The sequence below is a fragment of the Pinus tabuliformis genome, chromosome X (assembly GCF_031772625.1).
Source record: "Pinus tabuliformis cultivar Carrire ecotype Pingquan chromosome X, CPIR1, whole genome shotgun sequence".
NCBI lineage: Eukaryota > Viridiplantae > Streptophyta > Pinopsida > Pinales > Pinaceae > Pinus > Pinus tabuliformis.
In genome coordinates, this window is record NC_142308.1 from 513,816,999 (window position 1) to 514,083,032 (window position 266,034).

The following is a 266,034-nucleotide window of genomic DNA, read 5'->3' on the forward strand; positions in this document are numbered from 1 at the left end:
TATATATTTTTGTTGATTTAACCGAGCAGGATTTGAACTTTGAATCTAATGGTTTATATATTACTTCATAGCGATTGAACTACATCCAATGGTGTAAAAAATATATTAAAAAATAGAATATCTAAAAAAAAAAGGGTTTCTATTTGTCAAGTGTCATAATAATGATTGTTATTGCAGAGTTTGCACAACACACTACCATGTGGATAACTGCCCACCATAATTTAAGCAAGTAGTTGTGCCATGTGGATAGTTGGTCACCATAATTTAAGTAAGTAATTGCATAAAAAATAGAGAGGAACAAGATGTAAACAAGTGTAATATGAAGTTTATTAAGCAATTTTTTTATTTTTTTATTTTTTATATTATATTATTTTGAAATTATATTAAAATATGTTTAATTTAGATGTATATTTCATATATATATATAATAATTTGATATAAAATATAAAATTATCAATAAAGTTATTGTTATTATTTAAAATTATTAATAAATTTTGCATAAGATGCAAGTACTAAGTAGCAACACTGCATATTACACTTATTGTTACTACTTCAAGTGCATTCTCCCATTCACATTGCATATAAAAATAAGCAATGAACTTTTGATATCATCTAGACACATTGATTTATTCACACTGCGTTGAAAATTTAAGAAAGAAACAACCAACTTTGCAATGTGAACCAGAATTAACACTATGAATAACATACACCATAAATCGGGGCTGTGGTTTACCAAGGCATCGCTGGAGGACTAACTTCAATTGATATCTTAGTTACCTATTTTGGTGTGCGGAGGAAGCTTTCATTGCGTGGAGTGCAGATGAAGCTTTCATTTTGCTTCCTCCTCACTTTGCACAATGAAAACTTCCTCTCTACGCAGATCCCGCACAAAGAGGCAGGAACCATGCTCCTATACAACTATTAATCTTGTTGTATTTGAAACTTAAATTAACATCTTTTATTAATAATTTAACTTTTAAGACTATTGACTTGTCCATTACAACGTTGATGATTTTGATATTGATAGATACACGAGATTGTCCAAAATTAATGAGTGATTCATTAGGGTCTAGTCCATTTTTCCAAAATAGTGCAACACTTAAAAACAACACACATTTTCAAAAGCTTATTATGAAGGGATTGACCTTTCAGTACGAATCCCATGAGTTGAGGATGAAGGTTTCAAACCGACAACAAACTTTTCTTATATTCCTCCAAGGTATTCTCCATGGGGTAATCTATCTTATAGGTGAAATAGTCTTTTTCACCATAAGTTGGCAATACAATTTCAAGATTTTTTGTTGTTTAAAATACATTCAGCACATGGAAAACCTTTTAGACAATAAAATTATACAGATTAAACAATTTAAATTCAAATTTATAAAAATTTCTCTCCAATTTTAATTAAAATTAACCAAAAAAATATAATGAAAAAAACTATTTCATCTAGTCACTTCTCCATTCATCAATACCAATCCCATGAAGTCTTCAAAGTTCAATCGACATACAACGTTCCTTTGATTCTTTCAAAGTGACCTTTTCATCCGGACCAACTTTGAATAGCAAAGTCAAAAAAAAAAACCCACAATCATAGCAGAGTCAAAAGGCCCCAGGTCCACGAGAATCAAATGTTAACATCATCCACCCGCGCCTCCGATGTATGTCGGTATATACGAATTCTGTGTCCGTGCTTAGACAACAAAACCCTTAACTGTTTCACATAGATCTATATTTGGACTGGCATTTTCTGCGGCGTTCTCGTTCCTTAATTAGTGATCAGATCCATGGCCACTCGAGATGAGATCTGGATCGTATGTCTATTGGCAATTCTCGGAGTAAATGTTGCAGTTAATGCCACACGGCTTTTGGATGAAGTACCGAATAAATCTTCGAATTATTCCATCTTGCATCTCAACCAGCAGCATCAGTCTAACAACAATAATCCCATTGTGTATCCTACAAGAGTGGAGCAAATTTCATGGAAGCCCAGGTAAATATCTCCCTTAAATTATGTCTCTGTTTTTAAAGCCTTGTTTGTCAACGTGGCATTCCCTCCAAATTTGCATTAATTGCTGAAGATTACGGAGAACGAAGATTGTGGTTTGGATGTTTTTGAATTTGGATACACACAGACATCTACTTCTAGTACTGAGCAATGTTTTTTGAACGCATCGCAGAGCTTTTGTATACAGAGGGTTCCTTTCCGAGGAAGAGTGCGATCATTTGATTTCTATTGTGAGAATCTCAGACTCTTTCTCCTATTTTCAATTAGGAAATACATCATAACACACGGATATATAAATAAATAGATAGTTAGATAGATAAATATTTGAGCAAGAAACCCAGTCCGGTTCCTCTTCTCCTTTCTATACTCGTCTCCACATTTCTTTTGTACACTACCAATCTAATTTTATTGTACAAGAGTCTGAATTGGGGGAAGGGAGATCACGTTTCTTATCTCCAGAAATCCTTTAACCCCATTTCTCGGTCCGTTCCTGTTTCCTGTTTTCATTGCCATTGCCCGAATTCCCATTTTTGCTCATATATGTGTGTGTGTTAAAACTCTGTGTTAAACCAAGCTCATAACAAGGAAGAGGTTGGCCTCCAAGCATGTGGTACAAGTACTCTGGTATTTTTTGGGGTCGTTGTTGTCACTCCAAGAGAATTGAACCAGCGCTCTTGCGTGCACAATCTAGGTTTGTACTTGGCCATTAGGCCAAACTTACTTTGTTCGATGTTAAACATATCGTGCAGTAACCCCATCATAAATTCATAATAACCAGAAACAATGGCGGACATCGAATTTGAAGTTCAAAAAGTGGTTAGTTTTGAAAAAATACGTGGTCAGAAAGGCCAGAACTAGTGAAAAAGCTGAAGGACATCTCGCAACAGCATATAGGTTGTATCTTTTTTCAAACTTTGGTGATTTTTCATAGTTCGAAAGATTCAATTGAGTTTCTTCCTGCGCTCCATGTGGCGTATTAGAACCATGATCTTGTGTCGTGAAAGAATACAGATACCTTAACCGTTAATTATGCCAATTTCGTGGAGCCTCATCAGTGGAAGAACTATAATGAGGATTTCTGAATTTTATCAGCAAGTGCTACAGTGCTACTCATTTGGTACAGATTAGCCTTCAACTCCCAATATGGGTATATGAGAAGTTGAACATGAGGAACATGGGCTGGCATCATTAATGAAAGGATTAGAAATTTAAGAAATATAAAACTAAAGAGTATTTTAGTCCAGTTGCCCATTTTGAAAAGGTAGTTTGGGTGTTGACTTTAGTTGTTAAAATTCGCCTCATTGAGGACAGTTTTGCCCTTGTAGGAAGAGATGTTATATCCCAGATTTAAATGAAAAAGAAGAGATTAATTAAGCAATTTTACACTCAAGATTATACATATTGCACTATGGATAATAAATGAAGTGAGTTTCTCCACACCTGAAACACAAACGAAAAAAATGAAGAACTATGATGAGTGCAAGCCTACTGAAGCGACTGTGAGAACTATGATGATTAAGCCATTCATTGTTTACACTGTGGGTAAACCCTGAACTATTGGAGAAAGTTATACTGGTAGCTCGAACCACATGATCATATTCCATCCCACATACCATATTGCATGTAACTGAACCATTTCACCATATAGCTATAGGGATATTACGGCCATTTTTAGTTCCTTGTCGCTTCTTGTTACTCAAGGTTAAGAAAGTAAGGTTGGCACATAAGGTACACCCTTAGCTTAGCCGGAATTTCTCGTTACCACAACACATGGTAAACAGGTAATGCATTATCTATTATATGCAAAAGAAAAATACTAGTCAAAGTACTGGAAAATATATGCATGTAAGTAGGTAGCTACCAGTTTTTACCAATCAGATGTCTGAGCGGTTGGCATAGAATTGTGACCCTATCATGATCATCCATGTTTATGATGCTTTCCAATTCATTACATCACTTTAGGACATTACAAATAAGATTCTTGGTGATAAAAACATGTGCGCGATAATCAAAAGTTATTAAAAATCTAAATCTACATGTAAATGATGGATTCAATAAAAAAGCCACGTGTACTGTCATGATAAAAAGCTGTAAACAAGGCCATGGAAATTAACTAAAATATACCAAGCTATTCATGTAATAGGTCTTTGGGCAAAAATATATAGATTGGTCCAAAAATTTGGCAAAGACAATTTGGGAATACAATTGAACTTAAGAATGGTGCTTCTAGTCCATTCTTTGCCTCATTCCAGTGTTGCACGCTCAAACTTGTCTCAAATAACTATATCGTAGTCCAATCCTGGTAGATTCACAGGTTCCACTTCTAGTTTAAATAGGCTCTGCCAGCTTCGTGGAAGGTTGGTAGCTTGGTTATACAGTCTACAATCTAAGAACCTGAACAATAAATTCCAGTCCCATTCCTAATCTGCAATAAATATAGGCTGCTACCTTCTCATGCCATGCACTACTTAATAAATGTAAACCATTATCATAAATAGTTCAAAAAAAAATGATGGACGCAAGCTGTTTAAATATAGTCAGCATATTTGGACTCAGCTTTACTTGGCAAGGTAGGTGATTCAACATACTTGGTATATGCAGCATACTTGCATTTGACATACTTGGCAATATAGAAAAAGGCAAAATGGTTAATTTTTAATGAAAGAAAGCCTGAAAAATGCATAGATAGACATGTGTATCAGAAAGACAATTTTTTCACACATTTGGGACCACTAAAACACACATTCATTGATTTTCATAACCCACAACGCATGGATAGATGGACCATGAATAGTTCATAGGCATTATCATAGAAAGGCACCATAAATATTAAATATTAAAAATATGTATTTTCTAATTCTCATTAATACAAAACCTATGAGGCCCATATAGAATAGTACATACTAAAAAATTCTATTTGTTTCAAATAACAAGAATTAGAACTGCACTATACAAATGTCAGAGCTACAAAACTATGAACTACTACCCTATTGATGTTGCCGGTGTATTTCAAGGTTTAATGAGTGCTTGTAAATGCAACACTGGCCACTGAGTTTGTTAATTTTTGGCAACAATGGTATGTTCTATGCTTTAGAGCAATTTTACTTCAATTTCTTTATTAGCCCAATATCAATATCCAGTTTAGCAATCACATCAACATGATAGTAAAATGTAGATAGAACATAAACATAAACAGTGGAAGACAAGCCAAGACAAGAGAACACAAGATGTGGCACCAGCCAGGGACAAACCTCAATGTGGGGAAATCCTTGATCAATTCTTCTTATATTCTTCAATAGTTCAGCAGAGAGACAGATAGTACAATTTACAAATCTGATAATTTATGACAACATCAAAAGAGCCCTAACTAGAAAAGTCAACATTGGTCAACAGGGCAAAATTCTTTCTCAATTCAGCTTGGTCAAACCAAGTCAACTTTGGCCTCCAACAGCAAGTCTAATCAGCCCAAAACAGTCGAACAAGTCTAGTCAAAACTGGTCAACAAAAGTCAACCCTGTGGCTAACTCTAGTATAGTCAACGCTGGTCAAAATAGAGGTCAAATTACCTTGGTTTTTGTGCCAAGATCTGCGGCCTGCTAGGACAGAAATTCGTCACCCAAATCCATAGTCAAGGAAGGTCAACATAGCCCAAGAAAACAGCCTCTGAAATTCAGTCAAACTGGTCAACACCTAAAACAGAAAATCGTCCTCCTTTCCTTCGCATGTGTGATAGAGAAAGCTGGCCAGAAAATGCATATCCAATCAGATGAGGAGAGAGAGAGAGAGATGTGAGTGAATGAGTGATGTCCAAATGAGGCGCAGGCGTCATGAATTTATAGCAAACTTTGAGGATGAATAGATGTGACTGTTGGGCTTCTGAGCCTACATAAGTTTGCTAGCCGACCTTGACAATTTGTTCATAATCAAAATAAATTCATAACTTCATTTGTACATGTTGGAATCGGATGATCTTTAGATCAATCCTACACCTCTTGGAGAGAGGAATCCAAGAAAAATATCAGTTGTCATAAATAAGATGACCCATGTGGAGTTTCGCCCTAGTTGCCAATTTAACACTCTCTCTCAACTAGGGAGAACTTCATCTGCCAATCTGTACTATCTCTGCCATTAATGCATTGCTATGCTCTGCTGAACTATGAAGAAGAAGAAGTGATCGAGAATGTATCATACAGTTCTCTACTGATCTGAAGTCATTCCCAATCAAAGGAGAGTGTGTCATACCGCTCTTACTGACCTGAAGTCAATTCCAATCAAAAGAGAGTGTCTCGTACCATTCTTACTGACCCGAAGTCAGTTCCAATTGATCCAAGATCAATATCGGTCATCCTAGCATAGGGAGTACGGTAGTACACGATGCATCCATTAGTAGTACTATGGTTCCTATTCTCATTTTCCCTACTCATTGGCCAGATGAGAGGTACTTCCCATGCGTCCCATACTGCATGGGTAGGATGTCTCAGCAGGAGAAGGATGAACCACTCATCCTGCCTACATGTCGCCACAGGGTATCACAGGGGAACGCTGAACCACTCACCCTGTACACATCAATCACTAGGGGAAGGCTGAATCACTCACCCTGTGGTTGCTCATCGCTCCAAGAAGTACCCCAAGCCCCTTCAGAGCTCCTTGAGCTCAATGTCCATATCATACAAGACCCTCATAAGAGGGTCTCTCCACGACTCCAAGTCGTTTTCGGAAGGCCAAGAACTTGACCTTCCCCAGGGGCTTTGTTAGAATATCGGTGACTTGCTCATCAGTCCCAATGTGATGGAGCCTTATTGCTCCTCGTTGTACCATATCCTAGATAAAGTGGTACCTGATATCTATATGCTTGGAGCGATCATGAAACATGGGATTCTCTGATAATCGTATCTCACTTTGGTTGTCACAGAGGATCACGACGATATTTAGCACATGTCCAATCATCTCACTGAAGAGCTTCCTCAACCAGACAGCTTCACAGGAGGCCATACTAGCAACTATGTATTCGGCCTTAGCGGTGCTCAAGGCAACCGATTTCTGCTTCCTGCGCATCCAGGATATCGAAGCAGAACCCAAATAAAAACAACATTTAGAAGTGCTCTTGCGATTCACCACATTGCCCCCAATCACCATCAGAATAACCATGCAACCTCACATCTCCTATAGTATATCTTAGTCCATGAGTGATTGTTCCCCAAAGATATCTTAGAAGATTCTTGGCACCAATCCAATGTATATGATGAGGCTCAGCTGTATATTTGTTCAATGTGTTAATTGCAAAACATATGTCCGAACGGGAGTTCACCAAGAACATTAGTGCTCCTATGAGTTGGCAACACTACCACATAACTTCTTAAAGTTAAGTACCATCGGGGCAGTCACAGGCTTGCAGTCACCATCCCAAATCTTTCTAATATTTCCACAACATATTTTCTTTGAGATGGGAAAATTTCTCCTAGCTTTTGCCAGACTTCCAACCCTAGGAAGTAGTGCATCGGTCCTAGGTCCTTTATCTCAAATTCAGAGGCCAACTCCCTCTTACATTTGTGAATGAGAGGGTCTGCACCTGTCAGAAAGAGGTCATCCACATAAAGTACCAGAATGAGAGGTTCTGTCATTTTCAACCTTAAAGTAAAGGTTCGGATCGACTTCACTTCTAGTGAATCTCAACATCATCAGATAGCTATCAATTCTCTCATACCATGATCCGGATTTTGGGGGGAGGCCCCCAAGATCTAAAAAATTGAAATGGATCTTGGGGGGAGAGACCCTCAAGATCTGAAAGATTGAAATGGATCTTGGGGTAGAGACCCCCAAGATCTGAAAACTTGAATTGCCAGAAGAAAAAGAGGAGAATGCGCAAAAAACAACACCACAAAGAAACTTTTTATTAAAACCGATAATAACTATAAAGGCTACATTGTGGCAGACAATCTGTCCTTTTACAAAATGTGACTTGTTACTTATAGTATTTTTCAGTTACAATACCACGGGTCAATTCCATGGGTGAATGAATACCATGGGTAGATGTCACAATACCATGGGCAAATACCATGAGTGAATGAATACCATGGGTGGATGCCACTTACAATACCATGGGTAAATTCCATGGGTGGATGAATAATATGGGTGGATGAATACCATGAGTTGATGCCATTTTCCATTCAGATCATTCCTCCCTCCTTAAGAAGCAATGGTCCCCATTGCGTAAAGTTCCTTCCTGCAAAGCCTTTGTTGAATATGAAGAGCCACTGAAGGTAAGGGTTTTATGTGGTTAACCCATAACCATGATGAACGAAGATCCGAGGATAGAGATACCCTGTAATGCTTTTGACCAACTGTGGTTCTGACAGTGTGCGGCCTAGCAAATGGACTTCGATGAAGTGTGGGTTTGTGGATGACCCATAACCATGATGAATGAAGATCCGAGGATAGAGATACCCTGTAATGCTTGTGACCAACTGTGATACTGACAATGTGCGACCTAGCAAATGGACTTCGATGAAGTGTGGGTTTGTGGATGACCCATAACTATGACAAATGAAGATCCGAGGATAGAGATACCCTGTAATGCTTGTGACCAACTGTGATACTAACAGTGTGCGGCCTATCAAATGGACTTCGATGACAAGGATTTTGTGTGGTTGACCTATAACCGTGATGTTGGTTGTTGATGAAGTAGCAGGTGCCTACATAGCCTGGGTTGGGAGGGCACGTCTCCAAAGAAACCAAGTCGAATGCTGCTATGCTAAAACTCATGAATGTGAAGCAGGTGCCTACTAAAGTTGGGTGGGAGGGCACGTCTCCAACGAGAACCCGCTCCGAATGCTGCTACAGAATTAAAATGGACATAACTCAGTCAATATAACTCAGAATATTTATTATAACCTGATTTTGGAAGCAGAAGGACCATTTTGCATCTTCCTATGTGATGGAAATCCTTATCTGAACACTCCAGAATTTTAGATTCGCCCTGCAATTTTTCTGCCGTCACAAAAGTTATGAAAAAATAGTTGATTTTAAATCAACGATATCTCTCACATCTGAACCCTGATTCGACCCATTTTTTTTTTTGAAATTGGGTGATTTTTCAAGAGGATCTCAGAACTACAATCCTTCTTCTGAAATTATGCACAAAAACTTCAAAAAAATGATAGGAGAATCGCCATCCACCAGTTGTTGTCAGAAACAATTTCTAGAACATAGCTGATTTTAAATCAGCGATATCTCCCTCATCCAGACTTCGATTTGGCCGATTGTTTTTTTGAATTTTGGTATTTTTATCAAGGAATCCAGATTTGTTATTTGTTTTTGTAAATATTGTACCAAATGTTTCAGATCTGATCTTCAAACTCGCCGCCCAAAAAAACATTCCTGCATAAAATGAAAAAAAAAATATTCCTGCTTGGCCCAAGAAAGTGTTATGTGGAGGACGTAGCACATGCCTGAAGTTTGTTGAATATTGTTGCAAAATTTGAAACTGAAATATGCATCAAACCCTCATTCCCATGGAATCATAACCTGCTCTGATACCACTGATCCGGATCTTGGGGGGAGGCCCCCAAGATCTAAAAAAATGAAATGGATCTTGGGGGGAGAGACCCTCAAGATTTGAAAGATTGAAATGGATCTTGGGGTAGAGACCCCCAAGATCTGAAAACTTGAATTGCCAGAAGAAAAAGAGGAGAATGCCCAAAAAACAACACCACAAAGAAACTTTTTATTAAAATCGATAATAACTATAAAGGCTACATTGTGGTAGACAATCTGTCCTTTAATAAAATGTGACTTGTTACTTATAGTATTTTTCAGTTACAATACCACGGGTCAATTCCATGGGTGAATAAATACCATGGGTGGATGTCACAATACCATGGGCAAATACCATGAGTGAATGAATACCATGGGTGGATGCCACTTACAATACCATGGGTAAATTCCATGGGTGGATGAATACCATGAGTTGATGCCATTTTCCATTCGGATCATACCAAGCCTAGGGTGCTTGCTTCAAACCATAGAGAGCTTTCTTCAACCTGCATACATGAGATTCCCGGTCATCAACCTTAAACCCCTCGGGTTGTTCCACATAAACTTCCTCTTTGATCGAACCATGCAAGAAAACGGTCTTGGCATCCATCTAATGTAGGTTCCATCCTTGCGAGGCAACAAGGGCTATGATCGAGTGGATGGTGGTGTATCGGGCAATAGGTGCAAATATCTCATCATAATCTACTCCTTCCTTTTGAGAGAAACCTTGAGCAACAAAGCGAGCCTTGAACTTTTTTGCACTTCCATCAGCGCCATGCTTGATTTTGTAGAGCCACTTAGAGGTGAAAACTGATTTGTCCTAGGGTTTTTGGACCACATCCTAGACATCATTTTTCATAATTGACCCGTATTCTTCATTCATAGCATCCTTCCATATTTGTTGCTTCACGACTTCTTCAAATGATGAAGGCTCATTTTGAATGATAGTGCTCATGACAATCAAGTATCCTTGACACCTGTTCGGCTTCTTGCTTTCACGGAAAGTCCCCCTTGGTGCAATATGTCTCTCGACATCTTCGAGAGTCTCCCTAAGCCATGAGGGTCTCCTCTTGGAGGAGGAGGGCTCATGAGGAGGAGGATTAATAAGGTCCATATATTCATCAATATCCGACATCGTTTCATCTTCTTTTGTGACCTGTTTTCCGGTGTCAGCTTCTTTGTCCTTCCTTGGGATAGGAAGGTTGTTGATCTTGCTGAGGGCTATATCTTCGTCAAAGTAGAATTTTTACTGTAGCCCACAAAGACTCATTTCTTCCCAAATGCACCCAATTTGCTTCTTTTCTCTTTTGGTATATGAAAATATACAGGGCTTTCGAAAATTCTAAAATGAGAGACATGGGGTTTCTTACCAGTGAACATTTCTTCGGGAGTCTTGGAGTCCAATGCTTGATGAGGGCATCAGTTTTGAACATACATGGCGGTATTTGAAGCTTTAGCCCGTAGGAACTTTGGAAGCCCTTGATCATGAAGCATGGCACGAACAACTTCTACAATAGTGCAATTCTTCCTTTCAGCCACACCATTTTGCTCGGGAGTGTATGGCGTTGTAATCTCCCTCTTAATGCCAACTTCTTTTCAATAATCTTGGAATTCATTGGATTTGTACTCGGTCCCATTATCAATCCTAATATCTTGATTTTCTTCTCGGATTGGTTTTTGATCAAGGCTTTGAAGTATCGCAACCAGGTGAACACTTCATCCTTCTTTTTCAAGAAGTAGGTCCAGTTCTTGCGAGAATAATCATCCGTAAAGGTGAGATAATATAAGTATCCTCCCAAAAAGTTTACGGACATCATACCAGATATGTCGGAGTGGATCAATTGCAATATATCTATGGTCTTGCTATTACTTGAGGGGAATGGTCCCCTTGTAAGTTTTTCTTTGGCACATCCCAGACATACACCTTCATGCTCTACTTTGAACTCGGGCATACCTATCACCATTTGTCTCACATCGGGTAGTGCCTTATAATGAAGATGGGCAAACCTCCGGTGCCATAGTTCAGATTATAGAGATATGTCGCAAGACATGGCTCCCAATGGACTTCCTTCAACTTGATAGAAAGTGTCAACCCTGAACCCAAGAGTAAAAGCATCTTTAAAATTTCTTTTCCAAACACGTACCTTTCCATCAATGAATGACACCTTGAATCCTTTGTCTTCCATTGTCGAAATGGACACTAGGTTCTTCTTGAGATCAGGGACATATAGTACTTTTTGTAAATGAATAGTGTTACCTTGATTCAATTGAAGGGTAACATTCCCTACTCCCTTCACGGGATAGGTGGCAGCGTCTCCAAGGATGATCTCCAAGTTTGTCTCCTTTTCTATCAGATTAGAGAGAGCATCCTTGTATCCAGTGAAGTGCCTTGAGGCACCACTATCAATTAGCCAATTCCCCAAAGTGTCTGGTGGAGAGGTAGTGGAGAGGGCCGATATAAGAGAGTACTCCTTTTGCTTATTGTTAACAGCATTGTGATTCTTCATACCTGGAGTTCCTTGCTTTCTTGGAGGGTCGACCATTTCCTTGATGTCTTGCATTCCTTTTTTCCTTGCCATTCCTTTGATCGTTGTTGTTGAAGTTGCCCCTAGAATGATTGTGATCATCATCATGCGATGTGTCCCTTCTATTTGGACACTCCCTTGCATAGTGGCCAAACTTATTGCAAACAAAGCACCTGCCCTTCCTTCATCCCTTAGATCTAGGATTTCCTTTGAAATGACCTTTAGACCCTGCATTATTTCTCCTTTTGGCATGAGCGGAGAATGCAGTGGGGTTGCTTCTATTAGAAGGTATTTCTTGCTCTACCATTCTTGTTTCTTCTTGAATGCATCTCGACATCAATTCTTCAAACCCTGGAATTCGATCATTGTTGAGTATAGTGGTTCTAAATACATACCACTCAGGTGTGAGTCCTCCAAGGGTGGTGAGAGTAAGTTCCCTGTCAGGAATGACCTCTCCAATCGAAAGTAGATCATTCTTGATCTCAATAATCCTTCAAAATTAGGATTGAATATCCTCGTCCTTGTCCTTCTTTAATATCCTTCAACTTATTTTTGCGAAATAAAATTTGATTAGCATTACTAACCTTGAACATGCTGATCAACCTGTCATAGATCTCCTTGGAGGTCTTGAATTCGGAAATGTAGGCCACTAGACGCTTGTCAATGGAATCTCTGATAATCTTCTTTGCTTTGAATTGAGCTCTATTGTACTTGGTCTTCGCAGCAGCTGGTGCATTTGAAGGAGGCTTAGGGATTTTACTCTTCACATAATCCATCACTTCTTGTTCTTCCAAGGTCAAATCAAGAGACATCCTCCATCCATGATAATCAGATTTTTCACGGAGCTTGTCTTCAACCGGAAAGTGGGATGAGGAACCCATTGAGCCTTTTGTCCTTGTCCAACTGTCTTTGGTGATTGCTCTTTCACTCTTGCTTAGGCTTTGTCTTCACCTCAACTTCGATCCCATGTTAATTTTAGGCAACAATGGTGTGTTCTATGCTTTAGAGCAATTTTACTTCAATTTCTTTATTAGCCCAATATCAATATCCAATTTAGTAATCACATCAATATGATAGTAAAATGCAGATAGAACATAAACATAAATAGTAGAAGACAAGCCATTACAAGAGAACACAGGATGTGGCACCAGCGAGGGACAAACCCCAATGTGGGGAAACCCTTGATCAATTCTTCTTATATTCTTCAATAGTTCAGTAGAGAGAGAGAGATAGTACAATTTACAAATCTGATAATTTATGACAGCAGCAAAAGAGCCCTAACCAGAAAAGTCAACGCTAGTTAACAGGGCAGAATTCTTCCTCAATTCAACTTGGTCAAACCCAGTCAACTTCGGCCTCTAAAAGCAAGTCTAATCAGCCCAAAACAGTTTGAAAAAGTCTAGTCAAAACTGGTCAACGAAAGTCAACCCTATGTTCAACCCTAGTACAGTCAACGTTGTTCAAAACAGAGGTCAGATTGCCTCGGTTTTTGTGCCCAGATCTGGGGCCTGCTAGGATAGAAATTCCTCACCCAAATCCGTAGTCAAGGAAGGTCAACGCAGCCCAAGAAAACAATGTCTGAAATTCGGTCAAACTGGTCAACACCTAAAACAGAAAATTGTCCTCCTTTCCTTCGCACGTGTGAGAGAGAAAGCTGCCCAGAAAATGTGTACCCAATCAGATGAGGAGAGAGAGAGATGTGAGTGAATGAGTGATGTCCAAATGAGGCTCAGGCATCATGAATTTATAGCAAACGTTGAGGATGAATAGACGTGACTGTTGGGCTTCTGAGCCTACATGAGTTTGCTGGCCGACCTTGACAATTTGTCCATAATCAAAATAAATTCATAACTTCATTTGTACATGTCAGAATCGGATGATCTTTAGATCAATCCTACACCTCTCGGAGAGAGGAATCCAAAAAAAATATCAACTGTCATAAATAAGATGACCCATGTGGAGTTTGGCCCTAATTGCCAATTTTAACACTCCCTCTCAACTAGGGAGAACTCCATCTGCCAATCTGTACTATCTCTGCCATCAATGCACTGCTCTGCATTGATTTGCTTTGCTCTGCTCTGCTGAACTATGAAGAAGAAGAAGTGATCGAGAATGTATCATATCATTCTCTACTGACCCGAAGTCATTCCCAATCAAAGGAGAGTGTGTCATACCACTCTTACTGACCCGAAGTTAGTTCCAATCAAAAGAGAGTGTCTCATACCACTCTTACTGACCCAAAGCTAGTTCCAATCAAAAGAGAGTGTCTCATACCACATGAATGCCAATTGTACTTGTACTTAGAACTGTTGTGCTAGAAGCCCTGCATGCACTCATCTTGATATTATTCAAGAAATCAAAACATAACATTAAATCAAATCGTACCTTACTAGATGGCTCTTCATTATTACATCTTCTTGTAGGTATCAACATCCTGCATTCATGTTGACATATCTCCCAAAAATATCCATTGTCAAGGGTCTCCATCTTTTTCAGACTTTCATCAGAGTCTTCATATCTTTTCCAGGAGATTTCCTAGTCAAGTCTTCTTGGTCTTTTGGATGTTGATCGCCTTTATCAGGGTTGCATATCTCATGATCTCTTCCTTCCTCACACATTCCATTCCCAGGAGCTTTTAATCAAAGTTTCTTCATTGTAGTCAACCACCTCATACTTCATATGAGGACATATTATGTTGATTTCATCTAGTGTGACTTATGCCTTCCTGCATCCTTTCAGAGGAGGAGATCCTTTTTCTCTTGATCATGCTTCTCAAGATAGAAGTAATGATCCATGTTACCTGCAACCATATGACATGACATTATAATATTAAATACAAGCATACATACCTCATTTTACCTTTAGGTCATCTAGGCTTCTTCCAGCAGCTTCCTTGATTGAAAAGATCTTCAATCCCTTGATCTGCTTCATGTCATCACACCATCATCCCATGAATTCCATAAGTTGAAGTTCTTGATGAAACACTTGCTTCCTCTCTAGATTAGTGAACCCTTTGATGAGGATTCCATCAGAGAACCTTGAGGATCTTGCATATCCCCATCTGGCAAATGTTTCCTTTTTGACTTGTTGTATGATGAGCCTTGTCCTAGATGACTTCATCCTTTCCTTTAATGTCCAATGAGGTTCCCAAGAGCTATATCCTTCATGTTTGACTGCCATAGATTTTGTCCTCCATGATTCCCATGGTGATGTCACAAGCTCTTGTTTCTAATGCTTCCATGATGCCATGATGCATCTTATTATCATGGTCATATCTATAACAAAAGCTTATGATAGGACCGTTTTGTGAGGGATACCATCCCAATCATAATAGGGATCTGTTATTCCCTCTTTTTCTTGGCCCTTTTCAACTTCCTCCATCCTTCAGGTGATATGAGCTTTCTTTTCATAATCTTTCCATAGCACTGTTTTGTCTTTGTTTGAGGACCAAGCTTCCTTTTTCCTTTCAGCAAATGTTTGAGTTCTTTGACCTTCAACTTGTCTTTTCCTATCTAGCATAGAGACCACAAGTTGAATGAGGTAACTTCCTTGTCTATGGACATTTGTTACCTTGCTTATCAATTAGTATATCAATGATGATCATCTTCTTATCATCTTTCCTAGATCTCCCAATTGAGATCTCATGAAGATATTCCTTCATTCTTTGATACCTTCAATCAGGTTTAAGTGATATGACCTTCTTAACTTCATTTCAGAGAGTATATCTTCTAGCATTTCATATATCTCTTTTATGTCTCCTTTCTTGCTACATAGGGATGAGAGGACCTTAAGAGTTCCCTCTCATGAATTCAAAGGAGACCTTGATATGTTTACTGACTTCTCTTGTCTATGAGGATTATGATAATCACAATCCTCCTTATTCCATGCAAGGACCTTTGATGACCCATCCAACCTATAGATCTCCTTGCAATGAAGTCATTTTACCAAATTGATTAATGAAAATACTTACTTGACATGTGAAGATAGAATCTTCACCTTGATTATGTTGAAAGTGGTTGAAGCAGATGTATTGATGCTTCCTTCAGATGAGACTCTTGATGATAGGAAGCTTGCCTTCTTGCCTTCAAGTTACTTGACTTATACATCTGATCCTTATGATTTGAGATGACACTGAATTGCTTCAAACCTTGTAGTATGCAGCATTAATGATTTGAGATGACAAATCTTGTAGTATGTAGCTTTAATATGTCATTGACCGAAACTGTGGGAGGCACCAAAACTGTTGCCATGTACCAGAGTTCTGAATGCTTCATCTTTTGACTGTTGTTCTCCAAAACCCTTGCTGTTGTAGACTACTTCTTTGATCTAGGGTTTGATCAAGATGATTCTTCAATGTAGATCTTGATATCCTTCAACTTGCTTTGATGCCCTGCTTGAAACTTGATCCTTGAATGTCTCTTTTCTGCCCTTCCTTTGACTTCTGAACCTTAGCTCTGATACCATGTTGAAGAATCTAGGGCAATTAAGATTAATGGGATTCTTCTCGCCATGATAACTATTTGTGAGGTTCTTTTGACTTTTCTTATTAGTACAATCTTTCCTTATTATTAGAGTGTGTCTTTCTTAGTTCATCAAATAGCTATCAAAAACAAAAGAGACAAGAACACACAATGTTGGCTTTCTGCCAGGGCCAAAACCTCTCCCTCTTGGAGAGGAAAACCCGCTCAAAATTCTTCTTATAGAGATTCCAATTGATGAATACCAAGACCATGACCCTTGACCTAATTAAGCCACTCCAAGACCAAGACACCAATCCTCTTCTTTGTCATTGTTGAGTTTATCATCATCACTGCAGCTACACGAAGTTCATTACGAATGCACCATAGAGGTCATTCCAGCTTCATCATTGCTGCATCTTCACCGAGATTATTACTGCTTCTTTACTAAGATATTCGCTGCTCCTTCACTGAGATCTTCATCAAAACAGTGAGATCTTTATACTTAGATATGTCTATATATATATATGATAGCTGCACCGAGATCAAGATCAAGATCTTGAAACTACATCTTTATCACGATCATGATTGAGATCATGACTGCTGCTATTTTGAGATCATGACTGCATTCAAAATGCAAGCTGAGACAGATTATGTCACTGTTGGATCACCGAAATCCTTCCCATCATAACTATGCCGAGACTATTATAGAGATACCACCTAGATCTTCTTCATCATTAGTATGTCGAGACTGTAGCTGTGCTTAGAGAGTATGCCGAGACTGTAATTATGCCGAGACAGTGTTAGTGACTGCGTTTACACTGAGACTGTAACTGTGCCTACGAAGTTTCAGAGACCTCCGAAGTTCTGTCCTCCTGTAGTGCAGATTTTAGACCCCTGTACCCATCCAAAAATTATCCTGTGACAGATATTCGAAAATCGCAAACAAATCTGAGTTCTGTTCTGTCTATGGTAACCTTAGCCGCATATCTATAGTTGTCCGTCCTATATATAAGCCGACTTGAGTTTATGAAGAGATGTGTCACCTTATTTAAGCCAACATGTCTGTTCTTTAATTCATTTGTAGGTCGACATGAAGAGGATTGTGCTTGTCGTTTTGGAGGGCTGCTTTGACATTTCTATATACTCATACATATTTTTCTCATGCTCAAGAAGAGCTTCTTTTGGACATATTAATAAATCCTAAGGCTCTCAATGGGAGCTACTAATAAATAAACCTCTTGCTCATGAAACCCATGCAGCAAGGAATAATAAATTCATTTTCTTGTTTACAAAAATCATAATTACAATGTCATGAAGACCGAACCTAGTTACTCTTTTTTCAACATGGGGATCTATGGAGTACTGTCTACTGCTGTGGAGGTCCATGGCTCTCAACACACACCCTACATGTGTCAATGTAGCCCTCTGGAGGGTTAGGATCCCGTATAGGGAGATCAAACCCAAAATGGAGACCATCTGCAATCCTGCATAAGATCTAATGTGTCCCCTAGCCTTACAGTACAACAAGTCATCAAAGGAAATAAAGTTAAAGAGCTTACAAACCATGGACAATAGGTGGGCTCTTGATAATGGCATGCCCTTCCATAGTGGTCTTTGGCATGTGCTAATGTCCCCAAGCTCCAAATGGGGTTAACCAAGTATCCTATTAGGTGGTTTCTACCTTTAAAGGGGATAGTATGTCCAAGGTACATCCTTCAAAGGGTGGTGGCATGTGATAAAGAGATGAATGGAGTAGGGAATGAAAAGGGGCAGCCCTGGGCCACATGCTGGGGTACTAGGGTAGCTAGCAAAAGGGAAGCCCACACTTGGGTATATAATGTATAAGAGGGAGCAATCGTGGTACATGAGGTGCCCCGACCTTGATTTTTCCACCCTTCTTTATATGCCTTTTGCCTTTTATGATTTTTCTTTGATTAACTGCTCGGGGCTCAAGGGATAAGAGCATGATGTGTAAGGTATAGTAGTGGATACCCCCTTTAGGGTAGGGCAGTTCATTGCCCACTAGGGGTTGGGACAATCATGGGTTCCTGAATGATAAAGGAGGCTCATCTAGGGCCATAGGAATCAGGGTGATGGCCATGATAATAGGGTAGAGCTCATGTATTGGCTTTTGCCCACATGCTAAATGTGTTTGTTCCAACCATCTTTTGCATTTTGTGGTACATTTTCCTATTGAATGTGGCCAATTATTCTTTTACTTTTCTTTTCAGCTGCATCAAGCTCCAAGGCATCTGTCTAAGCCCGACCCAGGGTGTGGGCAATGGGAAGGGGAAGTCTAACCCTATGTGGACCCAGTGGAGGAATGTGGACCCAAGTGGGAGGAATGATGAATGGGGTTATAATGAGTGGAAGGGAGTGATGTATGTGGGTGAGAGAGTGGGACCATGTAATCAAAATTAGGGTTTCCCATGAAGTACCATCCCTAAAGCCCAAAGATTAGTAAAAGAGATCCCACGGGACTAGGGTCCAAGGTTAACATCCAAAAGAGGTCTAGGGGACAAGAGAATGGACCTAGCCCACTCTTCTTGCCTAACCCCCCCATTAATCCATGCCCAAAAGTTTCATGATAAGTAAATTGCAATACTCAATTACCCATTGACAAGGCATACCTTCAGGTTTGGGAGGCCCACCTTCAAACATACGACCATCACAGAAGGGTGAGGGACCACATCGCTGGATCAGGTGGCGGAGAAGTGGCACAACGAGCTAGTTGGTGGTTGCTGGCTGCCAGTTGAGGACCATCTACTGGAAAGAATAAAATTCTAGGGATATCACCCAAAATATGGTGGGTAACATCTGGCTCCATCTAGGATGCGATCTATCGAACTGTGGGCGAAGCTACACGAATGGGAGGTCACGGGAACACTAGCAATCTCTTGGTACACCGCAGACCTGTTACCTGCACACAGATGAAAAAAGGGCAGCATGCTTTTGCGGTGTCTCATGATTGCACATGCTTGGATTGGACCCATAAAATTGACTCATAAAAATAAACTTTAAAATGTAGTTTTTAATCTAAATGTGGCTAATCTATCATGAGAAATATCATATGACATTAGTTTTAATGCAAAAATTAGTATGCAATGCACCCTACCCTAACATGCATATGGTACAAAACTAATACTAAGTGTAATCATAAAGCCAGTGCAACCAACATATAATGCCCACACATGGATGATCATGTGAGAAGAGGTAAGAAAAGGATGTAATCTAGTCCATGAGGTCCTCTCTTCTAACCAAAATATAGAGAATTCAATGATTAGGCCCATAAACTTTTGATGGATGGCAACCTCAGGCATATGATAGTCCTTATCATTTATGTCATATTTTATGGTCTCTACAGGGTTATGATTAGTAGGAATGCGAGACTAATGAGATGGAGAAACATAAGTAGGTTGCCCATGATCCTAAGGAGGCGCCCAAGGAGATAAAGAATATTCTATGAGGGGTTCTTCCTTGACACTATACTCAGAAAGGGGAAAGGGGAGGTTATAGATTGATCATGATCCTAAGGGGGTGCCCAAGGAGATAAAGAATATTCAATGAGGGGTTCCTCCTTGACACTATACTCAAAAAGGGGAAAGGGATCAAGGTCACTTGAGATCATATGAGAACAAGCGCAGGAATCACTCTGAAAACAATGAACAAGAGAAGAAGGCAAAGGGGAGGGTGGAGTGTTATATTCAATAGGTTTCTCTTCCCCAAAATCATAATCTAAAGGCTCAGGTGATTGAACATAGAATCACAAGGAGGAGCCTTATCGATTTCCTTAGTATCATAGATTGAGCTTTTCCTAATAGGAAAATTGATCACTTCCAACTGCCCCTCATGCAAGGGAAAAGAAAATTTCTCCTTCTCACAGGCATCAATGGATATGTCATCATAAATAATACCCAAGAGAAAGGGAGGACCAATTTCAGCATCATCCTTCTTGTCGGTGTCGTAAATGGGAGCACTATCAAATTGAGGACCAATAATTTCCCATTTCTCGTTTTCAATATGGAAGTAATCTCCAATATCATCTTCTAAGTGGCAAATGGGATCACCTTCCTCAAGCTGAAATACATCAAGTATTCTGTTGACATGAAAATCTAACATGCAAAAATTGTACTTGGCAGAAATTGACCCTTAGCCCACACTGCAACAGGCAAACCAAACAACCCAGTAGCACTCTTATATTGTTCAATCTGGTATTATATCAAATCCAAATCTCTAATAGGCAACTATCCTACAAATACATTCTAAGAGCACCTTTTTCAGCTCATTCCTAATGAAATTTGGTTAAGTAAGCCCCAACAAGATATAATGGTTAATGGAGCACATCTATCCATTGCTTATCAATAATATCCCAAAAGCCCTGGAATTTATTCTCATCGCCATCATTGACATTTTGTTTTACCCCCTTTGCCAAGCCCATAGTCTCATATAAGTACCCCATGGGGTATTTTGTAAATTTGTCCAAAATGCATGACACAGTGTCTAGAGAATAAATAACTGAGACCAACTCCTCTACATTCCTACAAAATTCTTCATTATTCATCAATGCAGTGATAACAATCCCCTCAAGCGAGCATATTGTTCTTGAAGGAACAATATATCCACTCATTAGACATAAGCGTTCTTTTCGGAGGCATCTTATGCTGAGCCGTAGATAATGAAATGAAGTTAGCTGCAAATCTCGTGGCTTGAGGCTTGATCAACTCCTTGCCCTTAGTTATTTGCCCTAACAATTGAAGGACAAGAACAAGACTATATAAATTTTGTTATGTTTTTACCAAAGTTGTATGACCTGGAATCATATGCCACTTGGTAACCTGTAAGCCCCTCAATTCAAAATTGACCTAGATTTGGTCATGAAACTTGGAGTTGATTCAGAATAATAAAAAGATACACAAGATATTTAAATTTAACTTAGAAGTGTAAATCCATGTGGAACAATGGAAAGATGAACAATTAGATGCCAAGTATGTAAGTTTGTTCATTTATATTGGATGAAGGGTGCAAATAGGCAAAATCATGTTCAGAGAGCGAAGTTTGATGAAGATGTAACAATTTGCTAATTAATCTGGCTTATTCCCTGCTTATCTGCCTCGTTGCGTAGTTTACATCTTACCCAGTTACTATCCAATTTTACCCCAAATTGCGAACAGTTGTCTAAGGTTTAATTTTTTTGGTTATTTAAAGGTTTTAGAACCATTTTCAAGCCTTGACCCAACCAACCTTGAAAGCAAGAAATTGGAAATTAGAAAAAAAAATGTGAAAAATTCAATTATTTATTTATATATTTATTTATGTGCTTTGTAAGAGCCTACATGTTTATCCCATTACCTCATTTCCCCCTCATCCTTCGTTTCTTGCCCTCCTGATTCTCATTTATTTGTTGCTGTAGGGGCATTGATCGCATTTAGAGTAGCGAGGTGGATCTACAGTATAGGTAGATGTGTCATGTCTGCGACATTGATAAATTAAATTGACAGAAACTTGAAGCCCTTAAATATAAAACTTAAAACAATAACCAACCATAACAATTAAAAACTTAAAAGAGAGACCACAATAATTATAAAACTCCATTAAAATAAACCAGCATAAATCCATCTTAGCCCCAACTTTTTTATGAACCGAGAGAATTATGAATGTGTTTGTATTCTTCTTAATGCTTATTAGATCTGGTGTTAACATGGATCTATACTGGTATTATCTATAATTATAAAGTTCTAACTGTCACCCCCTTTCCTTTATCCCTATCTCATTGTTCCTCAACCCCCTCTCATGTTACCTCTCTTCAACTTGATTTATTTGTCTTCAGCTCTACCCTAACTGCTTATTTTCTCCCGAGACTCTTCATTCATTAACTATGATTTTCTCCTCACCACTTCTTGTTTTAATAATTTGCCCTTTGTTTCTATTATTTATTTCTTATTTTAATTGTCTCACCTCGGTGGTTTCTTTATTAGTTTATTTTCTTTGGTGGTTTGATTTCATACATCTCCATTCCTTTTACTTGTAATTTTCTCAAATGAGATGGGTACTTTTTAAAAAATAAATATTTATATCTATTTATAAAATTTGTTTTGATTTTATGAGGTTAGCACTCTATGCAAGGCATTATAACTTGCCTGTTACTCTGCCATTGTATATATTAGTGCTTCTTCATTCACTTGTGAGACTGGCCTCATTTTTCTGCATTGGGTCCCTATTGATGCGTGAAGCATTCTCCCAAAAGTTAAAGCACAGTTGGATTAAATTCTTCATACACTGGAAACCCAGAATCACTTGCACAATATAGTCTGAAATATAATATGTATGGAAATGCAGCCTCAAAGTTTGACCGTTAAACCCATAAAAACCTGCTCTAAATGCCTGCAAATGCTCTGTTGTTGGCCGTAGATGGACTCCCTAGATGCCGAAGAAACAACCCCTAGATGAAGAACTTTGATAAAATAACAACTAGTAGATGACTGAATTTTTTCCCCTTTTGAAATCACCCAAAATGTTACAACTCTTTAGAGTCTTTAAATCTGCTTATAAGTGGCCTTAACACATTTCTCATTAAATGATATCAAAATGTTCAATTTTGAGAGGCTTATAAGAGAAAAAAATCATGACAATTGCCAAATACTTTTCAAAATAGCCTGCGGAATAAGAAAATGACTGTCTTTGTTTGGGCTTAACATACTTGGCCATATGTGGGAATGCTTTGATATTCTAAGTGTGGTGAGTAGTGACTAACAAATACTTAGTTAATGTTGGTTGAGTGTTGGCCCGATTACTTGTTGAGCAGGAAAACTCATCATACTTGCGAGTACTCCTGAGTCTTACTTACGCTTATTGTAACAATCAGGGGCACACTATCAATTCAAGTCACAATTTCATCATATATGCATAATAATAACAAAAAAACATATAATAATATATGTAACATAATCATAAGCAAGCACGTTTCTCCCTTTAGGAAGTTTGAAGACCAAGTTATAATATTCTAAGGAATGGATAAAGTGATATGGAAATGATAAAATGAAACACGATATATAGTAGTCCATTATGTACAAACTACAACCATACAAGTAGATTTCTGTTGTAGGCTGCTATCAACGTGGAACCATGTTAACCTTGCTATTGTTGAGCCCAGTGCCTATGACAGAGCTGCCTTGTAGACATGTGATGTAAGGAGCGAACTTGGGGTGCCATTGGCAATGGTATGATGGGTGTGGTAGGCAAACATGACTAAGGGTGAACGATGCTTCTATTTGATTTGGTTTCCTTAGGTGACTAACTTGCAGGTGACAGCTGTGAGGCAGTTAGGATAGTGTAATGGTACGCAGGCTAGGAGGACTTAGGATGTCTTGTTAAGTAGGGTAGATGATTGATGAGGTGTTGTGTAGCAGGGCTTGGTGGGACTTGTCAGTGTGTTAGATTGTGTGTTTTGCTTGTGGGAGGGCAACATTGTTCATAAGTGTGTTGAAGGTATGTGAATGCTTGATGAAGTAGAGACATGGTCTTCATGGACCATCATGTGTTGTCTTAGATGGATGACAACATGGTCTCATGTTGGGAAAGTGGTTGTCCAAGTATGCTTGGCTTGGGGGTGGCAACAATAGATTCCTTGTGGTTGGATGACAATGAAGCAATGTCTTTTATGGTGAAATGAACACTTTAACATTCCTCAAGTATGAGGTGCCTGGCTTGGGTTTGGTTAGGACATATCGGTTAGGGATAGTTGATGGTCATGCCCAACCAGCAAGGTCACACTAATGCTATGTAGCAACTAGGTGTCTTGAGTTGTATGGGGCTCTCATGTGCAATGAATAATCTAGCCCTGTGACAAATGATATTAGAGCTACATCAAATGTGGAAATTATGGAAATGTCTCTTCACCACCAACATTCCTTTGATCAGAGGAGTTGATGTGGTAGTGTTGATGATGCCAACAATTCAAGTGGGAGAGAATGTAAGGACCCGACTTGAGATGCCATTAGTGTTGAATTTTTCTACAAGATGTACAATAGAATACAATTTTTGCTAGATAATTACTGAGAGACTTTTTTTTGGATGAAACTATGTGGAGGTTGTTTAATCCTGTCCAACGTTTTGAGTGGACACTCCATCCATCGTCATTGACTTTGAGAATAGAATGATTACAAATGAGAGTTGTGAATCCTTTAATAGAAGGAGGCATCCATAATTAGCCGTTAAAAATAATATTAAAATAATGAAAGTAGCCATTAAAGAATAATATATAATTAGCTTTTGAGAGAAAGGGTCAAGTCAATAGGTTATATAAATAACCGTTAAGAGGAAGGGTCATGACCAGATATTTTTTTCCGAAGAAAAGGAATCCGTACTTTAATTCATAATTAGGAGAAAATACATTTTGCATATGCACAGATGATGTGTGCATTCCTCAAGGATCTGCCTAGATCCTTGTGTGGCAAAAATTAGTCTAGATAAGTACTATCGAAAGATATGTTTATAACTTTATATACTCCAAACAAGAAGAGAAAAATAAAAAGATAATTATAGTACAGTTAGGAAGTACCAGTGATGTGGAAATCACTAGACTTTCCCTTCTTCTGAAACCCTGGGCTTGGGAGCCATTGGAACTAGGGGCAAAACACCCATCGATGACCCATTTGGGTCATCTTTGTCTGATTCTGAACTTTCTGGTATGTGGGCCCTCTTTATACCCCCTGAATCTTCCTCTATATGTATCTTTTCTGACTGTAATTCTGTATCTAGATTGGGACAAAAAGTGTCCCATCCTGTTTGTGAAAAGATGCATTAGGCTCTTGAAAACCCCCTACCTCTTTGTCTGAACCCTCCATGACTTTTTCTTCTTCCACCATGGCTGTATGAGAAAATTCCCCCGACACATGGCTTTTGAGTCACTTTCTTGTCTGTGTGATTTTTTTTTTGAGGGCAAGTGTTCTTCAAATGTCCTATTTGGAAACAATTCCTACACCTGAATGTTGTGTTCTCATAGTCTAGTGGTTGAGACCACTGAAACTCTTTGTGTTTAAGGCTTTAAGCGTAATGTGATTTGGAAGTCCTTTGCTTAGATTAATCTCCACACATATCCTAGCAAAGGTGAAGATGCCTTTTTCAGTTCTGTCACAATCCATTTTCTTGAATTTTCCTAGAGTGTTGCTGATATCCTCAAGAACCTTATGGTGCCAAAAGCCTCACCCAAATCGACAATTTTGATACTGCCATATTTGTAGCATCAAAATCTAGGAACCATGGGGTTATAAAAAGCCCAACATTTCCCCAAAGCCATGGATGTTCGTTTAAAACAAAATCATAGTCTTTCTGTGCATCAAAATGGACAATAAAAAAATCCTTTGGAGCATAAATTTAAATCACAAATCACAATTGTCAGTCCTAGAGTATAATATCCATTGATGCAAAGCTTCTAGTTTTGGCCAAAAACCATTCAATCGACAAATGATTGCCTTAGATTGCATTGTGGACAAGAGGGATTCTACCTCTGAAGAATCTAGTTCCACTAAAGGAGACAGCTCTATTTGATCAACAATGTATGGGCCCGGTGTGGTTTGAATTTGTTCAACAAAAGATGAGGTTTTATTTTTTAAAACATCTTTAAATGAGGACGCAGTTCTTGTTTGAGATCTATATCTGGGAGCTCCACCCCTCAACCCCACAGATATAATAATAACGGAGGCTCGTTGAATATGATAGTCCTTTATTTGGCCAAAATTTTCCATAATTCCTCCCCTCAAATTGTAGACACTGTAAGTGGGTTGGAAGGCCCCATTTTTTCAATATACTCTATTTCAGTTTATTAATTTTGTTAGTTCTTCTCACCCATAAAGGTGTGGTCTTCCCTGATAAACTTTTAATAAAAATTTGAAAAGCACCTAGAACCTGGGCGCTTTTTCTATTACTCAGAGTGTGTCCATGGAAAGCGCTGAACGTAGGATTAGTGCCAAGTCAGGACAATAACGGAGGAATCCAGCCAGACATATCCATAACCACTGTGACAGAGTATATGCAATAAGACACAAAATAGTTTTGAAGGTACTTATGCATAACATCCAGAAAACTTGGGTTATGTCGACCATTCACACCAAAACCTCCTCCACATTGGCAACCATAGTGAAACACCAACTCCAGTTTGTGAAATTGTCCTCGTAAGGAGAGAGGACTATACTCTGATGCATCTAGACCTACGACAGGGAGCGTCGCCTTCACCATGCATCCCAACTCCAACACTTTTCTCAAATCCTGACCACTGAATAATGCAGACCCATAATGGGTATCTGTCCCCCAAGTCCAAATCTCCCTCTCCATTCTGGTTCCAAAGCCCCAATCAATGAGATACTGACCCAAACACCTTGGCACCGCCATGTCTGGCCTTTCCTGTGAACACAACCCTAGGTTTTCCGCTCTCCATTCTCCCTCCCTTAATGCAACTTCTAAATTTTGCTATATTAAATGACCGTCAAGACCAACTATTTAAATGAATAAAGATTAATTAAATTAGATTAAAAGAGAATAAAATAGATAAATGGAATGGGGGCTTTGATGAACGAGAAAAAATCTATTAAAAAAGAAGGAAAATGAGAGTAAATGATATTAATATTATAATATTAAATTATATAATTAGTTGTTAACAGAAAGGTTCAAACCAACAAATTGAATAAATAACTGTTAAGATGAAGGGTCAAGTCAAAGGATTTAAATAAATAAAGTTTAATTAAATTAAATTAAAAGAGAATTAAAATAGATAAATGGGAGGGGAGCTTTAAAATCTAAGGAGGATAGAGGTACAAGATTAATCAATTTATTAAAAAGAAGGAAAATAAGAGAAAATTTGGAAAATATCAATAAACTTGAAAGGATAAAAATATGAAAAATACAAGGATTAGTAAACAAGATGGTTTTTTTTAATCATTAAATTAAAAGAAAATATTATAGCATAAGATAAAAGGAATTTTAATGAGTCAGATGGTGGATAACCGATTGCCAGGAATGGCTTAAATTATAGCCATCCTCCCGATTAAAGTTACTCGGGTGTTTCTCTATTTCAAGGGCTTCTCTTATGATTCTGGAATTGTAAAATGGAATAGAGGCAAGGATTTCCAACAATATTTCTATGCCACTGTTATCATTGAATAATTACACTTTAGAAATTGTAATTATCATAGAAAAATAGCGGAAATTGTAATGATCATAGAAAAATAGGCATGCACAATAGAGACAAAATTTTTTACCCTGGGAAACCCAACCTTGGGAGAAAATCCAACAAATTTTCTTTAGGAGAAATTATTCTTCATCAATGTTTACAAATCAACAATTTTTCTAGAAATCTGTGCCAAAATTCAAGTCAAAATACTAGTCAAACGATGGTCACCTTTAGCATTCAACAAAAAATTGTTTAGGGCTATCCACAACCCTCTTTCCCTGTTTTGAGGAGTGGTCAACATCCAACAGGCCTTAGCCAGTCCTCTCCAAAGTCTACGACAGCCCTTGCGGCTTGCGGTCCGCCCTCTCTCTTGCTGCGCTCTAACTCGGCCTCCTTCATGCTTGGTTGCAGCTCCTTGCTGCCCTCTTTCACACGAGAATAGTCCTTCTTGGTCTTTGTTTTGGTGTAAAAAATGAATTGCCACATCATTTGTATATACTAGTCGAATGGGGGTAAATTAACCCAAGGTACACACCTTTCATGACCTAGGCCGACTTGGTGCTCCAAAAATCAAATTTTAATTTTAATTTTCTTAGGTCGACTTGGAGACCTCTTTGGCATGCTAGAATACATCGTGATGCTACACAAATATCAACAATTAACAATGACATGATGAATGGTATGTTGGGAAAACATGACTAAGGGTGCACAATGGTTCTATACAATTTGGTAGCCTTGGTGATCAACTCATGGGTTGTAGTTGCTAGAAGGTTGGAATGGTGTATTAGTGCGTAGGTTAGGAGGGATCAAGGATGTCTTGTTGAGTAGGGCAGATGATCGACGAGGTGTTTCATAGCAAGCGAAGGCGAAGGTGAAGGTGTTACATGGGTACCGCTCCTAGGGATTGGAGAGCACGTACCCCATGCGCCTGTGCTCCTGGGAGCTTGGGAGCTGGTAGGAAATGCTCCAAAACCGCCGGGATCTTCAAAAAGTACTTTGGAGTTTTTCGGGAGTTTCAATGCAACAGATTTTGATGTTTCAGGTACCTATTTTGAGCATATTTTCACGATTCCGATACCTATTTTGAGCAGGGAAGGTACCATTTGTTTATATTCTAAGTCATACATGCCAGGTCAGGGGGTTGGACTGCATGAACTCAGTAAAACGACAGAGATGTGAAGATGTAGCAAAGGTTTCAACAAAATATAGACAATTGCCAATTGAAATCTTGATGTTCAACAATTGCAAATGAAATAAGTCTACTCTCTTGAAGCCTATCTTGAAGCTTTAATGATAAGATTCAATGAATTACAGTGATGGTTAGAAAGAGAAAGAGTAGCGTGTTAGTCAGTTTCATTTTATAAATTTCCAAACTTGAATTTCGAAGTTGAATATAATATAGCGTTACATGAAATCACATAATAATCAAGTAATAACCTTTTTCCCGGTTTGGGAGTTCTGCATGTTTCTTCGTTGGGAAGGAATTTGATTGGCGAATTGTTGGATTAATATTTTGATTTTTTTTGGCAGTGTTTCAAAGTTCAATATTTTACATATTTCTTTGCAAGATGAAATCTGCAAGATGGAATTTGATTGGCAAGTTTTGGATGGAAATAAATTAACTATTTTCTTTTTATTTTTATTTTTAATATGTATTAAATTTTTAATATATTATATTATTGTCACTCCCAACTTGACATTTCTTGTAAATTTGGGCAAAGCTTCTAGCCGTGTCTGATACTTGTTCCCCCGTACCCAAAGTACCAGCACACCGGAAACTCGTGCAACATAGTATATATGGCTTGTGGCAAGGCAACATTGTTATGTGCATTGAAGGTATGTGAATGCCTAACAAAGTAGGGACATGATCTTCGTGGAGTATCATGTATTGGCCTATATGGATGACAACATGGTCTCACATTGGGCAGTTGGGTGTTCAAGTATGCTTCGTTTGGGGAGGCAACAATAGGTTGTCTATGGTTGGGTGGCAATGACTTACCATCACTTATGGTGAAACAAGCAGTTTTACATTTTGCAAGTATAAGGTGCCTAGCTTGGGTTTGGTTAGGACTCGGGACATGTTGGTTGGGCATAGTCTGGGTGATAAAAGCAGTTGATGCTCTTGCCTAGCTAGCAAGGTCATTCTAGTCTTTTGCAGTGACTAGGTTTCTTGAGTGGTATGTGATGCTCAAGCAGAATGAAAGTCCAGCTTTGTGACATGTGGCCTCTTTTAAGTCATCATTCACTATGGTTCTTTTGTGCTCTATTATTCTCAAGTATAATTTAGAGTTGGTACTTGCTTATGGACTACTATCTTCAATCCTAAGAAAATAGTTCTGAATGTAGTTTTCTACTGCATCTAAGAATGAGGTGAATGATGGAAATTCCAAGGCTTCTTATTATGACTCTGCCTTGAATTTATATCATATTGTTGATTACCATGCTACCTCAAGATGCTGACGAGCCTTTGAATACACTATTTGACGTGCATAGCACATTCTTACAACTTGGGAAACATACTAATGAAAAGAGATTGTGTTTTGTTTAACTATTATATAGTATATGATACCTTTTTTTATATAAAGAAGTTCTATTGATCCCCATGCAAACTTGTGACCAAGCTGGAAAGACTGTGTTAACACCTGTATATTCCCATGTCGCAATCTGGATAACACTAGGAATTAGGCCATTGCCACCTTGTTGACTTTTCTCACTTTGGAAGTTTGTGCTTGCTAACTTCAGGGGGGTGCCCCGAAGTGATCTAAGCAGTCAACTGTAGGTCAAAGAATGATTAATAACACCTTAAATCAAAATAAGGATTGGTATTCTAAACTAAATCTGTAAGTAAATTTGAAAAACAGAAGCTAGAAATGACCTAAAATGCTGAAATTATGCATGGAAAATGATGCAGAAATTTAACACAGTGTGGGCATGAAAGTCAGTACAAACATGTCCTGGAAATACATTATCAGTACAAGACAGAAATTACAGCTGGCTGTAATAGTTGTTTTTAATACTGTAAATGCTAATTTAAATGCCGTGTTTTGTATTTTTAATGTTCCTAAGGCTTCCTAATGCATACAAATCAATCTTACATTTATCTTTATCAGCGATTTATCTTTGGGGGTTCAAAATTTAAATTATCAGCATATCGGGAAAATATTGGAAACTATCCAAAACTTAAAAAATTACAAAAATAATTATTTTTTCTTTTTTCAAAGTTTTAACTTCTGAAGCTATATTAACATCAAACAAACACATTGCTACATAAATATGAAAATAAAATTGATTATAAGATGTCAAGTGGTTCATCAGATATCGATACTGAAATATGATATTTGTCCTGATTTATAACATCTGACAGAATGATACAAAATCTTAAAAAACAAATAAATGTATCTCATGAGATGAATAATGGCAATGAAAACAACGGAATTCCCCTTGTTTGCTTGAAAGTTGATGGAAAACTGTTAAAATGTGCAACTATGGCCAAATTCCACTTTGGGCAGCTCATTTGAAGAAGATGATTATTGGATTGACTTTCACTTTTCGAGAGGACCAAAATCGATCTAAGGATCACTGAATTTGGACAAGGAGAAATATGTTTTTGAAGTGAAGCCCACACATGTGCATTTGGTCAAGGTCAACTTGGGGTCAAGTTGGGCAAATTGAAACCCTCTCCATCACATATAAATAGAAGAGACCTCAAAGCTCATTTGACACATTCAACACACACATTCCTTCTCTCTCCTACATTGATTGGTTTGTACAGATTGCAGGGAAGCCTATTTACTCCACACATGTGAAGGTTTGCCTGAGTATTTCTGTTCTCTGCGTTGACCAAGTTGCAGCCAGCTTTGACCAGCGTTGAGAGGGCCTTGTTTGACCTTATTTGACTGCGGTTTTGGTGGGCTTCTCTCTGTTTCAGCAGGCCGCATTTATTGGCACAGGTTTCAAGGATTTCTGGGCAGGTTGACCTGCGTTGTTCTCAGGCCAGTTTAACCTCAGGGCTGACTTTCAGTTTGACAAGGAAATATATGAAAAGTTGATTGGGATGTTCAAAGTGAACAATGCAAGTCAAATTCTCTTTCTTAAGAACAAGTTGAAGGATATCAAAATGGACAAAGGGGAGTTTATCCAATCCTACTTCATGAGAATAACTCAAATCAAGAATGATCTGCTATCTCTTGGAGAAGTTATTGCTGATAGAGTGCTCATTTCCCTTGCTCTTGAAGATCTTTTAAGACCATGGGATATATTTACCACCACAATTCTCAACAATGACAGGATACCTGGTTTTGATGAGTTATCGGCTAGATGCACTCAAGAGGAAACAAGGATGATGGAGAGAGACAAATCCAACAATGGAAATGAACCTACTGCCTTCTTTGCACATGCTAAGAGGAAGAATGATGCTGGTCCAAGGAGATAGGGTCAAGGATCTAAGAAGGGATTCAAAGGAAGATGCTACAATTGCAACAAGTTCGGCCACTATTCTAGAGAGTGTCCTCTCAAGAAAAATCCTCCAAGGGATGACAATAACAACAACAACAATTTCAAAAGCAATGGCAATATCAAAAGAACAACAAGTATAACAACAAAGGAAAGAGGAATTGTTAAGTTTAGGTATGTTCTATGCTTAGAGCAATTTATTTCAATTTTCACAATTAGCTCAATATCTTTTCCAGATTAGCAATCACATCAGCATTAAAGTAAATTGCAGATAGAACATAAACATAAATCCCAAAAGACAAGTCGAGACAAGAGGACACAAGATGTGGTGCCAGCTAGGGACAAACTCCAATGTGGGGAAACCCTTGATCAATTCTTCTTATATTCTTCAATAGTTCAGCAGAGAGAGATAGTACATTTACAACAGAAGTCAACACTTCGACTTTCTAGATAAGAGAATCGATCATCTCTACATGAGATCAGTTGAAGACATGCTGCTTCAACTGATTCTCCAAGGTGACTCCTTCACCTATCATTGTGCTGCATCTCGTCCATGTGAGGTGCAGCACCATGCTACAACATCATACCATGTTCCAGAGCTGCACCATGCCGCTCCACTGCTCAGTTGTACCTCATCACATTGTACATAACTTGCTGCTCTTAATCATCATGTTGCTGCACTAGCTGTCATTGCATTATGAGATAGGTCATCAACATTCAGTGCTCTTCCTTCATACAGTCAACAATGCAGGTCTTCAAGGTGAGGTTCTACCACTTGAGCGATCCTTAGATCAAACTGTGCTGCTAGCTATGGCCCCAGCAACAAGTTAAGCCTATGATTATTGAGTCCAACAAGATTGACTCAATTTGAATATACACAAGGATAATTTTCTTCATTGTAATGACAACCTTATAAATTGTAATCATGAACAACCTCATCACTGCATTGTCACCACACTTCTATGACACAGTCTTTGATGCTGTCATGATGACTGGTTAGGGCACTTCTTGGTTGTAGCTTAGGGATCCAAACAACCCTAAAACAACAACCTCTAGTTCCTCCTTGTTGCGGATTCTACTGCCCCTCAAGAATAACATTAACTTGCCCAAACAATCCTTAAATAGGCCACGTTGTCACCTACAACAATGTGGCATTATGACAGCTGCTTAGATGACTATAACAGGTCTCTTATAGCTGCGTATAAGGTCTTTTTGCAGCGGAATAAGGGCTGCACATAATAGTGGCTAGGGCATCATCCTAAATTGTGTCTAAGATCTTTCCTTGACAGCATTTAGTCCTCCTTTGTCAAGCATAGAGAAGCCTCCTTCAACTGCGGATATAGGGCTGTATTTAGACCTTCTTTTGCTGCGTAATAGGACCTGCGGTAGGGCTCCTTCAAACTGTGGCTATGCCTCTTTTGTGATTGCGGCTAGGGCTTATTAAGGCCTCCTTTATACAACGTATAAGGATCCTCCTTGATTATGTCTATAGGGCCTGCGTCTATTTGTCCAGCATATAGATCTCTCCATGGCTGAAGCTTGATCTTCATTAGGGCAGCGTAGAGGCCTCCTTCATGACAACGTATAGGATAGGGCATCCTCTAGGGCAACGTATCCTCTTTAGGTCTCTCCTCCCACCAAAACCCGAAGACAAGTGTAGGGGAAGAGATCACCAAGAGGATAAGTGTCTAAATGACTTGAAGTCCTCCTTTATTTATACTAAAATGTTGAGCACAAGTGGGGTTTATTTGGTTGTTGGCCGACCTTGACGAATTGTCCCATAACACAAATAAATTCATATCTCCATGAATACTTGTTGGAATCAGAAGTTCTTTAGATAAATCCTACACCTCTCGATGAGAGGGATCCAAGAAAAATATTAGCTACCATTAATAAGATGACCCACATGGAGCTTGGCCCTAGTTGCCAAATTTAACACTCCCTCTCAACTAGGGAGAACTCCATCCGTTGATCCATATGTCCAATTGTACTATCTCTGCCATTAGTGCTTTGCACTGCTTTGCTTTGCTCAATTCTGCTCTGCTCTGTTGAACCATGAAGAAGAAGAATTGATCGAGAATGTCTTGTACCATTCTCTACTGACCCGAAGTCAGTTTTATTGATCCCAGATCAATATCACAAGAGAGTGTCTCAAATCACTCACACTAATCCCGGATCAGTTACATCGATCCCAGATCAATGGAGGACATCCTAGCATAGGGAGTACGGTGGATACAACGATGCATCCATTGATAGTACTACTATGGTCCCTAACCTCATTTCCTTGCTCATTGATTAGATGAGAGGTACTTCCCATGACTCCCAAATTGTATGGGTAGGATGCCTCGATAGGAGAACTAATCATCCTGTCCCACAGTCGCCATGGCAGAACTAATCATCTTGGCCCACAAGAGAACTAATCATCCTGTTCCACACTGGCTGTGGGAGAACTAATCATCCTGGCCCATAGGAGAACTAATCATCTTGTTCCATAGTCGCCACGAGGTATCACAGGGAAAGGTTGAACCTGTCACTCTATACAAAGCACACCACCAGGGGAGGGTGAGTTGCCCTGTGGTCGTATTTCGCTCCAGTAAGTACCCCAAGGCCCCCAGAGCTCAATGCATGCAACATGCAGGACCCTTATACGAAGGTCTCTCAACGAATTCAAGTCGTTCCGGAAAATCACATATTTGACCTTTCCCTGGGGCTTTGACAAAGTGTCTGTGACCTGTACATCAGTGTCAATGCGATGGAGCCGCCTCGCTCATCAACTTATCATATCCCAGATAAGGTAGTATCTGATGTCTATCTGTTGGAGCAATCATCGAATACGGGATTCCTCAATAATCGAATCCCCCCTGGTTGTCACAGAGGATCACGGTGGTTTTCATCACGTGTACAAACAGTTCACTGAAGAGCTTCCACAACTAGGCAACTTCATACGAGATCATACTTGTAGCTATGTATTCAGTCTCGGTGGTGCTTATAGCAATCAACTTCTGCTTTCTGCTCAACCATGATATCGAAGCAGAACCCAAAGAGAATCAGCACTCAGAAGTGCTCTTGAGATCCTCCACACTGCTTGCCTAGTCAACATTCAAACAATCATGTAGCTTCATATTTCCGACAGTGTATCTCAATCCATGAGAGATTGTGCCTCGAAGACATCTCAGAAGATTCTTGGCACCAATCCAGTGAGGCTCAATCAAATATGAGCTCACCATGCTAACTGCAAAACATATATCCGGACGGAAGTTCACCAAGAACATCAATGCAAATGAGTTTATGAAACTCAGAGGCATTTCCCAAATCTGGTTCGGCATCACTACCATATAACTTCTGAAAGTTAAGATCCACGAGGTAGTCGCGGGCTTGCAGTTTTACCTTTCCACATCCGGAATCCAACTCCCTCTTACTTTTGCAAATGAGAGGGTTTGCACCTGTTAGAAATAGGTCGTCCTTAGAAGGTGCTGGTATGAGAGGTCTATCATCCACAACCTTCAAACAATGGTTTGGATCGGCTTCACTTTTAGTGAATCTCAGCTTCATTAGACAACTTATCAATCATCTTATATTAGGTCCAGGTGTTTTACTTCAAGCCATAGAGGGCTTTCTTCCACTTGCATACATGAGATTCCCGATCATGAATCTCAAACCCCTCAGGTTGTTCCAAACCTGTGGACCTGCTACATGAGGGGAATGGTCCCTTGTAAGATTTTCCTTTGATACAGCTCAGACATGTACCTTCATGCTCTTCTTGAATTCAGACATCCCAATCACCATTTGACTCACATCGGGTAGGGCCCCATAATAAGCAGACCTCCGGTGCTACAGATGAGATGTGTTAACTGACATGGTCCCCAATGGACCATCCTGCAACTTGATACAAATTGCCAACCCTAAACCCATGAGTAAAAGCATCTTTGAAAATTTCATTTTCAAACATGTACCTTTTCATCGATGAATGCCACCCTGTAACCTTTGACTTCCATTGTCGAAATGGACACCGGGTTCTTCTTGCGATCAAGTAAACCAAAGAGATTCTGTAAATGAATCGAGTTACCCTCATTCAATTGAGGGGTAACATTTCCTACACCCTTTCTATGATAGGTGGCATCGACTCCAAGTATAATCCCATGATTGTTTCCATCTCTAACAAATTGGTGAGAGTACCCTTCTATCCGTTGAAGTGCTTTTGGGGCACTACAATTAATAAGCCAGATTCCCAAAGAATCTGAAGGAGAGGGCCAATACAAGATAACGCTTCTTTATCTTATCAGAAACAACATTTGATTCTTCATACTTGGGGTTCCTTGCTTTCTCTGAAGAGTCGGTCGTTTCCTTGATGACCTGCATTACCTGTCATTCCTCTGGCCATTGAAGATGTCCCTAGAATGATTGTTATCATCATCAAGTGACGCGTCTCTGCCATTCGGACACTCTTTCGCATAATGGTCGAACTAGTTATCTGCCTTTCCTTCCACCTTGAGATTCGATCTTCTCAATGAAGTGATCTTTAAGTAGGCCATCAGAAACTTCCACTGCGTTATTTTGATAATACTCTCTGCGTTCACTTCACCTTTGGTGAATTTGAAGAGGGATGAAGAATCCATTGATCCTTTTGTCCTTTCCCAACTGTCTTCTGTGATTGCTCTTTCACTCTTGCTTGGGCTTTGTCTTCACCTCACCTCTGATACCATGTTAAGTTTAGGTATGTTCTATGCTTAGAGCAATTTATTTCAATTTTCATAGTTAGCTCAATATCTTTTCCAGATTAGCAATCACATCAACTTTAAAGTAAACTGTAGATAGAACATAAACATAAATCGCAGAAGACAAGCCAAGACAAGAGGACACAAGATGTGGCGCCAGCTAGGGACAAACCCCAATGTGGGGAAACCCTTGATCAATTCTTCTTATATTCTTCGATAGTTCAACAGAGAGAGATTGTACATTTACAATAGAAGTCAACACTTCGACTTTCTAGATAAGAGAATCGATCATCTCTACATGAGATCAGTTGAAGACATGCTGCTTCAACTGATTCTCCAAGGTGACTCCTTCACCTATCATTGTGTTGCATCTCGTCCATGTGCTGCACCCCACCGTGCTTGCAGCATGCTACAACATCATACCATGTTCCAGAGCTGCATCATGCTGCTCCACTGCTGAGCTGTACCACATCACATTGTACACAGCTTGCTGCTCTTAATCATCATCTCTTGCATTGCTGTCACTGCCTTATGAGATAGGTCATCAACATTCAGTGCTCTTTCTTCATACAGTCAACAATGCAGGTCTTCAAGGTGAGGTTCTACCACTTGAGCGATCCTTAGATCAAATTATGCTGCTGGCTATGGCCTACGGCCTAGCCTAGCAGCAAGTTAAGCCTATGATTATTGAGTCCAACAAGATTGACTCAATCTGAATATACACAAGGACAATTTTCTTCATTGTAATGACAACCTTATAAATTGTCCTCATGAACAACCTCATCACTGCATTGTCACCACACTTCTATGACACAGTCTTTGATGCTGTCATGATGACTGGTCAGGGAACTTCTTGGTTGTAGCTTAGGGTTCCAAATAGCCCTAAAGCAACAACCTCTAGTTCCTCCTTATTGCGGATTCTACTGCCCCTCAAGAATAACATTAACTTGCCCAAACAGTCCTTAAATAGGCCACACTATTACCTACAACAATGTAGCATTATGATAGCTGCTTAGATGACTGTAATAGGTCTCTTAGAGCTGCGTATAAGGTCTTCTTACTACAGAATAAGGGCTGCACATAATAGTGGCTAGGGCATCATCCTAAATTGTGTCTAAGACCTTTATTTGACAATGTTTAGTCCTTTGTGCAACGTATCGAAGCCACCTTCAACTGTGGATATAGGGCTGTGTTTAGACCTTCTTTTGGTGCGTAATAGGACCTGCGGTAGGGCTCCTTCCAACTGTGGCTATCCCTCTTTTGTGACTGCGACTAGGGCTTATTAAGGCCTCCTTTATACATCGTATTAGGATCCTACTTGACTGCGTCTATTGGGCCTATGTCTAGATATCCAACGTATAAATCTCTCCATGGCTGAAGCTTGATCTTCATTAGGGCAGTGTAGAGGTCTCCTTAATGACACCGTATAGGATAGGGCATCCTCTAGGGCAGTGTATCTTCTTTAGGTCTCTCCTCCCACCAAAACCCAAAGACAAGTGGAGAGGAAGAGATCACCAAGAGGATGAGTGTCTAAATGACTTGAAGTACTCCTTTATTTATACTAAAACGTTGAGCACAAGTGGGGTTTATTTGGTTGTTGGCCGACCTTGACGAATTGGCTCATAACACAAATAAATTCATATCTCTATGAATACTTGTTGGAATCGGATGTTCTTTAGATCAATCCTAAACCTCTCGATGAGAGGGATCCAAGAAAAATATCAGCTACCATTAAAAAGATGACCCACATGGAGTTTGGCCCTAGTTGCCAAATTTAACAGGAATGCTCTCACTGCTCGAGAAGGAAATAATCAACCTCCCAAGAGGACAAGAAATCCCATATATGATGAAAGTAATGTTGTAGAAGAACAAGATGAATTCTATCTTATTTCTCCTCTATATATTGCCTCCCCTCCGGATACTTTGGATCATTGGTTAATTGATAATGGAGCCTCAAGGCATTTCACTGGATACAAGGAGGCCCTCTCAAATTTAGTTTAGAAGAAAACTAATCTAAAAATCATACTTGGAGATAATGCCACCTATCCCGTAAAAGGGATAGGCACTGTCACTCTTCACTTGAAATTTGGTCAGATCATACATCGACATGAAGTGTTGTATGACAAAGGCTTCAAGGTAGCTTTCATTGATGGAAAGGTATGCATATGGCATAGAAACCCTAAATATGATTTTACTCTTGGATTTAGGGTTGATGGCCTCTATCAAGTTGGTGGAAGTCCTTTGGGAGCTTCGGCCAGTGATACTTCTCTTCAATGTGAGCTATGGCACTAAAGATTTGCCCACTTACATTAAAGCCTTACCTGGGGTAAGGACGATGGTCACAAGGATGCCCGAGTTTAACATGAACCATGAAGGACTTTGTCAGGAATGTGTAGCTGGGAAACATACAAAGGGACCATTCCCTACTAGTGAAAGCAAGACAACTAATATTCTTCAATTGGTCCATTCTAACGTGTTTGGTGCCTTGCTTGTAATTTCATTAGGAGGATACACATACTATGCAATCTTTGTGGATGGCTTCTCATGCAAAACATGGATTTATTTCTTGAAGAAGAAGGATGAAGTCTTCAAATGGTTCTGTTCTTTCAAAGCATTGGTAGAGAATCAAACAGGGAAGAATATTAAGGCGTTGAGGACTGACAATGGAACCGAATATGAATCTAATGAATTCAATGAATTTTGCAGAGAGGTTGGCATTAAGAGAGAGACAATTGTTTCATACACTCTAGAGCAGAATGGTGATGTTGAAAGAAAAAATTGAATGATTATGGAAGCCACCCATGCCATGATTTATGATCAAGGTCCAGCGAAATTCTTATGGGGAGAAGCTGCCAACATTGCCGCATATGTTCAAAATAGGAGCTCTCATCAAGGCTTGGATTTCAAGACATCGAGGAAGTCTTCACTTGTAAGAAACCTGATGTTTCTTATTTTAGAATCATTGGTTTCCCTGTGTATTTTCACGTGCCTAGAGAGAAAAGGAATAAGTTGGAAGCTTCTGAGAAGAAAGGTATATTCATTGGATATAGTGAAAACTCAAAGGCATATAGAATTTATGTACCTGGTCAAAGAGATGTGGAAGTAAGCAGAGACGTTGCCTTTGATGAAGACACTGCCCTCGGGAAAGCCAAAGATATCCCCATCTCAAGGAAGGACAATGATGATGTTGCTGAAAATCATGAAGAACCTTCGATGGATGAGCCTATGCCTGATGTTGATGGCCCAATGGATCCCCTTGATCCACCTCCTCGGAATCCCTCTACCTCAAGGAAAAGACCACTATGGCTCAAGGATACACATCATGATGCTGAAAAACATACCGTTCTAAGAGTACTTGGCTGCCATTACTATTATTCAAGCTAAACCTTTTGCATGTTCGACGAAGTTGTAAAACACCAGGTATGGAAAGATGTGATGAATGAGGAATATGAATTAATCATGAAAAGCGATGTCTGGGAAGTGGTGCCTAGACCCAAGGACAAGTCTGGGATCACTTCTAAATGGATTTACAAGCTTAAACACGGAGCTGATGGAAGTGCTGAAAAGTATAAAGCAAGGTTCGTGGCTCGTGGTTTCTCTCAAAAGGAAGGAGTGGACTATGATGAAATATTTGCACTAGTGGCTCGACAAACCACTATCCGATTCATAATTGCTCGTGCTGCCAATCAAGGATGAAGCCTACATCAAATGGACATCAAGACTGCCTTCTTGCATGGCTCACTTAAGGAGCAAGTCTACTTGGAACAACCACAGGGTTTTGAAGTACAAGATCGAAGGTCTCATGTATGCAGGTTGAAGAAAGCCTTCTATGGGTTAAAGTAAGCCCCTAGGGCTTGGTATGAGAGGATTGATAGCTATCTTATGAAGTTGGGATTTACAAGGAGCTATGCTGATCCAAGCCTATACTTCAAGGTTGAAAAGGACATGCCACCTATTTTGGTCCTTTATGTTGATGATCTCTTTCTGATTGGTACGAATTCTCTCATTTATCAATGCAAGAGGGAGTTGACTTCCGAATTTGAGATGAAGGACTTAGGACTGATGCATTACTTCCTAGGCTTGGAGGTCTAGAAAAAGCCAAGTGAAATTTTCCTTTCTCAAGGAAAATACATTGTGAAGTCGTTAGAAAGATGTGGGATTGTGGAATGCAAGGCTGTGTCTACTTCGATGGAAGTAAACTTCAAGAAGCTATGTGGAAGTGCTGCTAGTCTCGAATTGGCAAATCCTTCTGAATATAAACAACTTGTGGGGCCCTTGATGTTCTTGGTAAACTCTCAACCGGACATATGCTTTGCCATAAATACTTTGAGTTTATTTATGGTTGAGCCTCATCACATACATTGGGTTGCTGCAAAGAATCTCTTAAGATATCTTCGTTGCCCTATCAACTATGAACTAAGATACATTGTTGAAAATTTGAGGCTACGTGGATATTCTGATGCTGACTGGGCTAGCAGTGTGGTGGATAGAAAAAGCACGTTAGGATGTTGCTTATCTTTGGGATTTGCTTCAATTTCTTGGATGAGTAAGAAGCATAAATTGGTTGCTCTAAGCACTGCTAAGGTTGAATATATTGCAGCTAGTGTGGGTTGTTGTGAAGCTATTTGGTTGAGGAAGTTCTTCAATGAGCTATTTGATCATGTGCTAGATACCACCGTTATTTATTGCGACCCGTGTTCCACGACCGATCCAAGCATATTGATATCAGGTACCACTTTATCCAGGATATGGTATAATGGGGAGCAATAAGGCTCCAACACATTAGGACATATGAACATGTTGTGGACATCCTCGCGAAGCCCTTGGGGAAGGTCAAGTTTGTAACCTTTCGAGAAAGACTTGGAGTCGTGGAGGGACCCTCCCATGAGGGTCCTGCTTGAATTGGACATTGAGCTCTGGGAGCTCCTGGGTGCTTGGGGTACTTCTTGGAGCTATGTGCGACCATAGGGTGAGTGGTTCACCTTCCCTTGTGATACCCCATGATGATATATGTGAGCATAGGGTGAGTGGTTCATCTTCCCCTATGATACCCCATGATGATATATGTGAGCATACGGTGAGTGGTTCACCTTCCCTTATGGCTGATGATATATGCATAGGATGAGTGGTTCACCTTCTCTATAGCATATTAGCAGGATGAGTGGTTCACCTTCTCTTGCGAATGCCCCAACATACATCCTACCCTTGTAGTCTGAGACTCTTGGGAAGTACCTCTCATTTGGCCAATGAGTTGGGAAAAGTGGTTAGGGACCATAATACTACAGATGGACACATTGTGTATTGGCGTACTCCCTATGTCTAGGATTCATGGTGTTTAACAACTTGATCTCTTAGGATCAAGTCTAATTGGGGTTCTACCCTTGGTTATGTCGACTGAATTTTGTTAGTGGAGAGTGGTAAGGTCTTGTGACTCACTCTCAATCGATCATTTTTATTATCTATATCAATCTTCAACAGAGATTAGGCGAGATGCAAAGATAGTACATGGTGATCAAGATGGCATGATGATGGATGGATATTGGCAGGTGTAATTCTCTTTAGTTGAGAGGCACTGCTAAAATGTACAATAGAGCCAAATTTCACTTTGGGCAACTTATTTAAAGAAGATCATTATTGGATTAAATTCCTCTTTTCGAGAGGACCAAAATCGATCTAAGGATCACTGAATTTGGACAAGGAGAAATATGTTTTTGAAGTGAAGCCCACACATGCATTTGGTCAAGGTCAGCTTGGGGTCAAGTTGGGAAAATTGAAACCCTCTCCATCACATATAAATAGAAGAGACCTCAAACCTCATTTGGCACATTCAACACACACATTCCTTCTCTCTCCTACATTGATTGGTTGATACAGATTGTAGGGCAGTCTATTTACTTCACACATGCGAAGGTTTGACTGAGTATTTCTATTCTCTACTTTGACCAAGTTGTAGCCAGCTTTGACCGACCCTTGTTTGACCTCATTTGACTGTGGTTTTGGTGGTCTATCTCTCTGTGTCAATAGGCTGCATTTATTGGCACAAATTTCAGGGATTTCTGGGCAAGTTGACTTGCATTATGGTAGCGCTGTTTGACCTCAGGGTTGACTTCCAGTTTGACTGAGTTTGATTGTCTCTTTGTTGACTGTTTTGGATGCTGGTTAATCTTAAAGGGAGGCCGAGTTAGTTTGACCTTGACCGAGCTCAAGGAGGACATGTTTATCGCTGCGTTCGCCGTTGACCACTGTTGACTTTCTGGTTAGGGCTGTTTGACTGTTGTTGACTGAGAGAAGGATTGCAGATTTTGATTGGGCCATCTATTTGACTAAGGGAAATGGTATTGGATCATCTAATTGGAAAGTTAATTCACATTGAATTTGACTTCATCATCATTGTGCATTATTGGACTCTCTCTCTTTGTGTTGAACATTTGATATTTGATAATAAGAAGGATTGATTAAGGGTTTTCCTCATCTTGGGGTTTTTCCCTGGCTTGAACCAATTCTTGTGTTCTCTTGTCTTGCCTTGTTTTTCGTTGTTTATTGTTTATGTTCTATCTACAGTTACTGTCAATGTGAATTATAGTTTATGTGATCGCTATTGTAAATTAAAGTGAAATTGATACTGGCTAATAAAAGGACATTGAAGTAATTGTTGTAAGCATAGAATATATCATTGTTATTTCAAATTAACAAAAATAGTCACATCATCCTCAACAATGTTATAAGATCTAGACCAAAAGATTGGTTGACCAAAAAATACATAAAATATTCAAATTATAAAAATAATATATAATTCACGTGCATCTAGATGAATCCAAATTATCATACACAAATATGAAAAATTTCTAATGTATATAGCAAGGGTGAATATAACCAAAGTAATAGCGAGTGCAATTCATGTTTTGAAGAAATCATATCTTTCAGCGTTGTTTGAACCACCTATAATAAAATTTGATTTTTGACAATTCTAATATGACTTTCCAAAAATAGTAAGCCACATCTCAATTTGGAAGTGACTTTCCAAAAATAGAAAGTCATGTCTAAATGATCAAGGATGATCTCTACATATGGAATCTACGTTAAAATCAAATCAATCATGATTATACAAGTCAAGAATTAATATTTAATCCTTATTAGTATTATTATTATTATGATACTATTATTTATGAAATAGTCTAAAGTCATTCACCTTTAATGGATTCAATGAGGTTGGAACTGCTCTCAAATATTTTGAAACAATTAATGGTAATGTTAAAAAATTGCTTTAAGAATTTAATATCACCATTAACTACTAGGGTATGTATCTAATGAGATAAATCATGAAAAATGAAAACAATAGATTTTGCCTTGTTTTCTTGATGGAAAAATAGTCCCAATATCCTCACAATTCAATCCCTTATCTCACTTTAAAAAAATGAGAATTAAAAGAATAAAAAAATTGGTTATAAGTTGAAATTCATAGAGACGAGGCAATAATTTTGAAATTATCGCGATAATTACCGAAATTTCTGTATTCAAGCTTTTGTGATCCATAATGAATTAAACAAAGTCTTTTGGTAGAAATTTTTAGGCCGTTACTTAATAATATTTGTTTTTAATATATTAATAAATTAATATTATAATTTAAACATTATTGTTCAAATGTAGCCATTACTTGAAATTATGTCTCTACATTGCTCTCTATTTAAGCCTTTGCCATGGTCTGCCTCTTCATCTGGTCCTGATGATGAACCACACTTGTTGGTTCGAAACGCATCGGCGAAAAAATTCTCTCATGTGATTTCTACTGAAAGATTTTGTTTATTTACCTAAATTATCGAGATAATTTTAAAAAGGCAAATTATTTGCAATAATTGTTGCCAATGTTAACATGGAGGTTGGTTTTGGTGATATTATAACAATAAGTGCAACGATGATACAAATCGAGAAGAAAACTTAGTGTTTTTTCTTTTTATGCAAAAAAATTGAAATAACAACAAGCTAATATTGTTTTTTTTTATGACAGAAAATTCTTTGACAACAAACTAAAATTTCCTAATCCCATATGCCTCGTATGCTTAACAACCTAAGTCAATTAACTAATGCCTTATGGAGTCAAAATATGAATGAATTGAAAGCACATGAGGTGAATGGAAATATTGAAGTCCTATAGTTTAAATTCTATGAAAAAACATAATTAAAAGCAAGAACAATCTAAAGAAGATAGAAATTTAGACACAACACAAAAGCAATGGATAGTTGCCAAGAAAATGCTTGAATGTCTTTATATCAAGTGTTGTAAGATGAACGAAGTCCTTGACGTTTCAGAGTTCATGACTAACCCTCCAAGGTCTTGGGGAAGCTAAGATGTACAATTTGTCCTCCATAGATGGAATAGACACGATCACGATGTTGCAATGAAGGAATCAACTATCACAAGCACTTTGCTATCTCTCTCAACTATTGTCTCTCAAGAAAAGAACGATGGAAGCAAATGGAAGGTACAAGGCACTAATCAATCACACTAGTAGCTTTCAACCAGTCAATGATTGTTTTCTCTTCCATGGCTTGTACAATGTTATATAGAAGAAGAGATTGTAAGATATAGGATAGATAAAAGATAGAAGGAATGTTGTGCAAGAATAATAGAAGTGCTTCTAATGTAGCACTTCACCTATATGAGAAAATAGTAAATGCATGTGCTAACTACTCCTAAAATTCGCCCTCCATCAAGTATAGCCACTTGCAAGAGAAAATACATTAGTCTACCAAGAATATCATTTTTTGAGACCCTGCCATCTTCTGATGGCTGCTTTCTTCTTTTAATTCATTACGTGTATGCTAAAATAGGCCCCAATAAATTCACCGTAAAAGGTAAGTTGCATGGATGGCTAATAATAGGACTAGGGCACATATCCTTACGACGAGAATGTGAAAATTTCACTACTGAAATTCTATTGCAAAAAATGGATATAATTCTTCTAAATGTTAAATAATTTAGCAGTTTATTGCTATGACAACATCAAATTAATCACACTACAACCTTCACAAATAAAAACACTGCGGAAGATAAACTGGAAACTGAGAAAACACTGGTGCACACATACAAAAATATATCACCGTTATTTTTGGACAAAAGTCCCTGGAAAAACCCAATGTGGGAAAACTGGTGCAGCAGTTAAGGGTTTTTATTATTAAGCAACAGTGAGAAATTCTGAGTACAATCTATGGATGCCCAACTGGCAAAAATAATCTGGCCAAAATATCTGTGAGGCAAATACCTCAACACCACGTCTAATCCAACTCCGTCAACTGGCAAACCTATCTATTCGTACAACCTCTGCGTGAGCCTCTGCGCAGTGCTTGCGCAAGCCCAACTCGCTAAGCCCAAAACTACTGGGAAAATGATGTCCTGGCTAACTATGCCTCTAAGGAATTCGCTTGGCTTCCTGGAGAATTTATGGACCAATTGCAACTTAATTACCCTTCCCTTCAGTAAAATCGATCTCCCTCTGAAGTTATCTGTGCTGGCTTTGCGCAACTTCCCCAGGAAATTATGGCCCTTCTGCTGCTGACTCTTCAGAATTGGAAGACTTCCTCCAGACTCAATGTATCTGCCCCTCTCTATCTCTGCGTCCCCTCTTAGGCTTGAACTTTTCCAACAAACTGTTGTGGCTATTTGGAAAATCGAACTGCCCAAGGAAATTGATCTCAAGTGTGTTTCGCCATCTACCCATTGACGACTTCTTTTAATGTCACTGTGGGACTCCAATGACCAAGATTTAAACTTATTCAATGATTGAGATTATTTCCTAGTCAGTCCATGTGAGTTTCTATAGAAATCTCACCTTCCTCAATTAATTGCTATTAATTAATCATTTCCCTAAGTTAGACTTGGGAAAAATTTAATTACTAATTAATTAACTTAAGGCATTTCTAGATGGATTTTCCTGAGATCTTTTCTGGGTTATGGAGTCCTAGATTTTCTTAGCCTCTCTGACAACTATCGAGACTAGGACACCATTCGATGCTACAAAAATTAACACTCACTCTTAACGAGGAAGGTGTTTTAGTGCTGAACTGCTTCAACACCCTATCTTTGCATCATCCTCTAACCACGCTACTAATGTTTGGCCATTGAATACCTGCCACTGCCCACCAACCACTGCGCAACTTTGACTCTGCATTTGTGTTGCTCTTAACACTACTATACTACTGCTGACACTGCTATATTGCTGCCAAATCTGCATCTGCACTGCAACTCCCTCTCAAATGTTGTTGCTGCTACTGTAATTGCTGCAACTGAGAAGCATCCAAAATACTGAATCGATTGTCTCTGTGCTGCATCTGTCTCCTGAACATTTGGCTGCTACTAACCTTTGCACTGTCTCTTGGGGAATTGGCGCTGCTGCATAACCTTTTGCTCTGCTGTCAATATTGCCTTGCGCTCCTCAATACCTGACTATAACTAGTCTGCAACTGTCACTCTGGAATCTGACTGCATCAACTGACAGATCCATCTTGTTACTGAATACTGTGGGCCCTTGTAGCAAGGTAATGATCCATGAGGAAGACACCTCAATGGACCTTGCCCAAACGTCTGCGCAACTCTGGGACTATAGCTCCATATCGCCCCAACTTACTCCTGGAGGTATAGCTGCAAACATAGGGAAGTCTTCTTCCAATTTGGAGGACAATTTGTCTATCCTTGCGGATGCTACCATCTGGTCTTGCTTCCCTTGCTTGTCCTTTTTCCTTTCAAGACACTAAGTATTGTAGTGGCTAAACTCGCCACACCTGAAGCACTTGACGTTAGATAGGTCCTTTTTTTTCTTCTTCTCCCCTTGTCCCTGACTTGGACTCTTTGATCATTGATGGAAAGGCCACATTTTATTCCTCCTCCTCACCTTTCGAACCCTTACTATTTCTTTCGCTGATGGAGGTCTTCACAAGTGCTTGCCTCATCTCCTCCTGCTGTAGGTTTGACCACATCCCGTCCCACCCGGGTAATGTATCTCATCCCAAAATGACTTGGACGAAGATTTCCCATTTTATGAAGGCACCATTCAGGGCCAAATGCACAAGCTCTGTGGTTTGAGGCGCCTCCCCAACTGCTACAAGTTGATCCCAAATTTTCTGAATTCTGGTGAGAAAAGGATCAATGCCTTCACACTTATGCATCTCGAGGTTTCTTAGCTTCTCCTTCCAGAACATCTTCCGATGTTCAGAAGGATATTGACATAGTTGAGTGAGAGCATCGCACATCTCCTTGACAGTGTTCTTGCCAGATATATTGAGACTATATGGTCTGAGACTCCATCTAGGATCATCTGCTTCGCCTTGGCCATCTCTTTCCTGAATTCCTTCAACTGATCTGCATCAGTAGGTTCTACCACAACGTTTTCTGCATAGGTCTTTAGGTCAAATTCATCTAGCAGGAAGGACATATTGGCCTTCCATATGACATAGTTGGAGGCTCCCTCCAACCTATCCTGATCTCTAAGCCTAGTTGTGGCCATCTCTGAAATTGGAACAAAAATTTCTCTTTCACCTGCTCTGTTGCTGAATCTGGTATTCACACTCCCTTCCAGAGTGGGAAAATCTACTTGCAGCTACTGTTGGCTGCAACTGGAAATGTGGATTTCTAAATGAGAAACCCTCTGAGAGAAATTCCCTTTGTGTGCGCTTCCTCTTCCACCCCGACGCTGATTTTGCTCTAACAACTGCTGCAAAATCCCTTCTGCGCCCAAACAAGGAATTTGCTCAGCGAAAATTTAAGCTATTGCTGCTCCCTTTGCTTGCTGGAATTACTCAAACTGGAATTCCTTTTGCTAACCTTTACTAAAAAATTGAACTACCTAGTAATTTGCACTGCCTGGCAAGGCACTGCGCAGCCCCAAAAAATTCATCTTGCTTCTCCCTCTGAACAATACATTTTCTTCTTCCGCTTCTAAGCTTCGCGTGTGATCAAATTTCCTCTGATACCATGTGAAAATTTCACTACTGAAATCCTATTCCAACATCTGGAATTAATTCTTCTAACTGTTAAATAAGTTAGCAGTTTATTTCTACGACAACAACGAATTAATGATATCACAATCTTCACAAATAAAAATACTGTGCAAGATAAATTGGAAACTGAGGAAATACTGGAACAAATACAAAAATATAACACCGTTATTTTTGGACAAAAGTCCTCGGAAAAACCCAATGTGGGAAAACCGGTGCAACTACTGAGGGTTTGTTATTATTAAGCAGCAGTGAGAAATTTTGAGTACAATCTATGGATGCCCAACTGGCAATCAAATCAGCAAAATAATTTGGCCAAAATATCTGTGAGGCAAATAGCTCAATACCACGCCTGATCCAACTCTAATAACTGGAAAAACTAGCTAGTTGTACAACCTCTGCGTGAGCCTTTGTGTAGTGCTTGTGCGGGCCCCAACTTGCTAAGCCCCAGAACTATTGGAAAAATGAGGTCTTGGCTAACTTTGCCTTTGGAAGAAATCCGCTTGGCCTCATGGAGAATTTCTGGACCAACTGCAACTGAATTACCTTTCCCTTCAGCAAAATCGATCTCCCTTTGAAGCTATCTATGCTGGCTCTGTGCAGCTTCTCTGGGAAATATGACCCTTCTGCTGCTGACTCTCTGGAATTGGAAGACTTGCTCCAGATTCACTGTCTGTGCCCTTCTTTGTCTCTGCGTCCCCTCTCTGGCTCGAACTCTTTCGGTAAACTGTTGTTGCTCTCTGGAAAATCAAACTGCCCAAGGAAATTGATCTCAAGTGTGTTCCTCCATCTACCCATCGACTTCTTCTTTTTATCTCACTGTGGGACTCCAATGGCCAATATCAAAACTTAATCAATGGTTGAGGTTATTCCCTAGTCGATTCATGTGAGTTTCTAGAGAAATCTCACCTTCCTCACTTAATTGCTGTTAATTAATTATTTTGACATTTCTAGGTGGATTTTCCTGAGACCTTTCCTGGGTTATGGAGTCCTAGTGTTTCTTAGCCTCTTTGACAATTGTCGAGACTAGAACACTGTCCGATGCTACAAACGCTAACATAGAATCTTTCTAAAAATAAGTTCATCCATGGAATAGGTGTAAAGGTATTAATAGCACAAGGATGTGCATAATTAGAAGGTGTCTATGGTATATAAATATGGGGAAGAATATTAAAAATTGCATCGTATTCTCTTCAAGTGGAACACTTCCTCTCTAGGTCAAGAATAGTAAAACTTCCTAACTCACAAGCATGGTAAAGGAGGTTGTATAGGCTCTAGGAACAAAGATAGCAGTGGAAATTGTTTAGAGAACAATCGAGAAAGATTCATGAAGAGGACAAACTAGGTGAAATGGATAAGGAGGCCTCAAGGCCAATGCATCTCTAGAAATATTATGTCAACTCATATGGGCCCACAAAGCACCCTTTTGCAGCTGCCAAAATGCATTTGGTCCTTGAAATTTTGAAGTCCTCATGATGGCTTGAAATCAGACATGGACACGTTATACCATAAAAGATATCCAAAAATCCAATCTCTTTAACAAAAAAAGCACTGCTAAAACCAAAATTCCATGGTCTCAATGTCATTTGAAACTTGAATCATGACGAAATGGTCTAGTTGGGTGCTTAAATATGTAATCATCTTGTCAATTCGACCACTTTAGGAAAAAAATATTTTTCTAAACATCAAAATTAACCAATATAGTAGGTTGTTTGATTAGCCTCAAATTTGGACTAGATTAACATCTCCCTAAAGGGTGCATCCAAAAAGATAATCGAATTTGGAAACAACATGAAGCACTTGTTATTGAAAACATACCCTTTGTACTTGTGGTATATCCTCCACACATACTTGTATAGGTCAAATTCATCTAGTAGGAAGGACATCTTGGCCTTCCATATGAAATAGTTGGAGGCTCCCTCCAACCTATCCTGATCTCTAAGCCTAGTTATGGCCATGTCTGAAACTTGAACAAAAATTTCTCTTTCACCTGTTTGGTTGCTGAATCTGGTATTCACACTCCCTTCTAGAGTGAGAAAATCTACTTCTAGCTACTGCTGGCTGCAACTGGAAATATGGATTTCTAAACTAGAAACCCTTTGAGAGAAATTCCCTTTGTGTGTGCGCATCCTCTTCCACCCCGACGCTGATTTTGCTCTAACAACTGCTACAAAATCCCTTTTGTGCCCAAACAAGGAATTTGCTTAGATAAAATCTAAGCTATTGCTGCTCGCTCTGCCTGCTGGAATTACTCAAACTGGGCAGTCGATTTTTTTTGCTAACCTGTACTGAAAAATCGAACTACCTAGTAATTTGCACTGCTTGGCAAGGCACTGTGCAGCCCCAGAAATTCGTCTTGCTTCTCCCTCTAAACAACAAATTTTCTTCTTCCGCTTCCAAGCTTCCCGTGTGATCAAATTTGCTTTGATACCATGTGAAAATTTCACTACTGAAATTCTATTGCAACAACTGGAATTAATTCTTCTAACTGTTAAATAATTTAGTAGTTTATTGCTATGACAACAATGAATTAATGACATCGCAATCTTCACAAATAAAAATACTGCGAAAGATAAATTGGAAACTGAGAAAATAATGGAACACGTACAAAAATATAACACTGTTATTTTTGGACAAAAGTCCTCAGAAAAACCCAATGTGGGAAAACTGGTGCAACTACTGAGGGTTTGTTATTATTAAGCAGTAGTGAGAAATTTTGAGTGCAATCTATGGATGCCCAATTGGCAATAAAATTAGCAAAATAATCTGGCCAAAATATCTGTGAGGCAAATAGCTCAATACCACGCCTGATCCAACTCTGACAACTGGAAAAACTAGCTAGTCGTACAACCTCTGCGTGAGCCTTTACGTAGTGCTTGTGCGGGCCCCAACTTGCTAAGCCCCAGAAGTGTTGGAAAAATGAGGTCTTGGGTAACTCTATCTTTGGAAGAAATTCGCTTGGCCTCATGGAGAATTTCTGGACCAACTGCAACTGAATTACCTTTTCCTTAAGCAAAATCGATCTCCCTTTGAAGCTATCTGCGCTGGCTCTGTGCAATTTCTTTGGGAAATATGACCCTTCTGCTGCTGACTCTCTGGAACTGGAAGACTTCCTCCAGATTCACTGTCTCTGCCCCTCTCTGTCTCTGCGTCCCCTCTCTGGCTCGAACTCTTCCGGTAAACTGTTGCTGCTCCTTGGAAAATCGAACTGCCCAAGGAAATTGATCTCAAGTGTGTTCCTCCATCTACGCATCAACTTCTTCTTTTAATCTCACCGTGGGACTCCAATGACCAAGATTAATACTTAATCAATGGCTGAGGTTATTTCCTAGTCGATCCATGTGAGTTTCTAGAGAAATCTCACCTTCCTCGCTTAATTGCTATTAATTAATCATTTTCCCTAAGTTAGACTTAGGAAAAATTTAGCTACTAATTAATTAACTTAATTAAGACATTTCTAGGTGGATTTTCCTAAGACATTTTCTGGGTTATGGAGTCCTAGTGTTTCTTAGCCTCGTTGAGAACTGTCGAGACTAGAACACTGTCCGATGCTACAAACACTAAAAAAGAATCTTTCTAAAAACAAGTTCATCCATGGAATAGGTGTAAAGGTATTAATAGCACAAGGATGTGCATAGTTAGAAGGTGTCTATGGTATATAAATATGGGGAAGAATATTAAAAATTGCATCGTATTCTCTTCAAGTGGAACACTTCCTCTCTAGGTCAAGAGTAGTAAAACTTCCCAACTCAAAAGCATGGTAAAGGAGGTTGTATAGGCTCTAGGAAGAAAGATAGCAGTGGAAATTGTTTAAAGAACAATCGAGAAAGCTTCATGAAGAGGACACACTAGGTGAAGTGGATAAGGAGGCCTCAAGGCCAATGCATCTCTAGAAATATTATGTCAACTCATATGGGCCCACAAAGAACCATTTTGGAGCTGCCAAAATGCATCTGGTCCCTGAAATTTTGAAGTCCTCATGATGGCTTGAAATCAGACATGGACACGTTATACCATATTGGATATCCAAAAATCCAATCTCTTTAACAAGAAAAGCACTGCTAAAACCAAAATTCCATGGTCTCAGTGCCATTTGAAACTTGAATCATAACGAAATGGCCTAGTTGGGTGCTTAAATATGTAATCATCTTGTCAATTCGACCACTTTAAGAAAAAAATAGTTTTCTAAACATCAAAATTAACCAATATAGTAGGTTGTCTGATTAGCCTCAAATTTGGACTAGATTAACATCTCCCTAAAGGGTGTATCCAAAAAGATAATCAAATTTGGAAACAACATGAAGCACTTGTTATTGAAAACATACCTTTTGTACCTATGGTATATCCTCCACACATACTTGTATAGGTCAAATTCATCTAGCAGGAAGGACATCCTGGCCTTCCATATGACATAGTTGGAGGCTCCCTCCAACCTATTCTGATCTCTAAGCCTAGTTGTGGCCATCTTTGAAACTGGAACAAAAATTTCTCTTTCACTTGCTCGGTTGCTGAATCTGGATTTCACACCCTTTCAAAGTGGGAAAATTTACTTGCAGCTACTTTCGGCTGCAACTGGAAATATGGATTTCTAAACTAGAAACCCTCTGAGAGAAATTCCCTCTGTGTGTGCTTCCTCTTCCACCCCGACGCTGATTTTGCTTTAACAACTACTAAAAAATCCCTTCTGCACCCAAACAAGGAATTTTCTCAGCGAAAATCTAAGCTATTGTTGCTCCCTCTGCCTGCTGGAATTACTCAAATTGGCAAGCTGAATTTTTTTGCTAACCTGCACTAAAAAATTGAACTACCCAATAATTTTCACTATCTGACAAGGCACTGTGCAGCCCCAAAAAATTCATCTTGCTTCTCCCTCTGAACAACAAATTTTCTTTTTCCGCTTGTAAGCTTCCCGTGTGATCAAATTTGCTCTGATACCATGTGAAAATTTCACTACTGAAATTCTATTGCAACAACTGGAATTAATTCTTCTAACTGTTAAATAATTTAGTAGTTTATTGCTATGACAACAATGAATTAATGACATCACAATCTTCACAAATAAAAATACTGCGAAAGATAAATTGGAAACTGAGAAAATAGTGGAACACGTACAAAAATATAACATTGTTATTTTTGGACAAAAGTCCTCGGAAAAACCCAATGTGGGAAAACCGGTGCAACTACTGAGGGTTTGTTATTATTAAGCAGTAGTGAGAAATTCTGAGTACAATCTATGGATGCCCAACTGGCAATCAAATCAGCAAAATAATTTGGCCAAATATATGTGAGGCAAAAAGCTCAATACCACGCCTGATCCAACTCCGACAATTGGAAAAACTAGCTAGTCGTACAACCTCTGCGTGAGCCTTTGCGTAGTGCTTGTGCGGGCCCCAACTCGTTAAGCCCCAGAACAGGATGATTAGTTCCTCTGTGGGCCGGGATGATTAATTCTCCCGTGGCAACTATGGAACATGATGATTAGTTCTCCTGTGGGTCAGGATGGTTAGTTCTCCCGTGGCAACTGTGGAACAGGATGATTAGTTCTCCTGTGGGCCAGGATGATTTGTTCTCTGTGGCGACTATGGAACAGGATGATTAGTTCTCCTGTGGGCCAAGATGATTTGTTCTCCATGGCGACTGTGGAACAGGATGATTAGTTCTCCTATGGGCAAGGATGATTAGTTCTCGTGGCATCCACTGACAGGATGATTCGTTCTCCTGTGGACAGGATGATTAGTTCTCTTGTCGAGGCATCCTACCCATGCCGTCTGGGACTCATGGGAAGTACCTCTCATCTGATCAATGAGTAGGGAAATGAGGATAGGGACCATAGTAGTACTATCGATGGATGCATCGCTATATCTACTGTACTCCCTATGCTAGGATGACCTCCATTGATCTGGGATCAGTATGAGTGGTTTGAGACAGTCTCTTGTGATATTGATCTGGGATCAATAAAACTGACTTCGGGTCAATAAGAGTGATGTGACACAGTCTCTTCAGATGAAACTGACTTCGGTTCAGTAGAGAATGGTATGAGACATTCTCGATCAATTCTTCTTCTTCATGGTTCAGCGGAGCAGAGCAAAGCATAGTAGAGCAGAGCTCAACAAATCAAAGCAGAGCAGAGCTCAGCAGATCAGAGTAGAGCTCAGCGGATCAGAGCAGAGCTCAGCAGTGCAGGGCATTGATGGTAGAGATAATACAATCGAACATATGGATCAACGGATGGAGTTCTCCCTAGTTGAGAGGGAGTGTTAAAATTGGCAACTAGCGCAAAACTCCATGTGGGTCATCTTATTTATGGCAGCTGATATTTTTCTTAGACCCCTCTCATCAAGAGGTGTAGGATTGATCTAAAGATCATCTGATTCCGATAAGTATTCATGGAGTTATGAATTTATTTGCGTTATAAGACAATTCATCAAGGTCGGCTAGCAACCAAATAAACCCCACATGTGCTCAACGTTTTACTATAAATAGAGGTGGCCTTCAAGTCATTTCAACACACTTGGGATCTCTTCCTCTCTCTACTTGTCTTTGGGTTTTAGTAGGAGGAGAGATCCTAAAGAATAACGTTGCCCTGATCTAGAGGGCAAAAAGTCGGAATTGTCGAAAAAGTCGGAACTGTCGAAAAAGCCAGAAAAGCTGGAACTGCTAGAAAAGCCGGAACTGCTGGAAAAGCCGCAACTGCTGGAAAAGCTGCAACTGCTAGAAAAACCGAAAAAGCCGGAATTGTCGGAACTGCTGGAAAAGACGGAACTGCCAGAAAAGCCAGTACCGCCGGAAAAGCCGGAACTGCCGGAAAATCTGGAAAAGTTGGAACTGCTGGAAATGCTGAAACTGTTGGAAAAGTCAGAACTGCCGGAAAAGCCAGAACTACCGGAAAAGTCAAAACTGCTGGGACTGCCGGAACTGCCGGGAACAACCGGAACTACCGGGAATAGCCAGAACTGCCGAAACATCTGTCTCCGAAGGAGAGCAGCATGCAAGGGACAACTAACTAACATTGGGACAGCGGTATGGTACTTAGCAACAAATACACCAAGCATGCAATGTTACAACTAGCATGCAAGGGACAACAAGCATGCAACAACAAGCATGCTAAGGACAACAAACATGCTAGGGATAACAAGCAAGCAAGGGACAACAAGCAAGCAAGGTGCAACCAACATGTAGGTCAGGATGGCAACATGGTGCAACAATGGCACATAATGCAGTACAATGATGGGTGCAGTCATGATTAATGAAACGTGATGAGATGCAGCATAGTGATGATGGGTGGAGCATGGTGCAGCGTGTGAGGTGCATCATGATGACGAAATACAACACAACAATAGGTGAAGGAGTCACCTTGGAGGATTAGTTGAAGCAACATGTCTTCAACTGATCTCATGTATCATCTTCTTAGAGATGATCTATGCTCATATCTAGATAAGTCAAAGTGTTGACTTCTGTTGTAAACGTACTATCTCTCTCTCTCTTTGCTAAACTATTGAAGAACATATAAGAGGAATTGATCAAGGGTTTCCCCACATTGGGGTTTGTCCCTGGCTAGCGCCACATCTTGCGTCCTCTTGTCTTGGCTTGTCTTCTGCGATTTATGTTTATGTTCTATCTGCAGTTTATTTTTATGCTTAATGCTGATGTGATTGCTAATCTGGAAAAGATATGGAGCTAACTGTGAAAATTGAAATAAATTGCTCGAAGCATAGAACATACCTAAAATTAACAATTTAGCTAATAACTCAAACTTATAAAAGAAAGGCTAGGCTAAGAGAGAACACACATCTTGAGCACAAGATACAATGAGATAGTGAGATATCAATGTTTGGGTTGAGAAGGACTTCCATTTAATTGTGTAGGGTTCAAGGAAGAGTGCAAGGTGCAACAAAGGAGACAGACCTAGATCAACCAACAAGATCGAAGGATAGATCTGCAGAGGGGTTTGATCAGCTGGGATAACTCCATGGTTTTTTATTTTTATTTGTATTTTCCCATTATCCCAGGAAGGGAGCCCTTGTAAGTTCTAGAGTTATTTTAATGAAGAATTGATTTGAAGGGCATAAATCTTGTGTGCATGCGATTGAGATTGGCGTGTGATTTAATTTGCTTTCACAGTGTATGTTAAAATCCTAGTTGTGCCTTTTTTGGTAGATTTGCATAATAATTAAATATTATTGCAAGGAATTTGCTAGGTAGTAATTGGCCAGATTGTTGGGATTAAGAAAATTAACATGGTCTGTAATATTCCTACTAGGAAATAACAATGATAACAGGAAAAACTACAACATGCAACACAAAATTCAGTCCATGCATTAACAACAACAATTTACTCCAAAAATTGCGCCAAGCTGAGCCATTTTATTAACTGAACCAAGAGGAGTACAAATATATATGGAATAGGTGCACCTGGGCTTGCTACAACAAGCAAGACAAGATCCCAGGTGAGAAATGGAGGTGCCCCAAGTGTCGGAAATGGCTCTGCTACTAGATCTGCATCCACCTAGAAAATCTGCTAATGTTGCTAGGAAAGATATGCTGATTCAACCCTCTAGACTTCTTCAAAAATTCCAAGAAATTATCCACAACCTCTACTCCACTAGCTCAGCAAAACCCAACAAGGAATTAGGCTAATTCTGGTAGATCCAGAAGCCCTAAAAAATGTGCACTCCCTTTTTTAGTTAGAAATGCACACTACAGGAGTGAACACCCTCAAACCACCTCCCCAAAACTCCAGAAAACTCCACAACAATCCCACTACAAAATCTCCTCAACCAAGCCCCCAATTTCCGACAATCCTTCTCCACAAATCTCTTAGTCTCTCACCCCTTGTGCAGGCCAAGCCAAAGACCCTCTGCGCATTGCCAAAAAGCTAGATAAATGCTACTCCAAGCTCCCTCAACTCCAGCCTTGCAAAACACTCCAAACCTTTGACAACTACCAAGACAATAGCTCCCTGGAAGGCCCAAAAGCTGATATGGTCAGGAGCAATTTCTCCCACAAGTGCGTGCTCCTCTAACTGCGCCTAGTCTGCTCCAAAGGAAGTTCAAATCTCCCAGCAATACCTCCTTGACCAACTTTGAAATGTAGCAAGTGACCCCCCTAGGGGGGCACGCAAAGTCCACCGAAGATGGAGGTGAGATCTGCCCTCAGAAACCTCTTACCAGTTGGAGGCTCTAAGTCGGAAAAAATGAATGTGACTAAAGTCCATGATTTACCAGTTAGAGGTTCTAAGTTAGAAGAAATGAATGTGACTAAAGTGGATGTAAGATGAATGAGTGCAATGCAGAGGTTCAACTCAACCTGACAAATATAAGATTCAGAATGGGCAAAGTAAAATCATGGACAAGAGTATTTGTTGCAAGATTTTGCGATTTCCCTTTGCTTGTAGTCTCTCTGATTAATTATTTGAAATGTAGACAAATCTAAGAAAGAAGAGCCCAAACATTCAATTTTAGGTGCATCAACGCAAAGCAAAATATGATTCTTGACTAATCTCGAAAATTTGCAAAAGCAAAGAAATATCAACATAAGCATTAATACAGAGCTAAAATCAGAAATATTTTTGATGAGAAAGAAAAATACTTCCTTGAACATGTTAATGGTCTGGAAAGGGTTGATTGCTCACTTATTTCTAAAGCTAATTAAATTTGCTAATAAAAATCAAGTCTCCAAATCAAGCTAATGAAGACCTACAAAAGAAGCAAAACAAAAATAAGAAGTAAACTATGAAAAAGAGAAATTAACAACAGATGAAGATGAACATGTTTATGCATACCTAGAAGAGTCTAATTGTAAGAGTACCTTATAGATCTCGACATTCTCCCGTGTATTATCTTCGATTTTGCATATGTTCAAAAATCATCTCCTTATTTAATCTAAATTAAATACTAAGTAATGAGCTATTAATTTATATCCACTTCATAATAACCTTGAGGGCCGAGTGGGAAAAGTGATCATATAAAAATGCTTGTGAATTGAAAATTGAATTTCTCAAGAGCACTTGATTGTAAAGATTATTTAGAACTTCACCATTCCTAATTTTCTTTGCAAATTTCAACAATGTGATGAAGCTTCACCAAGAAGAATAAGTAAGCACAACGTAAGTGTAATTTAAAAAATCATACTTTTCGAACACTCTTTGTTAGAGAATGGAGTAAATAACAAGGAAGCATCATAGGCTCATTATATGTTTATTAAAAATATGTAATAATGAAATAAATACAAACAAGAAATGAATCTAAATCTAAATTAATCTATCCCTAATCCTAATCTAAAGAGCAAACCGAAATTAGGTGAAATCATACTTCCAATGTAACCATTCTCTTATTTTATTTCATGCATGTATGTTCAGGTCAAACATCAATAACAAAAATACAATTATAATAAGACCAAAAAAAATAAATCTGAATGTAGTATGTACACTTATTGCTAACATATTTACAAAAAAAACTTATTCACAATTAGCTTCTCTTGAAGATTTTCCTCCAATCAAATCTCTATGGGATCATAAAAATATGGATGAGTAGTTGATAAAGAATGGAAGGGGCTAACTGAAAAAGAAGTTGAACAACTATTAGTGTTATGTACATAAGACAAACTATTAGCAGTGTTCTGTGAAAATGAAGCTTCCAAACAACATTGCAATGGATCAGTGAAGTGTGGATGGAGGCCTAATGCATATGTTAGAAGATCTTCAATTGGGTTAGGTTGTTGGTCATATTGGACCAGTGCACTCACAAGTGTTAATTTATGTTGAAGATGCACTCTAGAAGGAAAACTAAGCTAATAAGAAATGACCATCAAATGGAATTGGAAGATCAACAACTCTTGTGGTCATGATCTAAATCTTGAGATTATTTTCACTTTCAATTAAGACACATTGCAAATTTTCAACATTTAATTGTTCCATCTGCCAACTAATGACATCTAAAAATTGAAAAATGCAAACAGAAAATAAATTTGAAATCAAACAAAATAGATGAAGGAAAAATAATGAAATTAACCCATAATTTACACTATTGTTACAATTAATATTACAACACAATTGGCACTGATTTAAAACAATTTCCTTCTCACAAGAACTAGCCAAAATAATACAATTACAATAGTTATCGGCATCAACTTGTGAAAGAGGGAAAAGGTCAAAACTATGAATAAGAGTGAGAACTTGATCATCGTAGGAACAAAAAATTGGGATAGATTCTTGAACGCTGAAATCACGAAAATGATTAGTTGTTTGAAAATGAGAATTTATTGGAACAATTTCTGAATTAGAGTTTTCTTCATTTTCAAATTTCATTTCACTTTGATCATGAGGATTTGATGGGTTGAAAGATAAATGAACATCCTTAATGTCAAAGTAATCATCATAAATGATTTCACGACATTCACTAGAATTTTCTTCATTCCCATACAATGGATCAAAACAAGGAGTATTGAGCACATGTTCATCAATCTAGGAATAATGATCAATAATTGTCCTCTACCTTGTTAATTTTAGGTATGTTCTATGCTTAGAGCAATTTATTTCAATTTTCATAGTTAGCTCAATATCTTTTCCTGATTATCATTCACATCAACATTTAAAGTAAATTGCAGATAGAACATAAACATAGACCATAGAAGACAAGCCAAGACAAGAGGACACAAGATGTGGCTGTTAAATTTTAGGTATGTTCTATGCTTAGAGCAATTTATTTCAATTTTCTCAGTTAGCTCAATATCTTTTCTAGATTAGCAATCACATCAACATTAAAGTAAACTGCATATAGAACATAAACATAAATCGCAGAAGACAAGAGGACACAAGATGTGGCGCCAGCCAGGGACAATCCCCAATTTGGGGAAACCCTTGATCAATTCTTCTTATATTCTTCAATAGTTCAGTAGAGAGAGATAGTACATGTACATTAGAAGTCAACACTTTGACTTGACAAAATAAGAGCAGAGATCTTCACCATGAAGATGAGGTTGCAGATCTGAGGACATGGACTACAGTTCTGAATTCGGATGAAGGCAAACATTCTTCCAAGGTGATTCCATCACCTTGCTGCATCCATCACCAAGCTGCATCTCATCATGCTGCATCCTACATCATGCTGCATCTTATCATGCTGCATCTCATCATGTTGTATCTCATCATGTTGTATCTCATCATCGCTATGCAACACTTCATTACTATGTTGCACCCAACATGCTGTCATCTACATGCTGCATACTGCAACACAGTCATGGAACAACCTTAGTTGTTTGCTATGGCTTGCAACCTAGCAAAGCAGCTAGCTGTAACTTGTAGATATGATTTAGCAGAGGTACCTAACTGTACCTCATCCGAGACATCAAACCTCTGAGAAGGACATCCTAAACTGTCCTCTATAATGCGGATCTATGCTCCATCCATGACTGCATTAGTCACCTAGATCCTACACCCAAGACTATAGCTTGTTTTCACTTGCTCCCACAATCTTCCACCTAGCACAAACTCAACGTAGATGCAACATGCATCTTCCCCTTGATTGATATATCTCTACTGCAATTTAAGGGCTGTTTAGGGCAAGCTGACAATCATCTTCAACCCACTCAAACATGCCCAATTTTCCTTGAAATTGCTGCAGCCTTCCTTTTATTCTTGCCGAGCAGAACAACTCCCTAAAATAGAGTCTCGGCCTCCTTTTACAGCTGCCCAAAACTGTGGCTATGTTAAGACTTTAGTACTTTGCGGCTCCTTAAGTCAGCGCTTAAGTGACCCTAGAATCTTTCTATGAGCTACGACTTCCTTTCCCCTCAACTCGGACCTGTGTAGAGGAAAAAACTAACCCAAAACAGTCCTATCATTCCTCACGTCTTGTCCTCTTCTTAACTGCGGATTAGGGCCTCCTCTAGTTGCGGATTAGGGCCTTCCTTCTGTTGCAGATTAGGGCTCTTCTAGTTGCGGATAATGGCCTCTTCTAACTGTGTATTAGAACTGACTGCGGCTAGGGATTCTTGGATCTGCGGCCAGATCTTCTTCAAGACTGCGGCTAGATGGTCTTCTTGCATGACTGTGATTAGGGCTGCGTATAAGACTCTTCCATGATCCTCCATGACTACGTCTAGATCTCATTAGGGCAGCGAATTAGTCTCCTCTATGGCAGCGTATAGATCTCCTCTTACCTGCAAGATGATCTCCTCATAAGACTGCGACTAGGGCATCTTAGGTTCAACGTCTAAGGCTTCTCCCTCTAGATCTGTCAAGCCACCGAACCTAAAACAAGTGGAGAGAGATCATGAGTGAAGTGAGTGTAAGAAATGACTCTCAAGTCATCTCCTTTTATACTAAAAAGTTGAGCAGTTGTGGGGTTTATTTGGTTGCTGGCCGACCTTGACGATTTGTCCAATAACACAAATAAATTCATATCTCCATGAATACTTATCGGAATTGGATGATCTTTAGATCAATCCTACGCCTCTCGATGAGAGGGATCCACAAAAAATACCAGCTGCCATAAATAAGGTGACCCACATGGAGTTTGGCCCTAGTTGCCAAATTTAACACTCCCTCTCAACTAGGGAGAACTCCATCCACTGATCTATATGTCTGATTGTACTATCTCTGCCATCAGTGCCTTGCACTGCTCTGCTGAACCATGAAGAAGAAGAATTGATTGAGAATGTATCATACCATTCTCTACTAACCCGAAGCCAATTTCATCTGAAGAGAGTGTGTCATATCACTCTTACTGACCCGAAGTCAGTTTTATTGATCCCAGATCAATATCGCAAGAGAGTGTTTCAAACCACTCATACTGATCCCAGATCAGTTTCATTGATCCCAAATCAATGGAGGTCATCCTAGCATAGGGAGTACAGTAGATACAACGATGCATCCATCGATAGTATTACTATGGTCCCTAACCCCATTTCCCTGCTCATTGATCAGATGAGAGGTACTTCCCATGAGTCCCAGACTACATGGGTAGGATGCCTCGACAGGAGAACTAATCATCCTGTCCACAAGAGAATGAATCATCCTGTATCACAGTTGCCACGGGAGAACTAATCATCCTGACTGACAGGAGAACTAATCATCCCGGCCCACAAGAGAACTAATCATCCTGTTCCATAGTTGCCACGGGGTATCACAAGGGAAGGTTGAACCTGTCACCCTGTACATAGTGCACCACCAGGGGAGGGTGAGTTGCCCTGTGGTCGTATGTCGTTCCAGTAAGTACCCCAAGCCCCCCATAGCTCCCAGAGCTCAATGCATGCAACATGCAAGACCCTTATAAGAAGGTCTCTCAATGACTCCAAGTTGTGTGGGAAAGTCACAGATTTGACCTTTCCTCGGGGCTTTGACAAAATGTCTGCGACTTGTACATCAGTCTCAATGCGATGGAGCCTCCTCGCTCATCGACTTAGCATATCACATATAAGGCAGTATCTGATGTCTATCTGCTGGAGTAATCATCGAATACGAGATTCCTCAACAATCGAATCCCCCCTTGGTTGTCACAAAGAATCACAGTGGTATTCATCATGTGTACAAACAGTTCACTGAAGAGCTTCCACAACCATGCAGCTTCACACGAGATCATACTCATAGCTATGTATTCGGTCTCGGCGGTGACTATACCAACCGACTTGTGCTTCCTGCTCATCCATGATATCAAAGTAGAATCCAAAGAGAACTAGCACTGAGAAGTGATCTAGTGATCCTCCACACTCCCTGCCCAGTGAGCATTCGAATAATCATGCAGCTTCATATTTACGGCAGTGTATCTCAATCCATGAGAGATTGTTCCACGAAGATATCTAAGAAGATTCTTGGCACCAATCTAGTGAGGCTCAACCAAATGAGCTCACCATGCTAACTGCAAAACATATATACGGACGGACGTTGACCAAGAACATTAATGCAAATGAGTTTATGAAACTTAGAGGCATTTCCCAAATCTGGTTCGACATCATCACCATATAACTTATGAATGTTAAGATCCTCGAGGTAGTCACGGGTTTGCAGTTTACCATTCTACATCCAGAATCCAACTCCCTCTTACTTCTGCAAGTGAGAGGGCCTGCACCTATTTGAAATAAATCGTCCTCAGAAAGTGCCAGTATGAGAGGTCTATCATCCACAACCTTCAAACAATGGTTTGGATCGACTTCACTCTTAGTGAATCTCAGCTTCATCTGACAGCTATCAATCCTCTCATATCAAACTCGGGGTGATTTGCTTCAAGCCATAGAGGGCTTTCTTCCACCGGCACACATGAGATTCCTGATCATGAATCTCAAGCCCCTTGGGTTGTTCCAAACCTGTGGACCTGCTACATGAGGTACATCTCGGTCATGTACCTTCATGCTCTTCTTGAATTCAGGCATCCCTGTCACCATCTGACTTACATTGGGTAGGGCCCCATAATAGACCTCCGGTGCTATAGATGAGATGTGTCAATTGACATGGTCCCCAATGGACCATCCTGCAACTTGATACAAATTGCCAACCCTAAACTCATGAGTAAAAGCATCTTTGAAAATTCTATTTTCAAACACGTACCTTTTCATCGATGAATGCCACCCTGAAACCTTTGACTTCGATTGCTGAAATGGACACCAGGTTCTTCTTGCGATCAGGTACATAAAAGAGATTCTTGTAAATGAATCGAGATACCCTTATTCAATTGAGGGGAAACATTCCCTATACCCTTTCCGGGATAGGTGGCATTGACTCCAAGTATAATCCCACAATTGTTTCCATCTCTACCAAATTCGAGAGAGCACCCTTCCATCTAATGAGGTGACTTGAAGCACTACGATCAATAAGCTAGATTCCCAAAGAATCTGAAGGAGAGGGCCAATACAAGATAGCGCTTCTTTATCTTTTCAGAAACAACATTTGATTCTTCATACCTAGGGTTCCTTGCTTTCTCTGAAGAGTTGGTCGTTTCCTTGATAACCTGCATTACCTGTCATTCCTCTGGTCATTGAAGATGTCCCTGGAATGATTGCTATCATCATCAAGTGATGTGTCCCTACCTCGGATACTCCTTCGCATAATGGCCGAACTTATTACAACCAAGGCATCTGCCTTTCCTTCCACCCTTAGATCCGGACTTCCCATAGAAGTGATCTTTAGGTAGGCCATTAAAAACTACTGTTGCGCCATCCTGATAAATTTTTTTGCTTCGACTTCACCCTTGGTGAATTTGAAGAGGGATGAGGAATCCATTGATCCTTTTGTCCTTTCCCAACTGTCTTCGGTGATTGCTCTTTCACTCTTGCTTGGGCATTGTCTTCACCTCAACTCTGATACCATGCTAAATTTTAGGTATGTTCTATGCTTAGAGCAATTTATTTCAATTTTCTCAGTTAGCTCATGCGTATGACCATTGTATTAATTTTTGGATAGTTATTTATGTGAGGCAAACATATCCTGTATTCGAACTCTATATAACACAGTGTCAGAATCACCAAGTAGATGCTACTGGGATTGGGGAAGATGGTCTTGATAGCTTTGGAGGTCATTCCTAGTGTTGGTTCTAAAGCCATTCCAGTCTATACTGCTCTAATATACTGTCAGTTCTGTGTATATGCTTATACACTGTATCTTAATCTTCTTTCTCAAAAGGTATTCAAAAGAGTATGATTGTTTTAATGTTTAAAAAAAGGTAAAAGCTAGAGCTTTTCATGTTATACGTCTAATGTGTGTGTGTATTATAATTCTAATATCTATGCAACTGCCATATGTTACCTTGATTTGTATATCAATTTGATCTAGCAACTATATTTTATGATTTGATGTACAGTTTGAGTAACATTTGCAGTAATTTGTATACTGTAATGGCAGGAAAAGTAATGTGCTTGTTTCATGTTCTCATTAACTTATAGGTCTTTGGGCGAACTGTAGAACTGATGTTCCATTGTTAAAGTTGAGTTGATATTGCAATTGTTGTTATTGTTCACATGTGGTTTGGGTGTTGTACAGGCCAAAAAAGAACTTAAGAGATCTGCTGTGGCAGATAGTGGTTCTGGTGAGAGTTTAGTGAGTGAAGTTCGTACGAGCTCTGGTATGTTTATACCTAAAGGAAAGGTCAGTTTCTCCTATCTGTCTTCCTTTAAGGAAAAACAATGCAAATGTATGCAACAGGTTTTATACATTCTTTAATGAATTTCTTATCAAAACATCACTTTTTTGCCAAGATGATTGTGTCAAATCAATCATATTTTATGCTTTTATGTTATTTTTCATGGGATAATGTTTCTCTTTCTTGATTAGAAGTGGGTGTGCTGATTATAATATAATTCTTTATAGCATTTACTAATGTCTACATTCTGTTTTCTGTGGCATCGACTATTATGCATTTTTGTAAGTTCATTTGGATGGGATATTCAATTTGGTTTCTATGATTTGTCAAATTACTACTTATCTTTCATATGACCATAATGGTGACTCAATAAAATTACTTCCGTATTTCTTTTGGAGAAAATATGATTTATTTTATATAGAAATTCATACATTTACTTAAAGATCATATATTTACAAGATAGAGAAACAACTACCTTGATGCAAACAAATGATGCAATAAGGTCTTGAGTATATGCAGTGAAAGATACATTATTGTCATCTTGTATCAGTGAAAGACGCTTGTCTTTGACTGGTTTGATTTCTATATTTCCTTTTTGAGAAAATATGACTTATACCGTAACTCACAGGTTTACATAAGATCATATATGTAAAAGAGAAATAGTTACCTTAATGCAAAGTGTTGCAGTAGGATATTAGTATAAGCACTGACATATTTTTGGCATCTTGTATCACCAAAAAACCCTTGGCTTTTACTTCGGCGTTTACCTATTCTAATGCGAACCATTAAAAGTTGACATCACTTACAACTGCTTGGAATGCATACTTATAACATGATTTTTAAAGAGAATAGAGAACCAAAGTTTGTATGCATTGCCATTGGCTGACATAACAGTTTCTGTTATATACCTGGGGGGATAATATGGGGTACAAAGGGAGGTACCCAAGGTAATAATGTAATAATGGGATGGGCCATAGTAATAAATAAGGTGCATATCATGTAAGGGACCACAAGTAGTTAATAATAATGTAATGGGCCCATGGTATTAGTTCGATGGTATGAGGGAACCATGGTAATGACCCATGGTATTGTATGTATGAGGCCTATATAGAGACTAGAGACTCCACATGGAGGGGTGTCAAGGAATATTGTATGAACAAACATATGGCTTGTGGAGTGTTCTCCTTCCTAAAGGAGTGAATGTATGGTGTTGCCCTACCTTAAGAGTTTGATCAATAAAGTGAATAATTCTATCTATTTCTATCTCGTATTTCTGGGTTTATTTCTTTTATCATATATTTCTAGGTTAGATCTATAACAAGTGGTATCAGAGCTATATTTTAATATCAGATCTATAACAAGTGGCATCAGAGCACTTTCTTGGGCAAAAGTGAGAAATTTATTTATTTATTTTTTTTTGCAGGAACTTTTTGGAGTGGCGAGTTTGCAAATCAGATCTGTCCGTTTTGGGGCAAAATATGCAAAATCTAATTGCAGATCTGAATTCTTTGTGAAAAAATACCCGATTTCAAAAAAAAAATCAGCTGAATCGGAGTCCAGATGAAAGAGATATCACTGATCTAAAAATAAGTGGTGTTGCAGACAATTTTTCGAGGCAGCGAGTTTGCGGCGCAGATTTGGACGTCCTGGTGCAAGATCTGCAAAATCTAATTGCAGATCTGGATTCTTTGTGAAAAAATACCCAATTTCAAAAAAAAATCAGTCGAATCGGAGTCCGGATGAGGGAGATATCGCTGATTTAAAATCAACGTTTTTTTTCAGAATTTTTGGTGACGACGGGAGAGTTCTAGCGCAGATCTGAACTTCCAAGTGCCTGGATCAGGATTTCTATCACACGAGCAAATGTAGAATGGTTGTTCTATTTCCAAAAACAGGTCATAATAGGGATTCTGAGCAATATTGACAGAATTGTGGCCATTTCAAATTTTCGCCAAGTAAGTGAATTTTTCTCAAACCCTCTTCATGGAAAATTTTACAGGAAAATATGATAGCCCTACTATTGAAAAATACATACAAAAACTAAAGAGCATTTTTGGACATCATTGGAAGTCTATAGTACCAATTGGTTTGAAAGAAGAGGCCACCATATGGTGGAACTCACTTGGCATCAAAGACTTGTCCAAATTTTCGAATGAAGAATTGGAAAAACTCCTTATGGACAAATGGTCTCAGGCTAGAGAACAATATAAGGGGAAACATGTGGGGTTGTTTCTCACTGGTATATCTTTATTACAGGTTCATGGATTGATTCAAAAGGAGAAGATCATTGTTTCTATAAATCCTAGTTGCAAGCATAATTTTATCAATATTAATCTGGCAAAAAGATTACAAGTTCCAACAAAACACATTGAACACACACAGGTGGACGATGAGGATGTTCAAGTGTATAAGGATTTGAAGATTTCTATGGATAAGTATGTGTTGCATGGTGATTTTTATACTTCAGAGATGGATAATATAGATGTTGTTTTGGGATATCTTTGGATGGAATCCGTGGGTACTATCAATATTAATGCAGAAGAAATTCCTAAAGCTCTGGTATAAAAAGAGAAAAATTACATTACAGGATATTTCCATCAATAAACAGGTAGAGTCCACGGCGGCTGAAGCAGAAGATGTTCCAGGGACTGACATATTAGATGATGAGCCATTGATGATCGACAATCAAACACAAACAGAGGCTGAAGCAGAAAATGATACATCAGATGAGGGCTCAGTGGTTGAAGTAATATTGGAAGATAAGACACCACAGCAGGCACCTGATAACAGTCAGGCTCCAGTAAGGGGTGAATTAAAGAAAAAGACACAGTGGGTTAAAACTTCAACATATCATCACCCACATCACCCCGCAAGACAACAACCAACAAGGTGGCAACCAATTAGCCACAAGGACAACAATCCCCGCAGGACAGATAGAGAGGAGCGAAGATCCACCTACTACACATCAACACAGAAGAGCTGCCACGGTCAACTTCCATCTTAAGCGAGCAAGGCACCAGCGAGATCGAGGGTTCACATTTCTCTTGGATGGCTAGATGCACGTGCATAGTACCAGTGGACTACTCTTTTGAGTAGATCTTATTATTTGTGTTCTTCCCATGTTTCGGGGACGAAACATGCTAAGGGGGGTGGAATGTTATATACCTAGGGGGGGATAATATGGGGTACAAAGGGAGGTACCCAAGGTAATAATGTAATAATGGGATGGGCCATAGTAATAAATAAGGTGGTTAACCGATATCATGTAAGGGACCACAAGTAGTTAGTAATAATGTAATGGGCTCATGGTATTAGTTCGATGGTATGAGGGAACCATGGTAATGACCCATGGTATTGTATGTATGAGGCCTATATAGAGGCTAGAGACTCCACATGGAGGGGTGTCAAGGAATATTGTATGAACAGGCATATGGCTTGTGGAGTGTTCTCCTTCCTAAAGGAGTGAATGTATGGTGTTGCCCTACCTTAAGGGTTTGATCAATAAAGTGAATAATTCTATCTATTTCTATCTTGTATTTTTGGGTTTATCTCTATTTTCTTATATTTTCAGATCAGATCTATAACAGTTTCAAATGAGTCAGTTACAATCTCCAAGCATTGCTTCCTGCCGATGAATGTTTCCTTAAAGCAAGGAAGAGAATTTCTGTTGCACTGTTTTCCAACAATGATGTGAGAAGGAACATTCCTAGAAGTGGTGCTTGAGGGTTTCAGGTTTGCACCACAGAGTTTTAAAAACCGTCCGATCTGAACTGGAAACTGGTTAAACCGACCGGTTAGATAGGGCCAGGTAACGAACTGGTAGAATAACCCAGTTGGAGGGATGGTTTGTACTAGTTAGGTACCAATGTAGAAACTGATCAAACTGGCTGGTCAGATAGGACTAGATAATGAAGGTAGAAAACCTGGTTGGGGGCCGGTTTGTACTGGTTGGGTACCAAACCGGCCACTTGGAGGGCCGATTTGTATTGATTAGGTACTAGACCAAAAACTAGTCAAACCGGCTGGTTAGATAGGGCCAAGTAATGAATTGGTAGAAAAAACTGGTTGGAGGGCTGGTTTGGTACCTAAATTGTACAAATCGACCCGATTAGACCTCACATGCGTGGGGGAGATCAGGACACCTAGTGGCAGTTTTTTAGGTTGTTTTGGTGGAAAACAGTGGTTGTTTTCCTCCCAAAACAACCCCACTTGCCATCAAAGCAACCCTCACCCTCCTAAACCCTAAACCTAAACAAAAGACCTAAATTAAACCTAGCAATGATGCAATCAATGGTAATGTTAAATTCTTAAAGTAAAAGAGATACTTTTACTTAAATTTTTAACATTACCATTAATTCTTTTAGGATGTTTGAGAGATGTTCCAACTTGATTGGATTTCATATGGAGAAAGTAGAATTTTATATCTCACTCAAAATCTAATAGACTTTAGAGTTTTTGGGATTTCAAGGTTGGAGGATTTGCGATGTTTCCATTGGTTCTGTCATGTGTGAGGGTATGTAATTGGCATTTGATTAAGAGCATGAATCCCTTTATGTACCTTGATGTTGGTGCTATTGATTTTTGAACTCCACTAGTGTTGGTGGTATTAATTGTTGAACTCCTCTACCATGGCCTTAAGAAAAATGTACCCTTCACTCAAAGCAATATCATTGATTAGGCATGTTAAGCTTTTTCATTTTCTACCATATTATAAGATTGAGGAATCCGAGTCTGAATACATTGAGCTAGATGATGTTTATGTAGCTCTTGTTGATGATCCTATTTCTGGTAGTGAATCAATGATGAGTTTGGTTAGTGATCATGTTGATCAAACATTTGTAGTTTGCCAGTGGCCTAATAACTTGTACCATTGTTTTTGAAGGCTACTTAGAGCCTCATTGAATATGTATTTTGTTGTTGATATGTATTGCACTTTGTGCCATTGTGATATATTCACCTTTTAATGGTATATGAATGAGCAAACTTTGCATATTTTGTTTTTAATTGTTTGGAATCATGGTTTGAAACCTTGAAAATATTTTTTTTTCATTAATAAACAATTATTTTATGTATTTTTTTCAAATCTGGTTCATTTGAATCCAGTTTGATCCGGTTCCGATTTGAACTTCGTTAGATAGGTCATTGGTTCAAAACCTGGTTCTTTTTTTAAGGCACTTGCCATTTGCTAGTCCACTTTTGGCAAGTTTGGATTTTTTAGGTAACCTTTCATACAATGCTAATGATGAGAACACTAGTTTGTAGGAGAGGCCTTGTAGGACCAAGCATTGCTCATTCGGGCAATCCATCAAAAGTCACTATATAAAAAGACCATCCGACGTCTTGTATTCATAATTGAGGCTAGTGGAGTCTTTTCTTGCATGAGAAGGTTCAAACCTTTGTTGTTATGCTTATTATAAGCTTATTGCCTCTCCAAATAGGTCTCTTTATGACATTATTCATTTGTTGGCAGATCTTCATATTTAATGAGCCCTTGGAGCTCCTAGATTGTCACTTCGTGAGATGACAAGAAGCCCTTATACCAGGTATGGGTCATGCATTCTATTGAAGACCTGCAATTTCCCATTGATCTTGTTGTAGAAAGATACCCTTTTTGTTGAATTGTCATGACTGAGATCTTGTGAGCTTTGCAATGCATTTGTCCTGCATTTTCCTATTCCAAATGGTGTGGAAAGGGATGTCCCATTGTTTTCTACTACCTGAATAATCCTAGGAAAGCCACTTAGCTACAATCTTCTAGGCTTCCCAAATACTCTTGAGGATAACAAATTCTCATATTTTAAAAATATGTGGGGTAGTAGGTACTAATGATATCACATAACGTAAAATTGCCTTGAACTTTTCCAATATGGCCGTGTGTGATCCTGAAGATAATTCTTCCATGGTGCCTCTCCAATAAAACTTGTTACCACCCACTTTGCTACCAAAATCTGTGCTCATTTATAAGTATCAACAAGTTCTAGTTTACCCTCCAGTTTTGGCATCACACAGAGATGCTAAGTGTCCATAGGAAGCTCTTGTTCTTCTCCATTCTTAGCCCAAAGGAATGTTCTTATAGTTTTCTCTAATTAGGAATTTGACATTGAGCTAGAAAGCAACAAGAAACATGGTACACATTGCTATTTTGCAAGATCTTGGAGATAAGATAGGATAATTTTATTAATGTCCAACAAATGACCAAAAGAAAGGTCAATGGGACTAGAAAGTACAATCACCAACAACAATTTGTAGAGGTGCATTAAACTTCCCCAAAAAGCATAAAGCTAGAAATTCCTTACACTACTGCCATTGAAGTTTAAATTGAACTTTTCTAGGCACCATTCTCACATGGCAAAGGAAGATAATCCAATTCCAAAGGCAATATACAAATATCCTACAATATCACTTGCACCAACATGTTTCCATGATTGAGGGATCCAATCCATGCAATCTTTAGTATGAACAAGCCAAAATTAAAATTTTTGATCTCTTATGATCACTTTGGAAGTTGCACTAGAGGTATCAAGGTAGGTAAGAATACCATCTACCAAGCTAGGGTAAAGGAAAAGAGTCATTTGTAAAGTGATCATTGTCACCAATTTCTAGATACCCCGAATCCAACCTTGCATATAGATGCTTCCATCAAGTATCCAAGTGCATCAACTACTAATACATAACAAATAAGCAACCAAAGGACCACTATGGTTAATGGATCGATTAAGAGTGATGCCATCAAATAAGGTACCATTTATTGTAACAAGTATGATAGCTTCCAAGAAAAGGGTATACCAAAACTTCCAAGAAAAGGGTATGTACCATTCCTATAAATGGGAATCAAACTCCAACAAGTGCAACATATCCAAAACAAAAGTCTATTCGACTCTTTCGTAAGCTCTATAAAAGTTGGTTTCGTTTCCCCATCAATAGATTTCACGAATTGGCAGTTTGATGAATGAGGCTTGAGAAATTGTGATCTTTGGGATTGGAATGGTTTTATTGCTTGTCTAGTCATTGTAAGGAAAGGCTTGCTTGACATCTCATGCTAGCACTGTAGCGTCATAAGGATGTGATTTGACCATAGGGTCATAAGGATGTGATGTGACCACAAGGTCACAAGGATGTGGAGGGCCTCATGGGGGCTTCTAAATGTGAAAAAACTATCATTTTGATTATAGTCACTGGTTTGGAGAATGGGTATGGTGCCAAAGATTGTTTGGAGGTTTGTTCTGAAGGTGTATCATGACATAATGATCCCCATCTTGATGTAGATTTCTCTTAATATGATTTGTTTTTTTATGTAATCAATTTTAGGAGGGCTCCATTCTCCATTTTGGCCCCTAGATTACTTGTTTCAAGAGGGTGCCTCTCGAGATGATCATCTGGGGATGGATTAGGGAGCTGTAGGAGCCATATGGATGGCACTGCACCCACATCCATAACTCGACAACATATTTTTTTTTTGTTTTAGTTCAATGAATCAACTTGTGTGATAGAAATATTGCATTGAGGCCCTTGGGTTTGTTGCAATACCTTGGTTGTTTTCTATGAATGACCATGACCTTTTGGTTGATGCCCTTGTGAAGTTTATGTTGTTCTCAATGCAAATAGAGGTGTGAATAGAGGTGCGGTCAATGCAAAATAGACAAGATTTTCAAGGGCTCTTTTGACAAGGTGTTGAGATTTGTAAACATACATTTGACCTAGTGGTGGATGCTAAAAATAAGATAAGTAAAAGGCTAATGATGCTCAAAAGTTGATAAGGAAAGAATCTTTCTAGTGTTAGCAATGCTTGCTTGGCTATTGGCAAGGAGCCAAGGATTGTCCATGAAGCAAGGAAGCGGACAACAACACAATTTCAAGAAGAGTCATCAACAGGTCCATTCAGAGCTTAAGAAAGTAGATTGGTGAAAATGCTTGATGTCCATGGGAGAGTTTAAGTTGAGGCAAGAGTGGCAAGGGCCATCTATGCTTGAAGGATGGATTTTGATGTGGTTGGGCTCTCTATTGGCATGATTTGGTGAGGTAAATTAACAAATCCCGTCAAGGTTTCAAGGGGCCCAACTATGATAAGGTTTGAATAATTTTGATAAAGAAAGATGGGCAATTTCTCAAATATGTATTAAGGCCAATTTATAATTCATGGACTAGTGTGGGGTTTTCCATTAACTTAGATGGATGCACAAATATAGTTGTAGGCCATTGTTCAATGTCATTGTTTAATCACAAAAAGGAGCAATGTATTTGAAGATGATAGATTGTTCAAACAAGATAAAAGATAGTAATTTCATTGTTGCTATTGATCAATTAGGCCCAAACATTATGGTGCAAGTTGTAAAAAATAATGCACTTGTTTGCAAAACCATGAACTTGAATGTTGAGGGTAAATATAATCACATTTTTTGGAATCTTTTCATTTTCTATAATTTAAATATGATTTTAGAATTGTTTGAGGCTAAAAATCCATGGATTAAGGAGATCAGATGCAAGGTTAGGGATACATTCATCACCAACCATCTCCAGTGCCAAGCAATGTTTCAAGAATACTCCAAGTTACAATCGCTGAAAGTCGTTGAAATAGGATATGCCTCAAAATTCATGATCTTGTGCCACCTTGTTGAGGTTAAATCTTCATTAGTGGCTATGGTGGTTAGTGATCTTTATGCTTAGTGAAGATAATCAAGTTTCATAATTTCTTAATAATTATGAAATGGGTATTAGACTATTACGAATCAAAATTATCATTTCTACAATCATCAATTAAAATTGTAAATCTAAAAGTAAATTACTAAATTGAATCCATCATTTGACATTATCCAATGTTCCATATAAATTCATCATTTGGCAATGGGCATTAATATTATGCAAAGTACATCTAAAATAAATTAATCATTTGACAATTGAAATTACACAATACACATTGAAAAGTAAATTCATCATATGGCAATGACATTACGCTGATGTCTAAAATAGGCATAGAATACTAAACTAAAAGTAAACATAGAAAGCAATGAAATACTAGTAAATTTCTCAAAAAGTACTAAATAATAAATCAGAGCTCCAATCCGGCAGCTCCAAGTCACAAAATGAAAATCGCAACTACAAATGTCTCAGGCCCCCCATCGATAGAAAATGTTGAGCGGCGAGTGCGGCCGACAAAGTAAATTGTTGAGCGGCAACAAAAGGAAAATGTCAAGCGACAAGGTAAAATCGTAGGGTTAATGAGAAATGAATGAGAGATGTGAATGATTATGTTTTAAAGTTTTAATTTATCCTTTAGTATTTTGTTTTTTTAGTTATGTTAAAATTTGTATTTGTATTTTTATGTTTTAACTGTTATTAGCAAAAAAAATTTGGGGGGACGTAGGGGGATGCTTTTCATAGCTAGAAAAAGGCCCCCCCAAAGTTTCCACGAGTTTTCCCAAAAAAGGGGGTGTGGGGAAAAGTTTCCCCAGGAGTTTCCTCGTCCCAAGAATGTGGGGGAGCGAGGAAGCGCATCCCCACCTTGGGGGGCGCTTCCACGTGGAACACTGGTTATTTAAAAATAATATCTACTATATGGATGTATTATATTATTTCCAAGGAAAACCTTGAGGGCTGACTATTAGGTAGTTCCCCACATTCGATGGATGGTATCCGATGTAAACTAGTCAACACTTGACTAGGTAGGGATATTGTGCAAGGCACATGGGAGGTAGCAAGCATGGAAGATTAACCACGAGACCTATTGCATGAAGATCTAAGAACTCAACCACTCAAACTAGCCCACCGTGTTGTGTATGTGTATTGTTTTTCTTTCCATGGAAAAACTTCCTTGCCAAAACCCTTTGGGTGATTCCTCGCATTTTGTAATGTCACTTAGGGTAAATACCCCCGATGTACAACACGTACTCCAAACATAGGACTCAACTAGATTGGAGCCTATGACCTCTCAGTGATCTCCTGACACTGGTCAATATTGATGTCTTTGTTTAAAGGGGACACATTTCCATGGTGTTCCTACTTTTGAAACCTGTCGAAGTTTCCAAGTTTCATGCAACATAGCATGCATGATATGTCCTCCCTTCTTCGAGCTTAGCGTGCTTTAGTCATTTTCTTTTGAGTCATATACAACAATGCTTTGGTGTGTTAGTGGGTTGCAAACTAGAATAATTATTGAGACAAAATGCATCCTCAACTCTATTACAAATATGATATTATTTTTCTTGGTGGTTTTTTATGGGTCAGGGATGGCACATTTACGTTTCAATAAGCTCAATCAGTGCCTCAATTGAGCAAAGTAGATTAGATTGTTTCATTTGTATTTCTGGTTGTTTTAAATCTTTGTACACCGTGTTTTATTTTCCAATTCAGGCCTGAGTAGATTGCCCTGGGATGTACAAAGTTAGCCTTGGTGTCAATTTTTGTGTCTAGATTGGTTGCGAGCCATCTCTCTTCAATTTATATGTTTATTTGAACTATCTTATGTCATGAGGCTGCTTGCACGATTATATGATCACTTTCATGACTGTAGGTACAATTTGTGAGGTTGTTTGCGCCATACTTGTGGGTATTGTCCTAAGAAGGAGCAAACTGTTTCCACCTTATGCATTTGGTCTCCAACTAGGAGGAATGTAGAATTGGCATTGGGATTTTCTTTAATGAGCAAGAGCATGAAGAAGCCTAATGAATTCGAGAGGAGATATTTTGAGCTTGGGTCATCAACATAATTTGTCCTCCATTGGGCCAAATGGGAAATATTGGTAGTATTGGCATCTGTGCCAATGGTTTTTAAAGCTTAATGGAATTCATGTTTCCACCCTTTTTTAAATTGTCTCTTGAAGTTAAAATTGGGTAGTGTTGCAGTTATGTAGGCCATCGTCCTCTCTTATTCCCTAAACATATTTTTCTTAAGCATTGTCTGTTCCTCTCTTTCTTTTGTGTACACATGCTTGTACTAGTTTTCCGCTTTTTCCATTTTTGTTTTCCTCGTCTTTTCTCCTCTTTTTAAGTCATCAATAAAAGTTTGGGGGTGGGGAAATGTTATGAGGTAGTGGAGAGTCCATCCTCTGTGCTCTTTATGACTTAAGAGTATTTTTTGTGGTAACAAGTTAGGGTCACGAAGATCCCATCCTCTACTACAAGTCTTTTGTCTGGGTTTATGTCAAGGTAGCAGATAGCATATTGTCAACCTATTGTCCAAATGCTTGACAACCCAACTTTAGCGGATAACTGGCTATTGATGGTTAAGTGATAGTTAGCAACGAGATGATGATGTGGTGGGACATATGGTGATTGATGATAGGGTTCACTGATAGGGGAAATAAGTGGGTAGATTGACACTTGGCTTTAGGTGATGAGGTGGCACATTGTCATTGCCATTTCGACCTAAAATTAATTTGTGGGAGGTATGAGGGGTGAGGCCTATGGACATCCTACTCTATCACACAATATAAAGGAAAACTGTTCATATATGTAAACTTTGTTCACTTAATGCATGTGAGATTAACACTTATGTGCCAAATTCGATGGCTAGGGTTAAATAGTAGAAGATTTGATGGTGGTGGTAGCTTAATCTTTTAATTGCTAGAGCTTGGGCTACAATTTATAAAATTAAGCAAATGAGAGTTTGCTGGAAAGGTCTTGGTGTGTAGAATTTGATGACATGGCCTTATTAAGAGGTGCCATGTGGCATGTAGATCCCACCAATCATTCAAATGCACTAGTGCCTCCTTTACACCTAAAGATTCTAAACTATTGTTCTATCAAAGGTTGATACATTCTTTAATTTGTGAAATCTTAATTTCTTATATGAGTGGGCCCATTTGAGGTGGAGAAGAGCCCACCATACACCATCTAACTTATAAAGTGGCCAAATCACTAGGTATCGAAGAGCCCATCATTCACCCTACATAATATTAAGTCATTGGGGTAAGTCTTTTGAGGGGGAGGTGTTACCTTTTTGCTCGACATTAACAAAAGCATATGGGGTAGGCCCAATGTGGGGGTAGAGCAAGGGGCAAGCAAGTGATAAGGAACATAGACTCTGCCCTCCATCCGCTGCATCAATATGAAAGAAAGAAAGATGAGAAGGACATGGGTCTAATGTGAGGAGTGGATCCCATCTGGACCATGACAAATAAGACAAGGAAGAAGGTGATAAAGGGTCCATAAGAGGACTTGGATGAGGACTGATCCGGATTTAAATTGGAACGCAACAAATTACATAGATAACCATAAATATAGAGATACAACAGTAATTATACTTCATTTCATTAATGTAAAATACTGAAATATGCTTACAAACAGAAAATGGAAATAAACTAGCTCGGGTGATGGTAGCTTATCTTTGAGGAGAGATGTGGCAGCTACATGCCTCTGAACTGTCCTACAATGAGGCTCGAAGCATAGTTTTAAAACTCCGACTCCGACTCCGACTCGGCCGAGGATCGACTCTGACTCGGCCGAGTATCGACTCCGACTCCGACTCTGAAACGGTAATGACTCGGCCGGCTCGATTTCAGTGACTCGGTCGTTGTAAAAAATACATTAAATATTTATTTTTTTATAAAAAAACATAATTTTAAAGATTTTAAACATAATTTTAGAGATTTTCATTAATGTTTCCAAACACACAGCATTATAATATAGATGGAAGACAACATATGATCAAAGTAGGCTCATGAACCAATCCATTATATCAAAATGGTACCCAATGACAATACATAGTCAACTGTCATACATGATCAAAGACTCAAAACAAAAAACACATAACCAAGGAGGCTAGAAATGGCCTCTACAACAAAAGTAAACTGTGACCAGACTCCAGTACTAGTACTACAGCTACTGGCTAGTAGCTACTGCCAGAGGAGCCAAGATCATGTCGATCAATCTCTGGATCATCATCAGAGTCAGACAGGGGGGTCCATGGCTCCTCATCATCATCATCTCCAACTGCAGCTGTAGAAGTGGTACCACTAGCACGCTGTGCAATTGCAGCAGATGCAAGCTGAGATAGAGTAGATATGCGGCTGTGCTTCTGTCGTGGCTGAGCATAGGAAGCACCTACAACTGGAGTCCTTGTTGGATGTGAGACTGAGGCTGGTGGATTGGGATCTACATTCAACTGAACATCATGTTCAAGTTCAATTGATGTCTCGATATATAAATCTAAATCAAGATCCTCATCAAGATCAAACTTTGCTGGACGACTCTCCACTACCCAATCTGATGTTGGATCAATGTCTTCCAACACATTGGGATCTGAATCAGGTCTTTTGTTCAGCAAATGGTTTCATCTGAGCCGGAGGTTGTATTGGACATAAACTAGATCATTTAACTGTTTTTGATCCAAACGGTTTTTCTTCTTTGTGTTACTTGGGAGCAGGAGCGAAAATGGGAGCAGGAGCGACATTTTCAGAAGCTCCTGGTTTGGGAGCGAATCCCAGAGGAGTTCGACAACCAATGTCACTAACATCAAGGTACATAGAGGGATTGGTGCTCTTGATTAAATACGAGTTCCATACCCTAATACATGACAAAATTCAATGGAAACATTGCAATCCTCCAATCTTGAAATCCTAAAAAACTGGTAAGTCTGCTGGATTTTGAATGAAATCTAAAATTCTACTTTCTCCATATGAAATCCAATGAGGCCGAAACCAATCTCAAACATCCTGAGTCATTTCATGGTAATGTTAAAAATTTAAGTAAAAGGATGAAAATGAAGATTAAGGAGAATGTCACTTTTACTTTAAGAATTTAACATTACCATGAAATTTGAATAGCATATCAATAGTAGAGAGCATTTGAGTGTGTTAAATAGGGTTTGGGAGGGGGAATGGACCCCAAATGACATTTAGCAAATTCATATAACACCTTGGAGTCCAAACCAATCAGAAATCACTTTAAAAATCCATTAAAAAAATATTAAATCGCTGTTTACCGTGTTCTGGGCCGGCTTTTTGTGACTCGGCCGAGTCATAACGGAAACGGCCGAGTTGGCCGAGTCAGCCATGACTCGGCCAAACGTACCGTTTCTAAGGCCGAGTCATGGCTGAGGGTATCGGCTCGGATCAACTCGACTGTTTCGGTATCGAAACAACCATTTTTTAAAACAATGGCTCGAAGGCCTATTTATTGTTGAGAAACAATAGAAAACCCTAAACATCCAAAACCCTAACCATAGGAGATGAAGCGCCAAACTATGGGCCCCGTTTTGGGTAAATTGGTACATCAACTTCCCGGGGTCGTAACTTTGGCATACGATCTCCATTTGACGTGCACAATACCGTACTAGAAAGATCTATCCGAGTACTACAACTTTGGGATGAGCAACATCGGTCCATGGACCCATGTTTCTCCCAGTTTTCTTAAAAAACATTGTTTAGGGCCTCAAAATGGCTCTGGAAGTTCAGGACACGAAAAAATTCCAAAAATATTAAATTGTGCTACAAATAAGGAAACTGAAAAACTGAAAGAAACAATGGTGGGGGTCTAGGTGGAATTGGCGGGTGGCCACCAATATCCCCCTGGATCATTCCTCCCCCCAGGAAGCAATTGTCCCCATTTCGTTGAGTTCCTCCATGAGATGAGGAAACTTCTGCTAAACTTGGTCCCTCGTGAGCCACTTGCCCTGGTGAAGGAGTTGGCCTGCTTTGATGACTCGATACAGTTGGATCTTCTGCTGGCGAGTGTGCTTGATCTGCGTGTCCATGATCCGATCAATTGCAACTTGTTCCATGCAATCTGGATATAACTCTGTTGGTGTGAGCTATTCTGCAATGTCGAATGTGTTTAGTAATGGTGGGAAGTATGGCCGAAGGCAGTCCACATTGAAGAATGGGTGCAGGCCAAGGAATGGGGGAATGCTGAGCTCAAATGCATTGTCTCCCACAGCCTTGGTAATGGTTTAAGGACCATATCGGAGTGGTCTGAGTTTCTGATAGGCTTCGATAAGGCGTTCCTTTTGCAAATGCAATCAGACTTTGTCGCCCATCTGAAACTTGTGTGGCCGATGTTGATCATGTCGCTGCTTGTACTTGGCATTTGATTTCTCCAGAATGTCGTGGACCTGCTGGCAGATATGTTGGATGTGCTCAATGAAGCTATTTGCTTTATCTGTTTCGGACTGGACATGAGTTGAATCTGCCTAAGTAGCTGCAAATGGTATGGCCAAATCAATGGGATATATTGGATGGAATCCCAAGCCCACCTGAAAAGGGTTGTGGCCAGTTGAGCTGTGGAGAGCCCGGTTATACCTGTGCTGAACATAGGGGAGGCTCTCATCCCATGTGCGTGGATGCTTTGAGTTGTACATGCACAAAATGTGTACGATCATCCTATTGACAACCTCTATCCGAACATCAGTTTGGGGATGGAAGGTTGTGGACTTAGTGAGTTTGGTGTCCAGCATCGACCAGAGACTGGAACAAAATGTACTGAGGAACCTGTTGTCCCGATCTGAGATGATAGACTGTGGGATCCCAAAGTGTACCTAGACTTGTTCAAAGAAGAGTTTAGCAGTGGCTTTTGCTGTGATATTCTTCTTGCAGGCCGCTATAATGGCCATCTTTGAGAACTTGTCGACGACCACAAAAACACAATCGTTTCCATGCTTAGTAGAAGGAAGGCTCGACATGTAATCCATGGAGATGGATTCCCAAGGTCAACTAGGGGTAGGCAGTAGAGTATAGAGGCCTTGCTTCTTGATGGTCGGTTTGGCAATGACGCAGGCAGTTCATGATCTGATGTACTTCTCGACATCCTGTCGAAGATTCGGCTAATAGAAGTACTTCTGCAGTATTGCCACCGTTTTCTTGACCCCGAAATGCCCAGCAGCCTGACTTTAGTGTGCTTCCCAAATCCTCTTGGCATGCTCGCTTGAAGGAACACAAAGGTGACCCGGTGGCATAACAGGGCATCCTGGAGGTGGAGGTGAAAATATGAAACATGCTGACCCTCCAAGAGTGTATGGTATGTGTGGTCGAATTCTGGGTCGCTTTTGTAGAGAAGTGGCCAATCAGAAGTCTCGTGCCCACAAGAGTTGAGCACGGTGATTAACACCATGATCAGTGGTCGATTGAGGCAATCTGCAACATTATTGGTGCTGCCCTTCTTATACTTGATAATCAAATGGAACTGTTGTAGGTATGTGGACCACTTCTGATGGCGATCATTCTGCAACTTCCCTTGTGACTATATGAACTATAGGGGCCGGTAGTCTGTGTGGATGACTGTTTCCTCCCCCAAAATGTAATGCTTCCATTGTCAGCAGGCCCGCGCAATGGAATACATCTCTTTGTCATAAGTGGGATACTTTCGGATTGTGTCTAAAAGTGCCTCATTGTGATATGCCACTGGATGTCTGTGTTGAGTAAGGACTGCCCTAATAGCATAGTCAGAGGCATTTGTCTCGATCTCAAATGGTTGTTGCAAGTCTAGTAATGCGAGCGCTGGTGTCGAGTAGAGGTGATATTTCAACTCTGTGAATGCCTTCTGTTGAGATTCAGACCAAAAGAATTTTGCTTTCGTTCCTCCCATGGTGACTTGACTCAAGGGCCAAGTGATATGAGAAAATCCCAACACGAACCTGCGGTAGAAGTTGGCAAGACCTAGAAAGCTGCGGAGCTTTGTCATAGTGGTTGGAGATGGCCAATCCCGAATGACTTGGATCTTGGCTGGATCCACATGCACCCCTTGTTCATCAATAATGTATCCGAGATACTGAACTTGGGTCATGCCAAAAGTGCATTTCTCCAAATTGGCACATAACTTGTGTTGTCGTAGTGTTTGGAGAACTTGTCGGATGTGGTGGAGGTGCTCTTCCCAACTTTGGCTGAAGATCAGGATGTCATCCAAGTATACCACTACAAATGATTTGGTGAATGACTGCAAGATGTCATCCAATAGCCTCATGAAGGTTGCAGGAGCATTCGTAAACCTGAAAAGCATAATCAACCATTTGAAAAGGCCCTCCTTGGCTTTGAAGGCAGTCTTCCAAACATCGAACGGTTTGATTGGTACCTGGTAATATCTTGACTTCAAATAGATCTTGCTGGACTATTTTGCCCCCTTCAGTTGGTCCAGAAGGTCATCAATCTGTGGGATAGGATACCTATTCTGGGCAGTGATCTTGTTCAATGCCCGATAGTCAATACAGAGTCTCCAAGTCCCATCCTTCTTCTGTACCAACACGATTGGGCTTCCACAGGGCAATGAACTCGGTCGGATGTGACCTTTCTGCAACATTTCTTGAATCTGCTTCTTGATTTCATCGTTCTTCAGAATGGAGCGCCGATAGATTGGTCCATTGAGCAGCGACGCACTTGGGGTCAGATTGATGGAGTGCTTGACCTGACAGTGCAGAGGAACCCCTGTGGGGGAGGTGAATATGTCCTCGTACTCCACGACTTTGTCCATCTGTAGTTGTCGTGCGGAGGGGCCCTGTCTGGAGGTCGTGGCCACTGTCTTCTTCTTTCCTTGAGGGCGTATCATCAGGAAAACAAATTTCCCGGTTTTGGAAATGAGCTTATTGCATTGTTTTGCAGTAACCAAAGAGATGGCGGTAGGCGGTGCTACCTCCGGTATCCTGTACAACTTATTTCCCAAAGTAACGATAACAACACGAGGCCTTGACTCATATACAGCATGTCACTTCCACAAGTATGGTTGTCCTAATTATACATCACAAACATCAAGGGGAGTAACGTCACACAATACCTCATCCGTGAAGGGCTTGATATTGTATGGAAGGCGACGCAGCTGGCTCACGCGAAGATCCCGTCGTTGGTGAAGCAACCCGATGGTGTACGGTTTTGGATGTGTTGTGGTCGATAAGCCCAACCGCTTCACGACCTTTGCCGAAATGAGGTTCTTTTGGCTCTCGTTGTCGACAATAAAATGTAGCGGGGAGCCCTTTACCCACATCTGGGAGTGGAAGAGGCTCTCCTCCTCCGGATCTTTGGGTTCCTCCTTCTGGATCTTCGTGGTGGCAACGATGTCGTTGGGCTCCGCATCGATAATCTGCTTCCCTTTGTCATTCCCCTTATCGGGTTTTGATTCAGAGTCTGAACATGCATCTGATTCTGAAGACTTTAGCTCGACCACCATTGACTGCTTGGCCCGACATTCACTTGTGTTGTGAGTGGAGCTCTTATGGAACTCACACCACTTTCCCATGTCCTTATTCGACTTTGCGGTGTTGTTCTTTGCTTACAGCTTTGGTGGGTTGTCCTGGGCCACCCCGTCTTGGCTTTGTCCTTTATTTAGCAGTTGGGGGCGCCTTTCCCTTGCTTCGGATTTGCAAATCCAAAGGCTCGCCTCTTTTGTTTAAACTTTTGCTCAATCTTGATAGCGTATTGGTATGCCGTGCCAAGCGAGGAGATGTCCAAGAACTCCATCTCGTCCTAGATGTACCTGTGTAGGCAGCCGTGGTATTTGAGTGCCAAATGTAGCTCAGAATCCTTGATACCAACTTTGTGCGAAGGGTATGAAAAATATTGGTAAACTCTGGCACGTCTTGGTCCCTTCCCTGTCGCAGCGTGGTCCACTTTATGTATTTATCCTCATAGCTTCTGACAGGGTAGCACTGCTCCTTGATGGCATTTTGGAATGAATTCCAAGTGGGTGCGACTGAAAACAGTGAGGCCATACTTTCATCCTTCTGCTCGCAGTAGGTTTCCCACTAGTCCTTGACGTGGGGGGCTGCTTTGAGAAGAGCGAAATTAATTTTTTCCCGGCCGGAAAAGTCATGAATAGAAAAATACCCTTCTAGCAGATTTAACCATTTATCTACAACATCTGCATCTATCTGACCCTCAAATATGGGAATGTCAAAGTTAACTTGTACCTTAAAGGGGGTGGCGCTTTCAGAGTAGCTACTGGAAGTAGATGTGTCGCCCCTGGGTAGCCGCTGAAGGATTTGGGCAAAGTTGTCCATTATCGCATTCCTTTGTTGCTTGAGGGCCTCTTCGAGCAAGATTTTGACAGGATCTCCTGCCCCCTCGTCTTTCTTTTCATCTGCCATGGGAGTCCGTTAGGATTTGCGATGCTGGTCTTGCAAAGGTTCGACCAGTTCAAGCCCTAACTCCTTATATCCCGACCTCGTTGGGGACATGCAAAGAAAAACAGAGAAAGAGCAGACCGCTTTGATACCACTGATCCGAATTTAAACAAGAACACAACAAATTACATAGATAACCATAAATACAGAGATACAACAAGAATAATACTTCATTTCATTAATGTAAAATACTAAAATATGCTTACAAACAGAAAATGGAAATAAACTAGCTCGAGCGATGGCAGCTTATCTCTAAGGAGAGATGTGGCGGCTACATGCCTCTGAACTGTCTTACAATGAGACTCGAAGGCCTATTTATTATTGAGAAACAATGGAAAACCCTAAACATCCGAAAGCCTAACTCTAGGAGATGAAGCACCAAACTATGGGCCTCGTTTTGGGTAAATTGGTACATCAACTTCCTGGGGTCGTAACTTTGGCATACGTTCTCTATTTGACATGCACAATACCTCGTTAGAAAGATCTATTCGAGGACTACAACTTTGGGATGAGCAACATCGGTCCATGGACCCATGTTGCTCCCAGTTTTCCCAAAAACGTCGTTTAGGGCCTCAAAACGGCTCCAGAAGTTCAAGACCCAAAAAACTGCCAAAAATAGTAAACTGTGCTACAAATAAGAAAACTGAAAAACTGAAAAAAAACAATGGTGGGGGTCCAAGTGGAATTGACGGTGGCCACCAATATCCACCCGGATCAAGGACATGGACTGATAATGCATGCCCATAGCATTGGAAACCAAAGTTGGTGACTAGATCGATCCACCTATCAAACCGGAACTGGTCAAACCGAGACTGGTCAAATCCCAATGAACCTGTCTTTAAAAAAATACATGAAATAAGTAATTTTAATGAAAAAAACTATTTTTAAGATTTAAAAACCATGATTCCAAACCAATAGTAACAAAATATGTAAAGTTTGTGTAGAGCCTCATGAATGCTTCATTTTGACACTCTCCCTTACCAATTTTTCCTCTCTTTGACCGTCATCGTCAACTCAAAAGGCATCAAACTACAAGGTTTTTGGCATGGTAAGGTTTTAATTGTCTTATCTTTCATTTTTAATAATGTTCATTATTATTGAATTAATGTTTGTATTAGCTACCGAATTCATGCAATTCTGCAGCTAATCTATGTTTCTATAGCCAACTCCAAGGTTTACCAGGATCCGAGGTGCCAACTAAGAAGAAAAAGATATGGACAGGTGGAGATTGATCCCTTCAATGATTCCCTCCTATCCATCCGAACTAGATTATCAAGGGATTGTTCGATTGCATGGTCAAAGGGTAAAAGTTGACATGTTGCTGAACAGGGGAGCGAGAGTCTGAAAATCCTTGCGCTTCATGATTTTATTTGCCAAATAGAAAATCGTGAGCAAACAATATTTTGATACCTGTTAGAAGCTAAGTTTAGAAGTTTGTTACCTAATGGAAGGCGTAAAAGCTTCGAACAATTATTTGACGGGGGCTTTTATAAATACCGTGCAACAAAACATGAATAGAGGTTAGTTTTTATATGCGACAATATTGTTTTAAACTTTGTTTTTGCCTGTTAATGAAGAATGAAGTTTTGATGCATCGCTGATTGTTCGATTAAAGTTCTGTGACCACCTGTTTATGGAGGGCCCCTGCAAAAGTGAAGGTTTTGCGTTTTCATATATTTTCTTTATTATTTGTTGCAATTACTTACATGTTTTAGAATCGTATGTTGATTTCAGTTAGATAGCGATAGCAATATTTCACTAATCATTCTTTTCAAGTTGATTTATAATGATGCTAATTGTAGTGTAATCGCTTTTCATAGATTTCGTTATAGTTTCATTTTAGAGTATTTCATTTCAGAGCATGAGTGATTTCTTTACAGTTTTCATTTCAAAGCATGAGTGGTTGATAATGAGAAAATGTGTAGTTTTCATTTTAACTAGAAGTCAAATTCATATTGGTTTTTATGCAAAGGGTTGCTAGAACATTAGATGAATAATTCTGGTTTTAGAGATTAAATTTGTGTTGCAATAGATTGGTTAAGTTCTCTTAATTTAATGAGATAGTATGAGTTTGATTTAGTTTCATTTTGCAAGTGTGAAGAGCATTTTTGATTTCATTAGAAAGGAGTGAAGAAATTTTAGGAATTTTTGAATGTGTTAAATACATTTTCTTTAAAAAGTAAGATAGGAATGCAAAACATCCTTAGAAGTAATTTTCAGTGACCCAATCATGCACATTAATAATCTGATTTAATAGAAATGACTTCTAGCACATATAGTGCACTTGCACTTCACAAGTTTACCAACTTCGGTCGATAATTTATGTAACAATTTAAGACAATTAAATTGACAAACATTTTGGCGCCATTGCCAGGGAAGTGTAAATAGAAGTCTTTGTCTTTTTCATTTTTGATAAATTAAAAAAAAAACAAGAAAAACAAAACATGATATGCATAGGGAAAGAGATTCTAGGGGTAGATTTGTAGGTAGAGGTAAGAGTTTAAGTCCAACAACATCACTCACCCCACCACGATCTCGTAGTGCCACACGACCCACACAAACTTGAATTCCATCCATAGCATGCAAACGCAAACTCCTTGAGGTATTAAGATCCGAAATCCAACCTAGAGATTCAACAAATTCATCAACATAAGACATAATAGAAGAAGAAGATCCCATATCTCCAACAAGAAGAGTAATTTTCCTATCTTCAACTGGAGAACAACTTCTAGCTCAAGAGCTGGAAGTTCCTGCTGAAGAAGAGGAAGAAGTAACCTATTTTAACAAACCGGTGAAAGAAGAACCAGAGGAACTAGAGGAAGCTAAAAGCCCAATTTTGGAACCAGAACCCTATATTAGTTCTAAAGAATCTACAATCACTGGAGAAGGGGAAGGAGAGGTACAGAATGTGATTGGCGAACAACCTAGGATTGGAGGAGGAAGAGGAGGAAATAGGGGAGGTGGAAGAGGTGGAGGAAGAGGAAGAGGGAGAGGAGAAGATATAAATCTAGAACCCTTTGGATTTCCTATCCTCGATGAAGATACAACTGTGACAATGAAAAATATCTCACCCTCTATCCTTCCAAACTTTCATGGACTAAGGAGTGAAGATCCTGAAACATTTCTCTTTGAATTTGAAGTCTTGTGTAGATCATATGATTATTTGCATGATGCTCAAAAGTTGAAATTATTCCCTGCAACCCTTAAAGATGCAGCATTAAAATGGTTTATGGGTTTAGGAATAAATTCCATAAGAACATGGGAACAAATGAAAACTACATTCTTAGAGAAATATAAGGACTACTATATGCCCCATAATATTAAGGATGAAGTCTTTAAAATGGTACAGAAAGAAGATGAAAATCTTGAAGACTTCGTTGAAAGATTTGCTTATAATGTTAAAAGGGCGAAAATGAATAATCTAAATGAGGAAACTTTGAAAGCTCTCTTATTAAAATCCATTAGAGATGAGTGGATTGATCTTCTCAATCTAATGGGTAAGGGAGACATTTCTCAGTTGTCACTTGGAGAAATTTGTGAGTTATGCATACACATTTCAAGAGGCAAAGCAAGAACTGGGAAAAATCCAAGAGATCCTCTTTTATCATGGATTAATAAATCTGCAACTGGGATAGTAAGAGCATAATTAGGTAATTTGCTTGATAGTTTTAAAACAAATATTTTAGGAAGTCTTAGTGAACAAATTGACATCCTTAAAATACAAAACAAGCAAAAAGCTGAAAACGCTGCATTATCCATTTTTTTGTCCTAAGTGCAGAAAGAGACATGCCTTGATAGAATGCCCTCTTGATCTAAGGAGTGTAGAAACTTGTGTTATATGTGTGGACAATCACGATACGAAGGAATGTCCCTCAATACCAGGTCTTAAAACTGTTTATCAAGAAGTAGTACCAAATCAGGTAGATCCTCTTTGTTTTATTGCTAAGAGACCATGGAAAAATTCACAACCAAATACAACTCAAGGTTTTAACACCCACCAACCATTTGCACAACCATCGCAAAGTAATTGGAATGCACCAATGTCTTGGCAATCTTGGCCACAACAAGGATGGAAAAATCCTTATGGAAAGTACTCTCAATATCCTCAATATCCACAATTTCAACAATCATATCCTATTTTTCCTCCACAATATTATCCTCAACCTGTTCAACAAACTCAACCCCATAATTTGAATCCACAACTTTCATTACCATTTCCTCAAAGACCAAACCAATTGCCTGCCCAACCACTTCCAAATCCGAATAATAATAAAAACTCACAACCTATTTACAATATGGAAGGACAAAATTTCCAAACTTACATGATAACTCCACTAGATCTAAACAATGTCCAACTTAGATCTGGTAGAGTATTGGAGAAAAAGTCCTCGTCAGTTGTTATTCAGGAAAGTGAAAAGATCTCTAAAGAAGAGAAGTCTCTTAATGAAAAAGAAAAAACTCAAAAACAAGTTACTCCAACACATCCAAATAACTCAACTCCTATTATGGAACAACCTTCAGTATCTGTTTCAAAACCACCTTTTCCTGAGAGATTGAAAATTGATGGAGTAGAAAAACATATTTTATTGCCTGATTATGATATGTTAGATGAACTGAAGAATGTTTGCATAAAAATTCCTTTGATACAAGCCATTAAAGAAATACCAATTTTTGCAAAGACAATTAGAGAGTTGAGCATAAAGAAACCAGGAAGAAAAAGAAAAGAAGTCAAAAGAATCCAACTAGTCGGGAAAATTGCAGATATCATGATGGGTAAAACAACAATTCAAAAATATCTTGATCTAGGAAGTCCCATTGTGAAGACACACATCAATGGTGTAGAGATCCCAAATACATTGATTGATCTAGGAGAAGCTATAAACATCATGAGTAAACAAACTATGAATCAACTAAAACTTCCTAATCTTCAATATACACCTACATTGTTACAATTAGCAGACAAATCTGTAATCAAACCTGATGGTGTATTAGAAGATATATATGTATCCTTAGATTCTTGGGAATATCTTGTTGATTTCATGATTTTAACACCCAATAATAACTTAGGAGAACATCCATTGATTTTAGAAAGACCATGGTTAGCTACAATCGATGCTTTTATAAGTTGTAGATTTGGTGATATGTTTATTTTTTATGGGAGCTTGACAAAGAAATTCACACTATATCCACCTGCAAAAACAACAATAGAAGTTGAAAATGAAGAATGGATAGATGATGATATTGATATAAGACCAATCTTTGCTACTTCACAAATAGATGAAGAGGATCAAATTTTGATTTTTATTGAAAACAATGAGTCTTCATCATATTTTGAATCTTGTCAAAGTTTCCAAAAACAATGTAATATTGAGTATCTATCATCTCGCCAACTATCCTTGCATTCTATGGAAAAATTTGGCAATTATACTATTGAAATCTTTCGAGGAAAAACTTTCAACATCAATAATAATTTGGAAGAATTTCAAAAGAAGAATTAATAAAGATGTTACAAGAACATTCCTCTGCTTATGCATGAGAATATATTGACATGAAGGGAATTGATCCTAGTACTTGTATACATCATATTTACACTAAAGAAAATGCTAGACCAATTCGACAACCTCAAAGAAGAATGAATCCAAATCTAAGGGAAATTGTTAAAGAGGAACTACAAAAACTGCTAAATGTAAATTTCATCTGTCCAATATCAGACAGTTAGTGGGTTTCACCCTTGGTAATTGTTCATAAGAATGGGAAATGGAGAGTATGCTTTGACTATAGGGAATTGAATAAAGCCGCTGTAAAAGATCATTTTCCACTTCTTTTTATAGATTAAGTTTTAGGTACATTGGCAGGAAAGAAATATTTTTCATTCTGGGATGGTTTTAGCGGGTATAATCAAATCCAAGTAGCTCCAGAAGACCAAGATAAAACTACCTTTCCCTGCCCATGGGGAATTTATGCTTACCGAGTACTTCCTTTTGCATTACGTAATGCACTTGCAACATTCCAAAGAGAAGTATTAGGCATTTTTCTGATCTAATTCATGGTTGTGTGGAAGTATATATGGACTATTTTATAGTTAATGGAAATTCTTTTGAAGAAGCTCTTAAAAATTTGGAAAAAAGTTGTTAGGTATAAAGAGACAAATTTCTCACGAAGATAGAAAATGTTTTATGATGTTTACTGAGGGAATTGTTTTAGGACACCATATTTCAGGAAATGGAATTAGAGTGGACACATCTAAAGTAGAAGTTATTTCTAAATTATCAATTCCAACTTGTCAACGAGATGTTAGAAGTTTTCTTGGTTTCACTGGTTACTATAGAAGATTCATAGAAAACTTTACATCCCCACTTTTCAAGTTGCTCACAAAAGACTGTGAATTCAATTGGAATTCTGATTACCAAAAGACCTTTGAAACATTAAAGGAGAAAATCTCTGAAGCACCCATTCTTAGAGGACCAAACTGGAAACTACCTTTTCACATTTCAACTGATGCTTCAGACACAACTTTAGGAGTTGTACTAGGACAAAAGGATTTAACTCCTTATGCCATTTATTACACCAGTAAAAATTTGACTCCCATAGAGTTAAATTACAATGTAACGGAAAAACAGTTTTTGGCTATTGTCCATGCCATCAATAAATTCAGGCATATTACATTATTGGCTATGAAACTTTTGTACATATAGATCATTCCGCAATTAGGTACTTAATGAATAAACCTGTCACTGATGGCAGAATTACAAGATGGTTGCTATTGTTGCAAGAATTTCACATCACTATTTTGGATCGACTTAGGAAATAAAATACAATTGCTGACTTTTTGTCTAGGATTCAAAATGATAATAATGATGTACCTTTAGAATACGATTTCCCTGATGAATATCTTTTCACAGTATTTACTAAATCACCTTGGTTTGTAGATATTGTTAATTATTTGGCTACAGGGAAGTTTCCATCATATTTATCTCCTTGAGAAAAAATGAAGGTAATTCAAATTAGTGCATCTTATTCATGGATAAATGAAGAATTGTATATAACAGGGTCAAATTTGATCATTCGAAGGTGTGTTAGAGACGATGAAGTACCAAAGATATTGCAAGCTTGTCATGATGAGTCATGTGGAGCACACTTCGCTGACAAAAGAACTTCCTACAAAGTCCTTCTCTTAGGATACTATTGGCCTTCCCTTTTTAAGGATGCCAAGGAGTATGTTAAGAGATGTGATAGTTGTCAAAGGATGGGGAAACATGTTCCCTCTGATGAAATGCCTCTACAACCTCAGGTACTTATTGAGCCTTTTGAAAAATGGGCTCTAGATTTTGTTGGTCCAATCAATCCACCATCAAGACAGAAAATGTACATTCTTGTTTGCATTGATTATGTTACAAAATGGGTAGAAGCTAAAGCACTTCCTTTTGCTACTGAAAATGTTGTAGTTTCATTTATTTTCGAGGATATCTTTACTCGTTTTGGTGTCCCAAGGGAAATTGTAACAGATCAAGGTACTCAATTCACATCCAAGTTGGTACAAAAGATAATGGAGGAGTACAAAATCAAACATTAAAAGTCTACTCCATATCATCCTCAAGCAAATGGACAAGTGGAGTCTATCAATAAAGTAATTGAATCAATTCTCACCAAAACCGTGCATCTACATAGAAGAGATTGGGCAGAAAAGCTTCCAGAAGCTTTATGGGCATACCGTACCTCATGGAGAAACACTATATGACATACTACCTATGAACTTGTTGTAGAAATTTCTGTTTTCCCACCCCGTTTTCAGTTTCACCTTATTTCTCCCATGCAGTTAAATGCCCTTTCCCATAACCATACATTCAACAAGCTGGAAAAATAAATTTGCTGAAAACACAAATTCTGGAAATTTTACAGAATGCTGGAAATTGCAGAAATAAAAATCAGCAGTAACAAACAGCGATTAAAACACATTTAAACACAGATATTTTTGGTCAATGTGACCCTGGAAAAACCCCCTACAACTCTTGGGGAAAACCAGTTTGAGAGCTCTTCTTTATTTCTGGAAAATGCCTTTTACAGTGAGAAAATTTTCAGCAAAACAAATTTTTCCAGCAAGCAAACTTATCTGTTTTTCAGCCTCACAGACAATCTAGAAATTGCTGTACGGACTGTACAGACCGTACGGATGTACGCACTGTGCAGACTGTACGGATGTACGGACTGTACGGATAGACCTCGGTTTTCGTGCAGAAAATCGCCTCCTTGAAATTCGTGCCCAAAAATTAGTCTTTCTCTGTTTGCTTAGCAAAAATCTGCCTTTTACTGCTTGTTTTTTCAGCTCTACGGATTTGCTGAAGTGCTGCCTTGGAATGTGTGCCAAGCTGCTGCCTCCTTCTCCTTCCTGTTCAGAAATCTCCCTTGCTCTCTTGCTCTCCTTCTCCCAATCTGCTCATGAAAGAATGAATGATTTTTTCCTCCTTTTCCTCTCTTAATCCAACCCTAAGTGACTTTTGGGTGATCCCTAAATCCAATGGCTGAAATAGATTTAGATCAATGGCTGAGATTAAATGCTCATTTAAATCTCACTTTCTATTTTTAATTCACCCCACTTTAATAAAGACCCACTTAGTCATCTATTTCCAAAGTCACTTTTTCTTTCTAATTTTTCATTGACTTTATAAAAGTCATTTTAAAATTAGACTTAGTAACTTTATCACTTAAAGTCACTTTTAAATTAGATTTAACTTTATAAAAATTATAAAGTTACTTTAGGAGAAAAATTAAATTCTTTTGGACACTTTTCCCTAGGCCAAAGATCAAAACCTTAAGGAACCACCTGTCCTCCGGTACCAAATTTCAACACTCCCTCTTACCAAGGAAGGTGTTCCTCACCACACCCATCTTATCTCTGAAGTAGACATGCTTGCCCCGTGGTAAGGCTTTGGTAAGAATATCTGCAACCTGCTCATCAATGGAAATATACTCAAGCTTCACAACTCCCTTCTGAACATAGTCTTTGATGAAATGATATCTGATCCCGATATGCTTTGACTTGTCATGAAATACTGGATTCTCCGTGAGTTTAATGCAGCTCTGATTATCACAGTAAATCACTGAAGGTCTCAACGGCTGACCAAATAAGCCAAACAACATCTTGCAAAGCCAGATGGCCTCACAACTAGCTAGACTGGCTGCCATATACTCTGCTTCTGCTGAACTCAGTGCTACTGACTGCTGCTTCCGGCTGAACCATGACACTACTGCTGAACCCAACCCAAAACAACACCCTGAAGTGCTCTTCCTATCAGAAGCACAACCTGCCCAATCAGAATCAGTGTATCCTGCCAATCTCACCCCATCTCCCTGCCTATAGTCCAGACCATAATCCACTGTACCCTGCAAGTACCGCAAAATGTGTTTTGCAGCCACCCAGTGAATCTTCCTAGGCTCACACATAAACTGACTCATCGTGTTGACTGCAAAACAGATATCTGGTCTAGTGTTGACCAAATACATCAAGGAACCAATCAGCTGCCTGTACAATGTGGGATCCACCAATTCGGAATCCGAAGCATGAAGCTTCTTCCAGTTGGTAATCATTGGTGTCGACATGGGTCTACAATCCTCCATGTGGAATCTGCTAAGGATGTCCACAATATACTTCCCCTGCCCCAGGAAGAAATGCCCCTCCTCCTGCCACACCTCCAAACCCAAAAAGTAATGCATCAAGCCGATGTCCTTCATCTCAAACTCCGCCGCAAGATCTCTCTTGCAGTGCTCTATGAGTCTCTCTGCACCTGTAATGACCAAGTCATCCACATACAACACCAGAATGAGAGGCTACTCACCAATCACAATAAAGTAAAGGTTCGGATCTGCCTCACTCTTTGTGAAACCCATCCCCTGCAAGTATGTATCTATCCTAGAGTACCAAGCTCTGGGAGCTTGCTTTAGGCCATAGAGGGCCTTCTTCAATCTGCACACATGGGACTCCTTCCCATGCAGCTCAAAGCCCTGTGGCTGCTCAATGTACACCTCCTCCTGTATGAAGCCATTGAGAAATGCAGTCTTCACATCCATCTGGTGGATCTTCCAACCCATCTCTGCTGCTATCGATATAATGGAACAGATTGAAGTATATCGAGCCACGGGAGCGAATGTCTCCTCATAATCAACTCCCTCTACCTGGGAGAACCCTCTAGCCACAAACCTCGCTTTGAATTTCTCAATGCTGCCATCTGCAGCATGCTTTACCTTGTAAAGCCATCTGGAAGTAACCACGGATTTGCCCTCAGGCCTCGGCACCACCTCCCAAACATCATTCTTCATCATAGAAGAATACTCCTCGTGCATGGCCTCTCTCCAGACCTGCTGGCTAGCTGCCTCCTCATAGCTAGAACGCTTAGAGTCAAGGATGCTGGTAACCATCGCCATATAGCTACAAAACCTCTCAGGTGGTCTACTCTCTCTGACCGGCCTCTTCGGCTCAGCAACAGATGTGGCATCTCTCAAGGTGTCCTGAAGCCACTTGGGCTTCCTCTTCCCTGAGCACACTTCTCCCATAGGAGAATGAAACTCCTCCTCCTCATCATCATCAGGAGCCTGAACTCCTGACTGTCTGTCTGTTGTCCTCTTGCCTGCACCTGAACCTGTAGAAGTTGAGGTACCGTGTGAACTGTCCATCAGTGGACTCCCTAGTGAACTGCTCTGTGAACTGCGCTGCATGCTGCCCGGAGCACCACCCCTCTGGCTCGGTGAGCCACTGCTCACTGATGGACCTGACATCCTCATAGATGTACCTCCTGATCCTCCTGATCCCTGCCCACTGGATCCCTGCGACTGACTCAACTGCTGCTGAGGGTCTGGCTGATCTAGATACTCTAACTCCCGTGACCTCCTAAAGGCCCTGTCCTCCTCGAACTTCACATCCCGTCTGACAACAACTCTCCTCTGTGCAGGAATGTAAATCCGAAAAGCCTTTGAGGTCTCACTGTAGCCCACAAAGATACCCTTCTCTGCGGTGGGCTCTAGTTTGGTCCTCTTCTCCTTGGGTATGTAGGAGTATGTAATGCATCCAAAGATATGAAGATGACCAATATCAGGCTTCTTCCCAGAGAAAGACTCCTCTGGAGTCATGTGCCCCAAGGCACGATGCAGACTCCTGTTCTGCAAGTAAACAGCTGTGTTGCAGGCCTCTGCCCACAAGAACAATGGCAACCCCTGATCATGTAACATGGCTTTGGCAGCCCCTATGATGGATCTGTTCTTCCTCTCCGCAACCCCATTCTGCTGGGGGTTGTAAGGAACAGTGAACTCCCTCCTAATGCCTGCCTCCGCACAATAGTCAACAAACTCTCCAAGGGTGTACTCTCCCCCATTGTCCGACCTCAGGGACTTGATCTTCCGACCTGTCTGTGTCTCCACAAGAGCTCTGAACTCCTGAAACTACTTGAAGACCTCACTCTTGGTCTTCAAGAAATAAATCCAGGTCCTCCAGGAGTGATCATCAATGAATAAAACATAGTACTCATATCCACTCAAGGAAACATGAGACATCCGACCGCTCACATCGGAATGAATCAAATCAAGTATCCCAGTCGCTCTGCTGTCACTGCTGGGAAAAGGGGATTTGGCAAACTTGCCCATCGCACATCCTCTGCAAGTATCAAAGTGATTAGTGCTGAAATCTGGCACACCTGTAGTGATCTCCTGCAAGTTCCTCAAGGCTCCATGATACATATGTCCCATCCTGCAGTGCCAAATCTCACACAGCTCAGAACTGCTAGCTCTGTTGTCGGTACTACTGCTCAATGCCACAAGGGACTGGAATGCAAACTTGTACACCTTTGCATGGCGTACACCTATCACTCTAGCTGAATTAGCTGGAGTGCCCCTGGGATACATCAACACCTGTCCTCCCCTAAACAGTACCTCATATCCTCTGTCCTCCAAAGCTGAGACGGATATGAGGTTCTTCCTCATCCCTGGCACATAAAGAACGTCTGACACCTTCAAGGGAGGTTTGGACTCCCTCTGAAATGTTAGTGTCCCCACCTCGACTGCTCTGACAACTCTGTCATCACTGAGTACTACCTCAATATTAGTGCCACTCTCTGAAAGCTCTGAGAAGTACTCCCGGACTCTTGTCATGTGACGTGAAGCCCCACTGTCCACATACCAGATACCTGAAGATGCTTCGCTAATTGAGGGAAAGCATGCTCCCTCTGAACTTGTGTGGCAGGTGATCCTGCACTAGGGGACTCATATGCAGTGAACCCAAACTCTCGGTCAAAACAAACTGCAAAGTCCTCAACCTCTGCTGAAGCTGCCACGTTCTGGTTCTTCCCCTTCTTCTTCTTCTTCTTCTCCGGACACACAACTGCATAGTGTCCCATCTTTTGACAATTCCAACACTTCACCTTGGAATAGTCCTTCTGTGTGTCACCCTGTTTACCTTTACCTTTGCCTTTGCCCCCACCATTACTTGTGGAAGCCTGCTTCTTTCCTTTGCCTTTCTTGCCTCCTGCCGACAGTGCTACATCCTCATCCTGCTCAACTGGCTTGGCTGCCCCAAGCTGACCTTTCCTGATCTCTGTTTGAATGCGATCATCCCAAAACCTCTCCCATGTGGGAAGGGTCTCACGTGCACAAACCCCATCAGCAAAGTTCATCCATGAACGGGGGAGGCCATTCACTGCAATCCGCACCAACTCAGTGGGTGGAATGGCCTCTCCAATCGCTGCCAATTCATCTCTCACATTAGTAATCTTTGTGAGATATCCAGCTGCACTATCATTACCCATCTTAATGTTCTTCAGCTTCTCCTTCAGGACCATCTTCCGGTTCTCATTGGTACTCTGGTAGAGATTGGACAATGTTGTCCACATCTCATGGGCATTGCTCTTTCCTCTCACATGAGGAATGCAATGGTCTTTGATTCCGTCTAAAATCAGTCTCTTACCCTTGTTGTTTTTTCTATTATAAGCAGCCAACTGAGTGGCATCAGTAGGCACAACAACGGGGTTATGTGCGGTATGCACCATGATATCCCAGACTTCTGCCTCCTCAAAGATACTCTGCATTCTCTCCTTCCAAACGCTATAATTTGTATGCCCATCCAACCTATCCTCCACCCTCAATCCCAATGACATCCTGCTGTCCTAAAACTGAAAAATAACACTGCTGTAGTAAAGATAAAACTACTGTTTATGAAAAAATCAGTTTGCTGGAATTTTTTGAGTGAAAAATCAGCCGCTGTAATTTTTTTTTTTGCTGTCCCAAACTGCCCTTTAGCACTCAAGCTCCGATACCATGTAGAAATTTCTGTTTTTCCACCCCGGTTTTCAGTTTCACTTTATTTCTCCCATGTAGTTAAATGCCCTTTCCCATAACCATACATTCAACAAGATGGAAAAATAAATTTGCTGAAAACACAAATTCTGGAAATTTTACAGAATGCTGGAAATTGCAGAAATAAAAATTAGCAGTAACCTATGTTGCAGGAAACGTGGGGGAGGGGCTCGTTTCCGGCTGGAAACTGGGACGAAACGCGGAAACGCGTTTGGTACGGCCAGGAAACGCGTTTCCGGCCGTACTGCCACGTTTCTCGAAACGGAAACGTGGCAGTACGGCCGGAAACGCGTTTCCCGGCCATACAGCCCGCGTTTCCCAATTGAATTGTGGTTTTTTTAAATTTTTTTTTTTTCAAATTTGTTTTTTAATTTTCTAGATGTGTGTCTAAAGTTATAAAAGTGAATTTTTGCCCTAGTGTTGATATGCAGTTCATGGTAATGTTAAATTCTTAAAGTAAAAGTGATATTCTCCTTTATTTTTCATTTTCATCCTTTTACTTAAATTTTTAACATTACCATGAAATGACTCAGGATGTTTGAGAGTGGTTTCGCCCTCATTGGATTTCATATGGAGAAAGTAGAATTTTAGATCTCACTCAAAATCCAGCAGACTTATTTGTTTTTCAGGATTGGATTATTGCAATGTTTCCATTGGATTTTATCATGTACTAGGGTATGGAACTTGTATTTAATCAAGAGAACCAAGCCCTCTATGCAGGGGAAACTCCCAATAATCAAGATCATGTAGGGTACTAGGGTATGAAACGTGTATTTAATCAAGAGCACTAAGGTCGTTCGACTATGTAGGAGGAGACTCCCAATACAACAGTGGTCCTTCTAAAGAATGGGATGTGGATGCAGAAAATCCTGATTTGGATCTTTCTCTTGCAGCCTTATAGTCTTTATTGTACTTGCAGCCTCATATATTAATATAAATAAAGGCTGATTTTGAGATTTGGATATCTAATAAAGGTTGCTTTTGGATATTCCGATATTTTTATTTTCATTATGTGATCATTCATGAGTAAATGTGATGTAAATTAAATCTTAATGTTTAAGTGTAATAAATTATAATGTATCATTTATGCTTTATGATTGCACACACATATATATATATATTTAAATATTTTCTATATATATATATATATAGATATTCGCGTTTCCCCGTTTCCAAAATTTGGGGAGGTCGCGTTTCGTATCGCTTCCCGTTTCGGAAACTCGTACCCGTTTCTCCGTTTCGTGCAACTTAGGCAGTAACAAACAGCCATTAAAACACATTTAAACACAGATATTTTTGGTCAATGTGACCCTGGAAAAACCCCCTACAACTCTTGGGGAAAACCAGTTTGAGAACTCTTCTTTATTTCTGGAAAATGCCTTTTACAGTGAGAAAATTTTCAGCAAAACAAATTTTTCCAGCAAGCAAACTTATCTGTTTTTCAGTCTCACAAACAATCTGGAAATTGCTGTATGGACTTTACGGACTGTACGGATGCACGGACTGTACAAACGGCCATACGGACTGTACGGACAGACCTCGGTTTTCGTGCAGAAAATCGCCTCCTTGAAATTCGTGCCCAAAAATCAGTCTTTCTCTGTTTGCTCAGCAAAAATCTGCCTTTTACTGCTTGTTCTTTCAGCTGTACGGATTTGCTGAAGTGCTGCCTTGGAATGTGTGCCACGTTGCTGCCTCCTTCTCCTTCCTGTTCAGAAATCTCCCTTCCTCTCTTGCTCTCTTTCTCCCAATCTGCTCATGAAAGAATGAATGATCTTTTCCTCCTTTTCCTCCCTTAATCCAACTCTAAGTGACTTTTGGTTGATCCCTAAATCCAATGGCTGAAATAGATTTAGATCAATGGCTGAGATTAAATGCTCATTTAAATCTCACTTTCTATTTTTTAATTCACCTCACTTTAATAAAGATCCACTTAGTCATTTATTTCCAAAGTCACTTTTCCTTTCTAATTTTTCATTGACTTTATAAAAGTCACTTTAAAATTAGACTTAGTAACTTTATCACTTAAAGTCACTTTTAAATTAGATTTAACTTTATAAAAATTATAAAGTTACTTTAGGAGAAAAATTAAATTCTTTTGGACACTTTTCCCTAGGCCAAAGATCAAAAGCCTTAAGGAACCCCCTGTCCTCCGGTACCAAACTTCAACACTTGTTTATGGAAAACAAGTCCTTTTTCCTATTGAGTTTCAAGTAAAAACTTTCAAGACAACAATTTAATTGGGTCTTAATCTTTCAGAGGCACAAAAAGAAAGAATGGAGCAACTAAATGAACTTGATGAGATAAGACAAGATGCCATCCAAAAAACCAGCCTAGTTCAACAACACAGATCCAGATGGCATGACAAATATATCAAAGAAAGAAAGTTCCAGCCAGGAGATTGAGCATTACTTTTTGATTCAAAATTCAAAGATTTTTAAGGGAAATTTCAAACTCATTGGCTTGGGCTGTAAGAGATTGAAACAATTTTTGATAATGGTGCAGTTAGGATCAGAAGCACCTTCTTTGTAAATGGTCATAGATTAAAGATTTATCATAACCCATCGACAAAATAAGAGTTTATCAAATTCCTGCAAGACAACACCAATTTTCAGTTGGTTAAGAAGGATTTCCTTCTCCAACTTGACTCGCAACCCTTGTCCTTTTAATATATATATATATATATATATATATATAATAAAATTTGTATAAACATGAAAACCAACATTGTTGGCATGCTTATACAAAAAATTCAGGGTGAAAACCAAGTAATTTTGGCATTCTAAATTTTCTTTCCCATTCCTATTTTCTTTTTATCCCTCTTCTTATTTTTAGAATAATTAGCTACATGATTAATGAGATTCTACTGCTTTGACAAAATTCTGTTGCTGATGTTTGTCAGGAACTGCTAATTGAAGCAATTGAAGAAATGATCAAATCCACCCTTGGAAGCATGTGAAGACAATGCGAAAAGGAGCAGTCAAATGATTAGAATCATCGATTCAAAAAGTATGCAAATATTTATTTTAATAATAAGGGTCAAAAAATTAGTATATGAATTATATGGACGATATACCGCTAGTTCAAAAACCATCATTGCCGAAAGTGAGATGAAAATATCTTGTCATATCAAATAAAAAATCTGTAAACTGCTATTCGTCCCTCATCATTACACAACACTCGAATGTCAAATTCCACATTCATTGTTGAGATCGCCCAACTCATATTCATTCATACCCTAATGGTCACTCAATTTCACTTATTTTTCCTCTCGCTCTCGTTCATACTCTCACCAAAAGCCATTATCCCGAAACCCTGACTCATACCTTGTCAAGAAGCGAACCGCAGTTGAAAGAAATGCTGCAGAAAGCACAATGGCTAGAGTTCGTGGAAATGTTTGATGGTTTTAACAAGGAAGTAACCAAGTCATTTGCCAGAGCTTTTGATGGCGTAAAGGTTGAAATTGGAGACATCAAGTTTGCAGTGACAAAATCTTTTATTGCCGAAGCTACCGGACTGTCAAGAATCGAAGCAAGATGGTTTAAGAATAGGGGCATTGAAGGAGAATAATGGAAGTCTTTCTTGAAAAACCCAAGCATGAATATTACTATTTTTAAGAAAGGAATTCCCAATACAACGCAATGGAGAAATTTGTTGCTAGTAATTCAGAAATTTGTCACCTGTGAAGGAAGATTTAGTCGTATGTTCTTTTACAACATTCGTTTGATGATGCATTTTCTCGAAGGGAATGAAATCAATCTTCCTTATTTTTTGTTAAATAACTTAAGGAAAATGTCTGGGAATAAAATCTAAAAAAAATAATTTAAAATAAAATATTCACAAATATTTACAAATGTAATCTACAAAATCTAATCTATGAGGACATCTCCGCCCATGGATCAAACAAAATAGCTCTAGAAATAGCAAATAGATCATTTAAAGCTCAATAAGTTAAAAAAATTGAAATATAGTTTTTTCTTCAAATAAGTGGCAAAGAAAACTCCTTTTTAAAATTTCCAGATGATCAAGATCTCAGGATATCCATCATGAGTTCTCAGGTAAATGGGTGATTCAAACAAGAACTTCCCCAAATGCCCGACTCGATTACTTGGTTGATTCAAGCAAGAATTTCCGCAAGTCATCAATATTTGCTCAGAAAGATATTTCTACAAAACTTTGAAGGATTATGTTAGATTCACAGGGATTAGCTAGCACAGAGAGAAGAAGATCTGGTGTTTCAAACAAGAATCCACCAGATCTACCTAATCAACTATGATTCCCCAATCCAAATAGAGGTATAAACAAGTAACCACTAGATCCAGATGGCTAATGAATATAACAAAAAATATTGCAACAGTAGAAATTATAAGCACATGATGATACACATTACCATAATAAACCGAGAAGAACGTCGTAGTATAACCCCAAAGTCTTTGCTTTATTGCACAAGAAAAAATTATAGAGCTTCAAAGCCAATACACTGTCCAAAGATCAAATGTGTACAATGAGGAGAAGATGCTTCCTTATATAGAAAAAATGAGAGTTCTAGAGACTCTTCGAAGTAAAAAACAGCGAGATCCATGAAGGTGCACAGATTTGACTTGATATTCGCTGATTAAATGCTTGATCCATGTCGAAATAATCTCCACCGTTGATTGCTTGAGAAAAAATCGAATTCCTTGATGATTCCTTTTTCCTTGGTCCAAAATATATATTTTCTGACTTTTTCTCCTCGAAAAATCCCTATTCACTTAACCAACTAGGACCATAAATTTGATTTTCATTAAAAACTCAATTTTTCTGGGAATTAATTTCGATTTTCTAAACCAAAAATATTTTCTTGAATTTTTGCTTACTTGATTTGTGGAGATTCCCTTCTTGGAAAGTGCACATTTCATTTTTTAATATTTTTCACTTGGAGAGTTTATTTTTCTCTCATTTTTATATAGTTTTGTCGCTTTTTGCTAGAAATTTCTTTTTGACTCAAAATTAATTAATTTTCTGGCTTAGGATTTTAATTTATTTTGGCCAAAAAAATTAATTAATTGATAGTAAAGGGTATTAATAATTTTTTCCACCCTTAAATATTTTAGCAATGGTGTCTAAATCTGAGAGACCATGCACCAAAATATTTTTTACATCAAGATATTACAATTTCAACCTTCAAAGAGGGAACACCCGTTCGTTATAGACTCTCAACTTATTATCAAATTCTGCGGCTCAATATGATTTAGTAGGCCAAGTGATTTGTAATAAAATAATTTAGCTAATTAGCTCAAATTATTCCCAAATCACATTTACAAAAGACTTTATTAAAACACTTGGACTCACCTAAAACCTTGACGATAAATTCCACCATAGCTTTGGGGTGAGATTGGAGGGAAAAACTTTGCCGACCATTCATGTTTAGAAACACAGATGAATCAGTGAGACGAAAAACCTCCTGGGATGAATTTCTTCGCCAAAATAGTAGGCTTACCTAGGTTGTTACATATACATATGGTGTTACTAGCATCATTTACTTTTAAACCTTTGCACAATGGGTTTACAACTCTGACAAACTGACGACTAATGATGATGAATCCAGAATGATCTGAATGCTCGAGCATGATGGAATTTCTTTGCGAAAATGTGTACTGCTATAGGGTAGTTGACACAGAGTGGTCAACAAAAAGCATCCACAACATAAAATAAATGCATTGATACATATGAAAAGAAAGTTAATATATAAGATGTGTAATATGTCTAGTGCTACCTCACACATAACAATGAATCATGTCTTGAATCTCGAGTCTTGACTCAGCGTAAAAATATCAACAAAAAATATAATATTGTATCTCATATCATGAGTCGTATACAATGAAATGAACCACTAAGTAACTAATGATTTCCTCTTCCCATTTTGCGAGAAAATGTAATATCTTTCCCTCTAAATGATGAAGACCTTGGGGTTGGCATTGGACTCTAATGTCTTCTAGAAGAACTAGGAGTCGAAGGAGGTAGACGACGTCCTTTACTGGTGACCATGGTAGGTGGTGTCACCTCCTCCTACTCCAGTCTCTCCTCTACAGCTACTACCTCCTCCACTGCCTCCTCTAACAAATCAAGGGTCGATTCCATAACAGTCCTGTCTGCGTCAACCCTCCGTGCAACAATGGTGTCAATCCCATCCAATGAGATGACCTCCATGTTAGGTCTCTTCTGAAGTTGCCTCACCCACAATTGAGGATTATAGTAGACGTAGACCATGTCGATAAGGCGCTGGGACTCCAACCTATATGAGGGTCATAAATTATAAATTAAAATTTTAAAAATAATAAATAATAAATTTGATTATTTAAAGAATTCAAAAGACTAATTTGAAATTTTTTAACCTGTTGCACTTCTTGATGTGTATTTTTTCAGGTACACTCCAATTGTGCTCGCATCCGGAGGAGCTACATGTTTGGCTGAGCACTCGAATGGCAAGATTTTGGAGACTGGGTACTCTGCCACCATAACTTCTCCACCATGCATCTACAACAAATAAGAGAAACATAAGAAAAAACTTGAAATTTGAAAGTTGAAGCAAAGTATGAAGAGAGAATGAAATTTGAAACAAACTAAAGTTTACCTGGCATTTTGGTCGTCCTATGTCAAAGCTAAACGTGCCACCTGCCATCTTGGATATCTCCATTTTTTTAGAAAATTTTGCATGTTCTTGTTGGAAAATGCAATGTGGCAGCTATTAATTCCAATTTTTCATAACCTTAATACTTGCTTGTGAACATTATTATTCTTCTTGTGTTTCTTTATTAGATCTTTTTCATCAAAATAAATTTCAAAAGCAAAATAGTAAAGACAATGGACACATATATTAGGCTCCAAGCCAAGGCAAAATCCCTCCAAGGGGAAAACTTGGGAAAACTCTTCTCTTATAGAATCTGCTTCAAATGAGACAATAAAGACCCAAACCTTAGACCAAGTCCTCCTCCAAGTACCAAGTTAGCCCTTACAATAGAATTAGATCAACACAATTGAATCCTGCATCAACCAACTTCTAGCTACAACTTCGACCATAGCTTTGATCCTGCAATTTCGTCTTGCAACATTGACCCTGCAATTTCATCTTGCAACTTTGACCCTGTAGTTACTGCAGAAACCCTAATTCAGCTTCTTCAAGAGATCCTTCTTTGAGCAAGATAGTTCCTCCCAAGGTCAACAAGATCAAAACAAAATGTTTCCTCCCCCAGCAACTTGATATTGCAACTCGTCCTACTACAACTCGGATTTGCAATTTCGGCCTTCTTGGAAGCTGTAGAAACCCTAATTCTTTGCATTTGTGAGAAAGATAGAGCCCAAAAACAAGTTTTTTTTCTTATTTTTCTAGACCTTCGCTATTCTTTTCTTCTTAGCTTTCCAACTATAGATTGAACTTCTTCTCTTAAGATCGAGCTTGTGTCTGAGTGAGTGCCAAATGAGGTAAAAAATGCTCCTTTATATCACCCTTCCAAGGGGTTGGATTCCCTCCTTTAGGTCGACTTGTACTTTGGAGGTTTCCGGGATCTTCTAGACTCAAAATAAATTCTTTTACAAGATATATTTTTCCCATAAGGGTCTTATAAACATGATGTTGATAATCTTGACTTATGAAAATAAATCCTATGGCGTAACAAACCTTAGAAGCATGAAGAACATGCTTTTACCTAGAAGATCATCAATAAAGCACATGAAACCCATGCTTTAAAATATATCTTTTTCTTTTCTTCATTTGTTTGCTAGGTAAGATACATATTGAAATGAGTACAATAACAATTATGAAGACTGAAACTAGTGACATTCCCAATACTCTCTCTTAACTAGGGAGGTATTCATAATTGTACAATCAGTACAACATCATTCTCAAGCTGAGGAGTTCTCATAAGAAGAGTCAGATTGATAAGCCAACTGTAAGCACCAACATTGTGACCAACAATGGCTTTCAGGCCTAACTAGATAACCTCTTCTTCATTCAAGAGCATTATGCTTCGAGGCTTTATGTGTGATACCCCCTCCGAATGTTCACATGGTATGTCTGTTTAGGAATATTCTTATCTTGGATTTACTAACATAAATCCTCAATGAATATCAGTCCTCTTCGACCAATTTTATTTTGGACACCTGTCCTATCCTCAAAGAGTCAAAGAGTGTCGGGCCCTTTCCTTTCTTAGATACTTTTTCCTCAAGGAAACCACATATGCTTGTCCAATCCTTCACCATTCTCTCTCCAAGGCCTTCACTTAGACTTACGACTGTTAGTCCTGGTCAAGTGTATGACACATGAAGTAGAGAATGCATATGTGATGTCCAACATCACTCCTTCTCAACCAGAGAGAATATTCTTATTCCCTTTTGGGCGGGGAATAGATCATTATTCTTGTTCAAGGAGACTCCTTTACTCCCTCTCAAATCCAAAGGAGATTCTAGACTTCCTTTCAATTTGGGAAGTGAAAACTACAAGCCTTACAACTTGTCTCCATAAGAGTATCAACTGCGTGTTCTTTATAGCTGCATGGCTCCCTCTTTCCTTCATATCTCATTATATCGAGCTTTCTTCCTTCATGGGTATCATGGAGCCATCTTTCTTCTTCAATCTTGTGATAGGGTTTACATCACTTTCATCTTGTCATTATTAGTGAAGGAAGTACATTGAGCCTTTCCAAATATCAAGTTGATCATAGCTTCCTCCTGAAAGTGATTTCCTTGTTATTGTATAACTTTGATCTTTAGGTTATCTTCTTGCACTTGCTACCTTTTAATCCCAAGATGAAAGGCATCTTGACCCCATAATTGCCATATACCATAAGTTGAGCTTGTCTCAACATCCTTCATATACCCCTGCAATGTCCTTCCGGATAGCAAAACAATATGTTAACCATATAACAAATAATAGAAATATTAGACTTACCTCATCGTGATGACCTTCTCATTGAAGCATCACCATCCTCATGGTCCATCTCCACACGAGTTTTCCTTTATGCATCAGAGTGCCTAAGGATCGAACTTGATTACGAAGTTAGAACTTTCTTCTGGAGAATATATTGGTTGTTAGTCATCATTCTACATAATCTAGAGAAAGTCTTAATTCTTTATTCATCCTTGAGTAAGTCAAATTATTCTCTTTAAACATCACATAATCACACTAAGCATATTCCAAGATTCTGTATATACGAATCTTATTCATGAGTTACTTTCAATATGCATTCCTATGTTCTTATTCCATCATCTAGCTATATGTCCTACAATGAGCATGCAACCTGAGCTATTGCATTCCTTCATCCCTTAAGAGTAATATTTCTAGACTATATGGAATGTATACTAACCTTGTCATAGTGCTTCTTCCAAGAACTTTCCATGATGTTGGTTCTAACAAGGTCATGATGATCCACTTTAGCAAAATGACTACCTCTAACATAATGTTAGATAATACTTGGATGAATATTATGCAAGAATGGTCCCAGTCTTCTCAATTTTTCGAAAGACTAGATGATTCCTACAAGGAAACTCAAAGCCACTATCATATGCTTCTATCTATGAGTCATAAATAAAAACTCTTCTAAAGTAATCAACAATGCATGATATCCTAAAGCAAAGATCAACTTCACAAAGAACCTGACAGAGAGGATGCCTTCCTTAATAGTAAAGATCTCTGACATCTTCTTTCTTCGGCTTCTTTTTAGGTTCTCCCATTTCTTCAGCTATGTGAGCTTTGCTTTTTTCCTTTCTTTTTTGGTTTTGGTTGTTTGGACAGTCCCTCTTAAAGTGTCCATATTCATTACATCCAAAGGATTGAACCTTGGACATATCAGGCTTCCTCTTAGACTTTCCAAACTTTCCCTTCTTCAGCTTCTTGATTCTAGCAATGAAGGCTTGAGATTGTTCATTTGATTCAATATCATCCTTTGCCTTGATCCTAGTCTTTTCCAAAATGTATTGAGCCCACAACTCATCAAAAGGAGTTGAGTCTTTCTTAGAGTAGATGCTTGTTGCAAAACTGCTCCATTTTGGTGGCAAAGCATTTAGTACACATATGGTCATTTTAGAGTCAGAAATTGTCTCCCCAAGCCCCTGCAACTGATCTCTTATTTGAGAAATCTTCATTAGAAAGGATGCCATGTCCATCCTTTTATTTCTTCATTTTGTATAGTTTATTCCTCAAATACATATTTTGCCCCAATGTACTTATAGCGTACAAATTCACTAACTTGTCATACATAGCCTTATAAGTCTTCAAATTAACAACAAATGGAACAATCTGATCCTTAATGGGCTCAACTTGTCTTTTGCTAGTTCTTGAGTCTTGTCTTTGCTCGGTTCAGTGATTTCACCAAGAACATATTCCATTACTTCCTGTTATGTAAGTGCCAGATCAATCCTTTTATTCCATGCCAGGAAATTTGTTGAGCCAATGAGCTTATTGCTTTCCTTGCAAAAAGAACCCATATGACATGTAGATTCTGACAGAGTAACAATATGATACTTACTTGATAACCGAGAGTCTTCTCTTCTCTTGATGATGTCTCCAACTATCTCGAGGCTTTCAAGATCTTCAAGGAGACTTCAGTAACAACTTCCAAAAGAGTTGATACCGAAATCCTGTTATGCTTCCTTCAAGGATGTCTTCCAATGAGCATTCAAATCGATCTTTTCCCAAGAGAACAACAACCTTCTTGTAGTCTTCCTCTTCAAGCTTTCCTTTAATGAGTGATTGATGTAGGCCTTTTCAACGAAGGCTTGATATAGCAACCCTTCTTCTAGATTAATAGGTCTTCTTTTTCCTTCCCCTTTGACAAACAAACCCTTCTTTGTGTCCACAAGATGATCCTTCCAACTGCCTTTTCTTGTTCACCTTAGATCAAATACTATGTTGGAAAATGCAATGTGCCAGCTATTAATTCCAATTTTCCTTAACCTTAATACTTGTTTGTGAACTTTATTATTCATCTTTTGTTTCTTTATTAGATCTTTTTCATCAAACAAATATTAGGCTCCAAGCCAGGGCAAAACCCCTCCAAGGGGAAAACTTGGAAAAACTCTTCTCTTCTTATAGAATCTGCTTCAAATGAGACAACAAAGACCTAAACTATAGACCAAGCCCTCCTCCGAGTACCAAGTCAACCCTTCCAATAGAATCAGATCACCACGACTCAATCCCGCCTCAACCAACTTCTAGTTGCAACTTCGACCCTACAACTTCGTCTTTCAATTTCGTCTTGCAACTTTGGCCCTGTAGCTACTGCAGAAACCCTAATTTAGCTTCTTCAAGAGATCCTTCTTTGAGCAAGACAGATCCTCCCAAGGTCAACAAGATCAAAACATTATATCCTCTCCTAACAACTTGATACTACAACTCGTCCTACTGCAACTTGGACCTGCAATTTCAGCCTTCCTGGAAGCTACACAAACCCTAATTCTTCGCACGTGTTTGAGAGATAGAGCCCAAAAACAAATTTTCTTCTTTTCTCCTTCTAGACCTTTTCTTTTCTTTTCTTCTTGCTTTCCAGCTACAGATTGAACTTCTTCTATTGAGATCAAACTTGTGAGTGAGTGAGTGCGAAATGAGGTCGAAACTACTCTTTTATATAGCCTTTCCAAGGGGTCGAATTCCCTCCTTTAGGCCGACTTGTACTTTGGAGGTTTCCATGACCTCCTAGACTCAAAATAAATTCTTTTACAAGATATATTTTGCCCGGAAGGGTCTTAAAACATGATGTTGACTCTCTTGACTCATGACAATAAATCCTATGACCTAACATGCCTTAGAAGCATGAAGAACACGCTTTTACCTAGAAAATCAATAAATAACATGAAACCCATGCTTTAAAATAATAAATTTTTCTTTTCTTCTTTTGTTTGTTACAAAAGATACATATTGAAATGGGTACAGCAACAATTATGAAGACTGAAACTAGTTACATTTCCAACAATTATGCTGGAGATGACACCATCTTTTGTACACAAGTAAAGATTCCATCCATGACCTTAACATCAAATATGAAACTAGAGTAAGAAAATGTGGGGTTCAGGTAGATCCTTGCAGCATGAATGGGAAGATAGAGTGTATTGTTCTATCGCTCATCAATCAGTCTCCATATCAATTGTTGTTTCTCGAACCCCTTGTCCTGCTTATCATCATAATAAACTATGAATGGATTCTTTGACCTTATCCATGGTATCATACAAGTAGCCCATTGTGGGCTTGTCTCCATCAACTAATCGAAGAACCTTTACCAAAGGTTCAATAATGGAACACACCTCCCACACTCCTGCCCAAAAGCTTTCTTGGTATGAAACTAGCTTGCATATGGCCCCTCCCTCTAGTTTGCGGCTAAATGATAAAGTACACCACTCCTCTGAAAGAAACATTGTCTTCACATCCCACATAGAATTCAAGAGAGGTTGAAGAGATATGAAGCTAGTGGAAAACTGTGTAATAGCAGGGCACACCAACTCCTTATTGGTGAACATTCTCATCAAATGAAGTAGATATGAATGATTATATATAAATTTTGTAATGTTTTTTGATGATTCAACAATATCCCTGACAAAAGGAATTTTCCTATGTCTTCCAACATCAAGTCAATACAATTTGCAACACAAGGTGTCCAAAACAAGTTAGGATGCCTCTGTGTATGAATCCTGCCGGCAACAACATAATTTGCAACATTTTCCATCAAATCACATAATAATCGTGCATCTTTGATATGTGTAGATCCATTGACAGATTTCATAAACATTGTCCCCTTGGGACAATTAACCAAGAAGTTAATAAGGGTTATACCCTTTTGATTAGTCCAACCATTTGACATCACAGTGCATCTCGTTTGTGCCCATGATGCCCTGAATTGCTCCAATCTTGCAGTGCAATTGGCCTTTTAATTTTGAAGAATAGGCCCTCTCAAGTCATCATAGGAAGGGGCTTTGTATCCCGGGCCAACAATAGCAATAACGTCAAACATAGGTTGGTAAAATGGATTGTTCATGTAGTGACCGTACTAAATTAAAGAGCCATTACTGAACTGTGGAACTGTAAAGATGGTGAATCTGTGAAATTGTAAAGATTACTGAAACTGTTTGAAATGGTATTAATTGATTTGATGAAGTACTTACCTGGTCTGCTACGGCTGTTGCGATGAGGATGTTGCAGAACTTCTCCAGCGCTCTCGTTACCGAATGACCAAAAACCACCCAGCCGAACCAAGTATACCTAGATACTCAATCCAGTATGCTTCTCAACCGATGCATACCGTTCCCCCGTGCCCAGAGACTTCAAAACAAGTAAGGCTCAATAGTTCCGAATTATAAGCAGTATGGATAAATTTCCTCTCCTTCCTCCTTCAACAACACCTGGATCAGTTTTTCCACTTACAGCAAATACAAGCTCCACCATCCAAAGGCAAAGAACACCCAGCTCCCCCGAAACTCCTCCTCGCCCTCTCCTTATGTACTGGTCATTAGCGGTGGTTGCTCTCTCTCCACCTATGAGCCCACCGCTTCCTTTCTCAGCGACACCTCCTCAACATGCTGAGTCGTATCTTTCTTTTAAGGATATATTGACATGTGTGATTTTACTTTGATTAAAATTTTATTTATTTTAATTAAAATGTCCTAAGTTCATACATAGGAACTTTACTTTGATTTATTTTATCCCTTTAATAACTTATTGACATACTTTATTAAAATTCTAAGATAGATAATTATATAACCTGATTTTTAAGAATTTACATAATTCTTTACATCTATTGTCTTTATAACCCTTTTACTTTATACTTTTAAACTTAAAATCATTGGTAATCGCTCATTAATTATGAGGTATTAAGTAATATGTGCTGATGGGTGAATGCGACTTTTCTATTTGAAGGAGTGTCAGGATATTTAATATTTTAGGTAATTTAGAATATAGTTACTAGTGCAGTGCATGCGATACATGCATATGTAGCTATCATATGCATGCATCGTATGCATGCTAATATTCTCGTGCTCTCTATATTAATGATGGGTCACTACATACACCCCTCCTTCAGAAAACTTCGTCCCGAAGTTGAGTTTTTTTTTTTTTTTTTTTTCAATACTTATAATAGTGATTAGTACATTCTTGTTCGGATTGTGTATTGAGGTTAAATTCTTACTTAATGTGAGGGCACTATAAAATTGGTATTTTGAATACTTTTAGGTTTATAACTTTAATGATCATGTTTTACTTCATCAGGCTCCCCAGGCTATCACAACATCATCCTATCCTTCCTAATCTCTTCCGCTCTAATCCTATCCGTCCTCTACTGGAGTATGCCATGGCGTCAGTTATACTGACCTAACCATTCATAAACTCCAAGGGTGACAGCGTTGGCTATACCGACCTGATCCCTAGTAGGCATCTGGCAGTCATCATCACACGTCTAGGGGAGCGTGACTCGCACAATCCTCCCATGGCTCCAGGGTTCGAAGGATAAACGGTGGGCAACACCTCCACCCCTCCCAGTAGAATCAGGGTTAATACCCTATCATGGAATCCCTTTAAGCCTTAATTGTTCTGAAGTTTCTGTCATCACGTGGTCATTTCGGTAACGATTTTATCAAGCAATCATAAACACTTGTCCATGCATCTATAACCTGTGCATTTAATATTTTCAAAAACACATAGCTTATGTATATTTCATACATGTCATCTAAAGTATAACATACTTTGCCATAATCTATTCATGTCATTAGCTTTCATATTAAAATATAATCATTCTTTCGTGTATTGTTTGTGCATAAAACTTATGACTTTAGATTGCTAACTGACACTTGATATTTGATCTTACGAGCACATACCGTTATGTTTCAAACATTCATTGATCTGTATGTGTTTGCTCCAGTAACAACTAGCTGGGTTATTGTCTTACTTGGTAACAAAATGCATCATATGGATAGTCATTAGCAAAGACAAATCTCAATTCCTTCTTTTTAACAATAATGTTATTTGTTGTGTTCTTTTATATATAAATTGTTTGAAATACCTAGCTCAAAGTATGGTATGCAACACATTTGGGGAACATATTTTGTACTCAACATTTCCTTTAATAATAATACACCGAACATTGCTCTATGTTTAAATGGTAGTACTCTTTCAACACCCTGACCCTATAGGTTGAATTTATGCTTATGGAACCTTTGCTCAGGTTGTATTCATCACTTATAAGAATTGCTAAATTAGGTTTGAATGTTGCGTATGCATCCGTTCCTATTGACTGTTTCACTACCAAGGAGTTGATATCCATGCCAAGTGAACTATTGTTTCCAGATCTTTTTCCAGAGCACATTCCAGGGTCCGAACTTAAGTTCTATGCATTATACCAGTTATTTATATGCCTCTATATGAATGAGTTAATGGCTGATGCAATTCTGAGTTAGTTCCTCATCACATGGTGTTTAATAGTAGTGTATTCCTTGTTGAATAATTGTGAATGGTATATATAACCACTTGAGCTCAATTGTCTGGTTCTGTTATCATTTAACTGGAAATATAGTGGAAAAACTGTTCACCTACAGCTAACAGATAACAACTGATGTGCAAAAAGGGATCACTGTAACCTTCACACAAACTCAGAAATTTATTAGAAATTAAGAGAATATACAGGAGGGAATCCTACATCTTTTACTGTGGTATTGTGATAATAATATGGCTAAATTATGTATAACAGCTGGGGTAATTTTTGAGTAAGGAAGATATTATATGTGACCCTTTAGAGGCCTCTTTGAATGTTATTTGTCCACTGTATATATATATATATATTTTCTGAAGTAAAAACTATTAAGAAAACACCTACAGAAGTTTTCATACAAACTTGAAGAAAGGTCTCATAGAAGAACTTATACAAACTCAATTATCAAAGAGGAATATCTACGTGGTTGACAGGTACAGAGGAGTGAGTCCCCTAGTAATTATAAAGGAGGATGACTAAACATTTAAAACGAATATCTAGAAGATTGTAAGAATATAAACATCATTACCAATTGTTTGTTATAGGAGCATAAATAATAATAGAAACGAATCCATTCAAGCAAAATTTACAAATACAAGAGACTAATAATAATTGAAAGAATAATATCAAAATATTCAAGAAAGTACTTATCTCTAGAGAATATGTCAACTCCTTTTCGTTCAACTCTTCAAGGAGTTAATCTCGTCCTTGGTCCAAATATGTCAGGACATCCTTCCCAACAAGCATTTTCTCTAGCTTCCCAGTAACCACCAGAATACTTATGAGTGCTTTGGTCATTCTCCCTTCTGAACCAACGGGGCTTCCATCCCTTCTCTTGCAGTTTGTAAGCCTGTCTCCGTTTCTGTTCAAGTCGCAACTTTTCAGCATTCGCTAGATCATACTCTCCACATTCAAGATGGCGTTGATCAGGTCTCAGCCTGGAATCTGTGGGTGGTAACTTCTCCTTACTCCACTGGAAAACTTCCCCATCATCAAATTCAGAGTAAGAATGCCAACAGGTTCTACTTGAATAGATCGCCCCCAGAATTTGCTTTTCAATGTACTATCACCCCAGAAAACCCAGCCTCTCCCTATTTTTTTCTATTTCATTAGGTTCCGGTAACCTTTTGCGCCTCTCAACATGAATATACCCAGATTCAACTAGGTCTGTGCATGTGTTAGCCCCATCCACATGTCTTCCAGACCCAGACAGAGGCAATTCAGTAGCTGAAGATTCCCTTAATAACCTAAGTGGCGATTGTCCAGCTAATGAATCTGCAACAAGGAATTCTGTTGTGTCAAAGAAGACATCATCATCCTCATCTGTATATGCCTCAACTTCAATTCGAATTTCCTTTCCATCATCAATGTCAGATTGGGTTCCTCCGTGACAGTCATCATGCACACTTTCACTTGAAAAATGACCACCTTCCATATGATTTTCTGTTGCATCGACATCTTTTGACTCCAATTCCATCTTTTCTTCCTCGGTCCGTCTTATAGTCTCAATTAGGGCAATATTCTTTTGCTGAAGCAATCTCAATTGTTGTTGCAAGATTGATAATTCAGATTTCATAATGGCCTCACAATCCATAATTGCCTCGTCAGAGAGACTCTCCTTCTGAAACCGATTTCTTAGCATTTCAGTTGAAATAGTAAATTCTGGAGACTGTGGCAAGACAGCTGAGCCAACCCAACTTGATGGAAATGACTCTTTGGCAGCACGCAATGCATCTATCCATGCTTTTCTGTCTTCCGGTGTCTCTGCACGAAGATGTAATGTCTTTATTCCTGTAAAAATGTAAAACCTCTTTTCATCGGACCGACTTTCTTTGATGGAAGAAATCTTGATGTGAACCTTTCCATAATCTTTAGGATATCTCTTTTCCTCGATGAAGTGATAATTTCTCTGCTTTCTTATCAGCTTCTGTGATTCTTCTCCAATAATGCGAACCCCTCTCTGTGTATCTTGACTTACGTAAATCTTATCCGGGCCATGGATTTTGTAGTAAGAAAGAACACCATCCTGTAATGTAAACCATCGCGGCCTCCAGAATTTGCCAAAATTCACCCATTTATAAAGAATTCCGGACACATTAAGGTACTCTGAAGCGTCGACCACCGCTTTGACACCCATTTTTTTTTTTTTTCTGCTGCAATTTTAGACATTTCTTCCGTATTGTTTAAACGACAATGGATAGCATGCGAATCGTCATGGATACCACCGCGGGAAATCGATTACAGCGGTTACGCATCGATCACTACAGATTTATCCGGCCCTTGCGCCGATGATTACTGCAGAGATTTCATCATTTGCCTGCAAGAGCACTGGAAAAAAAGCAGCCAATACACACCATCTAGTGCCTGTTGAGACTGACAGCATGGAGTAATCAAAGAAAATAGAGAAGCGTTAATCTCGGAACGTGAGATCCCACAAGAATCCACATGAATAGACCCAGACTGAGATAATAGAGGCACTGAAGGCAAACAATCTGAGAAACTATCAGCCATGGATCCCAAACCATCGCCCCATAGAACATGGTGTTTAACCTTCTGCGAACTGCCTCGCGGATATATATCTTGAGGCCGCGTAGGCAGCCCAAATGCCTGCGAGCCTTGCCTCCCGTTTTGAAATTCAACTTCCAGCAATCTCTGGAGCCTTAGCCCGTCAAGCGTTTACAACCTCATGCAGTTTCAGATTTCCTCCCGAGAACTTGCAAAGCCAAATTGGTTCATGCATCTGGGAAAATTTTCAATCGATGGTTGTGCCTTAATTAAGAATTTGCCGAATAACAAGGAATTTAAATTTTAACAGTGAAACATAGTCTTGATGCAATAAGATAAGAATTGTCGATACCCAGCACTGAACGACCAATTGTCTATTAACCTCTCAGCCTCGAAAGCTTACTCCTTGGTCAACTGCTCGATAATTGAATCTTAGTGCGTTGAACTTATCTTGCGAACAAACAAATTCCTGCAGTTTTCGCTTTCACTGCATAATCTGAACTGTTCTACCTTAAATTTGCCCAATATCTGGCGTGTTTAAACTTTTGAAGGTTCAATTTTCAGTTATTGCATCGTGAATATATCCAGATGCCAGCCGACTCCACAACGCAAATGCTCGATTTGGGGAACCGACGTTGAACGTATTTGCCCCCCTAAATAAGCCTATCAAATATTCAAATTTATGTGCCAATTAATGTAATCCCGATGAATTTCATTTACCCCAGTCCGCTGAACACGCATGGATGAAGGATTACATATATTACGGCAGAACAATCTCGCGGTTCCTAAGGGAAATTCGTCGATCTTATTCCCTGCACTGCCGGAATGAATAATTGCTCTCCAGAAATATCACGCGATTAAACTAGGAATATTGTATCCACAGAACTTTTATAACAAAGCACTGCCACAAATTTTCTTTCAAATTCATTAATTGGGCCGATGCGTATGCCAAATGAGGAGAATATTGAGATACCTACTTCGAAGAATTGTTTGCCGCAGCTTGTTTCAAAACCTCATAAACCAGATAAATGTCAGAGAAGAATCATTGAAAGAAAGAAAAGAAAACCCCGACGAATAGAATTGAATTCCGATAACAATTGAACTGTCACGGGCGTAGGAAGCGAATGCAGGAGTAAAGCAATAATTTATTTAATAAAATTTTCCTGGTCACAAGGGCAGGGGTTTGAAATTGCATTACGGAAGCAATACCAGTACCAAATAGGTTAGAAATTTCACAAAATCAAGCTTCACAATGGACAATTTTACCCAGCAGAATTTAACCACAAAATTTACACGAGCGTAGGGCCTGTGAGGTCGCAGGGTTTGAACGACGGGCTCTAATACCATATGTAGTGACCGTACTAAATTAAAGAGCCATTACTGAACTGTGGAACTGTAAAGATGGTGAATCTGTGAAACTGTAAAGATTACTGAAACTGTTTGAAATGGTATTAATTGATTTGATGAAGTACTTACCTGGTCTGCTACGGCTGTTGCGATGAGGATGCTGCAGAACTTCTCCAGCGCCCTCGTTACCGAATGACCAAAAACCACCCAGCCGAACTGAGTATACCTAGATACTCAATCCAGTATGCTTCTCAACCGATGCATACCGTTCCCCTGTGCCCAGAGACTTCAAAACAAGTAAGGCTCAATAGTTCCGAATTATAAGCAGTATGGATAAATTTCCTCTCCTTCCTCCTTCAACAGCACCTGGATCAGTTTTTCCACTTGCAGCAAATACAAGCTCCACCATCCAAAGGCAAAGAACACCCAGCTCCCCCGAAACTCCTCCTCGCCCTCTCCTTATGTACTGGTCATTAGCGGTGGTTGCTCTCTCTCCACCTATGAGCCCACCGCTTCCTTTCTCAGCAACACCTCCTCAACATGCTAAGTCGTATCTTTCTTTTAAGGATATATTGACATGTGTGATTTTACTTTGATTAAAATTTTATTTATTTTAATTAAAATGTCCTAAGTTCATACATAGGAACTTTACTTTGATTTATTTTATCCCTTTAATAACTTATTGACATACTTTATTAAAATTCTGAGATAGATAATTATATAACCTGATTTTTAAGAATTTACATAATTCTTTACATCTATTGTCTTTATAACCCTTTTACTTTATACTTTTAAACTTAAAATCATTGGTAATCGCTCATTAATTATGAGGTATTAAGTAATATGTGCTGATGGGTGAATGCGACTTTTCTATTTGAAGGAGTGTCAGGATATTTAATATTTTAGGTAATTTAGAATATAGTTACTAGTGCAGTGCATGCGATACATGCATATGTAGCTATCATATGCATGCATCGTATGCATGCTAATATTCTCGTGCTCTCTATATTAATGATGGGTCACTACAGTTCCTGACAATGCTGAAGGTAATGTGTTAAATTTAGGTATGTTCTATGCTTAGCGCAATTTACTTCAATTTTTCATATTAGCCCAATGACAATATTCAGATTAGCAATCACATCAACATGATAGTAAAGTGCAGATAGAACATAAACATAAACATCAAAAGACAAGCCAACACAAGAGGACACAAGATGTGGCACCAGCCAGGGACAAACCCCAATGTGGGGAAACCCTTGATCAAATCTTCTTATGATCTTCAATAGTTCAGCAGAGAGAGAGATAGTACAAATACATAAATCTGAGATTTTATGACAGCAGTAGAAAACCCTTGACCAGAGAAGTCAATGCTGGTCAATCTAGACAAAATCTTCTTCTGAAGATCATTCATATGACACCAATAGGATGCTCATCAAACTGAGCCGAACATGGTCAACCCTTGACCCAATACAGCTCCCAAAAACACTGTTGACTGCTTGCTGCACTAGCTGGCACTGCTTCAGGATTTAAGGCATCAACTATACAGTTCTTCAGAGGCTGAGGGGAGACTCCATCATGGCCATGCGATCAAGACTGACTTGATATCTAAATGCAGCCCTTAGACAATTCTTGAACATCCTATGCTGCTAGCTATGGCCTGTGGCCTAGCTCAGCAACAAGATAGGCATATGGCCCTCCAACGAACAGCTCACAAGCATCATCAAACTTGGCTAGCTGTCAGTACTTATTTGATCCGCATATGCTATTCAACTTTTCAACTTATTATAGCGGCTTCATTACCTGGTCAATGCATACGATAAACAACTTGTTTCATCACAGCAAACGTGCTGTCCTTCCAGGCTTATACATGCAGTGATAAGACCCCTTCTTGCTGTGGATAAGAGTCTCTCCTTGACTGCGTCTAAGGTCTCTTGACTGCAGATTAGAGGCTTCTCCTACTGCGGCTTAGGGCACTACTTAACAGGTGCTTGAGACCTCCACTTGCTGTAACTGAAACCTCCTTCTTTGACTGTGGCTAGGGCTAGTTAAGCAGCAGCTAGGGCAGTGGATAAGACTGCAGATTTAGGCCTTCTGTAGCTGCAGATTAGGGCCTTCATTTAGGGCCTATATTAGCTGTGTATAGAACCTCCTCATAGCTGTGTATTAAGGCCCAGTTGCTGCGGAATAGGATCATTGTTTAGCTGTGAATAAGGGCTCAACAGACTGCGGATTAGGGCACCCCAGGATAGTGTATGAGGGCCTCTTTAATAGTGAATTAGGGCCACCCTTAACTGCGGATAGAGCTCCCTCTTTGGACAACGAATAGGTGCTTCTTTAAGCTGCATATAGGTCTCCTCTTTTCTGCGTGTAGATCTCCTCATAAGCCTGCGGCTAGGGCACATGATGACAACGGATTTAGGGAAATATCAGCTACCATAAATAAAAAGACCCACATCGACTTTGGCCCTAGTTGCCAATTTTAACATAATGTCACTCCATCAAAAACACCTACCCACCAGCTTGTCAACTTCTTTCTCCTTTTTTTAAGGGTAGACCTAATAGATGGTTGTGCATTACGTGTGGTTCTAGGAACAAAAAATGATGGGGCAGCTGTAGGGTTGACTGTAGAAGTTGATGTTGAAGAAGAACTACTCTCATGATCACCTACCACCACTCCACCCCTTGCCATTTGAGTCTTCATAACGTCCTTGTTAAGTTTGTCTGACTCCATATCTTCTAATGTTTTGAGGGCTTTACGGATGATTTTTGGAGTTGCACCTGGCAAATTCCTACTTCATGTCCAAGAATTTGTGCAACGTGAAATTTTAATTGGAATACTCCTCTTGTCATATGCTTTTCACACAACTTGCAACTCAAATTTGATCTATGGAACCCCCCATCCGGTTCACCATATTTCCACAGAGGGTCCAAATGTCTTGGCATGTTTGTTGAACTCTTAATGCAAGATTGAACCTAGGGCACAAGAAGAATTAAAAAAAAAAGAAATTAGCAATCAACATTTAAAATTTTTGACAATTTAAAACCCTCTCCACTCAATGAAACAATAATGGCAAAAAAACACACACTCCCTGGTCTAGCAAAATCATGGAAAATGTATGGGTGACCGAAACCTAAGGAAAAACAAGCAGAAAACAGATTAGATGCCCATACTTGAAATCTGCGGCCTGTTGAATAAACTCCGTCAAAATTGAGATTTCTTTGCTTTGGATCCTAAATACCCTCGGTTTTCTCCTCTCTCGCCCTTGTAGATTCGTTCTCCTCCTTAGCTCTGTCACTTGCCCTATGTTTGCAAAATGAAACCAAAAAACTATGAAAAAACTTTTATAAAGTCATTGTTCTGTGCTCTGGCGACTTTTTGGCGTTCTTTACAATAAAATCACAATTTTTTCATTTAGAAAGAATCACCTGATTTTATTGGCCGATAAAATTGCCGCTTTGAAAAAAATATTGATTAGGTGATAAAATCGCCATGTTTGCAACACTGGGAGATATTGCACCAAAGCTAAAGCCACCTACAGACTCTCTAGACTCTAACCATGTAGTAGGACATAGGTGCACCTTGATCCAGGTTGGGTTGGCTTATACATTGGTGGTCACCCCTACAAAAGCAGGTTCCCATAAAACCATGAGTCCTTTAGTAGGCTCACCTCAAGCCCTCCAATCCTATACAGGACGAAAATAACCCAAAATGAACTACAAGGGAGCAACGATGGTTCTACTGAGACAACAAGATACAAACAATATGAACATGACATGGGCCTGAGAAACCTGATACAAAACCTCACATGGTTGTTACAATGTTTTTGACTTGTGATCTTGGGCTTACAGTGGTGGTAATAAATGCTGCAATGTTTTTTATGTACCCCTGCTGTAATGAGGGTGTAACAAGTCCAACAAGACATAAATGTGTTCAAATAAAAGAAGACGAGATAACGATATTTTTGCTATTTGTAAAAGGTATTCAATATATATATATATATATAGATATAATAATATTTTTATTCTCTTTCCTTAAATTTTATTTTTTAAAGTATCAAAGAGCAAAATTGAAAATATATCACTTACAGAAAATTTAGAAAAGAAGTATAATGCAGGGAATAATAATCTGGGAAGGACAGAAACAACAACTTGAATAGATTTGACAATTTGGAGAATGAGGTTTCAAGTAGACTCTCCAGCAAATATTCAGTGATAAGCAAGTTTCATTGCACAACAAGGAAGATTGAGACAACACTGCACAGATATAGCAAGTTTGCAGATGGTTATATATGTGATCAGTGTTCAACTCATACAATGGTTTTTTCCAAGGACCAATATATTGATGAACATGGGTGTACACAGGAAAATTGAAATGTCTAACTGCAAGGCATGCTTGATGATTGAGATGTAATCCAAATTTTAAAGAATACGAGCTAGAGACTATTCGTTGGAATACCTGTGAGGAGGCAGCGCCATGAGAAGATAGAAATAAGATGCCACCTAGATGTGGAGTCATGAAACAATGCGATTCTCTAGGGCGAATAGATGACACAACATACAGAAGAAAATACACCCACAACAGACGAGATAACTATTTGTTTTCACTGTAACAATGATATTTGTTTTTATTGCAGATGAAAACAATTTTTGCCTGACAGTAGAATATGAAGAATAGGAATATACCCAAAGATTAAACATACAGTGAAAGGCCTCTAATGCACACATGAAAACATTTTTAAAATGCTCACGAGAGAAATAATCAGGTGTGTTCGCAATTTGCAGAATAATACCAGAATAAAGGTGTTAATAAAAACTCTGACCAGTGAGGGCACACTAATGTTGGACAAACATCTTAACAAGGAAGAAAATTCTTTGCAGATTTTGTGAGGATTGTTGTGATGTTTGAAATTCCTAGAGAAGGCCGATGACATTGCAGAGTTGCCATTGCTTTCCTATATACATGGGAAAACCACAAGCAGAATGAATGTAATGGTTTAGTGCAGGAAAACATGCCATCGACTATAAACAAGATCAGTGGATTGGTTGAGAATGAAATGTTGCAAGTTACAATTGCTAGGACTTACACACTGCCAGAAAGACATCATATGACTCTGAAAAGGCTTACAAAGAGGTTAATTAATCCTAATTTTTATAGGAAACCATAAAAAAGAAATTTGCTTTCATTCCAAAGGAAAATTTCTTTATATTCAGAAGGGATTAATAAAAATGTTGCTGTTGGAGAAGAACTTATCTTGGCTTTTCAGCCCACCCTAAAACAGGCCCAAAAAAGGTCTTACCCCTCTTATTATGCTTCTGTTTACTACCATACAAGCCCATGACAAAATATTAAATCATCATTGATTCAAAACTATAGCTTGAAGCTAGTTACTTCCAATCTTCCTTTATACAACAAGAAAAGCTGTCCAGTAGAATACATATATCATCTATACAGAAGAAAAAATAGAAACGAAATTCCATGGAATTGCTCTCCACGCCATCAAAAATTTATAGAGACCTAAAGTCAATATAGGGAATGACAAAGGTTCTTTTCACAGATCATCAGCTTTCTTATTAATCTCCCTGAAGATGTGCCTGAACGAAAGCCAGTCAAAAGAAAAAGGAACCATAAATGTTAGCAAATGAGATGTACAATTTTTGGGATCAAATTATTGCATAGGCAGAAATTAGAATGTCCAAGTGCACATGGCATTTCTAGAACAAAGAACTTGGAAGAGAAGTTTGTTATGTGGAAAATATTTAATTATTAGGTTTCTGTTATTGGTCAAAATAATACTGATGATTTGTAAAATTCTGGCCGATAGAGTTTTTCTGTTGATCTTGGGCCTGCCAGCTCAACACCTCTGTTTCTCTAGGTTGGAATGGGTGGAAACAAATACTTAGGTAAATCCAAACATAAAATTTAACTGTCCCCATGAAGTCAAGTTAGAAGATGTTGTAAAACAATTGTGAGCAGAAGGTTAAGATTATCCTCAGTGAGTAAGAAACAATTGTGAACAGTATTATTGGAGTCATAAGGTGTCTCAGTGACTCAAAAAATATAATCTGGTTGCGTGCCTAGAGAAGTTGGTTGTAACAAAGTAGCCAAAGAAGCATGCTAAGCCAGTGAGGCTAGCAAAAGCATAGCTATCATAGTAAAAATTGGAGACATGTCATGTACCTAGGTGTCTCTCCTAGATAACAATAGGCATTCTGGCTGGTTAGCCAAGTAACTTGGTGGATGGGTGCTGAACCATATGTTATTTTTAGAACAAGGGTCGGACCATAAATTGGAGGGACTCTTGTGTTGAGGAAAGATGTTAATCAAGGTTTACAACTTTAAAACACAGATAAGCTTGCATAAGCTTGGTACTGTTGAGTACTGAAAACAAAGGGAAAAGCTCTCAGTATTAGATTAGGGTTCAAGTTTTACATTAGCTTCTCTTGTTTAAATGGTTGGTGAAGGTGTCAAAATTTGAGGTTGAGTTTTATTTCAAGCAATAGCATTAAGATAAGATAAGATAATTTTATTAATGTCTGACAAATGACCACAAAAGTAGGTCAATGGGACTGAAGTGTACAACCAGTATGAATAGAATGTGTGAGTGCCAACACGACTTCTAGAAAGTGCTGAAAATAAGACAAAGAAAGAACATAACATCGGATTGTATCTATAAAACTATGACAAAGGTACAATGATACAAAATAGTAAGGGAGTTTTTCCAAGACTAGAAAGGTGGATGATCCGATCCAAGAACTTGTCAAGAGAGATAGACACTGGACTAAGACTTCTTCACATAAGCATTTTTCGAAATTCAGGTGTTGTTGAGAGCATTTGGAGCTCTCTTTCGAGGGTGTGTGTTGGAGGAGAAAATACCATGCTCCAACTTAGCAGTAAATTATCTTTTATATGATGTAAACTGTTGGTTGGTGGACATTAATGTTATCTATGTGCCAATGTAATATTGAGGTGTTAAAACTTAAGCTTAGTGGTTAGTTGGTTAAAGTTTAAACCACCATGACCAACTTAAGATGCTATCTAATAACGTGACAAGGGATGATTAACTTAAGCAAGTGGTAGTTTGTGTGTTGGGTAGCATCCCTCTGGTTCTTGCAAATGCAATGTTTTATGTCATGTAAACTTTAGGTTAGTGGACATTAATGTTAGATATTTGACCAATGTAACATAGTGTTAAAGTTAGTGATTAGGTGGTTAAACTTCCATAACCTACTGAAGGTGCTATATAATAATGTTACAAGGGATGTTTAACATGATAAAATGATATTTTGTGTGTTGGTAGCCTACCTTGGGTTCTCTTAAATGTGTTTGCTGCAGATTTATTAATATATGTGACATCTATTATTCTCTCTATATTTATGTGTCAATTATGTTATGTAATGCACCCTTATAAAATCCTACATTTTCCTACAATTTGCAATGGTTAATAGGGTTGTCACTTGCTTCTACATTTTTTCCCAATGAAAACCGGGGAAACCCAAGGGATGCTTCCTTGCATTTGTGAATAGCATCCCTAGTAAATCCATCAGCATAGACTGGTGTACCTTATCCCAATAATATTCGAACTGGGCACCTGTTGGCACAAAACTAGCCAAATGCCCAGCGACATTTGGTACAACCAATTGGGCTAACTTGCTTCTACATTTAGCAAAATGTGGATGGAAATTGATATAATTGAAGAGGACGGAAAATGTCTTTTTCATGATACAATAGACATGAGAGGAATGTTCTGGGTGCTTGACCAAGCAACTAGGTAGAAGCACTATTGATTTAGTATTCAATTGCTTCCTTTTCGAATGTGGAATAGGTTGGCACAATATTTGGTTAGTATGAAAATTTCAATGCAAAACTAATAAATAGCATTGTGCTTTGACTGTTGTAGGATGCGATTATTTCAAGGATCGAAGACAAAATCGCAGCTTGGACATTCCTTCCAAAGGGTATGTATGGTTGAATAATAGCAATAGAAATATCTCTTATTTTTTCATATAGTGATGGATCCAAGGGAAGAGTCAAGACTTGATCATATGTATGAATCTCATAGCATTTGCATTGTTTAAGGGTTTGTATGGTGCTTTATATTCAACACAATCTATGTTGTTGCATATGTGCATAAAAATTGGTATCATTTGAGTGATATAATATTATTATTTCAATTTTTTTTCTTTTTTTAACAATAACAGCTACACATTTTGTATTAAGAGGAGCTGTGGATGAACTGTACATTCTACAATGAGGAGATACAAACATGTTATAGTAAGGCCGCAACCCGACATCAAAAAAATTACCATTTTTCCAACCAAATTTTCTTCTACTCCCTACTCTAGTTGAGTGAAATGGTCCTCAGCAGCTTTGTATTACCTTACAAACTGGGATAATAAAACTAAAACCCGACAACACATAATAACTATTCAAAGAAAAAAATCAAAAAATTCTTCCCCATTGAGCGCACCCAAAATTTCACTGTTGATTCTTTTAGAAACCTACTAATGTCTATTTCTTACCTAGAATTGTTAGCTCTATAAGGGGTCTCTGCATTGCAAATCATTTGGCATGATCTTCCTTGATATGAGCTCAAGAAACCCCATTCACTGAGAGATCCCTTGTTGACACAGAAATCACAGGGGAGGGAGGGAAACCACCTCTCTTGGCAACTGTAGATGAGCTACAATCCTGTTTAGAAGAGCATTCAAAGCCCTAAACTTAACATTTAGCTATAGATACTACCTTTGAGAGATGTCAAGATTGTAGAAACTTTCTTCGGTCCATTCAATGCATTGTGCTGTTGTTTCCCATCCGCACTTAAAAACTCACCACTTGAAAATTTTAAGGCTCTTCAAAACACATCCGCTTAGGGACTAATCATCATAATAAAGGTGATTGGACTAAATTGGACGTATATTAAAAAAAAGAGATACGTTGACCCATCATCCATAAAACGTGTTCTTTTAAATAACCTATAGCAAAACAGTTAAAAACAACTAAGCGTAATAGGTAAATAAACCTAAGTATATGCTTTAAAGTTGCAATTTCTTTTTGGAATCTATATATAAATCAAGTTGTAAGTCGAGAAGTCAATCAAATTCCAAAAATGTAAAATCTTTTTGGGTATTTTAGGTATTTAATTGCCAGAAGTAGTAAAACAGGGTTTAAAATGGATTTTAACACTCGTATTCAAGTGGAAAAGAGATTGATATAATTTTTGGTGTAAACCATAATGAAATTTACATTAATGCTGACTTGGTAAGTCAATTATTGATGCTCGAGCTAAATATAGTAAAAAGGAAAAACACTATTTTTAATGGGTAGACATAAAATTAAGGATTTACAGGTAACAATTGATGGTTATAAATACATATTCCAATTAAATGTTACAATTATGTATAAAAAAGAGGTTGACATAATTCTCAGTTCAACCTAGCTCGAAACATTGGATACATTCATCTTAAACATAGAAAAGTTCTTGACATTCTTCCTTACCCCCACATCTGGTAACTTAGAGCCGAATTGCTCATTCTGTTTATTTTCCTAAAATGTGTAGGAAAACAGACCTATAAGGTGGCAAGAGGGCTGAGTCTTCCCTGCAGTGATTTGGACCTTTTGCCAATTTGCAAGACCCTTCATAGATGCAAAATGCTTGAAAATTTATGGCAAAGTTCTCTGGAGGTGGAACTTCGCAGATTACACCAACTTCCTTCAGATAAAAAACATCTCAGTTTGTAATATAAGAGAAAAAAATTAAAATAGTGCTGATTGCGTTCATTACATGACCAAAACACTTGATACAAGTGAGGCTTGAGCTTGCTTGTGTCAACTGAGATATAATTTATTTTGGCCACCGAGCCATTTTTGTGGCAACATTGCCCCATGATAACCCAGACAGCCTTTATAGCTTCTTTCTATTTAGCCTATAATTGGCTAGCAAAAAGGCATTAATATTTGTTCGTGTTACCAAGCTGGCTTTTAAAATGTTCTTTTCAAAGGTTTAACAATGGTCTGTGACTCTGTGGTTGTCTCAACGTTAACTGGCACAATTATAATGTCAGTTTGTGGAATTTGTTTTCTCCAATCTTTCTCTTGATTACTCTGTTCTGTAATGCAATCAACAATGTTATTCTGGTAGCTTGATGGTTAATGTTGGCTTTCTTTATATACCAGAAAATGGAGAGGATATGCAAGTACTAAGGTATGAGCCTGGTGAAAAGTACGATCCACATTTTGATTTCTTTCAGGATAAAATCAACATCATTCGTGGTGGACATCGTGTAGCAACCGTCCTGATGTATCTTACAGATGTTTCCAAAGGTGGCGAAACAGTATTCCCTTCAGCGGAGGTTGGTTCTTGAGTCTTATCATAAAATGTGTTATAGACAGACTTGTTTCATTATGAAAGCAAACATTTGATGTTTGAATATCTTTATTCTCACAGGATGATACACGCCGTAGAATTAGTAGTATTATCAAAGATGATACTCTATCTGACTGTGCCAAGAAAGGAATTGCAGGTAAGCTTAAATAATGGAATATGGGCCTTTATTCAATATGTATCACCTAGCAAGAAAGAAATCACATGTTTAATGAATTTGACTGGCTTTTTGATTCCTTGTTCACTTTGTAATAATTGCAGTAAAACCAAAGAGAGGGGATGCTCTTCTTTTCTTCAGCCTTACTCCTCATGCCGTACCCGATACTAGAAGCCTTCATGCTGGATGCCCTGTAATAGAGGGAGAAAAGTGGTCTGTAACCAAATGGATACATGTAGACTCTTTTGATAAGCCAAGACAAAGCTCAGAAAATTGTGTGGATGAGAATCCCCGTTGCGGTGAGTGGGCAGCTTATGGGGAGTGTAAAAATAATCCCGTTTACATGGTGGGCTCACCTGATTCACTAGGTGCCTGCAGAAAGAGTTGCAAAGTTTGTTAGTTTTGTCAGATAAAGATATTGATAAGACAACCAGCAATGTTATTCCTCTATGTTTAGTAAATTGTTTTACAAAACAAGCAAAGTTTAAGTTTGTCATGTGTGCAGTAGGGTTGCAAAGGTTGGAGTTACTGATTTGTGGAAGTTTCAAGTAAATATGGAATTATGGAGTCTTTGGCCTGTTTCTCATTAAGGGTCGATTCAATTTCTTACACTATTTCCAGTAGAGCCTTTCCTCTCTAATATTCTAGATGCAGATGAACAGTTCTGGAAATGTTCTCTCTATATAAGGGTAGCTCAAGATGTTGTAGGATCAGTTTACAATATGATCGATCATTATTAGCAGAAAATAGAATATTTCAGTCAAATTTTGATTTGGTTTCAATCACTTTGTATTGTAGTTTTGACAATATGATAGTAGTTGTTGCTTTCCTTGATAAAAGTCTTCTGTTCAGTGGCCCTGTCATTCTCGTTGAATGAAGATACAGTCTCCATTTGGACTTTGATTTTGTGATTCCTGATGTTATTTGAAGTGCTTTTGGAAACTGTTGCTAGTCATGGGGTTATCTGTTCTGTATTACACTGGAAAGACATGAGGCTTGCAAGTAATCAGTCCATTCATGGGATTATGTGTACTGAGAATAATTAGATGCTTCCAAAAAAAGACACTTTGTGGGACAAAATAGAATTTTTATTATGGCCAATTAGAAACATTTATCTTTTTTATTGTTTGTGCACCACCATTCTGATCTGATCCTCATCCGTAGGAGACTTTGATATCTTGCAGGATCTAACCTTCCAAAATAAGTGGTTTAGCACTCCAGATGTAACCTTGTATTTTTTGCCACCTCCAAGTCGTGATATGATGCCATTGTGGTGATGGCATCATCTAGTAGGCACCAGCGGGTATGGTTAATAACTATACAAGAATCTCGCTCTTGCTAGTGAGGATGGAAGTCGAAACCTACATGTGATGTATTCTCCACTTTGTTGTGAGACCATAAGTTCATGTCCAACAATACAAACACATCTCATTAATTCTAAGATGTACCATATCCCTATTTATTTGTGAAGATGGAAGATTGTCTTTTGAGCAGATTTGAATATTTTCTCGTTTCCCCTTTTATTCAAAGCCCAATGCCTATGCTTAACATAGTCATAGCACAGGCCTTAGATTCTGGTAACTTGGCCTTTTTCATAACAAGCTTCATAAAATTTCAAACAATTATCTTGCAAATGGCGGGTTTCATGGCTATTGTTTTTCTTAACAAAACTTGGCATATCCTTCAACTAAACTAAATAGTTCATGAACTACATTGATGTGATCAAGCTGATGCACATGATAAAACAAGTTGGGCACAGGTATCTTGACAGGCAACCTATCCTTTTTTTCACAAAGGATTCTGAATTGATTGGTGAGCGTTCTGCTTTGAGTTGTGTTTACTTACCCCATTAATTTAAAGAGGCTATGGGGAATGATGAAAAATCTAGCCTAGCTTCATAGATTCTATTCGAGGTTGCTAAATACGTTGTTAACTTTTTGGATGCAACCGACTATTGCATTGCATGTAGGGTATGATGAAAAGTATTGTCTAGCTTTATAAAGTCTTTTCGAAGTTGTCAAACACAATCTTGTTAGCTTTTTGGACGTAATCTTGTTAGCATAGGCCTTAGACTCTGGTAACTTGGCCTTTTTCATAACAAGCTTCGTAAAATTTCAAACAATTATCTTGCAAATGGCCGGTTTCATGGCTATTGTTTTTCTTAACAAAACTTGTCATATCCTTCAACTAAACTAAATAGTTCATGAACTACAATGATGTGATCAAGTTGATGCACATGATAAAACAAGTTGGGCATAGGTATCTTGACAGGCAACCTATAATTTTTTTTCACAAAGGATTCTGAGCTGATTGGTGAGCGTTCTGCTTTGAATTGTGTTTACTTACCCCATTAATTTAAAGAGGCTATGGGGAATGATGAAAAATCTAGTCTAGCTTCATAGACTCTATTCGAGGTTGCTAAATACGTTGTTAACTTTTGGATGCAACCGACTATTGCATTGCAGGTAGGGTATGATGAAAAGTATTGTCACGTTTTATAAACTCTATTCGAAGTTGTCAAACACAATCTTGTTAGCTTTTTGGACGTAATCATGTCAGTTTTTTTGAGATTCGCATGCAATGCAAATGTTATCTTGATGGTTGAAAAATTAACATGGAATTGCGTTGAGAGGTGTAGGGGTGAAAGATTATCATGTAATTGTGTCGAGAGATGTTTTCCATTTGAGTATGGAGGAGATGTTCCATCTTAATTTTACATTAACTATCTACAGAAATAAACTATATAGATATATAAAGGAATCAAAATTAATTTGTGTACTTCATTCAATTTTTAATATGTAATATTTAACTAAGTCAATGAGATGTTACATCTTAATTATACATTAACTATATTATATAGATAAATAAAGGATTCAATAGTAGAGTTTAGGCTTCTGTGATCTATATCAAGTTTACAAAAGATTTTTCGGCGAAGATCACATGAAACATCATTTGTGATACGTTTCGAACCAACCAGTGTGGTTCATCGTCAGGACAAGTTGAAGAAACAGATCCAGCTTAGCAAGTTAAATAGACAGAGCAGAGCCTCCAACAGCTAAAAAGACCAACAGAGACTTTTGACTAGGTACCGGGGTCAAAACCCTTTTTAATAATTTAAGGGAAAAAGTTACCCTAGGGGAACCAATCCCTTAAAATAAATAAAGGAATCAAAATTAATTGGTGTACTTTATTCAATTTTTAATATGTGATATTTAACTAAATCAATTAAAAAAATCAATGTGAATTATATATATATATATAAGAGAGATGTTTTACATTTGAGTATGGAGGAGATGTTCCATCTTAATTTTACATTAACTATTTACAGAAATAAATTATATAGATATATAAAGGAATCAAAATTAATTTGTGTACTTTATTCAATTTTTAATATGTGATATTTAACTAAATCAATGAGATGTTCCATCTTAATTATACATTAACTATCTACAGAAATAAATTATATAGATACATAAAGGAATCAAAATTAAGTTGTGTATTTTATTCAATTTTTAATATGTGATATTTAACTAAATCAATTTAAAGAATCAATCTGAATTATATATATATATATATATATATATATATATATATATATATAAGAGTGCTCTTATTTTATTGATGGTTGCTTTCTAATTTAGTATAGGAGGGAGTTTTGGTAATTCCTTCAATGCTTAATATGAAGTTCACATATAATATTAAAATAATAATAATAATAATAATAAAATTCAATGTAAATAGAGAGAATGTAAAGAAAATGTAAATAAAAAGGTTTTGATGGTTAAAACATTGTATTAATGTGTTGTTCAAGATGAACAAGATGTTTAATTCTTATTATTGATAGATGCTTTTTAATGAGTTGACATGTAACACTTCAATAATAACAATAATAATTCAATGTAAATATTTATTTATTTATACAGATATAGACTATGTCTATATTGTATTAAAGCAAATGGAAAAAAATTATGGTTAAAACATTTTATTAATGTGTTGCTTAAGATGAAAACGATGTGTAATTTCTTTTATGCTTAACATGGAGTTGAAACATGAAATATATGTAGATAATTAACATACACCCATGTTAATCGGGGATTTATCAAGCTTTGAGATGGATCAAATCTCTCACATTACAAACCTTTCTTCAAGTTTTTAATTTTAAAAGAGGTTTGCACCTCAAGAAATTTGATCCCTCTTGGTGCTTGATAGAACCAGAGATAACATGGAGATATGCTAGTTCTTAATCCTCTTATGTTGGTTGTATGAATTTTAGAAAAAACAAAAACTTGAATAATGTTGAGATGTTTCATAATATGTGTTCACTTGGAGTTCTCATATACTAGTTGGTTATTAATGTTAAATTAAACTAAATATTAACTTGAGAACAACAAAAACCTATAGAGTGTTGAGGGGTTTGAGAAAACTTGAGGTTGATTAAGAATGCAAGGGTTCTGGATACAATAAATTCTACCTAACGGGGTAGGTTAACTACATTGGTAGACACTTTGATCCTATTACCCCTCGTTTGAGCAGGGTATATATTCACTTTTTCATTTTTGCAACACCATTGCAAGCCCAAAGAATGCAAGTTAAAAGCCTTGTAACTCATGTGGAGGCTATGTATTATGAATTATGGTTGATCATGGTTGGTTCCTTTGGCTTAAGTTCTTAGTACTTTCATATTGGATGGGATTCGAGGGCCTTGAATATATCTCATTGGGATTCATGGTTTAGAGGAGCCATTAATTTTGTAGGGGTGATCACACATTGGACAACCAGTCTATCTCGTACCCCATGTGCACCTATGTTTTTCCCACAAGGTTGTTATATTGAGTTTATATGCATTCTCTAGCCATGGTATATTCATTAGACGATTCTCAACATGGTAGCCTCATAATTTTGCAATAGTTCACGTTTTCCATGGTGGTACATGTTTCTTGTTGCATATGGTCCTAGAAGGAACAAAGTCAACTTGTTCTTAGATTGCTTAACAAAAAATGTAGATGACATGTCATGTAGAATTTTTTCAAACATAATCTTGTTGCCTTTTCAAAGATATTCATGTTAGATTTTTTGACATTAGCATGCATTGTGAATGTTTCATGATGTTTTGATCTTAAATGGTTGAAAGATTAATATGTAATTCTTATTCCTCTTATACTAGTTCTTGATTTTTGGTAGCTTAGGAGGTACTCCAACCCCTAGTGTTTGGGGTTTGAAGGTTGGAGTGCAATAATAGGGCATTGTGGGCTTGGAACCCAAGGTGTGGGCTTTGCACATAAGCTGGTGGGTGTGAAACCACGATGAGTTTTGGACAAGTGATGATTTGAGTTGATAGAGCATCATAAGAGCAATCGAGAGCATCGAAAATCACTCAAATTTGAGTTGTCTTTGATGGGATATGAATTTTTTAATGTAGTTGTGGGTTAATGTGGCACCTAATGGAGGTCGACTTGATGTTTTAGAGTGCCACAAGTTATGTTTTGACACCACATGAGTTAGTATATAAAGGAGTGATGTTGGAGGCCATTCCTCACTATCCCAAGTTCATCAAAACATAAGTTTGATTGATCTGAAGTAGTCGCAGTTCAAGAGGACAAGTCCGAGTTGGAGAGAGGCTTGTTTGGCAATATTTTGATGGGCTAGGAGGTTCGAGCTGGTACAAGAAGGCAACAACATGCCTTAGGAGAGTTATGAACTGTGTTTTTGGGTTATTTTTGTGTGGTTTTCATCTTTCATGCAGGTCGTAGCTCCTAGATGCTTGAAAAAGTAGGCCACAACCTAGATAACCACTGAAACAGGGTGTCGCAGAGCTATTATGTGACACAACAAGGCCACATGCCTTGTTTCTTTAAACAAGAGGGCCAAGAAGGGTTACTTGGGGCTGGTATTAGCCCAAAAGTGGAGTAAATTATGGACAGAGTTTGAGAAGAGGAGGCCGCAACTGTAGGAAGTCTTTTGGAGTTGAAGGAGGGGCTAACAAAGGACTGTTAGAAGCCCCAACCAGTCCATTGACGTGACAACAATGCACATAAGTTCAGAACAATGAAAGGTATGTATGGTTGATATGTTTTGCTGCTAGAAGGATAGAGCCCAGTTGGACCGTTTGTATTGTGCACCTTGAGGACTATTGGAGGGCAACAAGAAAGGGTCTAAAGTATCCCTAGAACAACAGACTTGGACAATTATGAGTTGGGTGAAGTGTGTGTAGCCTAAGTAGCTCCTTGGTGGATGAAGGAGGCTACTAGAATAGGCATATTAGAGCTCAAGATTTGGCCAGCTAGAGGAGCAGAGTTGGCATCCCGTGTTCATCATTGGAAAAGAGACATTTAATGGCGATAGGTGGCAACCCTCCTACCCTATGTTAGTCTTCATTGAAGCAATGGAGGAAGATTATAGTGGGAAGAAGACCCCAAGTAGTTGGGGAGTAGCAGTGGGCAATTGTGAGTTGTTCACAAACGAAGTTGTGAACAACTCAACAGGAGTCTCGATGTGTTGATGCATTGATAGACGAACAGTCAACGTGAGATCATATTGGATAACTCAGAATCAATGGCCAAATGGACTTGGAGCATTGATAGAGGCAGGTGTTGCAGATTGGGAGTGAAGGACCCGTAAGTGTAGAGGATATGACAAAGAAGCTGTGATCGTTGACTACATCAGCTAGACCGTCAGATTGTCTTGTATTTGTATTCTTGTACCATTGGATATTTGAGGGCCATTATCCTAGGTACAGGAGCCCTAGGCTGTTGTATTATTTAGTTGGACTAATATAATGAAGATTGGGTTATTGTACATACTTGTCTAAAAATTTGTGTATATTTTGTTGTAGAGTTATTATTGTTTATATTCCTCTATGCAAAGTAGCTTCGTTGTGATTCTTGGTTTAGCAGTGTTAGTGATATTTGGCAATGATATATTCATCAAACAATTCTCGTCAAGGTAGTCTCGATGTTTTTCAATAATTCATGTTTTCCAAGGTGGTACATGTTTCTTGATGCATGTGGTCCCAAAAGGAAAAAAATCAACTTGGTCTTTGAAGATGCCATGCTGTGTAGAAATATTTCAAACACGATCTTGTTAACATTTTGGATGTAATCATGTTAGCCTTTTTTAAATTGGCATGCATTACAAATGTTTCATGATCATTTGATCTTGAATGGTTGAAAGATTAATATATAGTTCTTAATCCTCTTACATTAGTTTATACAAATCTTAGAAAAAACAAAAACTTGTAGAATGTTAAGATGTTTCACAATATATATGTTCATTTGGAGTTCTCCTATACTCGATTGTTGATGTTAGATTAAACAAAACATTAGTTTGAGAAAAACAAAAACCTATAGAATGTTGAGAAGTTCGAGAAATTTTGAGGATGATTAAGAATGAAAGAGTCCTGGTTACAATAGATCCTATAGTAAAACGGGGAGGGTAATCATACTAGTAGATGATTTGATATTTTTATCCCTTATTTGACTACGGGTACATATGCACTTTTATGCAAGTCAAAAAGCCTTGTAACCCACATGGAGGCTTGGTATTATGGTATCCTAGGCTTATTATGGCTGACCATGGCTGGTCCCTTTGGAAAAAGTTTCTAGTGCTTTCATATTGGATGGGAATAGAGGCTTTGAATGGATCTCATCATGACACATAATTTAGAGGAGCAACTGATTTTGTATGGGAGATCACACATTGTAGAGCCAGTCTAGCCCATGCCCCATGTGCACCTGTCTTATCCACACTGTTATTTTATCAAGTATATATGCATCCTTTGTCCATGGTATTTTCATCAAACCATTTTCAACATAGTAGTCTCATAGTTTTTCAACAATTCATGCTTTCCAAGATGGTGCATGTTTCCTAATGCATGTGGTCCTGCGAGGCAAAAAGTCAACTTGGTCTTAAATTACTTAGCAAAAAATGTAGATGACATGCCATGTAGAGAATTTTTGAAAATGTGAAGGCATCATCAAGAAATGATAGTCAAACGTGGTCCAACAACATATGGGGGTTCTAGGTGGAAAAAATGGTCAGTTCTTTGCCAAATAAGACATGCAACACATTAAAAGTTATTTGCAGAATTGGTCGGACAAAACCCAGGTGGTAGATTCCTTATTTTCCCTAGGGCATAAAGATCCTAATTTATTGCATGATGACATCACCACTAGATGCTACATGGGGTCAAGATACTTGGCATGAAGGGGAAAACTTGATGTCAAAATTTATGTGAAAAATTATCGGGACAAAACCAATGTGGTGAATCCTCAATTCTCAAGGGCATTGGAGATTTGACATTCATGCAAGGTGGTGTCTTTTTGTGCCACGTGGGGGTTAAGCTCACCATTGCAAAAGGTTAAACTAGTCATTTGAAGTCAAAAGGTGGAATGTTGGACCATATGTGGACAAATAGTAGCAGTTGCAAAAGTCAAATCATCTCCTTATCAAACAAAGAAAACTTCCATGAACCATGTTGAACTCCTATGGACCAAATCAAGCTAAGAAAGTCAAGTCAAGCTACCAATGTAGCCATTGGGTCATCTATAGTGGTTTGTTGAACAAATTTTGACTACTATTATTTAATTTTTTTCCTTTTTGGGGTCAATGTTTGTCATTAATAAAATTATAAAAGATTAGTCCCTCTTCTCATTTCAATTGTTGAACTGTAAAATCACTCTTATCCCATAATAGAATTGTTATTTCACAAACACCTGTGTACATTTTGTGGGTTGATTTTTTTATTTAATTTTTTCTTTGTTTTTGTTGTAACATGGTTTAATAAAATAAAACACGAGTAAGGGTTACATAGAGTTCAGAGGGATGATCCAATGAGGGGCTACTTAGTCACATGGAGGGAGTCTCTAGTCTCCATTGCAAACTTGTTGGAGGTTGAACATTTCTTCTACCCCACAATAGACCCAAAAATGGGAGACAATTCACTTGAAGTTGCTCTTAGTTGGATTTGAAAACATGTGGAGTATTTTAGACATAGGTGGGTGCAACACAATCTTTTCCACTCCAAACTCACCTCATTGTCTAGATTGCAAGATTCACTTAAAAGTGTTTATGACCAACCTATCACTTTAGAGGTAAAGTTGTGGCCAAGGTAATCACCTTAACAACCATTATCTTATTTAAAAAATTCAATTTTTTTTTTTTTTTAATTTTTTGTTTTATTAAATATTTAATAGCTTGCATTTCACAAATTGTATTTCAAGTTTAGCTAGCAACCTTTGGAGTTTTTTTAGCATAGATTTAAAATCTTATCCAAGGGATTAATATAGCATAGATTGAGCCTTCAACTACATATAGTTCATTGGTATATTGGGCTGATTTTTGCAATATCTGTAGTGAGTTATAGCCATGCATATTCATATTTCGCAGAAATCCAAGGTAGAAGGGCTTCTCCAAATGATTTTTCATCCTAAAACCCTTGTAATTTGTTCTTAAATATGTTTTTCTAGTTAATATCATTAATTTGGGCCTAATTTAAAAATATTCCAACAATTAAGTGTCATACTTTTAAGATGTAAATTATTTCCGGGTTTCTATTTAACGAGATTTGATCCTAAAACCTTTGTAACAAAGTTGGAAGCTCAATTTTGTTGTGGATCTGAAGCTTAGGAAGGGTCTAAAGGGGCTTAAGATTGTTGTCCTAGCTTCCCCACCCTAGATTATCAATCTAGAGTGTCTATGCATTATTGAATTGCTCTGTAAAGGGAAGTTTTCCACTATTTTCTTACATTTTTCTACATATATCATATCTGCAGCCACACAGGAACAAACAAAATTACAAAGAAACTCCTCTTATCAAAGGCTTATATCAATAATAACTTTTAAATTTGGTAAATACATTAAATTTACTCTGTTGGGCTATTTACATGTTGATTATTTTCAATTTTGAGCTAATCATATCATTGGTATGCATTTTTTTCCTACATAATTTACATTTCTAGATCAATAAAACAACAAGCAATTAACTCCTCCCTTCACCCAAGACCCCACAAGGCACTAGTCAAACAATTTTTGGGTGAAGTCTCTTTGTAAGGAATCCTCCCATAGCCATTTTATAAGTGGTTTGGTTTAAAGAGTGGGAACTCATGCTAAGGTCATTGTGGACACTTGTCTTGTCTGTGCTATCTTAGCAGCATAAAGGTCCTTGGCAAAGCTTGCTAGTTTGGATGGTAATTTGGCATGTAATTCAAAAGACAAAACATGGCTTTCAAATTACTAATAAAATATTCATTAAGGTTATAATTACCATTCTAAATGCACCAAAACTTAGGTCTTAGTTAGATATTGTATAATGGGAGATAGACATGGACAAAAATGATCACGCGAGAGAGATTAAAATTCCACCATACTTTTGATATTATTGAAGATAAGATGCATAATCTTGTGGCAAGAGAATACAAGGTTACAATAGAATTGAAGAACTAAAATTGAATTTGAGACCATTGAATGATGCCATGGGATCTCTTTATTTCTTCTCAATTTACATGTGTTAAGGGGATTGGTGATTTTAATGTGCATTCACTTAGCCACTATATGCCTTATGATTATGACAAACAATTAAGGAAACTGAGGAATAGAAGAATAGAAGAAAATATCTCTAAATGCTATTAGGACTAACTTTATATGAGCTCAATTGAGTGTTTGGGGCATAGGCTCGTGAACCAATCCTAGTGCTCCAACGTTGACAATCTTCTACAATTATCACAAGGCCTGAGTAGGGCCCCTAGTGGCCTCCCATTGGTGTTAATGGGCATGTACGCTTTTGTAGGGTTTGGGATACACTCTCAACAACATTTGGTGCAAAAATAGTAGGTGCGAAAAAATTTAAATAATTCATGTATACCTCAATGATTCATATGCATAATCAATAGTGCATTGCACAATTGTGTCTGGCATGCACAATTAAAAACCTAGTGTGTGCTGACAACTAGGATATTGTCCCTAATGTTGTTACAACACCTTTGTGTCAACAACATTGTTCCCCTAAAATTAACAAGACAAATAGTAATTAGTACTTATAGTATTGTATTACCATCCAACAACTAGGGACATTCAAACATCTAATTGAAAAGATGGCTACTCTTGGGATACCTAGTTTGCCAATTGAATATGTAACAATAATTTTATAAATAATCCTTCTAATGTATTGCAACATTACATGCAGAGCTAGTTTGTTTTGATAGAATTCAAATGAATTTTTGATGGCCTATCTTTTGGCTTTTCAATAATATATAACATTAAGAAGAGTCTTTTCGGTAGAAATCACTTAGGAGAAAATTTTGCCATATTAATGTAATATGGATCACAAAAGCTTGAATTCAGAAATATATGACATGTTTGTATTTTTATTCTGATTCTCTATTTTTAACTTGATTTAATATCTAGCCTTCAACATTTTATGTTTTTGGGTATACATAGCTACATTTAATGGTTTCACTATAATAATTAAAACTCTTGTTTGGTTTTTTCCCTCCAATTAGCATAGTAGAATTAGACCTTTGGTATAAAAGCAATAAAAATGCATTCTTAACCACTTGAATCATGACTTGGTGGTATTAGAACCACACTCCATGCATTGTTGCAAATGGAATTTTTATAACATTAGCTTGGAGCGTTCCATTCTATCAATTCATACAATGTACTTTTACAATTGGCTCATAGTAAGTTCACCCTTATTGACTCATACATTGCATTTTGTAATCGAATCCTTGCAAATAATAGTGCATTTTGGTACATACTCCTAATCACACTACCTTGATTTTCATAATTAGTGAAGGATACAAAATCAAACACAATAGATGCAAGCATGCAACATGCTTAAGCAGTTCTCAAACAGGCTCAAATTTCCAACATATATACTTTTATTATTGTCAATGCATAGAAGGTATAAGAGATGGTGAAGGTATTAGTATGCCATCATTCGCTGCACATGCCAAATGTGTGAGCAATCGTTGTTTTTTCCATCAAGTCCCAATTTCTATTGACATGGTAGTGCCACATATGGTAGCAACTAAAACTAATTTCCCTCTTAGGCCCAATCCTTAGTACATTGGGGACCATTGTTATTCATTGTGGAGGTATGATTTGAGTGCATGTGTGTATTTGGTACACTACCTCTTGCATGCCAAAAAGTATCAAACTTTCATGCAAAACTCCTCTAAATAGGATAACCTTGTGCCTTAACATAGATGCATGCAACACCTATCATGAGGTCCAAAGGGAAATGCTTTGAGAAATATTTCATTTTCATTGATACACAATGTCAAGGGTACTGCCCCCTTGTAGTTTGGGGAAATGGCTTGAAATATCAACATTATTTGACATATAAAATACTAAGTATGCATAGTCTTAGAGCTTGTGTGCACATTGAATGGCCATCATGCATGGTCAATAGTCAGTGAAGACACTCAATGATCCGCATTTACACTTTGCATGTTGTTTGCACACTTTGCAAGCACCACACACACTCAATGAGTTGTGCACACCCTTTAGGAACCACATGCACACTTCAAAAGCCTATGCATGCTTACAACCAGGAATACCAATAAAGATTAATGTCATTACATTTTTTTTTGTGAATATTCATCTACACTATGAACAAAAAGTGCCTATGACCAAGAAGATTAACATTTACCAATAATTGTAGAATTGCACCACCATATAACTACCGATAACAATCAAATATCCATTTGACAACCACATGGTGACTCCTCTAATAATTTGGCAATTTTATTTGTAATTGCCATTTTGCAAGGCATATTAATAACAAATTCATGTAACATTGCATGTTTTAATTCTTCATTTTCATAAGAGTTAAATGGATTTTTTGCAACTCCCATACTTTTGTTTCTATGCGAATTGAAGCTTCTATGTTGTATACCATATTTGTATTTTTGTTGTTGTTGGCTCTCTATTTTTGTTTTTTTCCACGATATTGGTGTCTAGGATAGAATCTTAAATCAATGACGCTACCAAGCCAAGTACCACAACAATTCTAATATGCACAACATAATATAAACAATAGTAAATCTACTAGTGCAAAAAAATATACACAAATTTTTACACAATTTTATACAACCCAACTTCATTATATTAATCAAATTGATAATAAAACAATCTAGGGTTCCTATACTAGGGATAATGGCCCTCATACATCCATTGATACAAGAAAAAAACAACTAGGGCTTGGTGTCTATCATGAGGATCACCAATCTACCCTGAACAAGATATTCTGACCCTTTGGCTATAGCGCGCTCTCTCAGCTCCTCTTGGTTGTACCATGTCCACATCTGCGTGGTCCTTCAACTCTTGATTTGCAACAACAGAACTCTGCCTCTATCAATGCACCAATTCCATCTAAACACTGAATTCTCGACTATCAATGCACCAAGTCCTTGAATGCATAAACACATCGAGACTCCTATCGAGTTGTTCACAACTTCATTTGTGAACAACTCTCAACTGCCCACTACTGCTCCTCAGCTACTCAGGGACTTCAACCCAGTATTGTCTTCTTGTGATGCTCTAATGAAGACTAACATAGGGCATGGAGGGTTTCCCCCTATCATTTCAAGATTTCCTTCTCCCATTATGAACATGGGAAAGGAGGACTACCCGATTTCTATTGTAGATGTCCTTCTCCACAAGGAAAGTCTAGGGTCACTCAAATTTCTTCAGATTGATCAAACCTATAAGCTCTTCTTCTTCCACATCTAACAATATCTTAGTCCTTCAAGAGACGTGTTTCTTTGGGCTTAAAGCAAGCCTCTACAATCCTCCCAAGTTGTTCTTTATGCTGATCCAACTCTGCATTATCTAGGCTCACACTTGGTCCACTCTCATGCTTCCCTCCAACAGACCATGACCGTCCAATACATGTATAATGTGCTCACCGGTTAGGCCATCCAACCACTAGGATCACCCTTCGTCTTGGATGCCAATAGACTTCCACAACTGCCCTCTTTTAGGACCTCATCCACCTAGCATCCATCCATGAACAGGGTGAAATCTTCAACATATTGTTGTTGTGTCCTTGCGATTTTTGTGGATTCACTAGACTAGTTAGGGCACACTAGTAACCCCAAACCACTACTCCAAACTTGTGTGATCCTCTCCAAAGGGATGCTCATTTTGTTGTCCAAATATAGGCACCCAAACGTTGATCTAAGGTATGAGGGTCCTCCTCAACATACCCTACAACAACTTGAAACCGTCCCAAACTCATGGAGGAACCCCTACCGAGCTGCACCCTTGACCTGGGATAATGCAACCTAAAGAGAGGGCCTCTTACAAGACTTCATGTCCTCCAAAACTTCCTTTCCAATGTTGTTGTAGCGGCCTCCTTCCTATGGCCTGTTATAGTGATCCTCCAACACACAAATGCATAGAAATATACCCTTGAAACATAGCTCTAACCAGCGGCTCTATCCTGTAGAATAACACACTTAAAAACAAGAGAAAACCATGCCAATATTTCCTCTTATCCTCTACACATGAAGCCTCAAACTTGCGTTATCTTCTCCCAGGGAAATTGTACCCAAACTTAGAGATATTCCTTTCTAGCTCAGCTCCCTTGCCTCTTCGTCCTTGCTGCCTCAGTCATTGTCCATTTTAGAGATTTTATTTGATGATTTGATGCTTTTTTGATGCGAGAAATGCCTCCAACAAATCCTCAATTTATATATTTCATGTGGGTTTCATAACAACCCTAAAAGGGCACCCTAACATGCTGACCAACTTGACCTAGTAGGCCCCTTCACCCACACTCAACTTCATAAATTCATAACTCCATTTCGAAAACTCATATTTTGATGATTTTCATTGCCTCTGGTTGCTTTCGAAGTCTTCTATCATCTCCATCAATCACATGTCAAATCCTCATCATGGTTTTGTCCTTAACACTTTTGGGTACAAAACCCCAAGCTTTGGCTCCAAGCCCACAAAATGCTTTTGTGACACTCCAACCTCCAATCCCTGGACCCTAGGGCTTGGAGTACCTCCCAAGTTACAAATCTCAACACTCCCTCTTAGCAAGGGACGTACTTCCAACACTAGGAAGTCTCTATCAACATCATCACCAGCGACACTAGCCCATCTGGTGTCCATCACTGTAGCATACTATATAGAATGAACCTTGTAATCTCGGTAGTTCCTTCACCTCATCTCATCTGAACTTGAAGATCCCAAACCTCCAAACAATTGCTCTCTTTGAAGCTAGACTCCCTTTGAGTCCACATGATCTCCATTGGATGAACCTGTCATTGATCTTGTGTCCTACAAGGTTAGTCAGAGTTGTGGTCGAACACAGAACATCATCCCCGTGACCTAATCCTACAAGCACTCATTCAATTGGATAAAACACAACTTGTGCACATCCCTCTAATCTCGAATATGCAACATCATGTTCTGATAAAGAAGTTAGTCTGCTAATCTGCAGTCCATCACATGAAGCAATCTCAATCAAACCGATCTAATCCATGCCAAAGCAATCCTTGATTTGTCCCAACGATCCATGACAAGACATAGGAAGTCCATGATCGACAAATCGCCACACAACATAATGTAGTGCACCAGGTTCACCATCGATCCACCATAACTCCCAACCCATCTCACCATTTAGCCTATCAAGACCACATCTCCATGTCTTCAGTTGAACCCTCTGATCCATGGTTTAGACAATCTCAGCTCCCTTTGAGTTGCTTCACTATGCACACTCTGATTCACTGGCCCTTCAAAGTATCTCTGATACCACGTTGTTTTTCCACGGTACTAGTGTCTAGGATAGAATCTTAAATCACTGACACTACCAAACCAAATATCACAATAAGTCTACTTTGCATAGTGAAATATAAACAACAATAAATCTACTAGCGAACAAAATGTACACAACTTTTTACACATCTTTATAAAATTCAACTTTGTTATATTAATCAAACTGATAATAAAATAGTATAGGGCTCTCATACAATGGATAATGGCCTTCATACATCCATTGATACAAGACAACAACAACTAGGGCTTGGTGTATGTCGTGATGACCACCAATATACCCTGAATAAGATACTCTGACCCTTTAATTGTAGCACACTCTCTCAGCTTCTCTGGATCGTACCTTGAACACATATGCTCGGTCCTTTAGCTCTCGATCTGCAACAACACAACTTTGCCTCTATCAATGCACCAAGTCCACCTGACCACTAAATCTTAGCTATCCAATATGCTCTCTCACTGACCATTAGTCCTTCAATGCATCAACACGTCGAGACTCATGTTGAGTTGTTAACAACCCCATTTTTTAACAACTCTCAACTGCCCACTGTTGCTCCTCAATTACTTAGGAACTTTAGCCCAGTATAGTATTCCTACGCTGCTCCAGTGAATACTAACATAGGGCACAAAGGGCTACCACCTATCACTACAAGATGTCTTTCTCCCATGATGAACACGATCTAGGAGTACTGTCCAACTTCTACTATAGATGTCCTTCTCCACAAGGCAAGTCTAGGGTCACTCAAACTGCTCCTGGCTGATCAGACATAGAAGCTCTTCTTCTTCCACATCTAACAATCTCCTATTCCTTCAAGAAACTTGTTTCATTGTGCTTGAAGCAAGCCTCTACAATCCTCCCAAGTTGTTCTTTAGGCTGCTCCAACTCTGCCTTATCTAGGCCCACACTCAGTCCACTCTAACAGTGGTCTCCAATAGACGACAAGTGTCCAATACATGTTGTAGCATCTTCTCACTTGTTAGGGAATCCAACCACTAGGACCACCCTTCCTCTTGGCTGCCAACAATCTTCCTCAACTATCCTCTTTTAGGACCTCATCCACCTAGAATCCATCCATCAACAAGGTGACATCTACAACCTACTGCTTCTGCATCCTTGACCTCAATTTATGTGCATTCACTAGATTGGTTAGGGCACACTAGTAACCCCAAACCATTGCTCCAAATTGGTGTGATCCTCTCAAAAGGGCTTCTCTTTTTGTTGTCCAAATATAGGCACCCAAATGTTGATCAAAGGTATGAGGGTCCTCCTCAGCGTAACCTACAACAATATTCTACCTACAACAACTTGAAACAATCACAAACTCATGGAGGAACCCATGTCAAAATGTGCCCTTTACCTTGGCTAATGTGGCCTAGAGAGAGGGCCTCTTACAATACTCCATATCTTCCAAAACGATCTTCTCAATGCTGTTGTAGTAGCCTCCTTCCTGTGGTCTATTACAAAGATCCTCCAACACACAAATGCACATAAAAATACCCTTGAAACATACCGCTAACCAGTGGCTTTGGCCTGCATAAGAACACACCCAAAAAAAAGATAAAACCACGCCAAACTGTCCTCCTAGCCTCTACTCATGAATCCTCAGACCTCCGCTATCTTCTCCCAAGGAAACTGCACCCAAACTCAGAGATATTCCTTTCCAACTTGGCTCCCTTGCCTCTTTGTCCTTGCTACCTCAATCATTGTCCATTTCAAATATTTTCTTTGATGATTTGATGCTTTTGTGATGTGAGAAATGCCTCCCATGAATCCTTAATTTATACATTTCATTTGGGTGTCATAATATCCCTAAAAGAACATGCTAACATGTTGGCCGACTTGACCTAGTAGGCCTCTTTACCCACACTCAACTACAAAAATTCATAACTCCATTTCGACAACTCGGTTTTTGATGATTTTTGTTGCCTCTTGTTGCTCTTGAAGTCCTCTATCATCTCCATCATTCACATGTCAAATTCTCATCATGGATTTGGTCCCAACATGTTTTGTTATAAAATACTAAGCTTGGGTTCCAAGCCCACAAAGTGCTTCTGTGGCAATCCAACCTCCAATCCCGAACCCTAGGGCTTGAAGTACCTCCCAAGCTACAAATATCAACATATTTCCCTTGCATTAATCTTTAACATTCAAAATTTTGTGTTTCTTGGCATACATCATTACATTCAACACTTTTTCCATTTAAAAAAAAAAAAAAAACAACCTCTATTGGTGTCTTTTAATTTGCATCTTGGAATCATATCATAATTTATCATCTCATTAGCACAACCGACAAAATGCACAAATTGTTATGTATAATAGCCTTGTCTTGTTGGACACTTGAATTGTCTATTTTTGACCTCACTCTAGTGTTAAGGTAAGGGTTTCATTCTTATTTCATGGCATAAATGATAGAGGTGACTAGGTTACCTTATAGTCCTAGTGTCTATAAAAATATAGTTTCTCAACTTCATTGTATCATCATGCACAATCTTGCATATATTGTTTTAATTGAGTTAATGGGACGTATTGAATATTGAGGAACTAGGGTTCCATTCTGCATTAATTATCTTAGGTTATTTTTGTTGGTTGGTTATGTGGAGTAGAGGTATTAAACTATTAAAGTGTCATTGCTTTCCCATGAAAGCTTGATTTTTTTGGCTTCCTCCTTTCCAAAGAAGTTTTCTGAAGTGCTTTAGTTTCTTGAACATTGCAGTCTAAAGGAAATTTCCATTAAGTGCTTGTTTGCACCCTTGTTTAGTCTGTGCATGGAAAATATATGTGTTTGTCCACTTGTATTTACATGGCATTAATTGTTGGGCTAAGTTGATTGAGGTGATGTCTTGAAGGACAACTCAATCTTGCTAACCTTTATTAGCATTTAATGCATATGGAAATTGCATGCATTTATTCTTTTGTGGATGTGACATATGGATGGGATTTCTCACGTAGCTCTAGTAGACTTGACTATGAGACTGTTTGTTTCCTTTACTAAATACCTTCAAATTAATCTCTAAATTTAAAAATTAAACATTCCATATATTATTTTTTAGAGAAAAATGAAGAGCCAAAGGTGAATTTTCACTTGCCCACTCAACGTTCTATAGAAAGGGACATAATTAGGGAGGAGAAAATAGAGAGTAGGTATAGTTTTTTTTTCTAATGCTATTACATCATATCTAAGCTTATTTCCTTAGTCCCTCAAGAATATAATGGTGCTAGCAATGGTGTGCATGATAGAATCTAATGTCCAACACTAGGGTGAAAACATAGGTGTTTCCCTTTGGATGTAAATTATGTTTATTTACTTCATGCATAATATATATATATATATATATATATATATATATATATATATATATATATATATATATATATATACATATATATAGATATATATATTTTGGTACAAATACCTCTATGACTAACACTAGCATTATTGTAGATACTTTTTAGACAATCCAAGTGTAGAGTTAGTAAACACTTTGTGCTATCTAGGGCTTCATCCTACTTGACTTTATCTTGTTCTGATGTACATATGACTTGTAAAAACAACCTATTTGCGGAGAGATAGGTCAATTATTAGAACTATATGGGTTACTATTGGCTATACAAAAATATTAGCTAATGAATAAATGCCTTTGTTCCTTACTCACACTTACTTTTCTCTATGTATTTTATTTGTTTCATATTTTTTTTCCTGGGAAAAAAACTATAACATTTATAATTTAAACAAAATTACATTTTGCATATACACAACCAAAGCATGTATTTTGAAGGATTTGCCTAGATCCTCCGATGGCTAAATAATTGTCTATAAAAATACTATATATATATATATATATATATATATATATATATATATATATATATCTATATATATATATATATATATATATATATATCTATATATATATATATAACCCAACCACAAAGGTCTAAAATAGTCCAGAAACATGAGATTTGAAAGTTTATCATTGTTAATCACAAAGATATCTAAGATGCAACCTGTGAATCTTTCAACAATAGGATATCAAAACTGGCAAAAATATAAATGCAAGGGAGACACCAAAAAACATTAGACTAATTATGAGGAAAATGATCATCCATGTAGGGTCTGTGACAGAAGTAGAAGTGTTCCTTGTTCAGGAATTCTTGAATGAGCCATAACCCTTAATCGAGTTGAAGGCCTTCCTTAGAAATCTTATTTTCTTCCCTGTTGTGTTCCCTATTAATGTGTATGCAAGAAAAAGAAACACAAGTGAGTTTGATCCTATGCAAATCCTCTAGAGTGTGAGAAATATGTAGACTGTGACATTGTTGTCTCATTGACTCAATTAATGACCAACAAAGAGTCACTGAAAACTTGAATTTGTTCACACCCTTTTTCTCAAGCAAAATCCAATAAAGAATGAAAGATAGCAATTCAACCAAGTTATTTGATCCCCTCCTAAAACCCATACTAACTTTGAAGTAATGTTGTTCAGATAAATATAAGATGAATCCACCACAACACGTCAGTTCTTCCCCTTGCTTAACCCCATTCAAGAAACCCCATGGGGGAGATGTATCAAGTTCCTCCAGGATAAAAATTCTATTCCTACGAGTATCTTTGGATTGGGGAAAATGTGACATGATTTCCATAAATTCAACAACCACTCTATCTGAAGAGGGAGGTTTTCTTTGGAAGATTTCTTTATTCTTGCTAGCCAAATTGCCCTGCATATATGCAAGGCAAACACTCTGAAATATTTGGTATTCTTGTTTTGAACCTAAAGCTTCCACCTCTCCTCAAATAAATGCCATTTCCAAACACATCCTTGGCCTAAAATGGAGTTACACACATTCAAGACCTGACACACAAAAAAAAAAAAAAAAACAAACAAAAAAAACAAAAAAAAAAACAAAAAAAACAAACAAACAAACAAACAAACAAACAAACAAAAAAACAAAAACAAAAAAAAACAAAAACAAAAAACAAAAAAAAACAAAAACAAAAAACAAAAAAAAACAAAAAAAAAAAAAACATTATGAAAAAACATGTTCTATGGATTCACCACTTGACTTGCACAAGAAGCACCTGATGGGTCTAATATTGTGACATTTCTGCTTAAAATCCTAGGTAGGTATTTTTTTGGCTAACAAACACCACATGAAGAGGCAATATTTTGTTGGACACTTTACCTTTCATGCTCCTTTCCACCACTACTCCCCCTTCATCTCAACAACAACCACATTCAAATGAAGATATCCAAGCTTAGGGGTACACATACCAATTGTGGAGTGTCCCATACAACATCATCTTTATTATATGAAAGTATGATATGTGCAACAACAAGAGCATGTAAATATCTATTCAAGATCTCACGAAATTCGTGGTCTATCTGTAATTCTTAAGCTGACAACCACTCTTGATGCCATATATAAGTATGAGGTGGGTTATCAATGTGAGCTAATCGAGAATAACCTCTTTCTTTAAGCAGATTTATGAACACCTAGGGAAATTTGTGATTTGGCCCACGACCTTGCCAAGGGTCTTGAACTAGTTCCACTTTCAACTCATTGCCAACCTTCCAAGCAAGACCAAAAGTAGTAAAAATAAAAGAATTAAGAACAACTCTACAAATAATAGAAATATTGGAGCAAAAATTATCCTTCATCCTTATCTAATATTCCAAGGAAAACGTGTTGAGATTTGTAGCTTTGGAGGTACTCTAAACTTTGGCTAGAGGGTTTTGGAGGAATGGGCACATAAAGGTGGTTTTTGGGCTTACAACCCAAAGTGTCGGCCTTGCACCCAAGCATGTGGGTGTGAAACTGTGATGAGATTTGGACATTTGACTCTTGGAGATGGAAGAGGGCTCTTAGAGAAGAAAGAGGCCACTTCAAGCACTACGATCAAATCTATAGAAACAAAGTTACGATTTTATATATATTTATGTTGGGCTAATGGCACATAAGTCAAGTTAGCTAGCTTTTTACAGTTTTGAGTTGAGCACACTCACATTCTCTCTTACTTTTGCACACTTAGATAATTCTTGGAGCATCTTTGGAGCATTCTAGCATTCACTTGGATTGGATAAAGAAAGCAAGGGAGTGCAAGGAGATAGTTGGATCAACAACTACAACAAGATTACTTTTTAGGTAATAGGTTGCATGTGTGATTCCCTTGTTTATTTTTGGATGCATGGTATATGCATGTGTTCTTTGGTTATGTTCTATCATTGGCATGGATATTTTCTTGGATTGACAGTGGTTTCAGCCTTGCCTTGCCACTTCCTGGATAGTCATGGTGTTGTGGGTTTCCCACTTTTTTTTTTTCTGATATGTTCCCAACTTCCCTATGGATTTGGGTTGTAACAAATACTCTAGAGCCCTAAAACAGCTTGGGTTGAGTTATTAGTTCCTGGAGCCTGCAGGTTGGGATAAATGCTCTGGAGCCTTGTGGTTTGAGTTACTAATATTTGGAGCCCTGAATTAGTTATGGGTTGAGTTACTAGTTCTTGGAGCCCTTGATAACTTGGGTAGAGACCAATTTGGTTGATGTTAGTGATTTATGGACTGTAAAGTTGAGATCACTTTGGTTGAGGGTTGAGGTGGTTTGGCCTCTCGAAGCCGTGCTTGGTTTGTTTTGGTTTAAGCCTTGTGATCCCACATTCATGCTTGGAATATGGCGCGGGAATCATTAGCTGAAAGAGAGATTTGGTTCAGCCCAATCTATGGTCAGGTGGTACATGGAAGTCCCTAAATTGGTTGGATTTTTCATATGTTAATATGAGATATTTTTCCTGTTGTGATCTATGAGCAATTATACTGGTTATTATGGTGATCTTATGATGGACTTTCATAGTTTCTATTCTGGTTATATGTTGTTTATATATCTAGTTATATGATGTGCTCTAGCTATGGATCTCTTTCATGATTTGATAAGTTATTGAATGGTTTTTGAATGCATGGGATAACAAGTGTTGTTGCAAAAAGCTAGAGGGTGCATTGAGCCTTCTTGGTGATTTTCATACGAAGTTCAGAAGTTTATGATCATATATGCATTCATGACCTATAGCTTATATGGTTTTCATATGTTTGATGGAATGCCTATCCTGCATTAGGCATGTCTAGGTCAAGATATTGCTTAGGTTTTGGTTGTTTAGCATCGCTATCATTATTGATATAATTCTATAAAGTTACAATAAATTTTAGGCAGTGGTCTGGAGGCTTTCCTAAAAAAGTGGTATAGATCTCACGATCGCATGCACTGAAATAAGGAAATTGGGTCATAACCGCATGTAGGAAAGCTTTTGAGTGTGGCTATAGCCTCCCAACCGCATGCATGTATTCTTGTGGGTGCGGTTGGAGGGGAAAATATGTGAAAAGGAGTTCAAACTCAGGGATTGAACACCTAGGGTGGTTTGCAATCTCCTGAGTGGTCTGTAATTCCTAAGGGATGTCAGTTTGTTTTTGGTTTTTTGACCTCACTTCCATAACTCGAACTTGGAGATCGGGTAATATCAGAGTGACACTCAACTCATGCTTTCCTTGGAGAGCTTGTAAAAGTGGGTAAATGTGGGTGGAGGTGTTACATCTTCAATCATAGCATGGAGGTTCAAACAAATTTTATAGGATTTCACAATGGCATTCGAAGAATAGATCAATAATGAAAAGAGCACGATCTATGGGTGTAACAATTTAGCTAGTAAAATGCAAGAAATTGCAGACATTCTTGGTTTCAAATGGGAGAAAGATTGGTATGCTTTCAATTACTTTGGACTATACATTTCCAATAAAGGGGAAAAACCTAGAGATTGGGTAAATATTATCTCCTAAACCAAGAAGAAAATCAATTCTTTGGCTCAAATCAACTCAATATAGCCAGAAGAGTAACTATAGTAAAATCCACCATATCCACCCTTCAAATATTTCAAGCTTCAATTCTTGTAGCACCTAAAATTATTCTTGACAACATTGACAAAAGAATAAAAAAAATTATATGGCAAGGAGGCAAAACCACCGGGAAAAAATATAAACTGACAAAATGGGAAATAATCAAGTTGGACATATAAGGAGTCTCAATATTAGGGACTCTGTACTTTTGAACCAAACATTAGGTGCATAAATAGTGCGGAGACTGCTGAAAGAGAACAACTCCTGATGGGCTTTAGCTTTGAGAAGGAAACACTTGCAAAATGTAAATGTGGAAGGGCCAAAGCTTCTAAACTAGAAGGAGACTAGAACTTGCACTTGGAGACTATGTCAAAAAGGCATGAAGTTAATAATGAACCATTTAAGATGGACACCTGGTAATGGAAACAAAATTAACTTATGGGAGGGCATTAAAATTGTCAAAATACTCTCATAAGCAAGACAAGATCTCAAATATTTGGAAATGTGGATGAAACGTTGCAATTTTGTACATCTTTGGGATACATCTAAGTGGGAAGAAAGTAGTGTTTTATGGAAAAATTAGACTAATCTCACAGTTCCAGTGGAGTTAAAGACTTCTTACTCTTCCCTCCTGGGCGCACTAAAAGGTTGTGCCCCTAGAGACAAGTAGTTCGAAGACAAAAGAGGATGGACAAAAGAGCACAAAGTTCTCTTCGTCAAAAGTTGATTTGATCTAGCAAAGAGAAAAATATGGAAATGCTAACATAGGGACAATCTGGAAATCAATATGGAACAATGATAGATTTCCCAAGGTAAAAAAAAAATTGTTGGATATTGGTGCAAGGGAAAATATTTACATCTGGAAATATAAGAAAGAGACTATAAAGGCCCCATTGACATGTGCATTATCCTAGAACTCCTAAGAAAACATCTCTCATTTATTCATAGAATGTAACTACAAAAAAAAACTTGGGAGTCAACTCTGGAAGAGTTGCGAATCTTCACTGACATTCCCAATAATTGGACCTCCATGTTCCAGACATGGTATCTAGATTATCATCCTACTCTAACATGGAAAAAGACTCTTAAAAGAGTAGCCAACACCCTTCCAAAATATATTTGTTAGAGAATTTGGTTGGCTATAAATAAAGCCATTTTCAACAATAGTTTGCTTCTTGATCCTATATCTGATGCAAAAGTAAATGATCTCTTCTTTGATTCCCAGTCTTCAATCAGATTAGCAAGTAATTGGGAGGATAACCTGAGTACAACGGAGCTCTTATGGCTACAAGGGCTTAAAACTAAGAACAATCTCATCACAGGAAGATAGAGACGAAAGAGTCGTCCTACTTGGGAATAAATATTAAATCAAGTTGATTTGAAGAATTGGGAAAGAAACAAGGGAAGCTTTATCCTTTACTTATATGGGGCTTCCAAAGGAAACCTTGGTCCATCAGGAGGAGGAGGCCTGATTAAAAACCTTGCTGGAAGTACCATTTTGACCTTTGTTTGGGGTATAGGCCACAACACCAACAATGGTGCAAAGGCTTAGCTCTGTGCAAGGGATTGCAATTGCTCTTCAGGAATGGCATCAAGGAATTCATTATCATGCGAGGCTCAAAATCGGCAATTCAACAATTCAATAATGACTCTATGGATGAAAATTTTAGTTTGATATGGAAGAAAATAGGGGCTACAAAAAAGTTGTTCATGAGATTAGATGGATATCATTTTCTGAGGGATAGAAATCAAACAAATGAAAATAAATAAATAAATAAATAAAAGAGGAAAAGGTTAATGAAAGTTTTCTGTTAAGGTAAGGAACCATTCAAATTAAGGATCAAATAATCATTGAACGTCCTCAATTATGGTGCACATATTCATCTCCATCAAGCTCCTTCAATGATCTGAATTTGAAACTACTTGAAATTTGTTTGCAAGGTATTCAATTCAGAATTAAACATGTTTAAAAGATTTCCATGTCTTGCAGAAAGAAAATACATGAAATTTTCAGTTGTTCATGACCCATTTAAGCATAGCAGAGTTTTTTCCTTTTACTGTTTAACACATTAAAACGAATTTGATCTGCAAAATAAATCAACCACAAATGCAAAAGAAGTTGATAAAGCAGTTCACCCCCTCCAGGGCTACGTCTGCTGGGTCCAAAGCTCCCAACCGAGCTTGTCCTTGTTTTTATTAAATGCTCAAATTGAAAATACAGCTGAATAGAAGCATATACAAGAGAAATAGATGGTAAAAATGGATTCAAAACACTTGAATCCTTCATGATTGACTATTGGATCACCTCCAATGGATACCTGCAACCCTATACAGTCTTCACAAAACTGGGCCCTGGTGGCTCCTAGAACTTTCACGGCTCCAAAACCTCTGAAAATGACCTCAGATGGCTGTAATACCTGCACCAATGGCTTTAGAAGATCAAAAATACCCAAAATAAAAAAAAAATTCGTCCAAAACCGACTTTCCTAGCCAAAGTTATGGCCATTTAAAGTTTCTCTAGTTTGCCCCTAGAAAAACTCCAGCTAACTTTAGTTAACTCCATTTAGCTCTGCCAGTTATGGCGGGTCTGCCAAATTTGGCGCTCCTGCCAAAATTCCGCCAACTTAACTGCAGTTACATTTAAAGTTTGGTGGTTGCCTCGGATTTCGTGCCCGACAGAATATTCCTTTTTTTAATTTTTTTTTGAAAAATTAAAATTTCTAATGTTATGGACAAATTCTTCTTTTTGCCATAACTTCCTCATACGGCGACCGTTTTTCGAACCGTTTGTGGTGCCGAAATCGGGAAGACGAGCACTTTCCATTCATTCAACTTTGAACCAATTCTAAGCACTTTAAAATTTGAGCATTTTACGACACTTAGGACATGAGCACCTGATCACGCCTCCCCATTGGGAAGCTTTTGGACCCCAAAAGCCTTCAACTACCTGTTAAAGAGGTGAGGGTACAGCTCCCTCACTCTGTCCACCTCCATCCACTTTGCCTTGTTCGGTTTGATGCCTTTGAAACCAACCCGAACATAATCTACACTGCCCCTCCTTGAAGTGCGTGTCCTTCTGTCAAGGATTGTATCTTCTTTCAGCTCATCTAAGAATTCTGGCGAGAAATCTTCTATAGATGGCAGCTGAACAGCATTTTCATGATCAGCAATCAAAGGAGGTTCATACAAACGTAAGTTCTCCACATTGACAACAGAATACATTTGCATGTAGGAAGGCAAATCTAATTGAAAAGCATTATTTCCAACCTTCTTGAGGATTTTGAATGGACCATAACGAATAGGCTTCAGCTTTTTACCTTCTCCTTGCATCCTTTCCTTACTAATGTACAGCCATACCTCATCCCCTTCTTGAAACTTGTGATTGACTCTATGCTTGTCATGTCTTTCCTTGTACTTGCCTTGACTCTTCTCAAGCTGTTCTTGAATTTGTTGATGTATTTGCTGAATTCTTTCAATGAATGAATGAGCTTTGTCAATGTCACTATGTCCCTCAATGGCGACATATTTCTCAAGAATGAAATCAAGAGGTGATTTTGGCAAGTAACCAAAACAAGCTTCAAACGGTGAGGTGTTTGTGGAAGAGTGCTTGGCACGATTGTAAGCATGATGTATGTAGTGCAAATGTTCATCCCAAAGCTTAGGATGCTTGCTGCAATAACCTCTCAAGAGGTGCACAATGGTTCTGTTCACAACTTCGGTTTGTCCATCTGTTTGCGGATGGAAAGCAGTACTTTTCTTCAACTTTGTGTCCATCATCTCCCATAGGTTGGACCAAAAATTCCCCACAAATCTGGAATCCCTGTCACTAATAATGGAAGTAGGCAAACCAAAGTGAATCCACACATGATGAAAAAATAATTCAGCAGTTTGTTCAACAGTTATAGTTTTCTTACAAGGCATAAGTATACACATTTTGCTGAAACGACCAACTACTACATATAAATAATCATGCTGCTTTCTAGATTTTGGCAAACCTCCTACAAAATCCATAGAGATGCTCTCCCATGGTCTAGAAGGTACCGGCAAAGGAGTATACAAACCAAGCTTCCTGTTGCTAGGCTTGCTTGTAGCACATAATGAACAACCTCTTATGAACCTTGAAACAGAATCTACCATGCGAGGCCAATAGCAATACCTCTGTAGATGTGCAACTGTTTTGCTCACACCAAAATGGTCAGCAATAAGAGAAGAATGAGCTTCTCTTATGACATTTATCCTCTTCCCCTGTGGTATGCACAACTTGCCCAAATGAAACAGCAAATTGTTATGCATGTGATAGTCATTTTCCTCTACATGATTCCCTTTACTCAAGTTAACATACACATCTTTAAAGTCTTCATCAGATGCATATTGTTCTATGTAACTATCATGTACAATGGAAGCATTCTTAAGTAAAGTAACAGCACCAATAATAGGCCTTGAAAGCATATCAGCAACCTTATTCAAAGTACCTTTCTTATACCTTATTACCAAATGGAACTGTTGCAAGAAGCCCATCCATCTGAAATGTCGTGACTGTTGTAACTTGCTTTGTGATTGCAAGTACTGTAAGGGTTGATGGTCGGTATGTATAACAGTTTCTTTGCCCATCAAGTAGTGTTTCCACTTTTTGACGCTTTGTACCAACGCATACAACTCCTTATCATATGTAGGATAATTTACAACAGCACCATTAAAAGTTTCAGAATGAAAAGCAATAGGCTTACCATGTTGTAGAAGAACTGCACCCATAGCATAATCACTAGCATCAGTTTGTATCTCAAATGGCTGTCTCATATCTGGTAATGCAAGGACTGGAGCTGAACTAATCTTCTCTTTCAAAGATTCGAAAGCTTTTTGCTGCTTGCCTCCCCATTGGAAAGCATGCTTCACACTTGTCACTGCATGCATAGGAGCTGCTATAGAAGAGAAGTTAGAGATAAACTTCCTCCAATATTGAGCTGCACCCAAAAAACTTCTTACCTCTATTATGGATTTGGGAGTAGGCCACTTCACAATAGCCTCAATCTTAGTAGGATCAATTCTCAAAGCACCTCCTCCTACTATGTGTCCCAAATAAACCAAAGAAGTCTTTCCAAATTCACACTTTGACATTTTAAGAAATAACTGATTCTTCTTTAAAACATCAAGTACTTTTCTAACATGCATGACATGATCTTCTCTAGACTTGCTGAAAATTAAGATGTCATCTAAGTAGACAATAACGAAATCATCAAGAAAAGGACGCAAGACATCATCCATTACCTGCATGAAAGTTGCAGGTGCATTGCACAAACCAAACGACATCACAAGCCACTCAAAGAGTTCTTGTTTGGTTTTAAAGGCTGTCTTCCAAATGTCACTTTCTTCAATTCTTACTTGATGATATCCACTACGCAAGTCTAGCTTAGTGAAATATCGAGCATCTTTCAGCTGGTCTAGCAAATCATCTATCCTTGGGAGTGGGTAACGATTCTTTACCGTTATCTTGTTCAAGGCCCTGAAATCAACACACATACGCCAAGTGCCATCTTTCTTTGGAATCAATACAATCGGTGACCCACATGGCGAAGTACTTGGCCTTATGAAACCCTTGTCCAACAAGTCCTTGATTTGCTTCTTTATTTCAGCATTCTCCATAATAGACATGCGGTACATGCCTATGTTTGGAAGAGGACAATCTGGATGCAAATGGATTTCATGCTGAATCTCCCTCTTAGGAGGCAAACCTGTTGGCTCCTGAAACATCTCATGATATGCATCAACTACATCATACAGATCTGATTTAAGTTTTGGATCACAATTGTCAAATGACTCATGATTCACATCAACCTTGGGCTTAATCACAAGAAGAACAAAATTCTTACTTGAATTGACCAACCTTTTTACATGTGCTGCATTCACCATCGCTATATTTGTCTTCTTGCGATGAGCTCTAACAATGAACTCCTTACCATCTTTGAATAGATGATATTTGTTTTCAGGCGATGAAAGATAGCTTTCCTGTCAAACAAGTAAGGACTTCCCAAAACAATTCCTGCTATATCAAAAGGTACCACATCAAGTTCAACTGTGTCAATAAAATGTGCAGTAATTGCAAAGCACAATGTGCACTTTCTTGAAACTTGTAAATTTGCATCCTTGCAAATCCATCCAAGTGGATATGGCTTCGGATGTGGAACGGTCTCAAGTTTAAGCTGCTTGACCAAGTCCTCTGATATAAGGTTTGCTTGTGACCCACTATCAAAAAGTGTGTCAATTTTAGTATGTTTTGAAATCACCCTCACATGAAACAGTTCAATTCTTTCTTCCTCATTAGGAGCTTGTACATGGCAGTTTGAGGTACTAGTGCTGGCTTGAGTTTCAATTTCTTTTCCCTTCAAGTTTTTCAAACCCATGGCTGTAATTTTGGTTTCATCACCTGAATCTTCCCCTAAATCTTGTGGTGTAGATGTAGTAGCAGCAGTTTTCTGTTTCCCTTTGGATTTGTTAAATTGAGGTCTTTTTTCAGGATATAATTTCCAACAGTTTTTCTCCTCATGGCCTGGTTTAGAACAGTGTTTACAGATCACTTTCTCACTCTCCTGTTTGACAGATGCATTCTTTTTTCTCTTTCCCTTGGAGGTTTTCTCTTTGTTTTTCCCCTGGGGGGCTTGTTTCTACCCTCTTCAAATGTGTTTTTTCCCCTTGCCTCTAAATGGGTAGCTTGGACACAAACCTCGTCCAGGCTAGTAGGGTTAAACATCAAGATGGTGTGTCTAAGGTAGCTATGCAAGCCACCGATGTATTTCAGCAAGGTTTCTTGGGTCTGGAAATCTACCCCTAACAAGAGAGCTCTTCTCCTGAATTCTTGGGTGTAGTCTTGGACACTCTGACCCTTAAGTTGTCTGAAATTTTGCCAATTCATAATGGCTTTCTGCATGTGAGCAAGAGGATAAAACTGTTTTCTAATGGCTAACAGAAATTTAGGCCATGTTAAGGTAACCTTACCAAATTTCTTGATCTCCTCTTTAGTCTTGGCCTCCCACCAAACCAATGCTGCTCCATCCATTCTCAAAGAAGCCAATTGAATCTTTGTGGCATCATCATGCATATTTTGGATCCTCAAGTAAACTTCCAACTGCCTAATCCAGTTGTCAAGCTTTTCTGCATTCACTTCACCATTAAACATAGGTAATTCGAATTTTACATCAAGCTTCAAAAAATGAATTTTTCCAGAGGATCTATGCTTATGAACAGAAGAATAAGAGGATGAAGAGGAAGAAGGTGAAGATGGGGGTGGTGGATCGCCATTTCCTCCATGTCCTTTCTTGGAATGATCATCATCCTTCTTACCTCCTGAAGAGCCCTCTCCTTCATGTGGATGTTTGGACCCTTCTCCAGCCAATTTCTCATTTCTTTCTTGGTACAATATCCTCACCATTTCAGTGAGGTCCAAGAAAGCCTCCAAAACCGACTTTCCTAGCCAAAGTTATGGCCATTTAAAGTTTCTCCAGTTTGCCCCTAGAAAAACTCCAGTTAATTTTAGTTAACTCCAGTTAGCTCCGCCAGTTATGGCGGGTCCGCCAAATTTGGCGCTCCTGCCAAAATTCCGCCAACTTAATTGCAGTTACATTTAATGTTTGGTGGTTGCCTCGGATTTCGTGCCCGGCGGAATATTCCTTTTTTTAATTTTTTTTTGAAAAATTAAAATTTCTAATGTTATGGACAAATTCTTCTTTTTGCCATAACTTCCTCATACGGCGACCGTTTTTTGAACCGTTTGTGGCGCCGAAATTGGGAAGACGAGCACTTTCCAGTAATTCAACTTTGAACCAATTCTAAGCACTTTAAATTTTGAGCATTTTACGACACTTAGGACATGAGCACCTGATCACGCCTCCCCATTGGGAAGCTTTTGGACCCCAAAAGCCTTCAACTACCTGTTAAAGAGGTGAGGGTACAACTCCCTCACTCTGTCCACCTCCATCCACTTTGCCTTGTTCGGTTTGCTGCCTTTGAAACCAACCCGAACATAATCTACACCGCCCCTCCTTGAAGTGCGTGTCCTTCTGTCAAGGATTGTATCTTCTTTCAGCTCATCTAAGAATTCTGGCGAGAAATCTTCTATAGATGGTAGTGGAACAACATTTTCATGATCAGCAACCAAAGGAGGTTCATACAAATGTAAGTTCTCCACATTGACAACAGAATACATTTGCATGTAGGAAGGCAAATCTAATTGAAAAGCATTATTTCCAACCTTCTTGAGGATTTTAAATGGCCATAACTTTGGCTAGGAAAGTCGGTTTTGGACGAATTTGTTTTTGATTTTGGGTATTTTCAATCTTCTAAAGCCATTGGTGCAGGTATTACAGCCATCTGAGGTCATTTTCAGAGGTTTTGGAGCCGTGAAAGTTCTAGGAGCCACTAGGGCCCAGTTTTGTGAAGACTGTATAGGGTTGCAGGTATCCATTGGAGGTGATCCAATAGTCAATCCTGAAGGATTCAAGTGTTCTGAATCCATTTTTACCATCTATTTCTCCTGTAGATGCTTCTATTCAACTGTATTTTCAATTTGAGCATTCAAAGTGTGCTTCCTCTAATACAAACAAAAAATATTTTTAGCTCTCACTATGCAAAGTGATACATGCCAAAATCCAAGCTTCTTAATGGCAAAAACTTATATCATTTTAAAAACATTCCTAGTTCATCCTAGTGAGTAATGAAATTTATGTATACTCAGACCTCTCAATATCAAACCCAAAAATTCAAGTCCGGAGTATTACAAGATTGATATGCATGGGAGCAAATGTTCTCCCAACAAGGAACGTGGAAGACACCTTCAGGGTGATTATGGAAATGATGAAAATTACTAACAACTAAGTGAAGTGTTAAATTTCAATGACAACAGGTAGTGTGATCAGAGTCTATTTGCAAAGGCCATTGAGACAGATTTTTTATCTGGTGGTAATATCAAGCTCCCTCTCTCAGTGGCAATAGGCTACAACTAGGAACTATCACTCAGTAACTCTTCTTCATCAATTCACAAAAAAATAGGACATATATTCAATAAGATCAAGCTTATGATATGATGTTTCTCTCTTATGGTGAAGTCACATGTCTGACCCCATTGGCCAGGGGCTATCATCCTCTCCTCCAAAGCTCTCTGATAGATATATACCCATCTCCATTAATTTACTTCAAAGTCTGCTCCCATCAAATCAAACAGTTAACAAACTAAGTTTGCAGAAAGAAAAGTTTCACATGGCCAGAATTCCAGTTTTTATGTGGCAAAATATAATTAGATCCCATTCAAAGCACTCTCAACTCAACTTAGTAATCATGGATATCTCTGCACACTCTTACCCTTCTGTCTCAAATACAAAATGGAAAACTCAAAGCATCATAGTCAAAGAGTGTGACTTAACAACAAAAGTCCGATTTTCCATCTAATGAAAAGATGGTCCCAAAAGAAGAAAACAAAGATGAACAATCAAGTAAAGATATGATTAAGGTTTTCTTTGCAAAATCCACTTAGAAGAGATATGACTTCCTCTAGTTATAAGCAAATCACTTTCGAGATATTCTCTACTTTTACATGATATATTGCTTATTTATCTTTCTGGGTGGACAATTTTGTGCCATATTCACTTGGAGGCCTTCAAGATTTCATAGAATTTTAGGTAGTTCACACTATAGCATCTTTGCCTCACTTTTAAATCTCTCCTGTAAGAGGCAGAGATAAACTGCTATTCTAATCATTGTAACTTCTATTCCTCTAGCTCCTTGCCATATCTTCACCCAATATAAAAATACTTGTTACTGTTAAAAAAAAAGTAACTGAATATTGAAATATATTAGTTACTATGGATATTCAACCAATGTATTTAAGTCTTATATTGAAATATTTAGAAGGAAATTGTAAGATTTTTCTTTTTTAACATTTCCTTAAAGTTATATAAAATCATGTCACTTAATATATACATTGAAATGTTTTTGTTACGGTTTGTAGAGTGAAAATTAAATATATTTATTACATCTCATTCATATTCGATTATAATATTAATAATGAATCAAACATAGTGAAAGTGAGGTTATTGATGTTTTAATTAAAACTAGCCTTATATGTGCGTGTGTATGCATTCATACATATATGTATACACACACACACACACATATATATATATATATCGAGAGAGAGAGAGAGAGAGAGAGAGAGAGAGCTCAATTGGTTGAGCTCTCGTAGTTAAGCACCTTTGTTATTGAGAGGTCACTGGCTCAATTCTCTCGACACTCTTGGCGTCAAGCTTCAAGTTTGAGCCAACGAAAGTGATCCCTTTGGGTGGATGTGCTTGGAACAATATTTCATGGACGTAGCAGGTCACTAATCTCAGAGGACCATGATATGTGTATATATATATACTTTTTGTTATTGCTTTTAAACATTGCATCAGATAAGATGTTATGTTATTGGCCACCCTGATGGGAAATCAACCCAATACCACAAATTGAGTTTCTTCATATTACAAGTGTTTATTCTAATAAGCCTTTCATACAAAATGAAAGAGTATCTAGGGTCCCTACTACTATTCCAAGAGTTACAAAAGTTTCGACTTTGTTCTGCAAGGCCATTTAAACATTGCGAAAACAAAAAGATATTATTCATATTTTACTAGAACATAATGGAGAACCATGGTATGAATTGGTACCAACAGGAGGCCACAAAGCCACTGTCCAACGAAGACCCATGAGCTAGGAGCTATGAACCATCTTCTAACAATGAACCACGAGCCACCATCCTATAAGGGAGTGCATATCGCCAACCCATGGAGAAGCACAAACCATGAACCATCAATGAGCCACAAGCTACATACTTGCTTTTAACCATGAACCATGAGCTATAAAGCCACCAAAAATCAAGGTCATGAACCCCTCGTTGTGAACCATAGACCAATGAGGTTGCACAAATGATAATCCAGTAATTGACTACGAGCCATGAATCATGAAGCCACTCAGAAGTGACGTTGGTTGTTCTCGGCCACACTATACACAGGGTCACATGAAACCACTAACTACTTGTCACTAAGAAATATATTATTGTATCTCAAAGCTGCAATGCCAAGTCATGGGTTAAAATAGTCCAGTAACCCGAGGCTACGTTGTGAGCTACCTGAAATCTAGAATCCAAGCTCATCACCCTGACTCTGTGCCCGTGATTTACTTAACTGATTGAGGAGGGTGGAGACTTTTGAATTTTTCTATTGACACATAGAGTTGTGACCAACAAGGAAAAGAAATGATTGGGATAGAGATAGGTAATCCTTAAAGCACCATGATTATGCATAATTAAAGATTGTGAATGGTGATAAAACAAATGACACTTTGAGAGGGCCGCACCATATTGGTGAAGTTGGATGGCCAATTTAGAGTCCCAAGCCAACGTGCAAACAAAGGAGGTCAAGGAGTGTGAGGAGAGGATAAACATGATGGGCATGACAACTCTACAATAACAAAATATATATCATATATTCCTTTGACGAATACTGAGCAAGATAGGACCTAGGTATAGAAATATGCCAGAGAGAGGACATTTTCCCACAATGATGCCACTCGTTTGGCCCACGAAGGAACCATTACAAACCATCATTCGTCACCATTATTTTCCCGTAAGCCAAGCTATAATTTTTGTACGATGCCCAAGGCCACACTGGTTCGAGCATCATGTCGTGGTTATAACAAGCATGCTAGTGAATTAAATAGATGACCAAGTGTTTGCCATTCCCACTCAACTTTGTGTTGGGTTGTGTTATATTCTTTCCACGACTAGCCCACGTAGTTAACCGGGGGGTTAGAGGGGGGGCGGAACCCCCCTTCGTTGCGCCGATTGTGTAGCAGGGGGGGTCACAGGGGGTTTGAGGCATACCCGTAACCCCACTTTGCTGCCCCAGAAAATTTTGGTTTTGGACCCTATGTTAGGATGGGCGGACCCACCTATGGTTTTGCGCATGATTTTCGCACATGTTTCTTGGACGCGATGGTTTTCGGTCCATGGTATTGGACGCAATGGTTTTCGGTCCATGGTATTGGATGCTTCGACATGTTTATATATTTATTATAACATTGAAATGAACATAATGAAAAATAAAGTTGGTAGTCCCGGTTTTGGGATCCAGGGGAAAATCTCTGTGTATATGTGTTATGCTCTCGCATTATTTATTTTTTGTGTTTTAGAATTTGTATGCAGGTAATTTCTGTACGTGGTTAAAACCTACACCTTGATCATCATCCAACAAACATCAGATCTAGGCACTTGTTGTGGGGTATACATTTTTATCTAGAGTATATTTTATTTTTGTTCTAAAAAAATATGTATCAACTTGAAGTTTAGTTCCAAAAGAATTACACATCTTCCTTAGACTAGGTTATAAAATGCACGTCTCAACACAATAACAAAGTAAAATTGAATCCAAAGATTGAAGTTTCAATATCAACATTAAGATGAATAGAATGATAACCTAAATCTCTAAATATTTGGCATCGCGAAAAATGGAGAATAATGAAATAACCGTAAAATCAATCATTTGGATTTTAGATGGAATATTTGCTTTTCTTTAGCGTAACATTTGGAAAACTGCGAGGTACATAAAACTCTTCATATACTTACCAAGTAATAAAACAAATTAAATTATTTCGGACATGAAAAAGATATCAAATAACCAAATAATAACATTTATCCATTCTAAACAATGAGATTAAATATACACGTTTTTTTTAGTCTTATTACTTAATCACATGGAGTTATATTATGAGTTTATGAATTTATTCAAGGTATTATAATTATTGTGAGAAATGAACAAGTGATATTTGTAATGCGAGCAATGTATTATGGTTTTGATGGCTATAGTGAATTCATGAACTTCAAAACTATAGAAAAGGTAATGTAATTTGGGAGGAGAAATAATCAAATTCTTCCCAAACAAAAAGTATGCAACACTACTTTTAAATAAAATTTGAGATTTTGTGCAAACTGATGTCTTATTTAAATTGAAATATGTATTATTTTATGGTACATATTGGATTGCAAAAGTGATGCTCTATGAAATATATATATTTTTTAGGGTGCATATTGACTTGTATGTGACTATGTTTTGGTTGACTTAATATGATCCTCCAAAATTCCCAATTGACTCAATTACATATTGAAGCTAAACCATTGGCAAAAAAATTGAAATCTTTATAATCCCAAATTTAATTTTGTTAGAAGTGTGATATAATAAGTTCATGTAAGTTTAAAAATAGTATTGGTCGAGAATAAGGTCAAATAAAAACATGATTAAGCAACTAAGGCTCATGAATCAAGCTAACCATAAGGAAGGGATATTCTTCTCTCAAAGGAAAAGCAAAAGAATCCATAACCAAAGCAATCAAAACAAAAGAGAGTCAAGAGGCCAATAATAATAACATACCATCATCAAAATATAGTAAGTTATTCAGCCATAGCACTCCAAACCAAAACTGAGAAATCAAGAGTAGGATCAAATAATGAAAATAGGAAGCAATTTCAAAGTTTAATGGGGGGCTTTTACTTTTGTTTAAAACGAAGAGGGAATTGTTGAAGGTGTCAATGGAATTTTATAACTTCTCATATCCTTCCTAAAGCATTCCTAGTTCATCCTAGCGAATAACGACATTTTTTTATACTCAAACCTCTCAATATCAGACCCAAAAAGTCAAGTCCTGAGTATTACAGGCTTGATTTTCAAGGGATCAAATGTTCTACCAATGAGGAACATGGAAGACACTTTCAAGGATGATTATGGAAAGGTTGAAAATTACCAACAATTGAGTGAAGTGTTAAATTTCAATGACAACAAGTAGTGTGATTGCACCCTGTTTGCAAAGGTTGTTGAGGCAGATATGTTATCTAGTAGTAATATTAGGTTGCCTCTCTCAGTGACAGTAGGCTACAACTAGGAAGTGTCATGTAGTAACTCTTCTTTGTCAATTCACAACAAAAATAGGACATATATTCAATAAGATTAGGCTTCTGATGTGATATTTCTCTCTTACAGTGAAGTTGTAATTTTTTACTCCATTGGTCAGGGGATCTCATCCTCTCCTCCAAATCTCTCTGAGAGATATAGATCCATCTCCATCAGTTTACTTCAAATCCCGCTCCCCTCAACCCAAACAATTAAAAAACTCAGTTTGCAGAAAGAAAAGTTTCACATGGCCAGATCTTGTTTTTTCTGCGGAAAAATCTACTTAGATACCCTTTAAAGCATTTTTAGCTCAACCTAGTAATCAAGGATATCTCTACATATTCTACATATTCTTACATATTCTTACCCTTTTGTCTCAAATATAAAATGACAAACTTAGATCATCATAGTCAAAGAGTATGACTTAACAACAAAAGTCTGATTTTTTCCATCTAATAAAAAGGTTGTCCCTAGAGAAGAAGGCAAAGAGAAATAATAAGGTATAGATAGGATTACATATTTATTTGCAAAATCCACTTAAAAGAGATACAACTTCATCTAGTTATAGGGAAATCACCTTCGAGATCTTATCTACTTTTACATGACATATTGCTTATTTATCTTTCTGGGTTGGACAATTTTGTTCCATCTTCACTTGCAAACCTTCAAGGTTGCATATAATTTTAGGTAGCTCATACTATATCATCTTTGCCTCACTTTTGAATCTCTCCTATAAGAGCAGTGATCAACTGTTATTGTAATTGTTGTAACTTTTATTCCTCTACCTCCTTGCCATATATTCACCCAATATAAAAATACTTGTTACTGTTAAAAAAATATAAGTAACTAAATATTGAAATATATTAGTTACTATGGAGATTCAAACAATGTATTTAAGTCTTAAAATTAAATATTTATAAGGAAAATGTAAGATTTTTCTTTTTTAACATTTCCTTAAAGTTATATAAGATCATGTCACTTAATATATACATTGAAATATTTTTATTATGTTTTGTAGAGTGAAAATTAAATATTTTTATTACATCTCTTTCATATTAGACTATAATATTAATAGTGAATCGAACATAGTAAAAGTGATATTATTTATGTTTTTAATTAAAACTAACCTTGTATATATGTGTGTGTATGTACAAAAATACATACATACATATATATAAAATGGGAGAGAGAAAGCTCAAATGGTTGAGCTCTCTTACTTAAGCACCTTTGCTATTGAGAGGTCACGAGTTCAATTCTCTCGACACTTATGGCATGAGGATTCATGTTTGAGCCAACGGAAGTGATCCCTTGAGGTGGATCTGTCTTGAACAATATTTTGTGAACGTAGTGAGTCACTAATCTCGGAAGACCATGAACTACATAGAAAAAAATCATATATATATATATATATATCTATATATATATATATATATATATATATATATATATATATATATATAGATATATATATATATATATATATATAGATATATATATATATATATTCGAGCGGATATGTAGCAAGTCACTAATCTCGGAAGACCATAAACTGCATAGAGAAAAATCATTATATATATATATATATATATATAGATATATCTCCACTTTTTTTTATTGCTTTTAAGAATTACATTGGATAGGACATTATGTTACTAGCTACCATGATGGGAAATCAACCCAATACCACAAACCGAGTTTCTTCAAATTGCGAGTGTTTCTTTTGATAAGATTTTCAGACAAAATGAAAGAGTATCGAGGGTCCCTACTACTATGGGAAGAGTTAAAAAAGTTTTGTCTTTGTTCTGCATAGCCATTTAGACATTGCCAAAACATAAAGATATTATTCATATTTGGCTAGAACACAATGGAGAACCATGGTATGACTTGGTACTAATAGAAGGCCACAAAGCCACTATCCAACGAAGATCCATGAGCTAGGAACCATGAGCCTTCATCCAAAAATGAACCACGAGCCACCATCCTGCAAGGGACTGCATACTGCCAACCCATAAGGAAGCATGGGCCATGAACCATCAATGGGCCACGAGATGCATACTTGCTTTTAACCATGAACCATGTGCTACAAAGCCACCAAGAATCAGGGCGCTGAACCCCCAACCGTGAACCATAGACCAGTTAGGTTACACACACGATAATCCAATAATTGACCATGAGCCATGAATCATGAAGCCACCCAGAAGCGACGTCGGTTGTTCTCGGCCATATCATACATGCGGTCACATGAAACCCTAGATTACTTGCCACTAAGAAATATATTATTGTATCCTAGAGCCGCCAACGCCATGTCATGGGCTGGAATAGTCTAGTAACATGAGGTTGCATTATGAGCTACCTAAATTCTAAAATCCAAGCCCACCGCCTTAACTCCGCATCTGAGAGTTGTTGAACTGATTGAGGAGGGTAGAGACTTTGAATTTTTCTATGGACTCCCAGAGTTGTGACCAACAAGAAGAAGAAACGATTGGGCCAAAGATAGTTAATCCTTAAAGCACCATGAGTATGCATAGTTAAAGCATGAGAATGGTGATAAAACTAATGACACTCTTAGAGGGCTACACCATATTGGTGAATTTGGGTGGAAAATTTAGAGTCCCAAGCCAACCTGCAAACAAAGGAGGTCTAGGAGTGTGAGGAGAGGATAAAGATGACACCTGTGACAATTCTATGATAATAAAACATATATAATATTTTCCTTTGACGAACAACGAGCAAGAGATGACCTAGGTATAGAAATATGCCAGAGTGAGGACATTTTCTCAAAATGGTTCCATGGTGAATTTGGGTGGACAATTTAGAGTCCCAAACCAACCTGCAAACAAAGGAGGTCTAGGAGTGTGAGGAGAGGATAAACACAACACGCGTGACAATTCTATGATAATAGAATATATATCATGCCCTAAGGATCGCCCTTAGATATACATGCATATATCATGGTGTCTACCATGTTCGACTCCAACTCATTTATTCACATGGTTAGACTCGTTCATTGGTTGGTCTTATGAATGAGATAGAAGACCTTGGATCTAGTTTCATTAATCTTGCGTACAATTTCAAGAGTAGTAAAAGATCACAATGTATGATGGCTATGATCATACATGAACTCATCCAGTCATGGGTCTATTAGGGACCTATGTTATAGGAATCTCCGTCATGTTAGTATTTCTATTTGTCTTAGGTTATCTTGTAAATATTAGTCAAGATGACTTGACTATTATGGCTTAAAAAGGTCAAATTTTGGTTTAATTGTCATGTAAAGTTGTCTATTTTATAAAATTTCAAATGTTTAAAGTCAGGAGGCTTCATTATTAAAGGGGTAATCATAGGGAGTCATTGGGTCACCATGGAGATTTATCTTCATTCATCTTTCTTTGGAGAAATTGATTTAAATACTGACAATATTTCTTTTTTAATTCAAAAAGGCAATCCCTGTTCAGGTTGATTGGCGAATGCGATCAGTATTTGAGCTTCTCTTGATATTTTATGCATTTGCAGTGTCTTCTCAACTAGTAATGAATGTGAATCTCAGGAGAGACATTTTATATGTTATGAGTTTAGATTAAGTGTGTTGGACTTTATATTCATTCCAAATGTCTTGTGAACCAAAGACTGAAGAAGTTTCTATCATTTTTAATCCTTTTACATTTCATACTTTCCTAGAAGTTGAAGAAGTTATATATATTCTGATTACTAGTCCATCACAAACCCCCACAATTATTTCACACCAAATCTTATCTAGTGTTGTTCATCTAGCCCCTCGTCCAGGTCTTGCAAAAAATATTTTTCAACCTCAAAAAATATGGTTGTCCCTGGATTTTTACTCAACATATATGCTCCTCTGAATCTAAAACAACCTATGTATGGAATGCCCCAAGGCTATCTCAAACTCCTTCCTAGATTCACTGTGGAAGATGATGTCACAACCCAAAAACATATTGAGGTATTCTATGCATTTGAAGAAAACTTGAATGTAGAACATCTGGATGTAGTCCTAAGGCCATTTTTTCAGTATTTAGATGGGAAGGATATCCTTAGGAGTGTGAGGAGAGGATAAACATGACACATGTCGAAATTCTATGATAATAAAACATATATCATATTTTCCTTTGACGAACACCGAGCAAGACAGGACCTAGGTATAGAAATATGTCAGAGTGAGGACATTTTCTCAAAATGGTTCCATGGTGAATTTGGGTGGAAAATTTAGAGTCCCGAGCCAACCTGCAAACAAAGGAGGTTTAGGAGTGTGAAGAGAGGATAAACACGACACGCGTGACAATTCTACGATAATAAAACATATATCATATTTTCCTCTGACGAATACCGAGCAAGACAGGACCTGGGTATAAAAATATGCCAGTGTGAGGACATTTTCTCAAAATGGTGCCACTCTTGTCCGATCCAGGAAGGAATCATAAAAAACCATCATTTATCACCATTATTTTCCTGCAAGCCAAGCCATATTTGTTGTATGATTCCCAAGGTTAGACTCATGAGAGCATCATGTCTTGGTTATTACAATCATGCTAGTGAATTAAATAGATGACCAAGTGGTTCTCATTCCCACTCAGCCTTGATCGTCATTTAACAAACATTGGGTCTAGGCACCCGCTGTGGGGTATATATTTTTATTTAAATTATATTATATATATATATATATATATATATATATTCTAAACAACTTGAGGTTCAATTCTGAAGGAATTATACATCTTCCTTATACTAAGTTGTAAAATGCACCTCTCAACACGATAACGAAGTAAAATTGAATCCAAAGTTTGAAGTTTGAAGTTTGAATATTCAACATTAATATGAATGGAATGATAACTCAGATGTCTAAATGTTTGGCATCGTGAAGAATAGAGAATAATAAAATATAAGTGAAATTAATAATTTTGATCTTAAATGAAATATTTTCTTTACTTTAATGTAACATTTGGATAAATCTGAGTTACATAAAACTCTTCATATACTTACCCAGTAATAAAACAAATTAAATTATTTTGGACCAGAAAAAGAATATCAAATAACCAAATAATATCATTTATCCATTCTAAACAATGAGATTAAATATTAAAAAAAATAGTCTTGTTACTTAAACATATGAAGGAGTTATATTATGAGTTTATAAATATATTCATTGCATTATAATTATTGTGAGATATTAACGAGTGGTGTTTGTAATGTTTTTAATGTATTATGGTTTTGAATGTTGCACTGAATTCGTGAACTTCAAAAATAAAGAAAAGGTAATGTAATTTTGGGAGGAGAAATAATCAAATTCTTCCGAAAGAAAAAGCATGCAACAATACTTTCAAATAAAATTTGAGTCTTTGTGCAAAGTGATGCCTTCCTTAAATTGAAATATGTATTTTTTTTATGGTACATATTGGTTTGTAAAAGTGATGAGTCTTTTATGGTGCATATTGGCTTGCATGTGACTATGTCTTGGTTGACTTACTATGATCCTCCAAAATTTTCAATTGACTCGAGTACATTATTGAAACTAAATTATTGACAAAAATGGTTGAAATCTTTATAATCTCAAATTTAAGTTTGCTAGAAGTGTGAGATACTAAGTTCATGTAAATTTAAAAATAGTTTGATCAAGAAAAGGGTCAAATGAAAACATGATCAAGCAACCAAAGCTCATGAATCAAGCCAACCACAAGGAATGGATATCCTGCTCTCAAACACAAACCAAAAGAAGCCATCACCAAAGCAACCAAAATTAAATAGAGTTAAGCGGCCAATAATAATAACATGCCATCATCAAAAGATAGTAAGTTATTCAACCATAGAAGTCCAAACTAAAATTGAGAAATCAAGAGTAGGATCAAATAATGAAAATAAGAAGCAATTTCAAAGTTTAATGGGGGGCTTTTGCTTTGTTTAAAACAAAGGGGTAAGTGTTGAGGGCGTCAATGGAATTTTGAAAGATCCATTTTATGTCTTTTTAAGTGTATCTTTTTAATTGAGTTTCTATGATTTTAATTCATCGAAACTGAGAAGATATTTTTGAAAGATTGAGAGGCTGAGAACCTAGGGTTTCTACTCGGCTCTGGTTGCTGCCTGAGCCTGCGGCGGCAGGGCTTGCCGCTGGTGTGGGTACTGGACGCCCCTCTTGCTGCCATCGTCTGGTGCATTGCTTCTTCATTGTGCAGCCAGAGTTTTCTTTGATATATCAGTGCCGGGGCTCGCTGCATCTGGTGGGGTTTGTTGTTCTGCGGATCCGGTAGCCTGTGGCGTTGACTCTTTTTCGGCCTACAGCTCCCCTCTCTCCTGCGGTTCTCTTCCCTTGCGTCGTGCCTTTCTTCTATTTTCCTCAACAAGACTCGGACCCATCTCATCATCCTCGTCTGGTGTTCCCGGGTTGGCAACCTGCTCTGCATCCTCTGCGCATCATCGGCTGAGGTCCGGTGTCTTTCATAGTGCTTTGAGCTGGGCGGCGGCGGCGTGTTTCCCCTGGTTCCTCGGCAGACTTTTGCGCACCTTCCGACCCTCTGACTTGGCGGTCTCACCAAGGGGTTTTGGCCTTTGATTTTTTGTGCTGAGCCGCAGGTGCGAGGGCGTGAGTTCTGTTTTGGGCCTCCTGACTCTCTTCGTGGGGGCGAGGTGGCTGCCCTACCCGCCTCTGCCCCCGGAACCGACCCACCTCAGCTCTGGTTGGGACCTGTTGGGCTCCCTTGCTGAAGCGATGGTTTCTTTTTTGGCCTTTTGCTAGCTACCAATGCAGCTATGGAGAGTGTTGAGGGATCTGAGGTGTGGAGTCTGTCTCTGCTTCGATTCGTGCCGCTTTTCTATGGCTGTTTCTGGTTGCTTTTCTTCTGGCTTCTTTGGATATATGGGTGGTTTTCTTCCACTGGTTTCTGAGGTTTTAGGTGGAGAGTTGAGGGGATGGGGGAGGTGTGGCTACCTAGGCTGCTCTCTACCATTTCGTGCCTCTTCCCTTTGTCTTTGGCAGCCATTTCGAATTTTTCTGCACATTCCACAGGAGCTATTGTTATTTTTCTGTTTTTTTTTCGCTTGTATGGGTAGGGGTATACTCCTGTTGGGGTTTACATACCCATTTTCTTGCTGCCCTGTCTGAGGGATTTTCTGCATACTTCTCCTAAAGTATTGTTTTGTAAGTGGTTTACCCACACTATAGCATATGCGTACAACATCTACAACATGTAATTTTCTGAAATTAATGGAAATTACGAATTCTCTTCTTCGGAAAAAAATTCATCGAAACTTAGAAAAAAAATGAAGTTTTACTTTTTTTCAACATCAAAATGGAAATTACAACAAGATAGTATTTTTATAATGTACCTAAAACATTACGGAAAATGACTTATATGTGTAATCTAATATTCCTAAGATGTAAATTATTCATTGTTTAATATCAAATTTGTTTAAAATGTGAAATTAAGAGATTGGAATTGATAATCAACAGGAAAATGGAAATTACAACAAGATAGTACTTTTATAATGTACCTAAAACATTACGGAAAATGACTTATATGTGTAATCTAATATTCCTAAGATGTAAATTATTCATTGTTTGATATCAATTTTGTTTAAAATGTGAAATTAAGAGATTGGAATCGATAACTAGTGCATTCTATGGAGTTAAAGAAGAGGAAAAGGTAGAAGGTGAAAAAGATTGATTATATGAATCCTATTCACTCAAAATCCACTAAGAATGAGATTGATGACACATGAAATCCTAAGAGAGTAGAAGTTTCACTCATGAAAATGTATGGTAGTCCCCAATGAAATCACATGTTTTTCTTATTTGTAGGAATAACAGAGTACTAAAAAGTTTCGACAACAACACTATAGGTAGAAATCAACTTTAATAAATGGGACAATGCCATTAACAACTTAGTAAAACCAATCACCACCATATGTACTCCACACGAGCTATCAATCTCAATTTCTTTGGAAGAAGCAAGAAGGGAGTGGAAAGCACAAGAGAAGAACCTCAAGGTCCTTAAAATAAAATTTAACCCTCCTTCTCTTTTCTTCATATAATAATAGAACCATAATGAGAAGGTAATAAGGGAGAGAAAGGATAAGATAGACAATAGAGATAAGTATAGCCCTATCCAAGTATAGAAAAACTTTCTTCCAATAATAATTGCCTACAAAAATAGCTCAAATGTCCTCCACCAAAGATTGGATCAAACCTTCTTGAGACTACTATTTCCCTAGATAAGGTGCATGAATGAGAGAAACAAATGGTTCGAAATAGCCTGAGGAAAGTCATATTGTCTAATAAAAGTCATTTTTCCAAAACTACTCTATGTAACTTCCTTAAAAGTAGGTTGTAAGATAAGCATCTAGTTATAGTAAATTGAGAAATAGCAAGGAATTTCTCACTAGGACACATGTCTTAAGGACAATCTTATTTTTAAAATAAGAAAGGGCACATAAATATCAAAGTGGACAAGATTACTTTTATAGGAGGACAAGGCACTTGTAATAACTACCCATTCCATTAATGTCTGATTAAGTATGTAGGGTACCAAAGTTTTCTCTTTTATATTTCAATTCTTTTTTTAGATCACCATCGCCTACTACTCATTGAAAGATTTTCAACAATATAAATTTATCGAAATCTAAGTTTGGATAATCAAGATATGGTTATTTGAATATTTTCACCCTTGGTGCCATGGCAGTGTCACTTTGCAACTACCATGTGGCATAGGACATGGAACTCTAGGTCCATGTGTCATCATGGGTGGTGACATGTCAACATCAAGACTATTTTTCCCTACTATGTCATTCATCATCCCAACAATTAATTATCTTATGTTTAATTAAGTTAATCCTTAAAGGGGTGGTAGGAGAAGGAAGGGTAATACTTTGTCCCAACAAACAAAAAGAGATTCAATACACTTGGGTATTGGGCATTGCGACCAATAATCAGATTGAATATTTAGCGTTATGGTAAGGATTAGAACTGGTGATAACAAAAATATTATCCAGGATATTGGTGTTTGGCGATTCAATGTTAGTGACTTGTCAAGTTCGAAAATCCAAGAGTAATTCTAACGCCACTCTTCCTCTTATCATTCAAAGGATTATTTTGCAAATTCAACACTTTGAATACATATAATTTTTCCATGTCTACAGTAACCTAAACTCAAAGGTTGATATTTTAGCAAACAAAAGAGCCACATTGGCTCAGGGGATTATGGAGAAAGACCAAGACTCAATAGTTTTCCTTCCAATACCATGAAAAATATGAATCAATTTTCATTCTACAGAGGCAAAAAAAAAAAAAATCAATCCACATAGCTGGAAAAATGTTTAAGGAACAAAATGTCGTCAATCTAGTCTGATTTTTCATAAAAAAAAACGACAGAAAATCTCTTCTCAGAGCCTTCGAAATCTAAATGGTGGCTTATAAATGGTCCTCATTTAATTGGCTTGGAGTTGGAGTACTACAAAAACACAAGTGTTAACAACTGGCACCCCCATGTAGTACTAAGAATAAACATGTGGAATCATGATCTTTTCTCAGTAGTAGGAATCTAGTGGATACGAGAGTTTAATTTGTCATTTTACGTGAGAATGGTCTTTAATTTACTCCCTCTCTTCACTCTTTCCCACCCGCAACATTCAATTTGGAAATATGTAGTGATAATTACAAGGATATGAAAGAACTGCATTCAATTGCAATGTGTTAGGTCCCTATACTACTAGTGTAACCCCTTATTGTTATTAGTGCAACCCCCTTATTATATTGTTGTGCCCATGTAGTCCCCATATTGTTATTATTGTGCCCCATAGAAGCCCACTATTGTTATTGTTGTGCCCATACATTATTATTATTACATTGGCTCTGATTATATTATGACCCCTTAAACTCCTATATATAGAAAGGAGGTCTTGTCATTTGTATCATCCAAGAATTGTCCATTTGTGTAATGTAAAGGAGGTTTCCCCCTCGAAGAGGCTAATTTCTAAGGTGTTGATCTTTCTTTTCTATTGTGAGCTGGTTTCATAACACAATGGGATGGAAATTCAAAGGTGGAGGTGGATACATACTCCTTGGAGCCACTCTTTAAAGGAATCGAGGCAATTCACTAAGGCCTAAGTTAAACAAAGAGCAAGGAAGAATTATAATTAACATAAAAATTCGAAGTGTAGTGATGCACCGTGGAGTTTAAATGGTCGAATCCGATGCCATGCCTTACATTCAATTGTAAGAGAAGATGAATCTGCTCTTGAATTGATTGCCTTTTGTGGTTGAAGGACTCATGAACACAATGACCAGGAGGCCTGACCTAGAGGAAAGGGAGAAGTAGAATCATCTAAAATTATTGAAAGCAAAATACATTATGTTGCAAGGGTAATTTGAAAAAATGAAATTAGAACTCAACACCGAGTTGGCTCCCATGGAGATAAGATTGATAGAGCTTGAGGAAAAACTCCACAATGGAAATAAGCTTGTATTCGCAAAGGCAGAGACCAACGAGGAACGAAAGAAGAAATGGTTTAAACAAGCACTGGACCAGGAGTGGGAAACTGGAGAGAATGTCATTGAGCAACCGACATAAGCTTCAAAAGTCAGGTCGTTAAATGCTAGATCAATTGTCCTATCCTGAGATTTCGTAATGTTACACATATATAAGTTGATGTTAGGAGTCTTTTACTGGGATTATAGTTGGCATATATTTGAGATAGTGGGTAAAAAATGTCACAGGCATAGGTTTTCTCTATTTTGGACCGTTTAAAACAATGTTATCGTGGAGCATGATGAATTTTTTGAGGGCTTAGCCTAGAAACTAGATTTTCTATATAGTATATAAAAAGCTCTATCTGTTTCTTAAAAAAAAAATCCTTATATTAATAACTTAATGTATTCATGTTCATATAATTATATTAATATTATAATAATATAAATACATTTAATTAGAACATCATTCTAAAATTAAAATTTTACCCACATGCACAATTTAAAAGTGTTGAACGCTTCATCAATCATCAATGAAATTTGAAATTTTCTACCGTAAAATTTATTTGTTGATCATCGATGGAGTCAATCTTAAAATTTTCCATTGATTACCAATGGGTAAATACCTCAAACTTTTTATCGACCGTCAATGTGGTAGATTACTCAAACTTTTTGCCAATTTCTAATGGGCTTATCAACCATCAATGTAATTTTGGATTTGACTTTTAGAAACTTTGTCCTAATCGCCTAATTGTTGATCCTCAATGGTATCATTGGCCATTGACAAACTCTAGGATTTTAATTTTATAAACTTTAGCCATTTTAAAAAATTCTCAATGATATTATTGACCATTGGTTAAATTTAATATTTTTACCTAGTAAAAGCTTCACAAATTCTCCCAATCACCAATGGAGAAGACTTAACAATCTCTGTAACAAATCTATGAGAACTTGCCTTAAACATTAAAGAGGATTGTCTCTATTGAAAGAATTAATAGAATTTACTATGAGAATTTTATGCATTGAGCTCCAATGGTCATAGATTGCGTAAAATTGGGTATAAATATTCTCATATATGCAATGAATTAAAGTGAATTTCACTCTTGGAATAGATTACTACCAAAAAAAAATTATATTCACTTAGGAAAACAAGATTTCTTACTAGTATCCCTGAAATTTATGTAGACATTTCTTAATATACATAAGAACTTATATAGTTGAAGATTCAAATTGAATTCCCAAGAAGAAGGTAACTAAGGTAAATAAACATAATTGCGAAGAGTTACTGCCCACCGTAACTTAAGCAATTATTTGCACCCAAAATAGTTAGGATTCATATGTAATGAAACATACTTAATAGGAGTTATGTGATAAGATTATGTGATCAAATTCTCCACTTCATATATTTTTTTTCCTGAAAAAGATTTAGTGAACTTGGATTAATATACATTCTTCTTATGATATATCCAGGTCATGCATAACTTTAAATTTTGCATGAATATGTATATATGATATAATCATATGAACATAATTTCACTATCAAAGAATTAAAAATTACAACTTTTACTCCCCCCAACCAAATTTCCACCAAAGATCTCAAAATATTTCCTAATAGTTGGATTAGCTAAGGATCCAACATTGAATTACAAAGATTAACATTTCATGAACAACCAATCATGAATGAATATTCTATTATCTTGTTTTTTGATGCTTTGTAAAGACTTATAACTATTCATCTATGTCATAAGTTCAAAGATTCAATCAGGATAAGAACTATGGTTTAGAGGAAAGGATCCTTAAGCTTAGCTACCACTTAAAAGAATTTATACAACCATTGAAGTCACAATTACAACAATATTGAGATTACACGACGATTAGATGTTACATTAATTAAGCAACCTTGTATCCACACGCAAATACTTTTAGTAGACATATATGAATGGACTTCAACACACACATACACGTGCAACAATCTTCAACAGGAGAATCCTATTGAAAATTAACAATATACCTTATAATTATAGATGCATGATAGTTTAACATATGTACCACATTCTAACTTCCATATAAGGAAAGACATACATTTTCATATCTAGTTTTACCAAAAAAATTTAGAGAGCAACACTCATATAAAATTTCAAGTCGGAAAATGATTTGAGAAGGATCCTTTTCCACCCAACTGTAGGCTCAACTACACCATTGTTCTCTATGACTAGCCAACCCCTAGCTAGGTTACGAGACCACGATGGGAATCTATTAACACTTGGAAATTTGGGATGAGTGTAGGCATCTCTCCTTCACAAAAATAAAAACATCAAATAACTCCTTTGCATACTAAGCTTGGGGTCTTAATGGATCTTAGATGCCTCTTAGTTAATGATCATAACAATTGGGAAATCCTTCACTTGATCCAAAATGGATCTAACATAGACTTCTAAGTCTATGAATATTCCTCATAGAGGAAAATGAAAGTCAAAGGATTCCCATGGGAATAGTCTCATTGCATAGATTTCTCCATTCTGAATCTAACGCAATTTGAATAGGCTAAAATGGTGTTAGAAAATTATATATTACGGAGCAATGGAACACATAAAATATTGCAGAAATATAAACGCAGAAAACGCACAAAACAAGAGAGACACAGATATACGTGGTTCACCCAGTTTGGGCTACGTCCACCCCGAACAGCCAGTCCTTCCTTTTTATTATCCAACAAAATGAAGAGACAAAACCTACAGCAAATCCGCTGTAATATCCTCTGTTTTCTCTCACAGTCTCACCTCTCTGTTTCTCGTTCACAGAATACACATCTATCTCACAGCCTCAAATACAATACCCTCATAAAAAGAGAGGGGTTGCCTTCTAGGGCAAAAAACCCTAAACTAAACATAAGTTCTACCATCAGATCATCCGCCTAATGAACGGCCCAGATTGACTAGAAATTACTATACTTTTACAAGGAAATTTTACAGCTGTTTTTAGCTTCGGGGGCGCTGCCCCCGAAACCCCCCGCCAGGGGGAGGGCTCCCAAAGGTCACAGCCGCCCCCCCTGGACCCCCCCTGCAGCGAATATCTTACGGGCGGCATTGCCGCCCCCATTTCGAACTGGGGTCCTATGTGGCGATACCTTTGAATATAGAAGATAATCAGGCTCCACACCCAACAAATGGACTTCAGATGAAGAAGTTATTACAAAAAGAAGATTGCCCATTATCCTTAGAAAAGGAGGCATTTCTTATAAAAATGGACTTAATGGCTCATTGAAGGGAATCACATCAGAAGAGGTAAAGGGGAGGACTTAGACCAAAGGCCGTGTTGGGTGTGGAGCTTGATTATCTTCTATATTCAAATGTATCGCCACATAGGACCCCAGTTCGAAATGGGGGCGGCAACGCCGCCCGTAAAATATTCGCTGCAGGGGGGGTCCAGGGGGGGGCAGCGCCCCCGAAGCTAAAAACAGCTGTAAAATTGCCTTGTAAAAGTATAGTAATTTCTAGTCAATTTGGGCCGTTCATTAGGCGGATGATCTGACGGTAGAACTTATGTTTAGTTTAGGGTTTTTTGCCCTAGAAGGCAACCCCTCTCTTTGTATGAGGGTATTGTATTTGAGGCTGTGTGATAGATGTGTATTCGGTGAGCGAGAAACAGAGAGGTGAGACTGTGAGAGAAAACAGAGGATATTACAGCGGATTTGTTGTAGGTTGTGTCTCTTCATTTTGCTGGATAATAGAAAGGAAGGACTGGCTGTTCGGGGCGGACGTAGCCCAAACTGGGTGAACCATGTATATCTGTGTCTCTCTTGTTTTGTGCGTTTTCTGTGTTTATATTTCTGCAATATTTTATGTCTTCCATTGCTCCGTAATATATAATTTTCTAACAAGCCGGACGGACCCCCAATCAATGATCTCTGATATATCGCATTGGAGGTAGGCCTGCATGCGATATCGGAACCCCAGGTGAGTCGATTCACGATTGCGATGAAGCAGCAAGTGGCGATGTGATCGGTGATATATATATCGACGATCGACACAGTCAAAGGGAAGACCCTCGGGCCGTTGCGATGCGATATGCGATGGCGCCGATCAGGGATGGAACTGATCAGCGATAGCGCCGATGCGATGGGGCCGATAGCGCCGATCGACGATCAGCGATCGGTGGATCCCCGATAGAAAGGGTCGTTGACATATGCGATTACGATTTGCGATCAGGGTGCGGAACCGATGGCATTATGGACGCGATTGGATAAAATTTGAGTTCCGACATAAAGCGTTTTGTCGAGATTTCCATGCGTTTTTGTGTTTTTCCATTAGGAACCAAGAATGCATTATTTGGCAGATTTTGATATGGAAAAAGGCAACCTATGTATTTTCTTTATAACAGCTCCCATTCACCTATGCCATGCTATAAGCGGGAATTATTGTAATAGGAATGCGTTATACGCAAAGAGCCATAGAGCCACAGAGCCAGATGGCCAAACACAGAGCCAGAGAGGGATGATTGCACAAAGAGGAAGACAGAGGGCCAGTCGAAGAGACACAGAGATGCCAGGAATGATTCTTCATGATCGAAGGTACAGAGGAACGGATAGGGAAGCCGCAGAGTCAGAGGATACCTCACAAAAGCCAGAGAGCACGATTGATAGAGGGAGTTTTAGAGTCGCTTGGAAGTCGAGCGAAACCAGAGAGCTCAATTGGTTGAGATTCGCTTGGAGGTCAAGTGAAACCAGAAGCTCATGAGAGCTAGAGCCAAGAGCCAAGAGCGAGGAGCTAGAGCCAGAGCCAGAGCCAGAACCAGAGCCGAGAGCCAGAGCCAGAGCTAGAGCAAGAGCCAAGAACTAGATCCAAAGCCGAGAGTCGAGCTAGAGCCAAGAGCCAGAGCCAGAGCCATGAGCCGAGAGCCAGAGAGCCAAATAGCCAGGGATAAAAATGGCATTCTAAGCCCATAGGTTCATTTGTAAACCAATGGACTTAAGTGTAACACTTGTAGAAGAATTGAAGCCATAATCTCAAAGAGCCTAGTCGAGTTGACTAGAGCTCACAGAGACGGAGCCCAAGAGATTTGGGTGAACTCCTAATTAAATTTGTTGTCTCATGTGTTTTCTTATTTGCTGCATTATTTACTATTACATGTATTTAAATATCAGCATAAGAAAATGAACTCAAAGCCCATAAACAGTAAAGGACAATCAAAAGAATGCACCTATTTCAAGTTCTTTTAATTCCGCAAATTATCAATCATACGCTAGATCTTGGAAATATATAAGCTTTGGAGTGGGAGAGGTTCTTGTAAGTTTGACAAGAAGCCTCTAGTGCCCCATTTTCAGATCAGGTGGTATCAGAGCTGAAGGTTGATTAATTCCACCTTCAAAGAAGGTGATATTAGAGTTGGTTATATCAGAGCATGTGGTGTCATGAAGTAGGTAGTATCATGATGTTTGATTTCTCAAAGCAGGATGCTTGATTGACAGAGCAATCTATTTTCTTGCTTAACTTGAAAGGTGTTTAAATAGTCAAGGATTGATTATTTGATTGTTTGTAAACTGAATATTGTTTGAGTTTGCGGAGGTGAAGGGAAAGCTATTGTTAGCTAAGTCCAGGAGAGGACAAGAAGGAAGAAGGACTGAAGGCATTCTTCTTATCCCAAAGGACCTCAAATCAATCCTTGAAGCACAAGAGGTTTGTTGCAAAAGGTTGCTTGAATAAGTTCTTTGTTAATATTGTTTGAAGTTATTTTGTTCATTTTTATAATGACTACTTCTACAAGTGAGTCCTCAAATTCTTCTTTCTTCACAAGATTCTTTGATGAAGACATGAAGCAAGACTTGTTCATCATGATGGATATGGTGAGAGAAATGTATGAGGATGGAAGGAAGAGCATCATTCTTAGAGAGCAGTTGAATTCCATGAAGGAATAGAAGCAGTTGCTTTCTAACAAATTGTAGGAAATGGAGAAACAACTTCATATTGCAAATATGAACCTGAAAAGGATGCATGAGTTGGAGACACAACCCTTTGTTGCAAAGGAAGCCTTAGTCAAGTATTAGCTCGAAGAAGAGGTAAACAATTCCTGTTTGTCTTCAAATTCCTCTAAGAATGTTTATATTGGTTCTTTTGAAAAACATACCAGAGGCATAGGTTCCAAGTTAATGTCCAAGATGGGCTATGAAGGAAAAGGCTTGGGAAAACATGCACAGGGTACTGTTGAGCCAATAATGGTTGGGGAAACGCCTAAGTATTTGGGTTTTGGCTATGGATAATCTTATGGAGAAAGTTCCAAAGTTGCCATGAAGATAGTTGAAACAGTTCCAAGAAGGAGTTTCATTGCAGGTCTTCTACCTCAAGATTGTGAAGATTGTATTCTTGGGGAATGCAATAGTGTGAAGCATACTTTGTAGAAAGAAGGTGTATATCAGCATACACTTGAACCAGAGAGTTGTGGAAACTCTAAAATCATTGAAGAGGTTGATGGTGTTCCAAAGGGAGCTACTTCTTCATTCAATTCACCTCCTCATGAAGGTAATAAAGGTGAAAAAGAAAGGTATAAATATGGTTTTTACCATATTCCTTTTTATGTTCATCATGGTAAATTTCCATATAAGTATGGGAAAAGAATTGCATGTTCCTTTTGTGGTTTAGATAACCATAATGTTTCTAGATGTTGGAAGAGAATGACCACATACAAGAAACTTTTGAAGGAAAGGAAGCAAGAAGCCAAAGGTCCATTGGACAAGGCAAATCATGTTGTCAAGAGGATGCATATGTGTTGCACTTACTGCCATAAGCAAGGACATATTGCTGCAAAATGTTGGACTCTGAATCCAACAATGCTTCCACGAAACTTGAAGAAGGTGGAAAGAGAAAATGGCAAGAATGGAAAGAAAGATTCCATGATTGATGTGTTTCAGGATGATTCACCTATGGATGTTGATGTGCAGACAAAGGTAGCACCTTTGAAATGGATGGGTAAGAAATGCTTAGAGTTCTTATCCAATTAAGATTACAAGTATATTGATATAACGCATCCATTTGCGTTTCTTTGTTAATGTAACGCAAGTTGCAAGTTTTTACCAAGAAGGTGAATGGAAAAGTTGAGTAGGAGACTCACTTTATTGCTGCAACATTATATTCATTTCATCTTTGAAAGTACAGTGTGCATAAGCGAAAGTTGAAGGATGAAATGCATGCATGAGAATGATGTGCATGAACACAGGGATGTTGATGATTTCCTTGTATTTGAACATGTATGTGTGCTTAACTTGAAGGGTTGATTTCTTTGTTTTTAAACATGCATGTAATGCTATATTGACTTGAGAAAAGTTGATTTTGTCTCCAAGATGGAGATATTGATGAAGTGTTTCATCTTTGAAAAAGAACCGTAGAATTTTTTTTCTACATGCTTGACTTGAAGGGTTAATTGTTTTAAAGGCATGTTTTGTTGGCTTGTTATCTAGTCAATCATTTGTATGCAAATGTAAAGACATGGAGGTGTTCACAAGATGTGAAATCTAGTTCTTTTGTTGAAGCATGAGTTTAGGCCATCCAGTTGTTGTCTGTAATCCTGTTGTTGTTGACAGTATGTCAAATAGGTACAAATGAAAATTTTGTGAAGCAGATGTAACTTCACATTGGTTTGAGCAACCTTGGATCAATGATCAAGGCATAGAAGTTCAAACTACCTTTTGTGACCTTCTCACCAGGAGTTCTGCATAAAGTCAAGGAGGAAGATAGCTCTTCCCAGGAGGACAAGCACATCCAGGAAAGGAGTGTTCAAAGGCTTTGGTTCAGAGGCACTATGCAGGGCAAGTGTATGGAGGCTGAAAGAAGAGGGTGAGGTACTCTCATTTACTGTTCAGATCAGTATATCAGTCTTTTGGAGTCCAAAAGATTTTTAGTGGGAAGGCGTGATCCAAAATTGATCTAACATAGACTTCTAAGTCTATGAATATTCCTCACAAAGGAAAATGAAAGTCAAAGGATGCCCTTGGGAATAGTCTCATTGCATAGCTTTCTCCATTCTGAATCTGACGCAATTTGAATAGGCTAAAATGGACTTCGGATGAAGAAGTTATTGCAAAAAGAAGATTGCCATTATCCTTAGAAAAGGAGGCATTTCTTATAAAAATGGCCTTAATGGCTCATTGAAGGGAATTGCATCGGAAGAGGTAAAAGGGAGGACTTAGACCAAAGGCTGGACGGACCCGCAATCAACGATCTTTGATTATTTCATCGGAGGTAGGCCTGCATGTGATATCGGAACCCTGGGTGAATCGATTTGTGATTGCGATGAAGCGGCAAGAGGCGATGCGATCAACGATATATATATCTGCGATCAGCACAGTCAAAGGGAAGACACTTAGTTTGTTGCAATGCGATATGCGATGGTGCCGATCAGTGATAGTGCTGATGCAAGGGGGCCGATAACGATAGCGTCGATGCGATGGGATCGATAGCAATATGCGATGCGCCGATATCGGCGATCAGTGGATCCCCGATACAAAGGGTCGTTGACATATGCAATTGCGATTTGTGATCAGGGTGTGGACCTGATGGGAGTATGGACGTGATTGGATAAAATTTGAGTTCCGACATAAAGCGTTTTGTCGAGATTTCCATGGGTTTCTGTGTATTTCCGTTAGGAACCAAGAATGCATTATTTAGCAGATTTTAGTCTGGAAAAAGGCCGCCTGTGTATTTTCTTTGTAACGGCTCCCATTCACCTGTGCCATGCTATAAGCGGACGTTACTGTAACAGGAATGCGTTATATGCAGAGAGCCACAGAGTCACAGAGCCAGATGGCTAGACACAGAGCCGCATAGGGATGATTACACAGAGAGGAAGACAAAGGGCCAGTTGAAGAGACGCAGAGCTGCCAGGAATGATTCCTCATGATTGAAGGGACAGAGGAATGGTTGGGGAAGATACAGAGTCGGAGGATACCTCACAAAAGCTAAAGAGCACGATTGACAGAGGGATTTTTGGAGTTGCTTGGAGGTCGAGCGAAACCAGAGAGCTCAATTAGCTAAGATTCGCTTGGAGGTCAAGCAAAACCAGAAGCTCATGAGAGCCAGAGCTAAGAGCTGAGAGCCAAGAGCCAGAGCTAGAGCTAGAGCCAAGAGCCAGAGCCAGAGCTGAGAGTGAAAGCCAGAGCTAGAGCGAGAGCCAAGAGTCAGAGTCAAAGCCAGAGCCAAGAGCCAGAGCCAAGAGCCAAGAGCCAAGAGCCAGAGAGCCAAATAGCCAGGGATAAAGATGGCATTCTAAGCCCATAGTTTCATTTGTAAACCAATGGAGTTAATTGTAGCACTTGTAAAATAATTGAAGCCATAATCCCAAAGAGCCTAGTCGAGTTGACTAGAGCTCACGGAGACGTAGCCCAAGAGGTTTGGGTGAACTCCTAATTAAATTTGTTGTCTTGTGTGTTTGCTTATTTGCTGCATTATTTATTGTTAGATGTATTTAAATATCAGCATAAGCAAATGAACTCAAATCCCATAAACAATAAAGGACAATCAAAAACATTCACCTATTTCAAGTTCTTTTAATTTTGCAAATTATCAATCATACGCTAGATCTTCCAAATATATAAGCTTTGGAGTGGGAGAGGTTCTTGTAAGTTTGACAAGAAGCCTTTAGTGCCCAATTTTCATATCATCACTGCTCTATGGTCCCTCGACAATTTTTTCGCCCAATGCTTCACTCGGGGAATTTTGAAGTTTAAAATAGGCCTTTTAAGGAAAATAATAAAATAATAGTTGTGAATTTTTAAAGAAAAAAAAAGAAACTACCCTCTTATTGTATTTTTGGCTTATCTCCTTATAAGTTTACTTAAATTTTAAAGTGTGGGCACTCATTGGACGGAGAATTGAATTCCACATCCAATGAGTCTCACGCTGCATACTTCTAAGTAGATCCACATCGAAAAAAATGAAAATACATGAAAAAAGTGTGTTCATCTAAGTAAACCTATAAGGAGACAAACAAAAAATATAATTAAAAAAGTAGATTTCTTTAGTTCTCTCCAAAATATTTTCCCTTTAGGATGACATCATCATCTTGAATCTTATTGGTTCTTTTAAAGTTACTTTTGTTAGTACATTTTTTGTTTTGAGTCTCATTTTTTACCTCAAAAATCCCCTAATGATTATACTAGCCAAACACACTTCAATTTGCAATCCACATTGCTTAACTAAGTTACTAAGCTCTTTGGTGAGAAATGGGCATGCAAAATTCATTTTTAAAGAGCCTAGAACACTCCAATAATGTTCCAATTCATGACTTGCACTTTTCTGGGCATATTTGGGCACAACCCTATATAACATTCAAAACAATGCAAAAACCTCCCAATAAAAAATGACATCTCTTTGTTCACAAAGATCACCACTCTGAGCACCTGTATGCCTTTGATATTTCTGGGTATGGTCTCAAAATGAACTTGTGGATGTCTAATCCACATGTATTCCCCATTTTCCCAGAACATTCATGGGTCAACCCTAAAAATTCGATATGGATACTTTCCCATGCTTCGCAATGAATAATGAGAGTACTTTGCGACCACCACTCAACCCCCATAAATGTGGTAGGTGGCTACTTCAACTACCCATTGCTTCATTCAATGAATTATGAGCTAGTCAGAAAACAAAATAATAAAATTTTGAATTCAAATTTTGGCATAGATATTTGGGTGTAGTTGTTTGGCAGTTGTAGGCATGGTTAATTTCTCATAACCCCTCAGTAATTCCTATTCATAGTATCATAGTTTGTATCAGCGCTTGCATTTCTAGTTGGCTACTAAACATTTTTAATTATCAAATAAATATTTACATATACAGAATTTTTAAATTGTTCAACTTGGTTTGTTGCCATGATGACATTTAAATGTCATTATAAGTGATAGTTATATAACTAACTACCATAATCCCGGGGTTTAATATGGGGTTGTTACAACACAAAAAATGACAAATGGATAGGATTTCTTTTAAAAGAGGACAAAGCAAAAAAGTAACAACCTTATCACTAAGATGGGTGCATCATCTCATCCTATCCTATCTTATGTTAATACTTAGAATAGTAAGGCATATGGCTCAGATCACTCTACCATCAAGCCAATAACCAACCCCCAAGGTCAAGCAATGAGTCATCAAGGAGTTTGTACACATCAATTTCATATGCAAGTCCTTCAAGAATTCACACCATCTAAAAATAAGCAATATCTCCATGTGTGCCCACCAAGCTAAATATAGAGTATGCCATTAAAAATGCAAAGTGCTTATAATGGTCTAGAATCAAATGTTGTTGATGTATGCCATATCTGGTCCTTAAATGTCTAGTCACCTCCTAAAAATAGCTCATCCTCACCATTTATGAAATTAACACTGGGGAATATGCTCTAATTGGGTCCTCGAAAATATGAAATTAGATATGCAAACCAACCACTCTCCAAAAATTGCTAAAAATAAAAACTTCTCCATTTTGCCTAAGATATAACCTCGTGCATATCTCCCCAATAATTTTCCAAAATTATGATAAGAACATGCAAAATATGATATTACAAGCTCACCCAGATTGCATCCCTAGGGGTATTTATCTTACAATACTCACTTTGAATATTTTGTTGAAATTATTAGTACAAGGTACCTGCTTTGTTGAATCACCTACCCATATGTGTCATTGATATCTCATATACATTTTAAAATGTGAAAGTAACTCGTCAAAACTTTATCTAAACATTTATCCTTGAATAATAAAAACATGTGCCCATGTGCCAAGTTGGAAGGCAATCAACAACTATTGATGTTACATCGATGGAAAAAATAACTAATCCACCATATATTTTGTTGAAATGTGTAGCTTGGAAGGTACTCCCATAACCCCTGGGGTGCTAGGTTTGTGAGAAGTTGACTGTTAATTTTCAGATTGTTTTATGCTATATCAATTACTTTAGCCCAATTCCAAACTTCAATTAACAATATTTTCGATTACAATTAGTCTTTCCATTCATCAATAGTAATTAAAGATAGAATAATATATGCAATGACAAAGAAGACAATCAACACATCAACAAGAGAAACAATATTTGGTCAAAGATGATGGAAAAACCCCACTAGGGGGAAAACCCTTTAAAATTATTCTTTTATTAGATTGTCATAAAATGTTCAGTAGAGAGTACAATGAGCCCAATACAATATGATCAGAAATACAACCAAAAAACTTTAGAAACCAGTTTATAGTGGCAGAATAGACCAGAGCCAACTTGATTCAAACTTCAAAAAGTTTCAGAAAAATTTGGATCATGGTTAATTGTAGTTAAATCCCTGGATGCTCCCTCCAGGTTAGCATGGGAGCGTCTGTAGCTTCTAGACACTACCTTGGCCTTAGCATGTGTGCGTCTGTGGACGATATTTCCCTATGATGTGCGTGTGTCCGAAACATAAACCCTAACTTTGTGTGAACTTCAGATATGTGACTTCAGATCCCTATACGACCTTTCCTCCATCAATCTTGTGGAACCAAATCAGATAGAAGAGAAGTTGATGCTTGGATGTGATGATGTCAAAATGAGCTTATAGGTCTCTTGTATTTAGGCTTGTAGCCTGGGTGTCCAACAATGTCCATAGCTAACCTGTCCAAGTTTGCATGGGAAAGAAGTCGGCCTGTTCCAATATCCACGAGTGGGTGCACAAAATCAAAACGCCAACTTTTTCTTGTCTGAATGAGGTGATATTTAGGTCGATTTTGGTCCTCTTGAAAATACGAACTCAATGCCATCATCATCTCCATAAAATGAGTAGTCCAAAGTGGAAATTGACCACAGTTGCATATTTTTAACACTCCCTCTCAACTGGGGATAATTCCACCTGTAAAACCTATCCATCGATCAATGTGTCATCCTGTCATCATGTGTATGAATATGATCAATTATAATTGTTGAAACATTCTTGAATCTAAAGAAGAATAATCATGTGGAGAAAAAGCTACCACCCTCTATCCATGAGCTACAACTTGGAATATCTGTCAGTGGGATACTACCCAGAAATATGTCATCAGGCTACTACCCGGAAATATGTCATCAGGCTACTACCCAGAAATATGTCATCGGGGAGCTACAACTCAACCCATATTGAGCAATAGGTGATGCAGGGGAGTTAGTACTCAACCCATCCTATTGCATATTGCTCTTCCCAACAGTGACTCTTAAGAGTCATGTGGTAGAACACCTGCATCATAATCCTAGCTTGGGTGAGAAACCTGGCTTACCAATGGTAAGGATCTAATGCCCCCATGCCTCCTCACCCGTTGGCCAAACGGGGAGGGATAATCCCAACAAGTCTATCTTTTTGGTATGATGTCAACAGGGGTATACTCTGCAAAGACCAAGATAGGGTGAGCTACTACTCCAACCCTATGGGTAATAGATAGGGGTGATACCCTATTTTCCAGAGTTCCTTCAACCCTAGGAGCCCTCTAGCTCAATTCCTCACCCCGGGAGCTCATACAGGGGTGAAGGGTATGGCTAAGTGTCCTTGATCAATGGTGCGCCTTATCAGGAGGGGTCACATCCAATAGTCCAAGTTGCTCTCTGAAGACCAAGAACTTCCCTTTCGGCAAATCCTTGGTGAGAATATCTGCAAGCTTATCATCTATTATATGTGATGGAGTTGAACAACTCCTCTTTGAAACCATGTATCGAATTAAGTGATATCATATATCTATGGGCTTGTAATTGTCATGAAACATGGGATTCTCAGCTAGATGGATCCCACTCTTGTTGTTGCAATACATCACTGTAGTGTCTAGGACTTGCTCAGATAGCTCTCCAAAGAGCTTCCTCAACAAAATTGCTTTGCAAGTAGCCATGTTAGCAGCAATATACTCTGCCTCAACGATACTCAATGCTACGGACCACTGCTTCCTGCTCATCCAAGATATCATGGTAGATCCAAGACTAAAACAATATCCTAACGTACTCTTACTATCGATAACATTTTCCACCCAGTAAGCATCAATGTATCCATGATGTTGAACATCTCTAGTAGAGTATCTCAAACCAAGTGTAATTGTACCCTGGAAATATCTCAAAATGTGTTTGGCAACGATCCAATGTGCATGGAGAGGCTCAGTTATGAATTGAATCAACATATTCATTGCATAGCATATGTCTGGATGGGTGTTCTCAAGGAACATCAGAAACATATAAGGAAAATCCCTCTGGTTTCTCAACATATACTTCTTGTAATATGCCATGGAGGAATGTAGTCTTTACATCCATCTAATGAAGGTTACATCCATGACTTGCAGCAAGGGTAACTATTGAACAAATGCCTATATATCGAGCCACAGGTGCAAATATATCATCATAATATTCTCCCTCTTTCTGGGGGAATCCTTGAGCCACTAAACTCGCCTTGTATTTTTCAATGCTTCCATCAATTCCATGCTTGATCTTGAATATTGACTTTGAATTTACCATGTATATCCCCTTTGGCCTCGACACAACATCCCATACATCATTCTTCATAATAGATTCATATTCCTTGGCCATAGCATCTTTCCAAACTTGTTCTTTTAAGGCTTCTTCAAATATGGAATATTTGGCTTGAATCATAGTGCTCATGGTTGTAACATATCCCTGGTACTTGCGGGTTCTTCCTTTCTCTAAACAATCTTCGGACAGACACATGACTATCCACATCTTGAAGAGTGTGAGAGAGACAAAGTGATATCTTCCTAGTACGAGGATTACTAGGAGGAGAATCTAAGGTATCCATGGGCTCCATAGGATCATCAACAATATTAGTCTTGGATTCGAGCGCGGACGGGCCATCCAAGATATCCATATCACCATTCTTCTCGGGAGGAGGAGGTGGAGGAAGGTAACTTTCTTTTCCAAGAACGAAATCTTCATCGAATGTAAAATCCCTGATAATTTCTACCTTCCTTTGACCAAGAATATATATTTTAAATTCTTTAGAATTTTCACAATACGTAACAAACATACATTTTCTTCCTGTAGCTTCCAAATTTTTCCTTTTGTCCTTCGGTACATGGAAATATATGGGACATCCTTCTATTTTCCAAAGTTTGATGAGGCACCCTATTTTGAACATATACGACAACATGTGAAGCTTTGACCCAAATAAATTTAGGAAACTTTTGATCATGGAGCATCGCTCGAGTGGCTTTTACTATGGACCTGTTCTTCCTTTCAACTAGACCATTTTGTTCGGGAGTATATGGCACGATTGTTTTCTTCTTGACACCTTCCTTTTTTCAAAAGTCAATGAATTCATTTGATATGTATTCTCCACCATTATTGGACTTGAATATTTTGATATTCTTCCTTATTTGATTTTCAACCAATGCTTTGAACTCCTTAAATGTTTCAAAGGCTTCATCCTTATGCTTCAAATAGTATATCCATATCTTCCTTGAAATGTCATCAATGAACATGATGTAGTAGAGATATCCACTAATAGAGTGCACAGACACCGGTCCACATATGTCATAATGAATGAGATGGAGGATGTCAGTGGTCTTGTTTTCACTAGAGGGGAATGGTCCCCCTGTCATTTTTCCACTAGCACATCCCAGACATACTCCATCATGTTGAGCTTGAACCTTTGGAATCCATGAGACCAAGTTCTCCAATTTCAAAAGAGCATCATAATGAAGATGAGCCAAACTTCGGCGCCATAATCGCTTAGATGATTTGTATTATGAACCAACGCTAGTAGTGGTCTTCCAGTGACCTTGTAGAGTCCTTCATATCTTGTTCCAAAAATGAATGCATCTCTCATAAGTGATCCAACAGGCCAAGTAAGAACCTTTCCTTTGATGAAAGCAACCCTCATCCCTTTGTCTTCCAAAGAGGATACTGATACCAAATTCTTCTTTAACCCAGGTACATACATTACAACATGTAGTATAATAGATTCCCCATAATTCAAATGAAATTTGACGGATATCCAAAACCTTTAATGGGATGAGTGGAGTTGTCTCCAAGAATTATTTTAAATTTTGACTCCCTCTCTACCAAATTAGAGAGAACTTCCTTGTAACTAGATAAGTGATGAGGGACCCACTATCAACCAACCAACTATCCCACAAATCTGGAGGAGATGAACTAGTAAGAGCAGAAATAAGAATATGTTCAGATTGATCCGCAACATTACTTTCATACCTGGAGAATTTTGACTTATTTTGTGGACAACGATCTTCTTCAAGGTCACTTAGAGAATATTTTCTTCTTCTATCATTTCTTCCATTGTGGTCAATCTTTTGGTCATCTCTCATTCTTTGATCATTGAATTTGTTGTTGTTGCTATAGTATTATAACGTGGTCCATTGTTCTTCTCGAGAAAATCTCAAGCATAGTGCCCTTTATTATGACAATTGTAGCATTCAACGTTCACATATTCCTTTCTTCCACCAGAATTTTGAGGAAGATGCTTTCTTGAATTTGATGGACCTCATTTCCCTTTCTTCTTCTTCTTCTTGTCATGAGCGATGTATGCAACAGGTTCTCCTTCTTCATGCTTTTTAATTCTTCCTCTTGCTATCATCCTTGACTCTTCTTGAGTGAGATTTCCAACAATTTCATCAAATGAAGGGAGGAAATTTGTGTTGCTTATATTAGTGATGAATGCTTCCCAAATAGGAGGGAGACCTCTTAGAGTCACGACCATCAATTACCAGGCACAACTTCTCCAACTCTTTGCAATTGCTCTCTAATACGAGAGATCCTCATTATGTAGGATTGTATGGACTCTCCTTTTTTCATCTTGGTGTCTTTGAGTTGATCATTCAAGGTGAAGATTTCATATAAATTGTTGACCTCATACATGTAGGCTACCTTATCATACATGTCTTTAGACCTTCTTAAGTTTCCAACATATGCAAGTAGATTATCTTGTAATCCATCAACTATAATTTATTTTGCTTTCAACTCATCTTTCTTATGCTTTTTCTTGGCAGTAGGGGATGCATTCTCCGGATGATCGGGTACCTTTCCTTGAATGTAGTCTGAAACATCATTGTTATAAGCTATGATATCCAACCTAACTTTCCATGCAAAAAAATTAGATGAGTCACCTAGCTTCTCATCACTCTTGAAGTAGGAAGTCATCTTGACTTTGACTAGATCGGTTCTTTCAACTTTCCAAAGATGAGTGCTTAAAGGCTTGTATCCTTTTGGGCTCGTCCTTCACCTTAGCTTTGATACCATGTTAATTTTCAGATTGTTATATGTTGTATCAATTACTTTAGCCCAATTCCAAACTTCAATTAACAATATTTCCAATTACAATTTGTCTTTGCATTCATCAACAATAATTGAAGATAGAACAATATATGCAATGACAAAGAAGACAATCAACACATAAACAAGAGAAACCAGATTTGGTCGAAGACCAGGGGAAAACCCCACTAGCGGGAAAACCCTTTGAAATTATTCTTTTATTAGATTATCATAAAATGTTCAACATAGAGTACAATGATCACAATACAATATGATCAGAAATACAACCCAACAACTTCAGAAACCAGTTTATAGTTGCAGAATATATCATAAACAACTTGATTCAGACTCTAGACAGCTTCAGAAAACTTCAGATGATGGTCAACTGTAGTCAAACCCTTGGATGCTCCCTTCAGGTTAGCATGTGAGCATCTGTAGCTCCCACGTGCTACCTTAGCGTTAGTATGCATGAATTTGTGGACAAGATTTCCTTGTGTTGTGCATGCGTCCGAACATAAACCCTAATTTTGTACGAACTTCATATCTGTGACTTCGGACCCATGTGCAACCTTTCCTCCGTCGATCTTGTTGAACCAAATTAGATAGAAGAGAAGATGATGCTTGGACGTGATGATGTAAAAATGAGCTTCTGGGTCACTTGTATTTAGGCTTGTGTGTATGCCCAACAATGTCCATTTGATGTTGAGACCGACCTGTCCAAGTGTGCATGAGAAAGAAGTCAACCTGATCCAATATCCATGAGTGGGTGCAAAAAATAAAAAACAAGCTTCTGCTTGTACAAATGATGTAGGAGCATCCAGCACCCTTGGACAAAGGGAGGAATCCAAAGCAGAAAAAGAAAGCAAGCATGGACCAGGGGAGCAAAACAGGAAAAACTCTGTTTTAAAACATATTTAAAGGATGGATGGATAAAGTATCGAAGACTTTTTAATGTAATATGCCATGTGTTATGTGCATGCATGTAAAGAGAGCTTTAAGGCTTTTGTTGGAGGATTTATCAGATCCTTTCGTGATCCGATCCAAAAATGCTTCTATATATATATATCTGTGTGTGTCATGAATCTGTGTGTCCAGAGAAGAGAGGGAGACAGATCCAATGTAGTTGAGAGGAGACTCTGTTCTAAGGCTGAAATTCCTTAGTTGTAATCCTACTGCGTATATTATATATATATATATATATATATATATATATATATATATATATATATATATATATATATATATATATATATATATATATATATATATATCTGTGTGTGTGTGTGTGTTTTGTAGTTCCATCATGTCTGTGTAATATGTCTCCTTTCAATTATGTTTCATATGTGTGTGTGTGGGTTCAAATCCCAATTTTGAGTGGTTTGATCGACCATCGATCACAGTAGGATCGATGGCAATCCAAGATATAGCGTAACTGTTATGTATATGAATGTTATGCGTGAACTGGTGAATGGCAGAGATTGTGGCAGAAATGCATTTAACGCAAAAATCTTTCAAATGGCGGAAAACCAAGTTAAAGGAAAAATTTGCCGGAATGCCCAAGAACTGTTAGATCTCTTAAGATCAACGGTTCAGATCCTTATCACATCGGGGGAGCCTCTCGGTGATATCAGAACTAGCCCTTGTAACAATGCAACTGCGACTATGTGATGAAGTGACAGTCGTCGGATCCTAAGTCTAGATTGACACCCCTAATGCGATCACCGATTATCTTTTCGGCGATATCACTATCGCTTTATAACACACATTCCATTGCCACGGTCCTTTGGCCTTACGGACATGCGATTGTCCTTAGCAATTCTACCCACTGCATTCTTCAGTGGAACTGCTTTCATGATCTTCTGTGAGCTGCAACCAAACCTTTGCAGTAACAGTCTCCTTCTCCTACATGATACCTCACCAAGCCGTCCTCACTCAGTCTTTTGGCATCCTTTAGGTTCTCTCCTCTGGAATCATATGAGCACTTCTTGCTCTAGGTTTGCTGCAATTCATCTCACCTTCAGATGTCGCTATCTGCACAACAGTAAGACCCCAAACTCTCCAACTTAAACAATTGTACCTCCTGCTTCTTCTTCTTTCTCTCTGGAATCCTTCTCCTCGCAGGAAACTTTCCCTGCTCTAATACCAAATGATGGGTGTGATATTTTGGGGTTTAATCAAAATCCCTTTCCCTAAAAATATCGATCTTGAGGCCTGTGGGTTATGGCCCACAAAGCCTTATTGAAAGCGTTCTTTAGGCTTTTAAGCCTTAAACCATGGACTTACAACACTATCAGAGCCTTTTCCCACTATCGAAGGCTTTAAACTATCAGCGTTCAAGCCTTAAACCCCTCGTCAATGCAACACTTTACAAAGAATACACGGGAAAACTGTGAAAACCCCGTTCCAGAACCTTATAGCAGACTTCAAACATTATAGACCCACCTCTATAAATATCGGTGGGTCCGCCCTTATCGCCCCACAGCAATGCTCCAATGTTGACATCCTACTTCCAACACCTCCGATCGTCGATTATCTTTTCGGCGATATCGCTATCACTCTATCACAATCGCACATTCCATTGCCGCGGTCCTTTGGCCTTACCAACATGTGATCGCCAATTGCATTAGGGTCGTCGATCTGGACTCAAGATCCGACGGTTGTCGCTTCATCGCATAGTCGCAGTCGCATTGTTACAAGGGTCGGTTCTAATATCACCGAGAGGCTCCCCCGATGCGATAAGGATCTGGACCGTTGATCTTAAGAGATCTAACAGTTCTTGGGCATTTTGGAAAATTTTCCCTTTAACTTGGTTTTTAGCCATTTGAAAGATTTTTGCATTAAACGCGGTTCTGCCACAATCTCTTCCATTGACCAGTTCACGTGTAACATTTATATACATAACAGTTATGCTATATCTTGGATCGCCATCGATCCTATTGTGATCGATGGTTGATCAAACCACTCAAAATTGGGATTTGAACCCACACACACACATATGAAACATAATTGAAAGGAGACATATTACACAGACATGCTGGAACCACAAAACACATATATATTATAATATATGCAATAGGATTACAACTAAGGCATTTCAGCCTTAGAACAGAGTCTCCTCTTGACTACATTGGATCTGTCTCCCTCTCTTCTCTGAACACATAGGTTCATGACACACACACACACACATATAGAAGCATTGTTGGATCAGATCATGGAAGGATCCAATCAATCCTACAAAAAAATCCCTTAAATCTCTCATTACATGCATGCACATAACACATGGAATATTATATTAAAAAGTCTTTGAGACTTTATCCATCCATCCTTTAAATCTGTTTTAAAACAAAATTTTCCCTGTTTTTCTCCCTTGGTCCACGCTCGCTTTCTTTTTCCGCTTTGGATTCCTCCCTTTGTCTAAGGGTGTTGGATGCTCCTGCATCAACAAACGAGGTGATGTTTAGGTTGATTTTGGCCCTCTCGAAAAGAGGAACTCAATTCCATCATCATCTCCATTAAATGAGTAGTCCAAAGTGTAATTTGATAACAGTTGCATATTTTTAACGTTGACCCATGAAAATGAAGCTTTGTGGAAAATGCACCCAAGTGGTGGGCTTTGTACCCAAATTCGTGGAAGAAATACCCAAGGAGAATGATCAAGTGCTGAAAAATTAGCTCAAAATTCAAAGTTGTCAGATCGGTATGGAACCTGAATGACTACATAGTGCTCGTCATTTTTAATATGGTGCAACTCATTTCACGTGAAACGGACTCTGTATGCTCCTAGAAACATGTTCTATTCATTTTCCTAAACATGGGAACTTAGAAAAAATGTGTAGCCCTGCACGGTCAATAATCCATACTACTAGCGTGGCAGAGTTGAATATATTTTCTTAGGCCAATTGGTGTTCACCACATGTCACATGCTACAAGTGCCTAGGTGGCTTGTTCTTAATTGAGTTTTGGGTGGCCAATCACAGGCCGCCAAATGGAAAAGCCAGGGGCTGCCATGTGGCAGCCCAAGGGCCACCAAAACTATGTTGAGGTCCGAGCAGCAGTGGGCGGGGGTCGAACCTGCGACCTCCAAGGACCAAATCCAAAGCCTTTGCCAATGCGCCATCATTTAGCTCTTAACAATTATGGTTGTCGTGTTTCATTTAAACTTTGACTAGCGCACAATTTTGGGAAAGGGGCCAGAGCACAAGGCCAGCCCTTGGTTGTATGCAACCACCAGGACCATAGACGGAGTGTAAAGGGGCCTGGCAGGCGTGGGTGGGTGGTTATCCCTGGCCCCCGGGCACGTGGCTCCCCCATGTGGCCACGATTTCCAGAAATAAGGCCTTAGAGGGAATTCAAGCAATCCGACAAATTCCCCTGGAATTTGGCAGAATCGGAGCCCGGCCAATGGATTTTGTGTCGAAATTGTAGGAGCAGTGCTATATTTTAGGGAAATTGAAGCGTGATTAGCAGGAAAACTTGGGGGAATCATAACTAATGCAGTTTTGATCCAATTGAGGAGTAGGAAGAGGCTACACATGCATTTTTGGGTCTTCTAAAGACATTGGAACATGTTTCAGAGCCATTTGAGCACTCTAAATGTTTGCATTCACAATTTTGAGCATAATTGAAGAGGGCCAAGCCATTGGAAGCTAGACCAAGGAGACCTAGACCAGGAGGGGTGAACTCCTTCATAATGTGTTATTGTGTTATTCTTTATGGTGATATTTATTATTGATATATGTTATTGTTCAGTGTTTTACTTATGTTAATTTGCTCATGAAATTTACATAATAACTCATGGTTAACTTGCAATTTACCTCATAATCCTCAAGCACATGTTTATATTCTAAATTGAAATTTAGCACAACAAACATTAACTTTCCCATTTAGATCAAGTTTGGTATCAAATGTCTTGTGTTTCTTTGGGCAAGGAGGATTTAACTGTTTGCAAGTGAATGTGATTTTTACAAGGTTGAAGCTCAAGGGGGGAGTAGGAAACCTTGTGGTTGTAGATCCTCAAGTTGGGACAAGGAGAAGGAGGGCACATTTGCCACAATCCCCACCACAAGTTTCACCTCATGTTGTATTTAAGGCTTTAGTAAGCATGGCTCATGAAGGAGGAACTGATAACATGACAGAGGATGAGAAGGTTTTCAGGAAGGCTTTCTTTGACATGACATAAATGGTGAAAGTCCTCTATGAAGATAGGAATACAAAGTTGCAGGGTGAAAATTCTAGGCCTCCAAGAGGAGAGGGTTCTCTAGGAGGAGGAGGTAATGGGAATGGTGATAAACCACCATCTTCTCCACCATCATCCTCACCACCATCTTCACCTTCATCTTCGTCCTCTTCCACCACAAAAACCCTTACTCACACTCATGCACATACCTCAAAGGGACATGGTAAAACTCCTGTATTCAAACTAGATGTAAAATTTGAATTGCCAATGTATAATGGTGAAGTGAATGAAAAAAAGCTTGAAAATTGGGTTCGTCAACTTGAGGTCTACTGTAGGATTCATAACCTTCAAGATGATGACACAAAGATTCATCTAGCTTCCTTGAGATTGGAGAGTGCAACATTAATATGGTGGGAAGCCAAGACACAAGATGAGATGAAAAAACATGGTAAGATTTCAATCTCTTGGTCTGATTTTATTACTGCAATTAAAAGATGATTTTACCCTCTAGCATATATGTAAAAATCCATAATGGACTTGCATAATATTCGACAACTAAAGGGTCAAAGTGTGCAACATTACACCCAAGATTTTAGAAGAAGGTCTTTGATATTAGGTGTAGATTTGTAGCCACAAGACACTTTATTGAAGTATATTGGGGGTTTACACAGCTATTCGAGGCATAATATCCTTATGTTTAATCCTACCAATTTAGATGAGGTTTGCGTGCAAGCCACACATCTTGAATCAAGGGGGGAAAAATTCCACAAGAGGGAAACAAGAAGCCCTTCAAAAGTGGAGACAAATTAAAGAGTTTTAAAGGGAAAGGAAAGAAAAATGCAAGCATTAAGAAAGAAGGAGAGAAAATAACATGCAAAAATTGTTCCAATGAGGGTCATGATGAAGACCATTGTTGGAAGCGTCATACAGAGATGAGGCCTAAGAAATTCAACAACAATCAGAAGCAAAAGATAGTTGCAACCACTCAACAGGATTTGGGATCCATTCGAGTGATGAAACTAAAATCATAACCATGGGGATAAAAGGTAAGGACTCCATTGCTAGCACTAGTACTTCAAATTTACACAATGAAACTCCAAATGAAAAGAATAGGGTACAACTTTTCCACATAAGGTTAATCTCAAAACATAGCAAAATTGAAACTCTTTTTTATAGTGGCTCTCAAGCCAATCTCATCTCTGAAAACATTGTCAAAAGTTTAAACTTGGAAACCATTCCACATCATAAGCCATATCCATTAGGATGGGTGTGTGACAATGCACAATTGCAAGTAACTAGAAAGTGTAGACTAAAATTCGCCATTACTACAAATTTCATAGATGAAGTGGAACTTGATGTTGTGCCATTAGACATATGTGGTATAGTTTTGGGCAGCCCATATCTCTATGAAAAAAAAGCTATCTTCCATAGACATGAAAACAAATACCATTTGTTCAAAGATGGATTATAATACACTGTAAGAGCCCATAGCAAGAAACTAAATCTTTCACTTGTAAATGTAGGGCAGATGAAAAGACTAGTGAATTCTAGCAAGAATTTTGAGCTTCTAATGACCAAATCCAAGAATGATGTTGATAATGAAGCTTTTCAAGGTTGTGACTCAAGATTGAAATCTGAATTGGTTGATATTGTTAACCGATATGATGAGATGTTTCAGGAACTGAAAGGATTTCCTCCCAAGAGAGGAATCCAACATGAAATACAGTTGTAGCAAGATTGTCCTCTTCCTAACATTGGCATGTACATGTCAGTGATGGAAAGTGCAGAAATTAAAAAGAAAATTCAAGAGTTGTTGGACAAAGGGATCATAAGGACAAGTTCTTCACCATGTGGGTCACCTATTGTTTTGGTGCCAAAGAAGGATGGAACATGGCGCATGTGTGTGGAATTCTGTGCATTGAAGAAGATTATGGAAAAGAACCATTACCCACTTCCTAGAATTCATAATTTACTCAATCAATTGAAATATGCAAATCATTTTATTAAGTTGGACTCAAGGAGTGGTTATCATCAAATTAGAATTGCTGAAGGAGACATATGGAAGACAACATTCAAAACAAAGCAAGGTTTGTTTGAATGGCTAGTTATGCATTTTGGTCTTTGTAATGCTTCTGCTAACTTCATGCGTGTGATGAATGATGTGCTGAGTCCATTTCTTGATGATTTTTTTATAGTCTACTTAGATGACATCTTAATTTTCAGTAAATCACATGATGAACATGTCATGCATGTGAGAAAAGTACTTGATGCCTTAAACAAAGAACAATGGTATTTAAAGATGTCAAAGTGTGAGTTTGGAAAAACTTCTTTAGTTTACTTGGGTCATATTGTTGGAGGAGGTGAATTGCAAATATATCCCTCCAAGGTTGATGTCATTTTGAATTGGCCAAAGTCCAAGACAGTTACTGAGGTAAGAATTTTTTTGGGAGCGGCCCAATATTGGAGGAAATTCATTGCAACTTTTCTTCTATAGCAACTCCTTTGCATGCATTGACTAGTGTGAAAAAGGTTTTTCAGTGGTGAGGCAAACATCAAAAGGCCTTTGATGCATTGAAGGAAAATATCAGTTCAGCCCCAATACTTGCACTTCTAGAATTGAGACAGTCATTTGAGATCCAAATTGGTGCTAGTGACTATGCCATGGGTGCAGTCCTCATGCAACATGGTAAACCCATCTGTTTTCATTCAGAAACTTTTAATGGTGCAGTTATTAATTATCCTACATATGACATGGAATTGTATGCATTGGTGCAAAGTGTAAAAAAGTGGAAACACTACTTGATGGGTAAGGAAACAATCATTCACATTGATCATCAACCATTGCAATACTTTCAATCACAAACAAAGTTGTGGCAATCAAGGAACTTTCGTTGGATAAGGTATATGAAAGGTATCTACAACAAAGTTGTTGATATGCTTTCTAGGCCTATTGTTAGTGTTGCTACTTTACTCAAGCATAATTCTGTTTTGCATGAAAGTTATGTTGAGAAATATGCATTTGATAATGAATTTCAAGATGTTTATGCAAGCTTGAGTCAAAGGAAACAAGTAGAGGAATTGGATTACCATGTGCATAATAACTTGTTGTATTATTTGGGCAAGCTTTGTATTCCACAAGGAGAAAGAGTGAATATCATAAGGGAAGCACACACTTCTCTTATTGCTGGACATTTTGGTGTAAGAAAAACAATGTCACATCTTCAGAGGTATTATTATTGGCCTTGTATGCTTGAAAGTGTGTCAAGTTTTATTAAGGGATGTTCATTGTGTGCAGTTAGTAAGCCTAACAATAGGAAGTTGGGATTGTACACAACACTTCAGGTAGCTTCACGACCACGGGAGAGTGTTTCTATGGATTTTGTAGGAGATCTTCCATTGTCAAAAAGAGGTCATGATTATTTGTATGTAGTTGTGGATAGGTTCAACAAGATGTGTATATTAATGCGATGTAAAAAGCAAATCATAGCTGAACAAACAATCAGTCATTCTTTCAACATGTTTGGGTTCATTTTGAATTGCCCACATCCATTATTAGGGATCGAGATTCTTGATTTATTGGGAATTTTTGGTCAAGCTTGTGGAGCCTGATGGATACCAAGTTGAAAAATGGTACAACCTTTCATCCACAAACAGATGGTCAAACCGAAGTGGTCAATAAAACAATGATACATATTCTTTGAGGGTACTGCAACAAGCATCCTAAGTTGTGGGATGAACATTTTCACTACATTCAACTTGCTTACAACCGGGCCAAGCACTGTTCGACTCAAACATCGCCATTTGAAGCATGTTATGGATACTTGCCTAGATCACCATTTGATTTAATTTTTGGGATTGATGTTGCTATTGATGGCCATAGCGACATAGACAAAGCCAAGAAGTTCATTGAGAAAATCCAATTGATACATCAAATAGTTGAAGATCAACTTGAAAAGAGCCAAGGCAAGTACAAGGCAAGACATGTCAAGCATCGTGTAGATCACAAGTTCCAAGTCGGTGACGAAGTTTGGCTTCACATTAGTAAAGGGAGGCTTCAAGGAGAAGGTAAAAAGATGAAACCAATTCGATATGGTTCATTCAGAATTCTCGAAAAGATTGGTGATAATGCCTTCAGGTTGGATTTTCCTTCATATATGAAAATTTATGTTGTTGTTAATATGCAAAATTTAAGATTGTATGAGCCACCTTTGATTGAAGATCAAGGAGAGAATGTTCAAATTCCTTCCATTGAAGATTTATCTCCTAAATACCTTGATGAACTACAACAAGACACCATTCTTGATAGAAGAACAAGGTATTCAAAATGAGGGAGTGTGGAATACCTTTGAGTGGAGCTCAAAGGAACAAATCCTTCCAAGGCCAAATGGATCGAGATTGTAAAGGTGAGGGAACTGTACCATCATTTTCTGAACAAATAAAAGTGATATTTTGGGGTCCAAAAGCTTCCAGTGGGGAGGAGTGATCAGGTGCTCAAAAATTTGCTCAAAATTCAAAGTTGTCGGATTGATGTGGAGCCTGAATGACCACATAGTGCTCATCGTTTTTAATCCAAAGCAACTTGTTTCACGTGAAACAAACTCCGTATGCTCTCAAAAACATGTTTTGTTTCTTTTCCTAAATAAGTGAATTTGGCAAAAATGTGTAGCATTGCACAGTCAGCAGTTCATACTACTGACATGGCACACTGACTAGGCTGCCTACGTGGCAGGCTGACGTGGCAGAGTTGACTGTGTTTTCTTCGACCCATCACTATTTTCTATGTGTCACAGGGTACAGGTGCCTAGGTGGCATGTTTTGATTGGGTTTTGGGTGGCCAATCATAGGCTGCCATGTGGTATGGCCAGGGGTCGCCACGTGGTAGCTCGAGGGCCACCAAAATTGTGTTGAGGTCTGAGCAACAATGGGCTAGGGTTGAACCCGCGACCTTCAAGCACCAAGTCCAAGGCCTTTCCCAACGCGCCATCCATTAGTTCTTAAAAACTATGGTCGTCGAGTTTCATTTAAACTTTGACTAGTGCACAATTTTGGGAAAGGGGCCAGCCCCTGGTCATATGTAGCCACCATGACCGCGGGCGGAGTAGAAAGGGGCCCGACCGGCGGGGTCGGGCGGTTAGCCCTGGCCCTTGAGCACGTGGCCACGATTTTCAGAAATAAGGCCTTAGAGAGAATTTAAGCGTTCCGACAATTTCGCCCAAAATTTGGCGGAATCGACGCCTAGTTATCGGATTTTGGGGCAAAATTGTAGGACCGGTGCTAAATTTTGGGGAAATTTTGTGATTAGTAGGAAAACTTAGGGAAATCATAACTAATGTAGTTTTGGTCCAATTGAGGAGCAGGAAGAGGCTAGACATGCATTTTTGCGTCTTCTGAAGCCATTGTAACAAGTTTCAGAGCCATTTGAGCACTGTAAATGTATGTATTCTCACTTTTGAGCATAATTGAAGAGGGCCAAGCCACTAGAAGCTGGACCAAGGAGACATAACCCAGGAGGGGTGAACTCCTTCATCATGTGTTGTTGTGTTACTGTTTATGTTGATGTTTATGTCTAATATATGCTACTATTCAGTGTTTTACTTATGTTAATTTTCTCATGAAATTTACATAAAAACACATAAAAACTCATGGTTAACTTGCAATTTACCTCATAATCCTCAAGCACTTGTTTATATTCTAAATTGGAATTTATCACAACAAACACTAAATTTCACAAACTATGCTATGAACAATTCTTACGATCATAACTTGCAAGGCGTGATCAGAAAGATGGTCTTATTCGTGACTTGATAACATACTTGAGAACGCTGAAGAAATCAAAACTTGGATGAGATAATGACCATTTGATTATTTTTAAGCTTAATTATATACTAAATCAAGATGCATGGACAATGTTTTCTTCAGTAGGCAATAAGTAGGCTACCGTCTTCTATGGTGGAAAAACATCATAGTAGGGAATATCCTGGCCCTACTGTTTGACTTGTTCCCCATAGCATATCTATTGGTGTTTCAAATCCATCACTCCATCGGTCCTCAAAATCTATTCTTTACAGTAAATTCTTGGACAATGGTCTCCTCTTACCAAAAAAAATCTGTTTCAAGGTGACCCCCACTGTGGGCAGGCTTGGGCCTCATGCAGTTCTAGCAACAGATCCAGTTGCTTCTGAGTAGCTTGTTAAGAAATTCGGCCTTGATGGGAAGTCTCAGCTGCAGGTGAATGTTGTTAAGTCTACAACAGGATCTCCAACAACAATTCATTTGTAGGTTACAAATAGAAACCCATCCTTAATTCTTCATTGGGGTGTTTTTAATTATGGAAAGAAGAATTGGATTCTTCCATCTCATAGGCCCAATGGAACACAAGGCTATAAAAAAGAGTTTTGCAGACTCCTTTTACAAATTTTGGGGAAAGCTCTTTCTTGACAATTGAAATTCTTGACACAAACATATATGCAATTGAATTTACTTTGTATGACCAATAAATAGAAAAATGGTTTAAGAATGAAGGCCAAAACTTCCATATTGACTTGCCCAGGGGTGATAGTGGCACACCACAAAAGGGTGATAGTGGCAAACCACAAATATCACTACCTGAGGAGCTTGTTCAAATAAAAGCTTATTTACAATGGGAAAGGTTCCATGTGAACAACACTTATACATGGGTTAGTCGATCCTAAGAGATGGGGAATCCTTATATCAAGGGTGCACTCTGCATGAGCATCAAAAGGTAATCGGGTTAATATTCTTGAATCGGGACATGGCGGTGGGCGGCAACGTTAGGAAATCTAGAGACGTCATCAGGGGCACAGGGAAGAGATCTTTTCTTTTTAACTACTTCCCACCTTGGAATCGGTTCACCCAGAGATAGGGTCCAACAGATGGAAGAGCATTGCACATCTTGCTGTGTCCGGTGCACCCTCGGCAGCCCTTGAAAATTTGGAGGATCGAGTACTGTTCATGCTCGGTCGTACTCATAACTGCATAAGGTCTCCAAGGTGAACAACCTCTGGTCAATAGAATAATGTAGGCAAGGGAAGTCGACAAAATGGATCCGTAACTTCATTAAAAAGATTGGATCTGTGGTCTGAGCCTAAGGGTCTGTGTCCTCAACTCGTGGGTTGTCGATAGTAAATGTATGTATTCACACTTTTGAGCATAATTGAAGAGGGCCAAGCCATTGGAAGCCGGACCAAGGAGACATAGCCCAGGAGGGGTGAACTCCTTCATCTTGTGTTGTTGTGTTACTGTTTATGGTGATGTTTATGTTTGATATATGTTGTTGTTCAGTGTTTTACTTATGTTATTTTTCTCATGAAATTTGCGTTAAAACTCATGGTTAACTTGCAATTTATCTCATAAACCCTCAAGCACTTTATTTATATTATAAATTGGATTTAAGAACAAAAAACTTAACTTTCCCATTCAAATCAAGTTTGGTATCAGAGCGCCAATTTAGCAGAAATCTAGCAGAAAACGTGACCCTATTTTTCGGAGTTAAGTCCTTGGCGACCATTTTAATGCGCCCATGTTTTCCGCCAGATTTCAGCTAAATTGGCACTCTGATACCAAACTTGATGTGAATGGGAAAGTTAAGTTTGTTGTGCTTAAATCCAATTCAAAATATAAAAAAAGTGCTTGAGGGTTTATGAGATAAATTGCAAGTTAACCATGAGTTTTTATGTGAATTTCATGAGAAAATTAACATAAATAAAACACTGAACAACAACATGTAATAGACATAAACATCACCATAAACAGTAACACATCAGCACATGATGAAGGATTTCACCCCTCCTGGGCTACGTCTCCTTGGTCCAGCTTCCAATGGCTTGGCCCTCTTTCATTATACTCAAATTTGTGAATACATGAATTTACAGTGCTCCAATGGCTCTGAAACCTGTTCCAATGGCTTCAGAAGACCCAAAAATGCATGTCTAGCCTCTTCCTGCTCCTGAAAAGACCAAAAAATCAACAAGTTATGAGTTCCCCTAGCTTGGCTGCTATTCACTCTACAAATTCCCCAAAATCTGGCACCGGTCCTACAATTTCGCCCCAAATTGTGCTAACCAAGCGCCATTTTGGCAGATTTCTAGCGCATTTAGTGGGCGCGCTAATTTGGCCACTAAGGCCTTAATGCCGAAAATTGTGGCCACATGGGGGGGCACGTGCCCAGGGGCCAAGGATAACTACCTTCCCCTACCATCCAGGCCCCTTTCTGCTCCACCAACGGTCTTGGTGGCTGCATACAACCAGGGGCTCGCCCCTTTCCCAAAACTACGCGCTAGTCAAAGTTTAAATGAAACTTGACAACAATAGTCGTTAAGAACTAATGTATGGGGCGTTGGCAAAGGCTTTGGAATTGGTGCTTAGAGGTCGCGGGTTCAACCCCCACCAATTGTTGCTTGGACCTTAGCATAATTTTGGTGGCCCTCGGGTTGCCATGTGGTAGCCCATGGCCATGCCACGTGGCAACTTGTGATTGGCCACCCAAAACCTAATCAAAACACGTCACCTAGGCACCGATACCCTGTGACACGTGGCGAACACTGATTGGATGAAGAAAACACAATCAACTCTGCCACGTCAACCTGCCATGTAGGCAGCTCAGTCAGCGTACCACGTAAGCAATACGGATTGTTGACTGTGTAATGTTGCACATGTTTTCCAAATTCGCTTGTTTGGAAAAAAACAAAACATGTTTCTCGGAGCATACGAAGTCCATTTCATGTGAAATGAGTTGCACCAGATTCAGGACGACGAGCACTATGTGGCCATTCAAGTTCCACACCGATCCAACAACTTTGAATTTTGAGAAAAAATTTGAGCACCTGATCACTCCTCCCCACTGGAAGCTTTTGGACCCCAAAAGATCACTTTCATTTGTTCAGCAGATGAGGGTACAATTCCCTCACCTTTCCAATCTCAATCCATTTGGCCTTGCTTGGATTGGTTCCTTTGAGCCCCACATGAAGGTAGTCCACACTCCCTCATTTTGAAGTCCTTGTTCTTTTGTCAAGAATGGTGTCTTGTTGTAGTTCTTTAAGGTACTCAGGAGAGAAATCTTCAATGGAAGGAATTTGAACATTCTCTCCTTGATCTTCAATCAAAGGACGCTTATACAACCTTAAATTTTCCACATTAACAACAACATAAATTTGCATATATGAAGGCAAATCCAACCTTAAGGCATTCTCACCAATCTTTTCTAGAATTCTGAATGGACCATATCAAATTGGTTTCAGCTTTTTACCTTCTCCTTGGATCCTCTCTTTTCTAATGTGAAGCCAAACTTCATCACCGACTTGGAACTTGTGATCTGCACGATGTTTTTTGTGCCTTGCTTTGTACTTGACTTGGCTCTTTTCAAGTTGTTCTTGAACTCTTTTATGTACCAATTGGATTTGTTCAATGAACGTTTTATCTTTGTTTATGTCACTATGACCATTAATAGCAATGTCCTTTCCAAAAATGAAATCCAAAGGAGACTTAGGAAAGTATCCAAAACATGTTTCAAATGGCGATGTTTGAGTTGAAGAGTGTCTGGCCTGGTTGTAAGCATGTTGAATGTAGTGAAAATGTTCATCCCACAACTTAGGATGTTGGCTACAATACCCACAAAGAAGATGTATCACGCTTCTTTGTTTGACCATCCGTTTGCGGATGAAATGTTGTACTCTTTTTCAATTTGGTGTCCATGAATCCCCACAAGCTTGACCAAAAGTTCCCAACAAAGCGAGAATCTCGATCACTAACAATGGATGTGGGAAATCCAAAATGCACCCATACATTCTGAAAGAATAATTGAGCAGTTTGTTCAGTTGTAATTTTCTTTTTACATGGCATCAAAATACACATTTTGTTGAACCTATCCACAACTACATAAAGATAATCATGATTCCTTTTTGACATAGGAAGACCTCCAACAAAATCCATAGAAACACTCTCCCATGGACGAGAAGGTACTGGAAGTGGTGTGTACAATCCTAACTTTCCATTGCTAGGCTTACTGACAACACACAATGAAAATCCAAATGAAAAGAAGAGGATAAAACTTTTCCACATAAGGGTAATCTCAAAACATAGCGAAGTTGATACTCTTTTTGATAGTGGCTCTCAAGCCAATCTCATCTATGAAAACATTGTGAAAAGTTTAAACTTGGAAACCATACCAAATCATAAACCATATCCATTAGGATGGGTGTGTGACAATGCACAATTGCAAGTAACTAGAAATTGTAGACTGAAATTCTCCATTACTGCAAATTTCATAGATTAAGTGGAACTTGATATTGTGTCATTAGACATATGTGGTATAGTTTTGGGCAACCCATATCTCTATGACAAAAAACTATCTTCCATATGTTGTATAGTTTTGGGCAACCCATATCTCTATGACAAAAAACTATCTTCCATATGTTGTATAGTTTTGGGCAACCCATATCTCTATGACAAAAAACTATCTTCCATATGTTGTATAGTTTTGGGCAACCCATATCTCTATGACAAAAAACTATCTTCCATATGTTGTATAGTTTTGGGCAACCCATATCTCTATGACAAAAAACTATCTTCCATAGACATGAAAACAAATACCATTTGTTCAAAGGTGGAGTAGAATACATTATAAGAGCCCATAGCAAGAAACTAATATTTCACTTGTAAATGTGGGTTAGATGAAGGGACTAGTGAATTCTAGAAAGAATTTTATGCTTTTAATGATCAAACCCAAGAATGATGTTGATAATGAAGCTTTTCAAGGTTGTGACTCAAGATTGAAATTTGAGTTGGTTGATGTTGTTAACCCATATGATGAGATGTTTCAGGAACTAAAAGGATTGCCTCCCAAGAGAGGAATCCAACATGAAATACAATTGCAACAAGATTGGCCTCTTCCTAACATTGACATGTATAGGATGTCAGTGATGGAATGTGCATAAATTAAAAATAAAATTCAAGAGTTGTTGGACAAAGGGATCATCAGAGCAGTTCTTCGCCATGTGGGTCACCTATTGTTTTGGTGCCAAATAAGGATGGAACATGGCGCATGTGTGTGGAATTCCGTGCATTGAACAAGATTACGGTAAAGAACCGTTACCCATTACCTAGAATAGATGATTTACTTAATCAATTGAAAGACGCAAAGTATTTTACTAAGTTGGACTTAAGGAGTGGCTGCCATCTGGACTTAAGGAGTGGCTGCCATCAAATTAGAATTGCTGAAAGAGACATTTGGAAGACATCATTCAAGACAAAATAAGGTTTTTTTGAATGGCTAGTTATGCCTTTTGGTTTATGTAATGCTCTCGATACCTTCATGCAAGTGATGAATGATGTGTTGAGGCCATTTCTTGATGAGTTTGTTATAGTCTACTTAGATGACATCTTAATTTTAAGTAAATCTCGTGATGAACATGTCATGCATGTGAAAAAATTACTTGATGTCTTAAAGAAAGAACAATTGTTTTTAAAGATGTCAAAGTGTGAGTTTGGTAAAACTTCTTTTGTGTACTTGGGTCATATTGTTGGAGGAGGTGAGTTGAAAATAGATCCCTCCAAGGTTGATGTCATTTTGAATTGGCCAAGGCCCAAGACAATTTCTAAGGTAAGAAGTTTTTTGGGAGCAACCCAATATTGGAGGATATTTACATAAACACACATAAAAACTCATGGTTAACTTGCAATTTACCTCATAGTCCTCAAGAACTTGTTTATATTCTGAACTGGAATTTAGCACAACAAACACTAACTTTCCATTCAGATAAGAGAAAATGACAGTTTATTCATTAGATGCGTGAGGGTCACCCTTAAAGGGCTAAGGGGCACCTAGGGCTTCAATGGTGTGGAAAAATTAAAATGAAAGATAATTTATTTCTTATGTTAGTAGGGTTTTTATATGTAGGCTCAAGTTGGTCTGGCCTACAAGACCCTTGGGGTTTAATGTTCTCCCCTAAGACACTACAAGAAGAGATGTACTCAAGCTCATTTGTGACACATCACAAGTGCAATTCATCTTATGAAGATATTTACCCAAGGAAGTCGCAGACCCTTATGGAGGCCGAGTTGAACAAGGAGGACGTGTTTCTTTGTGATGATCTCATATGAACTAGGATTTGGAGGGTTGGACGAGTTTTTTGGCATGGTTTTTTGGTTTGGTATCTTGGTTTTTGGATGGACTAACAACTGATTGGGACGGTTTTCTTGTAAAGTTGTGAAGAGGGACATAGCCCTGATTTTCTATAGGAAAAAGAGGCCGAAAATTTTGTTTCATGAACTGAAACTAGGGTCATGTTTCCGTTTATTCTTGCGCAGGAGAACACCCTAGGATAATGTTATGTAACCATATCACAAAACAGAAGAAAGTTTAGATCAATGACTTGAAAATAAGCCTCTTTGAGGGGGCAACCTCCTTTTACATCACACAAATGAACAATTCTTGGATGATTCAAATGATAAGACCTCTTTGGTATATTTAGGAGTCTAAGGGGTCAAAATATAATTGGGGCCTACATAACAGTAATAATGCAAGGGCACAACAATAATAATAGCGGGCTTCTATGGGGCACAACAATAACAATATGGGGGCTACATTGGTATTATAGGGACCTAACATGCCCCTCTCCTTCAAAAAAGTGTTGTCCTTCACACTTGAGTAGTTTTGGATGGTTTTGAATAAAATACTCATCCTCCCATGTGGAGTCTTCAACAGGTAAGTTCTTCCACAATGAGATACTTTGAAATTGATATGTTATGTAGCTACTAGATTCTTGTTTCTGTGATTGCTTCGGGCTCCAATATGACTTTTCCTTCCTCATCAAGTTTTGGAAATATATTTTAAACATTTAGTGAACATAATTGTGGAGTGTTATATAACCAGATCACAAAACTGAAGAAAAGATAGATCAACAACTTGAAAATAAGCCTCTTCAAGGGGGAAACCTCCTTTTACATCACATAAATGAACAATTCTTGGATGATTCAAACAACACGACCTCTTTGGTATATATAAGATTCTAAGGGGTCAAAATATAAATGGGTCCTACATAAAAATAATAATGTAAGGGAACAACAATAACAATATGGGGGTTGCACTAGTATTATAGTGGTTGTTTCAGAGACTATAGAATTGAGGTTAGGGTCTGAACCAAGGAATCGTGGGAGGTTGAGATGTAGATTTGAGTTGGAAACAAAATATTGGCTTAGGACCAGGAATCTATGAGGTAAAGTATCACAACATTGAGATCCTTATGGACTGTGTAAGAGTTATCAAGAGAGGTATATAGGCATCGTCTTGTAAAGATGAATTTTTGAGAGTGGTAGGTTTGTTCATAAGCATTTTCAACAGTGTTTACAAGCAACCTTAGTGACTATGAGTAGGGGAATCAAATATCTAATGTGTGGGTTACCAAGCATGCCTAAGGACTATGATATTAAAGGAGCAATATCACTCTTAAGAGATAGTCTTGTTTTTCACTAGATCACTCATTTTAAAGTGTGTTAAGGGATTGTGTGAGGGTTGGTTTGTGTGCCCTAAGAGTAGTGACTTTGGTGGAGCATAGTTGTTGTGTGAGGGAAGTGTTGTTGAATACCCTAAGAGTAATCATTCTTGGAGCAACTCGAGGATTGTTAGAGGGCGGATTTGGTTGGCCTATGTTCAATATTCTTTGAGCAACAAGAGGATTGATAGAAGATATTTTTTGAAGCTGAAGATGCAAGCAAATCTGAATGTGTAGAGGACCTTGTGATCAACAATGGCAAGGGTGTTGGAGCAACAATACTCTATATGTGTATAGGAGGCAAAGGACTTGCTAGGTGTTCAAGATACGTGGACCGAAAGGGATGTGGTAAGTGCTTCATCAACAAGTAAGTCAAATGTCTCTTATTCAACGTAAAATTGATAGTCATGTGTTGTTGGCATCAAGTTCTAGTCCTTTCCTTATATCAGGGTTAATTGTAAGGGCCATGATCCCTAGTATGAGAGCCCTAGGTTTGTTGTATTAAAGTTGTAATATAACAAGTTTTGGGTTGTAAAAATCTATTATATAATTTATTGATTCACTATTGTACATTTTCCACTATGCAAAGTGCTTTTGTTGTGGAATTTTAGTGTGTTTGTGATCATGTTTTAGACATTGACCTGATTTTGAAGTGCCAAGGAAAAATCAACATATTGTACTCATGAATCATCAATGTTGAATGTTGATTTTTGTAACAATGTGCTCATCTCAAATGTTATCCATGAATAATGCAAGTAGATTAACACTTAGATTGACAAGGTATATTTTGGTGTTAACAATACCTAAGGTAAACTCTAGATTCTTCAAGGGACGTGGTCAAGTCAACAACAAGGCTTAAAGTCAACACAACAATATACTCATTATGGATTCAACATGTCACTCATGGGAATAAAAATTGGGTAGTGAGGACAACACTCTGTCCCACAACTACTCAACCTAGACCTAATCGACGTATCTTTCTTCCCTTTGTTAAAATAAATGTTTATATTATTATATATTACTGCATTTCTATATAAATCATTAATGTTGATTTTATTTTGTTTTGTATATTTTAAATATGGGAAATGAGCATGTATTACCAAGCACAATAATCAAGGTTGGGGTTAGACAGCCAAGTTAAAAGCATCAAACAATATCCAAGGTAAATACATATTGAAAGAACCAATTTGTTGAATTCAAGCAAGCTCATAACAAGGTCCTATATCTATTACTTCTAAAAGGTCTACATTCAAATTTGCAACTGAAGAGATTTAAAATAACTATAAGACAACATTATGCTTTTGTAGTGCATTTAGGTAGCATTCCTCTAGTGTCAACGACACAACGTCTAGGTTCTTGATTCTATTGTCCTGTTTCAAGGCGATACATACATAGGTTAGTTGATTTCCCATGGAATGGAGATTTTAGGTGCTTTGTAGTTCAATAAATTCCTCTCAATTTGTTCTCAAATATTTGAAGAACTCATTTCTTTATCTTTTAGATTATATTCACTAAGCTCTCATAATTCCTCAATCTTTTGTGATATTGCTATCATTGCTTATGAATGTCTTTGTTGTTCTCATAGATAGATTCAATTTTTAGTCCCTTCCTTTCCAAGGACTATAACACTCGCCTTGTGGTCAAATTCCATTGAATTTCGATTATTTTGTTGAGTTTTTGTAACTTTAACCAAAGTTTTCAGGAAAATGCTAAATATTCCTATATTTGCATAAATTCAACACTAATTTTATAATTTTTGTAAATTTTTTTTCTAATTTTCAGTTGTCTAAGTGAGCCTTGATGTGACATAGTTCCCCTGGTGGAGGGCGTTTATTTTCAGTATTTGTCACTCCCTGACAAATCATTTTAAAATAAAATAAAAAAGCCTAATTTTTGGAGTGGCCATTTTGTTGGTTAGTGCTCTAACACTAACACTGACATTGTTATGCTACTGCTCTAGCCAATAATGTTAGAACTAATGTGGTTCCAAGTCACTTACATAGGCGAGGGGGTGGGTGACGAAGCAAATCCCCCTAACGTTGATACATTGTGCGAAGTGCAAAGGTGACGAGAAAGAAACAAGGGGGGGGACAAATCTTCTTCCGCACCTATGCACTCTGAACAATGTATCAACATTTCTTATTAGTAGTAATAATTATTTCCAATCAATATTCGATTATGAACTCGAAATGAAGCTCACCATGATTGTTAAGAATTGACAATCAGATACGCCAGACTGTTTAAATCCAAATGCAGGAAGATTACAATTAAGACTTCCCAACATCATCCTCATATTTTACGATGTGAAAACCTTTGTTCTTTGGTGGATGTAGGGTTAAGATTGTCAGAAGAAAATGGTAAAAAAATACAAGCATACATTAACATAATCCCATAATCAAGGTATGCACTATCACATGATTTGTCATATTTACAAGAAATTTATTTCATAAACATTGTTTTAGTCATCGACGAAAAAACAATCTTCTTTTAACAAATGAGATTATAATGAAAGTGCATTTAAAAAAATTGACATACTTCAAATTAATTAAGCATTGGCAATAAGAACAGTTGAGAAATCAATATGCTTGTAGATTAGGGTTGTTTCTCTTACTTGATAATTACTTGTGAATGATTTTTGGATTCTTATTTAATTTATTATGTTCTTCTTCATCAAACAATTACCAAAAATACAAAACATGAAGATCACAAGAGACAAACAACACACATAATTAAGCTCCAAGCTAGAGTGAAACCCCACAAGGGGGGAAACCAAAGAAATCCCTCTTCTTATAGCATCATATTAAAGTGATATATCCAAGACCCAAGACCAATACCAAGATTGTCACAATAAACCTAAGTCAACCCTCCTCCAAGTATTCTTAACCGAGTAAAAGTCAACAAATTCAACGCCGGTCAAATATTTGTATTCTGGTCATCCCCTAAAAATTCAGCCCCTCAAATTTCAGGCCCTGAAATCTTGACCCTGTAATAACTTCTAAAAATTGCAGGAACTTTGAATGTGTGGATAAAATTAGGAACAAAAAAAATTCACTTTTCCTTCCATTGACTTCCTTCTCCTTCCTTTGACTTCATTGGTTTCTTCTTCTTCTTCTTGGCAAAAAATTTAATGCTACAGATACAAACTTCTTCTTCCACTAAGAACCCGAATTGAATGCAAAAATGTGGAGCACAAGCACCAATATATAGTTGTTTGATCATATGAAGGGACACACATTATACGTTGGTTGACTTGTACATTTAGAGGGCCAACTTGGTTTCATGAAGACACTTTGACTCAAAAATAAATTTCTTTTCTTTTCTTTCAAAAAATACAACGGAACTTTGACTCAGTGACCCATAATAGATTTTATTTTTGACTCAAATGATCCTATAAGCATGAAGAACATGCTTTGACTAGAAAAAGAATAATAATAAAATCTTCTTTTTTTTCTTTTTGCTTTTACATGAAATACATTTTGACACAAGTACAATGGTAATTAGGAATACCAAGCCTATTTACATTTCCAACACTCCCTCTTAACTAGGGAAGAATTCATAATGACTTAACAGGATATTAGGATACTCTCAAATAGAAATATTCTCATAAGAAAATTTCAGATTGATAAGCATCGTCATCATCATAACCAACATTTTCAAACATAGCAAGGCCTTGACTAACAAGCTCTATCTCTCCACTATACCATAACATTGTGTTAGGGGGCATAAATTTGGACACCACCATCGCCTCTCTCCAGGCATATAGCCCATTTAGATGTTCACTAGGTATGCCCTCATAAGACTATTCTTATCTTAGATTCCCAATCCTCAAAGAATATCGGTCCTTAGAACTACTCTAATATTAAATACCTTATCCTCAAAGAGTATCGGTCCTCAAGACTACTTCTATCTTGGATACCATTCCTCAAGAAGTATCGGTCCTAGATGCTTATCCAATCCTCCATTCTCCCTACCAATGCCTTAACTAGGATTATGACTGTTAATCCTGACCATAATGCATGACACATGGAGAATACAATATCCATGCTCACTCCCTCTCAATTAGGGAGGAAATCCCCACTCCCTCTCAAATAGGGAGGCATAACCACAAGCCTTAGCTTGTCTAAAAAATACTCATCAATGCATCAACTACATGTTCTTCCATGGAGATTTGTTGTAGTTTCTTGGCTTCTATCTGCATCACATTGTAGTGACCTTCGTCCTTCATGGACCTTTGTCATCCTTTACATATCTTCAACATGTCATCAAGTAATTCATCATACATCTTATGGAGCCAAACTTCTTCACAACTAATTGCACAATTCTTCATATCTTCTTCCTTTGTAACAAAATTTTGCTTTCACGCTTTTCTAAGAAATTTAAATCAACTTCTAATTATCCGTAGTATCTCTATCAACATCAATATTGTCAATCTTGGATCAAACCAATAGTTTTCGATACAATAATATTGAAATTCTTCAACTTCTTGCTAACGAGAATTTACTTAGAACTATCATCTATTGTTGGTCACAAGATTCTCTAGGTTTTCTTGCCAAACTTTAAGTAGCATTGTGTTGGGTCTAAAATGCGGATGGAAATTAGAGTTTCATTTACTATCAACCCGGGTAAGTAAAACTTCGAGGAACATCCACTGTATGTGGACTTAGAGATAAACTAGACTAAGTTAGGTGAAGAAATGCCAAAGCTCCCTTACATGAGGTTTTTCATTGGGATCTCCAACATCTATTTAGTCATTTAACAAAATGAAATCTAAAAATTAAAAAACATTGTGATAAGTGTAAGAAATATTAAAGCTCCCTTACAAGAGACTGCTCATTAATATTTCTAATCATCTTAATCAATAAAACCTAATTCTGATTGATTGCATGAAATATTAAAGCTCTCTTACAAGAGACTATTCATTTATATCCCAAGCATATAAATCAGAAACTTAAACTAATGAAATCAAACATTAAATAACAAATCAAATTCATTGAAGGAAACATTAATACTTTCTTATGAAATGTCATTCGTTAATATTTCAAACATATGAACCTAATAATTTAATCTAATGAAATTCACAAACAAACATAAAATAAAAGCCTACCAAAATAAAAGTGTACTTGCTAGGTAATGGGGATCCTTCCAAGGATTCACAAGCACACCAAAAGATAAGTCAAATGTAGAAGACCAAAGAAGCTCTATTTTATTCATCATTAATTACAAATTGCAATTACAACCATTACAATGATTCTCCAAATCTAACTTCTCATTACCAACCTATAAGATACTAAGATTACAAATGAAGGACTATGTTCTAAAATTCTAAAAATTAAGATTACAAAATGAAGATTACAAATGAAGGAGATAACACTCCTATTTATACAAAAGCTATGATAACAAACTCATACATGTAGACCCACTATTCCCTCCTTTTATCCACATATTTCTCAACCAATGGTGACACATAACCCTATCCTCCATGATCTCCTCCATGAGGTCCATGATCTTCTCCATGAGGTCCAAGTTCTCCTCAAATTCGAATTTGAACATAGAGTGCCACATACAGATGCCTTGGAAGCTTCCTTTGTACCTACATGTCAAATTTCTCATTCCAATTGTTAGGTATAAGTATATGGATATTATTTTCTAAAGTTTAACCACAAATTCACTTAAAAATACTAAGAATTAATAATGTTTTGGAAAACACAATGGTAACTCATTTAATGATGAAAGTGAAGCTGATGTCGTGACATGGTGGTGGAATGGAGGTGAAAAAATGTGTGAATGGAGTGAAAGTGGATGTATGTTAAGGATAATTCTTAGGCCTAACATACCCCCAAACCGAAGGTATTGCACGTCCTCATGCAATCTATTACATTACTTTTGATACTTGAGCTTTTTGGCTTAAGCTTTGCATGATATCATTTACTAACGCTTGAAAAGTGTGTTTGTTGAATTACAGCTTGGTTAGTTCTTGTGTTTCAACCATATTAGGTTTGTTGCATTCAATGTATGATCTTTGCATGATAATGTGATTTTTATTGCAAAGTATTTTTGTTGGAATGCTTCATGGTTGGTTCTTGTGTGACAACCATGATTGTGTTGGCATCCAATTAGCTTTTAAGTACTTTTTACAAAGCCATTATATGCTCATGATGATGTAATAGTAAATATACTTGGAAAGTATGTGGGTTTTAGAATGTGATATATGAATATGGAAAAATATGAATGTGACAAAGTATGAATGTAAATGTATTCTCCCCCCAAACTGATGGTTTTGGCAGTTTTATGAAATGAGAAAAGGAAGTTTTTCCAAAAATTATCATTCTAGCTTTCAAGGAATTAAATGGTTAAAAGTTAGAAAATATCATACCTCAACTTACCCTTTCAAAAATGGATGAGAGTTGTGCATGTGTGGCTGCAAAATTTTGATCAGTCTTTGTCACTTGGCTGTGAAAATGGTGGATGAAGTCGAAAAAGTGAATCTTTTATTGTTGCTGCATCTGCTGTTGGATCTTCTGTTGAATGTTCATAATCTGCTGTTGAATGTGGCTGAAAATTTATAAGGCTTGGAAGGTATACAAAATTTAGAATTTACCCTTTCCCCCCAACATTATTTATTGACTTGTCCTCAAGTCATTTACATCAAAAACTGAAAAGTAATGAAAGTAAATCTGCTTCTTCTGCTACAAAATAATTGGTCTTCAAGTCTTCAACACTCTTTGGTACAGTCCTTGTCATGTGAATAAATGTTTCAGTGTCGAACATAACAAGAAATTGTTAACTTAGTGGCCATTGATGGATCCCACTAGTCAACACGAGATCTCCCATCTTTGATGTGGATGAGAGTCAAGATGACCTGAACACATATTTCTAAGTATGAATGAATTTGTTGTTGTCGAATACTTGGAAGATCCGATGAACAAAGGACATTGATGTATTCCCTTGTTTATCAGCATGATAGCTTGCCCTTAAGGCATGCAAGCTTCAAGGTGTTTCTAGAATAATATATAGACTCAAGGACTATGGACTCAATGGTGTATGGAAACAAGGTTTTATTTGCAAGTGTAGGAAAAAGGAAACTGACAATGAATATGTAAAGTGGAATGAAGAGCTAGTAAATGAGCTTCATTGCTTTTATTGGTGGGTTAAGATTGAAGAAAATGTAAGGAAGTGTGTGGATAATGCGAAATGGATAATGACTTTTGATAGGAAAAAGTGAATTACGACATGCAAAATCTCAAAAATAGCAAATCTACTTCTTAATTCTGGAATTTCTGCTAGAATAGTTGAGTTTGACCTGCGTTGACCAGCCACCTGTAGACGTCGAATTCAAATGTGGATAGGTATTTCACCATCCTTGTACATTTAGGAACAAACCCCAAGTCTTGGAATTTGTTTATATGTCATGCAACATATCAAACCATTAAACCCTTACAGGAAGTTACTAGAACTTGTAAGTTTCTGGAAATGTCGTTCTTATGATCATGGTCTTGTTCTTTAGAATTTTTCATGAAACTAGTCTTTTGAAGACCAATTATCATCACAATTTAATCTCCTTAATGATCAGTTGATCATCTGAACCTGCTAAAAAAACTTGGCATAAAGAACATAAGTTTGCTCAAGAAGAGATGGCCATTCCCTTTCTGATTCTTACGCAAAAATTGTATGCCAAAATTAAACAGATTAAGGAATATCAAAAGCATAATTTTAGTCCAGTTCATGATGTTAATAACAATTTATTTTTAATAAAAATAACCATGAAATGTAAATCAACTCCCTGTTTGTGCCCGATGTCTCATGGAATGTGCATGTAAATGCTTGGCATTATAGATTTGTTGTGTCCTGCAGATTAATACGTTACATAGAACCATACAACATGATGAAGTTTTAATTTTATTGCCAAATCAAGATAATATAACTCAAAGTTCGATAAATCAATCTTCCAAATTCGCTTCCAAAGTTTGCCAATGTGTTGTGTCGAGAGCTCTTGATGTCGAAACAATACCCGCTAAGGCACAATATTCACATCCACAAAGAATGATCAGGATAACTAAAATGTTAATGAAATGGATATTTTATTCTCACAATCCCACAACTTAGCAATATTTATTTTCAATGGCATTATTATCTTTCCCATTTTTTTGGTGCATTGTTCTTGGAAATTGAATGGTAATTTAAAGCAATACGTAAACACTGGTAAAAATGCACATTTTCAATATACTAGATCATTCATCATATAAAAGAATAAGCACGATGAATCCTACCGTATGAATATTTTAAATATATATAATAATAAAACTGAAAATTTTGGATGAACGATGGAGGTATCACACTGCAATAGGGCTAGGGTTCCTCGAGACCTCCGTCTTAGTGCAGTTTTATGTTTCTCGAGGCGAGGACCGAATGGAGACTTTGTTTTTTTTCTTGTACACAGGCCCATCCTACGATTCTCTATGCATTTGATATGTGAGGGTAATCTAATAATCTTTTTTTGTTAAAATTTGTCGTCTTGTGGCTCCTTCTGAGAATGTAGAGAATAATCTGCACATTTGATAAAATGCTCCTTTCAATATTAGATTGACCGATTATGTAAGAAACGATTAGATGGTGACTGTTTTTGCAGATCAAATCTCTATGCTGGTGAAATGGCAGAAAATCTACACAAAATAATTTATGATTTCACAAAATCTGCCTGCTCAACTCGCTTAAATCACTCAAATTGTGGCTATTCGGATGGCAAGATGATAAATAAAACTACATATAACAATCAAGAAAAAGTATATGGATTTGTGGCTGTAGGTTATATTGATTCATGTAAGAGTGATTGTGCAAGCTGGGATGGCATGATCGAGAGAATGCATGGAGGAAAAAGATTATTTGACTGCTAGTTCAAAATAGAAAAAAAATTTCATCATAGTAGTTTGCCAAAAACGCGTAACAATTTTGACACATAATTTTAAATCTCAATTTTTGGTCAAATAAAAACGAATTTCTAAAAAATAAAATGTGGGTTTTTCTCAGAACAGGGACATTTATAAAACCCAGAAATTATTTGCGCCTGTTAGAGTCAGTATTTCCATCCCTTCGTCAGAGATCAAATCCTCTTGTTGAATTTCATATTAGGTGTCCCGCCCAGTCATTCGCATTCCATTAGGCGCATAGATCATCTGACGGTAGTGGAATTCCTACAGTTTCCCTCATGTTATCTACCTGTTGGCTCATGTTTGTTCATTTAAAAACATATACAGTCTCCCTTTTATCTCGAAAATTGCAAAAGTTGTCTTTAGGGTTTCATGGTCGATTAGGTCTAGGGTTTCATTAGGGTTTCGTCAAAAAATGTGTTAAAGTGTCCAATAATTACCAGCAGGCCATGAGGAGGTTGTAACATCAATAAATTTCATCACCAAGTGTTCGAAAATGTGTTTTTCCTCAAAACTCTGTTTTGAGGAAAAAACAGAGTATTTAGCCTTTATTGTAAAAAATCATGAAAATTTTGTTTCCCGCATTGTAAATTTCTTCATCTGCACCCTGGTTTCTTTCCTTAGCCCCAGAAGCTTCAACACCTGCAAGACAAGCAAAGCAGAGGTTATTTTGTTCATCACAAAGCCCAAATGCAGTGAAAAAGTCCAAAAAACAGAGTTCAAAATAAAGTCATTTTAAAAACATTGTAAAAGTGGGTTTGATGAGCCAAAAATTTAAAAGCTCTTTGTTTATAAGCCATTTTATCATTTGAAGAGTTCATTTGCAAAGGAGAAGCAAGGCAAAGTGATTTTGTTGAGCAAGAGAGAAAATTGGGTGAAAATCGCTCTTGGTGACCGGCGCGGAGCACTGGGCAAGAGGCGCGGTGCATACATCCGGAGCGGCACACTGGGCCCCAAACTGCAGTTCAAATTTGCACAGGCGTGGCGCATATACTGAGTGCGACACATTGGGTATGTTGCGCGATGCACACAACCAGGAAGCCCGAAAATTGCCAAATTCGCTCCAAAATTGCCCAAAACGCATGCATTGCCATCGATACAGGTAGGTTGAACTTCTCTCATGGTTTTTCATCCAAGATTGATGGTTGTTGATGGTGTTTGATGAATGGTGAAGTGTGTTAAGGAAAGCAAACCCTATTCCTTCAAAGTTGTCAAAGGAGATTGCTGCTAGGGTTTTGTGTTGGTCATTTTACTACCAAGTATCCCCCCACCTCATCACTCCCTAGTTCCATACTCCCCTCGCTTCCTTTATTTCCCAAGTTTACATACCTGTTAATTCACTAATCATATACCCCTATTCCTATTTCCTAAAACCCAAATACAAACCCCAAACCCTAACCCTATACAAAAACTCCCATAACATCCCATATTTCCCTAACTAAATCTATCCCAACAGTCCCAAAATTCCCACTATTTTTCCCTCCCCTTATATTCCCTCATTTCACTGTTTTCCCTTGGTAGCAGAGGTCAAACAATCATCAAAGGTAGTCCAACACAGTTTGACACATCAGCACCTATTTCTCCAAGGCAATTTGTCTACCAGCATCTATGGCATCTGATTCTTCATATGATTATGAAGAGGAGACCCAAAGTGACTCACCCATAGAGGGACATGCACCTAGGAGGCCTCATAGAGGTGGCATACATATCAGAGAAGAACCAACCACTCTTGACGAGTTACAGGCCTACCCTCTTGCCATCTTTTGTTTCCAGCATCAGTCATGTTATGAATTCTGTGAGAAGGTTGCTAATTTTTAGTTTCATCATGAGTTGGCCTGCTTATTTGTGTTGCATTTACATGGTGATCAAGCTACTCTTGCCGGTGTCACTTTTACATTAACACCAGAAACCATTTCATTGGCAACTGGCATACCAAACATTGGAGAACCATGGAACAAGAGGCAGAAAATTGACCGGCAACACTATGAACCATACATCAAACCTGGTTTTTTGAGACAGCTCAAGAGAGTGTTTCCTTTTCGGTACCTCAAGGATGAATATGCTCCTTTAATGAAACTCATCATGAAGTATTTCACCTGTGAGGGCCGGTTCTCCTACTTGTATGCTTATCACATCAGGCTGCTGATGCATTTTACTCGGGTACGGATGATGAACATTTCTTATTTCATATGCCGAAACATAGAGAAGATGGCCACTCTTGTGCAGCACAAGACCCCTCAGCAACAGTTCAACAATATTTATCATTTTGCTCTCATCAAAATTGTGGTAGTTCATCAGCTTGGTTTACAGGGCATCACTTGGGATGACTTCATCTCTCGTGAGTTTTTTAGAGCTTCACAGGGACCTTCAGAGGTTGGGCATGAGATAGGTGGACCTTCTTATCAACATGAGGGCCATGAGACCGCTAGTGTGCCGGTGTTCATCTCCTATCAAAGAGGCACTAGACAGTTGTTTGTAGCAGCAAAGCGAGTGTTATCTCCACCTGGGGTGGAAGGGGCCTCGCTTCCTTCATCAGCACAACAGGTTCAGGACCGAGGCAAGAGGCCTCTACAGGAGGAAGGACCATTAGGTGAGCGAGAGACTGATTTCATCCTCATTGAGGGTGATGATACTGACATGGGCCCACAAAGTGCAAACCTTAGAGAGATCATCAAGGAGCAGCAGACGGACATTGATGCCTTGTCTACCAACTTGGATAGAGCCCAATGGACTATACAGTATTTGGAGCAGAGGAACAAGCAACTTGAGGATCAGCAAGTGGTTATGGAGTTACAAAACATTCGGCAAAACCGCCAAGCTGCCCGAAGGAGGAGGGTGGAGTTCACTTCCTTGGAGCAAGAGATTAATGCTGATAGGGAGTCATGGCTTGAAAGAGTCAATATCCACTTGGAGAGGAAGCTGGAGAAGGTGATAAATGAGAAGAATATGCTTAGAAATTTGTCATATCATATCCTGGAACCTGCACATCTCCAGCCTTCTGTATTGTTTTTCAAAATATCTCACAGCTTCCTTTTGGATATCTTGTTGGGAGAAAAGGAAGCCCCCCTGACCATCGCATATTTTCCAAATGGAGTTTTTCTCCCGTCTGGCATTTGCGTACCTATGAAAAAATTTGGTGTTTTTGTCACCTTCCTTGAGCCATATCGCCCTACTCTTAAGCCTCCATGAGACTTCTTCCTGCTTCAGGATTTTTTGCTTTCTCCTTTCAAGCTCATTAAGACGGCATCTCATATTAAAAGAGAGTGTATCTGCAACTAGGATTCCTGAGATTCTTTCCAATTCCATTTGTATTTCCCTGAGTTCCTTTTTGTTCATATATCTTTTCTTAACTTGCCAGTCTTTTACCACCTTTCTCATCATGGCCATCTCGTCTCTAAAGGTCAAGAATGGGGGATTTCTGCCTCTTTCTGCTAAGTCCTTCCAGGTTCTTGTTATGATGTCATTAAGATCTAGTTCTTCTAACCAAGACCTGTTAAATTTAAAGGGGTACCCTTTCCTAAACCCCTTCTCCCTCCAGGAAAGAAATATGGGCATTCCCGGAACTTGGTGTGCCAAGCAAGAATCAGGAATTTGAAAGCAAAGTTGAAGAGAGCATCAAGGAGGCAAAAAGAGGATGAAGGACTTCAGATCTTGGCTGAGGCTTCCTTGGCCCATCACAGCACTTGATAGAGAAGACTCAGCCCAAATTTCAAGAAATTTGGAGCAATTTTTGCATTTTTGCAAATTTTTGGCACAAAAAACAGGTTTTTCTGCCCTATGCGCCGCGCCACGTGGCGCTCGCTTTTGCTAGAGGCCTCCAAATCTCAAAAACTCAGTATTTTTGGATTTTTCATGCAAAATTACACTTGTCTACCTATGGCCAAGAAATTTGGGCAGGTTTTGAGCCCTCAAAAGGTCAAAAAACACTCAAAAAATGACCTCACTGCCCCTATTTTGACACACAGGAAGCAGTGTTGGGAGAATGGACTTTTGGGGGGGAAAATGGAGGCCAAATTGAAAAATTCCACTTGGGTTGGAAAGTAGACAGGCATACCTTTCCAGCAAGCACACCTGGAGCTCATTTGGACATCGGTAAGGCCTCCAAAAGTGGGTCCAAACAGGCGCTACGCATAGAGAATCAGGCGCGCTGCATAGAGGAAAAATTGCCAGTTTGACCAAGTTTTGCTCTGTTTTTCGCCCAGCTTCACCTAGCTTCGCTTAGTTTGACTTTTTCACTTTCCTAATGGCAAATTTATGATGTAATTTGATGAATATTGATGGATTATGATGTAAATATGTTGGATTTTCACTTGTAGAGGTAGATTCATCAGTTTAGAGGTTGTTTGAAACTGAATGAATCAGTTCCCTTGTTTCTAGAGGCATGTTGTTATGTTGCCTAGTTTCTAGTTCTCAGTTTAGAATCAGTTGGATCAGCCCCTAAACTTGTGAGCTCGACCCCTAGAGGCAAGGATGAGCTATGTTTGTCTATATTATGTTATTTTTCAGTCATTAGCATGGTTGGACTCTTGAGAAAGCCTTGAGCTTCATTGTACATTCATTTTCAGTATTTTGGCTAAGGAATTGAGACCAGGATTTGCAGCACTCTTTGGGATTCATGTGGCACTTTGTCTTGGTACAGTGCTTCTCCTTGTGATTGTGAATTTGTTTATGTGATTGCATTATCTATCTTATTTCTTCTGAACTAAACAAACAAGAGTGTAAGTAGAATTCATTGAAAGTGCAATGCTCTACTTGAAGTTTGCTTTAGTTATTTGATGTTTTCAGCTGTTTGGGGAGGATTCTTGATTGCTCTTGCCCTCTTCAACACCTCACCTATCTTTTCCTTCCATCTCACTAAAATTTAAGTGCCAAAACGATTGCCTACCTTGCCCCATCGAGATCTCTGCAGAACTGAGCCTCAATCCCCGCAACCCCAAAATGTGTCTTTCCCTTTGAGCCAACAAATCATCATTTTATCAAATCAAACTCTCTTGCACTCATACCTAGCCTAAAATCAGAAGATATTTTAGTCATCTCAAGCCCCATAGATCATCATCTACTGAGATGGACCCGGAGAGAGCCCTCTCCTGACCTGGTAGGGCTAGCTACCAGGCTGAGCGTGGTTTGATGTTGGCCCTGGATCCTACCTTTTCAGCCTGAGGTAAATCTAGGCTCTAACAACGCCAATTTGTAATTGATTGGGAGATATGTGGGGTTCTCTTGAGCTTTATTTGGCAAACTGTGCAAGATAAAAATGGCTTTTAATGGGAGACAGTTGCGGCCATTCAATTTTCTCATGCAATCAATCTGCCAAGAATCCGTCTCCCTGATCTATCGATCCAGATTTGCCCCCTTCGTGCGTGTGTGTCCTGTTAGTGTCAGTCTTCCCAGCCTTCCTCCAGTGATCAAATATGCTCTTACAAAGTGGTCTCAGAGTGTCAAGGTCAAATTTTGTCATTTCAGTGAGTCTTCAAGCAAAATTTGGTCACTAGGCATTAGGTTTAGGCTTTGCCCAAATGTCAGTCCATGTCATCATTCAGCTGAGCCTATCATCATTCAGAGGGTTTTCATTATCATGTCAGTGTCTAATGAGTCATTTTACATCTTGTTCATGTGTCAGTTGTGCCTTGGCAAGGTCATTTCCCTCTCCTAGGGTTTTGAAAGCCAATTTCTCTTGGACGGTCAAATCATCGATAAAACTTGTTTCCTGATGTTCATACACCTTCCCCTATCCTTAAAATACCCTATAAAACACTTCCCATCCCTTAGATCCGCCAAATTTCTCATTTTTGCACAAACCCTAGTTTCTAGCTACAACCTGGCAATTTTCTAGGTTTGGCCTGTGTTTTGCCCTTTTGGACCCCTTCCCCTCGCTCAATCTCTGAGATTCCACTTTCCCATGCTTCCTAACATCCCTCCTTACTCCCCAAAACTTCCCCAAGAATTTAGAAGCCCCTTATCCCCTTCATTTTGCTTCATTTCGACAAAATTCCTTGTTTCACACATCGGGACAAGTTTCACTCAAAAGATGTTTCAGAGCAATCAAAGATGAATTTTGGGAAACTAAGAGAGGTTTTTGTCCACAACATGCCAAGGAAGAAAAACCTCCTTCACTTTTTGCACAGGTGTCATTGTTTGAGAGAAATGTCAAGAATACCGTTGCCTCAGGAGAATCAAAGACACCTCTAAAGTGACCTTGGGAAAATCAAGTTTTCTCCTAGTTAGGTTGGCCAAATGATTTTCTTGATGGGTAAAATGATAAATAGACACAAAGAGCTTTCCAATGAGCTATCATGAGCTCAATTTGGGGTTGAGGAAGGCATTCAAAAGTTGACTGCAACAGCACTCTTCTTTCAGGCAGCCTCATTTGGCATTTTTTGACCAGTCTTGGGAGATTTGATATTTGACAGGTAAAATCAACTCCAAATTGAAAAATTCCAGTTGGGTTGGAAAGTAGACTCAAAGACCTTTCCAACGAGCTATCGTGCACCTGATTCCGACATCGGGAAGGCCTCCAAAAGCCTCCTGCAAAAGCGCGACCCGTTGAGAGGTGCGCGACCCGTTGAGAGGTGCGCGACCCGTTGAGAACCCTTCTGCAGTTCAAATTTTGAACTGGCGCGACCCGTTGAGCTGTAAGCTACAAATTCACTTCAAACTCACTCAAATCTTCTTCAAATTTTCAAATTGGGTTGAGGTAGGTTCTCTACAAATTGTTTTGTTGGTTGATGATGAATGATTGACCTCCATACTTGTTTTAAAGCCTCCAAAGATGCAAGTGAAAAAATCATTCAGTGGCTGCTTGTTGATGTTTGAAATTTACTAGGGTTTTATGTGGTTTCAAGAGATTTCCCTTTGCACATTGTTTTTCCCTTCCCTTATCACTCACATGTTGATTTGCCCCTATTTTCCCATGCCATGTTGAAAATAAAAGTGCAGGCCATCCCTTGTCCCTAGTCACCAAAAAATCAAAAACCCTACCCCCTCCTAAAACAGCAAAACTGTAAACCCTAGCTGGCCTCACTATAAGCATATTGTAAACAAGAAAAGTTGATGAAATTGCAAAGGACATTGTGGACAAACTTCCCAAAACAATCCCCATGATTTTCCCTTTGTCCACACATGTATTTCCCTTATTTCCCTTATTTCCCATATCCCTGCATATATACATTCAGATCTTCATGAGATTATCAGGCAGAGAGAGGCGGAGAACCGCTTGTTACAGCAGAAGCTTGACATGGCTCAATGGACTATCAACTATCTTGAGCAGCGCAACAAGCAATTAGAGGAGGAAAAGGAACTTGATGAGCTATGGAGGATACGCAGCGACCGAGTCATAAACCGTAGGAGACCCGGTGATCTATTGCCTAAGGAGAGGGAGTCATTGCTTATTCAGGAGAATGCCCACTTGGAGAGGCTGTTGGATAAGGCCAACCAAGAGAAAAAGCTGCTGAGGAACATGAAAAACCACTATTGGGCTAGGACGCACGTTTGTAAAGCAAAGATGAAAATATTCCAAAGAAGGTTGACCGAGGCTCTTAAGAGGAAGAAGAAGACCAACCCCCTCCGCATCTTGGCCGAGGCTTCTCTCACTCATCATGACACTCACTAGCGTCTTCACATCACCAAGCACAAAAAAAATTGGAAGTTTTGGCTCATTTTTGGCATTTTTGGGCAATTTACAGGTTTTGGCTTCTCAACGGGTCTCCCCCTTTGTCATCGTAGCTCCGTTTTGCAAAAACTCAGCATTTTTGGATTTGTCATGCAAAGTTACATATGCCCATGCATTACCTTGAGTTTTCATGGAGTTTTGGGCCTCCAAAAGGTCAAAATACAGCCAAATTTTGACTTTCTGCCCCTTTTTTGAGCTGCAGAAGTAGTCTTGGGAGAATTGACTTTTGACTTGGCAAATGACCTCCAAATCCAAAAATTCCGGTTGGGTTGGAAAGTAGACTCAGAAACCTTTCCAACGAGCTATCTTGCACCTCATTCTGACACCTGGAAGGCCTCCAAACAGGGCTCCAAAGTGCGCGACCTGTTGAGGAGGATGTGCGACCCGTTGAGGGAACTTTGCCAGTTTTGACCAGTTCAGCTCAGAAACTGCAGTTTAGCTCCAGTTTGACTTTCTGAGGTCGATGGTGGTCCTTTTGACTGTAGTTATGACACTTTTTGGATACTTTTACTCTTGTTTAACTCTTCTAGAAGTCTCTCTCATGTAAAGGGTAAAAATTGACTGTATGAACTGGTTTCCAAGTTTATAGAGGCAAGTTGTTTTGACTGCCTATTTTGTAGTGCTTAGTTTAGAAGTGGTTCAAACAGCTCCTAGAAGGATGAGCTCGACCCCTAGAAGCAAGGGAAGAGGTTGGCTTGCCTATATTATGTATTTTCTTAGTCATTTTCAAGGGTTGGTTGGTTGGACTCTTGAGGGAGGAGCTATCATTGTATATTTCACTTGTATCTCTGCAATTTTTGGCTAAGGAAGACCAGGGTTTTGCAGTCATCTTTGGGATTCTTGTGGACTCAGGTTTTGATGGTGTGTTTCTTCATGTTATTGTAAGCTTTGTTATGTGATTCATTTCCTTTCTATACTGTTGCATATTAAACAAATGAAGTGATAAAGTCAGAATTCATGCTTGCCATGCTCTACTTTTAAATTTGTTTAATTTCTATGTTTTCTGCTGTCTAAAGAGAATTCAAATCCATTGTTTGCTCTCTTTAGCCTTTTTTTCTTTCTTCCTAAAAATCCACTTCAGCTAAAGACATCAATACAGGTTCCTACCTTGCTCCAAAGACCCCCCTGCAGAAACTGTGTCCAATCCCCGCACCCTAAATTGCAGCTCCTTAATTTGCCACCAAAAACCCCAAAAACCCCCAAATCAACCTTTATAATCAGTTTACTAGCCTAATATCAGTGTTACCTTGTTGGTCATCTCATCCCATTGAAGATCTACCGAGATTGACCGGAGAGAGCCTTCTCCTGCCCCGTAGGGCTAGCTACGAGGCTGAATGGTTTGATGTAGATTTGAGGTTTGCCTTTCTCAGCCTGAGGTGAAATCTCAACTGCGACCATACTGGGGAGAACAACTGATCGTTTTCTCATTGACGTGTTATTTCATAAGTCTTAGACGGAGCCTGAAGTTACACCAGGTAGCCTTCGAAAACGCTCTTGTTTTACATCAGCGTTAGTAGATAAACACTGCTTCAGTCAATCTCCGTGAGCTTGTGAACGTAACGCTTCATTGACACTTTACCCCAGTACATGTATCAAGTTCAGATCTGATTGTTGATGGTGAACAACGATCAGACACTTGACAGGCTGAAATCATCACTTGGCGACTCTAAATCATTTTCAAGATCAGATCCAAAGACTCCACTGGAGGATGATCCCGACCAGCAGAAACATGAAAGGAGAATATGACAAGATCAGGTACTCAAGTTGGAATTTCATCCAAGACATTTTGTTCTTTGTCATAAATTATTTCTTCTCTTTTCCCAAGAATGTCAAGAAGGCTTTGCAAAGTATATTATGCTTGAGAAAAGATCCTCGGGCAGAACCTTTTCTTGATTGTAGAAGAGTATAACCAGCTGAAAATATTGCCAGGGGAGACAGTACAACAGTTTTCAGCCAGATTTAATCAAGTTTATTATTCGATGGAGTTTCAGCTGAGAGAAAAGAATATTGCAACACTTCACGAGATGCAAAACAGTGCAGTGAATGTAGAGGCTCATCTGCTGATTCGACGAGCAAGGTTGAAAGAAGAAGAGATGAAAAACATAGATCTGGCCGAATCAACATCTCTAGAGGTGAAACTTGATTCTTTGGTAAGTGCAGTGGAAAGGATGATGGACAAGATCAACACAAGGAAGGATTATGATGTTCAAGCTCATGGTTCGTTGTTTGAAAAAGAACAAGTTGTTGATCCAAAACATTTTGTTTCTTACCCTAGTTGTCGTAATGATTGTTTTATAGATCATTGTGAAGAAGAGAGAGCTGTTGATATGACATGCATGCTTGATGATGTGTTTTATAGTGATGATTTGCCTCATTATGATCAGTATGATGATGATTATGTTCTCCAGAAAGAAGCTAATCTTACAGACGAACCAGCAGCTAGTTTGTGGGAGGAAAAAGTTCATTTTCAGCAGCTTGAATACAATGTTCAGCCATCACATATCAGCTATGACAGTGATGAGGAAGGTGCAGCAAATTTTGAAGTAAGTGAAGGATCTTTGCCTCTTTGTTTTGATTCGTTTCAGTTCATTAGAGCCAACTTCCATGAAATTAGGAATCAGTTGTCAACAAGTCTTGATCTAGACCATCTTGAAGGCAATAAAAACCTTGTTCAAGACTTCTCATATTCGGATTTGCAGCCCCCAAATGCCATTGGTTTTCAAGTTGCAGATGGAAGCATGGAAGTTGACATATTTGATCAAATGATACAAGAAGGTTCCCTACCTTTTTGTTTCGAATCATTTCAGTTTTTGAAGGGTAGGTTGTATAGTAAATCTTTAAATGGACAGCCTATAACAAATCAGCAATCTCTCAGTGTTAATGTTGAGGACGAGGCAAATAACAAAATTCTTGAGCAGCCTGTAGCATCAGATTTGCAGCCACCAAATGAAATTGAAGGGCAGATTACAGATGAAGCTGTGGAAGATGATTTGATGATGCCGGAAGATTCTATACCCTTTTGTTTCGAAGCATTTCAGTTTAAAAGGCAGAATCTTCATAAAATCTCTCAAGAAAAAGATGAACAGCTAGAAGGATGTCATACATTTTCAATGGATACATTGCAGCAGTCTTTTCAAGTTTTTTATGATCCAATAGCTGATGTTTTGGAGGAGGTTTGCAGTCAAAGTCTTTCTCCATTGACTACATGTGAGCTTGAAACATGTGCTGATACAAATTTGATCCGGCAGTCAGTTTCTTTCTCATTTTCAGCAGAGGTCTCATCACAAGGCTCAGATCAAAGTGTGCATTCATGGTATGAGGAAAAGAGAAGTAATCCATTGGATGAGCTAAGTTTCAGTGTGCTTGAATTTCAAGATCCTTATGCAGTGTTTTTGGAGGTAGATAGAGAATTCATATCATTCTACGGATCTGTTTCTAAGTCGTCATGGGAGTTGCATTTTATTAGTTCTCTCTTGTTGTTCATAAGCAAGAACTTGTGGAGAATTCGAACAGCAGATCGGATACTTACTTGGTTGCATTGGTTGTTTCATTTCACTTGATCAGGTGATGAATGAAACTGTTAGAGTAGGTTGTGATGAATAAGCTCCACTTTGAGCATCATTTTCAGTTGGTCGGTTGTGTTTAAGTGTTGAGTCAGTTTTTAGTTGAGTGAGAGTCAATTTGTGTTATCAAGTCATCAGTTTTCAGTCATGCATTTCAGCTTGAGTTTATGACTCCATTGCCCAATGATTGTAAGGCACTGGTCTGCTCTCCCAGAGGTCTAAGGTTCTTGGCACCTCCAAGGAGCTACCATCCCCATTGGAGCCAATGTTAGTGTCAGTCTTCCCAGCCTTCCTCCAGTGATCAAATATGCTCTTACAAAGTGGTCTCAGAGTGTCAAGGTCAAATTTTGTCATTTCAGTGAGTCTTCAAGCAAAATTTGGTCACTAGGCATTAGGTCTAGGCTTTGCCCAAATGTCAGTCCATATCATCATTCAGCTGAGCCTATCATCATTCAGAGGGTTTTCATTATCATGTCAGTGTCTAATGAGTCATTTTACATCTTGTTCATGCGTCAGTTGTGCCTTGGCAAGGTCATTTCCCTCTCCTAGGGTTTTGAAAGCCAATTTCTCTTGGACGGTCAAATCATCGACAAAACTTGTTTCCTGATGTTCATACACCTTCCCCTATCCTTAAAATACCCTATAAAACACTTCCCATCCCTTAGATCCGCCAAATTTCTCATTTTTGCACAAACCCTAGTTTCTAGCTACAACCTGGCAATTTTCTAGGTTTGGCCTGTGTTTTGCCCTTTTGGACCCCTTCCCCTCGCTCAATCTCTGAGATTCCACTTTCCCCTGCTTTCTAACATCCCTCCTTACTCCCCAAAATTTCCCCAAGAATTTAAAAGCCCCTTATCCCCTTCATTTCGCTTCATTTCGACAAAATTCCTTGTTTCACACATCGGGACAAGTTTCACTCAAAAGATGTTTCAGAGCAATCAAAGATGAATTTTGGGAAACTGAGAGAGGTTTTTGTCCACAACATGCCAAGGAAGAAAAACCTCCTTCACTTTTTGCATAGGTGTCATTGTTTGAGAGAAATGTCAAGAATACCGTTGCCTCAGGAGAATCAAAGACACCTCTGAAGTGACCTTGGGAAAATCAAGTTTTCTCCTAGCTGGGTTGGCCAAATGATTTGCTTGATGGGTAAAATGATAACTCGACACAAAGAGCTTTCCAATGAGCTATCATGAGCTCAATTTGGGGTTGAGGAAGGCATTCAAAAGTTGACTGCAACAGCATTCTTCTTTCAGGCAGCCTCATTTGGCACTTTTTGACCAGTCTTGGGAGATTTGATTTTTGACAGGTCAAATCAACTCCAAATTGAAAAATTCCAGTTGGGTTGGAAAGTAGACTCAAAGACCTTTCCAACGGGCTATCGTGCACCTGATTCCGACATCGGGAAGGCCTCCAAAAGCCTCCTGCAAAAGCGCGACCCGCTGAGAGGTGCGCGACCCGTTGAGAACCCTTCTGCAGTTCAAATTTTGAACTGGCGCGACCCGTTGGGAGGGGCGCAACCCGTTGAGCTGTAAGCTACAAATTCACTTCAAACTCACTCAAATCTTCTTCAAATTTTCAAATTGGGTTGAGGTAGGTTCTCTACAAATTGTTTTGTTGGTTGATGATGAATGATTGACCTCCATACTTGTTTTAAAGCCTCCAAAGATGCAAGTGAAAAAATCATTCAGTGGCTGCTTGTTGATGTTTGAAATTTACTAGAGTTTTATGTGGTTTCAAGAGATTTCCCTTTGCACATTGTTTTTCCCTTCCCTTATCACTCACATGTTGATTTGCCCCTATTTTCCCATGCCATGTTGAAAATAAAAGTGCAGGCCATCCCTTGTCCCTAGTCACCAAAAAATCAAAAACCCTACCCCCTCCTAAAACAACAAAACTGTAAACCCTAGCTGGCCTCACTATAAGCATATTGTAAACAAGAAAAGTTGATGAAATTGCAAAGGACATTGTGGACAAACTTCCCAAAACAATCCCCATGATTTTCCCTCTGTCCACACATGTATTTCCCTTATTTCCCATATCCCTGCATATATACATTCAGATCTTCATGAGATTATCAGGCAGAGAGAGGCGGAGAACCGCTTGTTACAGCAGAAGCTTGACATGGCTCAATGGACTATCAACTATCTTGAGCAGCGCAACAAGCAATTAGAGGAGGAAAAGGAACTTGATGAGCTATGGAGGATACGCAGCGACCGAGTCATGAACCGTAGGAGGCCCGGTGACCTATTGCCTAAGGAGAGGGAGTCATTGCTTATTCAGGAGAATGCCCACTTGGAGAGGCTGTTGGCTAAGGCCAACCAAGAGAAAAAGCTGCTGAGGAACATGAAAAACCACTATTGGGCTAGGATGCACGTTTGTAAAGCAAAGATGAAAATATTCCAAAGAAGGTTGACCGAGGCTCTTAAGAGGAAGAAGAAGACCAATCCCCTCCGCATCTTGGCCGAGGCTTCTCTCACTCATCATGACACTCACTAGCCTCTTCACATCACCAAGCACAAAAAAATTTGGAAGTTTTGGCTCATTTTTGGCATTTTTGGGCAATTTACAGGTTTTGGCTTCTCAACGGGTCTCACCCTTTGTCATCGTAGCTCCGTTTTGCAAAAACTCAGCATTTTTGGATTTGTCATGCAACGTTACATATGCCCATGCATTACCTTGAGTTTTCATGGAGTTTTGGGCCTCCAAAAGGTCAAAATACAGCCAAATTTTGACTTTCTGCCCCTTTTTTGAGCTGCAGAAGTAGTCTTGGGAGAATTGACTTTTGACTAGGCAAATGACCTCCAAATCCAAAAATTCTGGTTGGGTTGGAAAGTAGACTCAGAGACCTTTCCAACGAGCTATCCTGCACCTCATTCTGACACCGGGAAGGCCTCCAAACAGGGCTCCAAAGTGCGCGACCTGTTGAGGAGGATGTGCGCGACCCGTTGAGGGAACTTTGCCAGTTTTGACCAGTTCAGCTCAGAAACTGCAGTTTAGCTCCAGTTTGACTTTCTGAGGTCGATGGTGGTCCTTTTGACTGTAGTTATGACACTTTTTGGATACTTTTACTCTTGTTTAACTCTTCTAGAAGTCTCTCTCATGTAAAGGGTAAAAATTGACTGTATGAACTGGTTTCCAAGTTTATAGAGGCAAGTTGTTTTGACTGCCTATTTTGTAGTGCTTAGTTTAGAAGTGGTTCAAACAGCTCCTAGAAGGATGAGCTCGACCCCTAGAGGCAAGGGAAGAGGTTGGCTTGCCTATATTATGTATTTTCTTAGTCATTTTCAAGGGTTGGTTGGTTGGACTCTTGAGGGAGGAGCTATCATTGTATATTTCACTTGTATCTCTGCAATTTTTGGCTAAGGAAGACCAGGGTTTTGCAGTCATCTGTGGGATTCGTGTGGACTCAGGTGTTGATGGTGTGTTTCTTCATGGTATTGTAAGTTTTTTTATGTGATTCATTTCCTTTCTATACTGCTGCATATTAAACAAATGAAGTGATAAAGTCAGAATTCATGCTTGCCATGCTCTACTTTTAAATTTGTTTAATTTCTATGTTTTCTGCTGTCTAAAGAGAATTCAAATCCATTGTTTGCTCTCTTTAGCCTTCTTTTCTTTCTTCCTAAACATCCACTTCAGCTAAAGACATCAATACAGGTTCCTACCTTGCTCCAAAGACCCCCCTGCAGAAACTGTGTCCAATCCCCGCACCCTAAATTGCAGCTCCTTAATTTGCCACCAAAAACCCCAAAAACCCCCAAATCAACCTTTATAATCAGTTTACTAGCCTAATATCAATGTTACCTTGTTGGTCATCTCATCCCATTGAAGATCTACCGAGATTGACCGGAGAGAGCCTTCTCCTGCCCCGTAGGGCTAGCTACGAGGCTGAATGGTTTGATGTAGATTTGAGGTTTGCCTTTCTCAGCCTGAGGTGAAATCTCAAGTGCTAACATACTGGCGACCATACTGGGGAGAACAACTGATCGTTTTCTCATTGACGTGTTATTTCATAAGTCTTAGACGGAGCCTGAAGTTACACCAGGTAGCCTTCGAAAACGCTCTTGTTTTACATCAGCGTTAGTAGATAAACGTTGCTTCAGTCAATCTCCGTGAGCTTGTGAACGTAACGCTTCATTGACACTTTACCCCAGTACATGTATCAAGTTCAGATCTGATTGTTGATGGTGAACAACGATCAGACACTTGACAGGCTGAAATCATTCACTTGGCGACTCTAAATCATTTTCAAGATCAGATCCAAAGACTCCACTGGAGGATGATCCCGACCAGCAGAAACATGAAAGGAGAATATGACAAGATCAGGTACTCAAGTTGGAATTTCATCCAAGACATTTTGTTCTTTGTCATAAATTATTTCTTCTCTTTTCCCAAGAATGTCAAGAAGGCTTTGCAAAGTATATTATGCTTGAGAAAAGATCCTCGGCCTGCCGTTGATTCTTTCCCTTTGAAGATTGTGAATACCAAAGATTTGCATGCTTTTGAGCTTGATCAAGATCCTTTTTCTGAATTTTGTGATGAACCTATACCTGCTGTACATACCCCTATACCTTGTAAAATTCCAGATCGGTATAAACCTCTTGTTTTACCTTCTGTTCTTCATGCTTTTCCCAAAAACTATGATCTATACTTGCCGATGTTTGATGGTGAATGTAAGAATGTCAACGCTGAGCAACATGTCCAGAATTTTGAGAATTTTCTAGATCTTTTTGAAGTTGATGAAGAAGATGTTAGTATAAGGCTTTTTGCTCTTTCTTTGCAAGCCAAAGTGAAGAGTTGGTTCAAAGCCCTGCCTTATGCAAGCATCTCAGATTTCCAGCAGTTCGTCAAAGTTTTTCTCGATAGGTGGATGATCGGGCAGAACCTTTTCTTGATTGTAGAAGAGTATAACCAGCTGAAAAGATTGTCAGGGGAGACAGTACAACAGTTTTCAGCCAGATTTAATCAAGTTTATTATTCGATGCCAGTTGATATAAGGCCTACTCCTAGATCTGCTCTCTTACACTATCCGGGCGACTTTGATCCGGAGATGGAGTTTCAGCTGAGAGAAAAGAATATTGCAACACTTCATGAGATGCAAAACAGTGCAGTGAATGTAGAGGCTCATCTGCTGATCCGACGAGCAAGGTTGAAAGAAGAAGAGATGAAAAACATAGATCCGGCCGAATCAACATCTCTAGAGGTGAAACTTGATTCTTTGGTAAGTGCAGTGGAAAGGATGATGGACAAGATCAACACAAGAAAGGATTATGATGTTCAAGCTCATGGTTCGCTGTTTGAAAAAGAACAAGTTGTTGATCCAAAACATTTTGTTTCTTACCCTAGTTGTCGTAATGATTGTTTTATAGATCATTGTGAAGAAGAGAGAGCTGTTGATATGACATGCATGCTTGATGATGTGTTTTATAGTGATGATTTGCCTCATTATGATCAGTATGATGATGATTATGTTCTCCAGAAAGAAGCTAATCTTACAGACGAACCAGCAGCTAGTTTGTGGGAGGGAAAAGTTCATTTTCAGCAGCTTGAATACAATGTTCAGCCATCACATATCAGCTATGACAGTGATGAGGAAGGTGCAGCAAATTTTGAAGTAAGTGAAGGATCTTTGCCTCTTTGTTTTGATTCGTTTCAGTTCATTAGAGCCAACTTCCATGAAATTAGGAATCAGCTGTCAACAAGTCTTGATCTAGACCATCTTGAAGGCAATAAAAACCTTGTTCAAGACTTCTCATATTCGGATTTGCAGCCCCCAAATGCCATTGGTTTTCAAGTTGCAGATGGAAGCATGGAAGTTGACATATTTGATCAAATGATACAAGAAGGTTCCCTACCTTTTTGTTTCGAATCATTTCAGTTTTTGAAGGGTAGGTTGTATAGTAAATCTTTAAATGGACAGCCTATAACAAATCAGCAATCTCTCAGTGTTAATGTTGAGGACGAGGCAAATAACAAAATTCTTGAGCAGCCTGTAGCATCAGATTTGCAGCCACCAAATGAAATTGAAGGGCAGATTACAGATGAAGCTGTGGAAGATGATTTGATGATGCCGGAAGATTCTATACCCTTTTGTTTCGAAGCATTTCAGTTTAAAAGGCAGAATCTTCATAAAATCTCTCAAGAAAAAGATGAACAGCTAGAAGGATGTCATACATTTTCAATGGATACATTGCAGCAGTCTTTTCAAGTTTTTTATGATCCAATAGCTGATGTTTTGGAGGAGGTTTGCAGTCAAAGTCTTTCTCCATTGACTAAATGTGAGCTTGAAACATGTGCTGATACAAATTTGATCCGGCAGTCAGTTTCTTTCTCATTTTCAGCAGAGGTCTCATCACAAAGCTCAGATCAAAGTGTGCATTCATGGTATGAGGAAAAGAGAAGTAATCCATTGGATGAGCTAAGTTTCAGTGTGCTTGAATTTCAAGATCCTTATGCAGTGTTTTTGGAGGTGGATAGAGAATTCATATCATTCTACGGATCTGTTTCTAAGTCGTCATGGGAGTTGCATTTTATTAGTTCTCTCTTGTTGTTCATAAGCAAGAACTTGTGGAGAATTCGAACAGCAGATCGGATACTTACTTGGTTGCATTGGTTGTTTCATTTCACTTGATCAGGTGATGAATGAAACTGTTAGAGTAGGTTGTGATGAATAAGCTCCACTTTGAGCATCATTTTCAGTTGGTCGGTTGTGTTTAAGTGTTGAGTCAGTTTTTAGTTGAGTGAGAGTCAATTTGTGTTATCAAGTCATCAGTTTTCAGTCATGCATTTCAGCTTGAGTTTATGACTCCATTGCCCAATGATTGTAAGGCACTGGTCTGCTCTCCCAGAGGTCTAAGGTTCTTGGCACCTCCAAGGAGCTACCATCCCCATTGGAGCCAATGTTAGTGTCAGTCTTCCCAGCCTTCCTCCAGTGATCAAATATGCTCTTACAAAGTGGTCTCAGAGTGTCAAGGTCAAATTTTGTCATTTCAGTGAGTCTTCAAGCAAAATTTGGTCACTAGGCATTAGGTCTAGGCTTTGCCCAAATGTCAGTCCATATCATCATTCAGCTGAGCCTATCATCATTCAGAGGGTTTTCATTATCATGTCAGTGTCTAATGAGTCATTTTACATCTTGTTCATGCGTCAGTTGTGCCTTGGCAAGGTCATTTCCCTCTCCTAGGGTTTTGAAAGCCAATTTCTCTTGGACGGTCAAATCATCGACAAAACTTGTTTCCTGATGTTCATACACCTTCCCCTATCCTTAAAATACCCTATAAAACACTTCCCATCCCTTAGATCCGCCAAATTTCTCATTTTTGCACAAACCCTAGTTTCTAGCTACAACCTGGCAATTTTCTAGGTTTGGCCTGTGTTTTGCCCTTTTGGACCCCTTCCCCTTGCTCAATCTCTGAGATTCCACTTTCCCCTACTTCCTAACATCCCTCCTTACTCCCCAAAATTTCCCCAAGAATTTAGAAGCCCCTTATCCCCTTCATTTCGCTTCATTTCGACAAAATTCCTTGTTTCACACATCGGGACAAGTTTCACTCAAAAGATGTTTCAGAGCAATCAAAGATGAATTTTGGGAAACTGAGAGAGGTTTTTGTCCACAACATGCCAAGGAAGAAAAACCTCCTTCACTTTTTCATAGGTGTCATTGTTTGAGAGAAATGTCAAGAATACCGTTGCCTCAGGAGAATCAAAGACACCTCTGAAGTGACCTTGGGAAAATCAAGTTTTCTCCTAGCTGGGTTGGCCAAATGATTTTCTTGATGGGTAAAATGATAACTAGACACAAAGATCTTTCCAATGAGCTATCATGAGCTCAATTTGGGGTTGAGGAAGGCATTCAAAAGTTGACTGCAACAGCATTCTTCTTTCAGGCAGCCTCATTTGGCACTTTTTGACCAGTCTTGGGAGATTTGATTTTTGACATGTCAAATCAACTCCAAATTGAAAAATTCAAGTTGGGTTGGAAAGTAGACTCAAAGACCTTTCCAACGGGCTATCGTGCACCTGATTCCGACATCGGGAAGGCCTCCAAAAGCCTCCTGCAAAAGCGTGACCTGTTGAGAGGTGCGCGACCCGTTGAGAACCCTTCTGCAGTTCAAATTTTGAACTGGCGCGACCCGTTGGGAGGGGCGCAACCCGTTGAGCTGTAAGCTACAAATTCACTTCAAACTCACTCAAATCTTCTTCAAATTTTCAAATTGGGTTGAGGTAGGTTCTCTACAAATTGTTTTGTTGGTTGATGATGAATGATTGACCTCCATACTTGTTTTAAAGCCTCCAAAGATGCAAGTGAAAAAATCATTCAGTGGCTGCTTGTTGATGTTTGAAATTTACTAGAATTTTATGTGGTTTCAAGAGATTTCCCTTTGCACATTGTTTTTCCCTTCCCTTATCACTCACATGTTGATTTGCCCCTATTTTCCCATGCCATGTTGAAAATAAAAGTGCAGGCCATCCCTTGTCCCTAGTCACCAAAAAATCAAAAACCCTACCCCCTCCTAAAACAACAAAACTGTAAACCCTAGCTGGCCTCACTATAAGCATATTGTAAACAAGAAAAGTTGATGAAATTGCAAAGGACATTGTGGACAAACTTCCCAAAACAATCCCCATGATTTTCCCTTTGTCCACACATGTATTTCCCTTATTTCCCATATCCCTGCATATATACATTCAGATCTTCATGAGATTATCAGGCAGAGAGAGGCGGAGAACCGCTTGTTACAGCAGAAGCTTGACATGGCTCAATGGAATATCAACTATCTTGAGCAGCGCAACAAGCAATTAGAGGAGGAAAAGGAACTTGATGAGCTATGGAGGATACGCAGCGACCGAGTCATAAACCGTAGGAGGCCCGGTGACCTATTGCCTAAGGAGAGGGAGTCATTGCTTATTCAGGAGAATGCCCACTTGGAGAGGCTGTTGGCTAAGGCCAACCAAGAGAAAAAGCTGCTGAGGAACATGAAAAACCACTATTGGGCTAGGATGCACATTTGTAAAGCAAAGATGAAAATATTCCAAAGAAGGTTGACCGAGGCTCTTAAGAGGAAGAAGAAGACCAATCCCCTCCGCATCTTGGCCGAGGCTTCTCTCACTCATCATGACACTCACTAGCCTCTTCACATCACCAAGCACAAAAAAATTTGGAAGTTTTGGCTCATTTTTGGCATTTTTGGGCAATTTACAGGTTTTGGCTTCTCAACGGGTCTCACCCTTTGTCATCGTAGCTCCGTTTTGCAAAAACTCAGCATTTTTGGATTTGTCATGCAACGTTACATATGCCCATGCATTACCTTGAGTTTTCATGGAGTTTTGGGCCTCCAAAAGGTCAAAATACAGCGAAATTTTGACTTTCTGCCCCTTTTTTGAGCTGCAGAAGTAGTCTTGGGAGAATTGACTTTTGACTGGGCAAATGACCTCCAAATCCAAAAATTACGGTTGGGTTAGAAAGTAGACTCAGAGACCTTTCCAACGAGCTATCCTGCACCTCATTCTGACACCTGGAAGGCCTCCAAACAGGGCTCCAAAGTGCGTGACCCGTTGAGGAGGATGTGCGCGACCCGTTGAGGGAACTTTGCCAGTTTTGACCAGTTCAGCTCAGAAACTGCAGTTTAGCTCCAGTTTGACTTTCTGAGGTCGATGGTGGTCCTTTTGACTGTAGTTATGACACTTTTTGGATACTTTTACTCTTGTTTAACTCTTCTAGAAGTCTCTCTCATGTAAAGGGTAAAAATTGACTGTATGAACTGGTTTCCAAGTTTATAGAGGCAAGTTGTTTTGACTGCCTATTTTGTAGTGCTTAGTTTAGAAGTGGTTCAAACAGCTCCTAGAAGGATGAGCTCGACCCCTAGAGGCAAGGGAAGAGGTTGACTTGCCTATATTATGTATTTTCTTAGTCATTTTCAAGGGTTGGTTGGTTGGACTCTTGAGGGAGGAGCTATCATTGTATATTTCACTTGTATCTCTGCAATTTTTGGCTAAGGAAGACCAGGGTTTTGCAGTCATCTGTGGGATTCTTGTGGACTCAGGTGTTGATGGTGTGTTTCTTCATGTTATTGTAAGCTTTGTTATGTGATTCATTTCCTTTCTATACTGCTGCATATTAAACAAATGAAGTGATAAAGTCAGAATTCATGCTTGCCATGCTCTACTTTTAAATTTGTTTAATTTCTATGTTTTCTGCTGTCTAAAGAGAATTCAAATCCATTGTTTGCTCTCTTTAGCCTTCTTTTCTTTCTTCCTAAACATCCACTTCAACTAAAGACATCAATACAGGTTCCTACCTTGCTCCAAAGACCCCCCTGCAGAAACTGTGTCCAATCCCCGCACCCTAAATTGCAGCTCCTTAATTTGCCACCAAAAACCCCAAAAACCCCCAAATCAACCTTTATAATCAGTTTACTAGCCTAATATCAGTGTTACCTTGTTGGTCATCTCATCCCATTGAAGATCTACCGAGATTGACCGGAGAGAGCTTTCTCCTGCCCCGTAGGGCTAGCTACGAGGCTGAATGGTTTGATGTAGCTTTGAGGTTTGCCTTTCTCAGCCTGAGGTGAAATCTCAAGTGCTAACATACTGGCGACCATACTGGGGAGAACAACTGATCGTTTTCTCATTGACGTGTTATTTCATAAGTCTTAGACGGAGCTTGAAGTTACACCAGGTAGCCTTCGAAAACGCTCTTGTTTTACATCAGCGTTAGTAGATAAACGTTGCTTCAGTCAATCTCCGTGAGCTTGTGAACGTAACGCTTCATTGACACTTTACCCCAGTACATGTATCAAGTTCAGATCTGATTGTTGATGGTGAACAACGATCAGACACTTGACAGGCTGAAATCATTCACTTGGCGACTCTAAATCATTTTCAAGATCAGATCCAAAGACTCCACTGGAGGATGATCCCGACCAGCAGAAACATGAAAGGAGAATATGACAAGATCAGGTACTCAAGTTGGAATTTCATCCAAGACATTTTGTTCTTTGTCATAAATTATTTCTTCTCTTTTCCCAAGAATGTCAAGAAGGCTTTGCAAAGTATATTATGCTTGAGAAAAGATCCTCGGCCTGCCGTTGATTCTTTCCCTTTGAAGATTGTGAATACCAAAGATTTGCATGCTTTTGAGCTTGATCAAGATCCTTTTTCCGAATTTTGTGATGAACCTATACCTGCTGTACATACCCCTATACCTTGTAAAATTCCATATCGGTATAAACCTCTTGTTTTACCTTCTGTTCTTCATGCTTTTCCCAAAAACTGTGATCTATACTTGCCGATGTTTGATGGTGAATGTAAGAATGTCAACGCTGAGCAACATGTCCAGAATTTTGAGAATTTTCTAGATCTTTTTGAAGTTGATGAAGAAGATGTTAGTATAAGGCTTTTTGCTCTTTCTTTGCAAGCCAAAGTGAAGAGTTGGTTCAAAGCCCTGCCTGATGCAAGCATCTCAGATTTCCAGCAGTTCGTCAAAGTTTTTCTCGATAGGTGGATGATCGGGCAGAACCTTTTCTTGATTGTAGAAGAGTATAACCAGCTGAAAAGATTGCCAGGGGAGACAGTACAACAGTTTTCAGCCAGATTTAATCAAGTTTATTATTCGATGCCAGTTGATATAAGGCCTACTCCTAGATCTGCTCTCTTACACTATCCGGGCGCCTTTGATCCGGAGATGGAGTTTCAGCTGAGAGAAAAGAATATTGCAACACTTCACGAGATGCAAAACAGTGCAGTGAATGTAGAGGCTCATCTGCTGATCCGACGAGCAAGGTTGAAAGAAGAAGAGATGAAAAACATAGATCCGGCCGAATCAACATCTCTAGAGGTGAAACTTGATTCTTTGGTAAGTGCAGTGGAAAGGATGATGGACAAGATCAACACAAGGAAGGATTATGATATTCAAGCTCATGGTTCGCTGTTTGAAAAAGAACAAGTTGCTGATCCAAAACATTTTGTTTCTTACCCTAGTTGTCGTTATGATTGTTTTATAGATCATTGTGAAGAAGAGAGAGCTGTTGATATGACATGCATGCTTGATGATGTGTTTTATAGTGATGATTTGCCTCATTATGATCAGTATGATGATGATTATGTTCTCCAGAAAGAAGCTAATCTTACAGACGAACCAGCAACTAGTTTGTGGGAGGAAAAAGTTCATTTTCAGCAGCTTGAATACAATGTTCAGCCATCACATATCAGCTATGACAGTGATGAGGAAGGTGCAGCAAATTTTGAAGTAAGTGAAGGATCTTTGCCTCTTTGTTTTGATTCGTTTCAGTTCATTAGAGCCAACTTCCATGAAATTAGGAATCAGCTGTCAACAAGTCTTGATCTAGACCATCTTGAAGGCAATAAAAACCTTGTTCAAGACTTCTCATATTCGGATTTGCAGCCCCCAAATGCCATTGGTTTTCAAGTTGCAGATGGAAGCATGGAAGTTGACATATTTGATCAAATGATACAAGAAGGTTCCCTACCTTTTTGTTTCGAATCATTTCAGTTTTTGAAGGGTAGGTTGTATAGTAAATCTTTAAATGGACAGCCTATAACAAATCAGCAAACTCTCAGTGTTAATGTTGAGGACCAGGCAAATAACAAAATTCTTGAGCAGCCTGTAGCATCAGATTTGCAGCCACCAAATGAAATTGAAGGGCAGATTACAGATGAAGCTGTGGAAGATAATTTGATGATGCCGGAAGATTCTATACCCTTTTGTTTCGAAGCATTTCAGTTTAAAAGGCAGAATCTTCATAAAATCTCTCAAGAAAAAGATGAACAGCTAGAAGGATGTCATACATTTTCAATGGATACATTGCAGCAGTCTTTTCAAGTTTTTTATGATCCAATAGCTGATGTTTTGGAGGAGGTTTGCAGTCAAAGTCTTTCTCCCTTGACTACATGTGAGCTTGAAACATGTGCTGATACAAATTTGATCCGGCGGTCAGTTTCTTTCTCATTTTCAGCAGAGATCTCATCACAAGGCTCAGATCAAAGTGTGCATTCATGGTATGAGGAAAAGAGAAGTAATCCATTGGATGAGCTAAGTTTCAGTGTGCTTGAATTTCAAGATCCTTATGCAGTGTTTTTGGAGGTGGATAGAGAATTCATATCATTCTACGGATCTGTTTCTAAGTCGTCATGGGAGTTGCATTTTATTAGTTCTCTCTTGTTGTTCATAAGCAAGAACTTGTGGAGAATTCGAACAGCAGATCGGATACTTACTTGGTTGCATTGGTTGTTTCATTTCACTTGATCAGGTGATGAATGAAACTGTTAGAGTAGGTTGTGATGAATAAGCTCCACTTTGAGCATCATTTTCAGTTGGTCGGTTGTGTTTAAGTGTTGAGTCAGTTTTTAGTTGAGTGAGAGTCAATTTGTGTTATCAAGTCATCAGTTTTCAGTCATGCATTTCAGCTTGAGTTTATGACTCTATTGCCCAATGATTGTAAGGCACTGGTCTGCTCTCCCAGAGGTCTAAGGTTCTTGGCACCTCCAAGGAGCTACCATCCCCATTGGAGCCAATGTTAGTGTCAGTCTTCCCAGCCTTCCTCCAGTGATCAAATATGCTCTTACAAAGTGGTCTCAGAGTGTCAAGGTCAAATTTTGTCATTTCAGTGAGTCTTCAAGCAAAATTTGGTCACTAGGCATTAGGTCTAGGCTTTGCCCAAATGTCAGTCCATGTCATCATTCAGCTGAGCCTATCATCATTCAGAGGGTTTTCATTATCATGTCAGTGTCTAATGAGTCATTTTACATCTTGTTCATGCGTCAGTTGTGCCTTGGCAAGGTCATTTCCCTCTCCTAGGGTTTTGAAAGCCAATTTCTCTTGGACGGTCAAATCATCGACAAAACTTGTTTCCTGATGTTCATACACCTTCCCCTATCCTTAAAATACCCTATAAAACACTTCCCATCCCTTAGATCCGCCAAATTTCTCATTTTTGCACAAACCCTAGTTTCTAGCTACAACCTGGCAATTTTCTAGGTTTGGCCTGTGTTTTGCCCTTTTGGACCCCTTCCCCTCGCTCAATCTCTGAGATTCCACTTTCCCCTGCTTCCTAACATCCCTCCTTACTCCCCAAAATTTCCCCAAGAATTTAGAAGCCCCTTATCCCCTTCATTTCGCTTCATTTCGACAAAATTCCTTGTTTCACACATCGGGACAAGTTTCACTCAAAAGATGTTTCAGAGCAATCAAAGATGAATTTTGGGAAACTGAGAGAGGTTTTTGTCCACAACATGCCAAGGAAGAAAAACCTCCTTCACTTTTTGCACAGGTATCATTGTTTGAGAGAAATGTCAAGAATACCGTTGCCTCAGGAGAATCAAAGACACCTCTGAAGTGACCTTGGGAAAATCAAGTTTTCTCCTAGCTGGGTTGGCCAAATGATTTGCTTGATGGGTAAAAGGATAACTAGACACAAATAGCTTTCCAATGAGCTATCATGAGCTCAATTTGGGGTTGAGAAAGACATTCAAAAGTTGACTGCAACAGCACTCTTCTTTTAGGCAGCCTCATTTGGCACTTTTTGACCAGTCTTGGGAGATTTGATTTTTGATAGGTCAAATCAATTCCAAATTGAAAAATTCCAGTTGGGTTGGAAAGTAGACTCAAATACCTTTCCATCGAGCTATCGTGCACCTAATTCCGACATCGGGAAGGCCTCCAAAAGCCTCCTGCAAAAGCGCGACCCGTTGAGAGGTGCGCGACCCGTTGAGAACCCTTCTGCAGTTCAAATTTTGAACTGGCGTGACCCGTTGGGAGGGGCGCGACCCGTTGAGCTGTAAGCTACAAATTCACTTCAAACTCACTCAAATCTTCTTCAAATTTTCAAATTGGGTTGAGGTAGGTTCTCTACAAATTGTTTTGTTGGTTGATGATGAATGATTGACCTCCATACTTGTTTTAAAGCCTCCAAAGATGCAAGTGAAAAAATCATTCAGTGGCTGCTTGTTGATGTTTGAAATTTACTAGGGTTTTATGTGGTTTCAAGAGATTTCCCTTTGCACATTGTTTTTCCCTTCCCTTATCACTCACATGTTGATTTGCCCCTATTTTCCCATGCCATGTTGAAAATAAAAGTGCAGGCCATCCCTTGTCCCTAGTCACCAAAAAATCAAAAACCCTACCCCCTCCTAAAACAACAAAACTGTAAACCCTAGCTGGCCTCACTATAAGCATATTTTAAACAAGAAAAGTTGATGAAATTGCAAAGGACATTGTGGACAAACTTCCCAAAACAATCCCCATGATTTTCCCTTTGTCCACACATGTATTTCCCTTATTTCCCATATCCCTGCATATATACATTCAGATCTTCATGAGATTATCAGGCAGAGAGAGGCGGAGAACCGCTTGTTACAGCAGAAGCTTGACATGGCTCAATGGACTATCAACTATCTTGAGCAGTGCAACAAGCAATTAGAGGAGGAAAAGGAACTTGATGAGCTATGGAGGATACGCAGCGACCGAGTCATAAACCGTAGGAGGCCCGGTGACCTATTGCCTAAGGAGAGGGAGTCATTGCTTATTCAGGAGAATGCCCACTTGGAGAGGCTGTTGGCTAAGGCCAACCAAGAGAAAAAGCTGCTGAGGAACATGAAAAACCACTATTGGGCTAGGATGCACGTTTGTAAAGCAAAGATGAAAATATTCCAAAGAAGGTTGACCGAGGCTCTTAAGAGGAAGAAGAAGACCAACCCCCTCCGCATCTTGGCCGAGGCTTCTCTTACTCATCATGACACTCACTAGCCTCTTCACATCACCAAGCACAAAAATTTTTGGAAGTTTTGGCTCATTTTTGGCATTTTTGGGCAATTTACAGGTTTTGGCTTCTCAACGAGTCTCACCGCCGGTGAGACCCTTTGTCATCGTAGCTCCGTTTTGCAAAAACTCAGCATTTTTGGATTTGTCATGCAAAGTTACATATGCCCATGCATTACCTTGAGTTTTCATGGAGTTTTGGGCCTCCAAAAGGTCAAAATACAGCCAAATTTTGACTTTCTGCCCCTTTTTTGAGCTGCAGAAGTAGTCTTGGGAGAATTGACTTTTGACTGGGCAAATGACCTCCAAATCCAAAAATTCTGGTTGGGTTGGAAAGTAGACTCAGAGACCTTTCCAACGAGCTATCCTGCACCTCATTCTGACACCTGGAAGGCCTCCAAACAGGGCTCCAAAGTGCTCGACCTGTTGAGGAGGATGTGCGCGACCCGTTGAGGGAACTTTGCCAGTTTTGACCAGTTCAGCTCAGAAACTGCAGTTTAGCTCCAGTTTGACTTTCTGAGGTCGATGGTGGTCCTTTTGACTGTAGTTATGACACTTTTTGGATACGTTTACTCTTGTTTAACTCTTCTAGAAGTCTCTCTCATGTAAAGGGTAAAAATTGACTGTATGAACTGGTTTCCAAGTTTATAGAGGCAAGTTGTTTTGACTGCCTATTTTGTAGTGCTTAGTTTAGAAGTGGTTCAAACAGCTCCTAGAAGGATGAGCTCGACCCCTAGAGGCAAGGGAAGAGGTTGGCTTGCCTATATTATGTATTTTCTTAGTCATTTTCAAGGGTTGGTTGGTTGGACTCTTGAGGGAGGAGCTATCATTGTATATTTCACTTGTATCTCTGCAATTTTTGGCTAAGGAAGACCAGGGTTTTGCAGTCATCTTTGGGATTCTTGTGGACTCAGGTGTTGATGGTGTGTTTCTTCATGTTATTGTAAGCTTTGTTATGTGATTCATTTCCTTTCTATACTGCTGCATATTAAACAAATGAAGTGATAAAGTCAGAATTCATGCTTGCCATGCTCTACTTTTAAATTTGTTTAATTTCTATGTTTTCTGTTGTCTAAAGAGAATTCAAATCCATTGTTTGCTCTCTTTAGCCTTCTTTTCTTTCTTCCTAAACATCCACTTCAGCTAAAGACATCAATACAGGTTCCTACCTTGCTCCAAAGACCCCCCTGCAGAAACTGTGTCCAATCCCCGCACCCTAAATTGCAGCTCCTTAATTTGCCACCAAAAACCCCAAAAACCCCCAAATCAACCTTTATAATCAGTTTACTAGCCTAATATCAGTGTTACCTTGTTGGTCATCTCATCCCATTGAAGATCTACCGAGATTGACCGGAGAGAGCCTTCTCCTGCCCCGTAGGGCTAGCTACGAAGCTGAATGGTTTGATGTAGCTTTGAGGTTTGCCTTTCTCAGCCTGAGGTGAAATCTCAAGTGCTAACATACTGGCGACCATACTGGGGAGAACAACTGATTGTTTGCTCATTGACGTGTTATTTCATAAGTCTTAGACGGAGCCTGAAGTTACACCAGGTAGCCTTCGAAAACGCTCTTGTTTTACATCAGCGTTAGTAGATAAACGCTGCTTCAGTCAATCTCCATGAGCTTGTGAACGTAACGCTTCATTGACACTTTACCCCAGTACATGTATCAAGTTCAGATCTGATTGTTGATGGTGAACAACGATCAGACACTTGACAGGATGAAATCATTCACTTGGCGACTCTAAATCATTTTCAAGATCAGATCCAAAGACTCCACTGGAGGATGATCCCGACCAGCAGAAACATGAAAGGAGAATATGACAAGATCAGGTACTCAAGTTGGAATTTCATCCAAGACATTTTGTTCTTTGTCATAAATTATTTCTTCTCTTTTCCCAAGAATGTCAAGAAGGCTTTGCAAAGTATATTATGCTTGAGAAAAGATCCTCGGCCTGCCGTTGATTCTTTCCCTTTGAAGATTGTGAATACCAAAGATTTGCATGCTTTTGAGCTTGATCAAGATCCTTTTTCCGAATTTTGTGATGAACCTATACCTGCTGTACATACCCCTATACCTTGTAAAATTCCATATCGGTATAAACCTCTTGTTTTACCTTCTGTTCTTCATGCTTTTCCCAAAAACTATGATCTATACTTGCCGATGTTTGATGGTGAATGTAAGAATGTCAACGCTGAGCAACATGTCCAGAATTTTGAGAATTTTCTAGATCTTTTTGAAGTTGATGAAGAAGATGTTAGTATAAGGCTTTTTGCTCTTTCTTTGCAAGCCAAAGTGAAGAGTTGGTTCAAAGCCCTGCCTGATGCAAGCATCTCAGATTTCCAGCAGTTCGTCAAAGTTTTTCTCGATAGGTGGATGATCGGGCAGAACCTTTTCTTGATTGTAGAAGAGTATAACCAGCTGAAAAGATTGCCAGGGGAGACAGTACAACAGTTTTCAGCCAGATTTAATCAAGTTTATTATTCGATGCCAGTTGATATAAGGCCTACTCCTAGATCTGCTCTCTTACACTATCCGGGCGACTTTGATCCGGAGATGGAGTTTCAGCTGAGAGAAAAGAATATTGCAACACTTCACGAGATGCAAAACAGTGCAGTGAATGTAGAGGCTCATCTGCTGATCCGACGAGCAAGGTTGAAAGAAGAAGAGATGAAAAACATAGATCCGGCCGAATCAACATCTCTAGAGGTGAAACTTGATTCTTTGGTAAGTGCAGTGGAAAGGATGATGGACAAGATCAACACAAGGAAGGATTATGATGTTCAAGCTCATGGTTCGCTGTTTGAAAAAGAACAAGTTGTTGATCCAAAACATTTTGTTTCTTACCCTAGTTGTCGTAATGATTGTTTTATAGATCATTGTGAAGAAGAGAGAGCTGTTGATATGACATGCATGCTTGATGATGTGTTTTATAGTGATGATTTGCCTCATTATGATCAGTATGATGATGATTATGTTCTCCAGAAAGAAGCTAATCTTACAGACGAACCAGCAGCTAGTTTGTGGGAGGGAAAAGTTCATTTTCAGCAGCTTGAATACAATGTTCAGCCATCACATATCAGCTATGACAGTGATGAGGAAGGTGCAGCAAATTTTGAAGTAAGTGAAGGATCTTTGCCTCTTTGTTTTGATTCGTTTCAGTTCATTAGAGCCAACTTCCATGAAATTAGGAATCAGCTGTCAACAAGTCTTGATCTAGACCATCTTGAAGGCAATAAAAACCTTGTTCAAGACTTCTCATATTCGGATTTGCAGCCCCCAAATGCCATTGGTTTTCAAGTTGCAGATGGAAGCATGGAAGTTGACATATTTGATCAAATGATACAAGAAGGTTCCCTACCTTTTTGTTTCGAATCATTTCAGTTTTTGAAGGGTAGGTTGTATAGTAAATCTTTAAATGGACAGCCTATAACAAATCAGCAATCTCTCAGTGTTAATGTTGAGGACGAGGCAAATAACAAAATTCTTGAGCAGCCTGTAGCATCAGATTTGCAGCCACCAAATGAAATTGAAGGGCAGATTACAGATGAAGCTGTGGAAGATGATTTGATGATGCCGGAAGATTCTATACCCTTTTGTTTCGAAGCATTTCAGTTTAAAAGGCAGAATCTTCATAAAATCTCTCAAGAAAAAGATGAACAGCTAGAAGGATGTCATACATTTTCAATGGATACATTGCAGCAGTCTTTTCAAGTTTTTTATGATCCAATAGCTGATGTTTTGGAGGAGGTTTGCAGTCAAAGTCTTTCTCCATTGACTACATGTGAGCTTGAAACATGTGCTGATACAAATTTGATCCGGCAGTCAGTTTCTTTCTCATTTTCAGCAGAGGTCTCATCACAAGGCTCAGATCAAAGTGTGCATTCATGGTATGAGGAAAAGAGAAGTAATCCATTGGATGAGCTAAGTTTCAGTGTGCTTGAATTTCAAGATCCTTATGCAGTGTTTTTGGAGGTGGATAGAGAATTCATATCATTCTACGGATCTGTTTCTAAGTCGTCATGGGAGTTGCATTTTATTAGTTCTCTCTTGTTGTTCATAAGCAAGAACTTGTGGAGAATTCGAACAGCAGATCGGATACTTACTTGGTTGCATTGGTTGTTTCATTTCACTTGATCAGGTGATGAATGAAACTGTCAGAGTAGGTTGTGATGAATAAGCTCCACTTTGAGCATCATTTTCAGTTGGTCGGTTGTGTTTAAGTGTTGAGTCAGTTTTTAGTTGAGTGAGAGTCAATTTGTGTTATCAAGTCATCAGTTTTCAGTCATGCATTTCAGCTTGAGTTTATGACTCCATTGCCCAATGATTGTAAGGCACTGGTCTGCTCTCCCAGAGGTCTAAGGTTCTTGGCACCTCCAAAGGAGCTACCATCCCCATTGGAGCCAATGTTAGTGTCAGTCTTCCCAGCCTTCCTCCAGTGATCAAATATGCTCTTACAAAGTGGTCTCAGAGTGTCAAGGTCAAATTTTGTCATTTCAGTGAGTCTTCAAGCAAAATTTGGTCACTAGGCATTAGGTCTAGACTTTGCCCAAATGTCAGTCTATGTCATCATTCAGAGGGTTTTCATTATCATGTCAGTGTCTAATGAGTCATTTTACATCTTGTTCATGCGTCAGTTGTGCCTTGGCAAGGTCATTTCCCTCTCCTAGGGTTTTGAAAGCCAATTTCTCTTGGACGGTCAAATCATTGACAAAACTTGTTTCCTGATGTTCATACACCTTCCCCTATTCTTAAAATACCCTATAAAACACTTCCCATCCCTTAGATCCGCCAAATTTCTCATTTTTGCACAAACCCTAGTTTCTAGCTACAACCTGGCAATTTTCTAGGTTTGGCCTGTGTTTTGCCCTTTTGGACCCCTTCCCCTCGCTCAATCTCTGAGATTCCACTTTCCCCTGCTTCCTAACATCCCTCCTTACTCCCCAAAATTTCCCCAAGAATTTAGAAGCCCCTTATCCCCTTCATTTCGCTTCATTTCGACAAAATTCCTTGTTTCACACATCGGGACAAGTTTCACTCAAAAGATGTTTCAGAGCAATCAAAGATGAATTTTGGGAAACTGAGAGAGGTTTTTGTCCACAACATGCCAAGGAAGAAAAACATCCTTCACTTTTTGCATAGGTGTCATTGCTTGAGAGAAATGTCAAGAATACCGTTGCCTCAGGAGAATCAAAGACACCTCTGAAGTGACCTTGGGAAAATCAAGTTTTCTCCTAGCTGGGTTGGCCAAATGATTTGCTTGATGGGTAAAATGATAACTAGACACAAAGAGATTTCCAATGAGCTATCATGAGCTCAATTTGGGGTTGAGGAAGGCATTCAAAAGTTGACTGCAACAGCATTCTTCTTTCAGGCAGCCTCATTTGGCACTTTTTGAGCAGTCTTGGGAGATTTGATTTTTGATAGGTCAAATCAACTCCAAATTGAAAAATTCTAGTTGGGTTGGAAAGTAGACTCAAAGACCTTTCCAACGAGCTATCGTGCACCTAATTCCGACATCGGGAAGGCCTCCAAAAGCCTCCTTCAAAAGCGTGACCCGTTGAGAGGTGCGCGACCCGTTGAGAACCCTTCTGCAGTTCAAATTTTGAACTGGCGCGACCCGTTGGGAGGGGCGCGACCCGTTGAGCTGTAAGCTACAAATTCACTTCAAACTCACTCAAATCTTCTTCAAATTTTCAAATTGGGTTGAGGTAGGTTCTCTACAAATTGTTTTGTTGGTTGATGATGAATGATTGACCTCCATACTTGTTTTAAAGCCTCCAAAGATGCAAGTGAAAAAATCATTCAGTGGCTGCTTGTTGATGTTTGAAATTTACTAGGGTTTTATGTGGTTTCAAGAGATTTCCCTTTGCACATTGTTTTTCCCTTCCCTTATCACTCACATGTTGATTTGCCCCTATTTTCCCATGCCATGTTGAAAATAAAAGTGCAGGCCATCCCTTGTCCCTAGTCACCAAAAAATCAAAAACCCTACCCCCTCCTAAAACAACAAAACTGTAAACCCTAGCTGGCCTCACTATAAGCATATTTTAAACAAGAAAAGTTGATGAAATTGCAAAGGACATTGTGGACAAACTTCCCAAAACAATCCCCATGATTTTCCCTTTGTCCACACATGTATTTCCCTTATTTCCCTTATTTCCCATATCCCTGCATATATACATTCAGATCTTCATGAGATTATCAGGCAGAGAGAGGCGGAGAACCGCTTGTTACAGCAGAAGCTTGACATGGCTCAATGGACTATCAACTATCTTGAGCAGCGCAACAAGCAATTAGAGGAGGAAAAGGAACTTGATGAGCTATGGAGGATACGCAGCGACCGAGTCATAAACCGTAGGAGGCCCGGTGACCTATTGCCTAAGGAGAGGGAGTCATTGCTTATTCAGGAGAATGCCCACTTGGAGAGGCTGTTGGCTAAGGCCAACCAAGAGAAAAAGCTACTGAGGAACATGAAAAACCACTATTGGGCTAGGATGCACGTTTGTAAAGCAAAGATGAAAATATTCCAAAGAAGGTTGACCGAGGCTCTTAAGAGGAAGAAGAAGACCAACCCCCTCCGCATCTTGGCCGAGGCTTCTCTCACTCATCATGACACTCACTAGCCTCTTCACATCACCAAGCACAAAAAAATTTGGAAGTTTTGGCTCATTTTTGGCATTTTTGGGCAATTTACAGGTTTTGGCTTCTCAACGGGTCTCACCCCCGGTGAGACCCTTTGTCATCGTAGCTCCGTTTTGCAAAAACTCAGCATTTTTGGATTTTTCATGCAAAGTTACATATGCCCATGCATTACCTTGAGTTTTCATGGAGTTTTGGGCCTCCAAAAGGTCAAAATACAGCCAAATTTTGACTTTCTGCCCCTTTTTTGAGCTGCAGAAGTAGTATTGGGAGAATTGACTTTTGACTGGGCAAATGACCTCCAAATCCAAAAATTCTGGTTGGGTTGGAAAGTAGACTCAGAGACCTTTCCAACGAGCTATTCTGCACCTCATTCTGACACCTGGAAGGCCTCCAAACAGGGCTCCAAAGTGCGTGACCCGTTGAGGAGGATGTGCGCGACCCGTTGAGGGAACTTTGCCAGTTTTGACCAGTTCAGCTCAGAAACTGCAGTTTAGCTCCAGTTTGACTTTCTGAGGTCGATGGTGGTCCTTTTGACTGTAGTTATGACACTTTTTGGATACTTTTACTCTTGTTTAACTCTTCTAGAAGTCTCTCTCATGTAAAGGGTAAAAATTGACTGTATGAACTGGTTTCCAAGTTTATAGAGGCAAGTTGTTTTGACTGCCTATTTTGTAGTGCTTAGTTTAGAAGTGGTTCAAACAGCTCCTAGAAGGATGAGCTCGACCCCTAGAGGCAAGGGAAGAGGTTGGCTTGCCTATATTATGTATTTTCTTAGTCATTTTTAAGGGTTGGTTGGTTGGACTCTTGAGGGAGGAGCTATCATTGTATATTTCACTTGTATCTCTGCAATTTTTGGCTAAGGAAGACCAGGGTTTTGCAGTCATCTTTGGGATTCTTGTGGACTCAGGTTTTGATGGTGTGTTTCTTCATGTTATTGTAAGCTTTGTTATGTGATTCATTTCCTTTCTATACTGCTGCATATTAAACAAATGAAGTGATAAAGTCAGAATTCATGCTTGCCATGCTCTACTTTTAAATTTGTTTAATTTCTATGTTTTCTGTTGTCTAAAGAGAATTCAAATCCATTGTTTGCTCTCTTTAGCCTTCTTTTCTTTCTTCCTAAACATCCATTTCAGCTAAAGACATCAATACAGGTTCCTACCTTGCTCCAAAGACCCCCGTGCAGAAACTGTGTCCAATCCCCGCACCCTAAATTGCAGCTCCTTAATTTGCCACCAAAAACCCCAAAAACCCCCAAATCAACCTTTATAATCAGTTTACTAGCCTAATATCAGTGTTACCTTGTTGGTCATCTCATCCCATTGAAGATCTACCGAGATTGACCGGAGAGAGCCTTCTCCTACCCCGTAGGGCTAGCTACGAGGCTGAATGGTTTGATGTAGCTTTGAGGTTTGCCTTTCTCAACCTGAGGTGAAATCTCAAGTGCTAACATGTCCCAGTTTGTAGGAATTGTTCCCATTTCTCCAGTGCTGGTTGAGATATTAACCTTGTTAGCAGTTTCTTTTGGAGACCCACTACTAAATGCATGTGTAGCAGAGCCAAAGGTAGAACTTTCAGAGAATGAAAATGGTTCAAGCGGTGGACTTGCGGCTTTCTGGCTCCCACATTAAAACTTATTGCCTGCGTTAAAGATGAAGGTTGAAGGAATTGGACCGCAAGTTGTCGGTCCAATTGAGCTGTCAATTGTAGAACTAGAAAATTTTGGGCGAGAAGGATGCATCTCTGCTACAGATGGATTATCAAATGTGCAGGCACCTCGTCTAAATGATCCAGAGACTGATGCTTGATTAGTAAATGGATTTTCATACTTTTCATCAACATTTTTCTTCAATCCGTCGGTGTTGGAGTTAGAAGTTTGAGATACAAATGTATCGTCGTATATTTTTGTCACATCTTGTTTGTGTCTGAATCTAACGCTAGACTTTGGTTTGGATGTTGTTGTAAAGACAAATGCTTTAGCATCTTCCGTGTTGTACAAATGACTATCTACACTGCCAGAGTTCATCTCAGATGGCTTAGACGCTCGCTGTTCACTATCGACCAAGCTATCATTCTAGTTCCTGGCATGGTTAAGGTCGTCCACTGTGCTTCCAACATTGACTGACCCTGGCAAGCCAGAAACTGAGCATCCACGTGCCACATTAACATTATTCTCACTATTGTTTTTGGACGCTAACTTATGCTCCATGCTTCCTCTAAATGTAGAGTTGCTCCTGCTGTCTTCATGCACTTTAAAATAAGAATTGGCTGCAACCCCTTAAACACTCTCGGATGTTCTAGTAAAAGGGTTCCAGACACGTATTTGGTTGCCCAACTCCACATCATCGTTCTGTTTAGATCATACATTCTTTGCAAATGGCTTTGGATGGTCATTCTGCACCGGCTTAAATCCCTAGTTACCAATATTCTCCCCAAATGCACTGGAAAACGACGCAGAAGCACTTGATCTTTGATTCATATCGCGCTTGAAGTAATATCTAGTCTGATTGGAACCCGTATTTGAATTTGACTGAAAAGGATTGTATTCGCATTTTTCAACCCCCGAGCTATTCTCGCAATTAAGATCAAGCCCAATGGGTTTTTATCACAAATTTCTACCTTAAAGATATCACAAATTTCTTCCCTAAAGACCAACATTGAATTGTTTATATGCAGATTTGGCTTGTTTGAAGAAATGGTCCTAGCACATATGCAGAAAAGTTTTATGCAGAGGTTTTAACACAAGTATCAAATCACTAAACTGCAAATTTAATTTTTAAATTTGAAATCGAAAATAAAGAATTTAAAAAAAATGATTTCGATTTCTTATAATGCTTGTAGTTTTAATGATTTGCAAATTCCTAGCAAGAGATTTTTATTTGATTTTGAAAGTAAATCAATAGATTTTTTGATCTTCCTAATTGCTCGCAGTGCAAGAAGAGAACATACTAAGCTATTGATTTATCTTTATGATTGCAGGTTAGTGTTGATGAAGTGGCTCTTACTTAAATTTATTCACTAGAAATGTGGATGCTTTTATTATTATTATTAACAAAAAAAAAAGGGCTAAAAAAAAACTTTACGAGATCTCGTTTTATTTGTGTAATCTATTCTACCTTTAACTTGAAAGATTTTTTTATTTCCTAGGTAAAAGAATGCTTCCAGTGAAGCCACCTACAGACTAGAAACTAAAAAATGCTCACATCTAAATTTAAAATTCTTACCTGATTGTTTGCAAGGATGTGAGTAACTTGTTTTTTTCTTGGAGTTGGCGCATGGTGCTTTTGAAACCAATCTTTAATATTGTCCTTGCTCTCCAAGAAGTACCTGTTCAACATCTTCAATTTTCTCATTCGTAGATGGATTAGTAAGAAATGGGGGGTTTTAAAAAGACTGAATTTAAAACTAACTAAGTATGAGAATAAAAAATGCTCCAAGCTTGAACTCCTTTATGAAGATCCTGTTGTCACCAGGTTTCACAAGTTAGTCTATAAAAAGAAATTGCAATAAAACTAATTTCCTAAGTTTGTCTCCAAATCATCCTCTCCGGCAATGGTGCCAAAATGTTGGGTCTAAAATGCGGATGCAAATTAGAGTTTCATTTACTATCAACCCGGGTAAGTAAAACTTCGAGGAACATCCACCATATGTGGACTTAGAGACAAACTAGACTAAGCTAGGTGAAGAAATGCCAAAGCTCCCTTACAGGAGATTTTTCATTGGGATCTTCAACATCTATTTAGTCATTTAACAAAATAAAATCTAAAAATTAAAAGACATTGTGACAAGTGTAAGAAATATTAAATCTCTCTTACAGGAGACTACTCATTAATATTTCTAATAATCTTAATCAACAAAACCTAATTCTGAGTGATTGCATGAAATATTAAAGCTCTCTTACAAGAGGCTATTCATTTATATCCCAAGCATATAAATCAGAAACTTAAACTAATGAAATCAAACATTAAATAACAAATCAGATTCATTGAAGGAAACATCAATACTTTCTTACGTAAGATCGTTCATTAATATTTCAAACGTATGAACCTAATAATTTAATCTAATGAAATTCACAAACAAACATAAAATAAAAGCCTACCAAAATAAAAGTGTACTTGCTAGGCAATGGGGATCCTTCCAAGGATTCACAAGCACACCAAAAGATAAGTCAAATGTAGAAGATCAAAGAAGCTCCATTTTATTCATCATCAATTGCAAATTGCAATTACAACCATTACAATGATTCTCCAAATCTAACTTCTCATTACCAACCTATAAGATATTAAGATTACAAATGAAGGATTATGTTCTAAAATTCTAAAAATTAAGATTACAAATGAAGGAGATAACACTCCTATTTATACAAAAGCTATGATAACAAACTCATAAATGTAGACCCACTATTCCGTCCTTTTATCCACATATTTCTCAACCAATGGTGACACATAACCCTATTCTCCATGATTTCCTCCATGAGGTCCATGATCTTCTCCATGAGGTCCATGATCTCCTCAAATTCGAATTTGAACATAGAGTGCCACATACAGATGCCTTGGAAGCTTCCTTTGTACCTACACATGTCAAATTTCTCATTCCAATTGTGAGGTATAAGTATATGGATATTATTTTCTAAAGTTTAACCACAAATTCACTTAAAAATACTAAGAATTAATAATGTTTTGGAAAACACAATGGTAACTCATTTAATGATGAAAGTGAAGCTAATGTCGTGACATGGTGGTGTAATGGAGGTGAGAAAATGTGTGAATGTAGTGAAAGTGGATGTATTTTAAGGATAATTCTTAGGCCCAACACATTGTATCCATCCAAGATCTAACTTCTCCTTCTTTCCACTTGTGGTAACTGAACTTCTTCTTTTTGTGTTTCCATTTAATCAACTTCTTCTTCCTCCTTAGTCTTCATGCTTTGCCATGTTCCTTTAATTCTTCTAACTGTTAGTTAATCTTAGATAATTCTTCTTTTGACATGCAACTTATGTTAAAAGACATTGAAAGAACATAAAGGAAAGTTATAAAGACAATAGTATAAGTAGTAATCAAGGAGATGTAGAGTATTTATCTTTTGAGGAAGGTTAGCTCTCTCTTGATCTAGGACTTGTTCACCAACCTTGTTTTCACATTAGCATGAAGTCATCATCATCAAGGGTTAGATCTACTTACAACAAAAATGATTAGTTAGGGTTTAATTCCTAAAGTTTTCTTAATTAAAACTTTGCTAGGGTTTATAAACCCTAGATGCCAAAGAATTTTTAGCTTGTAAATTGCAAGTTCTACATATATACAAACCCTAGAGATGCTATTAGCAAGCACTCTATATTTATTTAAATTTCAAATCACAAAACCTAGTCTTTAACATATCAACAATCTCTTATGTATCTATACATGCCATTTTTCCTATATCTCTCAAGAGATTATTAGTTTAACCATGACCTAAAAGACTCCATATAATATGCATTATCATTAATTGCAAAGATTATATGTACCTCTTATAACATTACCTGTCCATCCTTGTAGTTCTTTTGTTACAAGGATCTGGTCTAGATATTGTAACATTTTCCTTCAACGAAGGTACCTTCAACCTTCGATCATCCAACTATAATACGAACCACATAAATTTCTTTGGGTTGTTATCGTAGTCATTTGCCTTGGTTCCTTTCAGGCTTCATAGAGAATTCGGCTTCATGATGTAACTCATCTTTTTTCAAGTACAAGTGTAGTTGCTTCATATACTGGTGTCACAAAGATAAAAATTCGGTATTTGGTCATAGTTTTTCCACAAAGATTCTCAAAGTCTTTAGAGACGATTTATATAGCTTTGGAATTTTTCATTGATTGCATATAGGGTCACAGAGATGAGATTCTTCTTGTTAAAATTTTGATCATCAGTTGTCATAATTCTTTTGTTGTAGTTACACACTCTTCAATGATGCTTGGTCATAAACCTTGAATAGTCCTGTAATTTGGCTTATCGCTTAAATCATCATTATGTATCAATATCATAGAGATACCATTGGAATTCGTTCTACCATAGAAACAGATTCATCCTGGTCTTCTTTAACTCAAATTATGCCACAAAGATTTAATATTTATGTTGCCACAATATGTTATAGGAAGGTGCTGCTATAGTGAAAAGTGTTGTCACTGAAATGAACTCTCTGCATATTTCTCTTTGTTGTCACCGAAATGTAAGTTTGATAATTCAATTCCTTTTCCTCATGATAAGAGTAGACTTTTATAATTCGATCTCTTTCGATTTTTTTTTTACATAAAAATTCATTATATGTAATTATGAACTTAACTTATCAAAGCATTTCGAACACCATGTTTGTTTCGGATTGGGTGTTTTGTTGCTGGGTGTCATAGATATGTTGATATAGTACACACTTTAGATTTCTTTCATATTGTGAAATAAAACATTGTCCCTATTACATCGCGCTTTTAGAGCTTTCATAGAAATATAGCTTCGTTTCCATATATACCTTGCATTGTGATTTCTAGATGCCTTATATCTTCAAAAATTCATTGCTACAATAAGCTTTGAATGCTTACAATTTTCCTTTCATTTTTCGCTTAGAATACATAGTACAAAGATTTGTAGATATGTCGCAATGCTTGCATTATCATATAGTTTTGTTCCATTTGTATCTTTCAGACCTTAGAATCGCTGTTGAAACTTGGTTAGTATCACATAGAACATGCTTCTTGTATTTATATCATAGTAGATAGTTGTATCACAAAGGGGTTTGCATCACAGGAAGCCTTAGATCCATGTGTGTTACAGTCAATAAAATCTTTGTATTCCACATAAAACTATTTCAGAGATTTGTCCTTCCTTCTTTGCTAGAGCAAGGGCATATTATCTTACTTCTGAAACTTGATCTTGAAATAAATATCATATAACAATACAACTTGAGAAAACTATTGATTTCAGACTTTGCACAGAGTTAGAGTAAGGAGTATACTTACATATCTTTTGTAGTAGTCTTAGTTTTGAATTCTCCACAAAGTCTTATTCTTTGGCCTGTTGTAATGATGTCTTCAAGTGTAACGGCTGGAAATGGTGTCCTCGAATAAAGTTGATGTAAGCGTGTCTATAATAGAGTGATGACAGTTGTAGAAATGTCTTCAAATGTGCCAACAAGATGTGATCTTCATGTTATCCTTCCTTTACCTTAGCTCTAATAGCATGTTGAGAAATCATGATGCTTGTAGATTAGGGTGATTTTTCTTACTTATAATTACTTGTGAATGGTTGTTGGCTTCTTATTTAATTTATTATGTACTTGTTCATCAAGCAATTACCAAATATACAAAATATGGATACCACAAGAGACAAAGAACGCAAATAATTAGGCTCCAACCTAGGGAAAAACCCCAGAAGGGGGAAAACAAAAGACAATCCTTTTCTTATAGAATAAGATCAAAGTGAGATATCCAAGACCCAGGACTAGGACCAAGACTATCACAATGAACCCAAGTCAACCCTCCTCCAAGTCTTCTTCAGCAAGTCAATGTCAACAAATTCAACACTGGGCAAATCTTTGTATTTTGGTCATCCCTTGAAAATTCAGCCCTTGAAATCTTGGCCCTCTAACAATGTTTGAAAAATTGCAGGAACTTCATATGTGTGGAAAAAATTAGGGCAAAAAACATTTCTCTTTTCTTTCCGTTGACCTCCTTCTCCTTCCTTTAACTCGCTGGTTTATTCTTCTTCTTCTTAGCACAAATTTAATGTTATAGACCCAAACTTCTTCTTCCACAGAGAACTCGAATTGAAAGCCAAAATGTGGAGCATGGGTGCCAATATATAGTTGTTAGATCGTATGAAGAGACACAACTTATAGGTTGGTTGACTTCTCCATCTAGAGGGTCTAATTGGTCTTGTGAAGACACTTTGTTTGAAAAATAAATTTATTTATTTTTCATTAAAAAAATCCAAATGGGATTTGACTCAATGACTCATAATATATTTTTTTTGACTCAAATGATCCTATAAGCATGAAGAACATGCTTCGACTAGAAACAAGATAATAATAAAAATTTCTTTTTCTTATTCTTTCTTTTACATGAAATGCATTTTGATACAAGTACAATGATAATTAAGAAGACTGAACCTAGTTACATTTCCAACAATAGCTAATATTATTATGGAGTGTACTTTCAAAAGACTCATTATTCACAAAGCAATATAGACTTGGTGTCCAAGATGATTTATGCATCAAAGGAACACTATTTTTTATTCAGTGCTTTTTTACTCAGTGCATGTCACAATGCTCGTCATACAATTAACACAAAATACAATATCACATACCAATAGAGCGAACAAACAAGATTTTATTTCATAGCATGATGTTATTGTTATTTTTCACTAGGAAATAACTTTGTATTTTGTTTTTTGGTGCATTAATATTATTAGCAGCAACTAACAAGTGAATGCTGCATCACGAACAAATCGAGCATGTATTAATTGTGCAAAACATTTGACATTGTGTGGAGTGAGGAGAAAACTCCATACAATGAAAACTCTCTACACTGCATATAACAATTAATTAATTGTGGTGTGTCTTGTCCAAAATGATTCATGGATTAAGGAATAATATTTTTTGTTCCGTGCATACAAAATACAATATCACTTTTGTGTCTTCCATATACATGCACAAATAGAGCGAACAAACAAAAATTCTATTCATAACATGATATTATTGTTATTTTTCACTAGTAAATAGTTTTATGTTTTGTTTTTTGGTGCATTAATATTATTAGTAGCAATCGACAGCTCAATGTTGCAACATGAACAAACATAACATGTATGAATTGTACAAAAGGTTTGTCGCTGCGCGGAGTGTAGAGAAAACTTCGCAGAATGAAATCTCTCTGCACTTCGCATATAACAATGAGTTACCTATGGTGGGTCGTGTCCACATGGAAAAGGAACAATATTTTTTATTCAGTGCATGTTGTAATGCTCGCCATATAGTCAACACAAAAAACAATATCACTTCTATATGCGTTTCTATTGGCGTTGAAGCAGAATTGTGCTGCGGCCATAACTTTGTCGCTCCTTTTTCAGCCTACGAATATCCTTTCATGGGCACAATAAGCACTTTGGACCCATAATCCTCTAGGTGGAACTCAAATTCCTCTTCAGTGCACTTAGAATTAAGTGGTGCTACAACTGCTCTAGCCGTAATCACCACAAGGAACAATATCACAAACTGTGCCAAAGAAGCAAAACGTATCCAACTTATTGAAATTTGAAACCTGACCTATCATCTAATGGAATAACATGAAATATCATCTAATAACAACAGTCTATTTTGACCTCAACTGAATAGAACAAGTTTGGATTGAATAAAAATTAACACAATTTGTAGTGGTGATCAACATAATGAGCGAGAGAAATAAAAGAAAACAAACTAAAATTTGAGGAAATACTCAGAATAAAAGCCAAAGCAAAACAACAATAGAACAAGTTTGGCTTGAATAAAAATTAACACAATTTGTAGTGGTGATCAACATAATGAGCGAGAGAAATAAAAGAAAACAAACTAAAATTTGAGGAAATACTCAGAATAAAAGAGCAAAACAACAATGACTAGAAAGATTCTGTAACAAAGTTGAAGGAATACTATTTCAACCAATTTAGGAAAACACAACGTGGAAATTTGGCTCAATAGAGTTAGCAAAGGTGAGATCCACCGCATCCCGGCTTCCAATCTCGATGTTTCTCAAGTTCGCAACACATCTATTTACAAACCTTTGCATCTCGACATATGTAACTTCAAATTTCTTTGACACAATGACAACCATATTTTGGGGAAACTCCTAGTAGGTATTATTTAAAAGCCATTACAAAGATTATCACAATAAGCAATAGAAGGCACGGAAAATTGCAAACCCTTGAGAGGTAAAAATTCTGACAACAGTTTGGCACAAAGTCTGAGAATACAGGAAGCATGCATTTATCTCTATCATCACAGAGAGGAATGTTTTCATAGTAGACAAAATATGGAATCAAAAAAAATCTCCCAAATCCCAAATGGGTACTAAACACAGAGCGATTAATGAACAAAATAAAAGAAAATCCCAAAATTTGGGTATCAAACATGGAGCAATTGACGTTGTTAATATCAATCAAGTGGTTGCAAAACTCTGACAATGTGGAATGTGTATACCAATGGCAATGGCATATTCTGAGTTGTTGAAATCGTCTAGGTCACCCACTACCTTCCTTTTGGAAATGTAATGGAGGATGCAAGTGTTGTTAGCTAAAAGGCATCTGCCACATTGACCTGCATTGTCACCAACACCACTCCTCTGTTTCCTTAAAAAAAATCATTATTGTGAATTATATGAGCCGACAACCACTCATTCGCCTCCACATTCCAAACCAAGAAATACATCATCACAAAATAAAACTATTAGCATTAGAGTTGAGGTTACATGAAATATGTAAATTATAATTGTTATTTTTATCAGTTAACTCATTGTTGTATCTAAATTACAATTGTTATTTTTATCAATTAACTTATTGTTGTATGCAAAATGTGAAGAGCATTCATTGTATGGAGTTTTCTCCACACTCTACACAATGACAAAGCTTCCACACAATTTATACATGTTTTTGTTTTTTCATGCTTCAACATTGATTTATTATGTTAAAATTTTATATTAAAGCTTTTATTATGTTAAAATTTTATATTAAAGTATGTTTAATTTAGATGTATGTTTCATATATATAATTTTATATAAATTTAAAATTATCAATAAAGTTATTATTATTTTTTAAAATTATTAATACTTTTTCATAAGATATATAGGTACTAAGCAACAATGCTACATATTACACTGGTTGTTATTGCTTCAAGTGCATTTTTTCCTATGCATTGCATATACAAATAAGCAATGAACTTTCGATATCTTATAGGCACATTGATTTATTCACATCGCGTTGAAAATTTAAGAAAGAAATAACCAACTCTATAATGTCAACTAAAATCAACACTATGAATAATGTACACCATAAATTGGTGTTGTGGCTTACCTAAGCGTCGCTATAGAACTAACTTCAATTGATATCTCAATTAATTATTTTAGTGTGTGAAAAAAGCTTTCATTACATAGAGTGAATAAGAATTTTCACTATGCTTCCTCCCCTCTCTATACAATGAAAACTTCCCCTCTACACAAATCCCACACAAAAATGTAAGGATTATAATCCTATACAGCTATTATTCTTGTTATATTCGAAACCTATATAAACATCTTTTAACTATTAAT

At 38.3% G+C, this 266,034-nt stretch overlaps 1 protein-coding gene and 1 pseudogene across 1 annotated transcript; one reads left to right on the forward strand and one right to left on the reverse strand.

The window, feature by feature from the left end:
- Window positions 1–1,644: 1,644 nt before the first annotated feature.
- LOC149140934 (putative prolyl 4-hydroxylase 4) lies at window positions 1,645–128,934 on the forward strand. Its single transcript, XM_089447856.1, has 7 exons — window positions 1,645–1,990; window positions 2,178–2,235; window positions 65,812–65,916; window positions 125,512–125,569; window positions 127,788–127,963; window positions 128,059–128,134; window positions 128,257–128,934. Exons 1-7 carry the CDS (start codon window positions 1,785–1,787, stop codon window positions 128,550–128,552), a joined length of 975 nt encoding a protein of 324 aa, XP_089303982.1. The 5' UTR covers window positions 1,645–1,784; the 3' UTR covers window positions 128,553–128,934.
- On the reverse strand, window positions 114,450–116,913 carry LOC149140935 (oxysterol-binding protein-related protein 1C pseudogene; annotated as a pseudogene).
- Window positions 128,935–266,034: the final 137,100 nt, after the last annotated feature.

What these genes read in the sequence shown, in the direction of transcription:
- LOC149140934 (XM_089447856.1), top strand. Translation starts at nt 1,785, where the DNA reads ATGGCCACTCGAGATGAGATCTGGATCGTATGTCTATTGGCAATTCTC. An exon ending in CAAATTTCATGGAAGCCCAG is followed by an intron (nt 1,991 to 2,177) that starts GTAAATATCTCC and finishes AACGCATCGCAG; the next exon opens with AGCTTTTGTATACAGAGGGT. An exon ending in CAGTATTCCCTTCAGCGGAG is followed by an intron (nt 127,964 to 128,058) that starts GTTGGTTCTTGA and finishes TTATTCTCACAG; the next exon opens with GATGATACACGCCGTAGAAT.